The sequence below is a fragment of the Aedes albopictus genome, chromosome 3, assembly GCF_035046485.1.
Source record: "Aedes albopictus strain Foshan chromosome 3, AalbF5, whole genome shotgun sequence".
Taxonomy (NCBI): domain Eukaryota; kingdom Metazoa; phylum Arthropoda; class Insecta; order Diptera; family Culicidae; genus Aedes; species Aedes albopictus.
In genome coordinates this window covers 445,421,875-445,656,351 of record NC_085138.1, presented here as the reverse complement: position 1 = coordinate 445,656,351, position 234,477 = coordinate 445,421,875, and the positions used below count along the sequence as shown (strand labels likewise).

At 39.6% G+C, this 234,477-nt stretch overlaps 17 protein-coding genes and 1 long non-coding RNA gene across 27 annotated transcripts; 8 read left to right on the top strand and 10 right to left on the bottom strand.

Moving 5' to 3' along the window:
* The first annotated feature begins 4,025 nt into the window (after nt 1-4,025).
* On the top strand, nt 4,026-7,674 carry LOC134289919 (uncharacterized). Its single transcript, XR_009998755.1, has 2 exons — nt 4,026-4,556; nt 5,199-7,674. It is a non-coding gene; the product is annotated as an uncharacterized LOC134289919 (long non-coding RNA).
* A 6,720-nt stretch (nt 7,675-14,394) lies between these two features.
* On the top strand, nt 14,395-16,022 carry LOC109407592 (zinc finger protein 624). The gene is made up of 6 exons (XM_062856702.1): nt 14,395-14,451; nt 14,510-14,714; nt 14,784-15,223; nt 15,299-15,511; nt 15,575-15,751; nt 15,810-16,022. The coding sequence occupies exons 2-6, from the start codon at nt 14,535-14,537 to the stop codon at nt 15,877-15,879; spliced, it is 1,080 nt and encodes a 359-aa protein (XP_062712686.1). The 5' UTR covers nt 14,395-14,451; nt 14,510-14,534; the 3' UTR covers nt 15,880-16,022.
* Nucleotides 16,023-27,142: 11,120 nt separating this feature from the next.
* On the bottom strand, nt 27,143-28,700 carry LOC134289918 (zinc finger protein with KRAB and SCAN domains 8-like). Of its 2 annotated transcripts, none has more exons than XM_062856700.1 (5): nt 28,412-28,700; nt 27,874-28,361; nt 27,606-27,818; nt 27,365-27,541; nt 27,143-27,309 (listed from the first exon to the last, which is right to left on the bottom strand). In XM_062856700.1, exons 1-5 carry the CDS (start codon nt 28,577-28,579, stop codon nt 27,255-27,257), a joined length of 1,101 nt encoding a protein of 366 aa, XP_062712684.1. In that variant the 5' UTR covers nt 28,580-28,700; the 3' UTR covers nt 27,143-27,254. The 2 variants fall into 2 exon arrangements, with proteins under 2 accessions (XP_062712684.1, XP_062712685.1); XM_062856701.1 differs by having other exon boundaries at nt 28,433-28,685.
* A 2,381-nt stretch (nt 28,701-31,081) lies between these two features.
* Nucleotides 31,082-34,915, top strand: LOC109407593 (zinc finger protein 572). Its single transcript, XM_019680697.3, has 5 exons — nt 31,082-31,334; nt 31,416-31,900; nt 32,784-32,996; nt 33,065-33,241; nt 33,299-34,915. Exons 1-5 carry the CDS (start codon nt 31,188-31,190, stop codon nt 33,351-33,353), a joined length of 1,077 nt encoding a protein of 358 aa, XP_019536242.2. The 5' UTR covers nt 31,082-31,187; the 3' UTR covers nt 33,354-34,915.
* A 7,272-nt stretch (nt 34,916-42,187) lies between these two features.
* Nucleotides 42,188-136,944, top strand: LOC109425914 (PR domain zinc finger protein 5). Of its 2 annotated transcripts, XM_062856699.1 has the most exons (5): nt 91,007-91,152; nt 91,209-91,275; nt 91,333-91,495; nt 135,232-135,316; nt 135,392-136,944. In XM_062856699.1, exons 4-5 carry the CDS (start codon nt 135,260-135,262, stop codon nt 136,937-136,939), a joined length of 1,605 nt encoding a protein of 534 aa, XP_062712683.1. In that variant the 5' UTR covers nt 91,007-91,152; nt 91,209-91,275; nt 91,333-91,495; nt 135,232-135,259; the 3' UTR covers nt 136,940-136,944. The 2 variants fall into 2 exon arrangements, with proteins under 2 accessions (XP_019556834.3, XP_062712683.1); XM_019701289.3 differs by lacking the exons at nt 91,007-91,152; nt 91,209-91,275; nt 91,333-91,495 and adding an exon at nt 42,188-42,440.
* LOC109425859 (zinc finger protein 691) lies at nt 44,377-45,475 on the bottom strand. Its single transcript, XM_029876274.2, has 4 exons — nt 45,042-45,475; nt 44,770-44,982; nt 44,530-44,706; nt 44,377-44,473 (listed from the first exon to the last, which is right to left on the bottom strand). Exons 1-4 carry the CDS (start codon nt 45,473-45,475, stop codon nt 44,428-44,430), a joined length of 870 nt encoding a protein of 289 aa, XP_029732134.2. The 3' UTR covers nt 44,377-44,427.
* LOC109407594 (zinc finger protein 184) lies at nt 45,042-54,103 on the bottom strand. The gene is made up of 10 exons (XM_062858364.1): nt 53,572-54,103; nt 53,026-53,501; nt 52,744-52,956; nt 52,503-52,679; nt 47,941-48,184; nt 47,430-47,869; nt 47,148-47,360; nt 46,905-47,081; nt 45,600-46,848; nt 45,042-45,532 (listed from the first exon to the last, which is right to left on the bottom strand). Exons 1-9 carry the CDS (start codon nt 53,713-53,715, stop codon nt 46,800-46,802), a joined length of 2,133 nt encoding a protein of 710 aa, XP_062714348.1. The 5' UTR covers nt 53,716-54,103; the 3' UTR covers nt 45,042-45,532; nt 45,600-46,799.
* Nucleotides 64,123-84,107, bottom strand: LOC109425911 (signal recognition particle receptor FtsY). The gene is made up of 4 exons (XM_019701284.3): nt 83,717-84,107; nt 65,203-65,568; nt 65,058-65,143; nt 64,123-64,984 (listed from the first exon to the last, which is right to left on the bottom strand). The coding sequence occupies exons 1-4, from the start codon at nt 83,733-83,735 to the stop codon at nt 64,898-64,900; spliced, it is 558 nt and encodes a 185-aa protein (XP_019556829.1). The 5' UTR covers nt 83,736-84,107; the 3' UTR covers nt 64,123-64,897.
* On the bottom strand, nt 86,169-90,697 carry LOC109425912 (centrosomal protein of 131 kDa). 2 transcript variants are annotated; one of them, XM_019701285.3, is made up of 7 exons: nt 90,247-90,697; nt 88,245-90,150; nt 87,937-88,186; nt 87,021-87,885; nt 86,746-86,957; nt 86,402-86,695; nt 86,169-86,341 (listed from the first exon to the last, which is right to left on the bottom strand). In XM_019701285.3, the coding sequence occupies exons 1-7, from the start codon at nt 90,274-90,276 to the stop codon at nt 86,209-86,211; spliced, it is 3,690 nt and encodes a 1,229-aa protein (XP_019556830.2). In that variant the 5' UTR covers nt 90,277-90,697; the 3' UTR covers nt 86,169-86,208. The 2 variants fall into 2 exon arrangements, with proteins under 2 accessions (XP_019556830.2, XP_062712682.1); XM_062856698.1 differs by having other exon boundaries at nt 88,245-90,697.
* Nucleotides 104,431-119,673, bottom strand: LOC109425913 (lysophospholipid acyltransferase 5). 2 transcript variants are annotated; one of them, XM_019701288.3, is made up of 6 exons: nt 119,489-119,673; nt 118,537-119,061; nt 106,826-107,050; nt 106,251-106,745; nt 105,807-106,111; nt 104,431-105,746 (listed from the first exon to the last, which is right to left on the bottom strand). In XM_019701288.3, the coding sequence occupies exons 2-6, from the start codon at nt 118,616-118,618 to the stop codon at nt 105,459-105,461; spliced, it is 1,395 nt and encodes a 464-aa protein (XP_019556833.2). In that variant the 5' UTR covers nt 118,619-119,061; nt 119,489-119,673; the 3' UTR covers nt 104,431-105,458. The 2 variants fall into 2 exon arrangements, with proteins under 2 accessions (XP_019556833.2, XP_019556831.2); XM_019701286.3 differs by lacking the exon at nt 119,489-119,673 and having other exon boundaries at nt 118,537-119,477.
* Nucleotides 136,945-137,003: 59 nt separating the features above from the next.
* Nucleotides 137,004-142,821, bottom strand: LOC109425915 (zinc finger protein 59). The gene is made up of 3 exons (XM_029876078.2): nt 142,567-142,821; nt 137,470-137,733; nt 137,004-137,417 (listed from the first exon to the last, which is right to left on the bottom strand). The coding sequence occupies exons 1-3, from the start codon at nt 142,669-142,671 to the stop codon at nt 137,010-137,012; spliced, it is 777 nt and encodes a 258-aa protein (XP_029731938.1). The 5' UTR covers nt 142,672-142,821; the 3' UTR covers nt 137,004-137,009.
* Nucleotides 142,822-143,070: 249 nt separating this feature from the next.
* Nucleotides 143,071-146,286, top strand: LOC109425916 (PR domain zinc finger protein 5-like). Its single transcript, XM_019701291.3, has 3 exons — nt 143,071-143,275; nt 143,349-144,065; nt 144,659-146,286. The coding sequence occupies exons 1-3, from the start codon at nt 143,210-143,212 to the stop codon at nt 146,237-146,239; spliced, it is 2,364 nt and encodes a 787-aa protein (XP_019556836.2). The 5' UTR covers nt 143,071-143,209; the 3' UTR covers nt 146,240-146,286.
* A 7,129-nt stretch (nt 146,287-153,415) lies between these two features.
* LOC115268079 (uncharacterized) lies at nt 153,416-156,098 on the top strand. The gene is made up of 2 exons (XM_029876076.2): nt 153,416-155,251; nt 155,572-156,098. Exons 1-2 carry the CDS (start codon nt 153,488-153,490, stop codon nt 155,623-155,625), a joined length of 1,818 nt encoding a protein of 605 aa, XP_029731936.2. The 5' UTR covers nt 153,416-153,487; the 3' UTR covers nt 155,626-156,098.
* A 65-nt stretch (nt 156,099-156,163) lies between these two features.
* LOC109407601 (zinc finger protein 91) lies at nt 156,164-177,165 on the top strand. 3 transcript variants are annotated; one of them, XM_029876074.2, is made up of 4 exons: nt 156,164-156,515; nt 156,595-156,864; nt 159,860-159,982; nt 160,045-168,516. In XM_029876074.2, the coding sequence occupies exons 1-4, from the start codon at nt 156,471-156,473 to the stop codon at nt 161,689-161,691; spliced, it is 2,085 nt and encodes a 694-aa protein (XP_029731934.2). In that variant the 5' UTR covers nt 156,164-156,470; the 3' UTR covers nt 161,692-168,516. The 3 variants fall into 3 exon arrangements, with proteins under 3 accessions (XP_029731934.2, XP_019536257.2, XP_029731933.1); XM_019680712.3 differs by lacking the exons at nt 159,860-159,982; nt 160,045-168,516 and adding exons at nt 175,953-176,075; nt 176,139-177,165 and having other exon boundaries at nt 156,169-156,515; XM_029876073.2 differs by lacking the exons at nt 159,860-159,982; nt 160,045-168,516 and adding exons at nt 173,002-173,124; nt 173,186-174,273 and having other exon boundaries at nt 156,232-156,515.
* LOC109423059 (uncharacterized) lies at nt 168,764-172,994 on the bottom strand. 2 transcript variants are annotated; one of them, XM_029876075.2, is made up of 2 exons: nt 170,694-172,994; nt 168,764-169,032 (listed from the first exon to the last, which is right to left on the bottom strand). In XM_029876075.2, exons 1-2 carry the CDS (start codon nt 171,703-171,705, stop codon nt 168,971-168,973), a joined length of 1,074 nt encoding a protein of 357 aa, XP_029731935.1. In that variant the 5' UTR covers nt 171,706-172,994; the 3' UTR covers nt 168,764-168,970. The 2 variants fall into 2 exon arrangements, with proteins under 2 accessions (XP_029731935.1, XP_062712681.1); XM_062856697.1 differs by lacking the exon at nt 168,764-169,032 and having other exon boundaries at nt 169,039-171,827; nt 172,029-172,993.
* A 7,110-nt stretch (nt 177,166-184,275) lies between the features above and the next one.
* Nucleotides 184,276-186,662, bottom strand: LOC109425918 (oocyte zinc finger protein XlCOF6-like). Its single transcript, XM_062856696.1, has 5 exons — nt 186,457-186,662; nt 186,088-186,393; nt 185,903-186,025; nt 185,378-185,842; nt 184,276-185,319 (listed from the first exon to the last, which is right to left on the bottom strand). The coding sequence occupies exons 1-5, from the start codon at nt 186,499-186,501 to the stop codon at nt 184,699-184,701; spliced, it is 1,560 nt and encodes a 519-aa protein (XP_062712680.1). The 5' UTR covers nt 186,502-186,662; the 3' UTR covers nt 184,276-184,698.
* A 20,171-nt stretch (nt 186,663-206,833) lies between these two features.
* Nucleotides 206,834-228,611, bottom strand: LOC109407664 (oocyte zinc finger protein XlCOF7.1). The gene is made up of 13 exons (XM_029876069.2): nt 228,382-228,611; nt 216,654-216,911; nt 216,056-216,178; nt 215,507-215,989; nt 215,096-215,437; nt 214,571-214,867; nt 210,875-211,108; nt 210,630-210,809; nt 210,441-210,563; nt 209,119-209,559; nt 208,547-209,047; nt 207,153-207,620; nt 206,834-207,092 (listed from the first exon to the last, which is right to left on the bottom strand). Exons 1-13 carry the CDS (start codon nt 228,424-228,426, stop codon nt 206,898-206,900), a joined length of 3,690 nt encoding a protein of 1,229 aa, XP_029731929.2. The 5' UTR covers nt 228,427-228,611; the 3' UTR covers nt 206,834-206,897.
* A 298-nt stretch (nt 228,612-228,909) lies between these two features.
* Nucleotides 228,910-233,142, top strand: LOC109407666 (zinc finger protein 345). 3 transcript variants are annotated; one of them, XM_062856694.1, is made up of 9 exons: nt 228,910-229,066; nt 229,187-229,417; nt 230,843-230,965; nt 231,034-231,282; nt 231,356-231,589; nt 231,676-231,894; nt 231,960-232,202; nt 232,386-232,436; nt 232,574-233,142. In XM_062856694.1, the coding sequence occupies exons 2-9, from the start codon at nt 229,217-229,219 to the stop codon at nt 233,045-233,047; spliced, it is 1,794 nt and encodes a 597-aa protein (XP_062712678.1). In that variant the 5' UTR covers nt 228,910-229,066; nt 229,187-229,216; the 3' UTR covers nt 233,048-233,142. The 3 variants fall into 3 exon arrangements, with proteins under 3 accessions (XP_062712678.1, XP_062712679.1, XP_029731931.1); XM_062856695.1 differs by having other exon boundaries at nt 228,946-229,066; nt 229,144-229,417; XM_029876071.2 differs by lacking the exon at nt 228,910-229,066 and having other exon boundaries at nt 229,073-229,417.
* The last annotated feature ends 1,335 nt before the right edge of the window (nt 233,143-234,477 follow it).

Sequence of the window (234,477 nt, the reverse complement as noted above, 5' to 3'; positions counted from 1 at the left end):
TTTACTTATTCGTTTATTTGGAAGGCTCGGGCGCCACATGAGCATAACTGAGCCGAAATCTTTTGTTTTTTGTTTTTTTACAATGATTTTACATTTTACAATTTATTACTGCCTTAAGCTATGTTAGTTTGGGAAGCCGAAGTACTCGCGGCTGTTTCGAGGTTAAGGATTGAGAAAAAAAAATAAAATTGGGAAGGAGGGATTTATGGGTTTAAAACTAAATTATTTGCTAACTTATAGTAAAACATTGATGGGACAAATTGTCCATATCTGTAACGGAACCAAAAAAAAAAGGACTTTATCGGTAGAAAACGACAAGAAGAGGACAAACGGAAGGGGGGTGACGACAGACAGGGGCGAACAACAAAACCAAAAGGCGGACAACGAAAACAAGGAACGTACTACATCAAACTCTGACATCAACACTTTTCAAAAACTGGTAAATCAGGTTCATGTATTCCAAATCAAGTCCTGCCAACACTTCTCTAACGGGTTTCTGTTGTTTTCCTCGGACCCGGAGAATTTCATGCAGCTCAGATCTGACCTCACGATACTCATTGCATCCCCACACGACATGTTCGATATCCTGGTAAGCTACGCTACAGACACAGAGATTGCTTTCTGAGAGCCCAATACGGAAGGTATGTGCATTCAACAAATAGTGGTTGGACATCAGCCGACACATTACACGAATGAAACTCAAATCTTGTAACAATTTCAGATTAAATGCGTTTCAATTTTTGTTGATAAAAACTTACAGATTTCTAATTTTTCGGTCTTTATATAGGTAGATATTTGGAGCAGTTTTTGGTTAAAATACGATTCAAATATATCGTACACAATTTTGGGTATTTTAGAATGTATCCTGATTTATTGAAAAAAAAAATTAAATCAAGAATTATAAAAAGAAAGCAATTTTTCAGGAAACAACCAACACATTCCATGAATGCTTCAAGATATCTTCCAGAACAATCAAATATTTGTAAATATTATTTTTAATTTTATTTAAGAGTCATCAAAGATTCTGAAAGACGTAATTTTTTGAATTTGTTTGAGTCAACTCGAGGAAAAAACCTTATTACCGATTATTTTTTTCTTCTTCGTTTGAATTTCAAACAGAGTTACGTCCAGAATTTCCAGCAGATTTTTCCGAAGATTTGTCCAAGAGAGCTTGTTAAGATTTCTCCAAGGGAATTCATGGGAATCTCTCCAGAAGGTCCACAGGTATTCATTCGGGATTTCATTAGGAATTCCTCTTGAAATTCATTCAAGAGTTTTTCTGGAATTCTTCCAGGTGTACCTCGGAAATTCCACCAGAAGCTCCTCACAAATTCCGCCTGGAGTTCTTCAGGAGATCGTCGGGAATTTCTTCGAAAGTTCCTTGGGAATTCCTCTAGAAGATCCTCAGGAATTCCTCCAAGAGTTCCTAGAAAATTCCTCTAGGAGTTCCGAATTCCTCCAGGAATTCCTCGAGAACTACAGGAGTTCCTCAGGAATTCATCCAGGATTTTCTCGGGAATTCATCCTGGAGTTCCTTGGAAATTCCTCCTGGAGTTCCTTGGAAATTCTTCCTGGAGTTCCTTGGTAATTCCTTCTGGAGTTCCTCAGGCATTTCTCCAGGAGTTCTTCGGGAATTTCTCCAGAAGATCCTCAAGAAGTCTTTTAGTTCTTCGGGAGTTTCTTGGGAATCCCTTTAGGAGTTTCTCGGGAATTCCTCCAGGAGTTTCCCAAAAATTTCTTCAGGAGTGTCTTGCGAATTCCTCTAGGGTATCCTCTGGAATTCCTGCAGAAGTTCTTAGGAAATTCTTTCATGTATGCCTCGAAATTTCTCTAGAAGCTCATCGATAATTTTTTCAGAAGTTCCTCGGGAATTCCTCTTGAAGTTCCTCGGGAATTGCTCCAGAAGTTATTCTGGATATCCAGGAGTTCCCCGGGTATTTTTCCTGGAGTTCCTTGGAAATTTCTACAAAAAATTCTCTCGTATATATCTAGGAGTTCCTCGCAAAGTCCTCCTGGAGTTGCCAAAAATTCAGTAGTTCCTCTGAAATTCCTCCATGTATTCCTCGGAATTTCTCCAGAAGCTCCTCAAGAATTTCTCCAGAAGCTCCTCAAGAATTTCTCCTAAAGTTCCTCGTGAATTCCTCTAGAAGTTCCTCGTGAATTTCTCTTTGGAGGAATCCCGAAGAACTCATAGAGAAATTTCCGAGAACCTCCTGTAGGAATTCCCGAATATCTTCTGGAAGAATACCCTAAGAACTCATTTAGGAATTCTCTAGGAACTACAGTATGAATTACCTAGGATCTTCAGGAGGAATTTCCGAATTATTGCTAGAGGAGTTTTTGGTAAACTTTGAAGTAAATTTCGTGGAAAATTTTTAATGGAATTTCCGGATATTTTATGTGGTTAATAAAAAAAATCATTGCGAAATTCCATGGGAAATCCTGAAGGCATTCTACCACAATTACTACAGGAATTCTCCGGTTGCTTCTAAGGGAATTCCCATGGTATTCGTGGGGAATCTATGGAAGGATTCCCGGGAAATTCCTGGAAAAGTTCTCGGGGACTCATGGATAAATTTCCATGAAACTCCTTCCTGCGAATTTCCTGCGGGCTACAAGATATACTCTCGGGAATTTCTGTAGAAATTGTCTAGAAACTCCTGTAAGAATTTCTAGAGAACTGATGAAAGAATTCCCAGGGATCTCTCAGAGGAATTTCCAAGGATCTCCTGGAGGAATTCTCCAGGAACTCCAGAAGGAATTCCCAAGGATATCCATGAGGAATTACCGAAGAATTTCTGGAGAAATATCCAAGGAACTGCTGGAGGAATTCTTGAGGAACTTCTAAACGAATTCCCGAAGAAGTCCTGCAGGAATGTCCAAAGAACTGCTAGAAGAGTTCCTGTGAATCTCTTGTAGGTATTCCCGAGCATCTCTAGGAATAATTCTTAAGAAATCCCGAGATACACCTGGAGAAGTTTCCTGAAGCATTCCCGAAGAACTCCTGGAAGAATTCCCGAGGATCTGCTGGAGAAATTCCCGAGAAACTTCTGGAGGAATTTCCTAGAACTTTCTGTAGGAATTCCCGAGAAATTCATGGAGGCATTTCTAAGGAACTCCAGGATGAATTCTCGAGGATCTTCGGAAGGAATTTTCGATTTTTTTTTTCTGTGGAACTCTTGGAAATAAATCCAAGGATTCCATCTTCTTGAGGAATTTCGGGAAAACCCGGGAAATATTCGAGGAAAATCCTGAGAGAACCATGCATAGTTGCGGGGGGACTTCTTGAAGAACTCTTTAAATAACGTTCATGGAAGTTCTGGAGGAAATCTTCGGATAATTTATGGAGTTATTTCCTGTCAAATCATGGAGAAGTTGCCTGGGGAATCCTGGAGGAATCCTACTACAAATGCTGCACGAATTCTTCGGAAGCTTCTTAAGGAATGTCTATGATATTCGTGAGGAAGCCATGGAGGAATTCCTGGGAAACTTCAGTAGAAATTCTCGGCGACTCCAAGAGAAATTTACCTAGAAACTTTGAAATCAATTCCCATGGTTCTGTTGGAAGAATGTCTGAAAAGTACTTAGACTAATTCTTGGGATACTTCATGAAGACTTCCCGGTGAACTTAGTAAACTTTTGGGAAGCTCCATGAGAAATAACAAAAAAACTGGATGAATCCCAGAAGAAACTATATTAAGGGATTCCAGACTCCTGGAGGAATTACAAAAAAAAAAAAAGTTTTAGATGAATACCAAGAGCAACTCCTTGAATAATTATAAAAGAAACATCTTGTGGAATCCATACAGGTATGAAGATAATATTAAAATGATTAAGTATTTCCATCGAAATTTCTCTAAAATCAGAATATCCGAAATCCCCTACCAGTTTCATGAGAAATTTGTTAATAAATTTACATATCGACATAAATAAACATTTTTTGAAAGTTTACGCGCAACGTTATTTATTTTTAGCTCATTAACATAAACAGTGAACTACATCATGGCGGCGTAGTGTGAAAGCCTTCCCGGATAAAAACGAACAATTAAGGCTATGGGAAAAACAATTGAAAAACCACAGATTCTTATGTTAACATTGCTTTCTATTGTGAATGTATTGTACAGTGTTTTTAAAATTTGATTCTTTTTAATGATTACAAAAGATTTACATTAGATTCCATGGTTACATACCCAAACAATAGATTAACAATTGAATTCTTTGTTACTGTTGGATTCAGCGTTCAAACCATTAGTTTACAATAGAATGTATCAGTAACATTGAAATATACTGTTTTTCAATGGTCTGGACGTTTGAAAATAAAAGGGTTATTGCTTGGGTTTTTGAGTAATTCCGAAACAGTGTGTATCGATGACAGCCAAGTTTTGTTGTAGTCAGCTCGGTCGTCAGCGGTAAAAAATTCTGAATAGCAGTTTTGTGTGCGGAAAATGTGGAAAATTCACGCTCAGCTGCGTGAATTTTCCGCATTTTCCTCACGGGAGAAAATAATAGTGTGTGGTGCAGTGCTGAATCATTCAACAGTTGCGGCATTTCAACAGGTTTGTATGTGTTTTGTTTGCGCTTTTGCGAGAGCCGAGAGGCGAGAAGTTGAGTTGGCAGGGCAGGGCTGGTAGCGAATCACACTTTCCCAGAAAAATTCCCAGGGTTGGTTCGACCTTTTTCATAATATAATAAAATCATCTAATTAGTACTTTTTACCTATATTTAAGATTTTTTTAAAGTTTTCTAAACTAACATTTGAAAAGGGCTAATTTTATTGTACCAGTATTAAAAAAAATATTAAAAGAAAATATTGAAAAAAATGGAAATATAGCAAGAAAAAGTTGCGAGCTTTTGATAAGGGGAGCATCATGGTTTTCTAATTTAGAGACCGCCCCAGAAAGTATGTATCAACGCACAGAGAAAATACTGGCATTTAAAATTATTGATTATTGACTTAATATACTTGCACAAACGTTCTGTATACAGGACCTGCGATGCGACAGCGCCTTCGATTTTGACATTGACAGTACCTCGGACACTACTTTTTAGTTGGGTTTTGCCCCAATCTGCAAACATCTAACCATCGAGGCAGCCCATCTCATGAGCCCCCAACGAACGAATCGGCACTGTACATAAAATTCTAAATTATATTTGAACCCAAGTTTCGTTATTAATAACCCCTTCTCATCTCTCAACAGTGACAAGGACGTCAAGCCGGTGCGCGGTGCATAAGCAATCAACCCAGAGCTTGTTGAATGCCGATCTAAGCAAGATCTGCATGAGGGCCAACGGACTTATTGTAAAAATACTAATTTTCCCTTCCTCTAATTTGACCGCAATCTTGACTGCAATAGTTTCATCATCAAACTTTTTTTCGTGAAATCAAATGTGAAACATATTACTGAGTAGAACCGTAGAACCATCTTTTGCATTTGGTAGCTTTGCAAGGTTTTTAAATATAGGTTCGCTCTTTAAGCTTGGAACACATGCATGCCTTTGAATCAAATTCTATATTGTATGCTGTATTCCACAAGCTGTAGTTCATCAAATGTCCATAAATGCTACAATAATGGTTAAGCACGCTGTAATGTTACTTTTGTACCTCATCACCCACTAAATGCAACTACATTAGTGGTCTAATAACACTTAGCGCGCTTCGGCACGGTTCCATCATGCCGCTTATAGTGTTGCCACATATAATGCTTAGTTTGCTAAACCCAGTTATCTGGCTGGTGGGACATGGGAGCCCAAGCTTCATCCATTAATGCAATTAGACGTTTATTGAACAATAAAATGAGCGATTCGAATATTTGAAGAACATTCAAACAACATAGAAGCTTGTGTAAAGTCAACATTTAACGAACTTAATCTATGCAATATCTTGCATTTTAACGCTTCGAATGATGTTCAAGTATAGGTTCAAGTTGTAGTATATCGAGTTTTTTTTAGTGCTACAATAATGGTTAAGCAAGCTGTAATGTTACTTTTGTACCTCATCACCCACTAAATGCAACTACATTAGTGGTCTAATAACACTTAGCGCGCTTAGGCACGGTTCCATCATGCCGCTTATAGTGTTGCCACATATAATGCTTAGTCTGCTAAACCCAGTTATCTGGCTGGTGGGGCATGGGAGCCCAAGCTTCAATCATTAATGCAATTAAACATTACTCGATTTACGACATGATTGATCCAAATATTAGATAATTGTTCGATCTGTGTTCTTAAAATGTAGCCCTGAATGTAGCATAAAATATACAAGCTTCTAGTCCAAATGCATAAAGATAGTTCAGATTCACTGTTTTTCAGAATTTTCTCAAGCAATCAGTAACAAAAGTAAAAAGCAGAAATAGATCAAATCATGCCAAAATGTTCATAATCGCTTGTAAAATAAAACTATTCCAAAACATTAGAATTTTCTGTTTCACAATAGAAAACAATTCCCAAACCTTTGGATAGGGAAAAACAGTATGTTCCGTAATCACAATTGAAAGCAATTCCAGAACAATAGAATCTAATGTGTAATTAAGTCAGTGCTCAAAGAACAATATGAAAACATAAGAATCTTGTGTATCACAATAGAAAACAATTCCCAAACCATTGACGTTTATTGAACAATAAAATGAGCGATTCGAATATTTGAAGAACATTCAAACAACATAGAAGCTTGTGTAAAGTCAACATTTAACGAACTTAATCTATGCAATATCTTGCATTTTAACGCTTCGAATGATGTTCAAGTATAGGTTCAAGTTGTAGTATATCGAGTTTTTTTTAGTGCTACAATAATGGTTAAGCAAGCTGTAATGTTACTTTTGTACCTCATCACCCACTAAATGCAACTACATTAGTGGTCTAATAACACTTAGCGCGCTTAGGCACGGTTCCATCATGCCGCTTATAGTGTTGCCACATATAATGCTTAGTCTGCTAAACCCAGTTATCTGGCTGGTGGGGCATGGGAGCCCAAGCTTCAATCATTAATGCAATTAAACATTACTCGATTTACGACATGATTGATCCAAATATTAGATAATTGTTCGATCTGTGTTCTTAAAATGTAGCCCTGAATGTAGCATAAAATATACAAGCTTCTAGTCCAAATGCATAAAGATAGTTCAGATTCACTGTTTTTCAGAATTTTCTCAAGCAATCAGTAACAAAAATAAAAAGCAGAAATAGATCAAATCATGCCAAAATGTTCATAATCGCTTGTAAAATAAAACTATTCCAAAACATTAGAATTTTCTGTTTCACAATAGAAAACAATTCCCAAACCTTTGGATAGGGAAAAACAGTATGTTCCGTAATCACAATTGAAAGCAATTCCAGAACAATAGAATCTAATGTGTAATTAAATCAGTGCTCAAAGAACAATATGAAAACATAAGAATCTTGTGTATCACAATAGAAAACAATTCCCAAACCATTGAATCAAATGTGGAATCAGTAATAAAATTACTACTCAAAACAATACGTTTACCGTGCAATTCACTGTTTGAAACAATTCGAAAACATAAGAATCTTCTGTATCACAATAGAAAACGATACCCAAACCATTAAATTCAATGTAAATACAGTACAAACAGTATGTTCTGTTTCACAATAGAAAACAATTCCAAAACAATTGAATCAAATGTGGAACCATAAATAAAATCACTACCCAAAACAATACGTTTACCGTGCAATTCACTTTTTGGAACAATTCGAAAACATAAGAATCTTCTGTTTCACAATAGAAAACCATCCCCAAACCATTGAATCTAATGTAAGATCACAGTTCAAAATAGACAGTTCTTGGCATATTTAACAGTTCAAAACAATACAAATACATAAAAATCTACGGTATATTTGATTCCCCGTATATGCATTAACAACATTTCATTTACATTAGAATCTTCTGTTTTGCGAAAAAACTTGTATGGAAAAAAGTCCTTTTTTCTATTGTTACGATACTTAACAACCTATACAATTCAATGTGAAATGCTCATTCACATTTGATTCTATTGTTAGAAACATTTGATTCTATTGTTTTTCTACTGTTATTTTAACATTGAATTCTATTGTGAGAGTATGGTTTTCAATGGTACTGTTACATAAGAATATTATGTTTTTCTATTGTATTTTTTATCCGGGTTTCTTGACATAGGATGTCATTACCATGGTCATCACGCTATATTACTTGATTTGATATAGAGCGCAGTGAAAACATTGCTTAAATTTTGATTTTAAACATTAATTTTATAAAAAAGCCACAATACAGAGTGTGACGACATCGACATGTGAAGACATTTTACCGTGCCCTGCAGAGACATTTGAAAATTTCACCTGGCATCCCTGAGATCAGGTTCAGTTTCCAAATCACTGCTGGCTCTGGCAAGCTGTTCAGTTCAGTCACTCTATTTAAAGTCTGGCGTTATGGCTAGTTTCCATTTCCACAGTTTGTATTTATGACACACATGCGATACAGAAAGCACACCACTATACTGCCGTTCTACGCCCGATTGTCCCATGTTATATGAGAATCCCATATAACATGGGACAATTATGCGTATAACGGCAGTATACAATAGGACGCAATCAGTGAAGTACTAGATTGAAGTAGTGAGCTGGATTTTTGTATGGTGAGATGATCAATGGGGCACGTTCGGTGTAGTACTAGATTTGTAGTAATGAGCTGAATTTTAGTATGGTGAGAAGGTCAATTCTCCGTTTCTGCAATGAAATAGTGCAAAAAGCGTGGGTATTATGATTCCTTGCCTAAATTGATGCTGTTTGAGCAAAACTTTGGATAACTATGTTGTTTATGTTGCAAGAAATGGAGAAAACAACAACACTGTTGCCCAAAGTTTTGCTCATCAAACAGCATCAATTTTTTTTTTTTATTTGTCACCGTCTTCAGAAATACTGTACAGACTGATTATTGCTTATACTAAATTAATTCTAATAAAGTTTCTAAATCGATCCCTACTTACATTAAAATCAAAAACATCGACTTCGTTGAGTGCATTGAAGCACCGTTCAAGCGGATGGTTTTGTCCAAACACGGTGCGATGTCGAGCAGCCCTGAAGAGAGATCGCTGACGCGTTCGTCGTGCCGGTACGAAAAATTGAGCTTGCTGAAGCAGCTCAGGACAGTCAATTCGGTTGCTCAAAAGATCGAACGCAAACATCAGTTGAAGATACACTCGACGCTTGCGCAGTGACTCCAGCCTTATCAGTTGGCATCGTTCGTTGAACGGAGGCAGCTTTAGCGGGTTAGACCATGGTAGTCGACGTAAGGCATAATGAACTCGTTCGATACGTCCAATTTGAATTTCGTGAAATGGAGCCCAGATCTGAACTGCATACTCGAGTATACTTCGGACAAGCGAGCAATAAACAGTTTTAAGAGCGTACACGTCATGGAATTCTGAAGTATTTCGACGAATGAACCCGAGTACCGCAAAAGCCTTAGCGGTTGTGGATGCCACGTGCTCATTAAAACTTAATTTGCAGTCCATTATTACTCCTAGGTCCTTGATAGAAGTCACACGGTCTAACGCAATACGGTTTGCTCTGTACGCAAAGTTCAACTGTGAATACGATTTGCTGAAGCTGATGACTTTACATTTGATTGCATTCAGTTCCATTCCGTTTGATACGCACCAAGAAGCTACAACGTCGATGTCCTGTTGCAGAGCGGCACAGTCTACTAGCGAACTTATGATCCGGTAGATCTTTAGGTCGTCAGCGTACATGAGGTGATGAGAACTGATTCGGTGGCTCAGATCATTGACGAATAATATAAATATCAACGGTCCGAGATGGCTACCTTGCGGAACGCCTGAAGGTGTCGAAAAACGAGTTGACTCTACGGATTTCAATTTAACATATGCAGATCTACCATGCAGGTATGAGCGTAGCCAAGAGATAAGCCAATCAGGAAAGCCTAGAACGTTGAGTTTTCTCAGTGCTAGATCATGAGGGACTTTATCAAATGCTTTGGAAAAATCCACGTACACACTGTCCACTTGGCAGCGCTTTTCTAAACTGGAATTCAGCAAGCTAGTGTACGCCATTAGGTTAGTTGTGGTGGACCGGTTTTTCACGAAACCATGCTGGTATTGCGAAATTATGGGCTTGGCAGCAAGGTACATTCTTTCGTGAACCAATAGCTCGAGTGTCTTCGCTAGGCAGGAAAGAATCGAAATGGGTCGATAGTTTTCAACGCTATGAACATTACCTGCTTTGTGTATAGGCGTAACTGCAGCTAGCTTCCACATATCCGGAAACTCTGCTTCTGACAGTGAGAGGTTGAACAGGCGGCAAACAGGTAAAGCGAGTACATTAGCACAGCGTTTGATAAATAAGGGAGGAAGTTTATCCGATCCAGCACCCTTAGAGGGATCTACGTCATTTAACGCCCTGGTAACTTCAGCTATGGTAAACGTTGGACGTGGAAAATGAATATCGTAAGACGGTAAAGAATTCAACAATTCCGTTGAGTCCACGGGAGAGTCAGGATTGTACACCGACTTGAAGAAGTGAGCAAAAAGTTCGGCAGAATCTTCGCTACAGTGAGCTGTTTTGTCACCGAGAGACACATCGGACGGTATTGCCTGCGCGTCTTTTCTGGTTTTGAAGAATCTCCAAAATGAGGAGGGATCGTTCTTAACCTCGTCTTCGATTCGGAGGATGTACTCACGGAATGATGAAGAAACACATTCTTCGTATTCAGCTTCAAGTCTGCGAAGAATGGCTCTGTTGTCATCAGTTCGGCGACGCAGGTAACGGCGACGGGCTTTTCGAAGAGTGTTTCGACGATGACGCAGCTCAGCATTCCACCACGGTTTGTTGTTCAAATGACGAGGGTTGATTCTGCGGAGAGGAGTATGTCTACTTATGCTTCCGAAGATCACACTGTAGAAGGTTGCAACTGCTTCATTAACACCGACGCCGTGTAGTAGCTCATCCCAGTCCAGAAAACGTAACTCATCGGCAACGGCGGCAAAATTACATCGGTTGAAGTCAAAATCGAAATCTTCGGAAACACTTAGAGGATTCGCAGATTCACTTACGTTGGTTGAACGAAGAACGAGTGCTTTGTGATGTTGGTCAAGAGGTAAAATCGATAATGGAGCTTCGAGCAATTCAGCTTCCCTGCTGTTGCTGACAAAGACCAAGTCAAGCAGTCTGCCATTAGAATTTCGTACATCGGAGATCTGCTGCAAGCCACAGGCAATCATACTCTCGGTGAACTCTTGCTCTTGCTCAGAGGACGCATTTGTCGGAAGGAAAGAATCCAAATCGTTATCATACGACCACTGCAAGCGAGACAAATTGTAGTCACCTAAAACCATCACAGAGTCCCCACAAGCAGCCTTCCGTATTATCTGTTGAACGCAGTCAGAGTGTGCAGCATAACTTGCAGGATCGCTATTTGGTCTCAGATAAATAGCACAGACAAAAATAGACTTAGACGGGAAGCGGAGTTTTACTACGACTTGTTCGAGTGAGTCAGATCTCTGGAGACGGATAACGGCGCTGGGGATGGATCTTTTAACAGCGATCAACACGCCACCTCCTCTACGGAAACGACTAGATGCGCTGTTACGATCACAACGGTAGATATTGTAGTTTGATGATATTTCTGAATTACTTACATCGGCCTGAAGCCACGTTTCGGAAAGGGCGATAACGTCATAATCACTGGAAGCTGTGGCCAGGAAAAACCGGTTCGTCTTCGTTCGCATACCATCAGCGTTTTGGTAGTAAACCGTTAACGGAGGGTTTGTACTTTCGGACTGCTGAGAATCCTGGATCAACGTCGGTGCGATGGGAGGAGAAGTAGTACAGGGAGCGAAAGGCGGGTGGTTGAAAGCTGCATCTCCCGGGACACTACTATTGTTTCGGGGGTACTCTTGCTCCGAAATTAACGATGGTGATTGTTCAGGATGGATAATGCTTTCGGTGTTTCTGTTAGAGCTGTTGGATCGGGCCCCTGTTCTGTCGGTCTCCAGAAAAACTGCTTCTGACTTCCCATGTTTTCAAACTCACGGAAGCGGATTCCACGAGGCCACGTTTCTGTTGAAAGTGCGATTGGCTTCAATTCGACAGGCATACCAATTTTGTAAGACACGAAAGTCAGTGATCTAGTATCTCTTCCACGTGCGACAAGTTTGATCACCTTCAGATTGGTAGTTTTTAACTTGGATTCTGCTAGTTCCACTACTTTGCTCTCTGGAACCTCAGGTAAAATCTAAGACAAGTACAACCAGAACTTGTTGGAATCATCCACAGCAGTTTCCGGGACGACTAGATTCGTGATTTCAGCATCAGTACCAATGCCGCACATGGCTTTGGCTGGACGGCGATTACAAATGTCATCTACATCATCGTTTTCACGCGGACGCTTATGTTTTGATGAAGCTACGAGTGGTGTGCGGTAATTAGATGCCGGTGTTCGTGGTACGGAATTTATCAACGTTTTGAAATTGGAGCGAATTTCGTGTTTGATCTCCGCCAACACACTCTCACGAATTTCAGCTTTCATCGACTCAATCACTGATTCGCTAGCCTTATCAACAGATACAAGTGCATTGGAGAGGCAAGGAATCATAATACCCACGCTTTTTGCACTATTTCATTGCAGAAACGGAGAATAGGACAGATCGGTGAAGTACTAGATTTCAGTAACAAATTTTGAAAACGACGTATAATCAATGCTACACCATTGATTATACGTCGTTTTCAAAATTTGTTACTGATTTGTAGTAATGAGCTGAATTTTTGTATGTTGAGAAGGTCGTTTCTCCGTTTCTGCAATGAAATGGTGCAAAAAGCGTGGATATTATGATTCCTTGCCTAATTTGATGCTGTATGAGCAAAACTTTAGACAACAGTATTGTTGTTTTCTCCATTTCTTACAACAGAAACAACATAGGTAGTTATCCAAAGTTTTGCTCAAACAGCATCAAATTAGGCAGGGAATCATATTTAATACGCACGATTTTCGCACCATTTCATTGCAGAAATGGAGAATTGACCTTCTCACCATACTAAAATTCAGCTCATTACTACAAATCTAGTACTACACCGAACGTGCCTCATTGTTGTTGTTGATATCTGTCCGGGTGAATCAGGCATTCGATTTGAATAGGTCCTAAATTTGCTGTGATTCCTATGTAGATTCGACCTATTCAAATCGAACACCAGAAATATTTAACGCAAAATATAGCACATTAAGTTCACCACTGGACTATCGCACCAGTTTTCACGAGTGCGAAAACGCAAATAGAAGTGCGCGATTGCATCCAATCAACTTGGTGTCTTCAGAGTACTTATTCAGCATACATCGAAGAAATAGTGCGCCGAAGACATCAATTTGATTTGATGGAATCGCGCAGTTTTATTTGCGTTTTCGCACTTATGAAGACTCAGTGCGCAGTCCAGTGGTGAACTAAATGCGGTATATTTAATAGGACGCAATCAGTGAAGTACTATGTAGATTGAAAGTAGTGAGCTGGATTTTTGTATGGTGAGATGATCAGTTCTCCATTTCTGCAATGAAATGGTGCAAACAACGTGGGTTATATGGTTTCTTGCCTAATTTGATGCTGTTTGAGCAAAAGTTTGGGAAACTGTGTTGTTGTATTATTTATTTCTTGCAACTTCAACAACACAGTTACCCAAACTTTTGCTCAAACAGCATCAAATTAGGCAAGAAACCATATAACCCACGTTGTTTGCACCATTTCATTGCAGAAATGGAGAACTGATCATCTCACCATACAAAAATCCAGCTCACTACTTTCAATCTAGTACTTCACTGATTGCTTCCTATTCTAGCTTTTCTACAGCTATAGGACAGGTCGGTGAAGTACTAGATTTGTAGTAATGAGCTGAATTTTAGTATGGTGAGAAGGTCAATTCTCCGTTTCTGCAATGAAATGGTGCAAAAAGCGTGGGTATTATGATTCCTTGCCTAATTTGATGCTGTTTGAGCAAAACTTTGGGCAACAGTGTTGTTGTTTTCTCCATTTCTTGCAACATAAACAACATAGTTATAGAAAGTTTTGCTCAAACAGCATCAAATTAGGCAAGGAATCATAATACCCACGCTTTTTGCACCATTTCATTGCAGAAACGGAGAACTGACCTTCTCACCATACTAAAATTCAGCTCATTACTACAAATCTAGTACTACACCGAACGCGCCCCATTCGCCATACTCTAAATATAGTGACTACGGTCCACTGCACGAATTTATTCTGGCCTGCTTACTCTCACACGAAATTTGACGTTTGAGAGGTGCCGACACCGCTCAAACGTCAAATTTCGTGTGAGAGTAAGCAGGACAGAATAAATTCGTGCAGTGGACCACACAGAACAGCTCACGGTTTGACAGTTCGAGAGGAATGCTGATCTGCATGTAAATAAACAAGTTTTGATCCACCTTGAGTGAACCTGGTTCGTGTTGCGATTTAATCCATCTAAAAGATTATTGTTTCAGATGATTATTTTTTAGTTATACGATATTAAGCTTAACAACGATGTCAGTAATCATTAAAAGCGAACCAGAATGTGATAGCGAAGAACCCTCCAGCTATCACACAGCGGATATCGCGAGTTCGTTTCAAACATGTAGACTCTGTTTGAGCGAAGAATCGGCCGAGAGTGTTCACAACGAAGAGGGCTTGCAGCAATGGATTTCGGATTACCTTTCGATAGAGGTTGAAAACCAAACTTTCAATTTATTAGCTTGTGAACGTTAGTATTATCTTGATATTGTTGTTTTTTAGATATCCTCAGAAGACCATTTGAGCCAGGCTGTTTGCGCCACCTGCCGAATACAGTTGATGGAATTCCATCAGTTCCGCGAACGCTGTCATGAAGTACAAAGCGCATTGAAATCCAAAACTCGTACTGGAAAAGAACTGGAGGATCAGCTGCTGCTAGAATCGATTCAAAATGTGGTGGCCGATGAATTGGTGGACATAGAAGAAATGAAAATTGATGCCAATATGGAATTGACAGCATTGTCAGACGCCAAAGAGCATACAAACGAAACGCAAGCTACAGAAGTTCAGAAAGAAGATGGTACCGAAAATCACCAGTCACACGAGTGTGAAATATGCTACAAAATAATGCACTCTAGAATGCGGTTGAACAGCCATATGAAAAATGTGCATGGCCCAAAAAGATTTAAATGCGTTACCTGTGAAGTTACATTTCCTCAACCGTAAGTACCTACCTATACATGAAATGTCATCCGAATTTGTAACCCACATTATAATTCTATTCATTACTATTTCAGACATCATTTGAAGTTGCATTTTCAAACGAAACGACACGTCAGAAAAATGCAGGACTCCGAAGTTCAAAAGGAATCTGTCTCGAACAGTGAGTTCCAGTGTGATAAATGCCAAGAATCGTTTTCAAAAAAAGTACAACTGTATAACCACTGCTGTACAATTGATGAACTAATAAAACATCCTTGCCCCAAATGTCAAAAGTTATTTGCATCCAGGTAAGCAATTAGGTATAAAATCATCCTGAATGTTACCAAAAAAAGGATTCTTTTTTCTTGTAGGTACGACATGTATAAGCACATTGCTGCTGATCACATGAGTGGGGAGGATAGACCATTTAAATGCGATATTTGTCCAAAGACATTCAAGGTAAAAAATCACTGGGCGGAACATAAGAGACAAGTGCACGGCCCAAAACGGTATCGTTGCGTTATTTGTGAATTCAGCTCCAGTAAAAAGTATAAAAAGTGGCTGTTCATTTTTCATTTTCATAACAGATTTTTTTTTTATTTACAGCTATAATGTAACCCGGCATATGAAAAATCACGATCGCATCAAACGAAAGAAGGCGGTTGGGACGGAATAAAGAGATCAGTATTCCGCGAATACATCATGTACAGCAAACATCTGTTTAATTTTTTATTACCCACCCTGCATATTTGAATCAAAATGGAAAAAAAAGATTGCAAGACAAAAATAAAACGGTGATATGAACCATTTTACAAAATGCTTCTGAAATGCTGTTCACTTTTCCAATAAAAGGAAACATAAGAATATCGAAACGTAATACACATGAAAGTAATATCAATATCAACGGAATACGGTGTAGAGCATTGGTTCCCAAATTTTTGAAGTACGCGCCCCCTTTGCGCATGCCAGCAGACTTATTTTTTGCGACCCACCAAAAATTCATGCATTTATTAGTTGTTTTTTGTTGCACAATTTCTCAAAAGATAGATTTCCTAGCATGGATTTTTACACAGACTCCTTGATGACTCTCTTCACAAATTCTTCTGAGGATTCCTTCGGAAAATTTCCAAAGGATTCCCTTAGAATACCTTCCATGGATTCTTTTTTTTTTTGTTTTTGTTGTTGTGTGTTTAACCCATTAACGCCCGAGTTATGCCACAATCACAGTAGATGTCTGATGTTGTCTGGAGTACCTCAACCCCATAAAAGAAAGTTATTGCAGCCATTTAACCGGACCCAAATCGGACCATCCGTTCGCAAGTTATGCGCGGTCCCACGTATGCCACTGCATTTTTATATATATAGATGTAAAACTATTTTAGATGACTGATCGTGATGCAAGGAATAGTCTTGGGAATAGTTGATATTCTCTTCATATAAAAATTGCAGTTTGAAATGTTCCAGAAAGGGATAACATTAGTAATAACTAAAAAAATCTACTAGTAGTTTATCAATGGATAGTTTTCAACAGTTTTTAGGCATTCCAATATGCATCATTCTAACAATTTCTATATATAATGGGTTGATATTCGGCATTCTAGTAGTATATCCTGCCCACCGTATCCTTCTGGCTTTGGTAAGGCGCCGTCCACAAATTACGTAACGCTCTAGGGGGAGGGGGAGTATGGCCAAGCGTTACGGTCAATACAAAAATTTTAGGATTTTCATACAAAAAAGCGTTACGAAGGGGGGAGGGGGGGGGGGGGTCAAAAAATGTCGATTTTAGCGTTACGTAATAAATGGATGCTGCCTAACCGCAGAGCGTAGCGAGCAGGTGGCTCACCCTCTGCCGCCACACACCGTTATCTTGTACAACGGCAAAGATTATCCTTGGTACTCATCATTCCAAATGCTTAGTGTTCTTTGAGCATGGTTTATGTTTCATTTTAATAAAGGATCGCCTTATTAGCGTTCTGCACATCTCATTCTCATCTATCTCAGCTTCTTCCGGAGCTTACAGTTGAAACGATTTCCACTGATGGTGTGTGATCGTATTTCACGGCTCACGTAATTTACAACTATGGACTGTGGTTATATGGATCTGAGTCCTTTATGTAGTTCTATTCTCGAGATACAAAAGTTCAATATTTCTATGAATCATTGAAGCCGCCTAACGGGCAAACATAAAACCAACCAAATCATCATCGCATCTTAACTCACCTGGAATGAACTAGTTCACTATTCTTTAGTCCTTTATGTACTGATCAACTTTGCTGAAGACGATTATTTTTTCAATGAAGCCTGATTTTCGAGATTCAGCAGCTAAGCATTTCTAAAACTCATTAGCTCTACCTAGCGGATAAACCTTTAACCAACTAGTTCACTATCGGATAGCTTGTGATGTCCTGATCAACCTTGCCGAAGACGAAATTTTTCTATGTAGTCGGATTCTCGAGATACAGAGGTTTGATTTTTTTAGGACTCTCTAACGCAACCCAGCGGATAAACCTAGAACCAACAAGACCACTATCGGATAGCTCGTGATGTCCTGATCAACTTTGCCAAAGACAAACTTTTTCTATGTAGTCTGATTTTTGAGAAACAAAAGTTAAGAATTTCTATGACTCACTCGCGCCTCCTAGTGGATAAGCCTAGAATCAACTAGTTCAGTATCGGATAGCTCATGATGTCCTGACCGACCTTGTCGAAGACGAAATTCTTCTATGTGCTCTGATTCTCGAGATACAGAAGTTCAGAATTTTTAGAGCCCACTAGCGCCACCTAGCGAGCAAACCTACAATCAATTAGTTCTCTATCGAATAGCTGTTGATGTCCTGATCAACCTTGCCGATGACGAAATTTTTCTATGTAGTCGGATTCTCGAGATACAGAGGTTTAAATTTTTAGAACTCACTAACGCCACCTAGCGGATAAACCTTGAACCAACTAGTTCAGTATCGGATAGCTCTTGATGCCCTGATCAACTTTGCTGAAGACAATTTTTATCTATGTTGTCTGGTTGTTGAGAAACAGAAGTTAAGAAATTCAATGACTCACTAACGCGACCTAGCGGATGAACCAAGAACCAACTAGTTCATTATCGATTAGCTCTTGATGTCCTGATCGACCTTGTTGAAGACGAAATTCTGAAATTCTTCTATGTATTCTGATTCTCAAGATACAGAAATTCAGAATTTTTAGAGCCCACTTGCGCCACCTAGCGGACAACCCTACAACTAACTAGTTCACTGTCGGATAGCTGTTGATGTCCTGATCAACCTTGTCGTAGACAGAATTTTTCTATGTATTCGGATTCTCGAGATACAGAGGTTTACATTTTTTAGAACTCTCTAGCGCCACCTAACAGTTAAACCCAGAACCAACTAGTTCACTTTCGAATTGCTATTGATGTCCTGATCAACCTTGCCGAAGACGAAATTCTCTATGTAGTCTGGTTCTTGAGATATAGAGGTTTAATTTTTTTAGGACTCACTAGCGCCACCTAACGGATAATCCTAGTTCACTATCGGATAGCTCTTGATGTCCTGATCAACTTTGCTGAATACAACACTTTTCTATGTAGTTGGATTCTCAAGATACGAGCGCGACGGTATTGGCAATTGCTGTTGTCGGAACACCTAGCAAAGCACAATGTTTCATCACAGACAAACAGACGTCTCACTCTACTCACTTCCCATCGTTTCATTTTTTAACGGTTAATTCAAATAATCTGTAGTACGCAAATCACCCGCTCACAGCGCTCGCATCGTTTTTGCTCCTATTTGACTTTTGCTCACTACCGCCACCTACTTGACGGTTTGCGAAGCACAGTGTATTTAGCATTGGGCGATCATATTTTTCTGACGATAATTTTAATCGCAATTTGTACCGAGTGATACGTCTGTTTGGCTGTGGTTTAATGATCACTAACACCACCTACTGGAGCGAATGCGTACTAAATCATGTACTATCGGAGAGTCCTTGATCTCCTCAACTACTTTGCTGAAGACACCAGTCTTCCAAAATGCTTCATTTCTCCGCAGTTATCGCAAAAGTTACTGATCTATAAATAGATCACTGGGTGTCAGGGTACGAAAAACGGATCACGCCAAAAAACAAACGCTTTGTCCTAAGCGGTGCATGTCGGTAACAAAGGCGCTCCGCAACAAACGCATGTCAAGCGATGAGAGCAATAAAACAAATATCGCTTGCCGTGCGTGTGCCGATATTTCGGCTTTTCTGCTGAAATTTTCGACCCACATCATCGAATTCATGAGCATTTGGATGAATTAAGACTCTTGCCATCCTCAGAGTCGAGTTTCAGTTGTAAAACAATGCGAAAATCACGATGTGAATAGAACGAGACAAATATTCCTACCGTTTTTGTTGTGAACAAACTCGGGAGCGATTTTGTCATTATCTGCTAACGAAAAAACAAAGCGTTGTTGCCGTGCCTTCTATGTTGCCTATTTTTCGCTTGCGGTGCCATATTCTGCGTACACTGCTGGGCGTTGATGGGTTAAAAAAAGCTAAATCGACACTCTTTCCTTAGAAATTTCTCCAGGAATTTCAAAAGGGAAATTTCTCCGAGGATTCGTCCAAATATGTTTTCCAAGTGTTGTATTAGAAAAAAATCTTTCAGGGAATAATTTGAAAATTTTCTCCCTGGATTCGTTCAAAGATTTTCCGAGGATTCTTTTGAAAAATCTTCGATTAATTGCTTTGAAAGTTCTCCCATGAACTTCTTTAAAAATTTCCCAGACTTTCCTTCAGAAAATCCGCTGTCGGGAGTTTCCTCAAGAAACTTCTCGCACGATTCCTTTCAAAACCATTCCAGAAATTTTTACAGCGATTCTTTCAGGAAATCTTCTTTTAGAAATTGTAGTAGATCCCAAAAGATCTTTTTTCCAAAAACTTGCTTAGAAAATCCGAAAAAAATCTTCCATTGAATGCTCTAGAAGTTGCTCCATCAGAAATTTCTCCGCAGGGATTCTTGCTCCAAAAATTTTTTCCTCGATGGGTTTCACCAGCAACTCTTCCATGAATTTCTCCTGGGTTACCTGTAGAGGTTCCTCCAGTGATTGTTCCAGTGCTTTTTTCGATAATTCTTCCAACAATTTCTCCAGGGATTGCTTTTCAACAGAAATTCTATCAGATAGGGGTAGGCGGGGCAATATGGACACCCTAAGGTATTTGCCAACTTTACCTGGCAAGATGTCAAAAAAGTTTAGTTTTTTGATACATGTATCCTTTTAAAGTCTATTTAGCATCTATTGCATAAGAATGTTCACGAAGAAAAATGATTTATCCACTTCAAAAAATGTTTTGAAAAATGTTAGTTTTTCATGACCGTCTTCAAGCATACGGGGCAGAATGGACACCCCCATGGGGCAATACGGACACCATGAGACTTTTACGAATTTCGTACATTATTTACACCTACAAAGTCATTCCATTACAAAACAACTATTATGGATGAATAATACGCCGAAGTAGTTCATTTTTGTTCAGTTAATTAAAATTCAGGCTGTTTTGGATAAAGCTTCGTTTTTGTCGGCATGTACAGCTGTGCCTAGAACAACTATTTTCCACTTCTGACGTTTTTTGACCAATTTCTTTCACCCTATGTCTACTATAGTGAACATATAACCGAAAATATACTGAAATCGAAGAATTTGGTTGGTTTGTGATTTAAGTTATATTTTTTCCTTGCCGCTTCTTGAGTGTCCATTTTGCCCCGTCAGCAGAAGATATTTCCAAACTTGATTTTTGATATAATAAAGAAGAAAATATAAACATGTTAAGCATGTAGATACAGCAAAACTACTTGCATGTGTTCTAGAAATATCAGGTTTTAATTGACCTGCAATAAATTAATTACTAAATCTTATTTTAGATGGTGTGAAAATTATAATTTCCATGCACAAAAAACGGAGGACGCAACTTTTTCGTGTAAAATCAAGTGTAATTTTAATTTCGAATGTTTATTTCCTGAAACTACGTTTTAGACAAGTGGACTATATTCTCCATTCATTAAAAGTTCAAAAAAGTTCGCATATTTCAAAATATTGACGGTGTCCATTCTGCCCCGGGTGTCCATATTGCCCCGCCTACCCCTATTTCTGTAAGTGTTCCTTCAGAGATTTCTTCAGGGATTTCTCGATATATTCCTTCAAGAATTCCACGAGTGATTGCTCCAATAATTATATCTGGAATAATTCGAAGTATCTCAGCAGGAATACCAGAGTTTTATCAGAGATTAGCTAAAAATTAATCCAGGAGTTGATTTAAACATTGTACATACAAACATTCTTTTGGGAGTCCTTTCAAAGATTCCAACAATCATTCGCCCAAAAATGATTGCAGACATGGATTTCATTTTTTTTTCCTTCAGAAATTCTTCCAGGAATTTGTTGAAAGCTTTCCAGGGATGTTCTAAGAAATTCCTCATGGGATTTTTTCAGAAATTCCTTCAGGTTTTCCTGCAAGAATTTCTCCAGGGATTCATCCAGAAATTTCCTCGTGTGTTTCTTTCAAGAAGAACTCCAGGGATTATTTTAAAAAATTCCCCAAGGATTCCCCCAAGAACACTTTTTAGAATTCCTTCAGGAGTTCCTCTTGGAATTATTTCAGAAACTCCTCCAGGAATTAATCCAGTACTTCCTACAGGTACTGTTGAGGGATTTCCTAAGGAATGCCGCTAGGAATCGCTTCCGGGTTTTCAAGGATTCCATCTGCAATTTCTTCAGGAATTCTTCCTGGAATTTGCCAAGGGATTTCTCCCCGATTTTCTTCAGAGATTCTCCCAGGAATTATTCCAGGGATTTCCTCTGGGAATTGCTGCAGGGATTTCCCTAAAAACTCATCCAAGGATTCCTTCAGAAATGCCGCTAGAGATTCCTCCAGAAATTCCTCTAGGAATTCTTCCTCCTAGGAAAGTTTCCTCCATAGATTCCTCCGTTAATCACTATAGGCATTCCTCTAGGATATCCTCCAGGGATTCCTCCATGGATTCCTCCAAGAAATTCTGTAGGGCCTAACTCGAGAAGTACTTCTGTGTTTCTTTCTGGAACAACTTATTTCAAAAATTCCTCCAAAGATTCTCCCAGGAACTCTTCGTAGAATTCCTTCGGGAATTCCTCCTTGTATTCTTTAAAGAACTGCTCCAGGAATTAATTCAGTACTTCCTCCAGGAACTGTTTAGGGATTCCCTTAAGAATTTCTCTTGAAATTGCTGCCAGGATTCCTTCTGGAGTTTCTTCAGGAACTTTTCTAAGGATTCCTCCAGAATTTCTCCAAGAATTCCATCCGCGATTTCTTCAGGAATTATTCCTGGTATTCCTCACTATATCCACGAAATTCTTCATGAATTCCTCTAGGAATTTTCCAGGGGTTCCTCTGGGAGTTTCTGCAGCGATTTCTCTAAAAATTTCTCCAGGAATGTATCTAGAGATTCCTCCATTAATTCCTCCAGAGATTTCTCCAGGAGTTCCTGTGGAGATTCCTTCAGGCATTTCTCTAGGATATCCTCCAGGGATCCCTTGAAGCTACAAGTTTTTTTTCCAGAGATTCCTCCAAAAAATTCTCCAGGGGTTCTGCAATGCATGCCTTCAGGTTTTCCTCCATGCATTCCTCCAGAGATTCCTTCAGTAATTGCTTTCGGGATTCTTCCGAGAATTCCACCAGGAATTCCTACAGAAATTAAGCAAGGAAATCTTCAAGGGATTTCTTCAAGGATTTGTTCAGAGACTCCTACAGGAATTCCACCAGATATTCCTCCAGGAATTGCTTCAGGGACTCCTTCAGAAATTCCTCCAAATTCTTCCAGGAGTTTCTACTGGGATTGCTTCAAAAATTCTTCTTGGGATTCCTTCAGAAGTCCATGCAGGCATTCTTCCAAGATTTCATCCCAGGAATTTCTCCAGGGTCTCCTCGAGAAATTCATCCAGGAATTTCTTCAGGGATTCCTCCAGGAATTTCACCAGGAAGTAATCAAGGAATTCCGTTATAATTTATGTCAGCAATTCATCCAGGAATTTCTCCAGGAAAACCTTCAGGGATTCCTTCAGTAATTCTTTCAGCATTTACTATAGGAATACATTTTAGAATTTATTCAGCAATTCCTCCAGGATTTTTTCCAGATTTTCCTCCAGGAACTTCTTCAGGGATTTTCCAGGGATTTCTATACGAATTTCTCTAAGAATTGCTCCAGGGATTGCTTCAGAAATTCCTTCGAGGATTTCTCTAGGAAATTTTAAAGAAACTTCTCTAGAAATTCCTCCAGGAATTTCTCGGGGGATTTTTTTCAGAAATTTCTCCCATGGTTCATCTAGAGATTCCCCCAGCAATTGATCCAGTAATTGTTGCAAGAATTCCTCCAACGATTCCTCCGGGAATTCCCAAAAGAAAACCTCCAGGAATTCCTCCAGGCGTTCCTTCAGGATTTTATCCAAGAATTTCTCTATGAACTCCTCTAGGAAATTCTCCAGGAAGTACCTCAAGAATTTCTTCAGGTATTCCTCCAGCAATTGCTCCAGGAATTGATCCACGAATTGCTCCTGGACATCCTTCAGAAAATATGTCAACAATTTCTCTAGGAATTTTCCCGAAAATCTTCTGGTGATTTTTCCAGAAATCTTTCCAGAAAATTCTCCAGGATTACCATCAGTAGTTTTTCAGGGATTCCTCCAGGCATTTCTCTAGGAATTTCTCCTGAGATTCCTCCATGAATTACTTCAGGGATTCCTCTAGAGGTTTCTCCACGAATTTCTCCAGGGATTTTCCCAGGGATTCCTCCAGGAATTCCTCTAGAGATTCCTCCAGGGATTTCTTCACAAATTTCAAATTTCTTCAAGGATTGTAACTCGGAAGCTCATGGGATAGGGATCTACAGGGTCGTTTAACACTAAAGTATTATACCAAGTATTATACCAATAATCATCAAATTTTGTAGGTATATTATACACATAATCAACTTCCTTCTGTGAAAATTTCATGAAAATTGGCAGATAAATTCAAAAGTTATGTATAGACAAACATCGCACATGAAAAGCATGAAAATTTTCACTAACACTCACCCTATCAACACCAGTAGCTTTCAAACCAATTGATCAAAGTTGATGAAATTTTGTCAGAAAGTGCTTCTATAAGTATCATAACTGCTAACGAAATTTCATATTTATCATCACAGAGCTTAGAATTGTAGCGTGAAAGAACCATCTATTATGCGAATGAAAATTGGTCATGATTGTATAAAATGCTTAAAACCACGTCTATTTGTATAAAATTCAGCTGGCAGTCCCCAAAAGCCACTATACGGGGGCCTCGGTCAGCACTCACCTGCCGGGGAAGAAGGGCCAATATAAAATTCAGCTGGCAGTCCCGAAAGGCCACTATACGGGGGCCTCGGTCAGCACTCACCTGCACTGGTCAAGATGACACCACCAGATTTCCTGATAGTAAAACTACCAATTAAACACTTTTTCTATAATAATTTCTAATATTACTTTATTAAATCTAGAAATTTAACTCTATAATTTAGTTTTACAATAAGCACTAGCTGAAAGCACGCGTCTGGTTCAGTTGAAAATTTTCTTCTGTTTGAATTTCTGCTCGCATGCTTTGATCGCGAGTCGCACGTTGGCATGGTAACCGTGGACGACGTCGCCGCACCAAGATACCCGAGCAAAACATCTAGTTGCAGCTACTGTTGGCAACAATTTGTTTTTCATCCACAGTTAAAAGTAATGCATTGATTTTTATGAAATTTGGCACAAATAATAAACATACACCAAAGAGTTCTCAGTCAAATATTTGGCCAATTTTACCGATTCATTACTGAGATACAGTCATACTTCTGTGTCCCGATTATTGCGGATACAGGCTTTAACACATTTTGTTGTACAGATACTGGTTTTGTAACGATCCTTTGTACTCGACCCTAAACAAAGATACAGCATAAAAAATATAAAACTCTACACCAAAAAAGAGGTTTTCTTTTCTAACCTCGACTAATTACAATAACCGCGCGCACTACGATTCCGTTCGAGGATCAAAGTCACAAAGAGAGTTCTTTTGTAGATCATTGCCGCTTTTATAACATCTATTACACATAAATTTAATGTTAAGGGCCATGTTCAGTGAATCAAAATTCATCCATCGCGCAACAATAATGACAATGTCGCAACCTGTATTTGTTGTGACAATCCACCCAATGCGACATAAGTTTGTCCCAACTTGAAAATAATAGGATAAACATCGTACACCACGAATTTAGAGATTTTTTAGTCTTGCATTGCGATTTTCGAACGGTAACTTCAAGTCCGTAAACACTGCATTTCTGCTGAAGATCTATCATCAAACAGTTTCGACTTTGGGTTAGTAATAATTGATTATTCACGAGTTGAAAAGTACGCAACAAATTCAGCTTCTGTTTTGTCTGCAACAAAAACTTTCGAGATTATGTCATTATCTGTTACCAGTAGAGATAGAGAGCTATCGTCGTGCCTTCTTTGTTGCTTGTTTTGTGCCCTTTTTGCCTGACAATTCTCTTCACTGGGCATGTTTGTCCACCCTTTACGTTGTATCGCCATCTGTGGATTGGACACTAACACGGAGAAAAAATAATAGTAAACACAAACGATTTTTGCTTTAATTCAACCGGAATGTGTTAGTTCAAATTTGGCACAAACGAAGTAAGAGTTTGATGTTACTGCCCACGTCGGTTGAAACAAACTGTAATTTCAGGTAACTTTTTTGAAGGTTCAACCAGTTAAATTCAACAAACATTAGTTTTATTTTACTACTTTGTTGGTTATTCCATTTTGACAATTCAAAAAACAAACTAAACGGTTTGTTGATTCAACAAATGTTGTTAGTTTGATATAACCAATATTTGGATTGAAATAAACCGATAGTGCCGTTTAAATTGAACAACGCGGTTGTTGAAATTGCTTCGGACGTTCTCTTTTATTATTGTCTATCCGGTTAGAATCAAGACCGACATTCAATCAAAAATTGCCATTTTCTTGATCCACAAGTGTCGCAACTGTTTCGCATCTAGTGCGCTGTGTTGCTGACAAGAACGGGAAGGATGCGCACTACTTTTGACATGATTAAAAAACGTCGCGAGTTGGGTCGCGTCGCGACTTGATTGTGCGAAGTCCGGTTTGGTGGCGGCCCGACAATATTATCTCAAAACAATTGAAGGAAAATAAATTTAATAATTTGCATTTTCATTCTATATCCATTAATGAATATAGATAATCTTATCCACGACAGTATTCGTTGACTGTAAAAGCAAAAGTTCTCTTTGTCTTGAAATTCGGCAGATTCGGTTAACGCGTAACATTGGACCATGGCAAGGGTTCGAACCAGTGTTCTGAATCTGTCCTTAATTTTCCTCTCATTAATCTTCCAAAACTTTTTCAGAATTGCTTACATCAAGAAATTTTTCCAGTGAGTTCATCAGTTCATTTGTTTAGGTATCCTTTCACGAACCCCTTCAAAAAATGGTTCAAGAATTTCTCCATGGATTTTATTGGAAATTCTATGGGAATTTCTTCAAAGATTCTTCCAGATTTCTTGCAAAACTTACTTCAGAGATTCTTGCATGATTTTTTCAGTGATTCTAGCAGAAATTCCTCCATATATTCCGACAAAAAATCATACGGAGATTTGTACAAGAATTTCTCCATGATTTCCACCAAGAATACCTCTAGGAAAATCTCCACGGATTTGTGCAGAACTTCTATGTTCTTTTCAAGAAGAATGAATGAGAAGAAAAAGCTGCCTACGCCAGTGTTTACACTTTTGCCTTCTCTTACATTTGCATTCATCGAATGGATGAACAGTTCAGAAACGTTAGGTTAAATGGACTTCAAAACCTTTTTTCTTGTACAACTAAACCTCCGTCTGAATAATATAAAAGCCAACAAATGCTTGTTACTCATGATGTATTTGCAAAATATTGAAGTCTTTATTCCATCGAAACCGCTCTGTGAAGTCGTGTAGCCATCTGTCTTTTTACATATATAATCCAAGGCGCCCAAATCATAGTGTTTCCATGATATGATTGTAAAGGTCCACATGCCGAATTAAGCCAGCGCTGTAAATCATAAAAGGTGTTATCAAAATGAAGAATAAAAATTCACTTCCCATACTTTGTACTGAAACTGGATCCACAAACATCGCAACGATGCCGTTTTGGGCCGTGCACTCGTTTCTTATGTTCGTATAGGTGACCATTTACCTTGAATGTCTTCTGGCAAATATCACATTCAAATGGTCTATCGTTCCCACTGGTGTGATCGGTTGCAATATGCCTATACAAATCGGGCCTAGAAAAAAGAAACGTTATTTCGTTTTGAACGCTAAGGATAAATTTTGCTTATAATCACATACTTGGATACATATTTCTTTGGACAATTACGGCAAGCAAATTTTCTTGGTTTATGACTTCTACAGTAATGGTTATCGAGCTGAAGTTTTCTTGAAAAAGATGCAGGGCATTGATCACACTGGAACTCCTTTATTGAGACAGTTTGCTCGGGAACTACAGTGTCCAGTATTTTTTTGATATGCCTCTTAGTTTTCAAATGCACCTCATAACGTGTTCTGAAATATTTATGCATAGAATTAAAATGTGAGTATAACATTAGTTGGTACTTACCGAAAAGCAAATGTTAATCCACAGGGAACGCATTCAAATTTTTTTGGACCATGTACAACTCTTTCATGGGATTTCATCTGTGCTGTAGAGCTCAATATGTTATGGCATATTTCACACTCGAACGACTGTTGATATTCGGTATCTTGTATTCGACCTTCTGCAGCTTGCCTTAAATTGGAAAAATCATCTGTGTCTGGAGATGTTGTCAATTCTACATTGGCATGGGTTTCAATTTTTATTTCTGTTTTGCCCACTAACTCATCAGCTACCGCATTTTGAATTGATTCTAGCAGCAGTTGATCTGCTTGACTTTCTAGAGGAGGTTCAACGATAGCCTTTTCCTTGTATGAATCAAAATTTTCAGTCTGAATTTCAAATTTCAGTGCGCTTTGTACTTCATGGCAGCGTTCTCGAAACTGATGAAATTCCAACAATTGTATTCGGCAAATGGAGCAAACAGCTTGGCTCAAATGGTCTTCTGAGGATATCTAGAAACAAAAAAAAAACATCACGTGAATAATAACGTTCATAAACTAACAGTTTCAGTTTGGTGTTCAACCTCTATCGAAAGATAATCCGAAATCCATTGCTGCAAGCCCTCTTCGTCAAATACACTCTCGACGGATTCTTCGCTCAAACAAAGTCGACACGTTTGAAACAAACTTCCGCTATCCTTCGATGCGGTTCTGATGACAATTGACGCCATAGTTCAATCAGCTTATTAACGTATTGATACGAGGATTAAAATGTGAACACGAACCAGCCTCACAAGGACCAACCAAGGGACCAAAATATGTTTTTGTTTTGATTCGGATCAGAGTCTATTTCCAGAGTCGTGCAAAGATCCAAACCAATGAGCCATTCAAATATATGCAAGGATGGAAGATAGGCCTTTTCAGTTGACAGGTCCGTGTATGCCACTGTTTACAATAGGCCTTTTCATGTGACAGATCCGTGCATGCATTTGTTTACAAAGCTTGAACAACAGCTGCTAACAAGAACGTGTCATCTTCATAGAAGAACTGTCAAACGCCCGAACAATCAGCTGATTTAAGACGTCAAATGAAAAGGCCCATTGCCGAATAAAGGCGCAAACGCATTTTCATAGGAGAACTGCCAAAGGCCCCCAAAATCAGCTGATTTTAAACGCCTTCTGATTAGGCCTATTCTAGAAGAAATCAGTCTATGATCCTATAGGATTTAGAAATTGATCTAATAGATCCTATAGGATACCCTCTATGCTCACCTGCACGCCATCTACTTTTTCAGTATGTACACAGGGTCGAGTATTTGACAGGAAATTAACTCAAGAATATGGATATAAGCTCTAAGCTGACTTTGGGTATTATCAGCAGATTTGTTCTCTTCGTCATGAGGGGTTTTTGTCGGCCAAATTGGGTTGTTTAGTGAATAAAATATTGCTTTTTTCTATAGCCTAATCGGAAGAGCTCATTTTTCTGAGCATAACGTGATTTTATTGGATTCCAATACCTTTGTTTTGATGGTTAAATTAACAAAACAATTTTAATTTTCGTGGATAGAATGACAGTTCAATCGGTAGAGTGACAGTTCGACCCGAACAAAAAAGTTTCCCCATACAAACTTTAAATGCATTTTAAAAATAGTTCCCGGACTCCAAAAAATATGAAATTTTGGATTTCGAATAATTTTTGGGCGGAGAATCCGATTATGAAATAATCCGGATACCCCTAAAGAACCCAATTGCCTGAAACATGGTCGTATTATTCAGCTGGGTTGAGAAAGATTTGAGGCCAACTTTGAGTTCAACAGGTTTCAAAAACACAACAAAACTGCCGAGAATACGGAAGTTCCCCTATATGGTTTCGCATTATGCGATTTACACAGTGTATTCTGTGTATCCTTGCCTTTGGCGTTGTCCATTCGATACCGATCTGGTTTTATTGCTGCTGATTTTTGTTGTGCTGTTAGTGTAAAGAGTTTAATCTTGCCTAGTTTGGGTTAAAGACACTATATGCTAAAGACACGAAATGTTCCAATTGGGTTTTTAAATTAAGAAAAATGTATCGATATTTTGATTTTATACGAAAGAGCACCTTTTTCTGAGCCACTATGATTTTTTTCAGATTTTTAGAACTTTATTTTGGTACCTAAAATCAATTCCAAAGAGATTTTTTTAAATCACCTTTTGACAGCTGGGTAATTGTTTGACAGCTCAACCCAGTACAAAATGCGATGAGGGGTGATTCGCCAAATCGCTGCCATACAAACTTCAAACTGATTTTTAAATAGGTTCCCGGGCACCAAATTTCATGAAAATTTGGATTTCGGCTCAGTTTCGCATGCAGATTCAGAATATGGAATTATCTCAACACCGCTAAAGAAGCCAATTGGTGAAAGTTTGACCGTTCGATAATAAGAATAAGAAAAAGCTCGTCGCAAAATGGGGCTGACAAAATTGGGTCCGTACTGTAATTATAAAAAAAATCAATATTTTTTTTAAAATAAAAAAACCCAATTAATTTAAATTTTAGTCATTTTGTCAGTTATGATTTTTTTTGCGAAATGTTACGGAGTTGTCAGTTACTAGTAATCCTACATTATAGAGATCTGCGGAGGCGGCCATTGTGAGCCAATCGTGCAGAGAGAACTGTCAAAGTGTGAGCCAAATGAACATGCTTATCGTTCGTAGGAAGGCGTCGTTTGAACGGTATTGCAATCGGAACTAAATAAATTAAAATTATTTATTTTTAATATCGAGATATTGGCGGCATATGTATGTTTAGTAAAAAGATAAAAAAATATTAATTCTGCTTTCAAAAGCTCATGCTTATGACGACACTTTTGTTGCTGAACTTGTCGAAAAAACTTCCATTGCTGCTTCTTGCTTCACTTCTGCCGCTATGATTAGCGTAACACTTTTGCAATGAATTTCAGATTTCTTAGATTGCTCCGCTATTTCAACAAAATTTTGAAAAAAAAAATTCTACCATAATTAGAAAATGTAAACAAAACAACTTGAACCACAACGAAGTCACGCACAAAGTTTGAACATCTAGCTTTGTAGCAAGTGTTGGCAGCTGTTGTAAACAAAACAAACAGCGTTGCCGAATCGACGTATGTAACTTCCGCTCATCTCTATGTAGAGGATTTCTATCAGTTACCTGACACTCCTGCAATCTTTGCACGACTTTGTTAAAAGACTCTGATCCGAATGTAAACAAACAAAGTTGATCCTTTGTATATTTTGTATATGTCTATAGGCTCGGTTTGTGTTCATAAACTATTCAAATTCTGATCCTTGTATTTAAATTAATATGCTAAAAAGCTGAATTATGGCGTCCATAGTTGTTAAAACCGAACCACAGGATAGCGGAAGTTTGTTTCAAACGTGTCGACTTTGTTTGAGCGAAGACTCGGTCGAGAGTGTATTTAACGAAGAGGGCCTACAGCTATGGATTTCGGAATATCTTTCGATAGAGGTTGAACACCAAACTTTAATAATAATTCTAATTAAATTAATTAAAATTCTCATTCGTGTAATATTGTTTTTGTGATTCCAGATATCCTCAGAAGACCATTTGAGCCAGGGTGTTTGCTCCATCTGCCGTATACAATTGATGGAATTTCATCAGTTTCGAGAACGCTGCCATGAGGTACAAAGCGCACTGAAATCCGAAATTCATACGGAAAATGTTGATGCTTTCAACGAAAAGGCTATTATTGAATCCCCTCTAAAAAGTCACGAAGATGAACTGTTACTACAATCATTTCAAAATGTTGTGGCTGATGAATTGATAGACATAAAAGAAATTAAAATCGAAAATCATGACAATAGAGAATTTTCAGCATCTTCTGGCACAAGTGAACATACAAACGGAACGCAAGCTGCAGTATTTCAAATAGATGATGATACCGAACAAAATCACCAGTCACTTGAGAGCGAAACATGTCATGTCTCCACGGCACGGCTCAAATGCCCTATAAGAGTTGTATATGGTCCAAAAACCATCGAATGCGTTGCCTGTGGAGTAACATTTACTAATCGGTAAGTTGATACCGTGATTTCAGGTAAAATTGATCACTTTTCGCAGGTTTTGGTGCCTAATTTTTGAATATTTATCGATAAATTTAAACTCAGAGCTTTCAAACAAGTACGACCATGGTTTTCATCAGTCAAAGAGGTTTGAACTTTTTATGCAAATCATTTTGTTACAATAAATATCATTTGAAATAAAAAAATACTTTCGGGGTGAAATAGATCAGTCAGTGAAATGCCTTTGTAAGTGCTGAAACAATCCCCCCTGCCCATCCCAAAATGCGAAAGGCTATGCAAAACTTTTACAAGTTTACAAAATTATTTTTTTAAAGTTTAAAGTAAATCTTAAGAAAACGCCAAAAAGTATGCAATTTTTATACTAAATATGTGATAACCTTAATTTGAATATTTATAGATTTTTTGTTGACGAAATCGGGTTTAGCGAATACTTGACAGCTTGCTTGACAGCAAAAAAAAAACATTCATTCGAGTATTCATTACATGTGCGATACTGAAACGGTAACAAAAGTTTGAAAGTGTCTGGGAAGTTCGTCTAACGTCTTATTTGGGAAAATAGTGAATTTAATACAGAAATATGTGGCTAATTGGCTGTAGAACAAGTAAACTGCCGTGAATCGCATATTTGTCCCATTTGCATAGGAAATCCAGCAAAGATGGGACTGATATGCGATTCACGGCAGTAAACTCATCATTCAATATCCCTTGAGCCAGATGATGGCCATTCCCTACATTTTGTTTTAAGTTCAGAGCGTTATTTTTTAAATATTAAAATGCTGCTCACGTAGATCAATTTCACCCGAAATGACGGTACAAGAAATGACAAAACCGAATATTTTGACCCACATTTTAATGCTATACTTAAATATTTCAGAAAACAGTATAATGTGCATTTGCAAAAGAGAAGGCATATCAAACAAATGCTTGGCATTGGAGATCACGAAGAAACTATCACAAAAACAGAGTTCCAGTGCATAAAATGCCCTGCGTCTTTTCCGACGGATTTACAGCTGTATAACCACTACTGTAGAAGTCATAAACCAAGGAAATTTGCTTGCACCAAATGTCCAAAAAAATATGTATCCAAGTAGGTAGTTATACATAAACTTATCCTGAACGATCAACAAAAAAAAAAACTTTTTTTTATTCTTGTAGTCACGAGTTGCAAAGACACACTGCAACTGTTCACACGAGTGGAGACGAAAGACCATTCGAATGCAATACCTGTCAAAAGACATTCAAGCTAAAAGCCAACTTATATGACCATAAAAAAAAAGTTCACGGCCCAAAACTGCATCGTTGCGATGTTTGTGGAGCTAGTTTCAGTACAAGGTATTGAAAAGAAAATTTTGTTTTTTTTTTGTTCATTACATATTTTATGATTTACAGATGTAGCTTATCCCGGCATGTGGACATTCACAATAAAATAAAATATAGACAATGAAATGGACTTCGGAGAGCGGTTTCGTTAGAATAAAGACTTCAGCAGTATTCTTCAAGTACAACATGTACAATAAACATTTTGTATGCATATCAGATAGAAAATCAAAAGTTTTCATCAAATTCCCGTCTGTGTAAGCACCGATCAATAATGATCGATTTTTTGCTTGCACCTCGCCCAACGCCTCAGTAAAAAACATTGTAAAAGTACTACAATTTCCTCAAAATAATTAGATTGTCCCTCGAATTCTGTTACCGTCAATGTCACGCCTATTTCGGGCACATCTTGAATTCAATTCTCGGCACACCTTCTACGTGACACTATAGTACACAAGATGGTCAAAAATTATGATGTGATCGTAGGTGTTTATTCGAAAAGTCGGTTGAATTCTTCGCGAACCAGGTCAAACATGTGTTCGAAGTACTTCAAGACGAAGACAACTTGTTGTTTACATTTCATTTAACCGACGGAAACAAGTGATTTGTTTATTTAATTGAACAGCTATCGCGGCAGAGAAATTCTGTAATTATTGGCTATGTCTCGTCTGATATGACGGGAATTAGCGCATATGACGATGAAGCCATTTCATTTCCAGCGATGGAATAATGGCCAGGTACTCATAAACCATAAGTAGGAAACCTGCTATTATTGAGTGCCTTTGTAGCGTATCTGATACGAGATTCCACAAAAGCTGTAACAAGACTCCCCCTTGGGGGCATCCACAAACATTCAATTTCCTAATCCCTGCAAAACGCAATTTCGAGAAAAGATGTCGGTTTTTGAGCATTTGGTAAATCCAATTGGAAATCATTGGAGATATACCACGATTCCAAATACTTTCTCAATATCGTAGACAACCTTGTGTAAAAGAGTTACAGGGACTTTCCAGATTGGTAAGCATCCCGAATAAAAAATACAGTAGAAAAACCGAACGTTGTATTGTAACAGTACTATTTAGAACCATATTGTTACAATAGACAGCACTGTAAAAATAAAAATACAAAGACGATAAGATGTAATGTAGACACCATACAGTGAATTGTAAATAAGATTTTTACAATATTATACAGGTTGTTAAGTATCGTAACAATACAAAACAATATTTTTCTCCATATATACGTTACACCCGGACGGCGCCCACTTCCACCAACATAGGCCACCGCACCGCCCCTTACACCCAGGCGGCGCTCCTCGTCCATCAACATAAACAACCCGCACCGATCGTTCAACCCAGGCGGTGCCACACATTCATCATCATAGGCATGCACCGCTTAGCAACAACCAACAGGTTGGATTTTGGCTGATCGACCGGCAGTGACACCGATCGATACGCAATCGTCAACGCAGCAGAATCGAAACGGAGACGTGACCGACGACGCACCAACGGACCGGATGGCAAACGCTGACGCTAGGTATACGAAGTGATAAAAAGGCTAGGGCACAGTGAAGTGACTTTAGTTTTAAGTGTGAATTGTAGAATCTAGGTTTAGTGTTTTTGAATAAATGTTTTTTTTTATAAGTCTCGGCGAAGTCTCGCAAAGCTTATATATATTTGCAAAACCATACATTTTATTGTAAATGAATTGTTCGAAATACTGATACGTGGGTTTCAATATACCGTACATTGTATGGTACATATATAGTTTCAAACAATAAAATGTACCGTAAATATATTGTTTTTAATTGTTTTTTTTTTTGTTTTTATTAATGTGTATTTGTTTTTAATTGTAATTTCACTACTGGCTATACATTTAATCAAATGGTTTTGGAATCGTTATCTTTTGTTATGTTGTGTTGTTCTACATTACATAAACCATATAATGTTATATTATCTCGTCATGTTCCTTCTGTGATGGCATTTCTAGCCAAACTAACCTAAACCCATCTAAGTCTGAGTAGTCTCTGATTGCATTAACAGTTGAAGCTTAGGCTCCCATGTCCCACCAGCCAGATGGACGGGTTTTGCAAACTAAGCATTATTTGCGCCAACACTTTGAGCGGCATGATGGAACTATGCCGAGCGCGCTAAGTATTATTAGACCACTAATATAGTTGCATGAAGTGGGTGACGAGGTACATAAGTATCATTACAGCGTGCTTAACCGTTATTGCAATATTGTGGCACCAGTTTGACTGAAGTTTGAAATACATAACATCTCATGAGAAAACTGCCAAGTTCGATTCAAATATAAGTTAGGTTAAAAAACGAACCCGCAGACGAACTTATACCAAAAGTCGTTTCAGTGTCCAGTCTAGTCCATATGTTAAAGATGGCTCTTCGTCAAAGATAAATCGCAATTGAATCGGTAGAAGGCAAGTTCACATGAGAGAAGGGTAGAAAACTCCCCTAAATGCAAATACAGAAAGAATAGTGTTGAACTCATCCACTGATTTACGGTAATCTGACTTGCGTCTTTCCGGGTTGACCTACATTCGTATTTCTCTTATCGCACTCTACATACCTAGCCCGCCATATTTCTTGGATCTGCAGTCCTTGAGACACCTGGTTTACCACTTCCCACAACAGCCAATTTTGTGGTGAACAATTGAAAAACACATGGATCTGCTAATTCACATAACTATTTTTCATTAGGCAGTGGAATTTCAACTAAGAATGTTCTTAACTCTAGGAACTTGGAAACTAAATTTGGAATTTTTCATCCCCCAAGAGTAAACAAAACCACTAGCGCAGTCTGCTGGCCAACACTAGAAGCTCGCCCCCGTTTACTAGTTCAAATTTAGATTACAAATGGTTCAACTTAAGATAACATTCTCCAAGTAAGAATTACTTAAATTTGATAATTTTATGACAAATAATGCGGAATATTATTCGGTTGGTCGATTCTACGATAAATAAGCTTTCATTTGACGTGGTCACATATTGCGTGTGATACAATGCATGAGCTGTACGATTGCACCGAAAATGTGCTTCCTCCGGTGGGCGGGGGGGGGGGGGTAGAATGGGTGAAATCACCGTGATTTTTCAATTGCCTGTTTTCCATGACAAAAACGCTTTTTTCAATGCTTTTAAAGTCCATGTTATCAGGTTATATTACGGAAAGCTGTTTAACATCTTTTTCGGGACAATATTTGCCTAAAAAGTACGTCGTTTTAATGAATTTTGAAATGGTTCAAATTAAAATTACAATTTGACTAGTTCAAAGTTTGATTTCTTACCCTAGCTACAATGTGCACAGCTTTAAGCGAACCATTCCATTACAATACACTTTATTGTAGCTGGTACACTGTATGGTACAGGAATGGTTTTCACCAAATACCCTATGGTTAGTTTTTATCCGGGATGTTAAACGTATTTTCTGTTGAGATTTCCAACAGAAACATCAATTGGGTTCTTTAGGAATATCCGGATTATTTTATAATCGGATTCTCCGCCCAAAAATTAGTCGAAATCCAAAATTTCATGATTTTTGGAGTCCGGAAACTATTTTAAAAATGCATTTTAAGTTTGTATGGGGAAATTTTTTGTTCGGGTCGAACTGTCATTTTATCGATTGAACTGTCATTCTATCCACGAAAATTACACTGAGGCAAAAATACTTAGGAATTTAATAAGTCGCAACTTATGAACGGATGATTTTTCTGTTTCATTATTTATTTCATAGTTCATAGTTTTTGAGAACGCGTTCCATATCTACAACTTATGATTGGCATAAGCGATATGGTTGTGAAAAAGCCATAATAAGCCATTTTACGAAACGTTTCAGAACAGCTGATCGCAGCAGCGGCGTCAACAGTGGTTTCGCAGCCCGGCGTCACGAACACTAATGCAAATCTACTGGTTGAAAATATGCCCATTTGATTTTGCCGGGAACAGCTGATTTTTGTTTACTATTTTCAACCAGTAACTCAGGTAGTGTTCGTGTAATGCAACGTGTACGTACACGCAACACCACTAAAAGCAGAAACCACTACTGACAGAATTCCACGCACGTTTGTTTTGCTGGAATATCGTGTAATTTTTGAAAAGGTACTTGTTCGATAAATTTGAGATATGAGAAGTTTGAGCCAAAATAGGCTCAAAAGCTGTCGTAGAAGCAATATAAAACTCGATAATTAATCAGGTATTTTTTTCTTTGCGATTGACTCGTTAACTTGCGAAAAAAAATTAAATAAAAATTTCTAATTATGGTTTTAGCCAGTTTCAAAAACTACGCTTGACTTGCGCGTAGTCATTAACCTGGGGGGGCGACACTAGTTTTCCCAAGCCGAAATATCCCAAAAAAAGTTGAAAAAAGACGAAAAAACCCGGTAAAACCCGTGAAACTTTTGCGGGTTTTACCGGCTTTTTTCGACTTTTTTTCGGCTTTTTTTGGGATATTTGGCTTGGCAAAACTAGTGTCGCCCCCCCTGTCATTAACCATCATCTACCGGATGATGATTGAAAACGTAAACATCAGAGCGCGGAGTTCTGTCGTTTGACTAGCCTCATAAAATAGACTATTGAAATCTATGAAAATCTTCAAAATGAGGGTATGGATTCCAGCTAGTTGCGTCCTACCCGGATAAAAAATTACCATTCATTACATGGTAAATATTATTAACATATGACTGGTTTTATTGTTCACAATAAAACACATAGTAGATATAGTTACTTTTTACAATAGAAATCAAGCCCATATAGTTCATACAATAAGTGAACATTAGCTTTATTAGTCACTATTGATTCGATTGTTTTTCAACAGTTCTATAATAATTTAAAGTTACTATCAGTAAAAATTAATTTAAGTGGTTTTTATATAGTTGCAAAAGTGCCTGCAAAGTTCTCATGGACTTTTTCTTAAAAAAGAGTTTATTTATCAATTACACTTAAAAACAATTCGTAGCAAATAAATAACAATAAATATTATTGTTGCTTGGATCATGTTTGTATAATCAAATACAAAATCACTTGGCAGATTTTTTTTAGTTTTCGTTTTAAATTTGAGTACAGTAGATGTTTCGGTTATCGAATGTTATTCGCTAAAACTTCTACGACTGACAGATGTCAAGCCGTGTTGGCAGAAGAAGCTCTCATAGAAAACTAGCTGAGGAAGTACTTATAGAAAACTAGCTGAAAAACAGGTTTTAGCCAAGTGAGGACGTTACGACAAGAAAAAGATAAACAATGGTTTTTTCTAATGTTTTCCAATAAATTAAACGAATCTAGTAAATAGTAAACTACCATTGATAATAATACAAATACAATTAGTTTAATGGGGTCAATTGAACCGATGTTAAAACAAACATGCAATAATATTTGTTGTTATGTAAACAGATTTCGCCTTTGAAAAACCAAATAATTCATATTTTTCGATAACATGTTTCTCCAGCATTTACAGATATTAATGGCCACATGAACGGGGAACGATTTATGGTATGGACCATACGACCTGAGGTCTGACTTGTGATATTAGGCAGTTATTTGAAAAGATTGATGATAGATCTTATCAACAGCTGCCAAGCAATGCATACCAGGCAGACATCAGAGTGTTTGATTTTTATCATAAAATGTGCATATCATTCTGGCGGCCGTTAGTGCTCGTAAATGCTAGATATAAATGTTAGCGAGTAATATAAATTCTATGGATTTTCAAAAGCGAAAACTGCTTACAAATAACAACAAATATTGTTGTATTTTTATTGTAACAACGATTCATTTGACGCCATTCAATTAATTCGAAGACTACTTTATCAAGAAGACATGCAACTCTGTTATTTTCCCATACTAACGGCAAGCGTCAACGACGGCACCGCCGCCTGGTGAGCTAAGGTGGTACCTTTGTGTAAAAGTGTAAGAGTGTATTGGTGCGAGTATGAAAATTTACACACACTATCATAAATAGTGCCACCTTCATCCGGGGTGGCGCTGCTAGCAGTGACTCCCGATTTTCAGCAGTGCTGCAAGTCTTCTTGATAATGTGGTCTTCGATTAATTGTTTTTGTATTGTAAGAACAATGAAAAAAACATTAAGATATATTGTTATCTTTTGAAAATTACCCTAAAAATGTCTCATAAAAACACAATACATTCTATTGTTTTTCGCGAAAAAGTGTATGAATATTTTCTCAAAATTTTATGGTTAAAATACATAACGACCACCATTTTTTATTGTAAAAGTGCCATTTACCATTCGCCGAATGGTATAGAACAATAGGGGTGATGGTGAGTGTGCCGTGTAAATTACAATACGTTTAATGGTGAATATTTTTCGAAGAAATTGTGTTGTAACAATGAAATTTATCGTATTTTTATGATATTTTTTATCAGGGTAGACAAACATTCATTACTCACAGATCTGCTTTCGCGAACCAGCGGACTCTCAAAATCAAATTGATTTTATTTAAGTGCCCATAAATTGTGCTCCCAAATCACAACATCAATGGAATTATACGAAAGTAACACGATCGATTCCTCTTAATTGTTTTAAAAGTGACAAGAAGCAAGTTTGACTGCATTATGTGGTGAAAACAAACCATGCGAATTTGTATTCTTAAATGAAAGTACAGATGAACACGTTCCTTGTCCCTTTATTTCAAGTGATCGATGAAGAGAAATCGATCATTTTACTTACGCGATAATTCAAGACACATGACATGAGTAAGAGCAGAATTATTTCATCAACAACTCACAATATATGAATACGAATATCATTTTGCTTACGACACGAAAATCATAAATACCAATATTGATTTCTATAAGTTGATTTCAATAAGAGCAAACTTACGATACTTATAATTTTGACCGAATGATATTCCTAAGCAAAACTTATGATTTTGGTAAGTGACTGGACATAAATTTTTCTCCCCTTAATCATAAGTGAAATTTATGGCTTTCAACAATAATCGTAGTGTCACCAAATCTTAAGTGGATCTTATGTTCTTCCTAAGTTTTTTTTGCCTCAGTGTAAAGCTGATTTGTTATTTTAATCATCAAAACAAAGCAATTTGAACCAATAAAATCACTTTATACTCACAAAAATGAGCTCTATCGATTAGGCTATAGAAAATAGCAATATGTTATTCACTAAACAACCCAACTGTGATAGCACATACATCTCTGGTGGTTAGTTCAGTGATGAGCGTAGCAACTACTGCGTTTTTGACAAGCACGCATGCTCGAGGCATGACCCGCGAGTTTGCCATTTCATTTTTACTGAATGTAGCAAACACCGGATTCACAAAGTCAAAAGGTTTCCTAGATAGAAATATCCCTTACGCAAGTAAGGTTCTTGAACTGAGGCCACTTGGGCAGTACCATTTTGCATAAGTCTGCAAAGATTGAACGTTGCTGTTCTTTTGCGCTGAAGATTCAACGGGGCTATCCTAACCGTAGCAACTACCCAAACTAAAGACACTATATGCTAAAGACACAAAATCTGATGATTGTTGCTGTTGATGATGATGCCCGCATCATGACAATGATGCTGCCGGGCAATGCACTTAAAGCGCGTTTGACAGGTCTCCTGCTCGATTGGAATGACATTGACAGTAAATTTGGAATTCCAATTGGCTTCTTTAGCGCTGTTGAGATAATTCCATATTCTGAATCTACATGCCAAACTGAGCCGAAATCCAAATTTTCATGAATTTTGGTGCCCGGGAACCTATTTAAAAACCAATTTGGAGTTTGTATGGGAGTGATTTGATGAATCACCCCTCGTCGGATTTTGTACTGAACGGAGCTGTCAAACAGTTGTCCAGCTGTCAAAAGGTGATTTGAAAAAATCTTTTTGATATAGAATTTAGGTATCCAAGTAATGTTCTAAAAATCTGAAAAAAAATCATAGTGGCTCAAAAAAAGGTGCTCTTTCGTTTAAAAATATAAAATCATTTATTTTTGTCAAATTTAAAAACCCAATTCCAACATTTTAATGACTTTTTGTATGCAACGTTATTCAATGAAGGGGTCTCCAGTTAGCCTAGTGGTTTAGGCTATGGATCGCCAACCCGGAGACGGCGGGTTCGATTCCCGTTCCAGTCGTGAGAATTCTTTCGACTCCCTGGGCATAGAGTATCATTGTATTTACCTCACAATATTGTCTATCCGGTTGGAATCAAGACAGGCATTCAATCAAAAATTGTCATTTTCTTGGTCCACAAGTGTCGCAACTGTTGCGCATCTAGTGCGCTGTGTTGCTGACAATAACGGGAAGGATGCGCACCACTTTTGACATGATTCAAAAACGTCGCGAGTTGGGTCGCATCACGACTTGATTGTGCGACGTCCGGTTTGGTAGCGGCCCGACAATATACAAATTCATGCAATGGCATGCAAAGAAAGCCCTTCAATTAATAACTGTGGAAGTGCTCAAGTTGGAGCGAGGCAGGCCAAGCCCCAGTGGGGACGTAGAGCCATAAAGAAGAAGAAGAAGAAGTAGAAGTTATTCAATGAAATTGGGGCGATGGTATCCCATCGAAATAATCATTAAAATCATAACAAATACCGTTAATTAACATAAATTCTCAAATTTCAGCGAGAACTGGGGTAAAACAGGCTCTATAACTCGCTTCAGAGTAGTTGTCCGTACATGAATCATCGATCAACCAATTCTTGAGAAAATTTGCTTTCGAATAAGCCATCCATGGTTACATATGGTCTTGTATGAAGAAAGTTATTAATCATTTCCACCATTGGGATTTATTTTGTCCAATGTGCACTATATTCGGCAGCGCAAACATTTTTGCTCGGGTAACGCCGACGCTCGACGTCGACCCAGCCGGCGTCGCGATCATGAAACCGCGTAACGAACCGCAATCGCAGCAAGCGGGTTCTAATTTGGCAAAAGTGGAAATTTTCTCGTCCGAGCAGGGCGCACATGGTTGATGAATGAAAAAAGTATTAACGTACAAATTACTTGTAAATCCGCTTTAGTGTAAAATAAGATTTCAAATAATTTAAATTTGTTTATATTCAAATGCGATGTTTGTGAATCGTTACAAAACGAGTTCTGCAAAGTTCTGTGCGATCGTTAAACGTGCGATCTTTGTCTGTGCGTGACTGTGGTGCTAGGCGGTCAGAAAACGGTCCGGAGCCGACACTGGTGCTCCCTTCCGGACACGCTACCAGGGACCCTCACAAGCGTTCTACAGGTGAGTGATTTTGTCGGTCGATTCCGAACCAACCACGCTGTAACAAACATCTTTTGCCGTAACCTGGGCTATCTGCTTCTGCTCTTCGAATGTAGCTAAAAGTAAGTGAATCCTCGAAAGTAGCAGAGAATTACTTTTGATTTTCATACTTTCTAATATGCGAAGCGAGTGATAAACAATAAATGAAATTTGTTGTAACTTAGCTTAGCTTAGCTTGACTGTGCCTGTCAATGGTTGCTCCTCGGTAATTGATCTGAACTGGATTTTCGGGGCCTTTGGCAGTTCTCCTATGGAAATGACAGTTCAGCGTTTGCGCTTTTGTTCGGCAGTTGTAAACAGTGGCATACACGGACCTGTCAACTGCAATGGCACTGAGCTCCAACTGACTAAGGTGCTGGGACACTTCAATTATTCTCAAAGTGCGTCGGCCATGTCCTTACAGTCAGTTGCGAAGGGAAAGGAACGTTAGGGTGTGATGGTTGTTGCTACTACAGACCAAGAGCACTCTGCGTCGCCATAACCAGCACAGATGTTTTATTTGTTAGTGAGGTAGGATGTGAGATCTGGGAGTCACCTTTGGTCGGTGGTGCGATCCAAGGGTAGCGAATATCTTTATGTGATATATATACAGTGTCGGACAAAACAATAAGACCACCGGTCCTATTTCATACAAAATGGCCAAGTTTGACGATATGGTACTCGGTTTCTAGTAAACCGATTTAGCTGAAATTTTGACAGCCGACTTTAAATTACTGGAATTTTGATGTGTATTAAATTGATTGAGTTCTGTTCACTACTTCCAAAGTTACAGATATACGGTGCGACAAAATTCTAACACCAGATTTTCATGATGGTTATTTGTGGTCAAATCAATAAAAATGTCCCCAAATTTTAATGGCATCCTTAATGTTAGTACTTGTTTATCAATCATAAAGTATCAGATAATCTCATATATCCTTGGATCATGGCAATCTGAAAATGGTCCTATTATTTTGTCGTTTCGTATATCAGTAACTTTTGATGTAGTGAACAGAACTGAATGAATTAAATACATATCGAAATTCACGTAACTCCATGGCGACTGCCAAAATTTCAGGCAAATCGATCCACTAGAAACCGAGCATCACATCGTCAAACTTGGCTATTTTGTATGAAAAATGGCTGGTGGTCTTATTATTTTGTCCGACACTGTATATATATATATATATATATATATATATATATATATATATATATATATATATATATATATATATATATATATATATATATATATATATATATATATATACAGTAGACGTTCGATAACATAACTGCAACATGTTTACGTTTCACTTAGCGAAAAAAATTCGATAACTGCAACGTCAGACAGGCGTCAACAACCCATCAATTGACGTTAAATGAACGCAAAATTCATTCGACCGTTCATTTGGGCTAACTTGGCGCACCGTTTTGACGGATAGCGGTGCGATAACTGCAAATTTGTTGCACTTACCGCACTTGCAGTTAGAAAGCATTGCAGTTAAACCGTTTGCACCGACTGAACGTCTACTGTATATGATATAGATTGTGTGTTGATTACTCTGAAGGAGAAGCGTCACAGTTCGCTTGGTTGCATAACTTGTAGGCGTCATATGGTAGATTGACACTGCTGTGAAAGTTGGAAAGAAGGGAATTGACTTTTTCAACCCGTTTTGTTCTAGCGATGGCTATGAACTTATGAATATACATGAGTTGTATATGTAGAGAAGAGAATAAATTAGATAGCATGATTCAAAGAAGGAGGAAAGGGATTGAACCCAAGACCTTCTGCATACGAATCAGAAGCAGACTACCAAGCCCGCGTAGAGTGATGAAAAACAAACAAAATTTGTTGTATTCGATAAATACTGAAGCTTTTATTCCATCGAAATTCGTGTTACGATATCTATTGTACCCTTGAGAGAGTTAAAATTTGTGATCATCCAATGCACCCAATTTATAATCTTCATTTGATTCGATTGTGAGTGGCCATATGCCGAGCTAAGTTCGAGCTGTAAATCATAAAATGTGTTATTAAAATGAAAAACTGATCATTTACATGTTATACCTTGTACTGAAACTGGATCCACAAACATCGCAACGGTGCAGTTTTGGGCCGTGCACTCGAGTCTTATGCTCATATATGTGGGATTTTACCTTGAATGTCTTTTGACAAATATCGCATTCGAATGGTCTTTCGTCCCCACTCGTGTGAGCATTCGCAATATGCCTACGCATATCGTGGCTACAAGAAAAGAAAAACACTTTTTGTTGTTAAGGTTCAGGATAAATTTATACAACTACTCACTTGGATACATATTTCTTTTGACAATAGGGGCAAGTAAATTGTCTTGGTTTATGACTTCTACAGTAATGGTTTTCGAGCTGTGCTTTTGTCGAAAACGATGCAGGACATATATCACACTGGAACTCTTTTTTTGGGATAGTTTCGTCTTTAACTCCAAGGTCCTGCATTTTTTTGATATGCCATTTAGTTTGCAAATGCACATCATAGTGTTTTCTGAAATATTTATGTACAAAATTGAAATGTGGGTAAAAATACTGTGGAAAGTCACTTACCGTTCAGTAAATGATACTCCACAGGGAACGCAATCGAATTTTTTTGGACCATGTACAACTCTTATATGACATTTCAGCCTTGCTGTGGAGCCCAATATTTTATGGCATATATCACATTCAAGTGACTGGTGGTTGTTGGCATCGTCTTCTATCTGTACTACTGCAGTTTGCGTTCCATTTGTATGTTTATTTGTGTCTGGAAATGTTGTCAATTCTGCATTGGCATCAGTTTCGATTTTAATTTCTCCTATGTCCATCGATTCATCAGCCACCACATTTTGAAACGATTCCTGCAACAGGTCATCTTCCTGACTTTCTAGAGCGGGTTCAATAATGGTCTCTCCCTTGTACGAATCAGAATTTTCGGTGCGGATTTCGGATATCAGCGTGCTTTGTACTTCATGGCATCGTTCTCGAAACTGATGAAATTCCATCAATTGTATTCGGCAGATGGAGCAAATAGCCTGGCTCAAATGGTCTTCTAAGGATATCTGGAAACACAACACCAATATCACGTGATAACTTTCATTAATAAACTATTCATGTTTGATCTTAAACCTCTATCGAAAGATAATCCGAAATCCATTGCCGTAAGCCACCTCCGTTAAATACACTCTCGACAGATTCTTCGCTCAAACAAAGTCGACACGTTTGAAACAAACTTCCGCCTTCCTTCGGTTCGGTTTTGACGACCATGGACATCGTAATTTGGCTTCTTAACGTATTGATTTAAATTCGTGGATTAGTATACAAAATGTGAACATAAACCAGAGCTTCACAAGAATCAACATATGTTTATGTTTACATTCAGATGTTCAGATCAGAGTCTATTGCCAGAGTCGTGCAAAGAATGAAAACACATGAGCCGTTTTATGAGACGTTTGGGATGATACAGAACAGCTGCTGACAGCAGTATCGTCAGCGCTGGCCTTATGCTAATATGAAGACCGCTTTATCAAGAAGACTAGCAGCACTGCTGCACTAAATAGCTGCAAAACGGTGAGCTGACAGGGAGTCTCCAACATATCTCTAGTCCTCACTAGTTCCTACCTCATGCTACCTTGGGTCAATCGATGATAAAGACCGCCAACTGAAGGCTGTGTTGTTAGATGGTAGTCCATCCTGGACATTTGTCCTTCTGACTTTAGCTAGATTGAGGAGGTACGTCCCGAGCGTCTGTTCACCAAGGAGGTGCGGCTCAAATAGCGTCTGTTCTGGCATTCAGCGGCTGAATAAAAAGCGCTGTATCGCGTTAGCAATACTGACGGTGACAGCCCAAGGTAGCCAGCGATTAGGCAGAACATGATGTTGAATGCATAATGATCCGGAAATAGTTGAAGGGACTTATGAGGACACCCAAACGGCGAAGTTTGCAACTAAATCGTCCTTGTGCTGGTAGATGGCCGACACTTCTCTGACGTCATTGCTGTCAGTACTTTTAGAGATCCCAACATCGACTCAGATCGCTAATTTGTATTTCTTGAAATGTTTCTAAGAAGAAAAAAATGCATACCTATAGGTAGAAGCTCAAGATTTGAGACTCAAGATACTACACGTTTGTCCTACCCAGGCAATTCAGCATGGTCGTGCCTCTGTCATATATAATTTTTAAGCTCCAGAGTGCACAGTGATTGATATAAAAGAAATCAAATGTTTGTATCGTTTCAATCACATTCATTTTTATTCGCCAAACACTGAGTTGCGCACTGTGCTAATGTCTCTGAAAGCGCCCAATTCCAAGTTGAGAAGCCATTTCCTTCAGGCGTTTCGCTTGTGAATGCTCCGAATATGCCGAGTCAGGTGAGAGCTGTAAACCATAAAATGTGTCATGAACGATTGAAAAAAAAATCACCATCTCCATACTTTGAGCTGAAACTGGATACACAAATACTGCAATGATGCAGTTTCGGACCGTGCACTCGTTTCTTATGTTCATCGGCTATATATTTGAGCATGAATGTCTTGTGACAAATGTCACACTCGAATGGCCTGTCCCCACTCGTGTTGTGGAGGGTTGTGACATGTCTGTCCAATTCGTACCTAAAAGAAAAAAAATATTCGTTTTTTCTTATGTTAACACTCTGGATAAATGTATGAATCAGTTACCTGGTTATATACAACTTTTGACATGTGGGGCAAGCATATTTTCTGGGTTTATGCCTTCTTGTGTTGTGGGTATACAGCTGTGTTTTTCTTGTAAAATATACATCGCATTCAATGCACTGGATTTCTTTGTTTGAAACAGATGCCTCGAAAGCTTCAATGGGTGGCGTTTTTTTGGCATGCCCGTCAGTTTGCAAATGCACATCATAATGACTTCTGAAATATTAATGTAAAACATTAAAATGTGGGTAACAAATTGGGATGGCATTTCGTGGGGCTACTTACTTATAAGGAAATGCCAATCCACAGGGAACACATTCATATTTTTTTGGACCATGTACACCCTTCATATGGCTTTCCAACCGCAGTATAGAGCGGAATAGTTTATGACATATTTCACACTCAAGTAACTGGAGATTTGCGGTACTGTCTTCTGTTTGAACTTCTGAAGCTTGCTTCAAGCTTATTTGATCATCTATGCCTGGAGATGCTGGCAATTCTGTTTCGATTTTTATTTCTCCTATGTCCACCAATTCACCTTCCTGATTTTCTAGACAGGGTGCCATTTCAGCATTTTGCTTATAGGAATCAAACATTTGAATGCGAATTTTGGATTTCAGTGTTCTTTGTACATCATGGCAGCGTTCTCGATACTGATGAAATTCTTTTAATTGTATCCGGCAGATGGAGCAGACAGCATGACTCAAATAGTCTTCTGAGGATATCTGAAAATAGTACAACACCATCAAGTGAATGATAACGTTCAATCACTAACAATTTAAGCTCGGTGTTCAACCTCTATCGAAAGATAATCCGAAATCCATTGCTGCAAGCCCTCTTCGTCAAAAACACTGTCCACAAATTCTTCGCTCAAACAAAGTCTACATGTATTAAGTAAACTTGCTATTTCATCTGGTTCGGTTTTGATAGCCATTGCCATCGTAATACAGCTTATTAAATACCGTTTAAAATACTTGGAATAGAATACAAAATATAAACACAAACCAAGTTCACAACGATCAGTACATATGTTTATGTTTGCATTCACATCAGATCAGAGTCTGTTTTACCAGAATCGTGCGAAGCTTGAAACCAATGCGTCTTAGGGGCGATTTCTTCACCCTGGCTTAAGCGTTAAACCAGGTTTAACTATATGGGTAAGCCTGGCATACCGGTTAAGCCGAGGTGAAGAAATCGGCCCTGGCTTAGGCGTTAAACCAGGTTTAACTATGTGGGTAAGGGCCGATTTCTTCACCCTGGCTTAGGCGTTAAGCCAGGTTCAACTATATGGGTAAGCCTGGCTTACGAGTTAAGCCGAGGTGAAGAAATCGGCCCTAAGCCTGGTTTACCGGTTAAGCCGAGGTAAAAAAATCGACCCTTCACCCTCCACTATAAGCACAGACAAACAAACGTAACTCTTAGAGGAAATTCATCAAAAACTTTCGCCCTGTGTAATTTTTATGAGCATATTGCTACCTGTTGGTAGAACCGCGCTCGACACTGTCAGCCATGATGGATTTCGATTTTACTTTTTGCTGACACGCACACTACTACACAAATTGCCTGCACGGAACCAGAAATCAACCCAAATATAGGTTCTTTTCACTCATATCGGCTCTTCCGTGCGAGAACCCAAATTTGGCTATACCACGTTAAAACTCTGAGTGGGTAGTTTCCGTTTGATGCCGGCAGAAAATTGCAACCCATTGCAAAGTTCTTTCTACCTAGCGTTAACTTTCGAAGTACCCTAGTGGGTTGAAATAAACCCACTTTTGGATAAACGGCACAAAACCCAAATTTGGCTTCTCGCACGGACATTATCGGCTAGGTAGCTGCTTCTCGCTTTGTTTTTGACAACAATGCGAACGGGAGAGCGAGGAAACAACCCACTGCTGGGTAAAAAGTTCAAGCGGTATACTTATTTTTGCGTTCTTTTAACGTATTTTTTAGGTAATCTGTTTTTTCCGTGTGTAATTTTCGTTTGCATCATTCAGCAACGTGTACACTAGCAAACGTAAAAGCGATCGAACACTAGCGCATCTGGTGGAACAATCGCGCAAATAAAATGAAATTTGATTTGATCGCTAAATGCATGTGTCAAGCCGTTTTGAAGAGTGTTACGTCTGTTTGTCTGTGCTATAAGTATCATGATCACATATATACCATTACCCCAAAATCCACAACAACAAATGTAATTTCCCCGAGTGAACTACATACAGACGTACCATTCTTCAAAACGGCTTGGCACATGCATTTAACGATCATTTCAAATGTCATTTGATTTCCGCGATTCTTCCACCAGAGGCGCTAGTGTTCGATCGCTTTGACGTTTGCTAGTGTACACGTTGCTGAATGATACAAACGAAAATTACAGGTAATTTGTGTAGTAGTGTGCGTGTCAGACAAACTTCAAATCAAAATCCATCATGGCCGACAGTGTCTCGCGCGTTTCTACCAACAGGTGGAAGTGTGCTCATGAAAAAGACACCGGTCAAAAGTGTTTGATGAATTTCCTCTAAGAGTTACGTCTGTGGTGTAATGGTGGTTCCCAAAGTGGCCTTCGAGATTTTGTTATTTGAGATTTTGGGATAGAATTCTCAATGCTATCCACTAGTACATCGATAAACTAAAGTAAAATCTTATGGAGAATTGAAAAAGAATTTATCTATTGTTAATTGACTTCCATCCTCTTTCACACTTTATATAACGACCTTATAGCTAAACTAGTATGGATTTTATATACCATTTTCCACCTTAGTGCGAGGTATGCACTTCGAACGGGATCGCCCAAGTAATTTTCGTTCAGTGCATTATTTTTTCGTGACCGGAATGGTCAATAAATTTAACACAGCAAGCCCCATTTGATTTGACGTTTCGTTTCAGCTCTGTACTGGGATCCGGAATAAAGCGACGCTTGCTCATTTCTTGAGCGACTCCTTGCTGAATTTTACACGCATCTAGATTGCCCAAGAAATTTCTTGCGATCTGCGTAAGTACTACCCATAAAAATAAAAATGAAATTCTGCCTTGAAATATACCATTGTCTGATTGACCCCACAATACCATAAAATTCCAACATTTTAATGAATTTTTATATACAACATTATTCAATGAAATTGGGACGATAGTATCCCAGCGAAATGATCATTAAAATCATAACAAATACCGTTAAATAACAGAAATTCTCAAATTTTAGCGGGAACTCGGGTAAAACGGGCTCTATAACTCGCCTCAGAGTAGTTGCCCGTACATAAATCATCCATCAACCAATTCTTGAGGAAAAATTTGCTTTCGAATAAGCCATCGATGGTTACATAGGGTCTTGTATTAAGAAAGTTATTAATGTTTTCCACCTTTGGTGTTTATTTTGACAATGTGCAGTTGCAACCCATCAGCTCGCTTTCTGGCCCGGAGATTGCTACGAACACAATATTCGGCAGCGCAAACATTTTTGCTCGGGTAACGCCGGCGCCCGACGTCGACGCCCAGCCGGCGTCGCGATCATGTGACCGCGTAACGAACCGCAATCGCAGCAAGCGGGTTCAAATTTGGTAAAAGTGAAAATTTTCTCGTCCGAGCAGGGCGCACATGGTTGAGTGAAAAAAGTATTAACGTACAAATTACTTCTAAATCCGCTTTAGTGTAAAATAAGATTTCAAATAATTTAAATTAGTTTATATTCAAATACGATGTTTGTGAATCGTTGAAAAACGAGTTCTGCAAAGTTCTGTGCGATTGTTAAACGTGCGTGACTGTGGTGCTAGGCGGTCAGAAAACGGTCCGGAGCCGACACTGGTGCTCCCTTCCGGACACGCTACAAGGGACCTACACAAGCGTTCTACAGGTGAGTGATTTTGTCGGTCGATTCCGAACCAACCACGCTGTAACAAACATCTTTTGCCAAAACCTGGGCTACCTGCTTCTGCTCTCCGAATGGAGCTAAAAGTAAGCGAATTCTCGAAAGTGGCAGAGAATTACTTCACATTTTCTTTCTAATATGCAGGGCAAATGATGAAAAATAAACTAACTAAAACAACTTAGCTTAGGGAAGATTCAAATATTACGTCCATCGTTTTTCGGGATTTGTAGACCCCCCTCCCCCCTCTGTCACGCAATTTTCCTATACTCAATACACGTACTGTCACACTTTTATAGACCCCCCCTCCCCTCCCCAAATGTTGGACGTAATTTTTGAACGTTCCCTTAGCTTAGCTTGACTGTGAATGTCAATGGTTGCTCCTCGGTAATTGATCTGAACTGGTGTGAATAGGCCTAATCAGAAGACGTTTCAAATCACCTGATTTTTGAGGCCTTATGAAAATGATGGTTCAGCGTTTGCGCCTTTGTTCGGCAGTTGTAAACAGTGGCATACACGGACCTGTCAACTGAAATGGCACTGAGATCTAACTGAATAAGGTGCTGGCACACTTCACTAATTCTTAAAGTGCGTCGGTCATGTCCTTACAGTCAGTTGCGAAGGGAAAGGCACGTTAGGGTGTGATGGTTGTTGCTACTAGAGACCAAGAGCACTCTGCATCGCCACAACCAGCACGGATGTTTTATTTGTTAGTAAGGTAAGATGTAAGATCTGGGAGTCATGGTAGTACATCCTCGGCACTGTTGTCCTTCAGACTTCAGCTAGATTGAGGAGGTACGTCCCGAGCGTCTGTTCATCAAAGAGGTGCGGCTCAAATAGCGTGTGTTCTGGCAGTCAGCGGCTGAATAAGAAGCGCTGTATCGCGTTAGCAATACTGACGGTGACAGCCCAAGGTAGCCAGCGATTAGGCAGAACATGGTGTTGAATTCATAGTGATCGGGAAATAGCTCAAGTGACTTATGAGGACACACGAACGGCGAAGTTTGCAACTAAATCGACCTTGTGCTGGTAGATGGCCGACACTTCTCTGACGTCATTGCTGCTAGAACTTTTAGGGGACCCAACATCGACTCAGATCACTAATTTGTATTTCTTGAAATGTTTTTAAGAAGAAAAAAAAATATGCATACCTATAGATAGAAGCTCAAGATCTGAGATCACGTTTGTCCTACCCAGGCAATTTAGCATGGTCGTGCCTCTGTCATATATATTTTTTAAGCTGCAGAGTTCAGAGTGATTGATATAAAAGAAATCAAATGTTTGTATCGTTTCAATCACATTCATTTTTATTCGCCAAACACTGAGTTACGCACTGTGTTGAAGTCTAATGTCACCCAAAGCATCCAATTCCAAGTTGGGAAACCATTTCCTTCAGGCGTTTCGCTTGTGCATGTTCCGAATATGCTTAGTCAGGTCAGAGCTGTAAACCATAAACTGTATCATGAATGATTTTGTGAAAAGAAAATTAATCATCTCCATACTTTAAGCTGAAACTGGTCACACAAATACTGCAATGATGCAGTTTCGGACCGTGCACTCGTTTCTTATGCTCATCGGCTATATATTTAAGCTTGAATGTCTTGTGACAAATGTCACACTCGAATGGCCTGTCCCCAGTCGTGTTGTGGAGGGTTTTGACATGTCTGTTCAATTCGTACCTACAAGAAAAAAATATTCGTTTTTTTTGGGAACGCTCAGGATAAAAATGTAAGAATCAGTTACCTGGTTACATACAACTTTTGACATGTGGGGCAAGCATATTTTCTGGGTTTATGCCTTCTTGTATTGTGGGTATACAGCTGTGCTTTTCTTGTAAAATATACATCGCATTCAATGCACTGGATTTCTTTGTTCGAAACAGATGCCTCGAAAGCTTCAATGGGCGGCGTTTTTTTGGCATGCCCGTCAGTTTGCAAATGCACATCATAATGACTTCTGAAATGTTGATGTAAAACATTAAAATGTGGGTAACAAATTGGGATGACATTTCGTGTGGCTACTTACTTATAAGCAAATGCCAATCCACAGGGAACACATTCATATTTTTTTGGACCATGTACACACTTCGTATGGCTTTCCAACCGCTGTATAGAGCGGAATAGTTTATGACATATTTCACACTCAAGTAACTGGAGATTTGCGGTATTATCTTCTGTTTGAACTTCTGATGCTTGCTTCAAGCTTATTTGCTCATCTATGCCTGAAGATGCTGGCAATTCTGTTTCGATTTTTACTTCTCCTATGTCTACCAATTCACCAGCCTCCACATTTTGCACCAATTCTAGACACAGTTGACTTTCCTGATTTTCTAGAGAGGGCGCCATTTCAGCATTTTCCTTGTAGGGATCAATTTGAGTTTGAATTTGGGATTCCAGCGCTCTTTGAACATCAAGGCATCTTTCTCGATACTGATGAAATTCTTTCAATTGTATTCGGCAGATGGAGCAGACAGCTTGACTCAAATGATCTTCTGATGATATCTAAAACAGAACAACAATATCAAGTGAATGATAACGTTCAATCGCTAACTATTCATGCTCGGTGTTCAACCTCTATCGAAAGATAATCCGAAATCCATTGCTGCAAGCCCTCTTCGTCAAAAACACTGTCCACAGATTCTTCGCTCAAACAAAGTCTACATGTTTGAAGTAAACTTTCTATTTGATCCGGTTCGGTTTTGATGGTGATTGACATTGTAATTTAACTTATTAAATGCCGTTTAAAATACTTGGAATATAATACAAAATATGAACACAAATCAAGCTCACAACGATCAGTATATGTTTATGTTTGCATTTACATCAGATCAGAGTCTGTTTTACCAGAGTCGTGCAAAGCTTGAAACCAATTTGTTGATAATGGAGTTGATTGTGCCGGGCCACACTGTTTAGTTCTACGTTTTTTTTCTGATAGACGTCACCTCCTTCACTTTTTCGTTGAAAATCGTATGAACCATTTTACGAGACGTTTCGGATCAGCTGATCGCTCATTTCATGAATGAAAATTTGACAGGAGGTTGCGCCCAAGCCCATGAGTGTTAATATCAATATCAACACTGTTGTCGTTTCGTAAAATATACTATAACACTATCTAAGCGAATATTATACCTATCAGAATCTGTCAAACCGATACCGAGCTGTCAAACCGATTGTTTACCAACCAGTGTTGCCACATATTTAAATATCTGTGAATCCACGAGGATTTCTTTCTTTTGTACCCTGAATCCGCCGGCAACTGATTTTGTGCAAAATCTGCACCACATTTACCTACAATATTGAATAAGAAAGTCTCAAATAGGGTCCTAAAATTAAAAACGAAATCTCGCTTATATTGAATAATACGATCAAGCATGGTATTCTAATCGGAATTGTACTTTACTCGAACTTGAAAAACAAAGGAATAATGAGAAAATTCGAAATAAGTAAAATGGTAAATAGTTCTACTTTGACATTTGAGGTCAACCTTGTGTGACTGAGCTTGACATTTTTCGCACTGGGATTTCAAAAATGTTCCTATCTGACATACACGGTGAAAAAAAAATCACTCAAAGTATGTGTTATAAGCTAGGGACGAGACAAAAGCCTGAAAAAATAAAAATTATTTATTTTCAACTACGGTTAATAAAAACGTCAAAAAATGAGTAAATATGTACTCTTGAACCATATATTGTGGTTTAAAACAAGAATCCCGATAGGACTTTAGGAGCCTATTATTACTAATTTGTGAAAAAGTGTACTATGTACGTACATCAAACGTACATCCATATTGCATGGTTTCATCCGCCATCTTGGATTTTTTGGAGACAGTCTCTGGTCTCCGGACATCTTCTCCGTACCAATTTTACTTGATTTTATTGAGCTTAAAGCCATAGACAAACAGACGTAACACTTAGAACAAATTCCTTAAAAATTGATCGCTCAGTTACACTATCACGGAGAAAAAATGTTTGTAATTACAAACAGGATTTAGTTTGTTTTAACCGGAATTCAAGGTAGATTATGGCACAACCAATATTTTAGTTGCTTTCAACAACCAACGCCGGTTGAAACTAACTAACATAGTTTGTTGTTGTGTTTCTGAGCTTGCGGGTAAAAAGAACAAAACATTGGTTGAAATAACAAACGTGATGGTTGTTTCGTATGACAGCTTCAGAAACAACCGCCGCGATCAGTTGTTACAAACCAAAAATATGCGTTTGAATATACCGGAAACTAGTTTGTTCTGAAGCAACGTGTCGTTTGAATTAACTAATGAATTAGTTATTTTTTAATTGTTTGTTGCTCTTATTTTTCTTTTTCTCTTGTTTTCAATAAAATAATTTGTTATAAAGCATGCAACTAGTTTTATTTATTTCGCTACTAACAACATTCACATTCGCTGAAAATAGTAATTTTATTCATGTTTAGTCCTTATCAGCGATTCAGCATTTCCTCATCACAAAGTATCACGACAAGTATCCTAGCAAAACTCCACCGTTGAGCACAATTCGTTTCTTGCTCCGATTCAATTTCACGTCAGTTTGTTCCAAAAAATGATACAATGCACTATTCATCGTGAATTCCTTGGTGAATTCACTCTGCGTTAACACAAGAATACGGCGGTCAAGTTCCGTATGAAACATGGCAGGGAAGCCCAGGATTTCAAACGTGCCTAAAAATATTATGAATTTATACTTCACACTATGAATGTTGAAATGAGGTTGAAATATAGAAGCTTACCTGAGATTCTGAAGTAAGTTCGAAGTTCAACAAAAAATAAATAAACGCAACGAATCGCAATTCTTTACACTCAGTTCCAGCTGCGATCCACGAGGCGTTTCAATTATCTTCTGTAAAATGGTCGTACGAACCGGGTACTCCTGATCAAAATCAAACAAACTAATAATCTGGTTTGTTATGAACTGGAATTCCAGTTGAATTTTCACTAACTAACATGTTGGTTTGATTGTACATGGACAGTTTGTTGAAACAAATCAAAGTTTCGGTTTGTTTTTCTCGAATTACAAACGTAATTGACAACCCAAACATTAGTAAAAACAAACCATGGATTTTGTTGTAAACTACAAACATTTAAGTTTGTTTTTGCTGGACCGTATATCATTTACCAATATTAGAAACAACAAATAAACGAGGTTATTTCAACTGCCAATTTTGGTTTGAAAACAACAAATGTTGAATTTGAAATAACAAATCCATCAGTTTAATAATCAACAAACTAGTTTGTTATTTCAAACCAACTTGATTTTTCTCCGTGTAGCACCTGCTGCTGGTGATGATATTGCGCGAAGCACTGAGCTTCGCAATATTGTCAACGGCAGGCGCTAGTGTCAAACGTCAGACGCGGACAAAAACGATGCGCGCGCTTCTGGTTGTGAAAGTAACAACTACGGAGATTCAAAATGATCGTTAAAACCGTGTGCGATGGAAATTTCGTCAGTGTTACGTCTGTTTGTCTGTGCTAAAGCTCCATAAAACAACCAGCCATATTAAAATACAGACTTTAATGCCGAACTTCGGGTGTTTTTCCGAGATCAAATATACTTAAATTGCACATTCGAAGCCGAAAACTCCGTTAAATCCTTTATTACAGACAAACAGACGTAACACCTCCAACAATTTTCGTACAAATCCATCGTCCACATCACACTACCATCGTCAACAGCGCTAGTATAAAACTTCAAACGCGAAAAAACACGATGCGCGTTCCTCTGGTTGTGGAAGCCACAACTATATGAAGATTTAAAAGGGTCGTAAAAAACGTACTCGATTGAAGTTTCGCGAGTGTTACGTCTGTTTGCCTGTGATAGAATTTTGTACGGGTCGCAATGGATAATTGCAGGCTTTTCACACAAAATCATAGGAGTAATTTTCACCGGAAACCCGGGAACGGTATCTGAAGGAATCCAGTATCAGTGAAGGAAAAATCCTGGCAGATCCTAGCATATCTTAGGAGCAATCCCGGGAGAAATTCCAGAAGGATATCCAGAAGGATAGCCCATATAGCCGAGGCGGTAAACGCACGGGTATTCAGCATGACCATGCTGAGGGTGACGGGTTCGATTCCCGGTCGGTCCAGGATCTTTTCGTAAAGGAAATTTCCTTGACTTCCTTGGGCATAGAGTATCTTCGTGCCTGCCACACGATTATACACATGCAAAATGGTCATTGGCAGAGGAAGCTCTCAGTTAATAACTGTGGAAGTGCTCATAGAACACTAAGCTGAGAAGCAGGCTTTGTCCCAGTGAGGACGTTACGCCAAGAAGAGAGAGAGAGACCCGAAAGCAATTCCAGTTGGAACCAAGGAAGCACGGGAGAAATCCCAACAAACATTTTAGCTATAGAAGAGTTGAACAAACATCTCTTAAGCAAACTTTAGCTTAAGAAACTGTAATTCTGCTATCTCTGTATCTTGGGATGCCCAAAGAGAGAAACCCGAGGAAGAATCCTGGAGGAATCGCTGATGCAATCTCGAGAATAATCCTTGAAAAAGTCCTGGAAACAATACCGAAAGAAATCCTTAAAGGAATCCAGAGAAAAATCAATGGAGGAATCCCGGAATAATCCCTAAACCAATCCTGGGATCAATGAAAGAATTTCTGAAGGAATTGCTAACGATATTCCAGAAAGAATACCCTTGACAGAATAGTGGATAAATGCCTGCAAGAAAATCCATAAAGTGAACTCGAGAAATGAATCTTAAATTCATGGGGAAATCACTGCAGGAATCTCAAAAAAGTCATAAATCGGTGATATCAATGAAGACATCCGTTAGAGGGGAATCTCTGAAGAAATCCAGGGAGGAATTCCAAATGCAATCCCTGGAAGAATCTTTGTAGGAAATTCAGGAGAAGTTTCCTAAACAAATCCCAGGAGAAATACCCAAAAAATCATATGATAAAACAATGAAGAAATACCGGAGAAAATCCCTGAAGGAATACCTGAAAGAATGCCGGAGAAGTCCCGGGAGAAATTTCCACAGGAATCTCGCGAGAAATCGAATGATGGAAGGAATCTCGGAAGAAATCGCTGGAGACTGGAGAATTGCTTGAGAATTTCCCAATGGAATTTCAAGAATAATTTTTGAAAGAATCCAGAAGGAATCTCGGGAGAAATCCCTAAAGGAATTTCGGGGAAATCAACGAAGGATTCTGAGGAGAAACCAATAAAGGAATCCCGGAGAGAATCTTTAAGGGAATCTCAGAAGGAATTCCTGAAAAAAAATCTCAAAGACTTCCTGGGAGAAATCCCAGAAGGATGCCCGGAAGAAAGAATTCTGGAGGAATCTCTGATGTGATCTCGGGAATAATTTGTGAAAGGATCGCGGAAGAAATCTATAAAGGAATCCCTGTAGGAGTACAGGAAAGTATCCCATAAGGAATCAATGATAGAATCCCAGAAAAAATCCCGGAAGAAGTCAAAAAGTTTCAACGGAAACTCTCCAATGGACGTGAGGAACCAATGAAGGAATCCTGGGAAGATCCCTGTATAAATTCCGAGAGAAATACCTGTAGGAATGCCAGGAAGAATGCCCCATTGAATTCTGGAACAACCCCTGAAAGAATCCCGGGAGGCATTTCTGGAGAAATCCCTAGAGGAATACTCGAAGAAATCCCATGCGGAATTCTGAATGGAATCCTGGAAGTAGGTGTTTGCTCAAGCACTTTTTTTAGGAAACATTATTTTTTTTGGCATAGAAATAGTCGTTCAAAGCCGTGGGATGGAGCGATTATAGAACCGACTTGATACAATTCAATGTTTAGTTGGGTATTGCGGAAAATAGAAAAAAAAATCCAACGGAAACTTCTGGACTAATCTCTGCAGGAACTGTTGTATGAAATCCTGGAGGAACTTATGCAGGAATCTCTGGTGGTTCAGGAATCTCTCTTAGAGAGATCCCTGCAGAAAGTTCTGAAGGAATCCCTGATTGGAATTTTCGAGTTATTTCAGAAGGAAATACATGAAGAATTCTCGAATGAATTCCAAATGAATACAAGCAGGAATCCCAAGCGAATTAGAGCAGGAATGCCCAAATGCATTCCAGGAGAAATCCCCGAAGGAATTCCAGCTGGAATTTCTGAAGGAATTCGAGAAAAAATCCCCTAAGGAAATCTAGGAGCAATCAACGAAAAATATCTAGGAGGAATCACAAATAAATACAAGCAGAAATCCTTTAAAGAATCCAGTGGGAATTCCACAGGAAAATTGGAATAGAATCCAAAAGATTTCTAGGAGGAATAAACGGAAAATATCCAGAAGGAATCCTTGAAGGAATTCCATCAGAAATTCCTGAGAGAATTGTAGAAGAAATTGCCGAAATAAGTCCACGAAGAATCCTCGAAGGAATTGCAGGAGAGGAATCCCCGAAGGAACTCCAGCAGGAATCCCCGAAGAAATTCTAAGAGGATTCCCCAAAGGAATTCCAAGAGGGAATCCAGAAGGAATTCCAGAAGGAATCCCCGACGGAATATCAGGAGAAACCCCCGAAGGAATTCTAGAAGGGATCCCCGAAAGAATTCTAGAAAGAATCTTCGTAGAAATACCAGGACGAATCTCCGAAGGTTTTCCATGAGGGATATCCGACGAAACTCGAAGAGGAATAACCAAGAAATTCCAATTATATATACCGAAGGATTTCCTGGAGGAATCCACGACGGAATATCAGGAGGAATCCCCGAAGTAATTGCAGGAGAAATCCCTGGAGGAATCCCAGGGGGAAACACAGAAATAATTCCGGAAGGAATATAATATTTGAAAGAATCCTCAAAAGTATTTCGATTGGAAACCCCAAAGGAATTTTAAGAGGATATTTCTGAAGGAATTCGAGAAGAAATCCCCTAAGAAAATCTAGGAGCAATCAACCGAAAATATCTAGGAGGAATCCCAAAGAAATTCAAACAGAAATCCTTTAAAGAATCCAGTGGGAATTTCACAGGAAAATAAAAATAGAATCCAAAAGATTTCTAGGAGGAATAAACGGAAAATATCCAGAAGGAATCCTTGAAGGAATTCCAGGAGAAATCCCTGAGAGAATTCTAGAAGAGATTGCCGAAATAAGTCCACGAAGAATCCTCGAAGGAATTGCAGGAGAGCAATCCCCGGAGGAACTCCAGCAGGAATCCCCGATGGAATTCTATGAAAACTCCTCGAAGAAATTATAAGAGGATTCCCTCTTGGAATTCCTTTGGGGAATCCCGAAGGAATTCCAGAAAGAATCCCCGACGGAATATCAGGAGAAACCCCCGAAGGAGTTCTAGAAGGAATCCCCGAAAGAATTCTAGAAAGAATGTTCGTAGAAATTCCAGGACCAATCTCCGAAGGTTTTCCATGAGGGATATTCGATGAAATTCGAGAGGAATAACCAAGAAATTTCAAGTATAAATACCGAAGGATTTCCTGAAGGAATCCCCGACAGAATATCAGGAGGAATCGCAGAAGAAATCCAGGAGAAATCCCCGAAGAAACTCTAGGAAGGAGGAATCCCCGAAGGAATTCCATGAGGAATCCCCGAAGTAATTGCAGAAGACATCCCTGGAGGAATCCCAGGGGGAAACACAAAAATAATTCCGAAAGGAATATTCGAAAGAATTCCAAGCGGAATCCTCAAAGGTTTTTCGATTGGAAACCCCAAAGGAATTTTAAAAGGAATTCCCATAGGAAGTATAGGAGAAACCCTCGAGGAAATTCAAGAATCTCCGAAGGAGTTTTAGGAAGAATCCCCGAATTCCATTGGAAATTTGCGAAGGAATTCTAGGATAAATCACCGAAGCAATTCAAGAAGGAAATCCCGCAGGAGTTCCAAGAGGAATTCTATGAGAACTTTCTAAAAAAAATCGAGGAGGAATCTCCGAAAGAGTTTTAAAAGGGATCATCAAAGTAATTCCAGGTAGAAACCCCGAAGGAATTCCAGGAGGAATCCACGACGGAATATCAAGAATTTCATTTGGAATCCATGAATAAAGTTCAGGAGGAATCCCTGAATAGAGTCCAGAAAGAATTTTCAAAGGAAATCTAGAAGAAAATCTCAAAGGATCCATAGAAAAATATCCAGGGCGAATCCTCGAAGAACTCCTGGAGAAATCCTCGAAGGAATTCCATGAGGATCCCATGGATGAGTTTCAATAGGAATTTTAGGAGGAGTCCCCGAAGGCATTTGAGGAGGAGTCCCCGAAGGAGTTCCAGGAGGAGTCCTCAGAGAAATTCCAGGATAAATCCCTGAAGGAATTCTAGGAGGAATTCCCGAAGGAATTCCAAAAGGAATCCCCGAAGAAATTCCAAAAGAATTCCCAAAAGAATTCAAGGAGGAATCCCCGAAGGAATTCTAGGAGGAATCTCAGAATTAATACCAGAAGGAATCCCCGAAGGAATTCCAAAAGGAATTCCGAAGAAATTTCAAAAGGAATCCCCGAATAAATTCAAGGAGGAATCTCCGAAGGATTCCAGGAGACAGCCCGGAAGGAATTCTAGGAGGAATCCCCGAAGGAATTCTTGGAGAAATCTCCGAAGGAATTCTTGAAGGATTCTCCGAAGGAACTCCAGAAGGAATCCCCGAAGGAATTCTTGGAAGAAACCTGGAAGGAAGTCCAGAAAGAATCCCCGAAAGAATTCCAAAAGGAATGCACGAAGGAATATCAGAAGAAATTCCCGAAGTAATTGCAGGAGTAATCTCCGAAGGAATTCTAAGAGGAATAACCAAAGAAATTCCAGGAGTAAACACCGAAGGAATTCCAGGAGGAATCCTCGAATAAAATCTAGAAAGAATTTTAGAATGAAATCCAAGAGAATTTTCCGAAAGAATTCCAGGTGAAATTCTAAGATGAATATCCGAAGTAGTTCCAGGAGGAATCCTCGAAGGAAGTCCAGGGGAACCCCTGAAGGATGTTCAGCAAGAATCCCCGAAGCAATTACAGGAGAATTCCTGCAGGAATTTCAAGGAGAATTCCCGAAGGAATTTCGGTAGGAATCTCCGAAGGATTTCCAGACCGAATCCTCGAAGGATTTTCAGCGGCATCTCCCAAAGGGAATGTTCCCGGGTAGGGGGAAGAATTCGCAGGAGGTATCCCCAAAAGAATTCCTGGAGGAATTTCAGAGGAGGAAATCCTGGAGAAATACTTGTAGAAAGTCCATGAAAGATCTTTCATGAATATTCTGGAGATATGCCTTATTATAATCCTAAGGAAATTTTTGAAGGAACTCCTACAAGATTCCCTGAAGCAACTCCTGTAGGAATTCCTGAATGAGCTTCTGGAGAAATCTCTAATGTAACTTCTGGAGGAATCCGTGAGTCCTTCTGGAAAAATCCCAATCTCAATCTGCAAGAAGCCCAGGAGCGATCCCTGGAAGAACTTCTGGAATAGCCCCTAAAGGAATTTCTCGAGGATGTCCTGAAGGAATCTTAGAAAGAACTCTTATATTGGAATCTCAGAATAAACTTCTGGGAGAATCCCTGAATCCTCCTGTAGCGGTCCTTGGATTTTCCTATAAGATTCTCTGAGGGAACTTCTGGAGAGATTTCTAAAAGAACTTCTGTTGGAATTCCTGAAGAAATTCAGGAGGAATTTCTGAAGCAACATCTGCAAGCATCTCTGAAACTCCTATAGGAATATCAAAAGGAACCCCTGGACTAATATCGGTAAGAACTCCTGTAAGAATTTCTAAAGGAAGTTCAAAAGGAATCCCTGCAGGAACTCCTAGACTAATTTCTAAAAACCTCCTGCAGGAATTCCTGTAGAAACGGAATTCTTTATGGATCTCCAGGAGGGATAAGAGTTCTCATGAAAGAATCTCTGAAGGGACTTCTGGAATAATACTTGAGCGAACTCCTGTTGAAATAGCTAAGAGAACTTCGGCAGGAATGGAACACCTGGATTCATCCCTGAATCCTCCTGGAGCTATTAGTAAGATTCCTAAACGAACTCCTGGCGCGATCACCGAAGGAACTGCTGGAACAATCCTTGAAAGAATCTTTGAAAACAATTCATGAGGATTCGCGAAGCAATTTCGAGAGGAATCCCCGAAGGAATTCATGCAGAAATTCCTGGAGGGATGCTAAAGGAATTCCTCTGGGAACCCTTGATGAAACTCCCGGAGTGATCCCTGAAGGATCTCCTTGAGCGATCCCTACAGAACGTCAGAAGAAATCCCTTTCTTCAGACAAGGAGGATCTCCTGGAGGAATCTCTGAGGAAACTCCCGGACTAAAGGAACTCACAGAATTATCTCTGAAGGATCTCCTATGGGAATCCCTGAAGGATCTTCTGAATGAATCTCTGATGTATCTCTAGGAGGCATCCATAAATCCTCCCGAAAGAATTTCTGAAGGAACTCCTGGAGCTCTCCCTGAATGCACTCCTGTCGAGATCTTCCTGAGAGATCTTCTGAAACAGAAAACAATGATGAAACCTCTTCTGGAGGCATTTCTGAAAAATTTTCTAGAGGAATCCCTGGTGGATCTTTTGCAGGAATCACTGAATACTTCTCGAAGAATCTTTGAAGAAATTTCTGGAGAGATGTGGATGATAAATAATAAATAAAATGAAAAATTAAAAAAAAAAGTTCTAAGAGTTACGTATTTGAATGGCACCCTGAAATTCTATTTGAATTTCATTAGCAGTTCTTAATAATAGCCTTCTGCAAACTTTGTCTAAAACAATAGAAAAAAAACTTACCAAAGCTTCAATGACCAGACCACAGACAAACAGACGTAACACTCTTCAAAATGGCTTGGCACATGCATTTAACGATCAATTCAAATTTCATTTCATTTGCGCGATCCTTCCACCAGAGGCGCTAGTGTTCGATCGCTTTGACGTTTGCCAGTGTACACGTTGCTTAATGATGCAAACGAAAATTACAGGCGATTTGTATAGTGGTGTGCGTGTTCGCCAAACGTCGATTCCAAATCCATCATGGCCGACTGTGTCTCGCGCGGTTCTACCAACAGGTGGCAGTGCGCTCAAGAAAAAGACACCGGTCAAAAGTGTTTGATGAATTTTCTCTAAGAGTTACGTCTGTTTGTCTGTTACCAGACTTCAAATTGTTAGAACGTGCTGTTTTCAATTTTAATATGACATTCGGATATCATTCAGTGAGTACACATACATTCGTTGGTTTGGTAACATTTATTTCAACATCATATATCGCCGCTTTTAGCGGATTCTTCCAGCATCTGCTCTAAAATCTACAATTTGTATCGAAAAAAGAAGTAAATATTGGACGAAAAAGCTCTCGAATTCCGTTCGCAAATGCGAAATTTCCCTTCGTCGTAGAACTCTGTGTAGAAATCCTTCTCCCGTCTTCCCGTGGTGTTGCGTATTGATTGACGATTGTTCTATAAACTTTTCAAAAGTTAAAATTCGCGCCGTGTTGCGCTTTCGCGAAAAATTTGATTCAACGATCGAAAACAGATCTCTAAGAGACGTTGTTGGTATGCTGCCTGGCGCTTTAGCGAAATGTTGTTTGATCTATCTATCTTCTGCATCACGTATTTTGCTAGCTTCGAGGCTTCTGGCGGGTGAGATTCTCGTATAATTTCAGTTTGAACGATTGAATTTAAGGCCTTTTGCTTTGAACTTGTCGTCGCTTAGAAAAGCGCAAAAATGGTTAAACGTGTTTTTTTTTTCTGTGCATTGTATGTTTCTGTTTCGTGTGTTTTTGTGTAGATTAACTTCAAAAGTTTTTGTTTTGTTTCGTAATAGTAAAAGTTCTTAAAGATATAATATGAAGCTGCATTTACCCTAACGGTAACAAGTAGTTTATATCATTAGATCATGATTAGATTATCTTTTTTCCTAAAAGTAATATCATTGTTGGAGATTCAAAGGTTTGAATCTTGGGTTCGGTTCACGCAGGACAAGGTGGGTACAGAACAAGGTAGTTCAATTACTTTCCAAGGTTCATTTTACCCAGCAGGTTGGTAGCCGTTGACGTGGCCGTTTCCTGAGCCTTGGCGACGCCATCGTTGACGTTCTGATGAAGTTAAGAAACATTTGAAATGTTAAAACCTAATATCTACAACGAGAATACTTCAGAAGTAACTCACCTGAACCAATTCTCCACGTTTTTCATCGGCGTACTTGTTAGCATCTTGAAGCTTCTTATCCACCTCGTTACTGACGGTCTTCATGCCTGCAATACCAAAGTTGTCAGTCATCTTTCCAAATTTCTGTTTATCCTGCATCACTCACCCTCGTCGATCTTCTCCTCGGCGACCTTCATCTGGTCTTCGATGGCCTTCTCGACCACCTGGGCGCTCTGCTGGGCGGCATTCTCGGCGGCCTGCTTGGCGTGGTCCATCAGCGTGCCAGCGGCCTGGGCGGTTCCTTCGGCAACGGCCGCCGCCTGCTGTTTGGTGGCTTCGGCTTCGCTCTTGGCCGAACTGGCCAAGCTCTCCGCTTCCTGTTTGGTCTGGTTGAAGGCATCCTGGGTCTTTTTGGCCTGATCCTCGGCCATGCTCTGGGCCGTTTGCACCTTCTCGTTGGCCATGTCCTGGGCTTCCTTTTTCTTCTTGTCGAAGAGACCTTCGGCCTTGCTGCCGAGGTTCTTCAGGGAAGCTGGCGAAAAAGAATATTTAGATGTATAACGATTGGTAATTCGAAAATTGTTTCCAAAATCTTTCAAGATTGTTCGTCTAAATGATTCCAAAGCATTTCAACATGTTTTCACAATATTCAAGAAAGTTTGCGGAAGCCTTCTGCTTGAATCTTCAGAAAATCTCCAAGAATCCATACCTGAAGTATTCCTAACATGAGTTATTATTTTGAGGAATCAAATCTTAAGAAAACTCCCGCGAGAAATGCTAGGAGGAGTATTTGAGAGAATCATGGGACAAATTCTCAAAAGAATTCCGAGAGAAATTTCGGGAGGAATCCCGTGAGGAACTCTGGGAGGAATCCCGAGACAATCTCTGCAAGGGGATCTCTGAAAGAAGCCACGAGGAATCTTGTCAGAAACCCCGAAAAAAATCCAGAAGCGATGTATGAAAGAATCCTAGAGCAATCCCTGCAAAACATCTTAAAGGAGTCCTGGAGGAATCTCTTTTATAATTTCGGAAGGAACCACAAGACCAATCTAGGAAGAAATATTGGTAGAAATCCATGAATGAATCCAGAAAGGATTTCTGGAGAACATATCTAAAAAATCTTAGAAACAATTTTAGAAAATATCATGGGAATCCCTTAAAAATCCGAGAAGAATCAATCAAGTAATTGTGGGAAAAATCTCTGAAGGAATCCGTGAAACCCAGGAGAAGTCCCCAAAGTAATTTCTACATGAATCTTAGAAGGAATACCTGAAAGTGTGCCGAAAGGAATCTTAGTGAATCCTGAAAGGAAACTCGAGAAAGATTCCAAAAGAAATCAAGGGAGAAACCTCAGTAAGAATCTCGAAAGAAATTCCTGGTGGAACTCCGAAAAATATTCTTGAAGGAATCCCGAAAGCAATCAATGAAGGAATTATGTGAGGAATTCATGTAGGAATTCCAGAAAAATTTCCTGGAGAAATATTCGACAAAATCGTGGAAGAATCTCCAAAGAAATTGCAGGAAAAAGATCTAAAGGATCCCGACAGAAATATCAAGGGAAATCGCAAAAAAAAAATCCCAGGAAAAAATGCTGAAAGATAAATACATAAAAGAATCACAAGATGAATCAATGAAAGAATTCCGAAAAAAATGTTCTGGAAAAATCCCTGGAAAAAAAAGAATGATCTAAATGAATCTCGGGAGAAATACTTGAAAGAATTTCGGAAGGAATCCCAGGATAAACCAATAAAGGAATTTCGAAAGGAATCTCTGGAGAAACTTCTAAATGAATTACGGTATGAATCCCAGAATGCATCTTGAGAGGAATCCCTAAAGGAATCTCAAAAAAAAAGAAGCAATCTCGGGAGGTATCAACAGAGCAAACCTGGGAAAAATCTTGTAGGAAGTCCGGAAGATCCGGGTCCGAAGGGTTGCCGGGAGAAAATCTAAAAAGACACCTTAAGAAATTCCTGATCTACTGGATACTGTATCTAAATTATTGATCTAATCTACTAGATACTGAAGTCTCAGTGGCAAAATGCAAAAAATTCGCGATACAGAGATGCCAGGTGTCCAGGGATTCCGCTATGGGTTAATCCACTAGCATTTTTTGGGATTCCTACAGTAATACTTCATGGGATTGCTCAAGGAATGCCTGCTAGAATTGCTCCAACAATTCCTGTCCGGATTTACCCAGAAATTCCTACTGAGATTCACCCAAGAGTTCATCTGATGACCTATGGTGAAGTTTAAAAGAAATTCCTCCAAGGATTTCTGCAGATATTTCTTTTAAGTTTACTTATTTAGATTTCTCCTGCGATTCCTGTTGGAAACTACGATTGGGATTCTTCCAGTTATTCTTGCTGTGATTTCTCTAAGAACTCCTGCAGAGACCTCTCCTAGGATTCCCACAGAAATTCTTTGAGATTCCTTCATTTCTCCAGGATTCATCCCGATTTTTTGTCGAGAATTTATCAGGGACTCCTGCTAGAACTCCTCTACGAATTCCTCCATGTATTCTTTCAGGAATTCCACTAGGAATTCCTCCGCATATTTCTCCAGGTATTCTTTCAGGGATTTCTCCAGATATTCCAAAGGGAATTTCCCAATAAAGTCCTGCGAATATTCTACCAGGAATTCCTTCGGGTAACTCCTCCAGAAGGTTTTATGGGAAGAACCAATGAAGGCCCTCTTGGAGGAATGCTATTAGGATCCTAGAGGCATCCCGGATGAAGTTCCAGGAGTATTCCTGAAATAATTTCCTACGGAATCCCCAGAAAGAATTTCTAGAGGAATTTCAGAAGGAAGGCCTATAACAATCCAGGAAGGAAACCGAAAAAGAATTCCTGGAGGAATTTCAGATGGAGCTCTTGGATTCATCACAGAAGAAAATACTGGACGAATCTTAGAAAGAATTCAAGCAGAAATCTCAGAAGGGGCACCGGCCGGAACCGACGAAGTAACTCCTGGAGAGATCGTGGAAGAAACTTCTTGTTTATCTCAGAAAGGAGTTCCTCCTGGAGAAACCCCGAAAGAACTCCAGGAGGAACTGGTGAAAAAACTCCTGAAGGAATCTTAAAAAAGAGCTCATTGGTGAATCTCATGAGAAGGAATCTTCAAGAGGAATTACAACCGGAACACTTTGAGGAATTCAAAACAAGTCTCCTGGAGGAATCCCATAAGGAACTGCTGGCTCACTATGGAAGAAACTCCTAGGAGAAGCCCGGAAGGAAATATAGGAGGAACTCGTGAAAGACTGCTAGAGGAACCCTCAGAAACTCAGAAGAATCCTCAAATGGAGGAATCTCAGGAGGAACTCCTAAAGGAATCTCTAATGAAACTACTTGAGAAATCCCAAAAGGAACTCCTAGAATAATCACAGAAGGAACATCTAGATGAATCCAGGAATGATTCTCAGGATGAATCTTACAAAAAATTCTCTGAGAAATCCCAGAAGCAATTCCTGGAGGATTGATGAATTCTGTAAGGGATGTTCATTCTTTGATTTCTCCAGCAGCTCCTTCTGCGATTTCTGCAGATTCTTGTTTGATTTCTCCAAGCTTCTACTGCAATTTCTACAGATTCTGCTTGAATTGCTCTGAAAGTTGATTGTAGAATTCTCCAAGATGTTCCTAGTGTAAATCCTCCAGGAGTTTGTAACGGAATTTCTTCAGATGTTTTTTATGATTCTTTTAATGAAATTATTCCAGGTGTTCCGTAAGGGAATCTTCTGAGTTTTTGTTAGCTTTTCGATTTTAATAAATTTTTACAGAACAACCTTTCTTAAGAAATTCCTCCAGCAACTTCTTAAAGAATCCACCCAGTAAAATTTTTGTAAGGAATTCTTCCAAGAGTTTCTTCTGGGTTTTTACAAAGAGTCGAGTCAATACTTGTATCACAGACAAACTGACATATTACTTGGAAGAAATTTGTTTCAAAAACATCGTTTGGCACCTCACTAGCACCCTCTATAATGCTCAATCCGAAGCATTCATTTGCAGGTGTTGTTTCCCTCGGCTCGATGTAACAATTTAGCAGGTGACGACTCCCCCGTGGCGTCATCCATTCATAAAACGAATGAAGGTTCATGATTGAGCCATTTTAGGTAAACATTGATCGGCGTCGCGGTGATGTAGGCACAGCAACGCCACCATGACACATGCGAGCACAGTCCGAACCACACTATATTTTCAAAATGACCGTTAAACCGTGCGATGATTGAGATTTGAGTAGTATGTCTGTTTGTCTGTGCTTCTATCTGAAAATGCATTCTGGGAATCGCAGAAAAAAAAACTTTTCAAGGAATCCTTGAACTTCTAGAGGAATCTCAGAAGGTACTCCAGGGGGCATCTCGGATATAATTTCTTGGAAAATGTTGAGAGGAACTTATGGATGAATTGCGGAAAAACTTCCTGGACAATTCCAGAAGCTCTTGGTAGAATTTCGGAAAGAAAGAAGAAGTCTCTGAAGGAATCTCGGAGAAAACTTCTGGGAGAATTTCACAGAAAATTTTTGAAGAAATCCTAGATAAATCCTATGAAAAATCTTGAGTTATTCCGTAATCACAATCAGTAGGTATTGCTGGGAGCTTTTGTGAGATTTTCTAGAGCGATTTCAACAAGGTTTTCGGAGTTACTTGGAACTCCAAGAATTCCTTCAGAATATCTCAACATTTTTTCTATTGAATCCTACCTTCTTAAGAATCCTTTCAACAGGTTCAAGATAGTTGTCCTAGAACTGAAAATCTATAAATGTTCTGGAGCTCCGGGAAGTTTTGGTGTAACTGAATATTATCTCTGATATGTTTCCTAACTGTTATCATCTAGTGGTAACACTTTTCCATAAAAACAATACAGCTATCTATTGTCCCTGGTTTTATACAGCTCATCATAGAAGGCGAGTTAATAATGACCCTATGAACCTTCCGTCCCCAAATGGTTAAGGGGAGCTTCAGAACGTTCTAGGGAGTTTCAAGGTTTCTCGAGGTTTTCAAGAGATGTCAGTGGAGCTTTAGGGTACTTCCGGGTGGTTCCGAGAAGCTTTGTGAGGTTTTATGGGGATTGAAGGGGCCTATGAGAGGCTTTCATGAAGATTCAGGAGATTCTGGGAAGTTTTAGAGGTTTTTGGAAGATTGTGGAAGAACAGGAGGTCAGAAGAGTCGGGAAGAATTCTTAAGGGGTTCCGGGGGAATTCAATGGATTCATAATTATTTATAATTCATAATTAGTGGTTCTCTTCCGGGGTTCCGTAAGGGATTCCTTTAGCTATTTCTCAAGAAATTTTGCAGAGATTCGTCCAGTGTCCCTTCAAGGAGTTTTTCCAAGAAAAGCTCAACTGATTTCTTCAAAGAATCCTCAAGGGATTTCTCTAAGTACTTCTTCTAAGTTTTTCCTGTGGGGATTCCTCTCTCTCTCTCTTCTTGGCGTAACGTCCTCATTGGGACAAAGCCTGCTTCTCAGCTTTGACCATTTTGCATACGTATATCGTGTGTCAGGCACGAAGATACTCTATGCCCAAGGAAGTCAAGTAAATTTCCTTTACGAAAAGATCCTGGACCGACCGGGAATCGAACCCGTCACCCTCAGCATGGTCATGCTGAATACCCGTGCCGAGGCGGTCTATCTGGGCCCCTCTAGTTTCTGGATTCCAATTTTCACAAAGCGGAACAACCCAACAAACATTTTCGCTGAACAAGAGTTGAACAAACCACTCTTAAGCAAACTTTAGCTTAAAAAGCTGTTGTTCAGCTTATTATGTTTCTTGGGAATGAAATCGGATCTACTTCCACTGCCGTCTACTGTCATGTCGTTTGGGATTCCAGTTGATGTTATGTCAAAATTAAGCAGAAGATGTAATAATTCAGCAGTAAAAAGCCAAAGAACATTGTTATACTAAAGCACTACATCCCTCCCTCTCAGTCGTTGATATTTTGACGGACCTATCATAATTTTTCAGGGTGAAAATTTGACTCAGGAAAGATACAAAGAAGCTCCGATTTTGTCAGCCCAAAGTGCAACCAGGAGTAGAAAAAATCGAGTCATCACTGTAATATTGGAAATGTTCCATGAATTTCAACAACATTTTCGTAACAAATGAAGCTCTTCTAAATGATTATTCTTCAAATCTTTCGATAACATCAAACATCACTCGATTCTGATGTGTTCAACTGTACCTTGCAAGCTCGTGGAGTTGAACAAATAGCATTTGCTTGGCAATTTGAACAATCGATTACGAATTAGCTTATGTTGATGACGCGATATGACATCACCATACCTTAATTTGCAAATCACTAATGCAGCAGCATTGGTCATTCGTCATTACCACAGCAGCACATGCATCATCATTTTTATATTCTTGTTTTATTTTCGTATGAAATTCAGGAGAATCGAACAAGTATTTGATAAAGGACGCTATAATGTGCATCGTTGATTACATTGTAAGAAGCAATAAAGCAAGAGATGGCCTACTGCTCTACTGTCGTAGCAGACTGTTACTATAGCGATCAACCTGTACCAAACTAAAAAGTAGTGCGCCATTAGCTGTATACAGGTATTGTGTTGACCACTGGCTACATTGCTACAGGAATGTGTTTACTAACAATCAACGACGGACACTGATGCTGATGATGATTGTCGCGATGTCATCATCATTGGCGCTAATCGTCCGACAATGGCCCTTCCTTCACATCAGTACTAATGTTTACGAACGGCTCAGTCTCAGTAGGCGTAGGTGAGTCCTCTTGCTAATACAGTCGCAAAACATTTTCCGCCGGTGTGTACGGGAAAAGCTTAACCGGCTCAACAGTCATTAGAGGCGCGTGTTCTCTTCACTCTACCGCAGTGAATCGCAGCCTACTATCACCCAGCCTCGTCTTTTTGAATTTCCTTAGACCAGCCTACTACGTGAATGTGAATAGATCACATCGCACTTGACTGTGCTCGGTGCGTTTTCCCACCAACAACGTTCAAAGTTGCGGGTATGGCACACACCCTCACGCCTCATGCCGAGGAAAAAAACGGCGTTTCAAGATCTGGTTCTGAGATTGTAAAATTAGATCTCCTAGATCGATTAGTGCGGTTTCTTCGATCATCATGTAAGCATGTTTGTGAGCAAACGTCACTCCGACGGTTGCCGGTTCTCGGTTTGAACGTGGGTACGTGCTCTCGCTCGCTCGCCTACTACTGTCTGGATGAACGTTGGAATTTTGATTATCGCATTCCTGCAGACTGTAATAAAAGCCAGTTTGTGTAGAATGCGTTTAAGTTTTTTTTATATGAAACAATCAAAGGCATCAGAGTTATAATTGTTCAGTTCGAACTAAAAATGATGGACAACGTATTTCTAAAACAACTTCAGTCATCACGCGCCGCGGTTGCATACGCAAACATTCTCAAACAAACGAGAATCCCATAACTTGTCGTGAGTTGTATGTAATATTAGGTAGGTATTCTATATTCGCTTCATGCTTCGCTCGCGGTTGTCTTGGCGTTGGCTGTGGCTTGTGGCTGGCATGGCCTGCCTTGCTGGTTGACCTTGATGACTTCTGCTCACATCGAAAAATGACATCATCCTCCTCATACAACCGCGGTTTTGACGATGATGATGATGACGGTTGAACCAGTCTGAACGAATCAAACGGTATTCGAATGGGAATCAGCATTTAATAATAATATTCATTTCGAACTTGGGAGGAAATAAGAGGCAATGGGATTCACACTCTGGCACGTTCATACAAAAATGAAGAAGAATCGGTGTGAATGTGTGGCTCATGTTGTATACATCATAGCTGTGTCGCGACATTTTTGTTTATTTTATTCGCTTGAGTACCTCCACTGACTGTCACTGATCTATCGAATGTGAATAGAAAATCTCCCACACATCGCATCGAGTTCGATCGCATAAGCAGCGCGTTTCGTGTGTCACTTGTGGTGTAACTCATCATAAACATATCATATACTCAATACCGGCCTACTCGGATTAGCTGCGAGAACCGCAAACTTCATTTTGTCGTTTTATAACGATGATTCTAGATTGTTTAGACTTTGCTTCTTTTCTAGCCTAAACATCCGCAGTGCAGCTTGAAGACGTCCCTTCGCGTTTGAGTTGAAAAGTATTCTAGAAGTATTCCTAGACGTGATCCTAAAAGAACTCCTAGAAGAATTCCCCGAGATAGTCCTTAAAAATTCATGGAAGAACTCCTAGAAGAATGTTCGGGGAAACTCCTGGAAGTATTCCAGAAAAGGAAGGAACTCCTGGAGGAATACTTAAAGGAGTTATCGGAGGAACTTCTAAAGGAATTGCTGGAGGAACTTTGGACGAAATTCGGATGGGACCCAGTGTAACTTCTAGAAAACAAAACTTCTATAAGAACTAGTAGAGAAATTGCCTAGGGAACTTCTTGAGGAGATCCCGGTGAAACTCCTAGAGGTGTTCCCGAAGATATTCGTAAAGGAATTGCAGGAGATACTCCTAGAGGAATATCAGGAAGTAGTCCTAGATGAATTTCCGGATGAACTCCTGAAGGAATTCACGGAAGAACTGCAAGAGGAATTCCCGGTGGACCTCCTAGACAGGACTTCCTGGAAAGAATCATTAAGGAATCCCCGGACGGGGACGAAGTCGTAGAGGAATTCCTGGATAAACTCCTATAGGAATTCCTGGAGGAACACTTAGAGAAATTCTCACAGGAACTCTTTGAGAAATTCCTGGTGGAACTCCTAGAAGGGGAATATTCATGGAAACTTTTGGAAGATTTACCGGAAGAACTCCTAAAGATACTACTTGAGGAACTCTTAGATGAATTCTGGTAGGAACTACTACAGGAATCGCCGGAGGAACTCCCAGAAGAATTCCCGGCAGATTTTAGAGAAATTACCGGAGGAACTCCTGGAGGAATCCTCGGAAGAAACAATTCATTGGCGTATCTAGGATTTTTTCCTAGGGGGTGCCTAGGGGGTGCCAGTTTCAGAAGCTTCCAGTTTACTTTTGTTTTTTTTTTTTTGTAAAAGGAAACACCGATATACCCTCAATTTCCTAGTATAATAATATACTGCGCGAGAAGAACTAACCCGTAAATCTAATCGCAATCGTAAATAGATGTGCGCGACTGCGTCAAATCGTGTTGGTGGCATCAACGCATTTTTCTTGAGCCAAATTACAAACTTTTTGTAAAAGACACCAATACAGATGAAATGCTGTATGAAGCTGAAATTTTAATATTGGTAAAATTTTGATTAGTAATCAGTGTCAAAATTTCAGCTTATTACAGCATTCTGTTAGCAAGTCACACGTTTTGGGAAGTTCCAAAACTTGACTGAATAATTCGGCAATTCCTTTGGGAATTAGATTTTTCACAAAATACCTTTCGGCACATCCTTTGACAATTTCATCGATAATTACCATATGGAAACTTCTTCGGAAAACCCTTGAGAAGTTGGTTGGCTTTTTTTAATTCCATCAACAAATTATTCGGATTTATTAGGTATTCTCTCAAGCATTTTTCAATTACCTCAGCAGTTTTTTTGGTAATTCATTCGACAATGACACTAAATAGTAACTTCCTCGCAAATTCCTTTGCAAATCCGTCGTTTTTTTTTATGTTGTAACTGTGCTATTCAGTTTTACTTCGCCGTTTTCTTCTAGATTTCTTCAGTAATAATTTAAGGAATTCCTAAAGCAGATTCTTTCAGAATACATTCGGCAATTCCAATGTTACTTGTTTCGAAAATTTCTTTAGAATTTCATTAACAGTTCCTGAAAAATTATCCGGCAATCCGGCAAACCTCTCCGATTATTGCTCAGAGCCGTAGCGTACGGTTGGTCAGGTTGGCCCCGTCAAGGGCGCCGAAAGAACCTAAAGCTTGAAGGAAATAAGAGTATGCTAATGTTTACTTGAATGTTATCAAGATTTCTTCATTAACAATATCTGAGAATGATCATATGTTTTTACGTTCTTCCGCATTCTTCAAAAAGTCAGATTTCTCTAGATTATTTTGAATATTTATATAACCTTAGAATTTAGATACTTTTTAGTTTTTTTTTATTGAGCAAAACATAATCAATAGGCTTTCGACAGTTTAGTAAAAATTCCAAAACATTGGCACTGGGGAAGGTCTTGACACAGAGAGTTGTGGTTAGGTGTGTGATCTTGAGGTTAAGCTTGAAGATTTTCTTCGCATTTAATGGAACATTTTTCAGTGTTTAAAAAGTATTTTAAATGAAAAAAAAAAATCAACTGTTATTTCCAGTGAATGCTTGTTTGCGCTTAATCTCTTGCAAATCTAGCAGATTTTTTTAGGTCGTTTTCACCCAAAAAAAAACTACCATTGAGTTTTTTTACTCCCATCCCCCAAAATAAAATTTTTATATTCCAGAAATTACTTCATCAATTTTCCCAAATATTTTTTTTTGAATTTTTTAATAGGTTGCCTTCAGAAAATCCTACACAAAAATTTTCAGAAGTTTTCTCAAAAGATTGCTTTAAAAAATTCCTCAAGCATTCCTCTAAAAATCTCTCAGAAACTCATTCAGAGATCCTTAAAAAAAACAAATCTCGGATACTTTTTCAAAACTACGTATCAACATAGGATTTGTGTGTATTATACGTCGTTTTGAAAAAGTATCAGAGAAATAAAGAATTCTTCTGCAGATTTTTCTTGAAATTTCTCAAAGGAATTTCTAAATACCATCAGAAATTCTTTCAGCAGTTATCTAGGAGTTTATCCAGAAATTAGCCAAAGGACTTGTCCCGATATCTTTCCAAGAATTTTATTGAATAATATTCTACGATTTCTCAGAATTACAAAGTTTTCTTTGGAACTCTTCTAGAGATTCCTGCAAAAGTATCTTTAAGGATTAGAACCTAAGAACTCTTCAATAGATTTTTTCAGTAATTCCGCCATAATTTCTAATAGAAAATCCTGTACAGATTCAGTTAGAAATCCAAAGATTTCCTTCAAAATTTTTCCAAGGTTTTTTTTTATTTTTTAACGGCTTACTTTAGAAATTCAACTAAAGTTTTCTTCTGAATGTCATCTATAGATTTCTTTAAAAACAAGAAATCTATCACATCGCTTAGAAACTCTTCCATGTTTACTAAGGATTGCTCCATATATTTCTGCTAGAATTGTGCTAAGAAACCTTTCATGAATTTCCTTATGAACTCCTCCAGAAACCGTAAATTTGGAATTCATTTAAATTTTTTTCCAGATTTTCCGTAAAAAATCGCCTTTGATTCCATCCAAAATATCTCTAATGGTTTCTTTTGAAAGCCTTCCATCGACTTCCTCTAAGGATTTCTTCATAAAACCTTCTAGAGATTTTTTTCTAGATCTCCAAAAAAAAAACTTGAGAAACTTTTTCAGGGATTCCTTGAAAAAATCTTCCAAATACATTTCAGAAATTCTTCCAGTTGTTCTTTACATATTCTTACAGGCATTCCCTCAGGCATTTCTTCACAAATTGCTTCAGAAATTCCTGCAAGAGCTACTCCATGAATTCAATTGGAAATTTTTGCTGAAATTTCTCCAGGATTTTCATCCTGTATTCCTCTGGATATTTTTGCTTAAACTCCTTTAGAGATTCTGCATAATTTATTCAAATGATTTCAGCAGGAATTCATCCAGAGAACATAAACCTCTGTAGAGATTCCTTTAGAAATTTCTCCTGGCCGAAAATTAGTACAAGTTCGTTTGACGATTCCTGAAATCCCGTGAAACTCAATTAAGTACAAAATTTACAAAACTTTAAAAAAATACTGTAAGATTTCCTGTAGAAAATTATGCATAATGTATTTATATTATGAATCTGAAATATTATTTCTAATTATTGAGCTGGTCTTAGTGAGATTCTTGAAATGCAAAATGTGCAAATTTCGGAGAGTTTATGGGTGACTCCAATTGAAATTCCTACAAAATTACACGAATGAAAAAAAACTATAAGAAAATAAAAACAAAATCGAAGGAAATGTGTTTTTTCGAAACATCAGAATATAACTTTTGAAGAAAATTTGAATAAAAAGAAAAACTACAAATTTAAGCAAATTAACAATGTCAATTTGTCGTGGGGCGCCAACATGGACGCTTGTCAAGGGCGCCATGGGACCACGCTACGGCTCTATTATTGATTTGGGAACTTTTTCGGTAATGCTTTGGAAATTTCTTCGGCAAATTTCTTATAGATATCCCTCGGGAATTTCTTTGAAAACATCACCGGAAATTCTTTCAAAATTACGGAAATTCCTTTTGGAATTCTTTCTGTAATTCCATCAGAAATTCCTTTAATGGTTTTGCCAATAATTCCTTTAAGAATTTCGCCGACAATTTCTTAGGCAATTCTTCAAGCAACTTTTTGAAAATTTATTCCAAATTTTTTTCGAGAATCCCTTCGAGAAAAAAAAGTATTTAATACTTGTGGAAAGTTTCATGGAAATTTCATCGGTAACCCCTTTGGAATATATTTCGGCAATTCAATTTTGCATTGGTTCAGATCGCATTTTTTTCGAAAAGCTTCCATAATTTCTTCAGGAATGCCTTTAATAGTTCTTCTAAGAGATATTCCCAAAATGAAAAGCTGGATAAATTTGGATCAAAATTACCTAAGAAATTTCTAAAACAGTTGCCACTGTTTTGAAAACTTTTTATGTAACTTTGATGGAATGTATCCAGCCATTTCTGTGGGAATTTTTTAGGATTTTTTTTTTGTTATATCTTTGTTGTTTTTTATTCGAGAATTCTTTGCAAATAGATTCCAAAACTCCTTTTTAAAATTTTTGTTTTTAAATTAATTTGTTTTAAAATTATTGTTTGGGAAATCACAATTTCGTTGCAAAATGTGAATTTTTGAGTTTCCAAAGGAACTGTCAGAGAATTTGCAAAGGAATGACCGAAAAATCCCCAAAGAATATACAAAAGAAATTGTGAAATTAATTCCCATGGAATTCCCAAAATAATTGTTTGAGAAACTTCCAAATTAACTGCCTAGGGATTTTACAGAGGAATTAACGAAAAAGCTTGAAATAAAATTGCCGAAGATGAGAAAGGAATAACTGTAAGATTTCCCACACAAATAACAAATGAAATGTTCAAAGAAAGTGCTGAACACCGAAGTAATTCACAAAGGAATCGCTGCAAAAATCATCGATGATGCAGCCAAAGGAATCCCCTAAGAATTTTCCGAATAAAATTCAAAAAAAAAAAACAATGCTGAAAAAATATAGACATATTGCCGAAGCAATTTTTGAAAGCAATAATTATAAATAAAATGAAATAATAAATAACTACAAATCACCATGGAATTGCCAAAGAAGTTTGCAAAGAAACTGAAAAACGAATTGTAGAAGGAAATTCAGATGAGTTGCCGTTGAAATTTCAGAACAAATCGACAATGATTTTTCATAAGGGCCTAACTTACTTGATCGATTTCTCTTCGTCGGCTCTCTCTTTCGTTAAAAACTTGATCAAAACAAACAAAATCATTATTCTTTTTGTTTCTATAGCAACATGTAGTCGTCTTCTTCGCATTTAAACCAAAAAAGCTTTGGAAAACTCAATACACATTCTGTGTTAACACAAAGAGAGAATCGATGAAGAGAACTCGAAAATGTCAGTTAGGCCCAAATGAAAAATCAGTGTCGAAATTTTCAATGAAATTGCTGATTAAAAAACCAAGCTCGTCGTATACAGCGCAAGCGCGGTGCAGTTTTATTGTCAATGGTTAAAATTAATCACCCAGACCACTGCCAGAACCGAAAAATCGATACACATTTCATATAGCGACTCAGGATAATCCTAAACTAATTAATCAGCAAAAACATAATTTTTAGTGCTTTAATTATATAACATAAGTCCAAAACGCTAATACGTAAAATGAATCATGAAGTCATTCCATTTGTAGCTTTAGTTTTGTTCAAATGCTCCATTAATAATTGTTGGAATTATCATGTGAAGTTTTAGTTTTAGGCTAATATCAAGGAAAAATTCTAGGGGGTGCCAAATTCATTCTAGGGGGTGCCAGGCACCCCTGGAACCCCCCCTAGCTACGCCAATAGAAACTTCTGGTATTTCCATTGGCGTAGCTAGCTTTTTCTTTTTTCTTACTCACTCTCCTAAACAAACTCGAGAAAGAGCGGGATGCAAGAAGGGGCCTGTTCCCCCTCTTTCATCCTTCTCTTTCTCGTGGTTGTTTAGGAGAATGAGTGAGAGAAAAGAATAAGCTAGCTACGCCAATGGGTATTTCCAGTGCAAATTATAGGAATTCCTATAAGAATACCCATGAAAAATCGTATATGAATTCCCGGAGGGACTCGTAGACATTTTCCGGTAGGTACGCCTATAGGAATCTCTGGATGAACTCCTTAATGAATTACCGGAAGAACTTTTAGAGGAGTTCCCGACGAAATTCGTAAAGAAATTCCTGGAGGAACTCGAATAAGAACTTGTAGAGGAATTACCGGAGATGTGCTCCTAGAGGAATTACCGGATGAAATCCTAAAGAACATCTCAAGAAGAACTTCTAGAGGAATTCCCAGAGGAACTCTTAGGGCAATTGCCGGAGGCATTTATAGAGGAATTCCCGGAGCAAATCCTATAGTAATTCCTAGAGGAAAGGGAATCCTGCATTTTGACAAACTGTAACTGCTACGTGATCTGAAGGCTCGCGGAGAGAAGATTAATGAGCAAGATGCATTATGTTACCTCCTGTTGGCGTTACCTTCTTCGTACGACGCGTTTGTTACGGCATTGTACACTGTAGAACCGGATTGATTGACGCTAGAATTTGTGCGAACGCAACTTCTGGATGAGGAAACAAGACGAGCGAACAAGAATACGTGTGACGCATCCGGAAGTTCGAAATCGGCGTTTGTGAGCAAGAAATGATACTTCAAGTGCTATAACTGAGGAAAAGTATACCATAAACGATCTGAAAGTAAGGAGAAATCAACGGACGACAGGAATTGCCATCAAGTTAGTAGACCGATCAATTGGCGACCCAAATTCGGTGTGAAAGCGGACACTGCGTTTTTTGTCACGTGTCGTGGTGAAGAAGCATTGGTTGTTGGAAGCTCTGAAGACGGAAAGCAGATTGAATGGTATGTAGACTCCGGTGCGTCGATGGAATGTAGACTGTAGAACGTAGATGAGAGCTGAACTGACGGTTGACGGAAAGGTCCTGATCAAGACGAAAGATCAAGTGGCAGGAGAGGAAGATCTTTGTACAAGCTGAACGTTCATCTGCGGAATCGTGAGAAGAATACAATGGTAGCGAAAACTGATGACTTCGAACTCTAGCACAGACGCTTCCAACACGTTGGTGAAGCCAATCTCCGTAAGTTGTGGATGCACGATATGGTGAAGACCAAGGGAGGAAACTGAGTGGTACTAAGAACCGAATTTGCAAAGTATAGCGGGAAACCAGTCGAAGAAAGTCTTTGAGGAGGCGCAAAAGTCGAAATCCCAGAGGCCTCTCGAGCTAATTCATACGGATGTATGTGGGCTGTTCGTCTGGCATACGTGGAATCAGAAGCGGTACTTCGTAACATTTACGGATGACTACACGCATTCTACTGTGGTCTATCTGTTGAATTGGAAGGATGAGGTGTTGGAACATTTTATCGAGTATGAAGCCAAGGTTACCGCAGTATATCGTTCCCTGCAATCCACAACAAAATGGAGTTGCCGAAAGGATGAATAGGAGGACGTTGAGTTGGACAAATTAAGATCTCTAATCCTGGATGCGAGAATGTGATAATACGCAAATAACTGTTATCTCATAAGGAATGTTGAAAAGAGGAAGCTGTCCATATCTTGGGACGTGATTTTTGATGAGAAGTCTGCATTGTCCATACCGAACCGTTGCGTGGCGATAACTGAAGATGACAGTTATGTGAATAATAACGAAGAACGAACACCTGATCATAAAGCGTGAGACAAAAGACTACCTGTAGCTGTACCGGAGCCAGTACCGCTGGAAGAAGAGGAACTCGAAAAAACGTTAGCTGTCGTGCAAGACTTGCCGAGAAACGTTCACTATTTGAGAAAACGTGATAACAAACAGTTCTGGAACGATGAATCCCTGAAAGGGTAAGCTGAAAACAGTGAGTTCCGTGAGTCCTCTGAGCGGGTGTGCCGGAAGCAATGAGTCCTCATTATTGAGATGGTAACGCAACCAAATCGAGTTCCCTTAGAGGGTAACTAAAAACAGTGAGCCTCTGAGAGGGTAAGCTGAAAACAGTAAGTCCCCTATGAGGATAGCTGAGAACAGTGAGTTCCTTCAGGGAGTAACCTGAAAACAGTGAGTCCCTGGAAAGGGTTAGCTGAAAACAGTGACTTCCCTGAGAGAGTAGTTGAAAACAGTCCCCTAAGAAGGTAGCTGGAAGCAGTGAGTTCCCTGGAAAGGGTAAACTGAAAACAGCGAGTTCCTTGAAAGAGTAAGCAGAAAACAGTGAGGTCCCTGAGAGGGTAGCAAACAGTCCTCTGCGAATGTAGCTGAATCAAAGCGGGTCCTCTGAGAGGGTGGCTGAAAACAGTGAGTCCCCTGAGAGAGTAACCTGAACACTGTGAGTCCCCTGAGAGGGTTGGTGAACCAAAACGAGTCCCCTGAGAGGGTAGGTGAACCAAAACGAGTCCCTTGAGAGGGTAATTGAAAAGAGCGAATCCTCTGAGAGGGTAAGCTGAAAACAGTGAGTCCCTTGGAAGGAGTAAACTAAAACCAGTGAATCCCTCGAGAGGGTAAGCTGAAAACAGTGAGTTCCCTGAGAGGGTAGCTGAACTAAAATGAGACCCATAAGAGGGTGTGGACAGTGAGTGGATAGCTAAACCAAAGCGAGTCCAGTGAGTCCCCAAAAACACTCTTGTTTTTTTACTTGTTCTGGTGCTATCCTGCTTACACGCACGGAGAATTTGAAAACAAGGCAGGCTCATTTTTCATTCGTGTTTCGCCACATTCGTTGTCAGTTGTATGCCTCTCTTTTTTCATTCAATTCCTTGTCATGAGTATGTTCTTGCACATCGTAAAATAATCAATTTCTGTTAACCAACGCAAAATTCGACTTAATGAACAAATGGAACAGCTGGTTAGTATTCCAATTAATTACTATACCCAAGTTTTGTGGTGATTGGAAGTTTAATCAGGAGTTATGGTCTAGTTTTGTTTCTCAGTAAAAAATGTCAGTGACAGAAAAACGAATGAATAAGTGAAAAAAATCATTCGCCAAAATAAATGGATTTCTTTATTTTTGAGACCTTCAGCCCTGAGCTGGTTCGTCTCTTAACCTTTAAATTGACTTATAAATGTATTTCTGTAATATTTTTCTGCTGATTTTCATATTATCTTAGTGATAAAAAACCAGAATTTCAGAAAAAAAATAAGGAAGGAAGTTAAAAATGTCACGCAATGTCATGGGAAAAATGTCATGACATTTTTTAGTTTCTACCATTTTCTGCGCGATTTTCAATCCGTGAGCATCAACATTCTATAATCCTGTTTAGTTTATGAAAAAAAAATGGTGTCGATAAACATTTCTTACCAGTGGCATTCCTGTTCGCAATGCTTGCTTAGATTTGAGAATGGCCACAGATATTTCATCGTAACTATGATAAAATATATACACTACTTTGACCAAGTATCATTTTAAAATTTGTTTACTCAGCAATTTGCAGGAATAGGAAAACAAGCTCTGAAAAACACTCATTTTTTTGTTAACTCTTCAGTTTAAACACATCTACTAATCAATATTCACCACCTCATTCCTAATTCCTTCGGCACGGAAGAGACGCAACCAGCTGTGAAGGACGACACTTTGTTTACTACTGTGTATTTCGAACGGATGTTTCAACGAATTCATTACTCGTCATTTTTTTTTCTTTGTCAATTTTTGGTCATCCTAGTAAATTAAGCTTGTCACGTTTCGACTGCATCGCGATAGATTTTATCCTTCTGACAAACGACGAATATATACTTACATTTTGCACCTCCTTTACATTACGGAAAGCATTATTGAAGAGAAGAACAGACAAGGAAATATTTCAGAAATAACCAGAGATGATCGTAATTGACACACCGTTTACAAATTGAGTAAATTACTATCACCACCATCGCATCGGTGAAGTAAAATGACAAATATTTGAACTACGAGGTCATCCATCGAAGAAAACAGGAGGAAAATAAAACGGCCAGCACCGCCTGCTTAGGTCTTGATGATCTTCCTCACCATGCCATGAGGCAGGGTGGTATCACGCAAGGCGTACGTGCGGAAGCGCAGCAAGCGACGATGCGACGGGAGACAACGAACGTCGCCGCGCCTCGCATCTAGTAGTCGAGCGGGCCAGCCAGTTGAAGCGTGATGAATAACTTACTCTATTTTTCCACACTACACATTCCTACTAGGCTACTACGTTTGAATTTTATTGCATTTTTTGGGACCGGTTTTTCGTCGAGTGCCGATTTGGAAGCCAATTCGGGTGAAAAAATCTCCGCAAACCGAAATAAAAGTGAAACTGAAAATCCACTTGATTCTAAATTTATGGTCAGGGTGCCAGGCGAAAATGATTTTAAAATGACGCGTAATTTCAAACTGGACAGAAACGTGCGAAGAAAATCGATACCATATGACTCCGCATAAGTTGGTGGTTTCTTTTTTCTGGGAGTGGTGACCACAGTCGAGTTCGAACAATAAGGTATACCTGTGAATCCGCTGAACATGTTCGTTGAACTCTGCTACGTTCTTTCGGTCACTGGAGGAAAACAATCGATCGGAGCAGGCGCCTACTGTCTAGCCACTGATGACCTAATCTGGTGCTCCTTTTTGTTTTTCCAAGGATTACTAGACTGCAGCAATAACTGTTTCTCGAATTGCACTGCACACAGTACTGGCGAAGGAAATGACCTCACACGTCTCCGTTATTGGGATGAGAAAATCTCCGTTTTGTCGTTGCACCTTCCGGGCACGATGCGTCACTCGCGGAATAGGTATTAAGGTATGTAATGCCTTGAACACGTTGTGACTTCCGACGCGCAAACCAGATTCGAAACTAGCTCCGATGGGGTCTCGCAAGATACTGCGTTGGATGCCGCTGGTGATGCTTCTCTGGTTGCTTTTCGCACGGAACAGCTGGTGTTCGTCATCATCATCATCACCGTCATTGTCATCATCGTCATTCGTTTGAGTTAATACAAACTCACGACTGAGAGCGCAAGTGGCGAGAGAATGCACGCCGCAGCAGTTGCACAAAGTCTCTCACCTCACGTGGACGGTGATTCTCGTGAGAAATGCGACGACTTCACGTCAGCGTGATTTTCCATCCGATTCGCAGTGTTCGAACATTACGCGCGAAGATCATTTGAAATTTTAATGACCGTTGTTGGTTAATATGCTTCTCTAGCTTTTCTAAGATTCCAAGATGATGCTCAAATGTTCTATCGTTTCGGAAATCATAACAATAGCCGAGGTTTCTTCAATTTTGACTTACTTTCTTGTTTCCAGGTCTTCATCCACCACGTGCGTGATTTTCACATGTCCCAAGTGTTCCAGTTTTTTGTCAATCCAATCCTTGCCGTCTCCGAGTCATAGCAGGCTGTGCGGTGCCGACACCGCTCAAACGTCAAATTTCGCGTGAGAGTAAGCAGGCTAGAATAAATTCTTGCAGTGGACCATACCGTCTATCACGCGTTTTCTTTGCTCCGCGGTGTTTTGAATATTGCCTGGCGAATTGAGAAACGGCTGGCGGTGCTACGCTATCCCGCAATTTTACTTCGAAAAGTGCTTGCAAAGTGATCTTTGGTGTTTAACATATTTCTCTTACCTAACGATTTTGACGGATCACCTGATGTTGAATAGGATAATTCGAGATTGTAAGAGTTTGTCGCTGCTAGATGTCCGGGAGACGCAAATATAAGTCTACAATTTCGTTCTAAGAGTACTGGAATTCGTATTATTGCATAACAATTTGAAACTGTGGTGCTTAAACGTTGACCAAGCGTATCTCTTGAACTATACCTTTCTTCTTCTTTATGGCTCTACGTCCCCACTGGGACTTGGCCAGCCTCGCTTCGACGTAGTGTTCTTTGAGCACTTCCACAGTTATAAATTGAAGGGCTTTGAAGAATTCTCTGCATGAATTTGTATATTGTGAGGCAAGGACATTCAGGCTTATTCTGCGCGGCGTGTGAGACGAGTCGAATGAGGTGACAAAGCCGACTCGCCCTATTTGATTTGTTTTAGTCGTCTCACGTCACGTGAGACGAAACCATCCGTCTCACCTTACACGCCGCGCAGAATAAGCCTGATTATGTCCACGGTGTCGAATAAATGTTCCCTACTGGAACGGGAATCGAACCCACTGTCTCCGGATTGGTTAGCCAGTGGCTAAGGATAACTGAAGACCCCACTATAATACCCAAATTGCCGTGACGCCTTATTTAGTTGTCCAACTATTCTTACACCACAGACAAACAGACGTAACACTCTTCAAAACGGCTTGGCACATGCATTTAACGATCAATTCAAATTTCATTTGATTTGCGCGATCGTTTCACCAGAGGCGCTAGTGTTCAATAACTTTGACGTTTGCCAGTGCACACGTTGCTGAATGATGCAAACGAATATTACAAGCAATTTGTGTAGTAGTGTGCGTGCCAGCAAAACGTCAAAATCGAAATCCATCATGGCCGACAGTGTCATGCGCGGTTCTACTAACAGGTGGCAGTGTGCTCATGAAAATGATACCGGGCAAAAGTTTTTGATGAATTTCCTCTAAGAGTTACGTCTGTTTGTCTGTGCTTACACACTAAGTATAAATCGCAGAACTCGACGAAAGAATTACTTCCTTTCTCATCGCAAGGACGTGGCCAGGACAGCTTTCGACCATTGGAGGATTGCGTTAATCTTGTCTAACGGACAGTGAATAGCCTCAAATCTCTATGCTTTGGTAACGAACGGGGAGGAGGCAACCAAGGGTCCGTATATTCACCTCATTTCATCCATATTCACTCCAGTTCTTTGCTGAAGCCAGTCGACAAAGATGCAGTAAACAGCTAGTCTTGAACGAACACGCAACCACATCACTGGTGTGATGTGATGCGCTATTCTCTTGGCATTGCTATTTTAATTGAATTGAAAGTCTAAACAATTGTGATCGAAAACGATTTTTTATTTTATTGTACTTTTTGTACGGATCTACTTTATACAATAGTCTATGCGTTGCTGCCGAATGATAGCATCTTGCTTCAGGCATCTCTCTTTGAGGGATGCTATCTCCTTCTGTAAGTTCCCAATAGTGGCATCCTTCTTATCTATTGCTTGTTGAACTCTGAAACATAAATATTCTGTAGTGGACAAGGCACACCTACAACAAAAACCCTCAACCAACCTGCAATATATCCTCTCAATCTCCCGTTCACGATCCTTCTGCATGTTGGCCAAATCCTTCTGAACCTCCTTGCGCGCTTCGGTTTTCATGGTTTCCTTCTCGCGCAACAACTCTTCGCACAGCTTCTTCGAGTGACTTAGCTGCAACTCCACCTGCTTCATCGACGATTTCATATTCTGAACGGTCGCCTCACTTTCCGCCAGCTGAGCCCGTGAATCCTGATACTTTTGCTTGAGCAGTGCTTCGGCTGCCTCTTGTTCACGCATCTCCGCCTGGTGTTTCTCCTTCAGGCGGCTGAAATTGGAATTGTAAGTATTTTCATAATAAAACGGTTGCTTTCGTACTTCATCTTGGCGTCGAAATCCTTCTGATACTTCTGCGTTTCTGCGTCCACCTTGGCCACGATTCGATCGATTTGCTGATCTCGTTCAACGCGCAACTGCTGCCTGACTGTATTCTCCCGCTCTTCCATCGCCATTTTGGCAGTTTCCTCGTGCTTCTTTTTCCAAAGGGCAAAATCAGCCTCGAGCTGGTTTTGCAGTTTGGCCAGTTCCTCCTAGAAGAACATTTTATCAGTTTTAACATTTCTACCGCACATACATACTTATTTTTTCGAAACCTTATGTTTATTCTCACGGTCCTTCAGCATCTGCACGTATTCCTTGCGAGCGAATTCCAAATTCTTGGCATTGTCACTCTTCTGTTCGTGTATCTGCGTTTCGAAATACTGATTTCGATTCTTTAGTTCCTTAAGATTGCGTTCCTTTTCGATCTCAAATTCATTCAGCAGATGTTGCCGCTGCTGTTCGAAAATCGCTCGCTCCTCGCTGACTTGCTTGTCGAATCGTTCCAGCAACGCTTGCCGCTCCCTTTCGATCAACGCGTCCCGTTCCTTTTGGAGATTCTGCCTGATGTCGGCTTCCTTCTGCTCATACTGTAGCTTGAGCTCCGACACGGCACACATCATTTCATCCTTGTGCTGTCGTTTCAGCTCTGCGATTTCCTTCTGATGAGTTGCCGTCATTTTATTAATTTCCAACTCCAACCCTTTCACAGTAAGCTCCTTGATCTTCTTGGTATTCTCCCTGACCCATTTCTCCCTTCGAATTTTCTCCGCCGCCAACGCCGTATCCTTCGCTTTCTCCAGCTCCGTTTTCAGTCGGTGCTCCCAGCTTTGGTTCTGCGACTCGATTCTTCTCGTCAGCTGCGTAACCTTATCGCACAGGCCGGACTTGTCCTTGATCAGCTGATCGATAAATTCCTGATGACGACCGATGATGTCTTCGTAGTGTTTCTTCTGTTCTTTCATCTTGTTTTGGAACGCGACTTTTTCCGCTCGGACCGCCTTCATCTTGTCCGATCGTACGTTCGAGAGGTGTTCCTTGGAAAGGTGCATCGCGTTGCTCAGTTCGTTGGCACGAAGAGATAGTTTGATGACCCGTCTGGCCAGTTGGTGCACGGGGATCTCCAGTAGGTCGTTCATTCTGAAAAACGGAAACATCAAATTTTGAAGCACCTACTAGAATTGTACTTACTTCGGAACGGTTTCGATGTAGTCCGGTTCGGCAGCAAATTCCATCTCAGACCTGTCCGACTCCGACGGGACGGCCGACTTGAAGGCTTTCTCGCATTTCATCTCGACCTGATCGAGATAGGAAAGCAGATCCTTCACTTTATCCCTGTCCTGTTCTTCGTGACGGTACTCGCCTGCACTGTCCGGCGAGTCACGCGAATCCAGTATGTTGCTCAGTCGGTATTCCACCTCGCTCTTTAGGGCTTGAAAATCTAGGGGATAAACTCACATAACATAGTTTAAAACACTTCCAAATTTTCGTTAACTCACCCGACTTCTGCTTGGGTAGTTCACTCGCCAACGATTCTTCATCGTAGTTGGTCTGTTCGCTGCCGGCCATCTCCCGCCGCCCATGGTCATAGTGAAAGTTCGATTCATCGTCAGTCTTGTTCAAGTCAGTCGTAGGAGTTATGGGTCGTGCTTTGGCTTCAATCGGTGGTCCCAATAATATTCCGCCAGCACCGCCGTCCGGATCGCTTTCGTACGGTTTCGGAAAGGTGTCTTCGTTGCACGACATCCAACTGACGACCTTCTCCATCTGGAATTCCGAAATGTTGCTCTCCTGCCGACATAGGGGAGCGGAAAACTTAGGTGCGGCATTGTCTTTCTTAGCATTTCTCAAGATCGATTTGTGCGCATCGGCAGATTTGGGTTTATCCAGAGCTTTACCATGCTTTTTAGGGAGCAAGTTACTGTTCTTTTGATTGGATTTCACCGATTTCAGATCGTTGAAATTTTGCTCCTTCACTTTGAAATAGTTCTTGATGATTTGATTAGAGCTGTTGTCCAGTTTGTTCTTATCTAGCTTTGGAGCAGGTTTGATCGCTTGGAAATTCTTATCCACTGGAACAGGCTTTGATTCGTTATTCAAATTTAGACGTAGAGTATCTTCTTTGGTGTTTTGTTGGAATTTCTTCTCTCCTTGATGGTTGATAATCTCGTTGATGCATTCATAGTACTCGTTTATCACATCCTTCTTACCGCTTCCTGGTCTACTACGAAGCCTCTCAATTTCATTATCGGTATCTTCGGTAGCACTTGTACAACTTGCTGCTGCTATCCTGTACGTTTCTTCCACATATGTTTCCGTAACCTCAACAGTTGTGTACCGTTTCGGATCATAGGACTTTGAGTTATCTGTTGATGCCATCTTGAGTTCCATCTCTCTTCGCCTGTTGATATCTTCGATCTCCTTTTTGTAATCCTCTATGATCTTGTTCGAGTCGTCTTCATCACAGAGCGACTCTGGCGTTGAACCAAATTTGACAAACTTCTCAGACTTATCCTCTTTTGTATCACAACCAGAACTGGTCAGTTCCTCTTCAAATTTCACCAAATTAAACTTTGGCTTGATCGGTTGTTCCGACAACGGCTCCTGATATCTCCGTTCGTCGTATACAGACTCTGAATTTCGTTGGCCTATTCCATTGGAGACAGTCTGCTTCGCTAACGTAAACTCATTGTCTTCGTAATCACTGTAGTCTATCTCGTAGGGGTCGTTTGAGCTGAACGACACCCTCCCCGGCAAATCGACCTTTTTATCGGTCTTTGGTTCACTACTCTGTATCATCGACAGGTTCCCTATCTTTTTCGTCACCGGAGCCTTCCGCATGACTCCCCGAGGAATCGGAGGCTTCTTATCCATCCCTGGAAGGATCTTCATTCCATCCCTAGACCAAATGTTCTCTAGCTCCGCCTCGTTGTTCGACTCCTGAGTGTCCTCATCCATGCTGGTCTCTTCTTCCGAACTACACTCCACTAGCTTTTTTTTACCTACCGTGCTTCTTTTCTTGCTTTTCACCTTGGACATGTGCTTGGTGGATCGTGTGGCGACCACGTTGCCGGAGCACCCGGACGTTGCTAACGTCTTTGAACCCCAGTACCGCGAAATCGGTTCCGCCAGCAAAGACTTCAACAAACTGGACGAAGAAGTGCTACGTTTTGACAAATATCCCGAAGTCGAACTGTTGCTACCACCTGCGCCACCGTATGACGACTTTCGTCGGATCTGACTATCGGCCGACAGAGGTCGTCTGATGTGCGCCGGAAAGGGACGACTGCTGTTGAACGCCGAACCGGGTCGACCTCCGACCGACGATGACGGTGACGTTCCGATTCCCGCCAAGTGTTGGTAGCTGTTGGTTGGGGTGGTTCTCTCGCGCGTTGCCAGGTTAATCTGCGGTACACAAACAAATGGAAGCCCCGAAAGGTGAAATTGATTGGGACTGGAGTGAGACTTTTCAACTTCAAAAATATGACTCAATAGTCGCACCTGTGATCCGTACAAACTAAGTTCCATCATAAGTGATGTACGGTCTCGTATTTGTACATATTTTACAGCAAGTTTAGGTCAGTTTTCACTTATAATCCAACCGAAGTTGTAAGAGCGCGAAATGGATGTAAACACTAGGACTAAAAAGAAAATATCGATTTTGTTGATGGGGACCAAATAAGGTTCCATTGGTAACCAGTAGTCCGGGGAGAATCGAGATCTCCATGGTGACGCGCGTGGTACAACAAAATAGTAGGGGAAGAGAGCACGTGGCTCTCAAGGTCGTTGAGATGGCAATAGCGGTTGGCCTGTTGATATTTTGACCACGTGATTCATTTTGTTTTGTCCGATGTTCCTTTAGTCTACCTCTTCGCATTGTTAAATTTACTTGTAAATTTATCATTCAATAATATTAACCTATGAACAAACATTAGGCTTTATTTTATTTTATTCATAATTTATCATAACAATCGTATTTTATTTTACTCGGAGAGGATTTGATTTTTAAGGTAAATTCATGTACTAATTCAACACTATCACTAAGCAGGCCATGCTGGCAGCGAGGAGCATTATTATTACAGCTGTCAAGTCAACAAGTGCCACATTGCCGACGAGCAAGAACCCATAGAGCAGTATTTCAGAAGAGGTTGCAGAAACAAATGAAGAATGATTCAGAAAATAGACGTTGTACGCGACCGAACCCATGGCGTTCAGTACCGCCCATGTAGATGCGCTACCAACTACCGACACTACAACAAATCTACCGCTGTCACCAAATGACAATCAACAGAACAATAACCAACCTAATCCTATGACACAAAACAACAGAAAGCCATAGAAAGAACACGTGAATTATTTAGTGCTAAATTTGTTGAAATTTGTTTTCCCTAAAATTATCATTAAAAAGTAAGTAAAGTGAATTTCTTTAACTATATTGTAAACTAAACTTAAATTACCTATAGCTAAACACAAAACATTGAAGAATAAATAGTTACAAACGACGGACAGACACGAAGAAAACTAAAAACTGTAAGTTAACCTAAATTTGGTAAAAATCATGCAATTAATGAATAAAATTTATTATAGCTTGAAGCTTACTCCACCAAAAAGGCGAGTTTGTCTGGAGAGATTTTCTAAAACCCGTCCGTCCCGTAACAACGTTGTGGGACAAATTCAAGATTGGAGTGGATTAGTGGTGTTAAATTTGAAGGAGCAATGATAAATGGTAAATCGGATCACCTAGTTAAAGGTAATTGTGAACATTCTGACTTTCCGACGGATAGTATCAATCAAATAGGATCAGACTTAAAAAGAAAATCCCACCGGGGAATAAGTATTGCAGGAAATTGATAATGTTATTATAAAAAGGGTAGATAATGTACTGCGGTGTTCCGAAACATGTTAGACCAGAATCAGCATCCCTTTATTCGATTCAACATGGCGTCCAATGTTTTTGTTTTTATTGCTTAACTCGTGGCATAAATACGCTTGAAACATCGCCACTGCATTGTTAGGGACAGCGAGAAGAAACGATCATAGTAGTCGTGAACAAGGTCGTGAACCATCTGGGGAAGGGAGAATTGGCTGAGACGTGGTGATATAAAGACGCCGTTTCTGAGCGCAAGTAATTGAAGAATTAGGTATATTCTATTAATCATCTGATCGTGGTTTATTGAATCTTACTTTGTATTCGAGCTAGACCCTACAAGGGTATCAGTAGATCAGTCAAGAGGCACGTTCCGATGTGGATTACCCATAGGTGCGGCTAAAGGAAACTGGCAAACTCCAATGGATTTGACGTTTCTTCTCAGCTCCATATTGCGATCAAGAAAACTGCAAAGATTGCACGATTCTTCATTCCTTGCCGTCCTTGCCTGAATTTTCCACACTTCGATATAAGCCAAGAAATTTCACAAGATCTGCGTAAAAATATACCAACATCTGATCGATAAATGTATCGACTCATACTGCCCGAAGCGGTTTCACATACATGATACTGGAATTAGCGATGCCAGTAAAAGCACGGGTATCCTTGAAGGACTATTTAAAAAAAAAACAGTTCAAATCCCTACAGGAGGTCCGGCAAATCCCTGGAGAAATTCCAGGAGGAGTCCCTATCGGAATCCAAGGGGAAAATTGTTTAAAGACTCCTAGAGGAAACCTTACATGATCTCCCGGTGTAATCTCTATAGATATTTCCGGAGGATTCCTTGGAGGAACCCCTATAGAAATTTCTGAAGAAATTTGTAAAGTAACCCTGGATAAACCCTAATGGAATTCCGAAATAAATTCTTTTTGGAAATCTAAGAGAAATCTATGGAGAACCCTTCGGGAAAATCCACGAAAAAATCCCTAAAGATCCCTAGTGGATTTTTTTTTATTTGTATTAACGAGATTTTTAGCCCTAGGCTAGTTCATCTCGGTACCCACGCTTTACTTCCCTTCCGAAGGAAGAACTCACTATTTTGTGAGTTTGTCGGGAGTGGGATTCGATCCCAGGTCCTCGGCGTGATAGTCAAGTGTTCTAACCATCACACCAGGTCCGCTCCCCCTAGTAGAATTTCGGAAGGATTCCGAGAGGATTTCCTGAGAAAAGTTTTCATTAAGAAGTGGTTATGATGATTCTTCTACTAAATCTTCAGAACGTTTTTCCGGTTATTCAAGAAAGTCTAGAATGCCGTTCAGAAGTCCCAGGTATTCTTACGAAAACCCTCTTACAAGTTTCTTCAGAAATTCTTTCCGGAGGAACAGGCAGTTCAAATAATAATTCTTCCGGAAGGGCTTCCAGGACTTCCCTAGAAATTCTTTTAGGAGTTCTCCTAGAAACCAAAAAGAAACCAATTCGCCAGGAAATTCTTTCAAAAGTATCACCAGAAATGTATGCCAGAGTGCCTTCTGAACTTTTTGTAAGAATTTCTCGAGTTATTTTTAGCCTTCTTTCAAATATTTCTGTGAATCGAGAATATTTTTATTTTGGAGTTCTGTATGGACTACTCTAGAAATTTCTCCTAGAATCTCTTTAGATATTCCTCCATGCAATCATTTAGAAGGTCTTCCAAGGATTTCTCAAGGATATTTCCAAAACATACCCTCCAGTACTTTTTTTCAGAAATTCTTCAAATCGAATCGATTTGATCAGAAATTTGTATCCAAACTTCAGCAAGGCTAAGTCTTAAAAAAATCTTTCTGCAGAAATAGCTCCAAGGATTTCTTACGGTTTTCTTCCAATGATTTATCCAAGGCCTAGGCCTAGGAGCTCAATCATGTATTTCTACAGGGGTTTCTTCAGGATTTTTCTTCCAAAATGTGATGTTTCTGTAAGAATTTCTCCGCAGATTCTTTCAAGAATTTCTCCAACTATTTTTTTACGATTCCTTAATTCATTCCCACGATTTATCTTAGTAATTCTTCAATAATTATCCAAAAACCGTACCCCAAATAGGTCAAGGATTCCCTCTAAAATATCTCCTATTTGTGCAAGAATTTTGCTGGAATTACCTCAAGTATCCCTCTAGCAATTTGTCGATGAACTTCTCCAGCACGCTAACGCCGCTTAGCACTAAAGTTCATAATTTCCAGATTACACCAATTTTTGGTGTAACCCTTGCACATTCACAAAATCAGCTCCTGTGTCCGCAAAATCGTTAAATTCGCAAATTTTTTTGTACAGCAATCTAGCTAGGTTTACTAGTGACCTTGGAAAACAAAAAAAAAATATCGACATTTCGCATCTAGACGAGTGTACGAGCTGTTTTTGAGAATGTGTAACTGTAACACATTTTTGTGTGGTCTGGAAATTATGCACTTATGAGTAGGGCTTACACATTTTAGTGCTGAACGGTTTTACTGTGAGGAATTCTTCCAAGGATTTTTACAAGATTGCTTCAATCAACTTCAAGATTTTTCCCATGAATCCTCCCAAGGAATCCTTTTGGAATGCTTCCAAAGACTTCTCCAGGAAATCTTCCAAGGATTTTCTGGAAACTCTCGCAATATTTATTTCAGGAGTTCTTTGGAAAAATCTTCCGGGAAATTTTGCAGGATACCTTCAGAGAATCTCCAAATATGTTCAGACATTCATCTGGGAAACCTTTAAATACTTCTTCACGAATTCTTTCAATGATTTCACCGGGACTTCTTCAAATGGATTATCCAGGTATTTTCAAGAATTCCAAACAATCTTACAATGAATCCTCCAAAAAAGTTTCAAGGAACTCTTCTAAGAATTCTTCTAAATATTAGTACTGAGATTAATCCAGAAGTTCTTTACCATTTCCTCCAGGTATTAAAATTCTTTCAAGATGGAAGACAACCTTCTTCAGGAACTCTTCCAAAAGTTAATCAAAAATATACTCCGGTGTTTCTTTATCTATGAATTTTAGCAGTAGAGAAATTATTCCAAAAATTCCTTCATGAATGTCTTCAAGAACTATAATAAGGATTACTCCAGTAATTTCTTCAATGAATCCTCCAGGAATTGTTCCAATTGCTTCTTTTTATGCTTTTTTCCAAGTGTTTCTTCAAGAGATCTCTCATGGATTATTTAGATGTTTCTTCTAAGATTCCAGAAATAGCTACATGAATACGTCCACGGATTTACCTCGAAATTCCTACAGGAATACTTCCAAAGATTTCTCCATAAACTCACCCAAGAAACCTTCTAGGAATCCTCACAAAGAATTTCTCTAGTAACTTCTGCAAAAATCCTAGATGAATTTCTGGAAAAATCTTGGGAGAATTAAAAAAATATAAAATAAATCCCTAAGATGTCCTTTGAAAAATTCTTAGAAAAAATCCTCGTAAGAATTTCTGAAAGAATCTTTGGATTTTTTTTTTTTGAGGAAATCCTTGGAAGAATTTCCGGAGCTATTCTTGCAAGAATTGCTAAACACATCCTCAAAAAGTTGACTAGAAGAATCTGTGAAAAAATTTCTGAGAAATCCTAGAATTAAATTCTGGAAAAATCTTTGGAGCAATACCTGTAGAGATCAGTGAAAGATTTATTGGAAGTAATAAATAAAAAAAAAAAAAAAGGACACGGACAACGTCTTCAGCTTTCGGCTGTACAGACTGTTTTAAACTTAACATTAGACAACGGACAACGGAGCATGCACCAGTGGAAACGGGGAAGAAACTATTCTCACGAAAAGTTTCAACGCCCGAAGCGGGAATCGAACCCTCACCCCATAGCATGGTGCGATTATAAGCTTGGTGACCCTAACCGCACGGCTACGAGGCTCCACTTAAAAACGAAACGAAAATTCTTGTAGAATTTTGTAGAAGAAAAAAAGAAGAATATTTGGATTTTTTTTTGTACTATTGTTTGCAGGAATTTCTGGATGAATAGATTTATTAATTTGGATCAGTTCTTGAATGAATTACTAGGCGAGCCCTTAAACGATTTCCTGGAAGAATTTTTGGAAGTTTGCCTGGAGAAATTCTTTGAAGTTCTTTGAAAAATTCGAAGAAAAAGGCTTAAAAGATTCCCTAGAGAAGACGTTGGAAGGATTCTTGAGGAAATTATTGGAAGAATTTACAAAGTATAATGAATTTCTGAACAAATCCTTAAAAGAACTACCGAATATTTGATAGACAAAATTTCTCGAGAAACCCCTAGAAGAATTTCTGTAGAAATTCTAAAAAGAATTCTTGGAAAAATTACAAGAAAATCTAGGAAAAAATTCTAGAAATTTTCGGATGAATCGCTGAAAGTTTTTTTGGGCAAAGTTTTCAAAGACTTAAAGAACATTCAATTGAGATAATTGCTAATTATTAGACAAACCCCTAAAACGCATCATTGGGATTATGCCAAGAGAAATCGTAAAACGAATGCCTGAATGAGTCCTTGGAAAGATTCTTGGAGGAGTCCTAAGGAAAAATCGTGGTAGATATTCGATAAAAATTCATTCTGGGTAATTTTTGAAAGAATTCCTCGACGGATTCTTAGAAGAAACAGTCACAGCAAAAATACTGTGATAAATTCCTTGTAAAAGTTTCTGGAGACATTTTTTGAATAATTCCCTTGAAGACTCCTTAAAATACCTGGAGGAATCTTAAGAAAAAATCCGGAAGAAGTTCTTGGAAGAATTCTGTGGGAGTGATAGAAATAATTTCTGGAGAAATCCGTGCAAGTTTCCATGGAAAAAATCTTACGAGGAATTTGTGGAACAATACTTTGAACAATTCCAAGAATAATTATTAGAATATTCCCAAAAGAAATCCTTTGAATAATGCCTGCAAGAATTTTAAGAAGGATTCCTGAAGAAGTTGATATCTGGGCATTTTTTTATTATCGTAAAAATTGGGCCGAAGGATCTCAGATTTTCATGAAATTTTTTCCACAGGCTGGGCTCATGAATATATGAAGAAAAAAAAATTGAGAAAAATTCAGGGTCGCTTATTTTCCTGGAAAACTCAGGTGGAAATTCTTTGTTTTCCCCTGACACTACTTTGAAAAATCATAACTAAAGAACGAAACATCAAAGAAACAAAGTTTTTTTAGAAAATGAAAGCAATATTTTTGAGCAGGTTATTCCATATTTTTTTCGTTTTTGAGTTATGGCCAATTTTGTTGAAAAATGTCCAAATGTGTCATATAAGCCTTTTCTTTGAAAAATCATAACTCAAGAACAAAGCATCGTAGAAACAAAGTTTTTTTAGAAAATGAAAGCAAATTTTCTCAGGAATAAAAATATGAAAAGGAAAAAAAATTCCATTCCTAGAGAAATTATTCCAAAAATTCCTTCATGAATGTCTTCAAGAACTATAAGGCATCGTACACAAATTACGTAACGCAATAGGGGGAGGGGGGTGGTCCAGTGTAGCGTTACGATCCATACATTTTTTTTTTTGAGTTAAAAGCGTTACATGGGGGAGGGAGGGGGTCTGAAAAGACTGATTTTAGCGTTACGTAATTTGTGTACCATGCCTAATAAGGATTACTCCAGTATTTTCTTCAACGAATACTCCAGGAATTGTTCCAATTGCTTCTTTTTATGCTTTTTTCCAAGTGTTTCTTCAAGAGATCTCTCATGGATTATTTAGATGTTTCTTCTAAGATTCCAGAAATAGTTACATGAATACGTCCACGGATTTACCTCGAAATTCCTACAGGAATACTTCCAAAGATTTCTCCATAAACTCACCCAAGAAACCTTCTAGGAATCCTCACAAAAAATTTCTCTAGTAACTTCTGCAAAAACCCTAGAGGAATTTCTGGAAAATCCTTGGGAGAATTTAAAAAAAAAAAATAAATCCCTAAGATGTCCTTTGAAAAATTCTTAGAAAAAATCCTCGTAAGAATTTCTGAAAGAATTTTTGGAATTTTTTTTGAGGAAATCCTTGGAAGAATTTCCGGAGCTATTCTTGCAAGAATTGCTAAACACATCCTCAAAAAGTTGACTAGAAGAATCTGTGAAATAATTTCTGAGAAATCCTAGAATTAAATTCTGGAGAAATCTTTGGAGCAATACCTGTAGAGATCAGTGAAAGATTTATTAAAGTAATAAAGTAATAAATAATCATTTAAAAACGAAACGAAAATTCTTGGAGAATTTTGTAGAAGAAAAAAAGATAAATCTTTGAAGGAATTCCTTTTTGGAGACCTTCGAAGAATATCTGGATTTTTATTTGTAATATTGTTTGCAGGAATTTCTGGATGAACAGATTTATTAATTTGGATCAATTCTTGAATGAATTACTAGGCAAACCCTTAAACGATTTCCTGGAAGATATTTTGGAAGTATGCCAGGAGAAGTTCTTTGAAGTTCTTTGAAAAATTCGATGAAAAGGCCTAAAAGATTCCCTAGAGAAGACGTTGGAAGGATTCTTGAGTAAATTCTCGGAAGAATTTACAAAGTATAATGAATTTCTGAACAAATTTTTCAAAGAACTACCGAACATTTGATAGACAAAATTTCTCGAGAAACCCCTAGAAATTCTAAAAAAATTCTTGGAAAAATTACAAGAAAATCTAAGAAAAAATTCTAGAAATTTTCGGATGAGTCGCTGAAAGTATTTTTGTGTTTAAGTCTTTAAACACTTAAAGAACATTCAATTGAGATAATTGCTAATAAAAAATTGCAAGAATTACAAGAATTAAGTTTTTTGCATAAAAAACTATTGAAGGAATACTTATGAGAGTTCCTAGACAAATTCTTAAAAGCAGAGAAATCCTTGGAAGAAATATTGAAAAAATCCTCTGCCGTGTGCAGCATAGTTGTTCTATGTTAATAGGGAATCCCATAGAACATAGGACAACTATGCTACACACGGCAGTCCTCAGATTTTTTTTTCTTGGGTGCCTTCAAATGGGCCAAAGACATCACATATGACCCCGGCGATGGAACTGAGCATAACAAACGTGTTGGCGGTAACATCGACAAAATAGTTTCAAAAGGAATCCTTAGAAAAAAATTCTGGAGAACTTCTTGAACGAATTCCTGGAGGAATCTTTCAGCGAATTCCAAAGAGAATCTTAGAAGAATGTATTGAACAATTCTTGGAAGAATTGCTGGACATATACGAAGATGATTTCTCGAGAAATCCTGGAATGAAAATTCCGGACTATGCCTTCCTAATACCAGAGGAATCCATACTATTTTTAAAAAGGATTTCCTGGAAATGATTGTAAGCAATTCTCAAAAAGTTATTAACAGAAAATTTGACCAACGTGAAATTCTTGAAATAATTCTTGGGAAGATCTTTTGAAGCATTCTGCCATTGGATTAACCATCACGCGGTGGCTGCCACAGTCAGTACCACGCTGATGCTGTGTTCAGCAAGCGAATAATGCCTGAAAAAACACTTCGCATAGTGGCGGAGGATTCTTAAGGCGAAACTGGAAGCATTTCCTCATTTTTTTGGTTTTTGATTTTTTATTAAATATCGAAGCAATATTTTCAAAATCGTTTTCGTTTTTTCAGAAACCATTTTTTAGTGAAATTTTGTTCAAAAATGGTTTCTGCAAAAACGAAAAACATTTTCTACTGCGTAAAAAAATCAGAAAATACCCTGATCCATACTCTACATGTGCACGAAAACCGATTTTGAAAATATTGCTTCGTTATTTAATGAAAAATCTAAAACCAAAAAATGAGGAAATGCTTCCAGTTTCGCCTTGTTTCGTTCTTGAAAGAGTATTTGAAAGAATTCTTGGGGGAGCCTTCAGAATAATTCCCTGGAGAAATCCGTGGATTTTAAAGAATCTTTAAAGAATTCATTAATCGAATTTCCCGTGGATTTCTTGCAAAAACATCTTGGATAAATTGAAGGAATTCGTGAAATAATTCTTAGATAAACTCCTGAAGGTTTTTTGAAAGCGTTCCAGCATATATTACTTTAGAAGTTTCTGAAAAGATTGTTTAAATTCTTGGAGAAATTATTAGATAAACCCCTTAAACGCATCATTGAGATTATGCCAAGAGAAATAGTAAAACGAATGCCTGAATGAGTCCTTGGAAAGATTCTTGGAGGAGTCCTAAGGAAGAATCATGGTAGATGTTCGATAAAAAATCTGGGTAATTTTTGTAAGAATTCCTTGAGGGGTCCTTAGAAGAATCAGTCATAGCAAAAATTCTGAGATAAATTCCTTGTAAGAGTTCCTGGAGACATTTTTTGGATGATTCCCTTGATGAATCCTTAAAATAATACCCGAAGGAATCTTAAGAAAAAAATCCGGAAGAAGTTCATGGAAGAATTCTGTGAAAGTGATAGAAATAATTTCTGGAGAAATCCGTGCAAGTTTTCCTAGAAAAATCTTATGAGGAATTTGTAGAACAATACCTAGAACAATTCTATGAATAATTATTAGAATATTCCCAAAAGGAATCCTATGAATAATGCCTGCAAGAATTTTAAGAAGGATATTTGTAAAATAAATACAAAGATTAAGAAAAACAACCGGGCGCTGTTGTCATAGTTACCGTTATTAGGCGGCGTCCATTCGCAATGTAACGCTAAAACCAACCATTTGTGTCTTTTTAACATTGGTTCTCTTATTAAGTATTGGTTCCCTTATTAAGCATGTAGCTCGCATTTTCATTCTTCGAAACTTGAAATTTCTCTACGAGGATTTTCCAGAAAATATTGGAAGATAATGTTTAGACATGCCTTCCAGGATTTCTCACATTTTCTTCGTGTTTTTCCACTACTGTTTTTTTTTTTTGATTCTTTCTTGAATTCCTACCAGAGATTCTATCCGAAATTATTCCTTGAGAATCTTCCAGGATTTCTGAATTTTCACCGATTTATCATGAAGTTTTTCATGGGTATCCTACAGATTTTGTTTTAAGAATTTCATCCAGAGGTTTGCCAGGTATTGCTCCCAGAGTCTCTTGTGGGATTTGCCCAAAGACATTTTTGTAGGATTTCTTTCTAGATTTATTCCAAGATTTCTCAGAGTTTCTCTTAGGATTTCTCTTGAAGATTTTCCGCAATTTTTTCTGGCGTTCCTCTTTTAGGACTTCTGCACGAGAACTTTCTGGAACTTCTCTGAGTTTCTACAGGACGCATTCCTGAGATTTCTACGAGAGCTCCTCCCAGGATCTTGTAAGGAGTTTTCCCGAATTTTCTGCAGGAATTCCTCCCGGGATTTCTCCCGAAGGTTTTTCTGCAATTTCATCAAGAAGTTCCAGTGAGCTTTTTTCTAGAGAGTTTCTCCTAGGATTTCTAAACCAGTTCATAATGATTCTCGAGACATCTCTGTTGCAGTCTCACCTAAGATTTCTTTGAACTATCCTCTGATTGATTTCTCTCAAATTGAGGGTTCCGGTGTTAGTCCTGACATGTTTCTCAGGACTATTTTGAATTTATTCTAGACATTATATAAGAATATTTTCCGGCGTGCCTTCAATGATTTCCCGTCATTTCTTGCAGAGATTTTTCCAGGTTTTTGCTCGTAGTTATTCACAGGATTTTTTGTAGTGATCCTTTTGAGTTTTTTTTTCAGAGATTTCCCCAGGATTCCCAGATTTCTGCCCGGAAATTGTCCCGGAGCTATGGGTAATTCTTTTGGAATTCCTCTGATAGTTTATCACGGAGTTTTCTAGGAGTTTTTCTCGGAAAACCTCCTGCCTGGAATAACCTGCGAAAATCATTGTAGGAAATTCCCGCAGAAATTTCGGAAAGAATCCAGTAGAATTTTGCGAAAATCTCCACAATGACCTATTGAAGAAATCCCCAGATGAACTTTAGGAGAAATTCTGAGAAAATCTGGGATATCTCGAAGAAAATTCTGCTAGTAACCTCCCAGGATGAAATATTAAGAAACTCTGAAAACCTCTAGGAGAAATCCAGGGAGGAACCAAAGGGCGAGGAAATCCAAGAGAAATATCAGAAAACTCTTTGGAAGAAATCCCTGGAAGTACTTCTGCAAGAAACTCGCAAAAATCCCGAGAGAAATTGTTGGAAAGCTATCCTGGAAAACTATTAAGAAAAATTCTCCAAAACATTTTGCATAAGTTCTAGAACGATCTCCGGGAGGAATCTAGCAAGAAATAGGGGTAGGCGGGGCATAATGAGCAGCTTAAGCATTTTGCCACCAAATCCAGTAAATTAAGTGCAACCAATGTGTAATTTTAACGTTCAATCCTCATTTGAACCTTAACTGACAAAAGCTAATCGTTGAAATTCCGAATAAGGTTATAAATTTTGTAAAATTTTATGTTTATAAAATCGTATAAAATCGCGAGTTGCGTTTTGGGGGTGGGGCATAATGAGCACCCTAGGTGGGGCAGAATGATCAATACCAGTTTTGTACACAATCAAATGCTAATTGACTATTCTCGTTAATGATAAAGCATACCGGCAACAATCAATGAGAATTTGAAGGGATTACGGGGTTTAATTTGTAGGGAACTGTGGGGTTCCAAGGAATCTTCTATTGAGGATTTTTAAACGGTGATTATATACAGATACTGAAATTTTTAAGCTAATAAATGGAAAGTTACAGACAAAACCTTACTATATGCATCAAAACAGAGAAAACCAAAATTAAAATTCGTTTGTTGAAGATGTTTACCATTTTCATTGTTTTTTCACCAGTTGCTCATTTTGCCCCACCCTACTACCAACTCTTTGAAGCATATTTTTTCAACAAAATAATTATACAAATAGTTGAAAAGTGTTACAAATACATTTCATTGGCCTAGGGAATATCAAGAAAATCGATAGATGCCCACTAAGTTGTGATTTCGATTCCCAAAACCTTATTTTAGGTCACCTGATTCTTATAATATTTTCCCAGTACATGACCACTTTACGCATTTTGATTAATTTTTCAAGGTAAACGGATTTTTTTTGCTAATGTTTTGTCATCAACGCATTGGATTTTAGATAATTAGACTACAATCAAGCAATTTGTTTGGTTAATTTGAAGATTTACAGTGAAGAAGCAAGGTGCTCATTATGCCCCACCTGCTCATTATGCCCCGCCCAGGGTTGGTCAACTCTGAGGAGAATTCATAGAGTAGTGCATTTTTTTCACGCAGCACCCACAGCTTGCTTGATCTGATTCGCTCTACCAATCATCGCTCTCACTTCACGATGCTCTTTTGTGAAATCTCACCCGCGAGAAAGTGTAGCACATTCTCTTACACTTTCCCAGTAAAGAGCACTCAAGCAACAGTACGCTTGAACAAAAAAAAAAACAGCTTTCGGAATTACTACACTCTACTTTAAAATCGGTAGCCTTGGTTAGAACCCTTGTCAAAACCATGACTGATGAAAGGGCCCTAAGCATCGATTCCATTCCGGTCTAATCGAGGCTCATCCGAGTCAGTCCGAATCACGGACTCACGACACAGCATGAACAAGAACTTGGTTATGATTGGAAGAACGTCGATGTCTTGGGGTCGACCAGATCTTAGCACGCTACCAGCCCAGTGTATAGTGAAAACTGTGTATCCATTCTTAGTTTTCGGGAAGCTCCAGCTCGTTACTGGAATAATTTGGGAAACCCGAGCTTAGGAAGCGCGACTTTAAAGAATTATTTCATTCAAAAAAAAAATCAATCAATATACGACGCGGGGCCTTGGCGAGTTTATTCCAGAGCACGGTATACAATACTGTTATCGCCATTCGGGGCACTGATGGAATTCTTACTAAACACGGTTGCTGCTCAACCGGGCCTAACACCTGGCCCCAACGCCATCGCGGTCTGATGACAACTTCTTCTACAATAAAGCCCAGTAGAATCTCTGTACACCACTGTTAGGTATGATGATCTCAAGATGATCCCTTTAAAATTTACTTGCTAGGAATTCGTTTAAAGTGGGATTGAATTGTCAGCTGCATCTGCATTGACAGTTTGCTGTAGCAAATCAGATTTTCATCGCGAGTCTCGTATTCGAGCTTGTGTGGATGCCATAGCAACATGCATTCGTTCACACTTCCCACACAACCGAGCAAGAAGATGTAGTGCGGATAAATAAACTACTCTTTTCTGCAGAAAATCTCGGTGCACTATGCTCTTTTTTGCGGTTTCACTTTTTGGTGAAGAGATATTTTTCTCTTTGAAATCAAAGAGCGTCAAGACACACTTATCTATGCCGCACTGAAATTTGCACTTTTTAAGGGCAAGAGCGAGAATCGACCAACCCTGGCCCCGCCTACCCCTACTATAAGAATATCGGGAAACTTTTGGAAGAAATCCCGGGAAGTATTCCTGCAGAGACCTCGTGAAAAATTCCTGCAGAAAAATTCAGGCAGAAACTTAGTAAAAATCCCATGAATTGTTTCTCCGTGGGAATAGAAATCCCGAAAGAACACCGACAAAATATCGGAAGGAACTATTTATGGGAGCAAATAGGAAAGAAAACTTTTGGAAGGAGAACTGGAGAAGCCAGATAGAAAACTTAGGCAATCTTCCAGTAAAAAACAATCGTTGCTAAATTTAAATATAAAAGAATTCGCAAAAATAATGTTTATAATGAAAATGTACTCATTTTTTCTATTTTCCATATGAAATACAGCGAATATATTTTCATAACGAACATTCGCGCGAGACGACTTAGAAAGCAGTGAGGTTGATGATATCAATGACGAATTCTTTAGCCTTTTTAACATCATGCAATCTAAGAAGAAAGATTTGTGACAATCAGGGTTGACGGACCCCGAGACATAATATTGTCGGAGGACCCCAGGGCTTTCTCAACTTGTTTCCCCGCAACCGTACAACACTGTCGCTCGATTTCATTCAACTCAAAAACTGACTAGCACTTTGCTTTATTTATTTGAAGTTTCATTTAAAATTACTCATTTGTTTGACCTATTTCTACTGTTTTCAACGTTTTTATCGCTTTTTCCGGTTTTGTTCTAATGTCTATAGGCTGATACTGCTGGCTGCTGTTCAACAGTAGTATCCTTTTCTTTCAGTTGTGTAAGCTATGGAAGAATATCTACCAAAACTAGTGCACTCCAATCTCTGTGCATCTCTCTGGGTTGCTGCAGTGGGTTCTCTTACCATTATTCGATTTCCGATTTTAATTATTTGTTTTTCTTTCTTTTCCCTATAAAAATAAATACTTTTTCTTGTTATAATTTCACTCTACCAACTGGCACTAGCACAGGTGTTGTTTATAAGTTTTACTTTTATCAGATCGATAAGAACTAACGAGTGAGATGGTGAGATAAAAATTACCTTCTAACGGTTTTGCATTGCGTGTGTAAAACTTTGAACGGTTCGTTTAATTTACGTTTTTTAATTAATAATTCTGTATCATAGGTGTATAGTCGTTCATTGCTTAGTTGGAAAATCGGATAATAGGGGGTATTACGCTTTTATGTAGTACAGGAACGTCAGGTCCGGGGGGAAGAAAATACAGTTAGGAAACCGAAAGAACGAGGGCTCAATATTGGCAAGAGGTAGTCGTAGCAGATCGCGATACTCAAACTTATCAAACTCGGTCGTATATCTAGAGTTGCGTACGTGGATGTATATGTCGTCGATGTATTAAATACCTGACATCAGTATAAATTATATAAATCAATCTTTAGTGCAGTCGATGTTTTCATTTCAAATAATGCGAACAACTAAGTTATTTTAGCAAATCAAAAAGATTCTACGAAATGAAAACCAGTTCAGAGGCTGGTGGATGGATTCAAATGTCTTTCTTGAATCTTTTCTTATACAGGTCTGATAGAATATTTTGCATTTTGGTTAAAGCTTCACAAACCATTCGGAAAATTGACGAATTCAAGTCTAGAAAAAGGGCTTACTGTGCCTTCTTCGCTTCGGTAGCGGGCGTTGGATTTGCAGGTAGAATGGCCTTCAATATCGGCCTGGAGGCAAAGTTACCCAACAAGAAGAGGAATAGCCCGCTGAATCGAACCACGGTGTAGATGTGCCACCACTTGGAGAAGCTGAGGAATACGAACGGAACCAAACACCAACCGGCAAAGACGATCGTGTAGAACTTGAGCACAACGAAGACGGCCACCTTGACCAGGGGTTGCTGCAGCAGCGCTTGAACGCGTTCGTTCTTCTGTAGAATTGGTTCGATCTGAAACGATAAATTTGTTGTAAATCCAGAACTTACACATATCCCATGAAACCATCATACCTCCTTCTCCATCCGGATCACCATGAACTCCATGAAGAACGTCATGTAGTAACCGCTGTGGAATCCGTGCCAGATGGCCAAAAACAGCAACGCCCCCAGATGGCTCAGGACACGGTTGTTCAGGAACTTCAGCCGCTTGTAGACATACACGGCGACCCAGTGGTTCGTTTGGACGTTGAACGACTCGACGTAATGACCGAATTTGCTCGTGTTCTCAAAGACACCGACCTTGATATTGGTGCAGCCGGAAAGTTCGTCCGGATCGTACTCCCGTTCGCCCGGCTTGGCATCGATGTAGGTCAGACCTGCGGAATGGGGTTTAGATGGGTTTTAACGTCTTGATTTTGGATCGAACCCAGACACTTTCAAAATGACCTTGTTGAATAGCTGTGCGATTTACCGCTTCGCCCATATAATACCTTATCATAATCATCTCACACTTACCGAACAGCACAGCAGCCCCCTCAGCCAGCAGCCAAATCGAGATGTACTTGTACAGAGAAACCCGTCCCCACATGCCCATGTACACATGCTTCATGAAGTACGAGTCCTCCTCGTACTCCGGCGACAGCAGATACGAATCCGGTACGATTTGCGATCCCACCTGATTCACCACCAGATAGAAAGCTCCCTGCAAAAACTTCTTGGCCGCATAAGCAGGGGCACCGGTCGTATGCTGCTCATACTGTCCGCTCACAAATCGCCGATAGCGAAGCAACGTAAACTGAGGCCCAACCAGCACCGAAGCCGGAAAGTACGTAAACGCAATCAACTCCAGCAACGACGGAACTCCAACGCACTTATCGTCGCTCTTGTTCTGGCGCTCCTTTTCGCGACTGTCCGAGATGTCGAACGCTAATCCAATTAGCCGCAGCACAAGTACGCAGTGGGGCATAGTCCATTTGATGTCGTATGTGTCGGACGTGGTGTAGTAGTAGCCTGCGAGAAAAACAAATATAGGTCAACGTAAGAAGTATTTAAGTCGCGTCATGCGATCACAGAGTAAACAGCTCTCTTACCGATGAGCAAATAGCCGAGGTGATAGCAGAAGCTAAGTGGCACCAGTAGGCTGGTGGTGGCGAAGAATGTGTTCAGGAAATAGCTGGCGGCCACCGCCAGTAGGCTGTGATACAAGTCGAATCCATAGTTGAACAGCACGATGGCGAGACCGGTTGCTGCGATGTACAGGTTTTTTACGGTGATGGAAGTCTTCAGGTTCCGATAGACTGCACCAAGAGGATATGCTGTATGTGGGTGGTGGGGAAAAAAGAAAAAATCGAAAAAGGTCAGACAGGAACCAAAGTGGGGGTTGTGTTACAAATGGGTGGCTATATAGTATCACTAGTGAGCGGGCTCACTAAAAATAACGAACATAAAATCAATAGAAATTGAACTGATATATTATGCTGACCTACGATACGACTTGCAGGTTTTTTTTTTTACTTAATCGTTTATTTAAGGCTCATGCGCCATCAGGCATTACGGAGCCGAATTCATTTTGGTCTATTTTACAATTTCATATGTGTGACTTATTAACTAGGTTAGCTTTGGGGAACCGTAAAACTCGCGGTTTGGTCGAGGTTAGGGGGAACAATAATGTTTAAGGAAGGGATGGGGTAATAGGGGCATTCGTTGACTTTCAGCAGCGTGGCGTAGCGTAGTTGCTGCTAGTCAAACGTAAAGTGGACAAACAACCTGTAACGATACAAACAAACGATTTTCGAAGGGACACGAGGTGGACAAGTGGAACAACAAGACGGGGGTATCAAACGGAGACTTCAGCTTGTTTCAAAATGTCGTATACAAGCTTCATGTAGTCAAGATCAAGCGTACCCAACACATCCCTAATGTCTTTCTTTTCTGGTTTCCCTCGGGCCCTGAGGGAGGCACATAAATCGGATCTGGCAATACCGTATTCGGGGCATTCCCACACAACATGGTTGATATCTTGATAGCCTGCACCACAGCTACAACGATTGCTATCTGTGAGCCCTATTCGATAGAAATACGAGCCCAGAGAGTAGTGATTGGACATAAGTCGACACATTATCTTGATAAAATCTCGACCCATATCCAACCCCTTGAACCACGCCGTCTTCGATACCTGTGGGAGAATTGAGTGTAACCACCTGCCCAACTCTCCTGCATCCCATTTTTGTTGCCAACTGACCAAGGCATGCTGACGAGCAATCGAAAAAAATTCATTGAAAGCGACATGACGGTCATAAATATCGCCTTCCATAGCGCCCACCTTGCCGAGTGAGTCCGCTTTCTCATTGCCCGGGATCGAGCAATGCGAAGGGACCCAAACCAAGGTGATATTATATGCTTGATTCGATAAAGCACTCAGGATAGATCGTATTTCACTGAGGAAATACGGAGAGTGCTTTACCGGCCTCATTGAACGAATAGCCTCTATTGAGCTGAGACTATCCGTAAAAATGAAATATTGATCAGAGGGAAGAGAGGCGATTCGCTCTAATGCGTAGTGTATAGCCGCCAATTCTGCGATGTATACTGAGCAAGGACTTTGAAGTTTATGGGCGGCGCTATGAAGCTCATTAAATACACCAAATCCAGTGGAATCATTTGTTTTTGACCCGTCAGTGAAAAACCTTCTGTCGCAACTGACTTGGCCAAACTTGTTTGCAAAAATTTTTGGAATGTGCTCCGATCGGAGCGGATCTGGAATTCCACGGATTTCTTGCAACATGGACAGATCAAAAACTATAGTGGAATTGTAGAAGTCTGGGAAGCAATCACGGTTGAGAACATTCGAAGAAGGGTGAACCTCCAGAGTCATGTACGAGTAGTACACTGTCATAAACTTTGTTTGATGAATTCGTTCGATCAGCTTCTCAAAGTTTTCAATTACCAATGGATTCAGCACCTCACAGCGGATGAGGAACCTTAACGACAATTCCACGAAACGATCTGATAAAGGGAGTACAGCTGCTAGTACCTCCAAACTCATTGTATGCGTCGAGTTCATGCAGCCTAACGCGATCCGAAGACAACGATACTGGATACGCTCTAGCTTCAGGATGTGTGTTTTCGCGGCGGACTGAAAGCAAAAGCTACCGTATTCGAGAACCGACAGTATCGTTGTACGATAAAGCTTTATCAGATCTTCCGGGTGGGCTCCCCATCATGTTCCGGTGAGTGTACGCATGAAGTTGATTCGTTGTTGGCACTTCTGATACAGATAATTAATGTGCTTTCCCCAGGTGCATTTAGAGTCGAACCAGACCCCCAGATACATATGTGAAAGACTTTGAGTGAGTTCCCTACCCAAAAATTGAAGCTCTAGATCTGCTGGATCACGCTTCCTAGAAAAGACAACTAACTCAGTTTTCTCCGGAGAGAATTCGATACCCAGCTTTACAGCCCAAGTAGACAAATTGTCTAAGGTATCTTGCAGTGGTCCTTGCAGATCTTCCGTCTCTGGTCCGGTGATAGAGACCACGGCGTCGTCCGCAAGCTGTCGTAGCGAGCAATTTTCCACGAGACATTCGTCGATGTCTCTGACGTAAAAATTGTAAAGAAGGGGGCTTAAGCATGAGCCCTGGGGGAGACCCATGTAACTAATTCGTGAAGTTGCCGAGGTTCCATGAGAGAAAAACATGTGCTTCTCAGACAACAAGTTGTACAAGTAGTTGTTTAAAATCGGAGAAAGCCCACACTCGTGGAGTTTGTCTGAAAGGACATCAACGCAAACGGCATCAAAAGCCCCCTTAATATCCAAAAATACTGAGCCCATTTGCTCTTTTTGAGCGTAGGCCAGTTGAATTTCAGTAGAAAGCAGCGCCAGACAATCGCTCGTTCCCTTGTCTCTGCGGAAACCGAATTGAGTATCCGAAAGAAGGCCATTCGATTCAACCCATTTGTCAAGCCGATGGAGAATCATCTTCTCTAGCAGCTTCCGTAAGCACGACAACATCGCAATTGGACGGTACGAGTTGTGATCCGACGCGGGCTTCCCGGGCTTTTGAATGGCAATAACCCTCACTCGTCTCCAGTCATCCGGAACAGTGTTGCTCTCCAAGAATAGATTGAATAAATTCAACAAGCGCCTCTTTGCGACGTCTGGGAGGCTTTTAAGCAAGTTGAACTTAATTCTATCCATTCCTGGGGCAGAGTTGTTACATGACAGAAGCGCGAGTGAGAATTCTAGCATCGAAAAGGGTGAATCCATCGCATTCCTTTCGGGTGGATAACGACGAAAATTCGCTTGTACTTGGACCGAATCCGGACAGACTTTCTTTGCGAAATCGAAAATCCATCGAGGCGAGCTTTCTCGATTCTCATTAACCGATACCGCGTTGCGCATTCTCCTTCCGACCGTCCAGAGAGTTCGCATTGACGTCTCCCGCGATAAACCGTTGACGAAATTCCTCCAATAACCACGTTTCTTCGCCTTCACGAGGTTCGCGAATTTATGGACGAGAGAGGAATACCACTCGTAGTTCTCCCGTGTACCTCGCTTCCGGTATGTTTTAAACGCGGCGGATCTTTCGCGATAGGCTCCGGTACATTCCTCATCCCACCACAATGTGGGGGGTCTTCGCCGTATCGAAGTTCCCGGAACCGGTCTACGCTGCGCTTGTAGAGCACTTTCGACGATTAATCCGGACAAGAATTGGTACTCTTCCTGCGGTGGAACAACGTCAACCGACTGCTCGCCCTCTGAGACCAATTCAGCATATTTACCCCAGTCGATATGCTTCGTAAGGTCATACGCGACGTCGATCTGGCGAGCCTGACACGAACCATTGGTGACTGAAATTTTGATCGGCAGATGATCACTACCATGGGGATCCTGAATTACCTTCCACGTGCAATCCAATGATAGTGAATTCGAACATATTGAGAGGTCTAACATACTTGGAGGATCTGGAGGTTTAATTCGCGTTGCTTCCCCGGAGTTCAAAATTGTCAAATTGAAATAGTCACAGAGGTCATATATCAGGGTTGCGCGATTGTCGTCCTTCGGAGACCCCCAGGCTGTTCCGTGTGCATTAAAATCTCCTAGGATCAACCAAGGCGCAGGCATAGCACAGCATATTTCCGCAAGATCTCTGCGAGATAATCTTGTACTAGGCGGTATATAAACACTGGCTACGCTGAAACTTTTTCCTTGTATAGTAACATGGCATGCAACTATTTCAGTGCCGTTCATCGGGGGGAAATCAATTCTATAAAAGGAATGGAGCTTATTGATCCCCAAGATCACCCCTCCATATCCATCCCCTCGATCACGACGAATAATATTAAAATCGTGGAAAGAAATGTCTTTATCGGAAGTTAACCATGTTTCACTAAGGGCAAATATGTCACAACGTGTACTGTGAACTAAAAATTTGAACGCATCCATATTTTTAATTAGGCTTCTACAATTCCACTGTAGGACTTCAATCATATCTCCGACCTCGCTGGACAAATTAGCCATCGGAAGATATGAAAGATTCAAGAATCGGCCATTGTGAAGCCAGTTGCTTCAGAAGAGGTGTCACAAAGGGAAGTGCCATGTTTATCAAACTTCTTATTACGGGTGAGATATTAAACGTTTCGAAGATGATAGACTTGCAGGTTCTTGATAAAGGCACATTAATAGATCACCCCTATGGTTAGAAAAATACTCTTTAAGAAATTCTTCTTCGATTTTTCTTGGCGTAGCATTTCAAATAGGATTCAAAACTGCTTCTCAGTGTTCAACGAACATCTTAACAGATATGAACATGTTTGCATGCGTATTGTGTGTAGTAGTCTCTTTGTATCCTGGTAAATCAAGGATATTTCTATTACGGAAAGATAGCTGACCATACCGAAGGAACAATTGAAAATCTGAAATAAACATGCATGTCGAATTATTGCTGGTTTAAAACATTCTCAGCTGAACAAAACCAAGTGTTGAATATTAAGTTGAAATAATGCTATTTACATTGTAAATAAGCTAAAATGCAAATGTACGCATATCGGAAAATTCACTCCACTCTACTCACTTATTACTAGGATAAATTTCTTCAAAATATTACGAAATTGAAAAAAAAATTCTGCAATGCTTTGATTTGGCCATACTTTTCAATGATACGATGATCTTCATGGCTGCGGTAGGACTTTGACAGCTGCGGTAAAATTTTCTAAAAATCCGCAATAATAACTGTGGAAGTGCTCAAAGTACAAACTCATTTGTTTGAGTTTGTTCTCAAAGAATACTAAGCTGAAGCGAGACAGACCAAGTCCCAATGGGAGTCTTTCGAACATTACCCCGTATTCCATTACTCCAAATGACCCACTTCCCCGAATGATCCGTTACTCAGAATGAGTTATCCACAAGCCTATCTGGAGACACGCTGTTGGTAATTAACGGTGCACCAAGTGGTGGACCACATTTTCAACAAAGATTATCCTATTTTGAGCATATGTCCACAGACAAACAGACGTAACACTCTTCCAAACGGCTTGGCACATGCATTTAACGATCAATTCAAATTTCATTTGAACGAAATTTGCAGGCGAGTTGTGTAGTAGTGTGCGTCTTATACGAACGTCAACTCGAAATCCATCATGGCCGACAGTGTCTCTCGCGGTTCTACCAACAGGTGGCAAAAGTTTTTGTTGAATTTCCTCTAAGTGTTACGTCTGTCTGTGATATGTCGTTCTTTCTAACCTCACTACCAAAGAACTTACTACTAATGTGATCATCAGATATGCATCATTCTCTCAAACATAGGCTCTTCTTACTAGTTATTCTTTTGGTTCATTGTTGGACTAGGATTCAAAGACGTTTGTCCTTAAGCTGCTTCTGCCTTGAAATTACTTCCACAGACAAACAGACGTAACAGCTTGAAGGATTTTCATGGAAATCCATCGCCCAGTTCACACTATCATCACCTGGTCGAAAAGTTGCAACGTCGTCAACAGAAGGCGCTAGTGTGAAACGTCAAACGCATAGAAAAACGATGCGCGCACCTCTGGTCGTGAAATCCACAACTATAAAAATTTAAAATGATCGTTAAAAGCGTGGTCGATGGAAATTTCGCAAGTATTACGTCTGTTTGTCTGTGTTACTTCGATGTATTCCTCATTTATTCCTCCTGGTTGCCTCCCACGAGAAATTCTCACTGGAGGTTGTTCAGTAGCACAATTTCTCCAGCATAAGACCCTAGGAGGAGATTCCTGGAGAAACCTGAAGAAATTTGAGAGAAATTCCTGGCAAAACTTGAAGGATTAGGTGTTTTAAAAATCCTGGCAGAACTTCCAGTGGAGTTACTTAAGGAAGTTTCCATTCCAGCCTTGGATGGAACAATTTCTCTGTGGAGCCTCGTAGCCGTGCGGTTAGGGTCACCAAGCTTCTAATCGCACCATGCTATGGGGTGAGGGTTCGATTCCCGCTCCGGGCGATGAAACTTTTCGTGAGAATAGTTTCTTCTCCGTATCCACTGGTGCATGCTTCGTGTGTTCCTTGTCTAGTGTTTAAGTTTCATTCAGTCTGTGCAGCCTCTGGCTGAAGACGGTGTCCGCGTCTTTTTTTTTATTTCCAGATAATTTCATAAAGGATCTTTCGGAGGAATTACTGGAAGAACTTCCGGAAGCACTGCTAATGAGAAATTCCTTGAGGAATTTTTCCATTAAATGTTAATCCCTGGAGGAACTTTTTGAGGGATTCCTGGATATTGGTGGAGTTTATAGGGGAAATAGTTGTAAGAAGTTTACAGAGGTATTTCGGAGAGGAATTTTCTTCCAGGTACTTCGGAGGAATTACAGTCAAACAGAACCTAACAGGAGCCTAAAGCTAACATTTCACTATTTGACCAATAGTCCATTGTACGAGTCGTTTTCATGAATGAAATTTTGAGAGAAGGTAGCGTCCAAACACGTGAATATCAATATCAATATCATCAATGTTGTCGTTTCGTAAAATGGCTCATGATAAATATTTAACCACTATTGACAGTTAAATTTTGACCAAGCTGTTCTAGACAGACAAAAATATTTGTCACTCTCGAAAACTTGATAAAATTTATCTGTCAAAAGTGGCTAAATGTTTTGCGTCTGGGCAAAGAGTATACGACAGGGATAGATGTGAAAACATATCTTCAATTTGAAGACATTTGAACTTCTGAGAAGACATTAATTCTTGTGAAGACATATTGAAGTATGTATTGAAGACATTTCAAAATTCAAATTATGTGAAGACTTTTTAAAGTTGAAAAAGCTGTTGTTCATCCAAACCAGTCCTGTTCAACGACGTAGGTTGAACTTGCTCGAAGTTGCTGCAGCCTACTCTTATCCATTTGTCAACAAACGGGAAAGAGCGGGATGGAGCAAGTTCGAGCAAGTTCAACCTATGTCGTTGAACAGGACTACCATTAATTCAAATCTTGGAACAATTTCAGTTGTGTGAATATTGCGTAACTCACTGGATCAATCCGTTCCCCACCATCTCAGCAAACTGCAGTAGAATCACTTGGCATAAGACAGAACCACACGATGAAGGCGACTTGCTCCGCCAAAGCTCCTCTCCTCAATCAGACTCAGACAGCTTCACACTGACAACGTCGTCATGGCGCTGGTTGTCACTGATGCTTGCTAGGGGAAGGACACACAAGGGGAATAACACTAAACTGTACTCACATCCCACAAGTTGAAATGCGTTTCAATTTTTGTTATTGTGAGTTTCCTTGGCCACTGGATTCGAAGGTCGATTCGACACCCTGTTTCAAACATCCTTTTCTACGAACCTTGTCAATTTGATGTCTCCTTGCTGCCAATTTTGCACAAACTACCTCGTTTTTTGATGCGACCTACTGCTGTCATCGTTGAAAAAAGAAGGAGAGCGAAGATGAAATGTGAGTGAAGCAGAAAAAAAGCACGTGCCACTCTGTCACTTTTGACACACATTCGACTGTGAAACCAGGTGTGAAGGCAAAAACGGACGATTTTTGGGACGGTTCGAAGCACGAACGTTCCGAACCGTCGTGTTCCATTAGGGAATACCCGCACAATAATAAAAACTTACAAATTCCTAAATTTTTCGGTCTTTATATTGGTGGAAATTTCGGAGCAGTCTTTAGTAAAAATACGATTCATATATGACGACCACCATTTCATGGGAGTTTTAGGATATATGCTAAAGTATTTAATTAATTGTAGATCAGTAATTAAAGAAAACATTTTTTTCTGAAAACAACCAACACATTTCATATTATTTTCAGGATAACTTCCAGAACAATCAAATATTTGTTAATATAATTTTCCATTTCATTCAAGTACTTGTTCAATTCCACCAAAGATTTTAACAGATGTAATTTTTGTATTTTTTTTGTTTAAGTTTCTCAAGGAATGCATATGGGTATTCTTCTCTAGTTTTTCAGAAATCATTAAAAATAGAGGTTCTTTCCCAAAGTATTACCGTCTACCGATGTGTTTTTTGTTTCGAAAAATCCCATCAGAAACAAAGCTACGTCCAGAATTTCCCGCAGATTTCTCCGAATATTTGTCAAAGAAAGCTTGCTTTGATTTATCTAGTAGTTTCTCGGGAAGCCCTTCAGAAGTTCCACGGGAATTACTTCAGAATTTCATCGGGAATTCTTTCAGAAATTCCATCAAGTTTTTATCGGCAATTCTTCAGCAACTCTTTCGGTGTTACTCAGAAATTCCTCCAGAAAATTGTCGAAAATTTCTTCAGGAGTTGCTCGGGAATTCCTCCAGGAGTTGTTCGAGGAACTCCGGGGTGAATTCCCGAAGAATTCCTAGAGATATTCCCGAAGAATTCTTAGAGGAATTCCCGAAGAACTCCTGGAGGAATTCCCGGGGAACTCCTGGAGGCACTCCCGAGGAACTCCTGGTGGAATTCCCGAGGAACTCCTAAAGGAATTCCAGAGAATCTTCTGTAGGAAGTCCCGAGGATCTCTAGGAGGAATTCTGAGGATCTCCTGGAAGAATTTCAAGAACCTCCTGTAGGAATTCTCGATTAACTTCTGGAGGAATTCTCGAGATACTAACGTGAAACTCCTGGAAGAATTCCCGAAGATTATGGAAGAATTTCCGAGGATCTCCTGAAGGATTTTTCGAGATACTACTACAAGAATTCCCGAGGGACTCCTGGATGGATGGCGCAGTATTTATCTATGTTCAAAAATTCAATTCAATCGGTTGGAAATTGGCTGAGTTTTAGCAGCAAGTGCCCAAAATAGGTGCTCCTGCCCAAATGGTCCCAGACCCTACTGTAGGAATCCAAGATGGCATTTTTTTAGTAATCTAAAGTTTGAATTTCTGGATGAAAACCCGGATAACAATCCTGTGGGAATCTCCAGATGAACATCTTGGAGGAATCCTCACAGGCAACACCAATAGAGATTGCCTCAATATTAATGTTAAGCTATAAACAACGAGTATTTGAAGATTGTTTTTATAAAACTTTTAAATTTTAGCATAACTACTAGTCGAGCTTTAAAAAATTACAGGTGGAATTTTGGAAAATAGGGTGACGATGGGTATTATCGGCAGGTTTGTTCTCTTTGTCATGAGGAGTTTTTGTCGGCCAAATTTCCTGAAACTTGGTTGAATAATTCAGCTTGGTGGGAAAGTATTTGAGGCCAACTTTGAGTTCAACAACTTTCAAAAAAACTCCATGACGAATAGAACAAAACTGCCGAAAATACACAATTTCCCCCATGTTTTGAAAATTATGGAGGCATATTTAATGGAATAATGTGGTCAAAATTGGCAAAATCCCTTTAGCAATGTTTGAAAAACATTTGTTTTATAATGGGAGAAATTTAGAACTTATTCTGATTCTGAATATTCTAGGCACTCGTCGAAGCAATTGTAGGAGCAGTTTTTGAATAATTTCCGTGAATGTTTTTTTTTATAAATCGTTGAAGCAGCTTTCGAGGTTTAAAGACTGAGACCTTTTTTGCTTAAAGCTATACAGATATCCCAAAAGTAGTCAACAGCAGTCAGGCTTTACAACATTTTTTTAAATCTTCAGAACCATTGCCAGAAATTCACTCGGAAATCCTACCTTTTTCAGGAAAATCTCATAGTTATCCTTCGGATATTTATTAAAGAATTATTCATAGATTTCTGAAATTGCACTAATAAAGTTGAATTTATCCACCTATGGTGAACAGAACCCTTCTTATACTTAACAAAATTATTGCTGTTTTGTTTGTTATTAAACATCCCACCTAACAATCGCAAGCTGCAAACAAGCATGCATGCTGAATTGTTGCTGTATAATAGTAATTATTGCTGAACTAAATTATGCTGTACATATTACTGTACAAATGCTTTTTCAATTGAAAAAGTAGCCAATGTTCAACTTTTCGTATCGGTAGAAACAATGGTAATTTAAAACACTTTTCAAGCGTTAATAAGATTTTTATTCGACTTGCAGTAATTCCTTTACAACATAGTTTAACATGACCATTTTTCTGCTTCATGTTAAGTTCATGTAAAAACTAGCACATGTATCTGTTTAATGTGTTTTCCCAAGTTAAATAAGCGCTTTTGTTTCATCATACTTCGAGTCAAAGTACATTATGAAAAACGCGTGTTTTTTACTGAACAACAGCTGAATTAATTTGTTGTTCAGTTGTTAACCATAATGTACTGTGCTAATTCACCACTACTGAATAGGAGTCGAAGTCTGATCATTATTAAACCACGAGAAGATTATGTTTTGATTTGAGCGCTGCTATTCCTCATCTCTAGTATGGCGCAGATAGGAAGGCATGCGACTGGCAATCGACGAGTCTCGAGTTCGAATCTTGGATTAGGTGAATGTATGTGTAGTTATTATTTACAATAGTTATTCACAGCATAAGTTCAATCATAAACACTTGCGGAAATTTGTAAAATTTTGCATCTTATTTATTTTAATCATTTTTATCGAAGCTTGATAACAGCTTTACTGTATATCTGTAAAACGATTTAACAACAAACAGTTCAGTTGGTACACAACACCATGCTTTATAGTTTTTCCAAATTTGTGTGAACAAAACCCGAACAAAGGTTGTGCCGTGGCGTAACTGTGCTTGTAAAATGAGTGATTGTTAGTTGGGATATTTCTTGCAATTCCGCACTGTAAAATTGATTTTATATTTGCCGTTTCAGTATTACTACGGCCTACTTTTTTCACGAAAGCATTCAGTTGCATTATGATTCATAATGCAACTCATCTGGATTGCATTATGAATAATAATTCAATTGTTTGCCTGACATCCTCAGTTTCCACAGAAAGAGCTTGCAATCTTATGACAATTATAGCATGGCTTGCTTGATCCAAATTGCATGTCTAGTATGATGGAGCACGTGGACATTCTCATTCAATTACCGGGAAGCACGATGATACTGATGAGAATGGTCATATTCCAGTGAATTTTGCGGTTTTCAAAACGAAAGTTCCGTAACAGCACTGTATAATCAACGATACAGTCCTAAGTTCCATTCAAAAAGAAACAAATCAACAAACTAATGGGTAATATCAACTCTCGTCTACGCTTCAAATTCGCAAGACGCCAGCAAAGCCCCACAGCACAACCACTCATGGAGATATACATAAACTTCGCTTTGTTGCACAACGTGACGGCACCCGGACAACGCGTAATCATGCAGTATAAGCGCATTTTGATTTGACGACAAGTGTTTCTTATTTTCCCTTCTCCAGCTGATACAAACTAATGAGTCAATTATTGAATTACATACTATACTACACACTAACCTGCCAGTACGGAAAGAATCAGTCGGATGGCAGGCTGCGATGCCCCCGATAGATTTGCCAACGCTTCTACCGGATTCAGCATCGTCGTCGTTCCCGTTGTTGTTGCTGTTGCCTGGTTGCTGGTGATAACACTTCGACTGCCTACTTCGATGCGTAGAAACTGCAGCAGAGACGCACGGCACGATGTTGTGCACTCACAACTCAGTAGGCCTCGAAACTGCAGCAGGCGACCTCTAAACAGCGCCTACTGCCGTATATGCGACTCTTGTGTTTCGCTCTTCCGCCTTGCTTTACTCTCACCCTTCTATTGACACAGATTTTTTTTCTTCAACTATTCAAAATGAATGCACTTTTCATTGATTTGTTGGGTTATTTTCACACACTTTTATTTGTGGAAATTCGCAAATTTGTCGTATTTGCAGCACTAATATCACATCGGAACTTATATAATTTGTTTTTCGCCCCAGAGCGATTTGTTGTTATCGACGTCGCAAATTTTAGTGCGGAGGAGAGGCAACGAGGAGGCTACAATTATATCACTTTCGCTAATCCATGCATGGCACGTGAAGCCACCACAACCGCTGCTGTGTGAATTTAGTTCTGCTTCAGCGAAATATCACAACCAATCGCGCGTCTCCACCGGTGGAGGACCCAGCCCGAATCGATCACGGCCCGGAAAGATCACAGAAATTGACTTGATGCGCTTTCGAACCCGAGGAAAACTCCTGAACTTTTTCCTCGCGAAACGCAGCAGGCGACGATCTGCTCGTCGGCACGGTTACACGTCGAAAGAAAACTTATGCTGCTGGCGAAGCCACGCACAGACCACCGCGTCACACATCAAGACACGACACTCACACACGATTTTGACCGTCGTAGGCCGTCGTAATGCGATAGATAGGCAAAATGCGAATGCGTGGATAGAGGGAAGCGTTCAATTATGTTAACTCACGCTCCCCGTTTCCTGTGCACTCGAACGGTTGTTCGGTTGCCAAGGAACCGATTTATGCGGCGACAAAAGACAGGAATGCGTAAAATTCGATTTGAAATTCTTATTATTCAAATTCGGACACGGATGTGAACGGGGAGAAAGACGGCTTGAAGCCGTACTGGTGGCTAGTGAGATCGGTGGCGAAAGACTGACTAGCGAAATCGAAGCATAGCACACACAGAAATAAGAGAAGATTGAAACGGACTACGAGATAACAGCAAACAGCAGTCTCAGTCGAGAAATGTCAGACGCAGCAAGCTGGTCTGCGGATGAACCGCATCCCGGTCTGTAAATGGAAACGGTCGAGGTGTGCCATGATGATCCAGGGAAGCTGAACTGATGATTTTATAGCGGGGAAATGAGGTACGATGCTTTCGAAAATTGAATGATCTGGTAATGTCACGCAAATATCTCAAATGGAGGATAACGTGCCTCTGGAGTCGGACTTCTGATGATTATTCAGAAAGCAAGCATTCTCTCCAAGAAATCATCGTGAGCTTTCTAAGGGTTTATCCCGGGATTTCTACAGAAGCTTCATCTATGATATTACTCAGGTATTGAGATTTTTTTTTATTCTTAATCACTTAACCTAATTTACAGCTCTTTTGTCCTCTGGGGCACTACGTGAGCAATTTCAATTGACAGCTGCACTTACATTTTTGTACAGCGCCTAGATTCTATTCTACTTTATCGAACTGGTTGTCTTTCTGCTGCTTTCACTTTTTCTACTTTATACCTAGTAGAATGATGAGCACAAGGATGATGATGGATGGCCGTTGTTCCTTTCCAGTCCGATTGGGGGTCCATTATGAGTAGCAGTTCGCCGATGTCCAGGTATCCGGGTTCGTTTTGAGCCATGGGGCTCAGAAGAGGGTCAGTGTCAGTTGCTCTCGGGGGAAAAGCAACTGGCGAAAAATTACAAGTGCCGGGGCTGGGAATCAAACCCATGACCATCCGCATATGAAGCGAACGTGTGACCAACTACGCCACGGGCCCCGGCCGGTATTGAGATTTCTCCTAGAGTTTTTTTCCGAGAGAGTTCTTCCCGGGATTTCTCCCAAAATGTATGTAGGAATTACTCTTGAGATTCTAAAGTTCCTCCCAGGACTTTTCAGGAGATTTTTTTATGGGTTTTCTTAGGAGTTCATCCCGAATTTTTTTCCGGAGGTTTTCGCGGAATCGCTTCTAGGATCCATCACGGGATTTTTCAAGCACTGCCTTCAAGAAATTATCGTGAGCTTGCGTCTAGAGTTTTCCCTGGGTAATTTCTTAAAGAATCTCGCAGGATTACTCTTGAAGTTCCACTTGAGATTCTCCCGGAATTCATCTTACAAGATTCTTCCCAGTGTTGATCATAGTTTTCAGAATTTATCCTGGACTTTCTACCAAAGATTTCTTCCGGGGTTCAATAAGAGTTCCTTTTGGGATTTAGCTCAGTTTTTTTTTCTCAAGATTACTCGCAGTGTTCTACCTTGAATCCCCACCTAAAACTGCCCCGGAAATCTATGAAGTGTCTCTTCTGGGATTTCTCTAATAAAATCTTCGGGAGTTCTTGTTCGGATTTTCCACGATTTTTTCTCGGAATACACTCTTTTAATGCCATGAACTGGGGTGTATAAGGGACAGCCCAGGGATATATCAGGGGTTTGAGATTTGTTTTATAAGATTTAAAACCATTTCAGAGGCGTTTCTACGTGTTTGAGGGGCGTTTCAGAGCGATTCTTGGACCTCCAGGGCCGTACGCCTAAATCATCCCATATCTACTTGCGATCCCCGGAAACCCCTTGAAACACCCCTGAATCTACCTAAGACTCTCTTGAACGTCCCTGACACCCCATGGAACTCCCTGAAAGAATACCTGAAACACCCCTGAAATGCCCTGAATCCTCCAGTAATCTCCTGAAACGCCCTAGAGCTCCCTAAAACGTCCCCGAAGCCCGCTGAAACCTCCCTGAACCCTCTTAGATACTCTGATACGCTCTTGAGACTCCCTAAGCTCCCTGAGATTCCCAGGGACTCTCTGAAATCCCCCTGTAACACCCTAAGAACAAACAAATAGAGACTCACTCTACTCACTTCCCAACGTTTCACTTTTTAACAGATAGTTCAAATATTCTGTAGTTCGCAAATCTGTTTGACGTTTGCTCACTACCGCCATCTATTCAGCGGTTTGCGGAACACAGTGTAAATGGCATTGAGCGATGGTGTTTTCGTAACGATGATTTCAATCACAATTTCTCCAAGTGCCTTAAGAAACCACTCTAAATCCTCCTGAGACCATCTACAACGCATCAAAAACCTCCTGAGCCCTCTAAGTTACGCTGATATACCCTTGAGACTCCATGAGCTCCCTGATACCCTGAAACATCTTGAAATTTCATTAAATCTACCTGTAATACCCCAGAAAGCCCTCTGATTTCTTTTGAGAATCCCCTGATACCTCCTAAGACCTTCTGAATCTCCCCTGAGATGCATCTGAGAAATATTGAGACTCTTTGAAATGCTTCTGAAACCCCCTAATCATCATTGAGATCTCCTCTTGACACGCCTGTGGAACCTCCCTTGAATTTTCCTGAAAACTCTCGAAAACTCCTGGATCTCCCTGCGACTAGTTGTGATACGCTCTGAACTGAAACTCCTGGAAATGCCTTATGAACCTCGCGAGGCACTCCGAGAAGAACTACTGGAGAAATAATGGGAGGAACTTGGGATGGGAAGACATTCCGATCAAAATTGGTACATCACAGAAAAATTTTAGGCAGTAAGCATGGGTGGAAATATAAGGTAACTTCTAGAACTCTGGAAACCTAGGAGAGAAATTTCGGAAGGAACTACCCCAAGTAACCAGAAGTTCCGCTTCCCATGACAAAATACACCTTCAAATTCCGCGAAGTTCATATAAAGTTTCGAATGGAACTTTCTGGCTGCTTAAGAGGCTAACGATGAGCCTTGCTGGAACTTCGGTCACAAGTTCCGGCAAGGCTCATAGTAAGCCTCTTAAGCAGCCAGAAAGTTCCATTCAAAACATTATCTGAACTTCGCGGAACTTTAAAGCTGCCTATTGGCTGCTTAAGATGCTACTCAAAACTTTGTCGGAACTTTCAAGTTCATAGAAGTTCAGTTCAGTAGCATTGTGTTTCAATGAAGATTAAACTTATTTCTTTTACAGAAAACAACTGTTTAAGCATACACGAATAAAAGACTAATATGAATTTATCAAATCAATGAATACTAGGATTGAACAAAAAAAAATTGCCGTTCGTCGGATTTGAACTGATAGTCGCTGCGTGAGAACTCTACGTTGCGATTGAGTGAATAGCAGGTACAGTTTGACTTGAATCGATTTTCTGTCGGCAGCTAGTTTTGCACATTTGAACAGTAGTGAAGTTAGCTTGACTTTGTAGAGTGTCTTGTGCAGCGCAGGCGGTAAGTCGGCAGGCTATCACGCTGGAGGATCTAGTTCAAATCTACATAGCAGCGATATGTGTGAAAATATAATTATCAGAAGCAATTTCCAGACATGAATCACAAACCCACCAACAGGGCTATGGTTCTGAAAAACACATTTTTGTTTCTGCATGAATTTGGTCACAGTTCTGTCAGAAGCTGTTTACAAGGCTATCCAGCGTGCTTATGTGAACTTTCAAGTTCCAAAATTACTTAGAAATGAAGCTGCTCAGAAGGCTACAAGCTACTTAGCTGATAAAGTACCCTTTAATCTGAACTTTTGGTTACTTGGGTACGGTTAGAAGTTCGGCAAAAACTCCAAGGTAAGCGTGAGAAATCCCTGGAAGAAGTTTACAAAAGTATCGCAAAAATCCCTGGACAACTTTTGGAAAGTTTTCGCGGAAAGCCACATAGAAAAATCCCCGAAGGAATTTCGGAGAATTTTGTTAGGATTTTCCGGAAGAATTCACCCAAGAACCTCTTGAAGAGAATCCGGGAAGTGCTCTTCCATAAATCCCGCTAAAACATCTTTAGAAGGAACTCTGGTAGAATTCTCAGAAACAACTCGGGAGAAGTCCCGGAACGAACCCCAAAAAATCCCCGAATGAACTTTGGGAGAAAATAGGGACAACCCCTTGGGATAATGTCCTGGACAAGTCTAGAAAGAAACTCTAACAAACCTTAATCTTGGAGAACTACACAAGAAATCGCGGGAGAATCGCTGTAAGAAACTGCGTAAGAATGCGGATAAGGAATTGCGGTAAAAAAAACAGAAGAAATCTCGTAAGTAATTCAAAAAGAGTTCAGGATAGAATTTCTGGAGAAATCCTTGGGGGCATTTCGGAACAAATTCTGAATAGATTTCCAAGTATATCCCTATAAAAATCCCTATGAAAATCCCAATCATTAAAAGAGCTCTCGAGATCGGTTTCCTCCAAAGTTTACTAGCATTAATCGGAATACCCAAGATTATTATAGTACTATTTTACCCATTTTATACGAAATCATTAGTATTCCACAAGATATTCCATCATAATTCCCAAATTTCCTTAGGATTTTCATCGGAATATCACCTTTACTACACTACCAGGGGTAGAAACCTCCAAGGCTTGCTACTCAAAAATTGTAGTAAATTACTCCAGCAGTTCCTCGAAAATTCTTCCAGGAGTTCCACAGGAATTCCTCCAGAAGTTCCTAAAGAATACCTTTAAGAATTCCTCGAGAATTTCTTCAAGGAGTTCCTCGGGAATCCCTCTGGAGCACCTTGGGAATTCCTTTACAAGTTCTTCGGGAATTTCTTGAAGGGTTTCTCAGTTAATCCTCCAAGAGTTCCTCAGAAATTCTCCCAGAAGTTTCTCAGGAATTCCACCAGGAGTTTCTTGAAAATTCATCTAGGAGCAAGTCTAGGAGTTCCTCGGGAATTCCTCCAGGAGTTCCTCGGGAATTCTTTCTGGAGTTCCAAGGGAATTTCTCCGGGAGTTCCTTGGTATTTTCTCCAGGAGTTCCTCAAAAATTCTTCCAGGAGTTCCTCAAGAAATCCTACCTAAATTCCTCGAAAATTTCTCCAGCAGTTCCTCGGGCATCCTTCCAGGAGTTCCCAGAAAATTCCTTCATGTATTCCTCGGAAATTTCTCCTGGAGCTTTTTTTGGGATTCCTCTAGGAGTTACTCGGGAATTCTTCCAGAGTTTATCGGGAATTTCTCCACGAGTTTCTCGGGAATTACTCCAGAAATTCCTTCAAAGAGTTCCTCGAGAATTCCTCTGGAGTGCTTCGGGAATTCATCTAGAAGTTCCTCGGGAATTCCTTTCCTCCAAGAGTTCCTCGGAGATTCCTCTTAAAGTTCCTCAGGAATTTTACCAGAAACTACTCAGAAATTCTACTAGGAGCTTCTCGAGAATTCATCTAGGAGTTCCTCGGGAATTCATTCAGGAGTTCCAAGGGAATTGGGGCTTCGTGGCCGTGCGGTTCGCGATGCCAACCATTTAAGCGTATTGTAAGCCACGGAGTGTGGGTTCGATTCCCACTCCAGTCGGAGAAAACATTTCGTCGAATGGAAAATCCTTGATTGGGCCACGAGTTGTCGTATGTCCTGTCCGTTGTCTAGTGTAAGTTATGATCAGTCTGTACAGCCTTTGGCTGAAGACGGTGTGTACCGTCTACCCCCGTTGGTTTGAACGATACCTCATGCAAACCAACGCGGTTAATTTTTAGTTTGAACTTCTAGTAACCCTGTGGGCATCAAAAAGCACACTGATGGTAACCCTTTTTGCTCTTTTGTTTTGATTCTGCGTTCCGTTTCACCCCGTTCCACGAGCAGAATTTCGTCTGAACCATTTTAGCACAGACAAACAGACTTCTCACTCTACCCGCTTCTCATCGTTACCCTTTTTACCGGTTAGTTCAAATATTTTGTAGTTCGCAAATCGCTCGGTCACGGCGATCGCATCGTTTTTGCTCCTGTTTGACGTTTGCTCACTACTGCCACCTACTGAGTGGTTTGCGTAACACAGCCTGGTTAGCATTGGGCGATTATGTTTTCGTGAGGATGATTTTTATCACAATCTGTTCCAAGTGATACGTCTGTTTGTCTGTGATTCTAGTTTGAACGATGTGCAGATAAGCGGGGGTCCAATTTTTAAAATGTTCAGATTAGATGCAGTTAAACCAAAGAGGGTAGACGGTAGTGTCTAAAAAAGAAAATAAGAAAAAAAAATAATTTCTTCAGAAGCTCCTCGGAAATTACTTCAGAAGTTTTTCGAGAATTCCTCGAGGAATTCCTTTAGGTGTTCCTTGAGAATTCTTTTGAGAGTTCCTTGGGAATACCTCCAGGAGTTCTTTGAAAATTCTTCCAGGAGCTCCTCGGGAAATTGTACATGAATTCCTCCGAATTTTCTCCAGAAGTTCTTCGGGAATTCCTCAAGGAGTTTTCCAACAACTTTTTCATGAGTTCCTAACGAACTCCTCTATGAGATCCTCTTGAATTCCCATTGGAGTTGCAAGAAAATTCCTTGGAAAATTGCTCCATGTATTCCTCGGACTTCTTCTAGGAGTTCCTCGGAGATTCCTCCTGGAGTTCATCGGATTTTTTTTTCTTGAAGCTGTTTGGGGATTCCTCTAGAAGTTACACGGAAATTCCCAGAAAAATCTCCTTTGAGAATTATCAAGAAACTCCTTGGAGGAATTTCCGAAACACCTAGAGGCATACCCGAGAATCTCTGGAAAAAAACTCCTGAAGGATTTCCATGGATCTCCTGAGGGAATTTCCGAGAAACTCGTGGAGGATTTTTCGATGATCATCTGAAGGAGTTCTCGAGGATCTCCTGGAAGAATTACCGAGGAGCTCCGGGAGGAATCTCCATGCAACTCCGGGAGGAATTTGCGAGAATCTCCTGGAAGAACTCCCGAGGTTCTCCTGCAGGAATTTTCGAAACTCCTGGAAGAATTTCCGAGAAACTCCTGCAGAAATTCCTGACGATCTCCTATAGGAATTCCCGATGAAGTTTTTGGAGGAATTCCCTAGAAACTTCGGTAGGAATGTCCGTGGAATTCCTGGAAGAATTCCCAACGAATTCCTGGAGGAATTTCCGGGGAACTAAAAAAAATGCCGCGGAACTCCTGTAGAACTTTCCGAAAAACTTCTGGAGGAACTTGTAGAGGAATTCCTGGAAGAATTCTCGGAAAACTCAACTCCTGAAGAAATTATCGGGAAACTTAAGAAAGAATTTCGGAGGAACTCTTAGAGGAATTCCTGAGGATCTTTTGGATGAACTCCCGAGCATATCTAGGAGGATTTGGTGAGGATCTTCTGCAGGTATTTCCGAGGAACTCCTGGGAAAATTCTAGAGGACCACTTGGGGAAACTTCCGGGTATGATTTGGGTATGATGTCCGACAAACTTCACGATGGACTCCAAAGGATCTTCTGAAGAAATTCGTAATGACTTCCAGGGGAATTTTCGAGGAATTCACGAAGGAATTTCTGGAGAAATTCCCGGATTTTTTTGTGGAACTCGTGGAAATAAATCCGAGAAAATTGTTCATGAATTATCGAGAAACCCCCTTCAAATTGCTATGGAAATTCTGAAGAGAACCATGCATTATTGCTGGATGACCTCACGGTATATTCCTTCATATAAAGCCAAGTGAGAACATAGCAAAATGTTGACTTTTAACAGAAATTTTATACCAACACCACAAAATGGAATGTGAAGACATTTTAGCGTGCCTTGTGAAGACATTCGAAAATTTCACCTGACATCCCTCTATGAGAGAGGCCGAGGAATAGAGCTAATAAACTATAGAGGAAGAATGTCGCTGGCGTCGCCGCCGAAAATCTCTTGCTGGCGGAGATAGGCAGGGATATAAGTGTCAAAGCAAAAAAGTATGCAGTTTGACAGATAGATACCCGACATGTTCCCGAGCGAGAACAAAGGGAACACCAGCGACATTCGTCCTCTATAGTTTATTAACTCTATATTGGCCGAGGTCTCTGTTACGCTCTTTATGTGCTGGTAGTTCATCGATTGGTTTTCGGCGAGATACTCGTCTCGCCGAAAACCAATCGATGAACTACCAGCACATCAAATCGCGGCGATTAAAACAATAACAACAGTTACGCTCTTTAGTACAGTGGCGTAGCTAGGAATTTGGGGGCCCGGTGCGGAACCGAAATTGAGCCCCCCACATATTCCTTTGTGAATTTCTTCGGGGAATTCTGCAAGGATGCATCCCGTAATTCCATCAATGAGCGTAATATTTTTCTGAGAAATATTGTCGAAAAAATGTTGACCAATTTATTTAGAAAGGCACCAAGTAATCCTTTAGGAGATTTCTTTGCCATTTTCTTTAAGAAATATTTTTTGAAGAATAATTTATCTTCATGATTCCTTTAAGGAGAAACTTCAGAGAATACAAATATGGCTGCCACAATGGCCGACTTGGACCCCTACTCACGTTTTCAAGAGCACTAATCAATAATATGTATATGGATTCATCTATAAGATCCCCCCAAGAACTCCTGAGAAATTCCAGAAAAAATCACTACAAATTCTCCAATGATTGTTTCGGAACCAGATATTCTTCCAAGAAATTACAGCGGAATTCCGCCGGATGAAGAGAAGTTCTTCTAGAATTTTTCCATGTTATTTTTTAGGCGATCCTATAAATATTCGTTTAATGATTTTACTACTTTAGTCAAGTATATCTCCACACATTTCTCAATTATTCCTTTACATAGTTGTTTCAGAAAAATCTCCAAGATTTTATCTTGGCATTTCCTCAAGCAATCATCATTGTTAAGAATTTCTTCCAAGGATTCCTTCAAGACTTACTGCAATGCTTTTGTTTCAAAAAAAATCTCTGCAAGAAGTTTCTCTGAGATTTTACTTATATATCAATCCTAAAACTCCTCCAGAAAATTTTCAAAGAATACATTGATTAATCTCTAGACAAGTTCCTCTGAGAATATTCTCAATTCTGTATTCTAAGTATTCTAAATTCTTTCGAAAAATCCTTCTGGAATTCCTCCAACGAACTCTTTAATATCCATCTACTCTAGGATTTTCCCCAAGCATTCCTCTGGAAAATCTTCTACCTAAAAAATTCTTTTGCGATTTTTTATATGATTCCTTTCAAATTCTTTCGAGAAATCTTTTGAAAAAAGTTTTCATCAAGCAACTCAGTCAAGAATTTCTCTAGGATTTAGTAATTATTTCTCCAAAAAATCTTTCAAAAAATTATCTGAGGATTCCTGGTACGGTCAACGTGTCCTTAATAATCTTACGATCCCAAATTCATCCTGTTAGAATACAAAGCGATTACGACACTGACCGTTCACGCAATTTTTGTTACCATTCACAAAAATGCAAAAAATAAGAAACAAAACAAAACGCGCTTTATTTTTTGTCTTGAGTACGATAAAAATGGTTTTTGATTTTTTATTAAATAACGAAGCAATATTTTCAAAATCGGTTTTCGTGCACATGTAGAGTATGGATCAAGGTATCTTCTGATTTTTTTTTTTTGTAGTGGAAAATATTTTTTGTTTTTGCAGAAACCATTTTTGAACGAAATTTCACAAAAAATGGTTTTTTGCAAAAATGGAAAACATTTTCCACCTCAAAAAATTCAGAAGATACCTTGATCCATACTCTACATGTGCACGAAAACCGATTTCGAAAATATAACTTCGTTATTTAATAAAAAATCAAAAACCGAAAAAAAATAAGAAAATGCTTCCAGTTTCGCCTTAAATATTAAAGGAGCAGATACCCTTATCTTCTCAAATTTAATAGTTTCTTCAGAAGTTTCTCCAATGATTCCTCCTAAAACATTTTTGTCAATTTCTTCAGGAATTCTTCAAAAATGTCTTGAAGCATCCTTTAAGTGATTAATTCAAATCATAGAGGATATTCATCGGAAAATTTTTCAGGAATCGCTTCATAATTATAATTGGATTTTTTCCAAGGATTTCTTAAATATTTCTTCAAAACAAAAACTCTTTAAAATTCTTCTTCTTCTTCAAGGGTCCGATACCTAATCGGATGAAGCATTCCTTGCATAATTTGTATAATATTTTTTCTTACAATTCTACCGATGATTACTTTTGGGATTTTTTCAGAGATCGCTTAAGGAACTCTAACTAAGTTTTATTCGAAATTCCAAAGGAATTCCTTCAAAGAGTTCTTTAGGAAATCCTCCCAAATTCCCTTAGAAATTTTTCTAAAGTTTTCTTTAGTAGTTCATTCAATTAATTCACTTGGGATTTATCCATAGATTCGTTTAGAATTTAATACAATTTTCTTCTAAATTTCTTAAATTGATTTCATTAATTCATTTTTAAACTAATTTTCCCAGGTATTTTACGAATATTTTTACATTATTTATAGGTAAATTTTTTTTCGAAGATTCTTATACAAATTATTCCAAGATATTCTATAAGAATTCCTCCGGAAGATCTTTTAAATGTTTTCGATAGAAAAGCTCTAGAAATTCCTCCAATTACCCTCTCAAGGATTCAAGAATTTCTTTAATGAATACTATAGAAAATCTTTTAAAAAAATGTAAGGAATCTTTCAAGAATTTCACAAAAAAATCCTTCAAGAAATGCTACTGCAATTCCTTTAAACATTTTAGGAATTGCTTTGTGATTTTTCCTGGAAATTGTTTGTGAACTTCTCTGGTTCTTCTTCTTCTTCTTTCTGGCTCGATACTCCAATTGGAGCTTCTCTCCAACTTTGTGTTCCTTGAGCACTTTCACAGTTATTAACTGAAGGGCTTTCTTTGCCTGCCATTACATGAATTCGTATATTGCCAGGCAAGTACAATGATACACTCTGCCCTTCACTTCTCTGGTAATCACCTTTTTTTTTTGGAAATTCCTAAGGTAATTTTTATGAGATTTTTTTCGACCGTTCCGTTGTAAATTCTTGGTTTTGTTTTTAAATTCGCGGGAGTGTATCTCATAGAACTACAATAGTGACAACCCAAGCAGCACACATGTCACAAAGAAGTGTCGACAGCGCAGGTTTTTGGTTAGACACGAGTCATTTTCAAGTTATTCTAACCCAAAGGAAAAATAACTTGAAAATTACTCATGTCCGACCAAACATCTACGCTGTCGACACTCCTTTGTGACATGTGTGCTGCTTGGGAATAGACTGAACTCCGTAAGGAATTATCAAAAGAAATATCCAGAAGAATTTTCCGAGGACTTTTGAGGACTTTTGAGGACTTTTGAGGACTTTTGAGGACTTTTGAGGACTTTTGAGGACTTTTAAACAATTTACAAACGAATTAACTATAGAATTTTCAAAGTACCTCCCGGATGAATTTCTAAAGTATTATTAAAATAATTACAAAAGTAATTGTCAGGTATATTAGCAAAGGGACTCCCGGTGAAACTTCCAAAGAAATTGTTCAAAGAAATCCCGTAGCAGTTGTCTTATAAATTTTCGAAGCAATTGCCCAAAGAATTTCGAAAACTTAAACCGTAGATATTTTCAAAAATAAAAACCAAAATTTATTTCGAACTAAATTGCCGAAAAATTTCCATAAGAGTTACCGAACCGAATCCTGAAGAAATTGCCGAAATAGTTTAAAAATATCAAAGAAAACCCCTTAATCTTATAGGAATAACAATTACAAAAAGTATTTGTCGAAAACTTCGCCAAATGTTATATGAAAGATTTTCATGGGGTTATTCACAGGAAATTCGCCGAATGAATTTCAAAAGTCGGTAAATGCCATATGAATTATTCTATCAAATCCCGTAATCCCGCAATCCCGGAAGAGTATTGAAGTTATTCCCAAAGTAATTACCAGAGGATTTTTCATATGAATGGTCGAAAAATAAACCAGCGAGCAGTGGCAGACAGAATTTTCAAAGAAATTTCCGTAGAAGAAAAATCTGATGAAGTTCGCAAAGCCATTGCTGAAGCATTGTCAGGAATTGATTAAAGAACTTTTTGAAAGAATTGCCATACAATTTCTCAATGAAACCAAAAAGAAAATCGTGTTAAGTACTGTTCCTTTCAGTTCCACTAGTGCACTTGACTCGACAAGGTGACGTATCTTGACAAGTACACAACACTGAAGACGACCTTACAGTTGAGGTCGAAATACGTATCTGTCAAAGGATGCAATTTCTTAGTGGAACTGAAAGGAACAGTACTTAACCCGATTTTCTTTTTACTTCCAGGTATTACACTATCAAGCCCAGGTTCATCATCATCTTCTGACGGAGTTCCTTGGAAAAAAACTACCAAAGGAATTGCGAACTCAATTTTAAATTAGCTGTGACAATTTCCACAAGAATTGTCAAAGAAAATTTTCAAATATAATGAAATTAGAAAAAAATGCTTAAGGAATTTCCGAAGGAAATTTTCATAGTAATTACCGAAAGGATTTCCAAATAAATTTTTAAAGATATTCCTTACAGAATTGTTGAATTTCCAAAGTAATCACTGTAAAATATCCAGAAGAAATTTCCGAAGAAATACTTCTGACATTCAAATAAAAAAATGTTATAATTCTTTCAAGAGTTCTAACAGAAATTCCTACTGGTATTCCTTGAATGAATCCTTTAAGTATTCTTTCAAGGTTTTCATCTGGAATGTTTCTATTGATACCTTTAAAGATCTCTTTAGCGATAACACCTATTTCGTCCCGATTTCCTTGGCGAAACTTCTAAGAAATTTTTCTAACGATTTCATCAAGCATTTGTTTTAAATGAGGAACTCCTTTTTGGATATATTTTACGATTCATCTAGGAATTTCTTCAAGAACTTCTTTTCAAATTCCTTCAAGATTTTCTTCGAAAGTTGCTACATCGATTGCTTCGGAAACTCCTCCAAGCGTTTCTGTAGGAATTTCTTTAGTAACATGTATTCTCAAAAATTCCATAAAGAGTCTCTTAGGCGTAAGCGCTTTCCCAGAGGAATTCTTTAGAAATTATTTCAAGCCTATTTTTCAAAGAAATTTCTTAGAGGGTTCTTTTTGCATTGTTTTCTTGATGTCCTTTTAATGAATTCTTACAAATTAGTTTAAGCATTTCTTTAGTTCTTCAGAAATCCTTCCAATAATTTATGTAGGAAATCATCCACAGATTCCTTGCGCAACTTTTTTCAAATCCTCATATACAATTCGTTAAAGAATCCTTCAAGTAATTCCAGTAAGGATTTATTCTTTTTCTCCTTTAGGGATTTCTCAGATTTTCAAATTTTAATTCAGATAATCTTACAAGGATGAACACATTCATCTCCAAAAGATTCTTGCAAAAAATTGCTCAGGGGGTCTTACAGAAATTTATCCAAGGAAGTCTATAAGAAATCTTTTGAAGATTGTTTTATTGAATCAAATATTTCGAGTGGAATATTTTGGGGTTTCAGCCATTGATTTCTTTGAGAGATAATCTAGGCATTTCATAATTTATTCTACCAAAAATCCCTTTGGTTTAAAGATTTCTTCAGGAATCTTCTAAGCAATTTCTCATAATACTTCTAGCACTTCTTGTACTACTGCATAATACTGAAAAATCTTCAAAAATCTTACCGAAGATACCTCCACAAGCAACCCAATGATTATTCCTGAATACATCTTATAAATAAGATTCTTCAAGGTCTCCTTTAGAAATTCTTCCAAAATTCCGATAGAAAACCACCCAAGGATCCATTCAGGTATGGCTCCAAGCATAATCTCAGAAATTCATCAAAAAAAATTCCATGGGGAGCTCCAGCAAGATTCCTTCTTGGAGAAATCTCTAAAAGAATCCTTAGAGAAATTCCTTAAGATTCATCTAAAGGACTCGTTGAAGGACTTCTTGACATAATCCTTGACGGACTTTATGAAGGAATCCGAAGAGGTATTCCTAAAGGAATGCTTGAAGAAATTCCTAAAAAAACTCAAAAGAATTCCTGAAGGATTCCTTGATAAATTTCTGAAAAAAAATCACGAAGAAATGCTTTGAAGTGATCCTTAAGGAATCATTGTAAGTATTCTTAAATCAATGCTTGGAAGAATTTCTGAAGCAATCTCTAAATAAAGTTCTGAAGTAATTCTTAGAGATTTTTTTTGTAGACATCTTTGAAGTAACTGTTAGATAAATCGTTAAACATATCCCGTAGGCAAGGTGAATTTACCTTGCCCGGAGGAATTCTCGCAGAAACCCTTCAAGGAATACTTGGAATACGCTGAGCAGGCAGCAAAAAATCGACAAACTATTAGTATTACGGTTTTGACGTAACATTACATGTAACATGTAGTTTTCATAAATGGGGCCCCTGAATTTCAGCTGCTAAATTAAATCTAAGTCAAAAGTCCTGTGTTTGGTCCTGTGGTTAGAATATTAGGGAGGTTTACACAATTTTACTTCCATATCGGTACTGAATTTCGTGAAATTCAATTTTGATTTCAAACATATTTTTTCCTGTGTGGGGCCTCGAACCCTGTAGGTACAAAGAGTAATTATCAAACTAGTTGAAAGTAAATTAACTAAACTTCTTGAATAAATGGTGTTATCTACAATTGTTAATAAGTGGACTTCAAATAAGCCATCTGTGTGTCCCATTCCAAAAACCCTTGATAATTACGAAGGGGCCCCTTCATAACTATCAGCAGACCTGCAAAGTATTGAACATATACGTATAGGAAACGTTCGCTATTTAAAGAACTTTTTTCAAACTAGTGTAAGAAACCTTCCCTGATTTGGAGGCCCCCTGAATTCGGGGGCCCGGTGCGGACCGCACCCTCCCCCCCCCCCCCCTTGCTACGCCACTGCTTTAGTAGTCATTCAACTGTCGCATGGACCGTCGCAAGCTCTCGACCGTTGAAGGATTGCGTCAATCGTGTCTTAGAAGTCAGTGATTAATCCCAAATCTCTGTGCTTTGGTAACGGACGGAAAGGCAACCCTCATAACATCGATCTAGGACTGTACAGTGTGCCACCTACGAATTTGTGCGACTTGCTTAATGCTGACGTTCAAAAACGGGAAAACTAGGAAAATGAATTGAATAATAATAAACAGATTTAGTTGTGAAAATGTTTTAACTGTCGCGTTGTATTTAACAAACATAGACCTTTTTGAAAGAGCTTATTTTTACAGATCTTACTGCATACCCGTGCATTTACCGCTTTTGCTATATGGGGTTGCTGGTTGACACATCGCAACGAACATTGGTAGCTGAATAACAGCTTATTCAGTTCAAATTTCAAAGATCAAGCTTAACGGCGGTTTAATTACCTGTTGTACAGCAATAATGTTTGTTGGGATGCTATCTCAACCTATCAACATTTCTGGAGCTCGATTTGAATAGGTCGTATGTGCTTTCGTCGATATAAAATTCGATCAGTTTATTTTAGCAATGGTAGAAATATGGATAATATTTCGATGGCTTTTAATGATAAAACCGAAAGACTGTTTTGTAAGGAATCGTTTGTATGTATTAATTTTGTTTAATTTCAACAGTTTCCGCTATAAGAAGCGAATCCAACTGATCGAATTTTATATCGACGAAAGCACATACGACCTATTCTAAACGAGCTCCAGATTTGTAAATAGAATAAATTTACAAAAACTTAATTTATCTGAATGAACGAATGAATTTTTGCTATAAATGTAATTCAGCAATACATATAAGTAGAAGTGTAGTCGTGTTACAAATACATTTTTAGTATGATTTTGATGATGTTTGCTTTACACACACCTATATAAATTAGGCAGGTATATGATGTGGAATGAAAAGATGAATTTTGTTTGTAGGTATGTACATCAAAAGCAATCAACAGTCATGTTTGGAGAAATGAAATGCACGGTTTGTTTCGGAACAGCTCTAAAATTGACACCGGTAAATTAATAGTTGTTTTGAACCATTTCTATGTTACCTTGAATTATTATTGATTCAAACATACTATCCTTTTAGATTGAAGCTGAATTAGCCGCACAGCATCACCTATGCAATCGCTGCCTATCGGATTTGTTCACAGCGGACCTGGAGACCGATAGCGAAGATTCCGACTCAAACTTTGAAATCAAAGATGATCCTACTGTGGAGTACGAGTCGGATGGACAATATTCGAACGACTGTGACGAACCGTTCGATGATAGCATTAGCATCAAGTTCGAACCCGTTGAAGATCACATTGATTCCGATGGAAACCCGAACGATGATCAAGAGGAACCCTTGGATGTGCAACTTCGAGTAAAGCCTCTTAGAAAGCGTAAACCCAGAGTAACGCCTCTTGAAAAGCTTAAGGTTAAATGTTCGTATTGTGACGAGCGCAGTGTCAATAGGAAAACGTTAGCAGAACATATACGAGAATGCCATCCGGATGAGAAAGTTCATCGATGTCTCATCTGTCTATCGTTTTTCAAGGGAATCCAGCAGTACGAGGAACACATTCAAGATGTTCATGCTGGATGCACTGAAAGATGCAACATTTGTTTGGAAGGTTACGTACGGAAGGACAAATGGAAGCATACGAATACTTGCTTGGGAAGACTGCTATTCCGTTGCATCGCTTGTGATGAGCGATACGTATCGCAAAACGGATTCCAGAAACATGTTAACAGCCATCCGAGCAACGATGGTAAAGAAGCAACACATCAAGAAACTAGAACACAAGAACAAGTTTTCACTTGCACCCTGTGTGAAGACGATAAGGTCTACGAAGAAAGCTCATACTGGAACCACGTTCATGTGATCCACGACGGTCATCACTTGCGGTGTCCGGACTGCGGCAAAACTTTCAGCAATCGGAAACACATGATCATCCATACCGGATCGCGTTGTAAGGTGGGCGCAAAAGCGCGCGAAAACTATGCCAAGGCCAAGACCGAATACGCACCTTCCAAGTGTGAGCTCTGTTCAAAAACTTATCGCAACCGAAGGCTTCTGCAAACCCACGTGGCCAAAGTTCACAAAGTCAAACCAGTGGTGTGCGATCTCTGTGGTATAAGTTTTGCCAACGCTACTCCATTGCGTTACCACAAGATAAAATCCCATACCGAACCCGCGGAGAAGTGTCCGCAATGCCCAAAGCGGTTTCACCTAGCGTGGGATCTCCGACAGCACCTGGCTACCCACGAAACGGCAGGGAAATTCGTCTGCGAAGAATGTGGCCGTATGTTCAAACGGAAACCCGCTCTCGAGTTGCACGTCAAGTCCCACCAGAACCGAAGATCGATACCAGGGACGACCGGGAAGCACGCCTGTGAGCTTTGTGATCGCCGATTTAAACACAACTTTCTTCTGGTGGCTCATCGGAAGGTGCACGATCCGGATCGGGTGTTGGAGAAGAAGTTTGCTTGTAAGGTATGTGACAAGAAGTTTGCAAGTTATGCCGGTTTGTATTGTCACATGAAGGGCAAGTACGTTCATCAGAAGAGGAGCTGTCCAGTGTGCAACGTAGTAATAAAAGGAAAGGATCGGTATGCCGAGCATTTGGTGGGGCATTCCGGACAAAGTTAAGTCAAGTCTTGTTTGAGTTTCTTGGATGGTGACATATCACAAACCTAGTTAGTGGAAATGTAGCTAGATCTTAGTCTCTTGTTTCTTCATCCATTTTGTCTTGGCACAGCCTACTGCGATCCCGCTTCCCGTCGTGAACCCTTTGATGTTGCACCAGCGCCTCATGCCGGTAGAACATCTTGGAACACTTGTCGCACTGGAAGATCTTCGTCTGATGTTTGGCCTTGTGGTAGTTCAGTTTGGCTACGCTTTCGAACGTTTCGTCGCACCGTTCGCACCGTACCTTCGCTCCCGGCACCTTGGGATCCGTGTGGCACTTGAGGTGTCGCATCAGTTTGTACTTGTTGCTGTATTCTTTGTGGCAGATGTAGCACTTGGCCGGCCCGTCCGAGTGGATGTAGTCCAGGTGGGGCTTCAGTTTGCTCTTCAACATCCGGTGGCAGATGGGACACTTGACCCGATGGCCTTGATGGTGGTCCTGAAACACATTGCCGTTAACAGAAATCGTTGCGAAAGTTTTCAAATCTTACCTGAATATGTAGTTCATAGGAGTCTCGATCATCATACGTTGGATTCTCTTCGCACAACTCGCACTTGTTATGCTGAACCTCGCCATGAACTTCTCTCAGGTGTTTCCGCAAGTTGAACTCGTTGAAAGAACTCTCGCACAGAGGGCATTGCTGCAGATTGATGTCATGCAGCTCATCCACATGATTCCGAGCATCGGCGATTTCTGTGAACAGTGTTTCAGTCGAGCATTCCTCACACCGAAAGCGATATCCTTGGTGGATTTTCTGGGAATAAAGTTTTTATTTCAGTCTTTGTTCAAGATCACTTTTCAGGAAGTTTATCTAAACTGCTTTTGTTGCGGACACCAAAAGCAACACCCACATTTTTGCTCGGGCATTGCCGACGCTCGACGTCCACCCAACCGTCGCGACCACGTGAACGGGTTGACGTGGCAACCGCAAGAACCACGCGAGCCGCAATCGCAGCAAGCGGGCTCAAATTTGAATTTGGGGAGAAGTGAAAATTTTCTTTCTCGAGTTGGACGCACATGGTCGAGAATTAGAATAATACATTAATCGTTTATAAATAATGTTTGTGTTTAGATTCTAAACAAATTCAATCAGTTTAAACTCAAATGCGTGGTTTGTAAATGATTTAAAAAGGAAAGTGGCTCGATGACGGAAACTGAGCACAACGGTGGTTTGTTTTTGCTGTGGTGCCAAGCGGTTAGGAACCTGAGAGAACCCAGAACTGGTGCTGACCCCGCCCCACAACGCTACTCGGAAACACACAATCTTCCGGAGGTGAGCGATTTTGTTGGTCGATTCCGATCCAGCCACGCTGTAACATTTGACCCTTCTGTCCGTCTACAGGTAAGCGATTTTGCCGGTCGATTCCGATCCAGCCACGCTGTAACAGTGTTTTCATTAAAGTATAGCATACGGACGACACCATAGCCTTCATAGGTTATTAAATAGAACTTTGATTTTTTGAAAACAATGCTAAACTTTTTGGGAAATTAATTATTGTTGCAATTCATAGTAATAATACAAAGTATAATCGTTGAAAACTGTGTCGATTTCATCACGATAATTAAATCAGGCATCGCAGTAGTTCTGTTGAAGCCACAACTATGATCTAGGCATTCGTAACACGTATGGTGAGTCGCGAGCAAGTTGATCCATGATTTGTGCCGATTTTATTTATTATTTATTATTCATACATATATCTTTTCCAGTGATATCTCTATGAATTTTTGTTCGGATTCTTTAAAATATTTAAAAATTTCTTCAGAATAAAATCCTTCTACAAAAATAGATTTGGAAGATTCTCGTAAGATTTTTCTGGGAATATTTACAGAAGTTTAAATATTTCTCCAGATATTCCCTCACAGATTTCTTTAAAAAAAAGGTTCCCGAATTAATCCAGAAAAAAAATTCCATGAATTTTGGTAATTTTCTAAATATTCATTAATAAATTCTTATATGAATTCCACCAAAGGCATCTAAAAGAGTTTTACATATGTTTCTTCAGCAATTTCTTCAACAGCTGTTTCTAGAATTCCTACATAAATTTCCCAGAGATTTTTTTAGATATTCCTCCTAGGATTCGTTTTGGGATATCTCTAGGAATTTACTGGAATAAGACAGAAGATTTATTCAATTAGTTCTCCAGACATTTCTTTTCGGATTTCTTTTAAACTTTTTGAGATATAACTCCAGTAGTTTGGGGATTTCTTCATAAATGACGGCATAGAATTTCCTTAGAAATGTTGACAGGCATTTTTTTATGATTCTTCAGAGATATCTCCTGGGATTCCTTCGGAGATTCCTCCAGAAATTCTTTTAGATATTTTTTCCACAGATTTTTACAGAAATACCTTATGAAAATATATTAAAAATTCTAAAAATAAATCATCAGGTTAAATCAGGTTAAATTTCTAATGGATTCAAACAAAAAAAAAACATTCTTGAAGAGATTGCTGAACAACCTTTTTTTGAACCAATTCCTGAAGTGTTTGTTCAACAAGCTCCTGGAGGAATCCCTGTAGAATACCTAGAGGAATTCCATGAGATCTTTGGAGAAATTGTTGACAAAGATACTGGAGGAGTTCCTAAATAAATCTCTACTAAATTTCGGAAGGGATTCTGAAGGATGTTGTTATACAAACCCTGGTTTGAACTCCTGGAGATACCAAAGACAAACAGACGTATCACTGGAACAAGATGCGATGAATATCATCGTCACGCAAACATAGTTGTTAGTGTTAGTGTTAGTGTTACGCAAACCCACTGAGTAGATGGCGGTAGTGAGCAAACGTCAAACAGGAGCAAAAACGGTGTGAGCGCCATGAGCGAGCTATTTGCGAACTACGGAATAAATATTTGAATAATCAGTTAAAAAGGAAAACGATGGTAAGTAAGTAGAGTGAGATGTTCGTGGAGATACTTTTGGAGGAATTCTTGAAATAAATTTCTTGTAAAATATCTGACAGGCATTGGTGGACAAAAATGCCTGGTGCAATTTCTAGCCTAGCCATTTACATATAAGTATAAGTTAAGATTAATATGGTGCTGTTCAAGAAGCTATGACATAATCAAATAAATTAAGGAGTAGATATGTGAATTGTAAAGAAAGTAGCTTTAGAGACAGTTCTATCATAGCAGGCATCTAATCAACATTCGAATGTAAACGCGTTAGTTTGTTGGTCAGCTCTCACGGTGGATAAACGTGTTTCGAAAAAAAAAGTTGGAGAGTTTTGAATTGGTTGATAAGAATTCTTTACGGAGGCGATCGGAGAATATTCCGATCACAACAGTTTGGTTTGTTTTGCAGACAGTGTGGTTTTGAAGAGAATTGCATGAGTTTATGTTTTTCGACTCAGAAATGAGTTCCAGTCTATGGGCAAGACAGATACAGCGACAGTAACTCTGTTATCGAAGTGTTGCTCAGAATTTCTCTGGATAGATCTGGATCACTCTGGTTTTCCCGAAGTGTTGTCTGATAGCAGTGAAAAATCGAACAGTCTTCCGATTTCCCGCTTCGTAGAGGGGTAACTCTCGCTGAGACCGTCCCACTATTTACACCATGTCTTCAAAAATGTTTAAGGTGGCGATTTTCTGAAAGTCCTCCCCAAAAAAGTAAGGAAAATGCATTTGGTTAATCAAATTAGTGGACCCCCCGTTAGTTAGAGCCACAAGCATTTTGGCGAACCCCTCGATTTTGGTCAATTGTTGGCTCATTTAAACCGTTATAACTTGAAAGTTTCGCCAGAAACCACTTTAAAACTATAGGTTGTTGGAAAGAGAAAAGATAGGGCTACTATTTGCAGTTATAAAAAGTTTGGTCGGCCATATTGATTTCGGCCGCCATCTTGAATTTATGTACCAAAACATTTTTTTCACCATGTTGGCAACCACCGATTTTCAAATTTCTTGCGCCAATCGAAAGCTGGGACATTTTTACACAAAATATCGAAAATTTAGAGATGTATCTTTTTCCTATCAAAAGTTATCTGCACTTTTGTAAATCATGACACGTTTTCTCCATACATTACCATGCGCACCGGCAATGACACGCAACAGCATCAAAGTTGGCGCCTGCTTGTATATACAAACGCACCTGCAGCAAAATTAGGGCAAATCGGAGGATTGTTCTCATTTTTAACTGTTTCTCAACGATGCGGGCATTGCTTTTTAAACTTTTTTGGTGTTTTGAAAAGCTGAAACTTTCAACTTTTCATTAGTGAATTCAGATTTAGAATAAATGTTCGTAAACACTGTGAAATAACGCTGCATTTATGTAAACAATCGGCACCTGGCCCAGTGCGCAAAAGTGGCATGATTCACAAAAGTGCAGATAACTTTTGAAAGGAAAAAGATACATCTCTAAATTTTTGATATGTTGTGTAAATATGTCCCCGCTTTCGATTGACGCAAAAATTTTGAAAATCGGTGGTTGCCAACATGGTGAAAAAACAGTTTTGGTATAAAAATCCAAGATGGCGGCCTAAATCAATATGGCCGACCCAACTTTTTATAACTGTAAATAGTAGCCCTATCTTCTCTCTTTTCAACAACCTATAGTTTTTAGGTGGTTTCTGGCGAAACTTTCGAGTTATAACGGTTTAAATGAACCAACAATAGACAAAAACCGAGGGGTCCGCCAAAATGCTTGTGGCTCTAACTAACGCGGGGTCCACCCATTTGATTAACCAAATGCATTTTCCTTACTTTTTTGGGGAGGACTTTCAGAAAATCGCCACCTTAAACATTTTTGAAGACATGGTGTAAATAGTGGGACGGTCTCAGCGAGAGTTACCCAGAGATGTTTCTGAATGGATTCGAACGAAAAGTGTTACTCATGATTGCTTAGAGTTGCTCCGGATTGCACAGTGTCTTGCCCCTAGGTTCCGGTGCACTTGTTTTTGCATTTCGCACACTAATAGGGTTCAATAAAATCGCTATGGGAGTGCTCCAATTGGTCTGATTTGGTGAGTTCGTTCTTGTCTATTGTTTTGAAACAATTATGTTTTTACGTTGATTACAACCCAGTAACAATTCGAAGTCATAAATAAGCATGCATACTGTATTATTGTTTGTTTATAACAATCTTAAGTTGAATAAAAACGTATGTGGAATAATATGCCGAAATGATGTTATTCGGCACTTACGCGAAAAAATGAAACTGGATCAGCAAAATTATATCTGCATATATTTTTTTTTTGTTTTCAACAGGTCATTATAGCTGAATACAAGTTTAATAAGGTGCTGATATAATCAAGGTTTCTACAGATAGTAAAGCTAGTGTCGCGCTAGCAGAGAATATTGCTTAATAAATTCTTCAGTTTTGCTTTAATAACGCCTGATTACAAGCTGTGATTGCATATTGTTAAATTGTTGTTCAATATTATGTCGAATAAAATTGTCGCTGCGACGTTAGTTAAATGAGTGATTGTTCCTTGGGAAGTATTCTGTGGCCATTATCAACACCAACGCATTAGAAATGAAAGACCGATTCATTTCGTATAAAAAAGTGAAACTCTTTACAGTTGATTTTTTTTAAAACTTCATCATTAAAATTTAATGATATTGTCTCTTGTCATCGTGATATCTTACCTCTGTATGATCCTGATACTGCTGCTCACGGTCGAAAAACTTTGCCGGGCAAATCCAACACCGGATCCGTTCAGTTTCGTTTGAATCTGCACTTTCGTTCGACATTGTTCTGTAAATATTTTGCACCAGGTACTTTAATCAGGTACGATACGTAGCAAAACAAACTCGATTTTTCGGTTTGTTTTGATTACCCGTGATGGTATTTCTCAAACATTCAAAGCCGGCTCTTTCGCACACCGTTGTAAAACGATTCGGTTGACTGTACCTAGTGAAATTCATCCTGTACTAGCAATCTATAAAGATGATATAAAATATTTTGTTTTATGAAATTATCTTTAAAAACTTTAAAAACTGAATTTGTGAAATTCATGTGTTCATAATTAATGATTTTTTTTAGATTATTCCTTTCAAAATTATTAGAACAATTTGAAAACTTCATTGACATGTAAATGCTATGAACGCTATCAATAAAGCATAAAACCCATGTGTTCACGGTGAATTCATCACTATGCATTGTCAAACACTATCTCCGCACAGAAGTGCAAAGTTTGTCAAAATAGTCTCATTTCAAACCAGGAAATAATATTTGTAATGAAATCAACGCATAAACTTTAAGACCCGAAGTAATATTGTGACTCTGAAAATGCCTCCACAAGAAGAATTTGTCAACTGTACAGTATGCCAAACAAGTACGACTAGATTCACAATAGTAAGTATTGAAGCTTCGACAACAATAAATTTCAAACGTAGCTAAATGTAATTTTACGTGCTTTCTGTTACAGATAAAAGGAGATCGTCTATGCAGTCAATGTCTTACGGCATCCACATATGCGAGCAATGTCTCTACTTTCAAGGTAGAATTCGTGCACTCCGACGAAAATGGTTCGAACAAAACTGGACCACCTAATGAAAGTTTGGCTGTGAAGATCGAAAGCACTGCTGATTCTATTCGTAGCCAAGTTATCAAGACTGAGCCAAACGCTGATGATGGTCATGGATCAATACCTTGCGGTGAAAATTATTTCGAAAGAACAGTTGGTGCTTATAGAAGCGGATCGCTTCCGGAGGGTGTACTTGTTCAGATTCCGAGTGACTTGAGACATGATCCTCATACTCGAGACAATCTCGGGAACGCGAGTTCTAGTATTACTCCAGCATCTCATCTCAACGATCACTCGATACAAGTTAAACTAGAACGGATTGAAGAGGATGACGATGACAAAGTTATGCAAACTGAGTCACAGAGCCATTCCGCTGTCCAAACTACCGAGGATACACCCATCAAGGAAGAAATAACCTTTGAGGAACCATGCATGCGGGAGGTTGATCTGGGCCCCATCGAGAGAAAACCGTCAGTAAAGTGTCCACATTGCGATAAATGTTTCCCAAATCGGGGATCCCTCCATCAGCACGTGCGGCGTATTCATGAAGCCAAACCACTGAATTGCGATGTTTGCGATGCGCAGTTTGCCAACACCGATCGGCTCAACTATCATAAGGTATGTATGTTGTACATATATCCTATAATGGTCTTAAAATCCCTCATGCTCTCGCAGCTCTGCTTGATCACCGATAGCATTTCAATATTTGATTTTAGAATTCTAGCTAGAATGTTCAAAAGCTTTAGAAGGATTAATTCAATAAAGATTCTCATGAATCTTCTAAATATTAAGAAATCCTTCAAACAGGAGGTATCTTTTAGAATAACTTAAGGAATTCTCTAAACAATTTGTATTAGGTATGATATCTAGAAAAAGTATCGATTACTTGATTGAAATATATCTCTGAATTATTTTTACAAGTTCTATTTTGTGGGTTTTTGGGAAATGTTTATGAACAATTTTGAGACAGAATTCTCAATTTATTTCTAAAGTTTTGCTGAATCAATGTCTAAAGAGAATTGGGGGAATCTCAGGCATATTCGAATGACAGGTAGAATTCTTGTCAAGGACGAGTTCTTGATAGAATCTCTGGTAAAAATTCTGGAAGCGAATCTGAAATGGAAATAATAGCGGCATTCTTGTTATACTTCGTGGGACAATCTCCGTAAAACTCATTTTGGACAAATACCTCAAACTTCTCTCCATTTCAGCGCACAGCCCACGAATCACCTCAGCTGCAGTGCCCGCAATGCCCGAAAAAGTTCGCCCTACCCAACGGTCTAAAAAAGCACATCCTGACGCATTCCGCGCCCAAAAAGGACCGCCGACCGGAATGTGACATCTGCGGGCGGAAGTTCAAGTCCCGTGTCCGGCTGCAGCAGCACATGGAGCGAAAAACGGTCCATCAGGAGCGGAAGTGTCCCGTCTGCGAAGTGGTAATCATGGGCTTCGAGCGCTTCGAGGAACATATGACCACCCATCCAAAACCACCGAAGACGCCCCATCGGTTGAAGGAATTCAAAGTTGCTTGCAAGTACTGTGATCATAAGACTACGAGCAAGACGTTGCTGCGGAAGCACAATGATGAATGCCATGCCGAGGAACGAACCATTCGCTGTCGGATCTGTTTCATCTGGTGTAACGGTAGGGATCTATTCGAGAAGCACGTTCAGGAAGAACATCAGGGTAATCAGCGGCAATGCGAGATCTGTTTAGAGGGCTGCGTAGAGCTCGCCGAGTTGGAGGAGCATAAACGGAACTGTCTGGGTCGATTGCTGTTCAAGTGCCAGGCTTGTCAAGAGAGGTACGTAAAGCAGGAAGCAGCCCAGAAGCACGTGGAGCAACATCAAGAATCTGAAGGAACTAGCCAAAATGTGATCACGGAAATACGAAGTTTACAGAAGATCTTCAACTGCGCTCTATGCGGAGATGATCGCGCGTACGAAGAAGAACTGTACAATACGCACGTCAAGGACGTTCACAACGGCTACCATATTCTCTGTCCGGATTGCGGAGCGAAGTTCCGTCTTCACAGAAGCTTCGTCAATCATCGATCCAGCCAGTGTCAGTTTGGCGAAAGGTCCAAGGACAAAGTCTCCACTATGTACGCACCTGTGATAACCCAATGTGAGCATTGTCCTCGATCGTTCAAGAATCGCTGGCGAATGGAGGAGCACATCCGTCGAATTCACAAGGCCAAACCGGCCGAATGCGACATATGTGGTTTGAAGCTGGCCAGCGCAAGTCTGGTGAAATCGCACAAGCGATCGGTCCATACCGAGGCCAGCATTCAATGTCCGCACTGCGAGAAGAAGTTCGTCAGTAAGTACTACTTCCAAAGTCATTTGCTTTGCCACCAAGAAGGCACCCACCTGTGCGAAGAATGCGGTGGAAAATACAAGACCAAGCAGATCCTGAAGAAGCACATCGATCGAGTTCACAATCCGAACAAGGGCCCGCGCATCAAGATCGAACCCGGCGGAGAACAGCCGTCGTCCGCCGCTTCTTCAGCAGGTTCTACCGAGCTCGTCAAGTGTGCGATTTGCGAGAAGGATTTCAAGGGACCGGAGCGACTGCGGATTCACATGAAGATTCACGATCCCAACCGGAAGCAGTACGCGTGCGAGATGTGCGACGCAACGTTCGTGACGAGAATCGGACTGCGGCAGCACATGGCCAACGAGGACGTTCACCATGAGGTGACCTGTGCGGTTTGTGGTACATATTTCCGCAGCAGGGATCGGTACGAGGAGCACATGCTGAGGCATGCGGATGGGACGATTCAAGAATGATGGGATGCAAAATACAAGTTATTTATTCATTTAACAAATATTTTAAGCTTTATTTATTCCGAAAATCTCCTAGACCTTCTACAGACGACCTTGATTGATGGCCCCTTTCGCATCCTTGAGGACCTGTGGACCGAAGACATACTATTTCATAGAAAGTTCGAGTCCCTACCTGGATTCATTCAGGAGTTATTTCTAGGCTGACCAGATTTGTCCCGTTTAAATACGGGACACATTTTGGAAACTCAACAAAAAGAAAATCAATGTCCAAAAACAGAACTGCATGTTATTAATAATGCTATATCAGCTAGAAAGAACGAATAATTGAGTCAAAAACGTTAACTAGGCTCCAATGACGAGTGTTTGAAAATTTGGTTGTCCCGTTAAATACGGGACGGATGGTCAGCCTAGTTATTTCTAGGGTTCTCTATCGGATTCCTCCAAGAGTTCCTACTGATATCGCTCTAGGAGTACTTTCTGAGATTCCTCCAGAAGTTTTCTCTGTTCCCTAGAGTTTCTTCTTGAATTTTACCAGGAATTTCTTTTGGAATTCTTTAATTAGCTTCTTCTAGGATTCCTCTAGAAGTTCTTTCAGAGATTCCACAAGAAGTTCCTTTTGAGATTTCTCCAAGTAATCCTTCTGGGATTTCTCCAGAAACTCTTACTGAAATTCCTCTAGGTTTCCATCTGTGATTCCTCTAGGAGTTTGGATTCTTCCAGGAGATCCTTTTGGGATTCATTTATGAGGTATTTCTAGTATTATCCTCCAAGAGCTACTTCTGGGATCTATTAGAGTTCTTTATGAAATTTCTACCATGAGATCTAGAATTCCTCAAAGAGCTATACTTCGAGGATTCTTTCTGAAATTACTCCAGAAGTTTCTTCAGTATCTAGTTAGTTTTAGAATTTCCTTTGGGATGCCTCCAGAAGTTCCATCTGGGATTCCTCACGAGTTCCCTTTGGGATTGCTGCAGGATTTCTCTCTGGGCCTGTCCATAAACTACGTAGACTGTTAGGGGGGACGGAGGGGTCTGGCCAAAGTCTACGCTCCATACAAATTTCGAAAATTTTGTGTGAGCAAAAGTCTACGAGGGGGGAGGGGGGGGGGGGTCTGAGATGGCCCAAAAAAAGTCTACGTAGTTTATGGACAGCGCCTCTGGCATTTTTCTAGGTTGACTTTTGTAATTCCTCTATATTTTTTTCCTGGGGCTCTTCCAGAAGTTTCTTTCTTTTTATGATTCCTCCATGAAATTTGTCTATAATTACAGGGGATAGACAAAATGATCGGGACAGGCAAAATTTTCCCTTCTCAAAAAATTTTCAAATAGCTGTGACTTTTCGATAAGTGCATCAAATATTCTCAAATTTTTACTGTAAGTTGATCAACTATTTGTGTATCAGTGAACAAAATTCGGAAAAGGTCGAACGATTCTGGACGAAGTTATAAAGATTCTAAAAAAAGGTAAAATTATCCGATAGCCAACTTTGAGCTGCTATATCTCCGAATTTAATGAACCGAATGTAATGAAATTTTGACCATTTATGACTTATATAATGAGCTTCGGAAAACTTTTGACATAACTTAAAATTCTTAACACGGAAGAAAATTATAACAATTTGATTATTTTTCTTTTAAAACACCAAATTTTCTTAAATTTCAACATCGTTTAAAAATTCAAGATGCTAATTATAGTTCATTTAAATTCCCTCTGATTCTCTTGAATATAGATATGTTTTTAAAAAAAATTAACAACATAGGCGGCAATTCATTGAAAAAGTAATGGGATGCATATTAAAAATAGACCAATTTACTAAAAAATCATAAAATTAATGAAATCGCTATAACTTCAAGTTGTTTCAAACGTTTTTCAGAGCTCATTATATGAGTCATAAATGGACAAAATTTCATTGCTTTCGGTTCATTGAATCCGGAGATATAACAGCTCAAAGTTGGCTTTCGGATAATTCTACCTTTTTCTAAAATGCTTATAACTTCGTGCAGAATAGCCCGATCTTTTCCAAATTTTGTCCACTAATACACAACTAGTTGATCAACTTACAGTGAAAATTTTAGAATATTTGATGCACTAATCGAAAAGTTACAGCTAATTGAACATTTTTTGAAATTTTTTTTTGAATTTGAAAAGTGGAAATTTTGCCTGTCCCGATCATTTTGTCTATCCCCTGTATTTCTCAAGTTGAACTTTGAAGTTCCTCCTGGAAATCCATCTGGAATTCCTGCTGGGCTTTCCTCTAGGGACTGCTTTAGGGATTTTTCCTGTTCGTTTTGCAACTTCTTTGCCTCTGGTCATCGCTGAGCAGTGTACAGTTCAATCACAAGCGATGATCATTTGCATCATTGCTTCTAGGATTCCTTCAAAAGTACCTTACAATATTTCTAAATAAGTTTCTCCAAGGATTCATCTAAAATCCTTTCTGAGATTCCTCCAGGAGCTTCGTCTGGAATTTCAACTGAGGTTCTTCCAAAAGTTCCTGCCTGTGATTTTTCCAGGAGTTCTTTCTGGAACTCCTCCAAAAGTTTCTTTTTTATATTGGAGTTTCTCCAGTTACTTCGGAGATATGCTTCTTCCAGAAGTTATTTACTTTGGAGATATATTTCTGGGAATAATCTAGGAGTTCCATTAGTCTATGGTTCCATCTTCCGTCCTTCCAGAATTCCACCAGGAATATCTTCTGGGATTCATTCAAGAGGTACTTTTAGTATTATCTCTCAAAATCCTTCAAGAGCTACTTCGGGATCTCTCTAATAGTTCTTTATGAGATTTCTGCAAGGTTTTTTTTATTTATTCTACCAGGAGTCCTAGGATTCCTCAAAGAGTTACTTCAAGGATTGCTTCAGGGATTCTTCTGTAGTTATTTTCAGAATGCTCTTTGAGATTCCTCCAGCAGTTTCATCTGGGATTCTTCCAGGAATTCCTTTTGGAATTGTCACAGGTTTTTTTTCTCTAGCCTTTCTAAATTTTTTTTTTCGGGTACTCTTCTAGGAGTTTCCTTCTTTTAAAGATTCCTCCGAAAATGCTGTCTGTGGTTTTTCCAGAAGTTGGATTTTAAAGTTCCTCATAGAAATCCTTCTGGAACTTCCTCTAGTTCTATCGGAGAATCCTTTCTAAGATCCCTCCAGGAGTTTCGTTTGGAATTCCTCCAGGAATTCCAACTGAGGTACTTCCGGAAGTTTCTGCCTGTGATGATTTCTCCAGGAGTTCTTTCTGGAACTCCTCCAAAAGTTTCTTCTAGATTGGAGTTACTCCAGAAGTTACTTCGGAGATATGCTTCTGGGAATAATCTAGGAGTTTCATCTAGGATTTCTCCAGGAATTCCTTCCGGAACGAGTCCGGAATTAGGAATTCCTCCAGGAATATCATCTGGGATTCCTCCTGGAGTTTCATCTGTTTTTCCAGGTTTTTTTCCTTGGATTCCTGGGAATTTCATCAGAAGTTCTTTATGGCGTTTCTAAAGGAATTCATCCTAGGATTTATTTAAAATTATTTTTGAAATTTCTCCAGGAGTTTCATCTGAAATTCTTCATAGCTCTGGGATTCCTCCAATAGTTTCTTCTGGGGATTGCTCCAGCATATACTTCTGAGATTCCTCTAGCAGTTCTTTCTGAGTTTCTGCCGGGAGTTCCTTCTAGGATTCCACTAAAAGTTCTTCCTTAGATTCCTCCCGGATTTTTCTAGGTTTCCTCCAGGAATTCTTTCTGAGAATCAGGAGATCAGGAAGATTTTAAAGCAATTCCTACATTTAGTCCCTCTTATACATTGTTAAGAAAGTTTCCACGGAGATTGCTAGAAGACATCCAAGTTGATAGTTCTCTGAATTTTTAAAAGATTTCGTATATTCCACGACATCCATAAATCCACTTATCCTGGTCCAGATTATAGACACTATAGATTCCATAGACTCGCGGAGGCGAAGACAACTGTAGCCAAACGAACTGTCAGTTCGTGTAGCCAAACGAGCAGGCCCCTGACACGGCCTATATCAATGCATTGGAATCATGGTAGACAGGATGTCCTGGGCGCTAATAAACAGCGCCCACTGTCAAATGCGAAAACATCAACAATATTTTGTTTAACGTTTATTTTGGTTTGTTGATCAGTTTTTGGAATCATTTTTTCCACCTCTTATGATCATTCGCGTGTGAGTTATAGAGGCGGACGGAAGGAAAATTCCCACGTGTTCTGTTTGACGAACGAATTTTCGAGAAAGAAAAGGGAAAACCACATTTTCTTTCGATTTTGCGAAGTGAACATTATTTCTGTGTAGTTTTACGAGTGAAAAGACTGAAAAAGAGTGAAAGAATATAAGTTCTGCTGAAAACCGAATCCTGCAAAATGGCGGATCCGCCGGAAAACATGAAGCCGCCCGACGGTGGTAGACTAGAGCGAGCGCAAAGGCAGTATCAAGTCTACGAATACAACCCGAACGACACCTACCCATACAGAGTCATTGTGCAGTTGGACGATCCGGAAAACAAGGCGCCAATCAACAAGCTCTCCGTAGGACGAATGCTGTCGCAAAACAATGACTACAAAAACAACATTATCAACCTGCGCGCACTAGGCCGAAACAAGGTCTTGGTGTTCATGAAATGCCATCAGACAGCAAATCGACTCCAGGCAGATCAGCAGCTCAAGCCGAAGGGATACAGAGCGTTTATTCCACGAAGCTTCGTTGCAGTTTCAGGAGTGGTGTCAGGAGTACCTGTGGACATGACAATTGACGAAATCAAGCAAAACATACGGAGCGACTACCCGATCCTCGGCATCAACCGTCTCCACAGGTATGAAGGAGCCAACAAAATTGAGACCACACGCATCAGCATCGCTTTCCGCGCCAGCACACTACCCAGGGAAGTCCGTCTGTTCTGCTGCGTTAATTCAGTGCGACCCTTCATCAACAAACCGGTGCTATGCCTCAATTGCTTGAGGTATAATCATAAGGCGGAAAACTGCCGTTCAAAGCAACGATGTGGTAACTGTGCACAACAACATGAAGATATGGAGATGGGTGCCTGCCAGAACCAACGCAAATGCCTGTATTGCAAAACCAACGCGGATCATCGAACATCGGATGAAGGTTGTGCGGAACGAGTGAGACAACGCAACATTAAGGTGCTTATGGCGAAGTCGACAATGACGTACATGGAGGCAAAAGAACAGTATCCGATACTCACCCAAAATCGCTACGACGCTCTGGAAAATGCTGCTGAATTCCCAGATTTGCCGGAAAGCTTCGCGACTATGGCGGCGGGGCAGTACCGAACAAGGAACGAACGACAATACAAACCACAGAAGCCGAAACGTCCGATTCAAGAGGTCAATATTGCTGATCAGGTCCAGGTCATGGCTGACAAGAAGAAGAAGACGGAAAAGGAAAGTACAGGAGTAGCCCTGTTCAACAAATTCAAGGTGTCTGATTTCGAGCGATGGGCACAGCGGTTCCAAGACCAGAGAACGCAAAGCATCACAGAACAACTCAGCGGAAAGGACCTTAATGGGGATGGCGCGGCGACCAGCGGCGCAGTTAGTGGCAAACCATCGGATGCAGTAGCGGGAAGCAGCAAAAGTAAGGTAGGAGATACCAGTGGACGCCGGCTCCGTTCCAGCACGGTGGACTGGTCACAAGCAGAGAATGAACACGGAATGGAAACGTAAGTAGAACATGACAGAAAAGAACATACGTATAGTACAAATAAACATACAAAGCTTAGAAAAAAATAAAGAGGAGTTATCGAGGTTGCTAATTCAGGACCAATACAATGTAGCATTTATAAGCGAGACATGGAGCAAATTAGAACTTGAGAGTACAAAATATAAGGTGCCAGGGTATTTTTCGTTCCTTGATTCCAGGGACGATGGATACGGTGGCGCAGGATTAATTATCAGCAAGAGAATTAAAACCCGGGAAGTTTTCATGCCAAGCTTTAACAAGATACAGGTGATTGCTAGACACATCGTTTCGTCTGATATCTGTTTGGTATCAGTGTATGTAGCTCCAAAAATATCACACTTCGAACTGAGGGACAACATCGGTGCCATTTTTAAGGAAGTTCAAAAGTACAGGAAAGCAGTAATCGCCGGGGACTTCAATTCGCATCATGTGTCGTGGGACCCGAATCATTCCGACAATAAGGGCGCAACATTGTTCGAGCTGATCAACGATGAAAACCTTATTCTTCTCAACACTGGGGAAGCAACATTTGTACCTGTGGAACTTGGAAAATCACAATCAGCTATCGATTTGGTCATGGTAACGCCATCACTAATCGATTGTGCAACAATGCGGACACTGGACTTCGGCATCGGTAGTCGGCATCTTGCATTGGAAACCACTATTCAGCTTTGTGAGGAGAAACCAGAACGCTATTTCATCAATGGCGCCAAAGTAAAAGCCGCGATTAATGAAATGAGTAGTGACAGTGTCAGTGGCGTCAAAGATCTGCAAACGGAAACAAGGCGAATCGTAAAGAGAGCTCGACAAAAGGATAAGTATGTACCTAAATGTTGGTGGTCTACGGAGGTAGAAAAGGCGTGGCAGGAAAAACGCGAAGCTAGAGTTCGTTTCAATCGCACAGGTGGCATGCAGGAATTGATCGAGTTCAAACGGAGTGAAGCTGTATTCAACCGAATCAAGAAGGAATCCCAAAAGCAGCGGTTTAAGGAGTTCGTCGAGAGTATTGATCCTCGTACACCATCCAAGATCATCTGGGAAAAGCTACGGAGGTTAACTGGGAGAAAGCGCTCAACTGCTAACGTGTTAGTACATGAAAACATGGAAATGGCTCAGGAGTTTCTAGATAAGTTCTTTCCGGTTGAAGATTTGGTGGAAGAATTTCCTAGATATCTCCCCAATTACGACGTAATGGATATCAACTTTTGGAACAGATTCCTAGCGAAGAAAACAGTATCAACATCACCTGGACCAGACGGAATTTCTTACAGCATGCTGCGCCTGTTGAATAGCGATGTTAGGGAAGTCATAATTCAGGACCTGAACAATATATGGAAGTCCACTAGTATACCTTTCGAACTGAAATCCATTAAAGTGGTTGCCATCCCTAAACCGGGAAAGAATCCAGAAACCGTTGAGGGTACTAGGCCAATTTCGATGATCAACTGTTGTTTAAAAATACTCAACGCAGCTGTTTTGGAAAAACTCGAACTGCATCTTCAACAAAATCACATCTTACCTGACCTTTCATTTGGATTTCGGAAAGGAACCTCAACAATGAGCTGTCTCGAGTACGTGGTTAACAGAATCCAGGCTGGAAAGCGGAAAGGACTGATCGTCGGCACCATCTTCGTCGACCTATCGAACGCTTTCAACGCGGTGAAGCCGGAAACTCTGGAAGCTGTCCTACAATCGTATGCGGTTCCTCCAGAACTCAGCAGCTGGATAATGGCCTTTCTAACCAACAGAAGAATAGAGCTTCAAGTAGGCGACCAAAAAGCAGTGAGGTATGTGCACCAGGGACTTCCACAGGGTGATGTACTTTCACCTACATTATTCAATGTGTACACGGCGAAATTACATGAAATTCAGGTCGAGGGCGTTATATTGGTCCAATACGCAGATGACTTCTCCATCATAGTTATGGGAAGATCAATCGAAGAGCTGAACGAAAGAGGAAATGCGTACATGGAACGATTTGCACAGTTGGCAGAATCTCTGAATTTCACTATAAATGCACAGAAAACTAAAGCAGTATTGTTCCTGAATAGTCCACGGGAAATGAAGATAGCGGTTAACGACGAAGACATTGAATCAGTCAGATGGCACAGATATCTAGGGGTTCTGATCGACAAATCGTTGCGTTTTGGCTCCCATATTCGGGAATTGACGCAAAAGATGGCGGATCGCTTGAATATGTTAAAGGTGATCAGTGGCACAAAATATGGAGCACATCCGGGAACACTGAATGTGGCGTACAATGCTCTAATCAGAAGTTTCATAGAGTATGGAACAAGCGTTTATAGCTCTGCCTGTAATACGAATCTTAAAAAACTAGATACTATCAACAACCAGTGCCTGAGAAGAGTGACAGGATGCACGAAAACTACGCCCAGAAACACACTGCAAGCTATAGCTGCGCAATCGCCGCTGCAGTTTAGGCGAATGAAAATGATAGGGAGACAAGTTGTTAAACACTGTTATTCGAAATCACCGGTTTGGGATCAAATGTGCCAAGATACCCTCGTAGAGGAATTCTGCGAGAACCAACGGTATACAGCAATGGAAAAATCAGCATTTCTCCACCATGACATTCTTGAACAGTTGTCGACGATGGTTAAGGAACCTTACAGGTGGGGCGACGTGCAAATCTGCACCACCTTAAAAGAAGGAACGTGGGTCAAGAAGGAAACCTGCACGAAAGTTCTGAAGCAGTTATCTCTATCTTTAATCCATGGAAAATATAGTGGTCGGCAGCTGATATTCACGGATGCATCTTCGGACGGCGTGACATGCGGGATTGGCGTGTACCACGAGGCTAGGAACTTCAGGTTGAGTCTAAGATTGGCGAACACCGTCTGCATAATGTCTGCTGAATTAGAAGCGATCTACGTGGCCCTACAATACATACGCACACAAAATCTTCAAAACGCGGTTATTATGACCGACTCCAAATCTGGATGTGAATACATCAGGCGGAACAAACGTTCATATGAAAGAGATGAAGTGATAGATAATATCCTGAGGATGGCCACGGAGTACAACACGTCGATTCAGTGGATCCCAGGACACACTGGACTAAACGGAAATGAAGTAGCTGATCAACTAGCCAAGGCGGGACTCGAACAGGAAACAGTTTGCAGCAATAAGATCCTTCTACACGATGCCATCAACCACATCCACACCATCAGCGAACAAAGCTCCCAACAATGGTACCTACAGTACGCAGCCGAGCTTGGCAAGGGCAGGAAATACTTCCAAATACAAAACACAATACCCGCGAAACCCTGGCACCATAAGTTACAACTAAACAACACCGAGGTACGTACTCTCAATCGCTTATTATCCGGTCATGACTTCTCACGATATTGGCTACATAAAATGAAGATAGAGGAAGATTGCATTTGTGACGTATGTGATGTTCTTGATAACTCGGACCATGTCATGTTCTTTTGCGTTAAATACGCCAAAGAAAGGGAGAAATACCAGTTAGACGAATACTGCAACATATACCAAGTCTTCGAAAAGAAAGATGTAACCCTTCTACAAAATGTAGTACGCTTCTTGAAAGATATCAAAAGCCATATATAGCTAGCAACGTAGAAACACCAATCAGCGAAAACGGTTACCTGCATTGACAGCTTGTGAGAAAAAAAGTCTATCAGACTATAAACAAAACATCGCTGGCGATATAGCATATAAGCTGCTGCCATCCCCCGGTCTCTGTCAGCAACAGCCAGGACCAACAGAACCAAGAAGAAGAAGAAGACCTCTTATGATCACAAAACACTTCAAACTCGCATTAATACTAATGTACGGTAAGAGGAGCATGCGATTATTTGAATTGGGGACTACGAAGGTGATGATTTTGTTTGCGGTTTTCTGTGAGAAAGTGAAGGAGGGAAGATTTTTTGCTTTTTTTTCACTCATACTCCCATAAGAAACCCCGTAGGAAGAAAGAGTGTTTCCCGGCTCATCAACCTTCGTAGTCCCCAATAAAGCAACCCAACAAACACGCATTGTGAATGTGATTTCGTGTGTGGCTCACAACATCAAACAAAAGGTGCGTTTGTTGATTGCACGCTCGTTTCAATTTGCACGAATATGAGTATAAGGCAGTTAGATGTTGGCTACGATAAATTTCATTCATGCCAGGGGCCTGCAAACGAGCATGACGTCACGATTTCAATACCGATAATGGATTACGTGACGTCATATTAGCTTGGTACACTCTAAATTCACGGTAAAACACACTAAAATCGTATTACTCAACCATGTCTCCGCGAGTCTATGGAATCTATAGTGTCTATAGTCCAGATCGACTACGCAGAGAAAAGTTTTCTCCGTTTTTCTCTGTGAGATACTCGCGATCAGCTTTTTGGTGGTTTTTATTTTAACGTGTATCGTCGTGTTGTTTTTATTTCGAGGAGAGTCGCGCATCAAACAAAACTTTTGTGTCACAAAACAAAACAGTGTCGTTTCCTGCGTTTATTTCAAAGTTTTCAGTGAAAAAATCGAAAAAATTGTTTATTCTCGCAAAATGAAATGCACCTTGTGCAAGAAAAGTTCCTCAAAACTGGTAACGGTAAGTTTCACCTCAAATTTACTTTAGTCCCCTCCAAAGCGCCTTCATATGACAACCCTACCTTCCGCCCTACCTGTAGTACCGCCTGTGCGACTGTTGCTCGGAACGGGTGGAGCACGGTTGCCGGGAGGCGATCTTTTTCGTTTCTAACGAGCAGTCCACCGCAGCGGCTGCTGCTGCTGCTGTCCGGAAGGTGGAATGCGACATCTGTCTGGAACCGGTCCTGAAGGAGAACCTGGAGCAGCATCGGGAGTTGTGCTGCGTCAGTCGGACAGTGTTCCGGTGCACGATATGCGATGCGGACTACCAACACAAGACGGGACTGTGGGAGCATCTCACGTCGCATGAGGTACGTAGAAATTTATGCTTTTATTCGGGACTTATATTAGTTGATAATATTAAATAATAGTATTTTTTTATAAACGAGACTCTCAGCCAAGGGCTGTTTCGCCTCGGGGTCTATGTCATTTTTGCAAATCGTAGCAACCCTGTTATGAAGATTTGATGATACATTTATGTCATTGATGGCATAAATAGTTTGACTCTTGAGGGGTCGGTTGTTTTACTGCCGGTAAAACACCTTATGGACCTTTGTGCGAGTTGGCCTAGCAACCGATCAACAAAGAGAAGAAAAATGTATCAAATTTGGGAGAAAGTTCCGAAAGTTTTTCAAGAATCGATGGATCGTTTGAAGATTTTGAAGCAAAAACGGAAGCATCTACGGAACGTGGAAGGTGACGACCGATTTTTTGTTGATTTAAGACGACTCGTGACAAAACAATGCGATTATGCCGACAATCCATGTCGGAAGTGCTGTACAAATTGTCCGCAGCTTTACGGGTGAGTGAGAGCCCTGTAGGGAACATGAGGAACATGTGCAATCGTAGTAATCCGTTTTATATTTGAATTTTGTTTGACATCTACGACTCAATATTTTGTCACTCTGTTTAAAGCCTTCAGTACAGGCTTTGACAAGTGTGCAAATTTTTCTGCACGCATAATCCAACAGGGCAACAGTGGTCTCAACATTGACAAAACATCGGAAATTTTAAGCGTATGCTTTGCTGTTGGTTGATGCGTGCGGAAAAGCTTGCACACTTGGCAAAGCGTGTACTGAAGGCTTAACGTATTCTTTCAATAGAGACGCTTCTACGAAGGTTTCAGTGTGATAGCGGAGTAAAAATATACGCTAGAGGAACAGTGAACAGTGGTTCAAGGAACAGTTTAGTAGTTCGTGACAGTGAAGTAGCTGATAATGGACATGGAGCTGGGAGTAGCGACGGTTCGCTTGAATTTCCAAAACTATGATTTGTGGCAGCAACGAATTATTGATCCGAGAGGGGCTGTGGCGCGTCATTGCCGATGACCTCCCATCAGTGAACCGGCAAACCGAAGCATTGGCGGACAAGGACGAGCGGCTATAACTGGATACAACCGCGTTTGCTTTGAATGTTTTGATAAACCGGGACACATAAAGCGGAAGTCCTACCTCGGAACATGTACCTCTCTAAGCTGGCGGAGCAACAGAGAATCGACCGCGCAGATGCTACAGTTGGAGGTAAGGCGAAGATTACTGAGCAGAAGGAAACCGATCATCCAGTTTGTTTCTTGGCTGCGGAGAGAAGTCCGACACGCGAATGGGTCATTTATTCTGGCGCTTCACTTCACTTAACTTTGGATCGATAGCTGGAGGCTAAATCGGATAAGCTCTATTAGGCGAATGGGAAAGTATCAAAAATTGTACGAGTAGGAGCAGGAAGCATCGCTGGTTTCGACGATGTAGGAAATCTGGCTGAAGTAAAGCTTAAGAAGATTGTGTTGGTTCCTGATCTTAACTGAACTGCAACATTAGTTCAGCGTGTCGTACGTGTCGTAGAATCAGAAGCACAGGTATTTGCTCAGCCAAATGTCATGTCGAAAAGGATGACAGAACTATTTTAGTAGGGTATGCTGTAAACGGAGTATACTGTATAAAAACTCTAAAGGAGTAGTGTGGAAGCATTGCGATGTTCATAAGAAATTTGAATTCGAAAATATGTGCAATCGCAGTAACCCGTTTTATATTTGAACTTTGTTTGACATCTACGACTCAATATTTTGTCACTCTGCATAACGTATTCTTTCAATAGATGCTTTCGCGAAGGTTCCAGTATATTTTACTCTGCTTCCAAGGACGGTTCCGACCAAGGTTCCGACTTCAAGCAGTAGAGAAGTAAGGAGATGAGGATTGGGAAGCATGTCGTTGTAGAGAAAGCTCAATCATAGTAGGCATCTAATCAGGATTCAAATGGTAATGCCAGTGAGTTGGTGAACTTTTGTGATGAATAAACGTGTTTCGAAGGAAAAAAATGTTACAGAAACTGCAAGACGCTTGCTATGAATGCTTGCATACGTGGCATTATATCCTTAGACGTCTCGAGAGGAAAACGCTAGCCAAAGGAATTCGAATCAAAGACTGATAATGTTGCCTAGAGGTAAGATGGCGTATCGAATTAGGACAGAATGGCCATTTTCTGCTGGATTGAAGTGCATACATATGCAAGACTGTTGCAAAATTTGGACCAGTGGCTGCAAGACTATCTCTTATCCCAAAGGATCCCGGTTACATCAAATTACAGCAAACGAGGAGGATAACCTACACCAGAGCCTAGTACCGTCTTACCCCGCTGGTTCGACACGTTTTAATACGACACTTTTTAATTCGTACCCCGCTTATTCGACATATTATGTCGAATTTAAAAGTGTTCAAATGTACATTCAAAGGTACATAGTTGCTTTGTTGTATGTCGCGGTGAACACGCGGCCCCGATATAGCAATCAGCTCATCTATTCTGGGCCAAAAGGTGGGTAATCCAATCCCGGCTGGCTGGGGGGAGGCCAAACGAACGCTATAAGGTACTTGCAGTCGACCACGGATTAAAGCGGCAGCTTGTGGGACGTCCAGGACAACTGAAAAGCACGAGTCGACGCTGGCGGGGCCGGAGATCTCTAGATTTATCTTTGACTTCTATTTTACCAAATCTTCCACCTCTTTCGATCTTTGTCACTCTACCTCTTTTTGTTTATTCGACGGTTTGTCTTATTCGACTTTGTGTCATTGATTCATAGCAATTACATTACTCAGTAATGTTTCCAAAACTTTAATAGGAATTTACATATGATAGTGTCTATTCGATCTTTATTATCTTTATTATCGGAGGTTCTAGCCAAGAGCTGATGCATATGCTGATTTGTCAAATGAAAAGTGAATTTGTTTAAAAAATCGCATACAGAAGATCCTAGTTCTCATAAAATTGGACACCTGTATTGATACAGATCTTTTGTCCAAATGGTTCAATCAACAGATTCACGATGAAACTAAAGAGGAACACGCTCAGGAAACGAATGTGATGTACGACTTCCACAAATGTGCACTATGTGAAGATCAACGAGTTTATCGGGAGAGTTTCTACTGGAAACACATTCACGTGAGTAGAAAATAGTAGAACATTGATCATAAAGTTGCACTAGTGATTGATCTTTTTTTTAGGAAGATCATGATGGATTCTTCCTTAAATGTTTGGATTGCGACGAAAACTTCCGTTCACTTAAGCTTCAGGATGATCATTATAAGAACCATTGTAAGGCCAGACAAAGAACACCCGAACTAGATGCCGAGCGAGACGAGGAGCGATATGAGGACACATTTTTTCAAGAAAGTGAACAAAGTCCTTTGTCACAAAATGTAAACCTTGAGCTTGATAATCAAAGCGACCAGTCGACATCGTCTTCATCAGCCAACGATACGTGCCCAGACTGTGGAACTGAATTGGGAAAGCGCACAGCGACTCATTACTGCGAAGTCGACCGTCAGACAGTACAAGACGAACAATCGGATTCTTCAGTGCACGTCCATAAGCAATGTTCGGATTGTGGACGTAAATTCCGAAAGCTCACAACCTATGCCAGGCACATTTGTGAAGCCGAAACGAAAGTACAAAACTCCGTGGAAGCGAATGAAAGTTCCGGTGGCGAGAAGCCACCTAACCCTCCTCAATGCTCGTATTGTAAGCGTATTTACAAAGACTACGACAGCATGATGCTCCACGTGCGAACGTTTCACAAAAAAGCACGGTGCACCATTTGCGGTTTGGTGTTTAAGAATTACTGTTCGGTCAAAGAACATAAACGAACGGTTCACGCCGAACGTGTCGAGTGTTCAATCTGTAAGCAAATGTTCAAGAAAACAAGCATTAAAAATCACTTGAAATCGCACAAAAAGGCAAGTCATCTGTGTCCGGAGTGTGGAGAGGTGTTCAAATCAGCTCACAATTTGAAGGTGCACATCGGACGCTTTCACACTCCGGGTAAGGAACCGTTAATGAAGCGCTTCGTGAGAAAAAAGAGTAAAAATCGCATAATTAACGATGACACGCTTGCGAATGAAAATCCTTTGTCACAAAATGTAAACCTTGCACTTGATAATCAAAACGAACAGTCGAAATTGTCCTCATCGGCCCACGATGCGTGCCCAGACTGTGGAATTGGATTGGGAAAGCGTACAGCTACTCATTTCTGCGAAGTCGGCCGTCAAACACTGCAAGATGAACAATCGCACAAGAAATGTTCGGATTGCGGACGTAAATTCCGAAAGCTCACAACCTATGCTAGCCACATTTGTGAAGCCAAAACGAAAGTAAAAATCTCCATGGAAGCGAATGAAAGTGCCGGTGGCGAGAAGCCACCGAGCCCACCTCAATGCTCGTATTGTAAGCGTATTTACAAAGATTACGACAGTATGAAGTTGCACGTGCGAACGTTTCACAAAAAAGCACGATGCACCATTTGCGGTTTGGTAATGAAGAATTACTCTACGGTCAAAGAGCATAAACTAACGGTTCATACCGAACGTGTCGAGTGTCCAATTTGTAAGCAGACGTTCAGGAGAACAAGCTTAAAAAATCACGTGAAAACGCACAATAAGGCAAGCCATCTGTGTCTGGAGTGTGGAGAGGTGTTTAAATCTGGCCACGCTTTGAAATTGCACACCCGACGCTTCCATACTCCGGGTAAGGAACCGTTCAAGGAGCGGATCGTTAGAAAGAAGAGTAAAAATCGCATAGTTAACGACGGGATGCCTGCGGATGAAAACTTGAAATCAGAAGGAGGTTTCTTAGAAAGCTTTGGTAATCTTTAGGAAGACAGGAACTACGGGAACTACCGCGTTTTCTTTCATGTACATAAGATTACCAATTAAAAACAAAATGCCATTTCTTTTGAATACATGTTGCTGCTGTTGCTTTTTATGATGAACATTTCTTGTTTAGATTTCTAGTTTTGGATAAACATTGGGAATATTTTGCTCGTTTTGAAACAAAAACAGCGAAAACATCAATTTGAGCTATCAGTTGAAAGACGACAAAACAGAAGAAGCACAGAATACACTGTAGAATTCTCAGTTCCATGCAGTGGCGTAGCAAGGAGGGGTGCGGAGGTGCGGTCCGCACCGGGCCCCCGAATTCAAGGGGCCTCCAAATCAGTGAAGGTTTTTTACACTAGTTTGAATAAAGTTTTTTAAATAGCGAAAGTTTGCTACAATTATAAGTTCAATACTTGCAGATCTGCTGAAGGGTTTGTAGGGGCCCCTTCGTGAGATTTTGAAATGGGCACACAGATGACTTATTTGAAGTCCTTTTTTTTCGATGATTGCTCTTTGTACCGACAGGGGTCCCAAAATACAAGAAAAAATGTACCAGAAATCAAAATATAATTTTACGAAATTCAGTACCGATATGGAAGTAAAACTCATGAGCATAATGAAAATGTCCCTGATACTTATCCCAACCACAGGACCAAACATAGCTGTTTACTTAGCTTAGGATAGCAGTTGAAATTCAGAGGTCTTATTTATTAAAGTTAAGATCTGAACATATGTCACATGAAAACTGTAATAACAAAAGTTTGTGGATAAGTTTTACTCTCGTATAAAAAATGCAATCAACTTATTCCAACTATTTCATCAAGTATTTCTTTCTACATATTCCTTGAAGGGTTTCTGCGGGAATACCTTCAGTAAAGGTCCTTGTCTCTGGGGATATCTTTCACGATTTATCTGGAGTTACATCAGGAGCTCTACAAAAATTCCTCTAAGATTAACTTCAGAACTTTTTTCAGGGATTACTCCAGAAGTTCATCTAAGTATTGATTTAGGAAAGCTTACAATGATGCATTCCTTCAGGAACTTCTCCAAGCATTTCTACAGGAACTTCTCAAGAAATCCTTCAGGAATTCCTTCAAAGATTTTTTCAGGAATTTCTTCAAACATTCGTTCAGGAATACCTCTTTGAATTCCTTCATAAAATCCTACAACCCATAGCTCGATGTGATTTTGATGAGTTATTCAAAAATCTAATGAATATCGCACGAATAGCTCAAAGTGATATGATATCAGTTTGTGTTCTTGTCGAAATAGCTGAAAATTTCTACATAAGAGCAAGTTTAGCTCTACTGCACGAAATGAAACACATACACCCATAGAGATGGCTCAATGTTAGTGAAATGCCATGTGCCCCTTTCTGAGCTGTGGAAAAGAAGAACCGCATGCTCTTATTTCCATGTTATTTACAACAGCGAGCCACAGTTGAGTGGTAAGCATCGCCGCCTGTGAATCCTAAGGTCGTAGGTTCGATGCTGGATGCTGACATTTTTTTTTATTTTTTTGTGTCAAATCTTGTCTGCTATTGTTTTGATCTTGTAATATCTTAAAGAGTTATTATTGAGTAGTTCACTATAATAGTTTTTGCTATTATTTCTGTTCTTTTACCTCTTATATCAATCAAACCAATATCAGTTTTTGCTCTTCAGTAATTCAATCAATCATAACTGAATATGCTATTCATCAGATTTTTCCACCTACTCGGGATGAAGTCCTTAATCCCTCAGATGAGCTTTAAGAAATAATCTTGTAGGAGTACCTCATGAAAAATATTTTTCATGAATTTCGGAGATCACGCTTGGAGCCATACCTGAATGAATCCTTGGAAGATTTTCTAAAGAAATTGTGGAGGTATTCCCGAAGGAATTCTTGTAGAAATGTTTGCATGAATTTTTGGAGGAATTTCTAATAGAATCTTTGTCTTGATGAATTTCAAGACGTATTCGGAAAGAATCATTGGGTTGATTTTGCAGGTATCTTTGATGACATTCTTGAAGGATTACTACAGTACAAGGAGTAGCTTGAGGATTTAGGTAAAGAATTCCTAGAGAAATTTTGAAGGCAAAGAGATTTTTGGAAGAACTAATGATGACATGACTATTATTTCTCTAAGAAATCAATGGCGGAAACCTCAATGAATTCCTCTCAAATTCTTTGGAGCAAATCGAAAAATAAAAGAGATCCTGTATATTTGGGGATGCATGTGTTCATACTTGTAGGATTATCTGAAGGAAAATTTTAAAAAATCCTTGAACGAATCTTTGTATTGTAGCTTGAAAAAAAAAATCCTTGTAGAAAAAGATTAAATTTTCACTGAACTTCCATAAAAGATTATTGAACGAAATGTAAAAAAAGGACTTGAAAAATTCGCATGAGGAATCTTTGGTCGATTTTCTACAGCAATTTTTGGAGGAATTCTTACGAAATCCCTGCAGGTAGAATTAAAGAAATGCTTGAACAAATTCTTTAGAAATCCTTTGAAGGACTTCAAGTAAAACCATTTGAGGCATTGCAAAAAGAAATTCTTGGAGAAATTTCTTAAAAAAAGAATTCCTAACGGATTCTTCTCCAAAATTGCTGAAGTGATTATGTGCGGTAGCCCCAAAATAATCATTTGTGGAATTCTTAAAAAAACTTTTTATAGTATTCATGGGAATACATTTATTTAAAGAAATTGCTTCAGAAACGCAAGGAGGAGTTTGTAGCAACTTTCGAAAGAAATCTTAGAGAAATTTGTAAAGAAGTCCTTGAAGTAATTCCTAGATAAATCGTAAAATATATTCAAGAAAAAGTTCTTGGAGTTCCTCACTTGGAACAAATGCATCATGAAATCGTAAGAATCATTTTTAAAAGTTTTGTGAAGGGAATCTGGACGAAACTGGTGTTCCTGATGGAAACCTTGTAAGAATACCTGAAGGATTCATTAAAAGAATCACAGTAGAATTTTCTGGAGGAATTTCTGTGAAAATTCTGGAAGGAATTTTTTTTTATTACAATTTCTGATGCATTTCTTCGGAAATTTCTTTTGGATTTTTTTTTTCACCAATTACTTTGAAAATCCGTGCAGCAATTCGTTAAGGAATATCTTAATCTCTTCAGCAAATACTCTAAAAATTATCTTCGGAAATTCCTTTGGGAATTCCCTAAGGATTTTTTTTTCTGATTTCATTCTGCATTATTTCTAGAAAATTTCTGTGGCTATTATTTTGGAAACTGTTTCAGCTATTGTGTCGAAAATTGAGTGCGCTATCCCTTTGGTAAAAATTCTCAAGCTTTTTTAGGATCTCTGTTAGAAGTATCATTGAAAATTTCTGCGGCAAATCTATTGAGAAATTGTTAAGCAATTCCTTTGAAAACTTCTTTAATGAACTCTCGGCAATGCTTCTGCAATGACTTTACGAACTTCAGATTCTTATTTCTACGGAAATTTCTTTAAAAATTTTGTCTGCAACCTTTTGCTGTTTTTTTACTATTCATTTGAAAAATTATCTGATAATTACTTTGGGAATAATTTTAACACTCTTTTGGAAACTTCTTCGCCAATTCATATGGAAATTGATTGGTTTATTCATTTGGCATTTTTTTCGGCAATTCCTTTGGAATTTGTTTTGGTAGTTCTTTTGATAATTTTTCGGCAATTATATTCGAAATTGATTTTAGTTATGTTTTTTGAAGTTTCAATATTCTTTGGGAAATTGTTTTGGAAATTTATCAGGAAACTCCTGCGGGATTTCAGCAATTTTATTGAAAGTTTCACCGGCAGCCCCTTTGCTAATATGCCTGAAATTTACGTTTGTTTTTATTTCAATAGTTCCTTTAGAAATACATTCGACAGGTACTTTGAAAATTCCTTAGTCAATTCGATTGACTGACTCCGGTAATTCCTCAAAAAATTCCTTTGGTAATTCCTCTGGATTTTTTTTTTCATAATTCTTCACGGAATTACGTCTGTTATGCAGCTGGTTTTTGTCTGGTTTTGCAGTTCTATGAGATACACTCTTGCGAAATAAAAAAAATCCAAGAATTTAAAACGGAACGGTCGAAGAAAATCGCATGGAACTACCTGAGGAATTTCAAAAAAAAAAAAAAAAACCAGAGAAGTTTACAAACAATTTCCTAAGAAAATCACAAAGAAATTTCTAAAAATGTTTTTTTCTTAATTTTATTTCTTGAAAAAAAACTATTTTTTTTTTAATTTTCAATGAGGAGTTCTTGCATTCTTGAATAAATTATTGGAGAAATTTCTTAAAAATCTTCGAAAAAAGTAAAAGTGCTGAAGTAATTATATAAATACATGAAGAAATCCTTGCATGAAAGAATGCCCGAAAGATATGTTGTAAAAAACAATAATTTGTGAAATACTTGGGGACATCAGTTTAACCCTTCAGGACGCGTGTCGTTGTAAAAAGTACAACAATGCCAAAAAAACCTCGCTCGTCGTATACAGCGCAAGCACAGTGTATTTTTAGGCTCGAACAGGCGCGCGTCCTGAACGTTTAAGTAAGAATAAATGAAAGCAATTGAGGAAATTCTAAGAGAATACTTTAATAAATTTTGAACGAATCTTTGGAGAAATCGCAAGAGCATTTATTGGATGAACTACTAAAGACATCTTTGGAAAAATTCCCGAAGAAAATTTGGGAGGGATTTCTAAAGGCCTCTTTGAAGGAATTTCTATAAAATTTTGAATAAAACCTTGGAAGAATTCCTAAAGCGAGTCCTGGAAAAGTCCCAAGAGTAATCCTCGGTAGAATTCTTGAAGAAATTGCTAAATAAATTAAACAAGGAAAGCTTTAACCGATTGATGAAACCCTTGCAGTAGTTTCTAACAAGATCCTTGAAGGAATTCTGAAAGAATTTTTTGATAATTTTCGAAAGTTTTGTTTTGGAGAAATATTTAAGAAATCCTTGGAAAAATTCCCGTAGGAATTCTAAAAGCGATTCCTGAAGAATTCCCTATGGATATCCTCTATGAAATCTTAATCTTGCATGATTCACTTAAAATATGCTTCTAGGCATTCTTAAAGAATTCCTGAAGAAAGTAGCAAAACAGTCTTAGGAGGAATCCTTGGAGTAACATGAGATTTTTTTTATTTGATAAGATAGGGCATCTGTTCCTTTACTATTTAGGCATATACGATCCAATTTTCATCCATCTCAAATCAAAGGAATGAAGCGCTTTTTGTCTTGTTTCTTTTTTTTTGTATTTTTGCTAGAAGTGAGCACGAATGATAACAAAAATTACGAAATCATCGGTTCCGTAATCGCTTTGTTTTCGAATAGAATTCATTCGCGATTGTAGGATTATTAAGGGCATGTTGACCTTACCAGGAATTCTCAGAGATTTTTTTAAAAGATTTTTTCGGAGTAATTTCTAGCTGAATGGTAAAAGAAGGTCTCGAAAGAATTTTGAAAAATCACAATAGATTTTTTTAAATAGTGCCCAGAGAAATGTTAGCAAAAATTCTGCAGGAATCCTTGGAAAATGTCCTTGAGTTGATGAATATTGGAGAATTCGTTGGAGGAATTCCAGAAGGATTTTTCGAAAGAATTTCTGCAAAACTCCTACGAAGTTACTCTAAGAATATTCTTAGAGTAACTTCTGTAGGAATCCTTGGAGATTAAAAAAAAATATCCAACGGATTCTTTGGGACTTGAAGAACCCTTGCAGATATTTATCGAAACAAGCATTCTTTAAGGAATCATTGGAGGAATTTCTGAAAAAAATCCTTGGAATCCTTGTGAGCATAACGTGATTTTATTGCGTTTCAATTCCTTTGTGTTCCCGGTTAAATTAACTAAATAGTTTTAATTTCCGTGGGTAGAATGACAATTCAATCGATAAAATGACAGTTCACCCCGAACAAAAAAAAATCCCCATACAAACTTTAAATGGATTTTAAAAATAGTTCCCGGGCACCAAAAATGATGAAATTTTGGATTTCGACTATTTTGTAGACGGAGATTCCGATTATGAAATAATCGGGATACCCCTACAGAACCCGATTCCGATTTTATTTTTGTGGTTCCAAAAAAATCTTTGGGGAATTGTTTTCTGTAATCTTCTAAATTAATAATCAGAGATATTATTGATAGAAACCCTGATGGACTTCCTGAACAAATGTTTCGAGAAATACTCGATGAAGCCTTTGCAAGAATCTTTTGAAGTACTTTGAAGTATTTTTGAAAACATCCTCGGAGACAACACTATAAGAACTCCTGAAGGAGTGCTTATAGAAATACTGAATGACATCCTTGCATTAACGACTTGATTCTTGAAGACAAATTGTTCTTCAAGAAAGATTTTTTTTAAAGAAAACGGTAAAGAAATCTTTGAAGGAATTCCTTAAAGATTACTTGGTGTTAATTTCGGGTTTTATACTTAAAAGAAAAGCTCACTGCAGAAAGCGGACCACGAGGTGTAACCAACGCTAGATTGATCGGAAGGAAAAGTATCCTTTTTAGGTTAAGTCACTGTTTCGGAGCTTGCAGAAATACGTCCACTTCGTTCGGTGTCAGATGTAGAAGAGAGCCCGACAGTCGTCGGATTGTTTATTCAAACCTTCGTGCTATAAACATTTGACAGAGATCAAATGCACTCTAAATCCAAACATATGACATAATTTTACTTTATACACGTTTAACTTTTATAGTAGTCACTCTAAAATTATTTCAATTGGCGGACGCAACAGTCCTTCCTCTTTTAGAGTTATTCGATTAACTATTTTAGTTATAATAGAAAAGTATTTCAAATAATATTACAAAATTTCTTCGAATAATTGTTACAATTAAAAATATTTGAATTCACTCCTGTAATTAGTTTTTCGCGTTCGCTTCGAACGCCTTGGCTGGCCATCGAGCGCCAAATCCGTCTCAATTTTCCGTTTCCGATTCGGCTTGACCGGTAAGGGGCTGTCCATTTATTACGTAAGGCAATTTTTGCGATTTTTCAATACCCCCACCCCCCCCTTGTAAGATTTTTTGTATGAAAACCCAAATATTTTTGTATGGCGCGTAAGATTTTTCAAACCCCCCCTCCCCCCATAAACCCTTACATAATTAATGGACGGCCCCTAATGTTCTTCTCCTATCCTGTTCGCACTCCGGGAATCCCCGGAAAGGCTCCTCGTCATCGCTCGCTCCTCGCAGTGGTAGTGGCAGTGGATCGGCTTCATCACGTCTTGGTAGTGGCAGTGGATCGGCTTCATCGACATCGGGATCGACACGGACCACCAACCCCCGACGGACCCCTCTGCTGGATTCATTGCCGATCTTGATTTGGCTTCTGTGTGCGGTTGTAGTTATGCCGTTTCCAGTTGTAATCTGTAAGATATGTTTACAAACACGCTTAATAAAACGCACTTTTAACCATTTAGCCTGATGGTGAGGATTATGGTTTTTGTACCATAGTACATCTCCCGCCATCAGACTGTCCAATGGATCTTTATGAACCTCTTTATAAAGGTTATAGTTAGATCCGGTGTAAGGCTCATCATTGCGGTTGTTATTATTAGTCACTTGTGTGTTATGATGGTTAGAATGTCGCCTTGGATTAACCAAATCGATTAATAATTTCGGAGTATATGCTAAAACTTTTTCGGAAGGGAAGAAACCCTCCATCGTCAAACTATTGTTCCTAAAATTTATTAGAAATAAGTTTATCAGGTCTTCCAATTCCACTTTCGCGTATTCTGGGTCAAGAAGTAGCTTTTTCAAAACATTTTTAACCGTACGAACAAGCCTCTCCGCCTGGCCATTGCTAGCAGGATTGTATGGAGAACTGTTCAGGACCCTTATTCCTTGCCTTTCAAGAAAGCTCCTAAAATCATAACTATTGAATGGAGGACCATTGTCTGATACTAAAATATCCGGAAACCCAAATCTAGCAAAATATGCTAACAATTTCTTAATAACTTCTGAACACGATATATAATTTTCCATCAACTCATTTTCCACCTTTTTAGAAAAAATACTTGTCAAAACCTTGGATTTCTCTACTCTGCCAACAAAATGCAAAACAACTCTATCAAATACACCATATACTACTACGACTTGTTTTCTTGGACAGAACAATCCAAGAAAAACTTTTCCAAAAAGTAAACTATCTGATTTGTTACAACTACCATTCCAAAAGGCAATAAATTCGTTCTTCAACAAACTATACAACCGATATAGTTTGCAAGACAAACCTGGAATGTATCTGTTATTGTTATATAAAGGAGTTTTCCACTGCAACAAACCTTCTTTGCAAATGGCATGATACAGATATTCCGACCAAAATACAAACACTTTCGTAGCCTTCCAATTTGCCTTAATATTAGCTTTAGACAATCTACCCAAAACAATAAAAGGTTTTCGTCTGTAGTCTGCACTATTTTGCATGAGAATTTCAAAATTTTGACAATCTGGACTATCAAAACATTTAGTTACTTTGTCCCTCAACCTGAAGGAAATGTCATAAACTTTCTTAAATTGTTTTTCTGTTTTTAAAACCAACTCGGCTTCATAACCTCTAATAGGAGACGAAAAGTCTTTGATGAAAACATCAGGAAATTTAGCCTTAATTTCATTCTGCAAAACATTGTGTCTATCATCAATCACATTATTAACAGCTTCTAATTTGTCAAAATAATTACGCCAGTTGGGAGAGAAAACATCCAACTATGTTCTGCCTAAAAGAGGAATAAAATTATGCTCACAATCCAACACCACAAGTTTTAAAATGCTCGTTTTATTCCGAAAGTCAACCGAAACAATAGCTTCTCCAGCAACACTCAAACTAGAACCATTCACCACAATTAAGTTTCTCGAACTTTTCTGAAGAGGAATATCAAATTTAGTAATAAATAGCTTTTTCCCAATAACAGAAACAGAAGCTCCACTATCGACTTCCATCTGCAATATTTTCCCCTCAACAGTTAGTTCTAGTAGACATGGACTGCTTATTTGGTTAATTGTTGAAATGTGCATACAATCTAATTCACCTTGATCCGAATCATCGCTTTTGTCCTCCCAGGTCATCTGATTCATCATGTTGGACAACTTGTTCTCCATGCTTGGGCCAGGTTGCTCCATGTCGATGCTGTTGATCGGATCCTTCTTGAAGTGCTTCAGTCGGAAACACTTCCTCTTCACATGGCCTCGCACACCACAGTATTCGCACACTCGTTGGTCGATTCTCTGCTGCTGGTTGTCCCTCATTTCCGCAGGATAAACCGCTGCATCCTGGTATCGGCGATGCTGTTCCTGGAACCGCGCCGGTCTAGGCTGTCTGGACTGCGAAGGATAACTACCTCGATCATTGTACCTGTTGTACGGTTGTACAGTAGACTGGAACTGGGGCCGCTGCCCTAGTCGGCTTTTCACAGGACCACGACCCCGCGCTAAAGCTGTGATTCGCTGCAAAACAGCACCTCGCCCCCCAGTCAGACTACCGATGGAGGCGATTTGTGTGGAAGAATCTTCCTTTGTTAACGCTTTTGCATGAGAAGCAGCCATTTCCCAAGTGGTAATCATCTTCTCAGCTTGGGCAAGGTCAAATTTTTCCCCTTCCTCAGCCAACAATTTCTGTCGTAGGGCGTCATCTGACAAGCCAATAAGGACACGATCAAGAATTCGACCATCTTTGTCGTTCTTGAAAGCACAATACTCCGCTTGGAGCTTTAGTGAAAAAAGAAAATCACTGGCTGTTTCTCCAGGTTGCTGTACCCGGGATCCGAATTTAAATCGTTGAATCAAAGCTGAGTCTGTTTTGTCCAGTTTTTGCTTAAGTTTTTCAACTAATTCTTCAAGCGGAGCTGCATCAAGCAACTGCTCGCTGAGGTACAAATTCTGTGCCACTTCGAAAAGGTATTCGCCCCCTAAAAGGAACATCTGGTCCTTTCGGTTCTCCTCCGCCACCTTATTGATGCGAAAATGGTAGCCAAGTCGCTTATACCACGAAGCAAAAGATTGCCCTTTTCGGTACGGGTCAATATTCGGGGATACGTAGGCCATTATTGCAAAAATCACTCAAGCAAACTTGCCTCACAAACGCCGACAAAAAAAATATCAGAAATCCAAATCAAAACGCCGCTAATTCCAGATGGGGGAAAAAAATCGTTCACAATTGCCCTGCACTAAACAGAAATAGAAAAAGAAACACTCATAAGGTTTACGAATTAACTTTTACAAAGAAAAACAATGTGGGTATTGTCTAACCCCTCTCGTTAAAACAAAAGAATTCACTAAGCGTCGGTTCATGCAACAAAATGGCGCTTGCCTAGCACAAAAACTCAATTGTTTCGCAAAATCACCAAAAAAAAACTTTTGTTTCTTACCTCTAGCCGATCAAAATCCCGCCACTGGGATCGAAAGGGTTGCGGTCGCCGTGAAGGTCAAACGTCCGACCGTCGAGGATCAAAAATCCGGGCGAAACCTTTATCCGCTTCCTGGTCCGTTTCGTTGATGAAATCACCGCCACCGGGATCGAAAGGGTTGCGGTCACCTGAAGGTCACACGTCCGGTGCGCCGAAAGTCAAAGATCCGGCCGCTGTTGGCCAGGTGGTAGCACGTTTTCACTTTCACTTCACCGTTTTCCTCGTCGCCAACTGTTAAATTCGGGTTTTATACTTAAAAGAAAAGCTCACTGCAGAAAGCGGACCACGAGGTGTAACCAACGCTAGATTGATCGGAAGGAAAAGTATCCTTTTTAGGTTAAGTCACTGTTTCGGAGCTTGCAGAAATACGTCCACTTCGTTCGGTGTCAGATGTAGAAGAGAGCCCGACAGTCGTCGGATTGTTTATTCAAACCTTCGTGCTATAAACATTTGACAGAGATCAAATGCACTCTAAATCCAAACATATGACATAATTTTACTTTATACACGTTTTACTTTTATAGTAGTCACTCTAAAATTATTTCAATTGGCGGACTCAACACTTGGTACAATTCTCAAATAATTTGTTAAAAAAAATCTTACGTTCATTGATGGATTTCATTGGTTTTTTTCATCGTTTTTTACAAAATACAAAAGTGCGATCAGTAATTTTCATGGGGGCCCACTAATTTTGTTCCGCACCGGGCCCCCAAATTTCTAGCTACGCCACTGGTTCCATGAGTCTCTTCACTAATTCAAATATAGATCCCAAATGGGGTTCGAGTCAAAGACTTTCTTAGTTTGACAACAGTTGTCCCTTGACCCTTGATAAGGCATTCTGAAACTGCTGGGATTATTTACAAGACATGTTTGCAGATAAAATACGTTGCTGTGTTTCACTACAGAGTTTTGTTTTACAATACTTACTCAACAGATCGACGATGAAACTAAAGAGGAACATTGTCGTGAAACGAAAGTTCTGTACGACTTTCACAAATGCGAACTGTGCAATGATCAGCGTGTTTATCGGGAGAGTCTTTACTGGAGTCACATTCACGTGAGTTTGTAAATTTGTGCTTGCAACAAACCAAAGTAATAAGAGTTCGGTACCTTTCCAGGAAGATCACGATGGATTCTTTCTTAAATGTTGGTATTGTTCTGAAAATTTCCGTTCACGTAAGCTCAAGACAGACCATAGCGAAAACCATTGTAAGGCCAAGGAAGCAGAGGACGATTTTTTGGACTGCGAGCGAAGTTCGCCGTTACATGAGATGAACATCGAGCATGTCGAGGTTCATTTCCAAGCTAAGGAGGACCAATCGATAGAAAGCGAAGATTCCATATCGCACGATGATAATCATTTGGACGTCACTGACGAACAGTCGAAACCTGCATCGTCTGCCCGGAAGAAGTGTCCAGATTGCGGGATTAAGGTGGGAAAACGAACTCATCGTTGTAAACTCGAAAACTCAGATACTGTTCAACACGAGGAGAACAGACCTTCCGTGTATGCTCGGAAGCAATGCCCGGATTGCGGACGTGAATTCCGAAAACTCGCAACTTTCGCCAGTCACACGTGCGAGGCCAAAACTAAAGTAGACAATTCTTCGGAAGTAACCGCAAGTCCTGGTAATAAAGAAAACAACAAGGACCAGGAAGCACAAGCCAAGCCGCAGTGTCCGCACTGCAAGCGTTTCTACGTGAACCGCGAGAGCTTGATGGTTCACATACGAACGCTGCACAAAAAATCCCGATGTACCATTTGCGGTTTGGTCCTGGCAAACTACGGTTTGGTAAAGTCGCACAAATTGGCAGTTCATTTCGAAAAGGCCGAGTGTCCGCACTGCAAGCAAAAGATCTCGAAGAAAAACATCCAGAATCATTTGAACTCCCATAAGGAGGCTAGCCATCTTTGCCCGGAATGCGGGGTGATGTTTAAATCAGGTCAAAATCTACAGGTACACCTGAAGCGTTTTCACACTCCCGGTAAGGCGCCTTCTATGAAGCTGTACATCAGGAAAGAGAAGAGTAAGAAACGTAAGCTCGGTGACGGAGAGAATGCGAATGAAAGTGCGGGATTGAGAGAAGAAGATAAATAGAATAAAAGGATGTTGTATTACTGTTAGGATTAAGAAGAGAGAGCAAAACAAACGAAGTGAATGTTAGTATTTATTAAAAAAACAAATGACTGACTTTTTCAAAGCAATACACTGATTTTTTCTTTCATGATGATGACATTCCTTCTCTGTGGAACGGATCGTCAGATACAAATTTCCAAAAGGTAGGTCAATTTTCCGATAAGTATGATGTTCATGATATAAAGGACTTTTGTGTCGAGTTGTTAGTAATTTCAAGTGGCTCTACCCCATTTGGCATAAAAGCCATTTGGCGTAATGGTCATTTGGCATAATGGCCATTTGGCATAATAAATAATATGCACATTCTTTAGGGCCCATATAGCCGAGGCGGTAAACGCACGGGTATTCAGCATGACCAGCTGAGGGTGACGGGTTCGATTCCCGGTCGGTCCAGGATCTTTTCGTTAAGGAAATTTCCTTGACTTCCTTGGGCATAGAGTATCTTCGTGCCTGCCACACGATATAGGGTAACCAATATAATTTGGACCCCCATATATTTTGGACCCACTGTGTCCTTTTATCACAACTTACACAGGTTTAATGATGAGATGACGGAAATTTTTAGAATCATTCGCTAAATAAGATCGCTCTCCACGGGCAGCAATCATTTCCTCACTGGAAATATCCTTATTTGCCTTGAAATTATGTTTTGCTTATTTCGTCATCCGTGCGAGTGTCGCATCATGTTTACAAAAAGAGATTGCGGTGCTGAGGAAACTTGCAGATGTAAACAAAAACGTTTATCATTCTTGCGCATTAAATTCGCAAAGTTCGTCTAATCAGCCTTTGTCAATCAAGTAATTAGGATGTGATCCAGTATATTCAAGCGGCAAATTCTTCCAAAATAGTTTCAAACGAGTTTAAACACCGGGTGTCCAAAATATATACTGAAGAGGGTCCAAAATATATTGGGGTGTCCAAAACAGTGAAAGCTGATGCTTCAAAAATCAGTTATTTTCATCAAATTTTCAGCCAGAAATGACCTTGTGGGTATTTTTAACGGACAGTGGAGGCTTTTACGAACATACTAACATCATCATTATGTGTAAATACCCTCTGAATCTGTTTGATTTTGAATTAAATTCAAACCAATGTCCTCTAGGGGTCCAAAATTCAACCGTTACCCTACACATGCAAAATGGTCATTGGCAGAGGAAGCTCTCAGTTAATAACTGTGGAAGTGCTCATAGAACACAAGCTGAGAAGCAGGCTTTGTCCCAGAAGGACGTTACGCCAAGAAGAGGAGAGGAGGATTCTTACCAAGAAGGCTGTTCTTCGTATTATGCCAAACGGCATTATGCCAATTGGCCATTATGCCAAATGGCCTTTATGCCAAATGACATTATGCCAAATGGCGTTATGCCAAATGACATTATGCCAATTGGGGTAGAGCCATTTCGAGTTTGTGGAGAAACAAATCTATAGTTTTTAACTCACGATTCGAGTCTGTGGCAAAAGCCGCTCAGTTCCTCTCGATGCCGCTCTCCAGTGAACAGATATTCATTGGTGAGCTCGTTCCATATTATTGAAAATAACGTTATACGACAATTATTGAAGAGTTCGTCACGTCAAGTGTCGGCCAATTTCTCGGAGTCAATTATTGCTTCAAATACCTATTACTCAAAATAGAAAGAAGTTTGTAGGGAGGTCTTGTTAAACAGGAACATAAATAGGATTATTGAAACAAGAACAAATAAAAACAAAATCGGACAACTTAGAAATATGTTTCAAATTATTCATTCAACAGATACATGATGGAACCAAAGAGGAACATTGTCAGGAAACGGAAGTAGTATACGATTTTCACAAATGCGAACTTTGTAGTGATCAACGCGTGTATCGGGAAAATCTTTACTGGAATCACATTCACGTGAGTTTGTTAATTTGTTCTGTATAGACTGACTGAACCAGTAAGAGATTCACACCTTTTCAGGAAGATCACGATGGATTTTTTCTCAAATGCCGGTATTGTTCTGAAAATTTCCGTTCTCGTAAACGTAAGGCAGACCATGAGGAGAGCTGTTGTAATAGCCAGGCAAAGGAGGACGATTATTCCGGTTGCGAGATAAGATCTTCATCTTCACATGAGATGGATATCGAGCGTGAAGAGCAGGATCATCAATCGATCGAAAAAGAAAATGTCATATCACAAGATAATAATCATGTTGGCATCACTGATAAACAGTTAGAATGTTCATTGGTCGCCCCGAATAGCTGTCCCGATTGCGGAATCAAGATAGGAAAACGAACCGTTACGCATCGTTGTCGAGTCGAAGGAACTGTACGGGACGAAGAGATAAGGCCTTCCATCTATACGCGAAAGCAATGTCCAAACTGCAAACGTGAGTTCCGAAAGACTACAACGTTCGCCAGTCATAAATGTAAGAAGAAATCTAAAGTAGGAAAATCTGGAATTGGAATTCCAGGTAACACAGAATCGGGCAATCTGCAATGTCCGCACTGCAAGCGCTTCTACGTAAGCCGCAAGGCGTTGGTATTCCACATACGAATGCTGCACAAGAAAGCCCAGTGTACCATTTGCGGGTTGTTCCTGGCGAACTACGGTTTGGTAAAGACGCACAAACTGGCGGCCCATACCGAGCGTATCGAGTGTCCACAGTGTAAGAAAACGTTTACGAAGATGACGTTTCAAAACCACTTGAACTCTCATAAGGAGGCTAGTCATCTTTGTCCAGAATGCGGAGTAATGTTCAAATCAGGTCAAAACCTACAGGTTCACCTGAAGCGTTTTCACAGTCCCGGAAAGGTACCTTCCATGAAGGTGTACATCAGGAAGGAGAAGAGTAAAAAGCGAAAGATTGGCGAGGAAGTCAGTGTGAGTGAAGGTGCGGGAACGGAAGATGAAGATTAATAGAATATCAGGGCTTACTATTAGCATTGAGCTCTTCACGACCATACAAAGCGAATTCAACACTAATTGAAGAACAAGTGTACAAATATGCTGCTGAAATTCTTTGCATAGATGATGACATCCCATACTTTGATCTTCAGATCAAAGCAGCCCAGGGGATCGGATGTGCCACACTTCGAATGTTCAAAAGCACAAATCTGAAGAACCGAGGATTGGTTTACGCTGAAAAGTTGATCGATTGATCACCACCAACGGGTCACCAATCGATCAACTTTTCAGCGCAATCCGTCTTTTGGTTCGTCAGATTTGTGCTCTTGAAAATTCGAGCTGTGGCTTCGTTATATATTCACCATGCATACGTTTGCCTGTGCGTGACAGTAGTTTGACACATTTCCCATGGGAAAACTGTCAAAAAAACGCAAACCTCGACGGAACGGACGCTATGTGTTGCAGGTTTTAGCCTCACTGTCAAAAGTGGAATGTTATTTAAAAGTGATAGTGGTGAAGACTTGTGTTGTTGGAAGCATCGATTCAAATTTGAATTCGATCCAAGCAATCATGCGTTAGGAGTAGGCAAGCCGGTTGCTAGAGGATCGAATTTGGATGAAGAAAAAAACGTCATTCTGTAACGCGCAGTGATAGATAAAACACGTGTTGAATACAAACTGTGAATTCGAAGCATTTTACACAAAAATTTGCACTTTTTTGCAAAGGCAACAGATCGTTCTTCCTCAGCACCACCAGCAGCAGCCAAAGGTACCCAAGTAACCACTAAGCACTGGCGTAAGCGGTCTAAAGGTCATACAGCAGCTTTTTCGTGTCAATAGGCTCAGTAGGAAATTTTCAAATGCTCTCAGGCATTATAAATAGTAAGCACTGAAATAAGCCGTATATTAGTATATGACGCTATGCTATAGTGCTTGTAAACCCAGTGTCTATCAGCCGAATAAGAAGCCTGGCAGTGCTGTTCAAAGGCTTGGCGTGCATGACGTTTATATCAATCAAAGCTGATTTCAAGCAAAACAAAACTGAACCGAAGCAAGACAATAAAATCTCCTCGGAAATTTCGTACGATCGATAGATCGTCGGACACTTCAATCATTAAATTGAAACAGAAAATGTATAGCTGCTTCCTCGATTATGATATAAATGCATCGGATGTTTACCTGTGGAGTTTCAATCGTTTTTCCTACAGACGAACACCAAAACTAATCGATGGGCCCCATTCTGATTCCTCTTGTTACGGAACCTCGTCAACCTCCCAAACTTCCCTAGCTGCATCTCCTGCAGATTTCTCTCCACCCTCCATAAAACCATTTTATACATTTCCAATGCGGCCACATTGTGCCCGATTTCAGATCCGAACATCGGATCATCCGGAACATTCGGATCAGAACATCAATGCTGTCCCAACTTGTTGCCTTCTTTTCCTTAAATACGGCGCTGAGCAAACCGATCTCTTGGTGCATCGATGGAGCAGATGGGAAACGTGAGGACATCCACTTGAAACTAACAACCCCGAGGACATCAGATCGAATCTGGATCAAGCCGTAAAAAATCGAAGAAAAGTTGACTTCGATCACAGAACAGATAGGCATCTTAGAGCAAATTGAAAATTCCATCCACTTATGTGGTAAATTTTGACATCCATTGCGAAATAAAATGATTTTTTCTTGTTTGAAATTCATAGTGCATTCTCTCGTCTATAATGACAAGCACGGCTAGTCTAAAATGACAAGCACGGCTAGTCTAAAATCGTTTGACGTTTCGGTGGAACTCGCCTATTTATGAACACACTGAAAAAAGTTGACTCGGCGGATTCATGTGTTTGATTTATGAACTGTTCCATAAAAGTCAAAGTTAGTCGGATGTGTTTTTCCATTGAATTAAATGGTTTATACACCGCAGATTAACCTGATTCACAACATGAACTTCACAACAGAGCTTACATCATCGAATTAAATGTAAGTCACATCAGCTTAATATTTGTTACACCTGGCGTTTAGTAAGCTTAATCTTTAATTGAACCCGATAGCCAAATCATCACAATCTCATATGTGATGCGATTGAAATTGAAGTAATTTTCCAAACGAATTTGCGCTATTGTTTTTTTTTAAATAAATGCATGTGTATAACTGGTGACACATACCTCACGAAAAAAAACCGTCAAACGTGTTTCATCATCATTTTATTTTTGTTAACTCCGCTCAATTTAGGGTTATTCTTTTTGAACTATTTCCAGGAGAATACATCGATAGGCCAGTACCCAGAATTTGAGCGGTACACCTTTTTGATTATCCCATCCTTGATTTCGCCACTCTGTTCTGCTTCATCCTAGAGCTAGAATCTATTTCAACCGCCTTTGGATTTCTACTTGTCGGAAATTATCGATCTCCGAGAGAATCTTCCAGGATATTTTTCAATGAATGTCTCATTTTGTCAACACCTGGGAAGTCGATTAACGCTTTCCGGGTTTGATTTGCGCCCTCTGATACGCTATTTTCCTATACCTAATACACGTACTGTCACTTTTTTCTAGACCCCTCTCCCAAATGTTGGACGTAATTTATTGACGTTCCCTGTGAAGTAGGGTATCGGGATGCTTCGTTGGCATAGTTCCCACGTTTGGCCTATCTCAACGTAAACCAAAAACTCAAACAAACACGCATAACTGGATATCGGAAAAGCTATGCACCAAACAACTGTAACATTTTGTCTCAATTTTAGCACTTTGGAGTGTTGAAATTGAATGAAAATGTCACTTTGTTTATGTTTTGTAGACGCCATGATTCTTCGGCTTAGTGGGTAGTCTATACACATAATCATTATTGGCATGATTCTGGAACATTTCGAATCGACTTTTCAATAACTGAACATTTGATGCGACGGTCAAAGACGCTATTTTGAACTTGTATATTTGTTTTCAACGAATAGTAACTATTTTACAAATTCCATGTGGGCCGAATATTGAGGACATTTTTTTCACTATGTACCCAAATCTTGGCCCATCAGTAAAGTGACGTCAACAACACCGATAAAGTGACGTCAACAACATTCCTTGCGTAAGAACCAGAAAGAACGAAAAGGAAGAAAGATTTTGTGTGCGGTGACTATAAAAAAATAACACAATAATAGGGTTGCGTTGTTTTCCTTACTAAATTTAGAAAAAACTTTAGTTTAAGTAATATATTTAAAGTTTTTTGAAAATTTGACTCCGAAAATAAAAATTAAAAGTAAGATTGGTGAACAAACAGAGATAATACTTCAGAAGAAAAATTGAAAAATGATATAATAAGTGGTTCTAGTGCATGGAAAGCAATAGGCCAACGTTGCATCCACTAATAGGCCAAGTTTTGTACCATAGACCAACATTGCATACCATCGCATCGAATATTTTCAACTTAATTAAGTAAATTCTTGAATATTTACGTTAGTTTACTTCCAATTGGTAAAACAAGCATTGCCTAGAGTGTGTAATATGGTCAACATATTATTTCTAGTGCTATTAATTCATGAGTTTTGGTCAAAATTGTCAAGGCGGCTTACAAATTAGGCCAAGGAATGGTACACATACCCTATGAAAATAATCAATCATTTGACATATCAACGATACTCGTCGTAGCGTTGGTAAACTCACACTCAAAACTGGCTCATGAATGGCTCCTGCGTGAGCAAACTCGCGCGCGATTCTGAATCATTTTCTCACGCACGAAATTTACATGCAAAATCTCACTCTCACGAGTTTAGCACCGAAATCTCGTTCGCTTGTAAAACGAATCCAAATCAATTTAAACGACATTCTTTATTGTTGTACGCAAGATTTGGTCTTATTCTATCATACAATCCTAAAAACTTCGTCGTCAATAAAAAGAACACCAAGAAATAAAGCAATGAGTAAAATCACGAGTCAACTCGTGCATGATTTTTTCGGTGGTGAGTTTGGCGAGTCAAGAATCGCGCGTGAAACAACTCAATCATGAGATTTGAGTTTTTACCAATACTGATTCGTCGGTCTTCTTCTTAATTTTGTACAAATAGTTTTCCATAGGTAGTGCGATAACTGGGGGGGCTTGGTGGTCTAGTGGCTACCGCTTCTGATTTATATGCAGAAGGTTCTGGGTTCAATCCCTGGCCCGTCCCTTTCCTCCTACATTGTATCTTTCTATATACTTTCTCTCTGCTCTCTACATATACAACTCATGTATATTCACATGTTCATAGCCATCGCTAGAACAGAAACGGGTTGAAAAAGCCGTTTCCCTTCCTTCCAAACTTTCATAGCACAGTGTTTCAATCCTATAAGAAAACGCCAAGAAGTTATGCAATCAAGCGAACTGTACCGCACATCTTCAAAATAGTAAAAACACACAATTCTATCACCTTACCCTGGTATCCACACACCAATATGTGAACCTTCTGCCAGAGCGTTCATGATTAACAAAATTTTTAATCATGATTAATCATTGATGATTAATTTTGGTAATTATTGATTATGATTAATAATTAATTTGATTTTTATGATGGTGAAAGATTATGATTAATGATTAAAATTGGTTTTATCTGTGATATTGATTATGATTAATGATTAAACATGGCTCATTGATTAAAAATCATGATTAATCATGATTAATCAATCACAAAAAACTGGAAATGATTAAGCTATATTTATTGTTTTACAGTTTCGAAAGTAAAAGGTAACTCTGTCCGGGAGATGTTTGAAAAAATAATCATAAATTATATTATTTGAACCAATTTAAATTGGATCATACATTTTATATGGTGAATCATTTTTGGTTATGAATGGTTAATGATTTTTTTCTTATAATTATGATTACTGATTAATGATTAAATTGCAAAAACAGTGTGATTAAGATTAATGATTAATGATTAAATGAGATTTTTTTTGTGATTATGATTAATTTTCTTGATTGATGTTTTTGATTAATCTTAATTAATTAATTAAATAGCCTAAAAATAGAGGATCACCAAAGCTCACACACTGAAGATGCCTGCTAGTCCGCGGCAGATATCTCATTGGTTCCTTGTGTGAGTGTAGCTGGTCAGGCGATACTGGAGTAGCATCTACGGGCGGTCAATCAAGCTCAAGCTCAAGCTCAAATAGTTTTCCATAGGTAGGGCGGGTCACGTCATCAGGATGTCGGATAGCAACCCGACTAAAATGGTTCTCGAGAGTCATCCGACCGGTACAAGAAGACGTGGAGCGCAGCGAGCTAGGTGGGTCGACCAAGTAGAGGACGATCTGCGGACCCTACGCAGAGTGCGGAACTGGAGACAAACAGCCATGGACCGAGTGGAATGGAGGCGGCTACTATGTACAGCAGAGGCCACCCCGGCCTTAGCCTGACCGGTAAGGTAAGTAAGGTAGTGCGATAACTGGTGCACGCACCCTACCTCACTTCAATCAGAGTGCACAGGCATTTAAATTTAATTCCACGTGAAACACACATGATTTTTTTAATCTATCCTTTTTTTATTCTTCAACCACTTAACCTAATTTACAGATCTTTTGTCCACAAGGGTACTGCGTGAGCGATTCCAATTGGCAGCTGCACTTGCACTTTGTACAGCGCCTAAATGTATTCTATTCATTCTTATTCTACTATATCGAACTGACAGTCTTTGCGCTGCTGTCACTTTCTACCCTGTCCCTGGTAGAATGATGAGCACGAGGATGTTGATGTGTGGCTCTTGTTCCTTTTTTTTAGTCCGATTGGGGGTCCATTTTGAGTTGCCGTTTCGCCGATATCCAATTATGCGGGTGCATTTGAGCTAGGGAGCTCAGAAGAGGGTCAAAAGTGCCAGCCACTCTCGGGGGGAAGAGCAACTGACGAAGTGCCGGGGCTGGGATCGAACACATGACCATCCACTTATGAAGTGAACGTGTAGCCACTACGCTACGGGCCCGGCTTAAATACACATGATAAACGTGTGATTTGTTGAAAATTCGGGGCAAAAATAAAGTTGGCGAATTTAAATCTCGCGTTTAGTATCATACACTCCAAATTTTGTTTACTGGTATTCAGCAAACTTTGCTGATTTTTTTTGTGCTGATTTCATTCAGCAATGCGAATTTACTGAATATCAGCAATTATTTTTCAATTTGCTGAACCATCCAGCAATTTTGACAGTTGATCAGCAACGTTGTGCTGAATTTCAGCAAAAATTTTGCTGAAATTCAGCAATTTATTTTGCTGATTTTTTTTGTGCTGGAAGCGTTTCAAAAAATTTGGTGTGTACGAGCGAATCCACAATGATTGATTTTTTTTTCATCGTTTTCTTTTTGGATTTTTCCGGGATATACCACTAATATTCGGATGATCTCTCGGTGCGTTTCGGTGAAGGACGAATAGAATTGGCATCTAAAATAACAAAAACAGCCGAAATTATTTGCCGGCCACGTTATTAATCAAAGAGAAAATCGATGAAGAGAAACCGATCATTGTAGATACGCCCGTATGATACTATGCGCGAGATATGTTTAACACGTGACATTCGAGAGTTTTACAATTTGCGCAAATCCATGTAAAACATCAATATCCCATCAAGCAATCCCACACGTGTCAATTTGTTTGAGTATATGAACTATTAGACGAGAATAGTCGTCTAATTGCCTGCTGGGTGGAGAAATTCACAGTGTAAAAAGCTTGCCCGCCACCGCTAGGTTCGCTGCTGTCGATTTTTAATGACCAGCGCCTATTTTTCTAATGATGATGTCTATCTGTTCTGTGATGTAGTTCTAATGAGCTCTGTTAACATTGCTCTTCATGTGGATATAGAACCAACTTGGTGCCAATTTTTACGGCTTAGTGGTTACTTGGGTAAGCTCCAGTATGCGCCCTTGAACCGCAAGTCGTCGTAACATTGGTCCTTCTCTCCCTCGGCATGTGAGCCCCGGTGAGCGCCCTTGAACCGCAAGTCGTCGTAAAAATTTATTTTAAAACATCCGTAGAGGATCGTTATAGTATACAAACCGAACAATAGACGGGTTTTTTTGTTGAGGTTCTAGCAGATACGTAATTTGTGGCAGCGCAAGTATCTCTAGTATATTTTCAGACGAGTGTAGTGACCGTTACGTTGTTAACAAGCACACATGCTCGAGGTATGACACTCGAGCAAGTCTTTTCATTTTCACTGAAAGTAGCAAACACCGGATTGTTCTTTTTCAAGAAAATTAAAATTTATAATAGTGATAACTTTATTCAGTTTAAAATTATTGTGACATACTAAAGATGTGTTTCGTAAATACAGTGTTGCAACTATGGCGACTCATCATGCAAAAGGGCCAACTTGGGTAAACATGTTTAAGTATACTGCAATATTTTCACAATTGACAGATTTTAAATCACCTTTCGTGAGAAAAATAGTGGAAGCAGTGTATCAAAATCTAAGTGATGTCCTGAATTCTCCAACAAAGTTGACCATTTTGTAGAAAAATCGATTAATCATTGTCATGAAATTAGTAAAATTTGGCTTATCACCTACACTTAACTATCTGTACAATCTATGTTGTAGATTTAGTTGTAGAAGTCACGCCGTATCTTTAACCGTACCTCTACTACCCTTATAAATCTCGAAGATGTTGCGTCACTTTCGATAAAGACTACGCCTGATTTGTCTCGCTGGTATCGGTGGTAGTGTTCGGACATTCGTCGCCATCCTTCTGTGGCGACGCCGTTTTTAACTTCTTGTTGATAATCTCATCGACATGTTCGCTCATATGACGTTGAAGTTGCTTCTTATCTTGGAACTTTTCCGTACAACAGGGACACCGATGGTTCGGACTTTCATCGTCGTTCCTCTGTGTTCCACTGCAGAGACATTTTATGCCGGACTGCTTCTTGGAATTGCTGTCATCGAAAAATGCAGCACTGGCTTTGTGGTCTTTCTGCGAACCAACATCGATGAATGTCTTTCCACAGTCTGTACAGGCGATCAGCTGATGGCTTTCCTTAACGTGCAAGGGAAGCAAGTCTCGATCAACCATTGGTTCACTACAGATCTGACAACTGTCCACGGGAAGTTTCTCTTGCTGTTTTGCTGGAAGTTGTGACTCTTTATCATCCGGGTTAGTGGGTTCACGTGTTTTGAGAGCGTCCATCACTTTCTGATAGTTTAATTCTTCGGAATGACTTTGTTTCATATGTAGAGCGAGACCGAGAAAATCTTCGCTTATTTCACCACATAAACCACAAGGGAAAGATTTATCGTAAACATGTTTTCTCTGTAAACAGATGTATTGATAAGAATTGTAAGACAGAAGCTAGATAAATGTTACATACCTTTGATGACAATCGCTGATGGTCATTGAAGGATTTGTCATGAGTATCAGGCCGTAACTCTTTTTCCGAGAGTATCTCCTTGTCACTGTAGGCAAACTTAGAGTCGAAGGAAACTTCTTTTTTAGATTCTGCTTGTTTGAAATCAATGGTTACATCATTCGCCGAATCGCCATTTCCTCGTTTGCATGTGATTGTGTCTACATTCGTAGACATTTGTAACGTTCCTTTGTTCCCGTTTGTAGCGCTCCCTTGCTTTTGCTCATATATCTTACTGAAATTGGCTAGCACGTTGATTTGCAGCGGCAGGTTCAAGCTGATGACTTCTCGGCCGGCATGCGTATTGCTAGTGGCTTCGATGGTTCCCTTAGGTTTGCAGTTTCTAAAAGCGTGATCCTCTTTATTCTTTTTCGATCTAAATCTTTCTCCACAGTCCGTACACCGCAAAAAGTAACCATCGTGGTCTTCCTGTAAAAATACGAATAATAACAGTTTCCAGAAATCAACGTCGTCATATTGTAAACTTACGTGAACATGTTCCCAATACTTTTTGTCCGCGTACCCCCGTTGATCATTGCAAAGTATGCATTTGTAGAGCTCTCGAGTGACTCTCACTTCACTGTAGTATAATTCTTTGCTTTCGTCTGAAATCTTCAAAACAAATACGTAATCTTAAGGTAAAACCACCGCCAGGGTTTCTCAATTTCACGTACCTCGTGCAGATCCAGGTGATTCCACAGTCCTTCTTTGCTCAGAAAATCATAGCTACAGAGGGCGCATCGGAACACCAACCTTGGTGAGCACATCTCCCGGTGCTGTTGAAGTTCGTCCTTCTGGACTTGTTCCAGACATATGTCACATTCCACCTTGTTCACGTTGTTCTGAACCGGACTCTGCCGCTCGTCCATTTCTTCGTCGTCATCTCCCTCGTCGAGAAACGATGGTGGACCACCCTCCGATAGGATTTCGTTTATTTCGCAGCATTCCAAATGGACCAAGCATAAGTTGCATAGGCGATGCTGCAAAGTTGTAAATATGATAATAACGTAGATGCGATGACAACCTTGAATATACGCGCTTACCTCTGCAAGTTGCTGGGCACTGTTCTTGCAAAACGTGCAATCCATGCGGAATGGTAATTTATCAGTTTTATCAAGTTGTAAGAAATGCACAGTTATGACTTTTACACAAATTTTTAGACTTTTTACCGCGCTGTTTGGAACATGCTACGAAAAAGACTGAAAAAACGTAAACAAAATGTTAAAATAAAGCGTCGAACAGGTATCTTTGGCATATGTAGACTGTTTGCGCTCATGAAGGCAAAACCGTCGTATGTTGATAGTTGGCAGTACCCAATTACAGTAGATCCAATCGGTAAGAGAGAGGCTCTCTTTGCTCTCTATTTCTTTCTTTGTATATATTTAAATGTTGTACCGACTTTTAGAACCCTCTAAGCGGAATACCCTCTTCGAATGAGTGTAATCAGTTTTGTATCTTTTAATTCCGCCCTATTTTGCTTATCCTTTGACAGATACGCGTATTTCGACTACCACTTGTAATTTTCCTCAGTGTTAGTTAGATTTAAAATTAATATAAGTTCTCAACATAGTTTAGCTGAAAAACTGTTTTTTTTTATAACATTTCACTAAACAACTCAGGCCAAACATGTCTAAAGGTCCAATCTGCAGAAGAGAGGCTCTCTGTGGTTTGCCTCTCTTTCGTTAATATCTCAGCTGTTTATTTGAATTATGATTGCATAGAATAGTTTATTTGAATTATTGATTGCATAGAACGATGGTCAAAACAAGCGTCTTTTGATTTGTACTGCAAAAGTAGTTGAAAAGTGTACCATTACATTGCAATAATTGAAAGAGAAAGTGAACAAAGAGAGCCTCTCAAATTCAGATAGGACCTATTGAAATGTTTGGCCTGAACTATTCCACTAACCAGAGCAGAGTGTTGCTCGAATAAAAAAAAAGTAATTTGAACGTGGGACAGTTATGCTTACACACACTGTTTAGAGACAACACCGGCTACTGAAGCAACCGCATCAGTATTGGTGCTACGCCAGTGTGTGCGTGTGTGTAGTTGTGAGAAATGTCAAACTACTGAGCCTAGACTAAAACCTTTTGGTGGTTCTACTTCTGGCTAGTTGGTTATAACTATATGGTAATTCATTGATGTGCAATAACAGTTACTGCTATGGTTCTCTTATAGTTCTAACTTGACTTTTCTACCTCACACGGTCAGGAAATTCACACAAAACTGAGCTAAAGTGGGACAACTCAAAATTGAGTAAATTTTTTGTCCAGCGCTAGCGCTGGCCCAAGTGCGAAAATCTCATCAGTTTAAGCCGTATAATATTCTTGATGATGTGAAGAAAATTATACGGCTAACACCAGTTGGATTTTTGCACTTGGTCCAGCGCTATCGCTGGAAATGCAATTTACTCATTTTTTGAGCTGTTCCAGTTTAGCTCAGTTTTGTGTGAATCTTACTCATTTTAGAGTAACATTTTCTTAGCGTGCAGCAATCCAACAACGATTAAGATGCTAGTACACAGGGTCAAACATTTGACCAAGTACGTACAAGTCAATGCTCAAATAACTGGTTGTTTGATTCGATCGAATTTTCATTAGTGTCAAACTGGTGTGTTCACTCGTTAGTTCATTCATTGTCAAATATTACCCGTTGCAAGAAAATAGAGAGCGAAAAAGGTGCAAAATCGCTAATAGACCTCCGCTGGTATGTTTGATCGTTATGATGTCTTCTACAATAAGTGCGCGAATTGGCCAAGGAATACTGCGCCGAAAACACCGAAATGATTTTTCATACAGGCGGAGATGTATGGGCACTTGCGCGTACAAATTTTCGCGCACCGCATAATATTTGACCTTCATTTGCTCTGACCACGCTGAGCACACATACAAATAGACGTACACTCTACTCAATTCTCATCTCAGGCTGGCTGCCCCTTTAAACGGTTAGTTCAAATATATATCCACGAGAAATCACTGAACGAACTCTGGAGCTATTCCTGAAGGAATCCTTCAAAAAATTTAGTTAGGAGTGTCGAAGGAATCCTGGGTGGAATTTCTAAAGGAATCCCAGGAGGAATCAATGAAATAACCTCTCAAGAAATAATGGGGCAGAAATAATGGGTGGAACCTTGGGAATAATTAGTGGCTTGTTACACTATTAATGACTCGGAGTAATCCACACAGGAATTCTGGGAAGATTATCTGCAGAAATTCAGTCTCAGAAGAAATCCCAGGACGAAACCCTGCACGCAGAAAAATGGCGCTTGTTTAAAACAATAAAACGCATGGTTGATTTTCAAATTGAGAATTTACTCATTCCAAAGTTATATTACGGGCCCATATAGCCGAGGCGGTAAACGCACGGGTATTCAGCATGACCATGCTGAGGGTGACGGGTTCGATTCCCGGTCGGTCCAGGATCTTTTCGTAAAGGAAATTTCCTTGACTTCCTTGGGCATAGAGTATCTTCGTGCCTGCCACACGATATACACATGCAAAATGGTCATTGGCAGAGGAAGCTCTCAGTTAATAACTGTGGAAGTGCTCATAGAACACTAAGCTGAGAAGCAGGCTTTGTCCCAATGGGGACGTTACGCATAGAAGAGAGAGAGAGAGAAAGTTATATTTAATTGTTTCAATTTAGAGTTTATCGATAAAACAACCGATTACCATCATTTCATATAATGTCAAAAATTTCATTTGTTTCAACAAAATAACCATAAGCATGGTCCGAAAGCACTCACACATCTATAAAATGCTTACCCCAACATCGCCACAATGAAGAAGGTGCAGCAATTCCATCACGCCAATTTCCAAGTGCAGCTTTGGCCATGATGGATAACGCGCAGGTACTCACGACAGCATCCACAAAAAGTTGATCGGTTTCGCCTTTTTTGTCTTTTCTAGTCGTTCTCCTCCCCATCCGCTTACCGACGGTCTAAAAATATATTTCCGAGCTGCCGCACACTATCAAATCCCGGGTTTGTTAGTGGCAAAAGTGCAGTCGTTTGAATCAATCCATTATTTCATGTTGAAAATACCTTATCTCTGTTTGTTTTAACAAACCGTCAAAAATTTCGACAAATGAAAATATTTGTATTATCAAACAATAGAACAGTTCAGTTTAAACTAGAAATCAGTTTGTCGCTATAGTAAACTGAAAAATCGGTTGATTTGAACTAGAATTTAATTGTGTTTACAATTTATTTTTCTGCGTGTGAAGGATGTCCGAGAGAAATCTCTGAAAGAAACCCGAGAGGAATTCCTGAAGGTATCCAGGAGATATCGCTGAATGAATCTCTGGAAAGAGTTTCTGAATGAAACCTAGAGAAATCCCTTAAAAAATCGAAAAAAAACCTGAAATATTTCTGGAAAAATCCGTAAGAAATTCCTGAGTATTCCCGCAAAAAATCTCTTTAGGAATTTCAAGAAAAATCCTGGAGGAATCCCTGAAGCAATCTCTGAAAGAATCTCGGAAAAAGTCCTATAAGAGTTCCGTAAGAAATCCCTGGAACTACTCTGAGAGGAATCAATCCTTGAAAGAAGTCCGAGAGAAATCTTTTAATCACCAGAAGAAGTCTCTGAAGGGAATCCGCGAGAAACCCCAGGGCTGAAAAAATCCTGAAGGAATCACTGAAAGAGGCATGTTGTCTACTACCTAGAATAACGTGGTAATCCTCAGGAAGTTTTTTTTTCAACAGGAAAAACATGGAATACTCAAAGAATATCTAGAATATTCAGGGAAAAGGATCAGATCTTGTAGTTCTTATATCATGAGGGCATAAGTTAGCCTGTTGATAGTTATTAACAAACAAACAAGCAAATTTTGCAAACAAGTTAAATCAAGAAGCAATTTGAATAATCGTGCTAGAGGAGCAAGAAAACTATTAGATCTACCAGATACTTTCGGAAAACCGACGGAGATTCCGTTAAGATGCGGCAAATTCCATGTGGACGTGGATGAATCTGTAAGTTAAAATCTAGCTGGGGATTCCACTACAAGGATTTATTTAGAAATTCCGTCAGGAATGCCTCCCAGGATTTCTCACAAGATTCCTTCCGTATTATTCACTTCATTTTTCTTGGTAGGGTGCAAGCACCGGTTTTGGCCCGTCTAACGGAAATCATTTTTATAAAAATAATCAATAATCCAATGAAAACTACCAATGTGTTAAATGAAAGGTTTCTATCTATACTTTATTAGAAAAATGCAGAAATCAAGCTAATACTTGATTTTTGTATTAAAAGTGGCACTGGCCAAAATAGAAGTCTTGCCGCAGTTTTGGCCATATTCTCAGCTTTAGTTTCTATTTTGGCCAATCACGTGTATTTCTTATGGGACTGGCCAAATTAGAAGCACCCTGGCCAAAATAGATATATAGGATCTAATTTTTTAAGGAAAATTATTTTTTTCTTCCGGTTTTTAATCAAAATGTATGGTTTTAACAGCTGCAATCTATATTAGAATCTACTAGTAAAAAATAAATTTATGTCAATTTAGATCGTTACAGGCTGAATACCGCACTATGGCCAAAACTCCGGGCTGGCCAAAACTGAAGCTTCTATCCTATTCTATTTTGGAATTGCTTCTGAAGATTATACCGGATTTCTACCAGCATTTTCCAGGTTTCGAACAGTTCTTTTGCGGGATTTGAGAATCTTCCAGGATTCCCGAATTTCGACCGATTTTTTCTTGAGTTTGTCACGGGGATCCCACAGAATTTCTTTTAAGGGGTATCTCCGGTATTGCACCCAGGATACCTTGTGGGATTTTTCTCGAAGTTCCTTCTGCGTTGTCCAAATATATTTTCATGGAATTTCTACCAGGATCTATTCCGAGATCTCCACCAGATTTCCCCTTAGGATATGTCGCAGATGTTATTGCGGAATTTCTCTCAGAGATCCCTCTAGAAGATTTTCCGCGACTTCTTCAGGTATTCTTCTAGAGACTTCGCGGGATTTCACCCTGAGTTGCTATAGGAGTTATTACTGGTATTTTTGCTAGAACTTTTCCGAGGATTTCAGAACGATTTATTCAGGAATTTTTCACAGGAGTTCCCTCCGGGATTTCTACCGAAGTTTATCCTGTAATTTCTTCAAGAAATTTCTGAGAGCTTTCTGCTAGAGTTTCTCCCTGGGTTTCAACAGGTGTTTCAGTTGGGAAAATATCACAAATTGCTCTCGTGTGATTTCTTTTGAAGTTTCATCTTAGATTTTTTTTTCTCGGAGTTTCTCCGGAACTTTTCTCAGAAGATTTCTTTCAATGTTGGTCCTGGGATGTCTGTCAGAGATTTTCTGACCTTTTTCTGGGGTTTCTTATACGGTTTTTTTTTTTCTCAAAGTGCCTTCTGAGATTTCTGCAGGAGCTATTGCAGATAACTCTCATGGAGTACTTCTTTTGATTTTTCTTTCAGTGATTTTTGCAGGCTTTTTTTCATGATTGTTTACCGGATTACAAGCGGTGATTAACCTCAAACTATTTGTCGTACAGATTTTCTTGGAATTATTCCCAGAACTCTTCCCGGAACCTCTGTCAGAAATTATCCCGAGATTCGGTATGTTTCTTTCATGTTCACTTTAATGTTTGCTGCCGGAGTTCTTGCGGGAATTTTTCCAGGAGTTTTTCTCGGAATGTTGTCTGGAATAACTTACGAAAATCCTTACAAGAAATTACCGGAGTAATGTCGGAAGGAATTCAAGTGAAATCTTGCGACAAACTCCGCAAAGACATATTGGCGAAATCTCGAGAGGAACTTCGGAAGAAATCATTAGGAAAACACTAGGACATCTCGTATATCCCTTTCGTGACGGACCATAAAAGAATGATTATCTCAAATTTTCGCTTATAAACTTAACGTCCTCTAGAATATAAATTTCTTTACTTCGGCTACTTTATCCACCTATGCACTTTTTGGGGTCAAATTAGGACCAACAATTGTGCTGGTTCGTCCTCAAGCCGGTCGATCTTCTCTAAGTAATTGCTAATACTTGCCTACTTTTAGGCGTTTTTTGGTACAGAAGATTTATTGTAATTATTAAATCACTGCAAAGTGTTAGTTTGTAGAAACTTAGACGTATAATTTTAAATCTAGGAACACGAGATCAGCTTGACAGGGTATTCAAATCATAGAAGTGAATAAAAAGAAGATAATCAGAACAGCAAATCCCTGTTCCAATCTAATTCATGATTTCGATAATATGGAGTAATATTTTTCACCCAAATACCGTAATCCGGGGTAACATTGATCAGAAATTTCGATCTTTCTTGAATAATTCTTTTGTTTTAGCAGAAGTTAAATGTTTTATATTTTTAAAACAAGTACTGGCCCTCTGAGTATGTGATAAGCTACTCGAAAAAGTATTGTAAAACTTTAAAACATGTTTAAATAGGTTTTTGAATCTAATTTTTGATTTTGTTGATTTGGGGTAACATTGATCATGTCAGTGATCAATGCTTGTTTGTGTTGAAAATACCCTTTCTTACTAAATTCGGAGTCGCTGATTTCGAATATGTTGTTTAAATTCTTACAAGTTATGTACTTTTTTAGATATTTTAGGATTAAAATCCTCCAAATCGCGAATAACGCCTAAATATAGGCAATGGCTTAAGGAATTGATACCCTGCTTTTGATAAATCGTATATTTTATTGAAAAATAGCATTTTCATAGAAGTTTCGGTTATTGAATCCATTTCTAGGATATCATATTGAAGTAATACAGTGATTTCGAACCTCATATTGTATCTAGTATTCACGACAAGCACGCATGTTTGACAATGTATCTCATTGCGATACGAAACATAGTTATGGAAAAATCGATCTATTTCAATGTTTATGAAATTCAATTTTCATTAATTTCATATCATTTAATAGCTAAATGATAGCAGGTTATGATATACCATTCGATAGGAGAAACTGATTCAATGTAAAATGCTTGCTTGAACATTTCATGAGGGCGGTCAAGCCGATCAATGTTACCCCGCTGATCAATGATACCCCGTTTTACGGTATTCAAAGTTCCTTAAAAACTCGTACAAGCTGATATTGTGTTCCTTGAGTTGAAATTATACGTCTTAGTTTTTACAAACTAACTTTTTGTAGTGATTTAATAATTAAAATCAATCTTCTATACCATAAAACGCCTAAGAATAGGCAATTACCGATGGAACTTGGACCGCCTTGGGGACGGAACAGCACAATAGGGTCCTAAAACTAAAGACGAAATCTCGCTTATATTGGATAATACAATTAAGCATGGTATTCTAATCGGAATTGTACTTTACTCGAACTTGAAAAACAAAGGAATAATGAGAAAATTCGAAATAAGTAAAATGGTAAATAGTTCTACTTTGACATTTGAGGTCAACCTTGTGTGACTGAGCTCGACATTTTTCGCACTGGGATTTCAAAAATGTTCTTATCTGACATACACGGTGAAAAAAAATCACTCAAAGTATGTGTTATAAGCTAGGGACGAGACAAAAGGCTAAAAAAATAACAATTCTGGAGCTCGATTTGAATAGGTCGTATGTGCTTTTGTCGATTAAAAATTCGATCAGTTGGATTCGCTTATTATAGCGAAAACCGTTGAAATTGAGCAAAGTTAATACATACAGCAGAATCCCCACAAAACAGGCTTTCTGTTCCATCATTAAAAGTTTGCAAAATATCTGCCATATTGCTGCAATGACTAAAATAAACTGATCGAATTTTATATCGACAAAAGCACATACGACCTATTCAAATCGAGCTCCAGAATTATATATTTTCAACTACGGTTAATAAAAACGTCAAAAATTGAGTAAATATGTACTCTTGAACCATATATTGTGGTTTAAAACAAGAATCCTGATAGGACTTTAGGAGCCTATTGTGCTGGTCCCACTTTGACCACCCAGAAATCTTGTGCTTTTCAACAAAGCACCACTTTTTCTTCGCCGTTTTGCAGAACTACTCTTTTTCTATCGATTTTTAGCTCTGCATACCTGAATTAAACAAATATTTATAAAAATACGACGCATAAAATTTTTTCAACTTCTAGGGTGATTGTTTACTTTTTGTTTATCTTTTCGTGGCGTTTTTTATAAACAATTCCAATCAAAGCTGAGGCTCAGAAATACAAGTTAGAGTAATAACTCGATCATAAAAATTATTTACATCCCATATTTTCAGGAAAAAAACAATTGAAAAAAATGTGTAAAACCAATGCCGAAAAACAGCACGATTGTGCTGGTTCGTCACGAAAGGGATATACGAAATTCAAGAAGGAACTCTGAAAGCCTAGCAACATCCCGGGAGGAACTACACGAGGAAATCCATGAGAAATATCGGAAAACTCTGGAAGAAATCCCTGGAATAAGTTTTGCAAAAATCTCCCTAAAATCCCAAGAGAAACTGTTGGAAAGCTGTATCGGAAAACTTTAATAGAAATTCCTGAAGGAACTTTGTTCGTACCTTGGTAAAAGTTGTCAAGAAAATTATTCCAAAGCTACCTTGAATGAAGACAATTGAGGGACCCAGAATCAAAGGGGTGTAAGTGACCATTTTGTCAATTTTGAGCTGAGCATATAAAAAACTCTCCACTAATAGTAATTCTTTGCGTTTGTATTGTCACTATGTTGTACTTCATATTCTTCTCTGTTATTTCTTCTTTTTGCTTATTGTTTCTTTCATATTTCATTGAAAAACTGTTGTTTTGTGTTTTGTTTTTGCACACCTCCTGAACGTTTTTTTCTTATTTTTAGAGTACTTGGATGTCATTTCTTATTAACCTTTCAGGACGCGCGCCATCAAGCAGCAGAAACTGCACCGCGCTCGCGCTGTATACGACGAGCGAGGTTTTTTGGTAGTGTTGTAATTTTTATAACAGCACGCGTCCTGAAAGGTTAAAAGAGATTTTCGGTGGACATGCTACAGATATACCTCGATTTAGTGGACCCTCGATTTTATGTACATTTTACCTCGATTTAATATACATTTTTTTAATGGTATTTTTTTAAATATTCAATCAGTTTAAAACTTGCAGTTTGTATTATGATGACTTATAATGCAGGGGTTTTCAGCCTTTTGACTCGCGGAGCACTTCATACCAATGAATTGTTTCGTGGAGCCCCCAAATTAGCCCCAAAACATACCTCACGGAGTCCGGCCATTTGGCCGAATGCCGTTTGACCGAATGTCGTTTGGCCGAATGCCATTTGTCCGAATGCCATCTGAACGAATGGGTCGTTTGGCCGAATGGCGCTTGGCCGAATGCAGAGGAAGTTTTTGAAAGCCTAATTACCAATATGATCGTCAGAAATATTTCCTTTTCTCAATCATAGGCTATTCTTTCTAATTTTGACATTCAGGGTTTTGTTGGCGTTGAAACTGCCAATAATTTTTCAAATATTTTTCCTTCTTTGATAGGCTGTTCTTTCGAGTTATACTGATGCGGGGAATAGTGTCATGGTCACTTAAGTTCATCAATCGTTTTTCGGCCAAACGGCATTCGGCCAATTGACCCGCAACTCTCACGGCATGCTTAGTTCTTTATATTTAGCGTAATCTCATACTTCCCTTATTTTTTTTATAAATTTCCCTGGCTTTGTCGATGATCACGATAAGCAGAGTATACGGAGTGATTTTCCGGCGATATTTTTTACAGCTCCCTTAGCAATGACAACATTTTTGGCGGATGCATGCAAACTGCTCATTCGCCAGATCTTCCCTCAAAGTTTTCTAACATCCTCACCGAGAATTGTAGTATATTCCTGATATTTTTTGTAGATTCCTGCTGATTGAATTCCAAAATATGTAGTAAATTCCATAAAAAGGTGATTTTAATGCTTCGGCTGATAACTGACAAGATGTGTGATAAATTATTTCCAGTGCTGTCATGGAGAAATTTCTGAAGTAGTTCTAGGAACATTGAAAAAGCATCTAAGGATATTTCAGAAAGCATCGCTGAAGAAATTTCGGAAGGAGTTTTTAAAAAATTCTGTAGAAAATTCTAAATTTATTCCTGAAAAAAAAATGAATAATAGGAATTCTTAGAGGTACACTCGGAGGAAATCCCGGAGGAATTTTTGATGAAATATATAGAGGAATAACCGGCGGAATTTCTGATGAAATCTCTGTATCAATTTCTGCAAGGATCTCTGCAAGAATGTCTGCCAGCCTTTCCATAACAATCCTCTGTAGATGTCTGCAAAATCTGTAAAAAAATTTCTGAAGTAATTCTTGGAGGATTTCCTGAGGGAGCATCCATTAAGTACGTCACGCTAAGATTGGGAGTTTTCGACCCCCCCCCTCCCCCATTCGTACGGGGTTTTTCCTATACTTAATACATTGCTTGTCACACTTTCACAAACCTCCCCTCCCCCCTAGAACCGTGGCGTACTTAATGGATGACCCCTGAAACTTTCTTAAGAAATCCTTGGAGCAATTTATGGAAAAGAAATGTCTTGAAGCAATATCTAAAGGAATGTGAATAAGTTTTGGATATTTCCTTAATAATCTCTTGTGGAATTCCTAGAGCAATCCTTGGAGACAGTTCTTTAGAAAGCTTCTGAGAAAATTTTGAAGATATATTGAGAATCAGAAACTCAAAACTTCTTCAAAATTTGAATCATATCCTAAAAAAAGTTCATGCATTATTTTTGAAAAACTTCATGGAAGGTTTTCTAGATGAATGCTTTGAAAAACAATCTAAAGGAATCTCTAATAAAGCAATCCGAAGAAATTCGTAGATGAATCTCTGAAGTAATCTATACAATATTTTTCGAACCCACGCAACATTTTTAGAAGCTATCCGTGCCAGGATTTCTTAAGGAGTGCTTGGAGAAGTTTCAAAATGACATTCTAAAATCAAAAGGAATCCCTAGATTTTGTGAAAAAATTCTGACTGAATTTCGTTCGGATTTCCTTGATGAATTTTTGAAGTAAATCTATGAGCAGTTTCCAAAGATTTTTTCAGGAACTCGAGAAAGATTTTGTATAAGAATCCTTGGACGGATTTTATTTAGAGTCCATGAAAGAACGTTTCGATAGTTCTGTTGAAGTTTTTTCGAAGTAATGGAAAAATTTGAAGCAGAAATCTCTGGAGGAAAATCTGGAGATATTTTTGAAGAAATTGTTAGTCGAATTTATAATAAAAGTCATGGGAGATTTTCTGAAAGAACCCCAAGGGTGGTTTCTACAGGAATCCCTGCAGAAAATTCCTGAATGGATCTCACATTTTTTAAAGAGTCCCTGGAGGAATGTCTAGAGAAATCCCATGAAGTTTCTGACAAAAATTCAGATTAAAAAAATCTCTGGAGCAATTTCTAAAGCAAACCCCGGAGAAAGTTTTGAAATAAATCTTTGTTGGAACGTTTGAGAGAATACTTAAGGGAATTTCCGTAGAAATGTTTGGATAAAAATCTAGAAAAGTCTCAAAAAAAAGGTAAATCTCTGAAAGATTTTCTGAAGAAATCCCTGGAGGAATTTCTACAAAAAACCATACACAACTCTTTTTCGAAGCTGCTGGTGAAATCACTAGTGGAATTTCGGTAGAAATTGGAAGTTGCTGTGGGATTTTTTTGTGAAATCCTTGGAAATTCAAATTTTTGAAGGAACTTGAGAAACATTTTCTGAAAAATAGTTTATCAAGGCATCCCTAGAGAAAATTCTGAATAAATGTCTAAAGATACTTCTGAAAGAATCTCTTAACGCATTTTTGTAAGAATCCCTAGAGGAACTGCTACTCAAATTCATGAATATTTTTTTTTGTGGAAAAAAGTGAAGGAATTTCAGAGTAAACCATGAAAGGTGCTTTGAAAGAATCTTCGTAAAATTTACACAATAGAAAGAATTTCTAATCAAACCTCTGAAGAAAACTTCCAAATAAATCCTTGGAAGATTTTTTAAAGAAATCTCCAATAGATTCTCCAAACGAATGCCTGGAGAAATTTATGAATAAATAACTAGGGGAATTTCTGAAATAATCCCTGGGCGAATTTCTAAAAAAATCTCTGAAATGGTTTGGGAAAAATCATGTAGAAATTGATGAAGCAATTCTTGCCAAATTTCGTTAAAAAATTGTTTGTGACTCTTCTGGAGGAACACATGGAGTATTCTGTAACATGATGATTTGATGTGCGAGGTTTTATTCGGAGACCGTCGATAATTCACTCAATTTTATTAAATATCTCAGAATTGCAACAAAAGGCGACCTAGTAGACTACACTACTCATACAGAAAGATCGTTCGGCAAATACAGCACAACCAGTAACCACGCTTTGTCAAGTGCTTGTCAAGAATCTCAAAATTTCCGAACCCCTTGAAGAATTTCAGATGAGATTCCTGGAGGAATTTATGAAGCAATTCGTAAAGAAATTCCAGGATAAATAAATCCTCAGAGAGATTATCAAAGAAATCCCTGAGAGAATTTGTTTTTTTTTATTTTTTGGGACATTTATGCAAATATGATTATTGTGTATGTCCATTGCTAAAAATTGGCTTTTCAATCAACCAAACATAATTTTGGACAAAAGATTTCGATCGTAACAAAATAGCGAGATAGTGGTTTATTCGTTATTTAACGAGAATAACTATTATATGCCAAAAACTCCGAGCCTTTTACCGAAAACTCAATTTTCATGCAGTTTGTATATGTATTTGCACATTTTGGTATAAAATTTAAATAAAAATTGAAATACAAAATTTTGCTTCGATTTTATAGACATTTCAAAACTTGAAATGTCCACTAAATCGAGGTATACCTGTACTGCCGTTCTACGCATAGTTGTCCCATGTTGAAAAACTTGAAACTGAGAAAATCGCGATTGAAGTTTCAAACAGGTTTTTCATGTTTTTTGGCCAAATGGTGCAACAAATCGGATTTAAGTTTTCATAGTATCGTTAGAAATCGCTTATATTTTCATGCCTGAAGTATTTCCACTCAAATATTTTTAAAAATATAGTGTTTTTAGCAAAAAAAATGATTAGTGGGACTGTTATGCCTAGAAATGTGGTCCTGTTGGCGAAATTTCTACGCATATCAGTCCCACGATAAATAGTCGTCTCTTTTCACGCTCGATGTGGTCTGTTCTGTACTTTTTTTGCTATATTTTTTTATTAACAAACTATGTTAGCTTCTCTTATAACATTATAAGACTCTCATGCATAAGGCTCAAATGTCTCGACGCAAAACGGAGCCGAAAGACAACATAAGGGTGACATCACATTTTAGCTTTTTCTTCATAATCGAGTAAGTAGAAACTAGGTGAGTGAGTTGGCGAATAAGAAGTTGATTAGTGAATTGATGAGAGGATGAATGTGAGGAACTCCAAGATTAAGTGAGTTGGTGAGTGAGTCAGTTACGAAATAGGAAAGTTACAGCTTACAGAGAGTTGCCCCGTTAATTTTAATGTGTTGGTAAGAGAATTGTTAAATTGGTGAGTGTGTGTGTGGGATAGTAAGTACATAAATGAATTAGTGAGTCAGTGAGTGACATGGTGAGTAAGTGAGTTTGTTGGTTTATAAGTATGTGAGATCTGTTCCGTAGGAGTGAGTGCATCAGTAAGTGAATTAGTGAGTTAGTAAGTGAGTTATAAAGTATGGGCTTCGTGGCCGTGCGGTTAGCAGCGCCAGCCATTCAGGCGTATTGATATCCACGTAGTGTGACTTCGATTCTCACTCCAGTCTGAGGAAACATTCCATCAAACGAAGAATTCTTCATTTGGCCACTGGGTGTCGTACACTCAAATCTCCATTAAAGAAATAAGTCGGGGATATTTAAATGTAGGTATTCATTGCGTAAATGGATTCATTTTTTTACTTAAATAGCTCTTCCATCGCAGTTTACATCGAAATATATACAGTTATCGAAATAAGCGTTTATAACGTTAGGCCAAAAACGTTATAAGGTCGGAAAGGTCATTTAGCCGAAAATGTTGTTAGGTCGAAAAGGTCGCCAGGCCGATATATCGTTTGGTCGGAAAAACGTCGTGTGACCGCAAAATATTGTTACATCAAAGTATTTGTATGGCCGAATAGGTCATTGGGGCTGTCCATAAACCACGTGGTCATTTTTTGGGACTTCTCACCCCCCCCCCCGCGTGGTCATTAGTCCATACAAAAATTTTTTTTCGTCCATACAAAATGGTCATCGGCCGAACCCCCCCCCCCCCCATGACCACGTGGTTTATGGACAGCCCCTTAGGCCAAAAACGTCATTAAACCGGATTGGTCATTAGGCCGAAAAGGTCATGAAGTCGAAAAGGTCTTTAGGCCAAAAATGTCTTTAGGCCGAAAAGGACTTTAGGCTGAAAATGAATTGAGGCCGAAAAGCTCTTTAGGTTGAAAGGGTCTTTAGGCTGAAAAAATCTTTAGGCCGAAAAGGTCTTTGACCGTATAGGTCTTAAGGACGAAAAGGTCTTTAGGCCGAAAAGGTCTTTAGGCCGAAAAGGTCTTTAGGCCGAAAAGGTCTTTAGGCCGAAAAGGTCTTTAGGCCGAAAAGGTCTTTAGGCCGAAAAGGTCTTTAGGCCGAAAAGGTCTTTAGGCCGAAAAGGTCTTTAGGCCGAAAAGGTCTTTAGGCCGAAAAGGTCTTTAGGCCGAAAAGGTCTTTAGGCCGAAAAGGTCTTTAGGCCGAAAAGGTCTTTAGGCCGAAAAGGTCTTTAGGCCGAAAAGGTCTTTAGGCCGAAAAGGTCTTTAGGCCGAAAAGGACTTTAGGCCGAAAAGGTCTTTAGGCCGAAAAGGTCTTTAGGCCGAAAAGGTCTTTAGGCCGAAAAGGTCTTTAGGCCGAAAAGGTCTTTAGGCCGAAAAGGTCTTTAGGCCGAAAAGGTCTTTAGGCCGAAAAGGTCTTTAGGCCGAAAAGGTCTTTAGGCCGAAAAGGTCTTTAGGCCGAAAAGGTCTTTAGGCCGAAAAGGTCTTTAGGCCGAAAAGGTCTTTAGGCCGAAAAGGTCTTTAGGCCGAAAAGGTCTTTAGGCCGAAAAGGTCTTTAGGCCGAAAAGGTCTTTAGGCCGAAAAGGTCTTTAGGCCGAAAAGGTCTTTAGGCCGAAAAGGTCTTTAGGCCGAAAAGGTCTTTAGGCCGAAAAGGTCTTTAGGCCGAAAAGGTCTTTAGGCCGAAAAGGTCTTTAGGCCGAAAAGGTCTTTAGGCCGAAAAGGTCTTTAGGCCGAAAAGGTCTTTAGGCCGAAAAGGTCTTTAGGCCGAAAAGGTCTTTAGGCCGAAAAGGACTTTAGGCCGAAAAGGACTTTAGGCCGAAAAGGACTTTAGGCCGAAAAGGACTTTAGGCCGAAAAGGTCTTTAGGCCGAAAAGGTCTTTAGGCCGAAAAGGTCTTTAGGCCGAAAAGGTCTTTAGGCCGAAAAGGTCTTTAGGCCGAAAAGGTCTTTAGGCCGAAAAGGTCTTTAGGCCGAAAAGGTCTTTAGGCCGAAAAGGTCTTTAGGCCGAAAAGGTCTTTAGGCCGAAAAGGTCTTTAGGCCGAAAAGGTCTTTAGGCCGAAAAGGTCTTTAGGCCGAAAAGGTCTTTAGGCCGAAAAGGTCTTTAGGCCGAAAAGGTCTTTAGGCCGAAAAGGTCTTTAGGCCGAAAAGGTCTTTAGGCCGAAAAGGTCTTTAGGCCGAAAAGGTCTTTAGGCCGAAAAGGTCTTTAGGCCGAAAAGGTCTTTAGGCCGAAAAGGTCTTTAGGCCGACAAGGTCTTTAGGCCGAAAAGGTCTTTAGGCCGAAAAGGTCTTTAGGCCGAAAAGGTCTTTAGGCCGAAAAGGTCTTTAGGCCGAAAAGGTCTTTAGGCCGAAAAGGTCTTTAGGCCGAAAAGGTCTTTAGGCCGAAAAGGTCTTTAGGCCGAAAAGGTCTTTAGGCCGAAAAGGTCTTTAGGCCGAAAAGGTCTTTAGGCCGAAAAGGTCTTTAGGCCGAAAAGGTCTTTAGGCCGAAAAGGTCTTTAGGCCGAAAAGGTCTTTAGGCCGAAAAGGTCTTTAGGCCGAAAAGGTCTTTAGGCCGAAAAGGTCTTTAGGCCGAAAAGGTCTTTAGGCCGAAAAGGTCTTTAGGCCGAAAAGGTCTTTAGGCCGAAAAGGTCTTTAGGCCGAAAAGGTCTTTAGGCCGAAAAGGTCTTTAGGCCGAAAAGGTCTTTAGGCCGAAAAGGTCTTTAGGCCGAAAAGGTCTTTAGGCCGAAAAGGTCTTTAGGCCGAAAAGGTCTTTAGGCCGAAAAGGTCTTTAGGCCGAAAAGGTCTTTAGGCCGAAAAGGTCTTTAGGCCGAAAAGGTCTTTAGGCCGAAAAGGTCTTTAGGCCGAAAAGGTCTTTAGGCCGAAAAGGTCTTTAGGCCGAAAAGGTCTTTAGGCCGAAAAGGTCTTTAGGCCGAAAAGGTCTTCAGGCCGAATAGATCTTCAGGCCGAAATGGTATTTTGGCCAGATCTTGGCGAAATGACATTGTTCTACTGAATTATTCGGCCCTGACGTCCTTTTCGGCCTAATTACAAATTCAATTTTTCGGCCCAATGGCCTATTTTGCCTAATGACCAACAAAGCATACAACTGATAAAGCTTTTGTATTACAGGTTGGACTCGATTATCCGGGGGTTCAATTAACCAGGGGCCCCATTATCCGGGGCTGGATTATACGAAAAATGGCTCGATTATCCGGGGACCAAATAGTTTCTCGTTTTGTTTGCACAATTTAGGATGGTAATATGCCAAAAAATGTAGCAAATGTCAAATACAACACCCATAAATCAGATTCAGCCTATTTGAGAATTATTTTTATTATGCAGATTTTTCGGCTAAATTTTCATTCTCAATAAATATGGTTATAATCATGTCAGCCGTTGAGTTTAAGGACTATAACATCATACAAGCTTGCTTTTATGTGTATCGAACTGTTTTTGATTGATAAATCTTAAAAATAAAATAAAAAAAATTTGGCTCGATTATCCGGGGAGATTTTTTTTCGGAGTCACCCAGATAATCGAGTCCGACCTGTAATTTTAAATGACAAGAAATATGTACATACATATCATTGAAATAAAATATGTTTAGAAATACAATACAAGAGCTGAAGCTTTCAACACATTCTGCACCATGCCTTCCTCTGCTTGTTTGGGTCATATGAATAGGAACCCCTGCAAAAATTGGGAGATATTTGCCATTAGAGGCTTCATGCTTCATGTATGTTTATTTTAATATGAAGGGTCAGAATGCCGTTGGTAATGGTATGGTTCTATATTCATCCTATTCGAAAACAAGCAGTTACGGTACTATGTTCACTTTAAATACAAATACAATACAGGTCGGACTCGATTATCCGGGTGACTCCAAAATTATTTCACCCCGGATAATCGAGCCATGCTTCTTGTTTTATTTTTGATGTTCTTCAATCAAAAACTGTTCCTTAAACATAGAAGCTTACATACATGACGTTGTAGTGCTTAAACTTAACGTCTGGTATTATTATAACCATGTTTTTTGAAAATGAAATTTTAGCTGAAAAATGTGAAAAAAATAAAAACAATTTTTAAGTAGACTATATCTTATTTATAGGTGTTGTTTCTGATGTTTATCATATTTTTTGACACATTGTTATTTAAAAATTTGTAAACAAACCAAAAACAAACTATTCCCCGGATAATCGAGCCATTTTTGCCGGATAATCGAGCCCCGGATAATCGGGCCTCCGGTTAATTGAATCCCCGGATAATCGAGTCCGACCTGTAATAAGAATATAATGCTAGTGGGCTCGATCATTTCATTTACATATACACAGAAAGCCGCTTATCTACGACACAACTTACTAACAACAGTTTACTCAAGAATTCACTTGCTCATCAAGTCTCTGAGCGTCTAGGTTACTTGTTTATCAAGTTACTTAATAACTCATTAACACATTCATTCAAAACAGTCACTCACTTACCCATCAACCCATTAATAAACCAACTCACTTATCAAATCATTCGCTTACCATCTTACTAAATTACAAATCAAGCAACACACTTACAAAATCTCGCTCACCAAGTCACTCACTTACTCTTCAATTCACTTACTCGGTTGATCTCTCATCAATTGATATATTGATTGCTTGTTCAGTACCTCCAGCAGTTCATCTTCGATTTGGGTTTAACCCAAAAGTGTTCTTTTTATTTTCTAAATAGGCGATAACTAAGCCACTCACTTACCGACACACTAATTCAATCAAATTTGGGATAACATATTGAAATAAAAAAGTGAAACGCATCAACTCACTTACCAACAATATTTCAAGCTTGCTTAAATTCTGAAAATTTTCACATATACCTGTCATACGATTCAGCAACCTTTTTGTCATTATATTGGAACGGCTTCGTCATGCTTCACGAGCCTCTTAATTAATTTAAAATGTTTATGTTTGGTTTATGAGCTCAACGCGCATTGCAGCAATATTTGAATTTAGATTGAAACTGAAAGTTGCGAAGAAATACCAGTTTTTGTTTAACTGGAAAACAAGTTTCGTTCCAGCTGGAGCGTAATGCCAACATAAAAAAAAGAGTTTATACCATGCAGTATTGAAATAGCCATGCTATTAGGTGAAGTAAGTTACCAAAAATGCTTAATGTATCGGTTTTACGTAGAAATTTTATAGTGGGACTGTTATGCGTAGAATTTCAGTTGTGGGACAGACATGCGTAGAAATTCAACAGTGGGACAATTTGACTTGACATGTTTTTCATTGAGTCTTCGAACAAAGTATGTTATTTTTTGATGTTATATGAAAATATACGTAGAAATAGAGCGCCTAGTGCAAAAAAAGTCAAAATCGTCAAAAAGTAACATGGGACAACTATGCTTATAACGGCAGTGTATAGCAATTTCTTGGAATTGACTCAAAAAAATCAGGAAACGCTGGAAGAATTTCTGAAAGAATTTCAGGATGAATCGCTAACAGTAGTCCAGGAGAAATTTCTGAAGTAATCCCGAAGTAATTTCAATATTCACTTAATTTTGATAGCATAGCATAGCATAGCATGAACACTTGCACAAATCGTGGATGGAGTTGCAAAGATAAGCATATCAATTACCATTGTAGATTTCGCCACTGTCTACAATAGCATAGACCCGCTTATCTCCACACACCTGGCCAAGTCCTTGCAAGCATTTTTATATTTAAGGGGCAATTTCTTCACCTATACTTGGTTATTGAACTTGGTTTAACTATATGGATGAACCAAGTTCACGAGTTAAGCGGAGATGAGGAAAACGGCCCTAATTCCTATCATCAACTTAGAAAGCGTCCAGAACTGAAACGGCTTCCGATAGATGATAAGATGGTAAAAATAGCGAATACACATTCCAAACATATATGATCATTTAACAATATAATATACAGAAAGTAAATCAGAAGGATCTCACCAAGTTCCATTTCGTCGGACGATCGTATCCACGCCTCGATTTTTCCATGATGCGCTCTCCCGGCATGCAAGCTTCACAGTCTTGACGTCACACCAACGTCACCGCAAAGCTTTGTTGGTTCAAAAACGTCACCTTCGACTTCGGTACAACATCCCCACTTTATCTTACTATATTTTTAATTTTTCTAACCAATTTCAATCATTTCGCATTCTGGAAAAGTTTCATCGTATTTACACGCAATCGATCACCCGTCAAACTGCCGCAATTGGGTTTGCAGGGAAAGTCCGCGGAGGTTAATCCTTCACGGCACAAATCAGACCCACACTTTCTTCATTAATTTTCTTTCCAATGGATCACCTTCATGCTTTAGTAGCGCACTTTTTATTTTCACTATATAAAAATCTTCAATATTCACTTTTTCTTACAGTCACAATTTTCAAACGATACGAAAAAAAAACACGACGGAAGCCTTCAATATTCACTTAATTTTGATGTGCATTTATAGAGTTCTTCTATCACTCAGTAGGAGTATAGGCCTAGTAACTGGAGTGGTTGCAACTTTCAGATCATTTTTGGCGATAAACTGCAAGACAGACAAACCGATCCCTAGCACGGACATCAAAATGCAGCCGTCTTGCATTTCAACCCAATTCGGGTGGCTCTATTTGGATTAGTTTTCCTAGACAAAATCACGCTATGAATGCAGCAACAGGTGCTGCGAACTAAAAGGTCAACTGACAAAAAAAACACAATTCCAGGATGACTGATGGACCTAAAACAATACATGAAACCTCGTCATCCTGTGGTCGTAAATCGTTATTCCTTTGGGATCAATCGGCGACTTTGATGTTTTATTGCGCTGTAAGTGTGAAATCGTGCTGTTATATTTTACTGTGCATTTGTAATGTTCTTTTTTGTTCTTCGTAATGGGAAATAAATATATAAAAGACTCTTATCCTGATATCAGAAAACAGTAAAACATCAGGGACATCGAAAAATACCTGGTAATCTCACACTGCAACGTACCGTTTCAAGGTGATCTACCCACGTTACGGGATACTGAACAGGGGACGAGTGAAACATATAATATTAATCGATTTCAAATTGTATTTATTATAAATGCAACGACCGGCTCAAACTGACACAAATACTGTTACACCGTTCCATCCTCTATTTCACTTTTAATTCCCACGACGCTTTCATGTACCGACAGATTTGAATCGGAATCTGGACTGGCTGGCCTAGCTTTCTTCGAATGCCACACTTCGTGACGGGTGTAGGCGGACTTTACGTGGAATTGCTTCGAGCAGTAAGAACACTTGAACCTTGGTTCGGAATGGACTTTGAGCTGAAAGAAAATACAATTGAATATATGTACATGATTGTTGAAAAAAATTAGAACTCTTACCTCGTGATACTTGAGTTGATTCCAGCCAACGAGGGTTATGCCGCAAACATCGCACTTGTACAGCTCGTGGGTGTAGCGCACGTGTAGCGTGAAAGATCTTTCGATTTTGAAACTTTTTGGACAGTGCGGACACGAAAAATCTCCTGCTGATTTTTTAGGCGATGACTTCTTTTTCGATCGTTTTGGTTCAGAACGTTTGCCGACAGAGGTCTCACGTGCCACGCGTCTGCCGGATTTTTCCAGATTTGGCTTTGGTAAAGTGGTTTTTTCCTTCATGGCGGTTAGCAGTTCGTCGCTGCACGATGCTTCATCGGCCGATTCTGGATCAGAATTCGGCTTTGGAGGAGACACCGGGTTGTACATAGGAATATTCAAATGCTTCTTCAGGTGACGATTGAGGAACGCTTGTAGGTGAAATTTTTTCGAACAGTAAGAACACTCCAACTTTGGCTCCGCGTGGGTAACCAACTGTAAAAAAATGTATGAATTAGAACAATGTGATGGTTTTTGATGCCATGAATAATGTTGATAGGTAGAAACATGATAGAAATATAACTATTTTCAGTGATAATCGAAGATAATAGTGAAACATGAAAAACAGACCATCTACCAACTTCACAGATAAAATTCCGGAACCCAAAACTGGTGAAATGCGTCATGATTTGGCGATAAATGTGTAAAAACATGACTCGTTTTGCCGTTACATAGCCTCGACGTTACGTTTGCTGTTTTAGTGTTAAAAATGAGAAAATACGGCATAAAATCATGCAGTATATACTCTAGAACCATAACGGAAATTTATGAAACCGTAAGCCTTATTCATAAAACTAGTACTTAACGTTCATGATTTTGGTTCCATCGGCAAAAAGTGGTTAACGGAGTCATAATATTAGGACGCATGTACTCTAGAATCATGACTAAAAATTAAGAAATTACAAAATAAATTGAATTAAAAACGTTCCAGTTTCAAAGATAACTTTTGATAATAGTAATGTACACATGCTGGTGAAAATGAACTTTTGAATGGACGTGACCCCAAGCTTTGCGAATGTTCGCCCCAATTAGGCTGACACAAATTTCGCTTTTCTCTTATGTCACCGCCCCCTCGGAAAATTTTGGTCAAAATTCAACGTTTTGAGGGGGAACACCAATAAATTATTCAAGAAATTTTAAAATTTTAAGGTGAAATTAGAGTTGCACAGAAAATTTCTTAACAAATCCGATGAGTTTATAGATTTTGCCGAATTGTTTGGGTATTTCTTCGTCAAATACATTTATTATTTATTGTCCTCCCCCTTAGCGAGCCAATCAGTATTGTGACAAAAGAAGAAAATGAGATTTGTTCCGGCCTTATCCCCGAAGCTACAAATAAAAAATAACTATCGAACACCTACCTCATGGTATTTCAGTTGATTTGTTCCGGTCACTTCTTCCCCACAAACTGCGCACTTGCACAGCTCGTGTGTACACTTAATGTGTGACGAGAGGATGCTTTTCTTAAACCATTTTTTGCAGATCGTACATGGTTTCTTCCCGGCAAAGTTTCGATCTGCTGGCTTCTTTCCCGACGGTTTGGGACTTGAACTTTCTCCCACCACATCGAAGTTCTCCGAAGGATTCGGTTGCTCCGAAGTGCTTTCTATTTTTATGAGCAAGTCTTCGAAGGTTATGGATTCGTTGCACGACGAATTCGATTCATCCGCTGCTTGCGGGCTCGATGGACATTCAGTTTTAATGTTGTGTATGGACACTTCCGATTCCGAGTCAGGAGGCGGTTCATGGTTGGTCGTTGTGAGCTTCGAATGCCAATCCTCGTGATAACGGTGGGTCGAACTTAGATGGAAACTCTTCGGGCAGTAGGAACACTTGAATTTTGCCTCCGAATGGTAAATCAACTGTAAAACGTAGACGAGAGATTATTTGACGCATTTCAGTGGTTTAATACTCTATATAGAAGAGCGCTTACCTCATGATAATTCAGGTTATTCATCCCGGCGATGGTTGCTCCGCAGATTTTGCAATTGCACAGCGTGTGATTTTGCTTCACATGTAAAATGTGAGATTGACTGTTATCGAAGCTTTTATCACAGTGCTGACACGGTAGCTTTTCTGCTTGGTTTTCCAGCATTTGGTTTTCCGACTCTTGTTCAGCAACTTCTGAAAAACTTTCAGTTTGTGAATCACAGCTATCTTCCTGGTCGTCTTTGGTATACATCGTGTCTGCCTGATTCGTTTGCTTGTCAATAGCTTCAGTGGAAGGAGAAATTTGGTCTTGCTGGTCTGGATCTGGATCTGGATATCCCAATACGAGTTCTTCGAGATTCGCAGCTCTTTCGGAATCAGAATGGTGGATTGCTTCCGATTTCGCCACATCTCCTATCTCTATTTCATTAGAGTTGCTGATATTCTGTGAAATTTCGCAGACAGACGGACTTGAAGGTGAAATGGTTAATGCTTTTGAGTCGTACATAGAAAGTCCTAGGTTCAAACTCTTTGCTCTCACTTTTTTCGAGTTCTTTTCCTACCATATTACGCCTACAAGTAGGCAACCAGCGAATTGTGTCATCTCAACATGTCACCATACGACTACCAAACGGCAATCGCAAACCAACGTGAACCTCCGCAAAACTGCCGTTTCTCAAATACTCCGACATGTGCATGAACTTGCGCAGATGTTTGTACACGGTCTGCCTTGGCCAAGCGATTGCAACATCACTTCCTCCCCTTTCCCTACATTGCATTGACCAGAAATATGCCGCACTGTATCTTCGTCGGTGCCGTATCTGCACAAATAATTCGAATGTTAGAGTATTTAGGAAAAATCTGTTTGGCTTTGCAGAGGTTCACGTTGGTATGTAGATTGCCATTCGATGACGCGTAATATAGTTCGCGAAATCCAAATTGAAGGCGTTGTGTCGCATAAGTTATGAGATATTCTGTGCAGTACATACGGCTCAAAGGTAAACGTCTTCTCTAACTCGAGATTGAACCAAGGATCTTCTGCAGTTTTACCACAGAGAAACAAACATAACACTTAGAACAGCGTCGCCAGTGGTCAATCGACCAACTACCGAATGTTTGAATCAACCGTTAAAAAGGTAGTTGATGGAGGGTAAGTAGAGTGTGACGTCTGTTTCTCTGTGGTTTTACCAAAATATGACGTATGGAAGACTTATTTATACTAGTTTTAGTTGAAAGTAGCAAGTGAGGTGCAACTCTTTGCACGTGAGTGTTGCCATCCCTCTGATTTAGGCCATATAAGTTTGAAAGGACTTGACCGTTACGAACCTGTTGATTCGCGATCTTTTCCCGTCTTGTATGAATCTCTAAATGACGACACAGATCCGATTTCGCTTGGAACTTCCGAGGACAACGAGGACATTGCTGCGGTTGGTCCGAATGCTTAGTCCTCTGAAATAGATGCGATCATAAGAAATGATGTCACTGGAACATTCCTATCTACAAACAACATCATACCTCGTGATGATTAGCTTTCTGTGTTCCGGAACTGGTGATGCCGCAGATTTTGCACACTATGGGCGTGTGGCGCAAGTAGATGTGATTGTTCAACGCTTTTTTACTGTAATATTCACCGAAGCATTCCCTACAGCTTGTCGCAGATCGTGGTTTCTTTTGAGATTTTTGGGGTTCGACGATCTGAACAAAGTACGAGAAAGACAATTACACCTTCAATTCACCTAATGTTTGAATTCGTTACAAACCTTCTCATCGTCTTCACCCGTTTGTGAATTCGAATCCTCAGTCTCTTGTTCCACTGTTGAGGTTTCCTTTAGTTTATACATTTGATCGAACTGCTTCCGCTCATACCGGAAATCTGGGATGTCTTCCTCACGAATGTCGTTATGCTGTCTCAAATGTGTCCTTAAAGCCATTCTTACATGGAACTTTTTCGAACAGTGCGGGCAGAAATACGTCGGATCCGTATGGCAAACCAGCTGAAACAAAAGGTAGTTTTCATAACAATTTGTTGGTATTCTAAGTGCATGGTGCATAGCATTTTAAAAAACGGCAGACTTTAATGGGCTGGTCTTTTTGGGCGAGTGTCGGAAGAAAAAGTTTAAGAAGTACAAATAATATTTAACTTAAAACTAAAAAAATCCTATGTCAATTAGTAATGCTAACGAATTGAATACATATTTCTAGATATCCAGATCTCAACGCCGCAGAAGTGGAGTACATGACAAGACAGAGGGAATTGGAAGAGGCGAGGACAATATCGAGCGATACGTCGAGGAGGAGTTCGGTTGGGCTGGATGTATCGAACGTGAGTAAGAGTCGTGAATTGACTGTACCCACTGCTTCAGGACCAACAGCGGATATGCAAAGACAGCAAATACGAGATGAACTAGCGCTCCACATGGCCACATCAGTCACGCAGTTCCAAGGATCATACCCCATGTCCCGACACCGAATACCAAAGCTGCGGAATACCTATCGGTAAGTAACAAGTGCAATAAGCATCCTATGCCAGGATATTTTGCCACAGTAATTGGAGGCCGTACAGAACCTCGAGGATCTACAGTTTACTGGAAGCCCACAGATCTCCGAGATCTCGCTGTAGTCAACATTACGGAGATCCTCGACACCCATGTAAAGCGGTTGAGTGCTCTTGCGAAACGGTGCCTGGAACACATAGCGTCCGTTCCGTCGAGGTTTGCGTTTTTTTGACAGTTTTCCCATGGAAATGTGTCAAACTACTGTCACGCACACGCAAACGTATGCATTGTGTGGGGCACTTTACAGCATTATGGAGAATGTTCGAAGCGGACAAAACCGAATATTCAACATAGGGAGTTCTACAACTGCATCCGAAACGACTAGCCTGATTAAGGACAAGGCCTTCCGGAGATTGTCGACGCCACAAAGTTTTGGACCAATCTATGGGAGAACTCTGTCGAGTACAGCGACGATGGGATGTGGTTGGCAGAAGATGAGCGACATTTTAATGGAGTTCAAGACATGGTCGAGGTCGTAGGATATACGTGAAGCTACTCAGTATACCAGAAATTGGGTGCGATTTCATGCACAACTTTTGGTATAAAAACCCACGACGATTCACGGGCGGATGACGGAATGTTTCAACTTGGTGCTAGACAACCCCACGCAGCTACCAGATTTCATTACCAGAGGTGTCACTTACCTTCTGTCGAAATACCACAACAGCACAGCTGATTCAGCAAAGTACAGACCCATAACGTGCCTTTCCAGTCTGTACAAGGCGTTGTCGTCGGTAATAGCAAGGAGGATACAAACTTACTGCGATGCCAACAACGTGATGACCGAGAAACAAAAAGGGTGTCGAAAGAACACGCAAGGCTGCAAAGATCAGGTCATCATCATTGATGCAGTCATTGTGAGTCGCGCCACCGAAAAACAGGGGAACCTGAGCATGGCGTACAACTGATATGTCCATCAAGTTAGCTATTCTTATGTCGTTTTCGTTTTTGTGGCGGTGCTACACCGCTTCGTGCTACACTTTTCACTACAATAACGAACATTTTCGGTGCAGTTGCATTGGTGTGCGTGAATAAAAACCAAAATATTTACAACTTTGCAAACGTTGATTGGTGGACACGGTGTACACCCACTACACTCTCGAATTTTTGAGTGCTGCACTATCTTGAGCGGTGCAGAAAAAGTGCTACACCGGTGCAGCACGAAAATCAAAAACGAATACTTTCGGTGCAAAAGTGCTACACCGGTGTAGCTCCACCGCAAAAACGAAAACGACATTAGAGTGCTTCTGCTATAAAGGTAAATCGGGTAATGATCATACCAATAATGGGTATATTCGGTTTCGAGTGTAATAACAAATGTCAAATGCGAAAATCCATCGAATCTCATCGAATAAACAGTCCGATTACTGTCATGCCCTCTGATTCCACACAGCAACGGAGTTCAGCAACGACATCCGGGCAGAGTTCGGAATTGACAAATGTCGGCCAATTCATCTACGCCGGGGTCAAGTAGTGGACGCCCGCTGTTTTCGAATCAGCGAACAGGAGGAGATTCGGAATATGGTTGAAGGCGAAGCGTACACAAATACCTAGGCTTCCTGCAACTTAGAGGTATTCGTCACACAGTGATCAAGAAGGAGCTGCATGCCAAGTTTTTGCATCGGTCAATTGTGTTCTGAGAAGCTTTCTGTCAGCCGGCTACAAGGTGAAGGCGATGCACCACGTTGAGTTCCTGTTGACCCACAGCTTTGGGGTGGTAAAGTGGACCAAGACTGACCTTGAGGCGCTAGAACGAGCAATACGAGTGGCGTTCATCAAGCATCGCTTGCGCCACCCAAAGCCAGCCATCGAGAGAGTCATCACGCTACGCGTAGTAGGAGGAAGAGGCGTTACTGATATCCAGGTATCAGGTATCTCCCAGATTCAGCAACTGTGGGCATATTTCGTAGAAAACCAGAACCGTTACGAAATTTACCGCGCTGTATGCGAAGCTGACAACGGTTACAGCGCCCTGCATGTGGCGCAGGAAGATTACCAGCTGAACTGCGACCTCATGATCGTCGACAAGATGATCGTAACGTGGAAGCAGAAGGAGTTGAATTGGACGTCATGCCCCATCAACTGGAGCTCGAGCACGAGGTGACGTCGAACACTTGGCTGGTGGGGAATGACCTCTTCTAGGAAACACTAGGTTTCATGGTATGTAGCTATCCAGAACCGGGTAATTGCGACGAAGAACTATCGGCGGTACATATTGCTCGAAGACGTGGAGGACAGCAGTAGGAAGTGCAATTCAGTAGAGGAAACGGTCGAACACGCCGTTGAAGACTGTTCGGTATTAGCTGGATCAGCCTTTCTCGATCGTTGCAACGAACTTTTTAAGATTGTTCACCAACAGATTGCTTTAAAGCGTAACTTGGTCGACAGATTTTTACTCTACAACAAGTACCAGCCGGATCCTGTTCTGGAAAATAGTTGCATAAAGCTGTACTGGGATCGCGAGATCATTACGGACGCTCTCATTCGTGCCAACAGGCCCGACATTGTGGCTGAAGCGGGTAACCCTTATCGACATCACTGTACCGTTAGACCATAATGTCCAATCAACGTTCTCCGGTAAGATAACCAAGTACTACGACCTAGCGGAGGAGTTGAAGCAGATGTGACACCTGCAGGAAGTTCGAATAGCTCCAGTTGTCCTTTCGGCAACCGTAGTTGTCCCTAAATCTCTCCTGAGGTCCCTAGACGAGCTGGAATTGACAAAGGACCTGAACAGCATTCTGAAAGTGGTGATTCTTGGAAGCTGTAGTTATAGTTCCTGTGTGGTAACTGACAGTACATCCGAAGCAGACTCAATAGAATATAAGCAAATCCGGCTTACCCGGCATTCCGATTGCCCGGGGTAAAGAAATATCAAATTATTACTCCAACGTTACTTACTTTATGGTACTGACTTCTACCCCGACCTAAACTGACAACCCCGCAGATAGGGCACGTCATGGGCGCGTGGCAAGCGTCTACGTGGCGCGTCAGCCCTTTCGCTGTGCGGTAGTCCTTATTGTTGCATTCCGCACACCTTGTGGTCGCGAATGTTCTCCCCACAACTTTCATCGTTCTCTTCTTTCCGCGTTTATCGATGCCAACATGTTTCGCCAGATGGCTATCGAACGTTTTACGTTGACGGAACATTTCCGGACAATGGGGACACTTGTACCGGGGTACGCCATGCTTGACGTTCTGGAAGTGTATGAAGTCGGGGTTAATGTTTGCTGTAGGAATCTGAAAGGATGAAATTACAAAAGGTTGAACCTCGAAAGGCTAAAAGTTAACCTTAGTTTCTTTTTTTTCTGTATTGGTGTTATTCAGCCTTCTGTAATTTGCTTGCGTGATTTCAGACTTTCGTGTTTTTTGAGATTCGGCCTTATGTTAGCCTCCCTAGAAGGTCTACACGAACTGCCTACAAACCTCGTGAACTTTAAGCTCGGCCTTGCTGGCGAAGGGCAGTTTGCATATGTCGCAAACGACACCGAGAGTATCTTCGACTGTGCCTTGCCTAGGCTGCTGCACAGTTCCGTCGACGGGGTTTTGAGAAACGCTGGATGGCGCATCGGAAGGTGGCATTATCCGGTGGATTCGCATTCTGTGCATTTCGAGATATTCCAGACCTTTGAACTTCTGATGACACAAATTGCACTTATACCTCTTGGCAGTCGAATGTGATACCATGTGTCTCCTGAAAGTTCCCAGCCGGTAGAATTGCTTTTGGCATTCGTTGCACTTGTAGAATGGCTCCGAGTGGTATCTGAGCTGAATGTTTCCGAATAAATGATATATCAGTAATGGATTGCATTGTAAAATGTCCAAAACTCAACAAACCTTGTGATATCGATACTGATTGGAACCGACCAATTCGGTATCGCAGATCTCGCACGTCATTTTTCGATGGACTGTATCTGTATGGCGGTTTAGTATGAACAGGTTTTTGCAGTCCTTCCCGCAGGTTAGACAAGTAGTATCGGTAATTGGGTCGGGATTGTCGCCGTGACTTGTCGCTTCTACAGCAGTCGATGAGTCATCAGAAGGAACATTTTCTTTTTCGTTCTGGATTTCCTGAGCAACAGCATTCGGAAGAGGTAGTCCTGTCTGTTCCAAAGGATCGGCATCGGGTATTTTATCTGGCTTATTTACGGATAAATTGTTTTCGTTGAATCCTGAGACAACCTTGTGCTGTTCAAAGTCCGATGGAACCGCTTGTTCCCTTGCTTGGCAGCGTTTGAGGCTATGCTCGGTTCGCAGCTTTCGTGACCGGAAACAATCTCCACATTCGGAACAACGTAGAAAGAAACCATCGTGATCTTCCTGCGATATGGAATACCAAAAGTTTACTAGGACATCATAACTCCGGATTTTAAATCTAGTACTTACGTGAACATGTCTCCAATAGGAACTTTCCTGATATCCTCGCTGATCGTTGCATAGTTCACATCTGTGTAGCACATGCTGAGATCTCCTTTCTTTGTAGTGCAGCTCCTTTTTATCGTCTGTGATCTGTGGTAGTACAATATCACAGTTTAAACTTTGACTTAGTATAGTAGGTATATAGTACGATACAGGGAAAGCAAGTTTTCCTGGCCAATGATATCAAAATATGGTTTTCCAGCGAAACTAATCACGCTAACCTATGTGCAATATTAAAATCATCATAAGTTTCTTTTACGTCTATTTTTATGGTATTAATGAACTCATTAGATCTAGGAACATGGCTCGTCGCCACGGTCGCCATATCGTTATATCGTCGCCATCGACACGGTCGCCATATCTATATCATTTGAGACTTGTGCTTTTCACCTGGTATACAGCGTGAGCGTGATGTCGCTGAAGGTGGTCGAAGATGCGATTGCTCGAGGGTTAAAAAGTATGAATATGGTCATGTTTGTATTCTCTGACGTTTTACTTCAAAACGAGACTTTCTTAACATTCCAGAAAATGTGATTTGCAGATAGAAAACAAAACAAAAACTCACCTCATGTAGATCCAGATGGTTCCACAAACCCTCCTGGGTTAGATAGTCCTGCTCGCAAACGTTACATCGAAGCGCCACACGGGGCATACACACATCCTGATGTTGCTCTAGCTGATCGTCCTGGAACTCTTCGAGGCAAATGTCGCACTGAATGCGAACCCCTGCCGTTGTATCGTCGTCTGCCGCCGTGGGAACCACTGCCGTCGGGCTTTTCGGGCTGTAGCGCAGGTTCTCCAGGCAACAGTTACACAGATGATGCTGCAAGGAAGAGAAAACAATGGGGTTCGTGGCGATTATGATATTCTAAAAAGGGCTCTGATCCCAAGTAATCAGTAAATTAGCATTTAAGCAAGCCGTATTTCAGCGTTATATCTACAATCCACCTGCTCACTGCTCTATCATGGCAGTTCAACTGCTAAACTGTCCTAATGCTACGTTCAGACTACGCTCTATATCAAGTACTATAGCGAGAGACCTTTTGGGAAACCCTGCTCGTTGCTTCTGGCATACTTATGAGAATCTAAAATATCCTTCAGCATTAATGGTAGACCTCCATCAGGATTTTTCTGTAAATTTATCCATGATGACCCTGGCAATTCCTCCATGAGATCTCCGGACTTTCTCCAGGATGTCTACAAGGATATCTACTGTAAGAGTTCACCGGGAGATCATTCAGGAATTCCTCAAGAAGTTCCTGTATTAACCTTCATCCAGCCAACGTACATTTTCCACCTTCAGAAAAGCACAAAAATGGTCATAACTTTTTTGTTTTTCGATGGATTTTGATGAAATTTTCACAACTTCCCGAAAAACTATCCTAGTTTATGATGCCGGGGACATGGGTGCCTGGTCCACATGGTTCCGGAGTTATTCCGGATTGTCCTGGGGTACCAAAATTGGCCACATACATTGCGCAACGTATATCTCAAGATCCCGATGAGGTAGAAGTATAGTGTCTTCAGCGAATTTGTTCAGCAGGTTAAGAACGAACTGACAACGGCGACTTTGGTTCGCGATTCGGCCGCAAGGCGGCGCCAGTGTCAAAAATATTCAAACCCTCATATCTCAGAAACCTGATAAGATAGAATGATGCTGTATTCGGCAATATTCTTCAGCAAGCTCAGAACTATCTGATAGAAAAGTATTTGGTTTGGGATTTATCCGCTAGGTGGCGCATTGTGTTTGAAAATTTCAAACACGTATATCTCGATGCCCTAATGAGGTACAAGCATGCCGTTTTCAGCAAAGTTGTTCAGCGGGCTAAGAACTATCTGGCAATGGCGTCTTTGGTTCGCGAATCGTCCGCTAGGTGGTGCCAGGGTAAAAAATCTTCAAACTTCTATATCTCAGAATCCTGATAAGATAGAATGATGCCGTTTTCAACAAAGTTCTTCAGCAAGCTAAAAACTGTCTGATAGTAGAGTCTTTGATTCGTGATTTATTCGCTACACACCAAAAATCGATTGAAGGTTTCAGCAAAACGCTTTACTGAAACAAAATCAGCAAACTTTGAGTTTACTTTGACACACACCAAATTTTTTTCGCTGAAAACCAGCAAATTTTTGCTGAATTTTGCCGAGCTGAAATTACAGCAATCTGTTCAGCAATAAAAATTACTGATAATTTCAGCAATGTCAAGTGTCATCGTAAACGTCAATTGTTCGCTGAACAATCAGCATATTTTTGGGGTTTGCTGAAAATTCAGTTGTTTCGACCGGCGTGAGCTTTGCCAGCACTTTGCTGATAGAATTCAGTAAACTATACAAAAAAAAAATCAGCCTTCGAGTTTTGCTTTTAGATACTCGGATTTTGACGGCTACGCAGTCTTGTTAAATCAAAACGAGTTGTTATCTAACCCGACGTTTCGACACTTTGGATGGTGTCTTCTTCAGGGGAAACTAAAATAATTATATTTTTCTTATTGAATGTGACTGTTAGTAATTGTTCCCTACTTACGTTGCACAGAATACAGTCGATTCTCCCCCATCTACACTATCAAAGCTTTTAGATACTTTTTTTTTATTTTCATGACTTTATTGTATGCAACATATATAATTACAACATCGACTGGAATTGACGATAATCCTGCGAAATCCACCAAGAAAGCCATTAGCAATCGTTTGTCGAACGTTTAGAGCCTGGGAAAGTACTCTGTATAGCATCTGAAAGTGTTAAAATTCGGCATGTATTTACCGTTGAAAAAACTCGGATGCGGAATAATAACACTGTTTGCTTTTGATACCAACCTGTTCCATAAAGGTGTCGCAGAAATTTCGGGTTCAAACACGCACAGTATAATTAAAGCTAATTTTTAAAACTGGAATGAGCCATTTTACGAGACGTTTCGGATCAGCTGATCGCTCATTTCATGAATGAAAATTTGACAGGAAATTGCGCCCAAGCCCGTGAGTGTTAATATCAATATCAACACTGTTGTCGTTTCGTAAAATAGACTATTGACGATGGGAAAACGCAAGCGAAGCACAAAGTTATTTTTTGCATTTTTTCTTTTGTTTTGACAGTTGACCATCCGAGCCGGCGAGGCATCGGAAAAACTTGCTGAAATTTCAGCAATCCAGGCGAGTTTGCTGATTTTCAGCTAACTAACCCGGATTGCTGTTTTTTTCAGTAAACTCAAAGTTTGCTGATTTTGTTTCAGTAAAGCGTTTTGCTGAAACCTTCAATCGATTTTTGGTGTGTAGATTTTTCGGTACACCGTCTTTGGCCCCCTCCCCCCAGACAAATTTTGTCACCCCACAATATTGCTCCGTTTTTTCTTCCGGGAATTTTTCCAGGAATTTCTTCGGGAATTTCTCTAGGAATTCCTCTGGAAATGTATCTTGAAATTCTTCCGGAATTTGTTTAGGAGATCCTCTAGGACCCACATCAGGAACTCCTGCGGAGATTCCTTCAGGAATTCCTTCGGTAATTTCCCCAGGAATTGATCTGGGAATTTCTTCAGGAGTTCTCCAGGAATTCCTCCGGATATCCTCAGAGAATTTTCCCAGGAATACCTCCATGAGTTCCTCCGGAAATTACTCCATGAATTGCTCCGGGATTTTTCTTAGGAATTCTTTCAAGAATTTTTCCAGGCTGGATTTCTCCGAGAATTTTTCTACGAGTTTCTCCAAGAATGTCTCAGGGAATTCCTTCGGGAATTTCTTCAGGAAATCCGCCAGGAATGGCTTCGGAAATTTCTTCAAGAAATTGTCCGGGAAATCCTCCAGAATTTTTTCCAGGAATTCCTTCGGGAATTTCTTCAGAAAAATTTCTTGAGGAATTCCTAGGGGAAATCCTAGAGGGATTCTCAGAGGAATACTGGGTGAAATTTCCAGAGGATTTCCTGGGAAAATCTCGAAGATTTCCTTTAAAAATTCTCGGAGAAATTTCAGAAGAGTCCCCGGAGGAATTCCTGAAAGAATTCTTGGAGGATTTTCTGGAAGATTTCCAGAAGAAATTCCCAAAACAATTCCTGATGGATTCTGAGGAAATTCGGAGGAAATTCTGGAGAAATTCCCGGAGTAATTTCTGGAGAAATTCCCGGAGGAATTACAGGATAAATTCCCGGAGGTATTCGTTAAGGAAGTCCTAGAGGAATTACGGGAGAAATTCTTGAAAGTTTTGTGAGAAAAAATCAAGGAAGACTTCCTGAAGAGATTCCTGGAGAAATTCCCAGAGGATTTTCTTGAAAAATAAAACCGACAGTTTTCCTTCGAAAATTCCCGGATATATATTCCGGGAGAAACTCCTGGGAAAAATCCCGGAGAAATTCCTAGAGAATTTCTTGGAGGAATTCCTACAGAACATCCCGGAGGAATTCCTAAAGAAATTCCCGGAGGAGTTCATGAAAGAATACTCGGAGGCACTCATGGACGAATTCCTGGGAAATTCTCAGTGAAATTTTTGGAGAAAATCATGGTAAAAAAGTCCGGAGGAATTCCTGGAAAAAATCCCAGAAGAATTCCTGCAGAAATTGTCGAAGGAATTCCTGAAGTAGTTCCTGATGGAAGTTCTAGATGAAATCCTGGGGAAACTTTCGGAGGAATCGCCGGAGGAATTCTCGGAGGATTTCCTCGAGCATTTCCCGGAGAAACTTCTGGACGATGTCCTAGAAGAATTCCCGGAAGATTTCCTGAAAAAAATCCTGGAGGAAGTTCTTGAGGAATTCCCAGTGGAACTCCTGGATAAATTCCCGGTGGAATTCCTGGGGAAATTTCTGGAAAAATATCCGGAAGAGTTCCTATAGAAACTCCCGGAGACATTCCCGGAAGAAAAAACGGAGCAAAAGAAGCAATATTGTAGGGCGACAAAATTCTGCAGAGGGTTAAAGACGGTGTTGAAGTACCGTCGTTCGGGGTGACATTGGGCCTAGAGGGTAACATTGGTCCATCGATCCTACGAATTCAATATAAGTCAGAGAATTTGACGGTGGTTGCCAAGTATCTTAGAATTATGTATTCTTACAGTTTAGCACACAATATGCATTCTCGTCGTATTCTAACTGCGCGGAATAGTGGCCCAATGTTACCCCACTTTGGCCCAATGACACCCCGCACGACGGTATTCTCTCTTGTACCACCGTACTCGACCGTCTACTAACATTCCAAATGGCTCTTAGCTTGCTGAACTACTATGCTGAAAATGGAATACTTGTTCATTAGGGTGTTCATTCAAATATTTTCTTGATACTAGACGGAGCCTATCGAATAATATCAGAACCAAGGGCACCAGATACGTCTTACTTCCTCTTGAATTTCGGCACAATTTGCTGGACGTTTTCCGATTTTTGAGATAAAATTGTTCGAATGTTTTTATTGCTTGTGACCCCTAGCGTCGCCATTGCAGGATAGATCTCAACCTGCCAAACAATTTTACAGAAAACACCATGCTTTTAGCTTATAACAGTAACGAGATACACGTGTTTAAATATTATACATAAGGTGTCACCAAGCGAATAAATCACGTATCAAACACTCAACTATCAGACAGTTTTTAGCTTTCTGAAGAACTTTGTTGAAAACGGCATTATTCTATCTTATCAGGATTCTGAGATATAGAAGTTTGAAGATTTTTTACCCTGGCGCCACCTAGTGGACGATTCGCGAACCAAAGACGCCATTGCCAGATAGTTCTTAGCCTGCTGAACAACTTTGCTGAAAACGGCATGCTTGTACCTCATTAGGGCATCGAGATATACGTGTTTGAAATTTTCAAACACAATGCGCCACCTAGCGGATAAATCCCAAACCAAATACTTTTCTATCAGATAGTTCTGAGCTTGCTGAAGAATATTGCCGAATACAGCATCATTCTATCTTATCAGGTTTCTGAGATATGAGGGTTTGAATATTTTTGACACTGGCGCCGCCTTGCGGCCGAATCGCGAACCAAAGTCGCCGTTGTCAGTTCGTTCTTAACCTGCTGAACAAATTCGCCGAAGACACTATACTTCTACCTCATCGTGATCTTGAGATATACGTTGCGCAATGTATGTGGCCAATTTTGGTACCCCGGGACAATCCGGAATAACTCCGGAACCATGTGGACCAGGCACCCATGTCCCCGGCATCATAAACTAGGAGAGTTTTTCGGGAAGTTGTGAAAATTCCATCAAAATCCATCGAAAAACAAAAAAGTTATGACCATTTTTGTGCTTTTCTGAAGGTGGAAAATGTACGTTGGCTGGATGAAGGTTAAGCCAATTCCGGCGAAGAAAAAAATTGCCTGAATTCGAATACAGCAATAATGCATAAATCCCTTTTAAGTTTCCAGATTTTATCGGAAATTCCTCCAGGAGTTCCTCGGGAAATTTTGCAGGAGTTCCTCGGTAATTCCTCGAGGAGTTATCCGGGAGTTCCGTTCATCGGGAATTCCTCATGGAAATTCAAGGGAACTTCTCGGAAATTTCGCAAGGAGTTCTTCGGGAATACCTCCAAGTTATTTTTTTTTAATTCCTCCAAGAGCTCTTCGGAAAGTTCTCCAGTAGCTCCTCAGGAATTTGTCCAGGTTTCTTTGAGAATTCCTCCAGGAGTTTCTCGGGGATTTCTCCAGGGGTGCCTCGAGAATTCCTCTAAGAAATCCTCGAAAATTTCTCTAAAGAATCCTTGATAATTCCTCCAGAAGTTCCTCGGGAAGTCCTCCATAAATTTTCAAGAATTCCTCCAGGAGTTTTCCGGAAATTCCTCCAGAAGTTCTTCGGAAATCCTTCCAGAAGCTTCTCGGAAATTCCTCCCGGAGTTCCTCGGGATTTTCTCTAAGAATTCGGGAATTCTCCCACTAAGAGTTTCTCGGAAATTTTTCCATCGGTTCCTCGGGAAGCAGTTCCTTAGGACTTTTCCCGGAAGTTTTTTTGGAATTCCTACAGGAGTTCCCGGTAATTTCTCCAGGAGTTTCATGGAAATTTTCCAGAAGTTCCTCGAAAATTCTTACAGAAGCTCCTCGGGAATTCTTCCAAAAGTTTCTCGGGAATTCTTTCAGAAATTTCCTGGGAATTTTCCCGGGAGTTGCACAGGAATTCCTCTAGAGCATTCTCAGGAATTCTTCGGAAATCCCTCGAGAAGTTCTTCAGGTATTCTTCTTGAAGTTCCTCGGGAATTCTTTCAAAAGTTCCTCGGGAATTATTCCCGAGTTCGTTAATTCTTCCTGAAGTTCTTCGAAAATTCTTACAGTAGTTCCTCGAGAATTCTTCCAGAAGTTGCTAGGGAATTCTTCCTAAAGTTGCTCGAGAATTCTCCCAGAAAGTCCATGGGTATTTTTTCAGAAATTTCTCGGGAATTCTTGCAGCAGTTTCTTGGGAATTTTCCCGGGAGTTTTTTTTTATTTGTCCAGGAGTTCCCCGGGAATTCCTCCAGCAGTTCCTCGAGAACTCCTCCACAGGATTATCAGGAATTCTTCGGAAATCCTTCCAGGAGTTCCACGGGAATTTCTACAGGAGTTTTATGGGAAATCTTCAGAAGTTCTTCGATGATTCTTCCAGAAGTTCGCCGGGAATTCTCTCAGGATTTTTTCCGGAAGTTTCTCGGGAATTGTTTCAGCAGAAGTTCCTCGGGAATTTTTAAAGATATTGCTCGGAAATTACTCCAGAAGTGGCTCGGGAATTCTTCCAAATATTTCTCGGGAATTCTCCCAGAAGTACCTCGGAAATTTCTCAAGGAGTTTCTCGGGAAGGCCTCCATAAAATTTCGAGAATTCCTCCAGGAGTTTCCTGGAAATTCCTTCAGAAGTTCTTCCGAAAACGTTCCAGGAGTTCCTCGGAAATTCCTCCAGGAGTTTCTTAGGAATTCCACCCGGAGTTGCTCGGGAATTCCTCCCGGAGTTCCTTGGGATTTGGTCAAAGAATTCGGAAACTCTCCCAGCAATTCCACTAACAGTTTCCCGGGAATTTCTCCATCGATTCCTCGAGAATTCCTCCAGCAGGTTCCCTTCAGCATTTTCCCGGGAGTTTTTTTTTTTGCAATTTATCTAGGAGTTTCATTGAAATTTTCCAGAAGTTGCTCGGGAATTCTTCCGGAAGTTTCTCGGGAATTCTTCCAAAAGTCCCTCGACAATTCTTACAGAAGTTCCTCGAGAATGCTTCCAGAAGCTGCTTGGGAATTCTTCCGGAAGTTTCTCGGGAATTCTTCCAGAAGTCCCTCGTAAATTCTTACAGAAGTTCCTCAAGAATTCTTCCAGAAGTTTCTCGGGAATTTTCCCGGAAGTTGTTTTTGGAATTTCTCTAGAAGTTCCACGGGAGTTTCTCCAGAAGATTTTTGGGAATTCTTCGGAAATCCCTCCAGGAGTTCCACGGGAATTTCTCCAGGAGTTTCTCAGGATTTTTTCCTGAAGTTTCTCGGGTGTTCTTCCAGAAGTATCTCAAGAATTCTTCCACAAGTTGCTCGGGAATTCTTCCAGAAATTTTTCGGGAATTCTTTCAGAAGTTTCTCGGGATTTTTTCCAGTAGTTCCTCGGGAGTTCTTCGAGAAGTCCCTTGAAAATTCTTCCAGAAGTCCCTCGAAAATTCTTACAGAAGTTCATCAAAAATTCTTCCAGAAATTTCTCGGGAATTCTTCCAGCAGTTCCTTGAGAATTTTCCCGGGAGTTTTTTTTGGAATTCCTCCCGAGGATTCTTGAAAATTCTTCGGAAATTCCTTGCAGGAGTTCCACGGGAATTTCTCCAGGAGTTTCTCAGGAATTCTTCCTGATGTTTCTCGGGAATTCTTCCAGAAGTTCATCGGGAATTATTCAGAAGTTCCTCAGGAATTCTTCCACAAGTTGCTCGGGAATTCTTCCTGCTGTTCCTTGAGAATTTTTCCGAGTTTTTTTAAATCCTCCTAGAGTTCCTCGAGAATTCCTCCAGAGAATTCTCAGAATATTTTCGGAAATCCCTCCAGAATTCTTCCAGAAGTTCCTTGGTAATTCTTCTGAATTGTTACTGAAATGTGACAGCTACTGCGTAGCATTTCAAAATTCAAGATAGCAGCTGTTTTATGGAGCTTAGGCTCTAAAACCATGCAATATGGATATATTTGGCATGGGGAAAGGTCCAGAGTCCAAAAATAGCAATCAGAATATCCAATATGTCTACCTTAAATTCAAAATGGTGTCCGTTTATGGAGTTTTAGGTCTTAAAACCATACTATTTGCACAGATATGTCTGTTCTATATGGATATATTCGGTACAAGGATGATGTCTGGATTCTGAAACTGGTGTCTTGAATCAAGGATCGGTATATTCGCCTCACTCCATTCATATTCACTCCTCTTTGCCGAAGCGAATCGAGAAAGATGCAGCAAACGGATCGTCGTGATCAAACACGCAACCCCATCACCAGTGGGAAGCGATGAGCCAGCTGCTTGACATGAATATTCGCTGCCATTCGTCGCAGTTTGGATCGCAAGCGAATGAATGAATGGCGAATGGTGAAGAATGCTAGTGAGCGATCGAAGCGGCTATTATCATAAGTAGAAGGGAATTTCTGCATGTAATGCATACATTTTTACTGTATCCTTGTTGAAATGCTAGATTAGCAAAGAAAATAATTCGAAAACATCAAAAATTCGTATGCACAATGTCAATCGCATCACTCACGAATCGCATTCGCTTGCGATGCGAATGTGGACGAATGAGTAATTTCCAAGTCTAGACGAACATTTGAAAAGGGCCTATCTGCTTTGCGTAAACAAACATGTTTTTGTCTCTGTAGGGCCTATCTGCATCCACCCACGCACATCAACACCCTTATCAGAAAGAGTGTTCTTCAAGCTATCTGTTAAGGGTGTTGACGTGCGTGGGTGGATGAAGATGGGCCCTGCAGAGACAGAAACATGTTTGTTTACAAAAAGCAGATAGGCCCTTTTCAAATGTTCGTCTAGAAGTGTGGCTTCCCACCGTTCGCCGGAGTTTGCTGTCGTCGCTGACAAGCATACACACGAACTAAAGCGACAACCGTTCGCTGCTGACTGTATTCGAATGTGGAAGAAGATAAAAAGGGGAAATCAGCAACCCTGCTTGAATATTAAAGATGACGGCTCAAAATCAAGATTGCGGCTGTTTGTTTTTTTTTTATTTTGTAATTTTGTATTTCTATTAAAGTCTAGTCACAGACAAACAGACGTAACACTCTGGCTGTGGTATACATAGTGGTGTGCTTCTTCTTTTCTGGCTCTACGTCCCCACTGGGACTTGTCCTGGCTCGCTTCAGCTTAATGTTCTTTGAGCATTTCCACAGTTATTAATGGAAGGGCTTCTTTTGCCTGTCATTGCATGAATTTGTATATTGTGCGGCAAGTACAATGATACTGTTGCTACCAGCACTGCCGGCGATATGGTGACAGATCTGTACTGCCGGTGGACGCATAATTGTCCCATGTGCAAAAACACAATCGAGAAAATCGCGTCCAAAGTTCAAAAAAGTAAAATGCCTCAACTATGAAGCATAAGTGCTGAATCGTGTTGTAACATCGACCAATTTTGAATTTGAGCACTAATTTTTGTTTTAGAGCGATTTTATTGTTCCATAGGATTTTCAATGAAACGAGACGCTTATGCGTCCACTTTTTAGACTGTGACAAATCGGCGTTGCATTTTTTAGACAATTTTCGGAACAAACTAACTGTTTTTATTTTCCTATATGATAGTACACTATGAATCATGTTCATAAGCTGCAAAATCTCAATATTGTCAAAAATGCACATGGGGCAAATATGCTTCCACCGGCAGTGTAGTCTGTCAATATATGCGTAGATAATAATGTATAGTCAAAATGAATAAGTAGAAGAAAGAACAGTTGTCATATTCACGTTGTTGATCTGACGATCGGTAATCTCGGACGTCTGTTTACCAGAACATACCTAAAAGTTTCCTAATTATTGAAATGTAACATTGAATTCGTAAGCTAAATCACAGACAGCTATCACAGTAAGTTTGAACCTAAATCTATCTGAACTAAATTAACCTTAAAACTATATCACAGATGCATAAGGAATATAAGCTATGGGACAAAGGACAGACGAATGTCAAACATATGTAAAACCGAATTATGTAAGTTATCTAATAGATAAAAGGTTGTAATTCTAATAAAAATACTTTTTCAGCTAAAAGCTGATTCGCACCAAACCCCTTGAGTTGCGAGCTGCTCCGAAGATTTCGGTATCCCTTTGCTCCCGTAACAGATACACTATGTAACAATCGATAGAATTAAAGAAAATCTAATCGTTCATGTTGTCATGCATGTCGTTTTATACGGACCAAGTTTAAGGGTCCAGGAATAATGTTATAAAATAGCAAACAAAACAGAGGCCAACTAAATGTTATGGATAGCTTTTGCCATGAAATGGATATTCACCTGTGTGTAGGTGTGTAGGTGTGTGTTAGCTAGCTTGAAAAATAAAACCGTTTCTATTCGCACCACCTAGATATTGTCGGGCCGCCACCAAACCGGACTTCGCACAATCAAGTCGCGACGCGACCTAACTCGCGACGTTTTTTTAATCATGTCAAATGTAGTGCGCATCCTTCCCGTTGTTGTTAGCAACACAGCGCACTAGATGCGAAATAGTTGCGACACTTGTGGACCAAGAAAATGGCAATTTTTGATTGAATGTCGGTCTTGATTCCAACCGGATAGACAATATTCACTAGCAAGTTACATGTTTTGTTGAAAAAATGTTTTCGATTGCGCGAGAAAAGCATCATCACTGCTAAGTGGATTAATTTGAGTTTAAAATAAAAAAATGTGTCTTATCGCGAAAAACCGTCGATCGGAATGGGCATGAAAAAACAAATGACTTCAAGGTGTTGGAGTGTATGTACTCCTTGTGTATGATCACAACATCACACCTCAACTGGTGGGTAAAGTAGGATGGAAATAAATTGTAAATGATATATTTGTACCCAGATGGAATTAAGGAGGACCCTGTGAATTGTACGAAAGCCTCCCTATGTTTTATTTGTCGTTTTCAACACAAGCGACGAGTATATAGGTGGAGCCCGTTTTTCATGTATGATTTTATGACGCTGCATTATGGTTTTATGACTCAGCGTCATGGTAGTAGTAGTGTGATGATTCAGTGCCATGGTGTTTGATAGATGAAAAAAATGCCTTCAGCAGCCATGACATTTTTTAATATTTAATATTTCTGGTAAATAATCGTCGTTAACGTCATAAAAACATGACTCGCAGACATCATGAAGTGGCACAATTTATGGCTTTTTTTTTCTGCTGGCTTGTAAAATTCCAGTGAAACTTACCGTAACCAATGTCGGAGCTCCTTTTTTGCAAAACGAACAAAGCATGTTTCCCTAACAAGGTAATAAACTACTGTTTCACCACACGAATAAATTCTCACTGTTTCATAAAAAGTTATGATAAAGTTGTTAGTTTATTTGCGTTATCTCTTTGAACCGGACGACTAAAACCGCTCGCGGTTCATCTCGCACTGAAAGTTTTACACGGAATGTTTCATTTCTACTTGTTGTGAAAGTGCAAATCAAAACAAACGAAGAGTGCAAGAAATGACACTACACGTCAACTCGGAAACACTCATCCATGAGTTACTGGCAATGAGAGTATATTACAGGTGGGGAAGAAGAAGAGATGGCTATGTATTAGTAAGCAAAGAAAAATGTAAACACAAATAGTGACGTCACTATTTGACACGCGTTCTTATGGGAGCTCGCTTTGCTTGTAGTAGTGACATGTTTTGCACCAAACACGGATCTCACGCACACAAAGTATCTCTTCCACACCTCCATTAGACTCTCATTGAGTTACTGGTTTTCATGTAGTTCGTGTAAATGGGTAAAAAGCGTGCAGCAACCGTTTTGTACACTGTGTTTGTTTGGCAACAAAATCTAACAAACAAAAGTTTATTTACTTTAGAAGGAATGCAATCTGAATTACACCTTTAAATCATTTGAAACATTTTTTCAAAATGTAAGGAAATCACTCAAACGGGCTTTTCTCTCTTTCAAAATCAGAAGTTAAAAATAAACAACAATAATAATTTGAAGCTTTTTGTTTTGTAAACAATAATTACATCAAATTGTGCATAAGTTGTGGACGAGGTTGAGGACCGAGGCGATTATGACGACCCCTCGACCGGAGGCGGATCGGGATGGAGGAGTGCCCAAAGAACGGTGCACTGTGTGCCGACAGGATCATCTTGCAAAGGAATTGCAGCAATATCGACGGGTGCTGTCGGACCGGTTGGTCTTCCGGTGTTCCATCTGTGGCGGAGATTATCTTAGCAAGGAGGAACTGTGGGACCACCAGGATCTTCATGAGGTAAGTTTGCTGTGTGCGACCAGACAACACGGATGGGTAGAAAATAATGATTGTAAATCATAGTAGGCTAGGAAGACACTCACTTTTTACCGTATGGTATTTTTTGATAAAATATGTATAGAGTGGTTGTTTGGTGCATAACTGAGTAGGCCATGCCATTGATGGAGATTATTATGATTTTATCTGTCAAGCCGGAAAGTACCACGTTGACGACGAGAAGAACCCATTTGCTGAAAAATCCTGGAGAAGCGGAACTTGGAAGGATCGAGAAGAAGGCCATATTGAAGAAGTCTCGGAAGAAGCAGAAAAAAGATACGAATCAGCGGATATTCGGTGGGAAATGCGGTGGTGTTTTTTTCGGCTATACACGTCATGAATATCAAAGAAAACAACGAGGGAAACGACAGAAGAACCAGGAAGAGTGCTTTTTACTGCTGGCTGAAACTGGGAGAGCCAGTTGAAGCTTAAGGTAATTGTAGTAGGTAATCTGATTGGATCAGACATGAGGGAAATCGTAAATTCTCGCCTCGAAAGATGGAGATGCCGAAGCTGGCCGAAGCGACGGATGAAAATCCGGCCGTATACGGCAATATCATCTCGCATAAAAGGAGGGAGACGTCCGAGGAGACGCCAAAGCGCTAGATAAAAATCTGGCCGAGGCTGGCAATAATGTTTCTCCTCAGAGAAAGGAGACACCAAAGCAGCGGGTGAAGTTCCGACTTGAGCTGGCAATAATGTCTCGCCTAGAGAAAGGAGACCCCAAAGCGGCAGATGAAAACCTGGCCGGTGCTGACCATAATACATATAATACACTCGAAGAAAGAATGAAAACCCGGGTAGAAAATAAGATTTGATTTAGAAGAAGCAAGACTATACAAGAATGGAAAGGTCTAATAAGTAATATTTTCACTTGAATGGTAAAGCTAGACATAGTGAAAGTTTTAACACACAAGAAACAACAAAATTTAATGTAGTTTTTTCTGAAGAATTAATAGAAAATTAATAGAAGAATTTATAGAAAGATTTTGATAAGTAAATTGCAAAAACAATGCAACTAGTCTACTGCAGAGGACATTAGTCCGATTTGACAATTGATTGATGCAGTGCAAAACAGAGAATAAATCCTTAAAGTAAGGCCAAAATTGCAGTATTAGTTGGAGAAAAAAAATGTAGTAGTTCAAAAGCTGAGAAGGACATGCCGTTGGTGAAGATTATTAAGATTATGGTGAAAGCCGTTGAGATGGCAGTAATCAATACATAAACTTCGTAGTGGAAAACCTCTCTGTATTTTTGTTGTTGTAAAAGTCTATTAGTAGACAATCATGACTCTCTTTGTGGATTGACTCAGACATTTTAAAAAGACCATAACTTCAAACAAACTTTAAAGACCATAACTTTACAAATCATCTCGTCTTTGCTTTCAAGGCTGCAGATGGATCAAAGGAACCAAGCTACGAGGAAATGAAAATACGATGCAGACTGTACAAATGCCTACTGTGTACAGGCCACCGTGTTTACCAAGATAGTTTTTATTGGTCTCATATTCACGTGAGTTAATGATGTTAATTGCAAAATTTGTTCTATATTTTTTTTTTGAAAATACATGCTGATTTCAGGACAGTCACGATGGTTGTGGAAGAAGAAATGAGACGGCGAATTTAGCCTTGTCTCACAATTCGAACGATACTAGTGTTCCGCACGAGCAACTAAACGTTACCACTATCAAAAGCGAATGTCCTATTTGCGATGAAGTTTTTAGTAGCTGGAGTCTACTTTCTAAACACATCAACCAAACTCACCGGATGGTTGTTTGCAACGATTGCACTATGGCATTCACTGATGAACATGAACTTCAAGCTCACAAGGTATGACGAGATGAGAAGGGAAAAAATAAACAGTTTTCCATGAGGTATTTCTAAACTTTAATACATTTTTCAGTGTTCCACGAGTTCTGCGTCCCAGCACAACACTCAGAATCATATAAATTCAGACATACTACATTGTTCTAAACAGAATAATAGTGAACATAGTAAAGGCTCTGATATCAAATATCAGGTGAATTCGCACAATAACGCTAATCCTATTGTTAAAATGGAAATCTCAGTGGAAGAGACAGAACTACAGATGCAGAATGATCACAATACTGGAACACATAGACAGAAAGATCTCGAAGTGAGTTTATTTCACATAATGTCATTACCTAATGGCGAGAAAATTGCACACTATATTTGTCAAAATCCTATGTGTACAATTTTTAGAACATCGACCATGAAACCTTTAATGATCAGGACTCATTCAGTGCAACGGATCAGCGATTCGACATTAAAGAAGAATCTACAGAAGAAGATAATGCCCTGGTAACGCCTATGGATTCGGACGATTCCATGAAACTGGAAGAGCAGCTCAACAAACAGCCCACTGATTGTCCAATTTGTGGGCTAACATTTGCCAGCGATACCAGGATGCGATACCATAGGGTCAGTATTGGTTAGACATATAAGTATTATTATCAAAGCACTTAGATATTTATTTCGTTTCACAGAGAATAAACCACACAGATCCCCGGTACAAATGTTCCTACTGTCCGAAAATGTTTCATGTCAAGCATATGCTGGCACGTCATGAAACAACGCACCAGGGTGAGCAAAACGTAACGTGCAAGCTGTGTTCCGAAACGTATCGTAATGAGATGCGTTTGCAGCGCCATCTTAAAATAGCACATTCCATGCCATGTGATCTTTGTGAGCTCAAATTTACGTCCAACACCAAGGTGGAACGCCATAAGGTTGGTATTTCATCAGCTGTATTCGTCAAATGACTAACATTTTGATGACCAATTAGTCTTGTAGAGGTTTCGAGAACCGTTCCTTTTATTTTTTATTTTGGTTTTATCGAGGGTCTATTTAACTGAAAAATGTGACTTGGGTAGTCATTATTATATGTTTTATTCATATTATGTTCATTACAGCGAAAATATCATAAAGAGAGCTTTACAGTGGATAGGCGACAAAGAGTGAAGGTAACATAGTTTTTTTTCTTCCCGCAGTACGAATACTTAGTACGTTGTTTGCCACGGTTTCATGGACCCCAAGTTTTGCTCTAAACTTAGAACGTACTTTATCGAAGACTCCTTAACTGAATCCCATCTATTTTTAGCTTCCAGGAACGGGACCCAAGCCTAAGGTTTGGAACTCAAACCAGATGCAGGAAGCGATCGTAGCCGTTGTGAGCCAACAGTGCGGTATTAGCCAAGCCAGCACTCAGTACGGCGTACCCAAGGGAACCCTGTACGACAACATACTCGGCAAGGACAACCGGATGAACGTCCTGCATGAACTTCCCTTTAGCCCGGAAGAGGAAGATGCCATATTGAATTTCGCCTGCCTGTTATCCCCAGGAGCGCAGAGCAAAAGAGCCATACGGTCGTTGTGCAGTATTTTGGAGTTTATGAGCCAGTTCCCATGTTTCCAGGAGAAAGCCGAACAATTCAAATTTGGAGGAATTCCAGGTTTTAAGTGGTGGTGGGCTTTCTGTCGGAAGCATTCGATCGATCCTCCGCGGTCACTGTTCGATGGTCGCAAGAGGCCAAAGTTCGATGACACGGGCAATGGAAGAAAGGATCTTATTTAAAGGTAAGTGTAGAACTAGTCTATTTAGGTAAAAACTCACATAAAGACGAAAAAGATGAGAAGCACGAAATCGAAATAAAATTCAAAATAATTTAATGGACTGATCGTCTTTTTGTCTGTTAAAAGTGAACAATCCTTTCATTAAATCAATATAATGGATTTGTAGTACATATTTAAAGTGATATTTAACGTCTAACAACAACGAACCCTCCTCCCCGCTCATTGAAAGTTTATATGAAGAAACATCAGTTTTTGCGTTTTTCTTCGACGGCCTTCTAATTGTAAATAGATAATGTTTATTTAACTTTTCAACCTTAATTCCAGAAGATCAAGTTTAGCAATATGTATATGTATGTTATACAAAATATTATTTCTGCTGAGTCTCTAGCAAGCTCTCAAGTTCTCCAAACTTCTTCAAATACCTATCTAGGACTAGTAGTTATTAAAAAAAAGTTATGCACTTGTTGTTAAAATTTTATCAATAGTTTTTTCAACCAGTACTGTTGCAGGAAGAATTGCAATTGAAATACTTGGAGCAGCTCCCGTTGGAAATCCTGAAGAGATTTTCATAGAATCTTATGGAAGAGTTCTCAACAGAACGCCTGGGGGAAATTTCGGAAGAAGTTCAAGCGCAGTTGTCAATTAAGCTCCTGGAGAAATTTCCATCGCATTTCCATCTTAGGGGAATTTCCAATGGAGCTCCTGGAGGAATTCTTAATGAATTTCCTTAAAGAATTGCTAATGCTACATCTGGCAAAATATCCAATGGAACTCCTGAATGAATTTCCAATAAAATACATGGAGGAATTGCCAATAGGACTCCTGAAGAAAATCCCAATGGAACTCATAGAGAGATACCCAATAGACTCCTGGAATTCCCAAAAGAACTCGTCGAAAAAAATCCAAATGAAATTCTTCGAGGAATCGTCAATGGAAATCCCATAGGAACTCTTGTAGAAATTCTCAAGGAAACTCCTGGAGGTATTCAGTGCGCGATGGAAGTCCTTGAGGAATTCTCGACAAACCTCTAGAAAAAAAAATATCGAAGGAATCATAAAAGATATTATTGAAAAAAAGCTCGTTAATAGAAGTTCTAGTGTAGTTCCTGAAGAGATTCCCAATGGAGCTTCCACAGGAATTCCCAAAGCGGCAACTGGAGATTAGTGAAAAATCCTAGACGAATTGTCAGAAAAATTCTGAGGAAAGTCTTGTTCAAATTCTCGATGGAACATATGGAAAAATTTAAGGAAACTCCCGATAAGATTTCCAAAAGAACTCTTGGAGTAAACTACAATGGAGTAGAGTAACTGTTGAAGGAACTTCTCAAGAAATTCCCAAAGAAACTCCTAAAAGAACTCCTGAAGAAATTCCCTGTGAAACTCCAGAATAAATGGTCGAACAAAGTTTTATAAAAGAAATATATGTAAGAAA

Bases quoted from the DNA above. Each gene is read 5' to 3' on its own strand.
- LOC109407592 (XM_062856702.1), top strand. From the start codon at position 14,535: ATGTCAGTAATCATTAAAAGCGAACCAGAATGTGATAGCGAAGAACCC. The intron at 15,512-15,574 runs GTAAGCAATTAG...TTTTTCTTGTAG, and splicing joins CAAAAGTTATTTGCATCCAG to GTACGACATGTATAAGCACA. The intron at 15,752-15,809 runs GTATAAAAAGTG...TTTTATTTACAG, and splicing joins GAATTCAGCTCCAGTAAAAA to CTATAATGTAACCCGGCATA.
- LOC134289918 (XM_062856700.1), bottom strand. From the start codon at position 28,579: ATGGCGTCAATTGTCATCAGAACCGCATCGAAGGATAGCGGAAGTTTG. The intron at 27,542-27,605 runs GTATGTGATTAT...TCTTTTTTCTAG, and splicing joins CCAAAGAAATATGTATCCAA to GCCCGATTTGTATAGGCATA. The intron at 27,310-27,364 runs GTATGGGAAGTG...TATGATTTACAG, and splicing joins GGATCCAGTTTCAGTACAAA to CGCTGGCTTAATTCGGCATG.
- LOC109407593 (XM_019680697.3), top strand. From the start codon at position 31,188: ATGGCGTCCATAGTTGTTAAAACCGAACCACAGGATAGCGGAAGTTTG. The intron at 32,997-33,064 runs GTAGGTAGTTAT...TTATTCTTGTAG, and splicing joins CCAAAAAAATATGTATCCAA to TCACGAGTTGCAAAGACACA. The intron at 33,242-33,298 runs GTATTGAAAAGA...TATGATTTACAG, and splicing joins GGAGCTAGTTTCAGTACAAG to ATGTAGCTTATCCCGGCATG.
- LOC109425859 (XM_029876274.2), bottom strand. From the start codon at position 45,475: ATGGAATTTCATCAGTTTCGAGAACGATGCCATGAAGTACAAAGCACG. The intron at 44,707-44,769 runs GTGAGTAGTTGT...CTTTTCTTGTAG, and splicing joins CAAAAGAAATATGTATCCAA to CCACGATATGCGTAGGCATA. The intron at 44,474-44,529 runs GTATAACATGTA...TATGATTTACAG, and splicing joins GGATCCAGTTTCAGTACAAG to CTCGAACTTAGCTCGGCATA.
- LOC109407594 (XM_062858364.1), bottom strand. From the start codon at position 53,715: ATGTCAATCACCATCAAAACCGAACCGGATCAAATAGAAAGTTTACTT. The intron at 47,870-47,940 runs GTTGAACACCGA...TACTATTTTCAG, and splicing joins CGGATTATCTTTCGATAGAG to ATATCCTCAGAAGACTATTT. The intron at 46,849-46,904 runs GTATGGAGATGG...TATGGTTTACAG, and splicing joins GTATCCAGTTTCAGCTCAAA to CTCTCACCTGACTCGGCATA.
- LOC109425911 (XM_019701284.3), bottom strand. The intron at 65,144-65,202 runs GTGAGTGATGCA...TTGGTATTGCAG, and splicing joins CGAGGAGAAGATCGACGAGG to GCATGAAGACCGTCAGTAAC. The intron at 64,985-65,057 runs GTGAGTTACTTC...TAACTTCATCAG, and splicing joins AACGTGGAGAATTGGTTCAG to AACGTCAACGATGGCGTCGC.
- LOC109425912 (XM_062856698.1), bottom strand. From the start codon at position 90,276: ATGATGGAACTTAGTTTGTACGGATCACAGGTGCGACTATTGAGTCAT. The intron at 88,187-88,244 runs GTGAGTTAACGA...TTTATCCCCTAG, and splicing joins ACTACCCAAGCAGAAGTCGG to ATTTTCAAGCCCTAAAGAGC. The intron at 86,342-86,401 runs GTTGGTTGAGGG...TTTATGTTTCAG, and splicing joins ATTGAGAGGATATATTGCAG to AGTTCAACAAGCAATAGATA.
- LOC109425913 (XM_019701288.3), bottom strand. From the start codon at position 118,618: ATGCTGAATCCGGTAGAAGCGTTGGCAAATCTATCGGGGGCATCGCAG. The intron at 106,746-106,825 runs GTAAGAGAGCTG...TTTTTCTCGCAG, and splicing joins CCTCGGCTATTTGCTCATCG to GCTACTACTACACCACGTCC. The intron at 106,112-106,250 runs GTAAGTGTGAGA...CCCATTCCGCAG, and splicing joins GGGGGCTGCTGTGCTGTTCG to GTCTGACCTACATCGATGCC.
- LOC109425914 (XM_019701289.3), top strand. From the start codon at position 135,260: ATGTTTGGAGAAATGAAATGCACGGTTTGTTTCGGAACAGCTCTAAAA. The intron at 135,317-135,391 runs GTAAATTAATAG...CTATCCTTTTAG, and splicing joins CAGCTCTAAAATTGACACCG to ATTGAAGCTGAATTAGCCGC.
- LOC109425915 (XM_029876078.2), bottom strand. From the start codon at position 142,671: ATGTCGAACGAAAGTGCAGATTCAAACGAAACTGAACGGATCCGGTGT. The intron at 137,734-142,566 runs GTAAGATATCAC...CTTTATTCCCAG, and splicing joins AGTATCAGGATCATACAGAG to AAAATCCACCAAGGATATCG. The intron at 137,418-137,469 runs GTAAGATTTGAA...AATGTGTTTCAG, and splicing joins CCTATGAACTACATATTCAG to GACCACCATCAAGGCCATCG.
- LOC109425916 (XM_019701291.3), top strand. From the start codon at position 143,210: ATGCCTCCACAAGAAGAATTTGTCAACTGTACAGTATGCCAAACAAGT. The intron at 143,276-143,348 runs GTAAGTATTGAA...TTTCTGTTACAG, and splicing joins GTACGACTAGATTCACAATA to ATAAAAGGAGATCGTCTATG. The intron at 144,066-144,658 runs GTATGTATGTTG...TCTCCATTTCAG, and splicing joins ATCGGCTCAACTATCATAAG to CGCACAGCCCACGAATCACC.
- LOC115268079 (XM_029876076.2), top strand. From the start codon at position 153,488: ATGAGCTGTCTCGAGTACGTGGTTAACAGAATCCAGGCTGGAAAGCGG. The intron at 155,252-155,571 runs GTACGTACTCTC...CTGCATTGACAG, and splicing joins TACAACTAAACAACACCGAG to CTTGTGAGAAAAAAAGTCTA.
- LOC109407601 (XM_029876074.2), top strand. From the start codon at position 156,471: ATGAAATGCACCTTGTGCAAGAAAAGTTCCTCAAAACTGGTAACG. The intron at 156,865-159,859 runs GTACGTAGAAAT...TTCAATCAACAG, and splicing joins AGCATCTCACGTCGCATGAG to ATTCACGATGAAACTAAAGA. The intron at 159,983-160,044 runs GTGAGTAGAAAA...TCTTTTTTTTAG, and splicing joins TCTACTGGAAACACATTCAC to GAAGATCATGATGGATTCTT.
- LOC109423059 (XM_062856697.1), bottom strand. From the start codon at position 171,705: ATGGCCTACGTATCCCCGAATATTGACCCGTACCGAAAAGGGCAATCT.
- LOC109425918 (XM_062856696.1), bottom strand. From the start codon at position 186,501: ATGGATTGCACGTTTTGCAAGAACAGTGCCCAGCAACTTGCAGAG. The intron at 186,394-186,456 runs GTAAGCGCGTAT...ACAACTTTGCAG, and splicing joins GTGCCCAGCAACTTGCAGAG to CATCGCCTATGCAACTTATG. The intron at 185,843-185,902 runs GTAAGTTTACAA...GTATTTTTACAG, and splicing joins AGTATTGGGAACATGTTCAC to GAAGACCACGATGGTTACTT.
- LOC109407664 (XM_029876069.2), bottom strand. From the start codon at position 228,426: ATGCTTTGTTCGTTTTGCAAAAAAGGAGCTCCGACATTGGTTACG. The intron at 209,560-210,440 runs GTTCGTAACGGT...GAAATTTCACAG, and splicing joins AAAAGATCGCGAATCAACAG to AATATCAGCAACTCTAATGA. The intron at 207,621-208,546 runs GTAGGTGTTCGA...ATTTTTTTACAG, and splicing joins ATCAACTGAAATACCATGAG to TTGGTTACCCACGCGGAGCC.
- LOC109407666 (XM_062856694.1), top strand. From the start codon at position 229,217: ATGACGACCCCTCGACCGGAGGCGGATCGGGATGGAGGAGTGCCCAAA. The intron at 229,418-230,842 runs GTAAGTTTGCTG...TTTGCTTTCAAG, and splicing joins ACCACCAGGATCTTCATGAG to GCTGCAGATGGATCAAAGGA. The intron at 231,283-231,355 runs GTATGACGAGAT...TACATTTTTCAG, and splicing joins ATGAACTTCAAGCTCACAAG to TGTTCCACGAGTTCTGCGTC.